The 288,358-nt window shown below is 41.8% G+C and overlaps 2 protein-coding genes across 3 annotated transcripts in view; both read left to right on the top strand.

Moving 5' to 3' along the window:
• Window positions 1-1,662: 1,662 nt before the first annotated feature.
• Window positions 1,663-154,951, top strand: ttc17 (tetratricopeptide repeat domain 17). Of its 2 annotated transcripts, XM_068046449.1 has the most exons (25): window positions 1,664-1,866; window positions 24,873-24,962; window positions 26,339-26,508; window positions 30,094-30,205; window positions 31,604-31,735; window positions 43,005-43,114; window positions 45,750-45,897; window positions 47,875-48,014; window positions 48,552-48,712; window positions 49,270-49,382; window positions 53,114-53,266; window positions 54,276-54,382; window positions 54,996-55,170; window positions 64,662-64,730; window positions 68,223-68,447; window positions 87,350-87,536; window positions 114,074-114,235; window positions 126,519-126,787; window positions 129,709-129,877; window positions 130,912-131,032; window positions 138,282-138,441; window positions 139,554-139,637; window positions 144,142-144,261; window positions 150,554-150,697; window positions 154,442-154,951. In XM_068046449.1, exons 1-25 carry the CDS (start codon window positions 1,729-1,731, stop codon window positions 154,571-154,573), a joined length of 3,591 nt encoding a protein of 1,196 aa, XP_067902550.1. In that variant the 5' UTR covers window positions 1,664-1,728; the 3' UTR covers window positions 154,574-154,951. The 2 variants fall into 2 exon arrangements, with proteins under 2 accessions (XP_067902551.1, XP_067902550.1); XM_068046450.1 differs by lacking the exon at window positions 150,554-150,697 and having other exon boundaries at window positions 1,663-1,866.
• Window positions 154,952-223,872: 68,921 nt separating this feature from the next.
• The window catches only part of LOC137377123 (very-long-chain 3-oxoacyl-CoA reductase-A-like), a 223,261-nt gene continuing 158,775 nt past the window's right edge, over window positions 223,873-288,358 (top strand). Inside the window, exons 1-3 of the mRNA XM_068046451.1 lie at window positions 223,873-224,103; window positions 271,349-271,395; window positions 271,701-271,776. Of these exons, the coding sequence (XP_067902552.1) occupies window positions 223,932-224,103; window positions 271,349-271,395; window positions 271,701-271,776 (295 nt within the window). The 5' untranslated portion in view covers window positions 223,873-223,931. The remainder of the gene's footprint in view (window positions 224,104-271,348; window positions 271,396-271,700; window positions 271,777-288,358) is intronic.

A 288,358-nucleotide genomic window follows, 5' to 3' on the forward strand; every position in this document is an offset into this window, starting at 1 on the left:
ATCTGCTGGAATTTGGAAGAGTAAGAGGCCACTTGATTGAAACATATAAGATCCTGAGGGGTCTTGACAGGGTTGATGTGGAAAGGATGTTTCCCCTTGTGGGACAATCTAGAACCAGGGGTCACTGTTTAAAAATAAGGGGTCGCCCATTTAAGATAGAGATGAGAAGTTTTTCTCTGAGGGTCATGAAGCTTTGGAATTTGCTTCCTCAAAAGGTGGTGGAAGCAGAGTTGAGGTAGATAAATTCTTGATAAGCAAGGGGGTGGAAATGTGGAGTAAATAGTTCAGCCAAGAACTTATTGAATGGCTGAGCAGGCTCGAAGGCCCGAGTGGCCTACTCCTGCTCCTATTTAGTATGTTCGTATGTTGACTCTGCCTGATTACCTTGAATTTTTCGAAGTGCCCTGCCTATAACGTCTTTAATAATAGCATCTAACATTTTCCCTAAGACAGATGTTAAGCTAACTGGCCTGTAGTTTCCTGCTTTCTGTCTCCCCTTTTTGAATGACTATTTTCCAATCTAACGGAACCTTCCCTGAATCTAGGGAATTTTGGAAAATTAAAACCAACGCATCAACTATCTCACTAACCACTTCCTTTAAGACCCCTGGGATGAAGTCCATCAGGTCCCAGGGACTTGTCGGCCCACAGCTCCAACAATTTGTTCAGTACCACTTCCCTGGTGCTTGTAATTTTCTTGAGTTCCTCCCTCCCTTCCATTTCCTGATTTGCAGCTGTTTGTGGGATGTTACTTGTTTCCTCAATAGTGAAGACCGATGCAAAATACTTGTTCATCTGCCATCTCCTTATTTTCCATTATTAATTCCCCAGACTCACTTTCTCTTGGACTTGCGCTCACTTTAATTATTCATTTTTCGTGATCTAACTGATGTTTGCTGAGTCTCATAGCTGTAACTGAAAATAACAATGACATTAAAAAATCCATTCGCTATGCATTCCTTTTTAGTTTAAATGCAAACTTTGTATTATTACGTAGCATTTTCTGTACCGTGTTACACTCAGAAATGTGTGCAGTTGAACGATTTATTTGCAAAACCACCCCAAAGTAAGGACATATCGATTTTAGAATGGTCTTTAGGATGGTGAGGAGGAAGGTATTGTTGAGTGCACTTGACAAACCAAAGTTAAATTCACTGTGGGACCGTGGCTATTCAAGTGCTGCAGCCCGAGCATTGTATTCACAGAACAAGACCACAACGTGGTATCTAAAGCTCAAAGGAATTGCTTGCTGTGGCATTTGAGGTTGCGCCAGCAGCTGGTAAGGGAAACCACTGCTATGCGAGGCACGTTGGCGCAGGATCGGAACTGTTCGCAATGTGCTGCGTGGGTGCGAACCGCGCATTCAAAGTATTTTTCTCCCGCGTTGGAAGCAGCACCCAAAGCATTGGAGAGGGTTTAACAAAGCGATCAAACCCTTTAATAATTGTTGAGTCTTCTGTCAGGTCTTCATTTTTACTGACCGGGGTAGGGAAGAAGGCCCCCGCTTCCTCAACCTTCCCTGATGGTTACACCCTCAACATTTCAGCTATTTTGTTGTTGTAAGTTGACGATTATCGGGAACGTCACTAACACAAGCACCGGTGCCCATTTCCGCAGGGCTTGTTGGGTTATTGTTTTTGCCCCGCACGATGATGGTGAGGTTTCCGGTCCCGAGTGACGCGCTTCCGTTCGGTTGTGAAGCGTGTGAGGGAGAGGCTGTGATTAAACATGGCGGTGCGGAGTGAGGGGAAACACGGTGGCTGCTGTCGCTACCGGCTCTTGCTGGCCGTCCTGCTCAGCGCTTTGAGGACCTCGTTTGCCACCACGCACTGGATTGTGACCGAGGACGGAAAGATTCAGCAGCAGGTATGGAGATTGGGGAGAGTGATGGTGAGGGAGTTGGGGAGGGATGGCTCCTCACTCTGTGATTTGTGTCTCGGCTGGGTTAGTGATGGGACAGTCGGTGGAAAAGTTTTTTTTTGCCGGCGGCCTGTTTATTGTTTGGCCCCCGGGGGTTTGGGGGTCTGACTGGCACGGATGGGGGAGCCATTTCGTAATGTCACCTGTGGCCGAGAGGCTGGGAGTTTTCAGACCTTTCTGCTCTCCTGCTGGGCGGTTTCGGTTACTGATCGATACCAAATGTACATCAGGTATTTAAAAAAAAAATAACTTGGGAGTTTCAGCATTTGGGTTGGTTTCTGTAAACGAGCAGAATGAAAACTCAACGTTCTCTGAGCGGTGCCCAAGTGTCTTTTCTCTTCCCTTCCCTCTTTACCCTCCCTGATTGAAGGCTCTGGACAAGAGGAGCGGTGTCGCCGCTGTCCCATCCTCAGGTTCTGCAAGGTTATTTCAGTCCAAGACTAACACCTGATTCTTCGTGTGCCTCTGACGGGGAGTTTGGCCATCCTAGAAAAAAAAGTTATTTTGTGTGTGATTTATATATAATTTAGATGAGTTGGTTTGTTTAAAGACGTTATAGTTTTGTGTTTCTTCTTCTTTGGGCCTCCTTATCTCGAGAGACATGTCGCGTTTGCAGACGTCTTTATAGCGGAGACATGGACGGCCGGTGGGTCTGATACCAGTGGCGAGCTCGCTGTACAATGTGTCTTTGGGGATCCTGCCATCTTCCATGCGGCTCACATGGCCAAGCCATCTCAAGCGCCGCTGACTCAGTAGTGTGTATAAGCTGGGGGTGTTGGCCGCTTCAAGGACTTCTGTGTTGGAGATATAGTTAGGCAAGTCTTATGGGAGATAGTTGGCGGGGACCAATGTGTCTCGTCTGTCTAATCTTTTTGGGTGCACACTCGCTCTTTGGGGCAATACTGAAACGAGCAACAACGTAGCAAACCAGTATAACTACTGAAATGAACGACGCCTGGATGTTTGTATGTCAAATTAACTTGCTGTATTGGAACTTGAAATTTAATTGTTTGAAACTGTTCCGTCTACGTATTCTATTTTTTAAATGATTCACAGTAAAATCAGCAATTCACGCTTGTAGGCTGAGTAGGCAAAAAGGGCACATTTTTCGATTGGGTTGTCTTCTAGGTGGTAACTGAGCTCAGGATTCTGCTGATCAAAAATACTCGCGTTTGAGTTTCTGATTTTAGAAAGCCATCACTTGTCACGCTGTTATGTAAAAAATGAAATGCTGCATTTGTATGTAGTTTGTTTAACAGGACTCATTAACTTATATATGCAAATATAAAATCCGGATTGGAAGCTATCCAGTCTAATTATGCATAATGTATGGCAGTCAGAAGAATTTTCTTTCTTTTGGGCCTCCTTATCTCGAGAGACAATGGATACGCGCCTGGAGGTGGTCAGTGGTTTGTGAAGCAGCGCCTGGAGTGGCTATAAAGGCCAATTCTGGAGTGACAGGCTCTTCCACAGGTGCTGCAGAGAAATTTGTTTGTTGGGGCTGTTGCACAGTTGGCTCTCCCCTTGCGCCTCTGTCTTTTTTCCTGCCAACTACTAAGTCTCTTCGACTCGCCACAATTTAGCCCTGTCTTTATGGCTGCCCGCCAGCTCTGGCGAATGCTGGCAACTGACTCCCACGACTTGTGATCAATGTCACACGATTTCATGTCGCGTTTGCAGACGTCTTTATAACGGAGACATGGACGGCCGGTGGGTCTGATACCAGTGGCGAGCTCGCTGTACAATGTGTCTTTGGGGATCCTGCCATCTTCCATGCGGCTCACATGGCCAAGCCATCTCAAGCGCCGCTGACTCAGTAGTGTGTATAAGCTGGGGGTGTTGGCCGCTTCAAGGACTTCTGTGTTGGAGATATAGTCCTGCCACCTGATGCCAAGTATTCTCCGAAGGCAGCGAAGATGGAATGAATTGAGACGTCGCTCTTGGCTGGCATACGTTGTCCAGGCCTCGCTGCCGTAGAGCAAGGTACTGAGGACACAGGCCTGATACACTCGGACTTTTGTGTTCCGTGTCAGTGCGCCATTTTCCCACACTCTCTTGGCCAGTCTGAACATAGCAGTGGAAGCCTTACCCATGCGCTTGTTGATTTCTGCATCTAGAGACAGGTTACTGGTGATAGTTGAACCTAGGTAGGTGAACTCTTGAACCACTTCCAGAGCGTGGTCGCCAATATTGATGGATGGAGCATTTCTGACATCCTGCCCCATGATGTTCGTTTTCTTAAGGCTGATGGTTAGGCCAAATTCATTGCAGGCAGATGCAAACCTGTCGATGAGACTCTGCAGGCATTCTTCAGTGTGAGATGTTAAAGCAGCATCGTCAGCAAAGAGGAGTTCTCTGATGAGGACTTTCCGTACTTTGGACTTCGCTCTTAGACGGGCAAGGTTGAACAACCTGCCCCCTGATCTTGTGTGGAGGAAAATTCCTTCTTCAGAGGATTTGAACGCATGTGAAAGCAGCAGGGAGAAGAAAATCCCAAAAAGTGTGGGTGCGAGAACACAGCCCTGTTTCACACCACTCAGGATAGGAAAGGGCTCTGATGAGGAGCCACCATGTTGAATTGTGCCTTTCATATTGTCATGGAATGAGGTGATGATACTTAGTAGCTTTGGTGGACATCCGATCTTTTCTAGTAGTCTGAAGAGACCACGTCTGCTGACGAGGTCAAAGGCTTTGGTGAGATCAATGAAAGCAATGTAGAGGGGCATCTGTTGTTCACGGCATTTCTCCTGTATCTGACGAAGGGAGAACAGCATGTCAATAGTCGATCTCTCTGCACGAAAGCCACACTGTGCCTCAGGGTAGACGCGCTCGGCCAGCTTCTGGAGCCTGTTCAGAGCGACTCGAGCAAAGACTTTCCCCACTATGCTGAGCAGGGAGATTCCACGGTAGTTGTTGCAGTCACCGCGGTCACCTTTGTTTTTATAGAGGGTGATGATGTTGGCATCGCGCATGTCCTGGGGTACTGCTCCCTCGTCCCAGCACAGGCATAGCAGTTCATGTAGTGCTGAGAGTATAGCAGGCTTGGCACTCTTGATTATTTCAGGGGTAATGCTGTCCTTCCCAGGGGCTTTTCCGCTGGCTAGGGAATCAATGGCATCACTGAGTTCCGATTTGGTTGGCTGTATGTCCAGCTCATCCATGACTGGTAGAGGCTGGGCTGCATTGAGGGCAGTCTCAGTGACAGCATTCTCCCTGGAGTACAGTTCTAGGTAGTGCTCAACCCAGCGGTCCATCTGTTTGCGTTGGTCAGTGATTATGTCCCCCGATTTAGATTTGAGGGGGGTGATCTTCTTGATGGTTGGCCCAAGAGCTCTCTTCATGCCATCATACATTCCTCTGATGTTTCCGGTGTCTGAGGCCAGCTGAATATGACTGCATAGGTGTTGCCAGTAGTCGTTTGCGCAACGCCTAGCTGTTCTTTGTGCAGTACTTCTGGCTGCTTTAAGTGCTGCGGATGTTAAATCAGAAGAATATGCCATATTAAATTAACATTTCAGATATTTGCTTTGCACACAACATACCAAATAAATGACGCAAAGTAGAATTCCACATATATTCATTTTTATTTAAATATTTAACTGCTACACCTTGTACATTTTATGAATCTTAGATGAAAAATTAAAGCAGTGTGGACTGACAACCTGATCCGCAGTTGTATTGTTAAAATGGTTGCTTTTGTGTGTGTAAATCAGATACATGTTCACAAGTGTGCTTTGGGGTGGGGAATGTGATTAGAATACAGCACTAGGAGTTATTGAACCATCACGTGTCGATGTCTTAAGTCATTTGATGTTTTGATATTTGGGATTTCTGTGACAAGCTGACCTCAGAGTTATAAATAGAGATCTAACAGCAGAAAAGAGTGCTGGAGCATTTCAGTTTATTTCCCAATTCCTTTTAGTAGAGAGTTGATGAACAAAAGAATGATTCGGATGTCCCACATCCTTTAGAACATTTTATTTTGTATGAGAGTGCCTCAGTTGGGAGAATGTTGTTTTTGTACATTACTTACCAAGGAACAGTATAAAATTAGCATTCCATCTTTCAAGACCAGTTTACAGTTTCTTAAAGCATATTTCTTTTAAACTTTTTTTTATAAATTGCTGAGTTACACCTGACATAGTATATTTGGACATGTACAGCTACTCAGACTTTGATTGATATGGAGCATTTTCAAACGTTATCTTTGTTTATATAAAAAAAATCTAGGATTGTTAAATTCCCAGATTTCTGCACACTAGAAAATGAAACCTTTTATTATAGTGGTATCACTTTTTCATTTAACAATGTAATGGTTTCTTCTTTTATCATAATTGGTATGAAAGGGAGCACCTGTTGGTTGGTCTCTTTATAATCTCTCTAAGCTAGCAACTTTGTGATCAGCATTTGATGGATAACCTTGAAAACTCACAGAAAAACTGTGCACTTTGGCTACAAATGAACTCTACAGGGTAGTTTTCACCATTGCTTGGGCAGTAACCTGACAGAGTGGATCACTGTGCATTGTAGGATCCACCTACTTTTCATCTCTCAATGGAATCAAAATCAAGCGGGTTCTACAACTGGCAAGCTATCTTTTCTGCCAGTTTACCACCAAGGCAGTAAAGATGAAAACTACCCTTTGTGCCAATTCTTTCTGGTCCTTATTCACTACTGTTCAATATGCTAAAATATTAAACTTTTGAAGTTGTAAGAAATCAGAAACATTTTGTCTATATCTTTGCATAGTTGGTGAAGTAATATTTTAACCCCAGTCCAAACTGATGTGTTGGTTGATTTTACAGTTAAAGGGAGTAAAATAAAATATACTCGCAATTTGACATGTCATCTCCTTTTACATGATTAGCAAATTACTCTTTCAGTTTCCTTTGCACTAACACTGATCTTTTCTTGCAGCCTTCTTTCATTGTAAGATTTCCACTTAATCAGAATTATCGATTGGTTGGGCAAAATGTCCTGTTTCTGTGTTGTTTATTCCATGTAATTCTATGTAAATTAAGTTTTCAAACTGATTTTTATAGCCACTATCACTTAACTAGGCTGAATTCTGATTACTTTCAGAAAGTGTGCACTGCATATTTATAGTACATTTCTAAGTTTAGCTGTAAGACTTGTTTAAGATCACATTGTAGGGAGTTCATGATTTGTTTAAAACCTAGGCATTGCACAGTGCAATTGTAATAAGCAGCTGGTTTATATTTGTTAATTGAGAATTATATGAATTTTATTAATGTATATCCTTAATGGTTAGTCAGAAAGTACAAGTAACAAGTGAGATACAAATAGAGCTTCATATGGCATAAATGTGCATTAAATGAATATTCACAAAAGCTTCTGGTGGTATCTGCAGTCTCCAGATCTCCATCCTATTTACTAAGTTTCTCCAGGGCGGCACACAGGGCAGTGGTTAGCACCGCAGCCTCACAGCTCCAGCGGCCCGGGTTCAATTCTGGGTACTGCCTGTGTGGAGTTTGCAAGTTCTCCCTGTGTCTGCGTGGGTTTCCTCCGGGTGCTCCGGTTTCCTCCCACAAGCCAAAAGACTTGCAGGTTGGTAGATAAATTGGCCGTTATAAATTGCCCCTAGTATAGGTAAGTGGTAGGGAAATATAAGGACAGGTGGAGATGTGGTAGGAATATGGGATTAGTGTAGGATTAGTATATATATGGGTGGTTAATGGTCAGCACAGACTCGGTGGGCCGAAGGGCCTGTTTCAGTGCTGTATCTCTAAACTAAACTAAACCCTGTCCTGATTTCAAAGCAATTGCTGCTGATTTTGAATTCACGTCAAATCTGATGAATATCGTTAAGTACATGAATGTGGCCAAAACAGTATCTTCATCTGCAAGATTAGTGGCATGAACTTTCTAACAGAGTATCTTCTCATCTCATGAAAAAGTGAGAAACTCCAGGTATCCCATCTGCCCCCTGATGATCGTTAATTCTCTAGCCGACCAAGAATCTATCTACCTCCGCCTTAAAAATGTTCAATGACCCCGCCTCCACTACCTTCTGAGGCAGAGTGTTCCAAAGTCGCACAAACCTCTGAGAAAAAATTTCTTCTAATTTCTGTCCTAAAAGGGCAACTGCTAATTTTAAAACAGTGTCCCCTAGTTCTGGACTCACCCACAAGAGGAAACATCCTTTCCACATCCACCTTGTCAAGACCGTTCAGGATCTTATATACTTCAATCAAGTCTCCCCTCGTTCTTCTAAACTCCAGTGAAAACAAGCTCAGTCTGTCCAACCTTTCCTCATAAGACAACCCGCTCATTCCAGGTATCAATCTAGTAAACCTCCTGTGAACTGTCTCCAACGCATTTGCATCCATCCTTAAATAAGGACCCCAAAACTGCACACAGTGTTCGAGATGTGGTCTCACCAATGCCCTGTATAACCGAAGCATTGAGTCCTTACTTTTATTTTCAATTCCTGTCATAAAGGATAGTATTCCATTAGCCTTCTTCATTATGCTGTACTTGCATACTGACTTTGTGTCTCATGCACTAGAACACCTAGATCCCTCTGCACCTCAGAATTCTGCAGTCGTTCTCCGTTTAAGTATTACTCTGCTTTTTTATTCTTCCTGCCAAAGTGAACAACTTCACATTTTCCCACATTATCCTCCATCTGCCAGATTTTTGCCCACTGACTCAACCTGTCTGTCAGTCTGCAGCCTCCTGATGTCCACTTCACAGCATACTTTCCTACCTATCTTTGTGTCATCTGCAAATTTAGCTACCATGCCATCGCTCCCCTCATCTCAGTCATTGATATAAATTGTAAAAAGTTGAGGCCCCAGCACAGACCACTGCAGGACTCCACTCGTCACACCCTGCCAATCAGAAAAGGACAGATTTATGCATACTCTGTTTTCCACCAGCCAGCCAATCTTCTATCCATGCTAATATGTTACCCCCTAAACAATGAGCTCTACTTTGCGCAATAACCTTTTATGTGGCACCTTGTGAAATGCCTTCTGGAAATCCAAGTACAGTACGTCAACGGGCTCCCCTTTATCCATGGTGCATGTTACTCCTTCAAATAACATCAGTAAATTGGTCAAACATAATTTCCCTTTCACAAAGTCATGCTGATATTCCTGATTACCTTGAGTTTTTTTTTTAAGTGCCCAGCTATGGCCGCCTTAATAATTGAATCTAGCATCTTTCCCACGAAAGACGTCAAGCTAACTGGCCTATACTTACCTGCTTTCTACCTCCCAACCCCCTTCTTGAATAGAGGGGTTATATTTGCTACTTTCCAGTCTGAAGGAACCTTTCCAGAATCTAGCGAATTTTGAAAAATTAGTACCAATGCATCTACTACCTCATTAACCACCTCTTTTAAGACCCTAGGATGAAGTTCATCAGGACCCAGGGACTTGTCAGTCTGCACTATGAAATGAATGTTTTAGTCTATCTACCTGCTTTGCACAGCAGGATAACTGTTTGCGTCTTTTCCTGCCAAATAATGAAATTATGAGTATCATCATCCTAAATTAAAGCCATGCAACTCTTCTGTATCCTAGCTGTTTTTTCCCCCTTTGTATTTTGCATCTGAAAACTAGTATTTTAATAGAGAATATAAACAGTGGCATCTTGCAAAATGTTCTTGGAAAATTCAAGTGCAGTTCTATCAGTTTCTTTTAGAGGCTATCATGGTATCTGATGACCAGGAGTGGTACATTTTTTTAAAAAGTTTTTTTTTAAAAAACCTTGAAAAAGGTACATACACCTTGTTGAATGAAGTTTATTTGTGTTTTAATAGTGTACTAAGTTCATAATTACTGCTTAAAAACCTCTCTGGTCTAGAAAAATTGGTTTGATATTTGTGGAATGTCAAGTTTCTCTGATACTCACATTTTAAAAGTTTGATATTTCAACTTCTACCTTAATCCCATGTGGATGTCCAATCATTTATTTTGTTCCTTGTACAATTTTGATTAAAAGTGAAAATTTCTAATTAAAAGTGAATAATTCAGTCCATTTTACTTCCTGTTTTGCTGTCTGTGAGAATGCTTCAATGTGATTGATTGCTTACACTGCTTGATGACTTCCCAGTTGCTGGATGCCTGGCGATTTCTTTGAGTTGTCAACGAAAAAGGGGAAATCCACACCACAGAGATCGCTAGATTGTCGTAGGCAACTTCCCTTGGTCAGCAGTGAGCACCATCGGGTGGCGCAGTGGTTAGCACCACAGCCTCACAGCTCCAGCGACCCGGGTTCAATTCCGGGTACTGCCTGTGTGGAGTTTGCAAGTTCTCCCTGTGTCTGCGTGGGTTTCCTCCGGGTGCTCCAGTTTCCTCCCACATGCCAAAGACTTGCAGGTTGATAGGTTAATTGGCCATTATAAATTGCCCCTAGTATAGGTAGGTGGTAGGAAAATATAGAGACAGGTGGGGATGTGGTAGGAATATGGGATTAGTGTAGGATTAATATAAGTGGGTGGTTGATGGTCGGCACAGACTCTGGCCGAAGGGCCTGTTTCAGTGCTGTATCTCTAAACTAAAACTAAACCATCGCTTCACTGCTGACTGTGCAATCTAGGCCAATATTTGATTGCATTTGCTCGAGTTCTGTTCAAGTAATAGCTTGCATATATTCAAACCACCAAAACAATCAAAAAAATGGATTCCCAGCTAAAGGAGGAGATACTCAGTGACCAAAAACTTAGTCAAAGATGGATTTTATGGAGTTGCTTGAATTGGGGGAGTGGGGGGTGGTGTGGAGGTGCAGAGCTTAGATGGGATTCTAGGTGGCTGAAGGCACTGCCACCAACAGTAGGGTGAAGGAGGAGTCTGGAGAGGATGTATAAGTGGTCACTGTCACAAGAAGATAGGATTCAGGGAGTTGTGGGGCTGGAACGGGCTACAGAGTTAGGGGTGAGACCATGAAGAGCTTTAAACACAAGTATGAGAATTTTAAATTTTAGGCATGGGAGTCGAGGATGAGTGGGACTTAGGTAAGGAAACAGCGTTTTGCTTGAACTGTTTAGGGAGGATAGAAGATGGGAGGATAGCTGAATGTTTGACTCTGGAGATAACAATCATAGATGAGGATTTCAGCAGCAGCTGGATTAAGGTAGGGTTGGAGATGGACAATTCTTTGTAATGGAGAGGATCAGTGATCAGAAGCTCAGCATAGAGCTGATATTGCAAATGGGCTGGATTGACCTGTAAAAGTGTCTGGGAAGGGTGAGGGAATCAGGTAAGGATATGCATCTTGTAAAGGGACTGAAGACAATATGTAGCTGGAAGAAATTGGTTCATCCAAGACTGAATGTTGGACAACATGACTCTCAAAAGTATTTAGATTATGATGAAGGTAAGTTTGTTTCATAACTGTTGCTAAATGTTTCATTCAAATGTTTTGTCTGAATTGTCCTTTTAAAATGTAACAAATAATGGTCTTTGAGACTGTAGTGTTCAGAAATAATGAACATTTACATCATACAATTTCATTGACAATTGCATGTTACTTTCCTATTATCAGTGAACTGTTGCACATGAATCTGTTGCACTCTTCAAACTGTTCACAAAGCATGCCCATAATTTGGAAGAACAGTTCATTGGAAGAAAGGGATATAACATAATTCCAAAAGATTAGTGTGTAAGTTCAGGATTTTTGACAGCTTCAATAAAGCACTGATTAGGTTTTGTAATTTAAAAAATATCAACTGACACTGAATTTAACTTTTAAGCAGGATTTGGCCTTAATGGAATTTCTTGGGATTTTTGCTACCATGAAAGTTAAAAATTGATGGAGAACCTTCCTACCATCAACAGAAGATCCAAATTGGAAAAAGAACGCATCCTTAGGTTTTGTTGGTGCAAATGAAGCCCTTCACACAAGAGATGCTATGTTAGTGTTCCTGCACTGCTTTTAGTGGAAGCCAGTTTGAGATGATAATACTGGGAGCCCTAGATTATTGAATGAAACAATGTGATTGCAGTTAGGTATGATATTATTCTCTAGAGCAGACAGCATGATGAGAGGTAATGGCTTGGATTTTGTTGTCAGCAACAAAGAGACACTATTTGTTGCTGCTGTCAAAGCTTCCCACAAGGATTTAGCAGGCTCCAGAGAATAGAATTCTTTACTTTCAGCATCAGTTTCAATGAGCACCTTCAACAGTGGAACTATGATCGGAAACGGCAGGCAACAGACAGTTTGAAGAATTCTCATGGAAAGCAAAGCAGGGAATATAACTCAAATTTAACTCATTGTACAGAAAGAAAGATAAAGATTGTACATAACATGGGGTTATGGGAGAAACATAAGTATCAGAACAAAAACTTCAAAAATAAAATTATTTTCTTCTTTAATTTCTGAGGGAATGAGTCTCCATGTTTGTAAAATTAGTTCTACAGGGCCAGAGAAGTTGTTCAGTAATTATGACTTGGTACACTGTTTAAAAATTCAGTTACTCCTGATTGAACAAGTCTTAACTTCTCATTGGTTTTTACAGCAAGAATATTGGGTAAATGGTTGAGGTTTGTGACAAATCAGTAATTTCTAGTGATTACATCTGCGAAGATTACAACAGCACACCCTACGGAGCAGCAGGCTGTTGCTGACAGCAACTTCCAGATTTCCATATTTAACTATGCATTTGTGAAGGCCAAAAGTTGTTTTTTTTTTTATTCATTCATGGGATGTGGGCATCGCTGGCCAGGCCAGCATTTATTGTCCATCCCTAATTGCCCTTGAGAAGGTGGTGGTGAGCTGCCTTCTTGAACCGCTGCAGTCCATGTGGGACTTCCAGGATTTTGACCCAGCGACAGTGAAGGAACGGCGATATAGTTCCAAGTCAGGATGGTGTGTGACTTGGAGGGGAATTTGCAGGTAGTGGTGTTCCCATGCATTTGCTGCCCTTGTCCTTCTAGTTGGTAGAGGTCGCGGGTTTGGAAGGTGCTATCTAAGGAGCCTTGGTGCGTTGCTGCAGTGCATCTTGTAGATTGTACACACTGCTGCAACTGTGCGTCGGTGGTGGAGGGAGTGAATGTTTGTAGATGGGGTGCCAATCAAGCGGGCTGCTTTGTCCTGAATGGTGTCGAGCTTCTTGAGTGTTGTTGGAACTGCACCCATCCAGGCAAGTGGAGAGTATTCCATCACGCTCCTGACTTCTGCCTTGTAGCTGGTGGACAGGCTTTGGGGAGTCAGGAGGTGAGTTACTCGCCACAGGATTTCGAGCCTCTGAACTGCTCTTGTAGCCACAGTACTTCTATGGCTACTCCAGTTCAGTTTCTGGTCAATGGTAGCCCCTAGGATGTTGATGGTGAGGTATTCAGCAATGGTATTGCCATTGAATGTCAAGGGGAGATGGTTATATTCTCTCTTGTTGGAGATGGTCGTTGCCTGGCACTTGTGTGGTGCGAATGTTACTTGCCACTTATCAGCCCAAGCCTGGATTTTGTCCAGGTCTTGCTGCATTTCTACACAGACTGCTTCAGTATCTGAGGAGTCATAAATGGTGCTGAACATTGTGCAATCATCAGCGAACATCCCCACTTCTGACCTTATGATTGAAGGAAGGTCATTGATGAAGCAGCTGAAGATGGTTGGGCCTAGGACACTATCCTGAGGAACTCCTGCAGTGATGTCCTGGAGCTCAGATGATTGACCTCCAACAACCACAACCATTTTCCTTTGCGCTAGGTATGACTCCAACCAGCGGAGGGTTTTCCCCCTGATTGCCATTGTTGCAAATGCTTCAGCCTTACCTTTCGCACTGATGTGCTGGGCACCCCCATCATTGAGGATGGGGATATTTGTGGAGCCATCTCCTCTGGTTAGTTGTTTAATTGTCCACCACCATTCACGACTAGATGTGGCAGGACTGCAGAGCTTCAATCTGATCTGTTGGTTATGGGATCGCTTAGTTCTGTCTATGGCATGCTGCATACGCAGTTTGGCACGTAGATAGTCCTGTGTTGTAGCTTCACCAGGTTGACACCTCATTTTGAGGTATGCCTGGTGCTGCTCCTGGCATGCTCCCCTACACTCTTCATTGAACTAGGGTTGGTCTCCTGGCTTGATGGTATTGGTAGAGTGGGGGAAATGCCGGGTCATGAGGTTACAGATTATGGTTGAGTGCAATTTTGCTGCTGCTGATGGCCCACAGCGCCTCATGGATGTCTAGTTTTGCATTGCTAGATCTGTTCGAAATCTATCCCATTTAGCACGGTGGTAGTGCCACACAACACGAAGGAGGGTATCCTCAATGTGAAGGCGGAACTCCGTCTTCGCAACGACTGTGCGGTGGTCACTCCTACCAATACTGTCATGGACAGATGCATCTGCGGCAGGCAGATTGGTGAGGACGAGGCGAAGTTTGTTTTCCCCTCTTGGTTCCCTCACAACCTGTCGCATACCCAGCATAGCAGATATGTCCTTTAGGACTCGACCAGCTCGGTCAGTAGTGGTGCTGCCAAGCAATTCTTGGTGATGGACAGTGAAATTCCACACCCAGAGTACATTCTGTGCCCTTGCCACCCTCCGTGCTTCCTCCAAGTGCTGTTCAACATGGGGAAGTACTGACTCATCAGCTGAGGGAGGGCGGTAGGTGGTAATCAGCAGGATGTTTCCTTGTCCATGTTTGACCTGATGCTATGAGACTTCATGGGGTCCAGAGTCGATGTTGAGGACTTGCAGGGCAACTCCCTCCCGACTGTATTCCACGATGCTCCCACCTCTGCTGGGTCTGTCCTGCCGGTGGGACAGGACATATCTAGGGATGGTGATGGCAGGGTCTGGGACATTGTCAGGTATGGTTTCATGAGTATGACTATGTCAGGCTGTTGCTTGACTAGTCTGTGGGACAGCTCTCCCAACTTTGACATAAGCCCCCAGATGTTAGTAAGGAGGCCTTTGCAGGGTCAACAGGGCTGGGTTTGCCGTTGTCAGCATATTACAATAATAATGGCAAGGACTGACGGCCTCACCGTTATTACTATCCAAAATTCCAGGCCAATGTCTTTTTATGCTGTTCAAGTCCTCCTGGTTGGGGTTATTTTGTATCTTTTAAAACAAAACCAATGGCCACATGATGGCCGGCACAGACACGATGGGCCGATGGGCTTTCCTGTACTGAGATTCTCGAACAAAAATGAATGCTGAATGATTCCAGTAAAATAAATAATTTTTTAAAATTACTTTTTGGAGAATTTGTTTCCTATTAGGTCTGCTTCTCTATTTGCCCAATGCGCATTACTTGATTGAAAGCACTTCAACTTGCTCCTGGGATTCTGTCTGCGTTGGTTCAGGTAGCTGCTTGGTAATATGCGTATGCATTGAGGTGACTTGCCTTACGAGTGTTGTTTCCAAACCTGTTGGGAAGCAACTGGCCCTCAATTATTACTTTCCTCTGACTTGATAGCTGAGATTGCTCTGTCATAGTTGAGCAAGTCAAGGCTTAAGCAGATGTTCTATTCTATCGCGCTGTGGGAAGTGCATAAATAAGTACACCACTTGTAACATCACAGCTAATTACTCTACCTTGTATTACAAAATGTAATATGAGAAAAGTCTTTTGCATGTAGACCCCCTGCCCTATATTTATCCCTCAATCAACATTATTAAAACATCTAGTCATTACCACATCGCTGTATTTCGAGCTTGTGTGCAAATTGACTGCTTCATTTCCTACATTACAGCAGTGACTGCATTTCAAAGATACTTCATTGGCTGTAAAGCACTTTGGGACACGTTTAGGTCATGAAAAGTGCTATATAAATGAAAGTCTTATGTAATCAGATACTCGTTACTTGAAAACTGATGACATTGAGAGGCTGATTATCTCGCCTAAGCATTCACTTGAATTACATAAATATTATTTATCAAATTGTAAAAGGGGTGTGATAAAATTCCAGTATCTGATAAGGACAAAATAAACTTGTGTGACATTAACAACCTCAGTTTTGCTTTTGCTGATTACAGACAAAGTTTTAAATTGATACCTTTTTCAAGGTTAGAGTGCTCAGTACTGTAGGGAATTAACAGATAAAGGATCAGTTTTTATGTGACCATTTTAGTTTGTTCAAATCCATAAATTAGTAACCAATGCCAGGTAAGTGCACGTGTCCTGGCTTGCCAAATTGAAAGTGACCATGATAACTCGAGTGAAATGACTGATTTTCATGTCTTTTAATATAATTGAATGGAAAGTGTATTCCCAAAGCCAGGCAGATGGGCTCCTCATATGCAGAGTGCATTTAGGATTGAGGGCATATTCAATGTTTTCTCATAATTTAAAAAAAAAAGCATATTAGTCGATCAGAGGACTTTTTCTCTTCTTGATTTTAAGTTCTTTCAGTTTTACAGAAGTGACAAGGGTGGCATAGTGGAAAGATTTCAGCTAATACAGTGCATCAGAGATTCGTATCTGTTTGCAGACTTTCATTAAGGCATGCTCCAGAATTTTGCAGAAGATTTATTTAATTGATACAAAACTTTGTTTAAATTTCTATCTCAGACTTGTGTAATATTTTAAAATAATATTAGAGGCTGACAAGGGTCTGATGTTTACTTTTGTTCCACGGTTAATAAATCAGGAGAGGGATTACATGGCAAAATTGATGTGAAGCTGCCTATTATAGGTGCATATATTCTGGTTTAATTTATGTATATGCTCTCATTGAAATTATAAAATTGTTTGGATAACCAGTGAGTTACAGAGCTAGAAAGTTGTAGCGAAAGTGGTAGTACTCTTGTCTCTGCGTCAGAAGATCATAGGTTCAAGCTCCACTCCAGAGATTTGAGCACATAATCTAAACTGGTTGTTCAATGCAGTTCAGAGTTAGTGCTGCACTGTCAGAGGTATTCTCTTTCGGCTAAGATGTTAAATTGAAATTAAAACAAGAAATGCTGGAAATACTCAGGTCTGGCAGCATCTGTGGAGAGAGAAGCAGAGTTAACGTTTCGGGTCAGTGACCCTTCTTCGGAACTGGCAAATTTAGAGATACAGCACTGAAACAGGCCCTTCGGCACACTGAGTCTATGCTGAGCAACAGCCACCCATTTATACTAACCCTACAGTAATCCCATATTCCCTACCACCTACCTACACTAGGGGCAATTTACAATGGCCAATTTACCTATCACCTGCAAGTCTTTGGCTGTGGGAGGAAACTGGAGCACCTGGCGAAAACCCACACGGTCACAAGGATAACTTGCAAACTCCGCACAGGCAGTACCCAGAATTTAACCTGGGTCCCTGGAGCTGTGAGGCTGCGGTGCTACCCACTGCGCCAAATAGCCGAAATATTAGAAATGTCAAAGGTTATAAGCAAGTAAAGTGGGGGTGGGTCAAGAGATAACAAAGGAGAAGGTGTAGATTAGACAAGGCCACAGAATAGCTGACCAGAAGGTCATGGAGCAAAGGCAAACAGTATGTTAATTGTGTGTTGAAAGACAAAGCATTAGTACAGATAGGGTGTTAATGGACTGAAAATTGAACAGCAGCAAGTACAAACATGAAAAAAACAGTGGGTAAGCAAACTGAACAAACGAAGATGTAATAAAATAAACATACAAAAAAAAATCAATTTTCAGTTATTCTGTGGCCTCGTCCAATCTACACCTTCTCCTTTGTTATCTCTTGCCCCACCCCCGTTTTACTTTGTTAAAACCGTTGACATTTCTAATATTTGCCAGTTCCGAAGAAGGGTCACTGACCCGAAACGTTAACTCTGCTTCTCTCCACAGATGCTGCCTGACCTGCTGAGTATTTCCAGCATTTCTTGTTTTTATTTCAGATTTCCAGCATCAGCAGTATTTTGCTTTTATGTTAAATCGAAACCTGGTCTGCCTCATGGGTGGACGTAAAAGATCCCATAGTACTTCTCAAAGAGTAAATGTGTTCTTCCAGCATCCTGGTTAACTGTTACCTGTGTCAGCAGTGGTTCAGTTGGTAGCACCCTTTCCTCTGAGTCAGAAGGTTGTGGGTTCAAGTCCCATTCCAGAGACTTGGGCGCACAATTTAGGCTTACACTCCAGTGCAGTATTGATGGAGTGCTGCACTGTTGAAGGTGCCATCTTTCAGATAAGGCATTATACTGAACCCCCACCTGCTGCCTTAGGTGGACATAAAAGATCCCATGGCAATCCTTTGAAGAAGAGCAGGGGTGTTCTCACTGTTGTCCTGGCCAATATTTATCCCTGAATCAACATCACAAAAACACATTATCTGGTCGTTATCATATTGTTTGTTGCAGCTTCCTGTGTGCACATTGGCTGCTGAGTTTCCTACATTACAACAGTGACTGCACTTCAAAAGTGTTTCATTAACTGTAAAGTACTTTGAGATGCCCGGTGGTCGTGGAAGGTTCTATATAACTGCAAGTCTTTATCTCTCAACCTGTAACACCAAAAACAGATGCTTTGATCATTTATCTAATTGCTGTTTGTGGGACCATGCTGTACACTAATTGGCTGTTGTGTTCCCCTACATTACAACAGTGACTGCATGTCAAAAGAACCTAATTGTCACTCAATTGCTTTGGCTCATCCTGAGAACATAAAAGGTGCTATATGAATGCTAGTTCTTGCATATTCTGGGCTTGCAATGCCATTTAAAATTGTGAAAATTATAACTTTTGCTTAAACATTTTAATGCTATTCATTCTATAAACCAAATACAGTTCATGAACAATTGACAAGGGCCCCAATTTCATGGAGAGAGTTTTTAAAAGGACTTTTTTCAGGCATCCCAGCACCCTGTACTCTGCCCATTTCCTCATGTGTTGAGCTATTGATTTTGGGCATGCTGCTATTAGAAGCTGCTAACTGGAGATCTGCACATTCCTGCGGTTGGATTAGTGATGATGATTGCTCACATACAGCTTCTAGCAGCTAAATACTGACCTATTAAAGCTTATTATGTTAGTACCTTAAACTCTGAAAAAGGAAAGACTTGCATTTAAATAATGCCTTTCATGACCTGAGGACATCCCAAAGCACTTTACAGCTAATGAAGTACTTTTGAAGTGTTGTCACTGTTGTAGGAATTGCAGCAGCATATTTGTGCACAGCATGCTCCCACAGAAAGCAATAGGATAATCTGATAATTTTTTTTGAGATTATTTGTAGGGATAAATATTTGCTAGGTCACCAAGGATAACTCCCCTAATCCTCTTTAACTTAGCACCATGGGATGTTTTATGTTCACCTGAGAATAGACAAGACCTCGCTTTAATCCTTCATCAAAGATGGCACCTCTGACAGTGCAGCATTCTCTCAGTATTGCACTGGAGTGTGAGCCTAGATTGTCCTCAATAGAGGCCTGCTCCCGAACCCGACGGGACCCGACGACATGGGTCGGGGTCCAGTCGGGCCCAACTTCAGGGTATGACGTTCGGGCTCGAGTTGGGTTGGGCTGAGTCCATGTCGGGTCGGGCTGGACACAGACAGTAAGTATTGACGTTTTAAAAACTTGCCTGAGCTGGGTGTCTGGGACGAAACTGAGTCTGCGCAGTGAGTGACGTCGCAATAACGTCATCACGCATGAGCTGCAGCTTCTGAGTCTGAAGGTGAGTAAAGGGATGGTCGGGGGCGGGTTTGGGTCGGGCTCGGGGCAAAGTCGGAGGGACTCTGGCCGGGCTCGGGTCCACGGTGGTTCGGGTTGGGTTCTTTTTTTCCGACCTGTGCGGGCCTCTAGTGCTCAATCCTCTGGAGTGGGACTTGAACTCTCAAACTTCTGACTCTGTTAAACTCCAACTGTTATTTGAACTTACTCAATTATTTTGTCCATATTTGGTTCCAGTATCTATTTATTTACTTTGAAGTGATAGTCTGGGGTTGCCTTAACTATACCATTTCGTATTTGACACACTATGATGAAGTCCTCACTTAGTTGCCATATTTCCAGACATAAGATTGATAACTCATCCCTTTAATACTTGGTAACAATCCCAATTCTTTTCTGCACCTTTTTCATTCTTTCTTGTGATATCAACAGAACTAAACACAACACTACAGGTTTGTCTGACCAATGCACAGTGAAGTCATTTAAGGTTTAAGTCTATTTCTGTATAGTCTAGACATTTAAAGCGATGTCCACTCTTATTTCTAGGTCGCATGGAAGTTCAATTTCATTGGTTTGTATACTTGTGATCTGCATCTTTTCAACACTTCATTAAATTTTATTTGCTATTTATCTTCCCAATTTTTTAGACAATCTACATTTGCACATGTGTAGCTGTTTGCTATCTTGGAGCTGGCAGAAAATCTGATGAGTTTGCAGTCGGTTTTGGTCTCCAGCTTACTTTATCTAGATTAGAAATAACTGTGATCCAAGCATTCCTTGTATAGAAAATTACTCAATGCTTGTCAGTTCATATCCATACATTTGTGTTTTCCTGATATACATCAGTATGATGTAAGTAAAGTACTTTGGTCCATCTAAGCCATGGTACTCTAAATTTAAAAAAAAACTGTGTAAGTAGGAACTGCTGGTGAATAAGTTAAAATAGCTTAAAAATGTTAGATGCTAATACTTGCATTCGAGCTGTCTCAATTTTGTTTCCCTCAACTGTGGAAACTCTTGAAGAATCATAATGGTGTTTATCTTGAACTATTTAGTACTGGGTGAATTGATGAAAACCAAACTTGGCCAAGTAATTGTTTTTTTCCTCCTCCCTGACTTTCTTTGCCCCATACCTGAAGGAGGCCCAAAAGAAAGAAAGAAAAGAAGAAAGAACCTGCTTAGAAACGGTTACATCTCTAACTTTTTCCAGTTCTGGCGAAAGGTCATCAACTTGAAACGTTAATTCTGTTTGTTTCTCGCTCCACAGAAGCTGCCTGACATGCTGAGTATTTTCTGTTTATATTTCAGATTTCCAATGTCCACAGATTTTTTTTTATGCTTAAGTATTTTTTGGCTGCAATACACTATATTAGCTATTCAAATGACTTTGAGGACAATGCATTGACAAATTGTGTTCAGATATTGCTTTGCAACTAGGTATAACGACATGGGTGCTGAACCAAGGAGGGAGAGAGAGATTAGGAGGCTGTTTGAAAATTAGGTTAGAGAAATATGCTTTGAGTAGGTTTCTAAAGGTGGAGAGGGAGGTGGTAGAAGCATAAGATTTCGGGGGGGATGTTCTACCTTCTTGAGTTCAGTGGTGTCACTTGCTCTGATGTACAGCAGCAACAGCCAACTGCTTATCTGACCTAGCTTGGAGAGCAACTGCCATACACTCACTTTCAAAAGCTTTAGTTTTGAGCAGCATATATAGATTTTGATGTTGCTATCTAAGCTTTTCTTGTAGTTGTCTTGCTACAAACACCATATCGGCTGTCCCACAGTTAGCCCTAAAACCACACACTGATTCTGGGAGGACATCATCAATGAGACCATCTGGTAGATGGTTTAATAGGACCTTTGCGAGGATCTTTCCTGCAATTGAGAGAAGACTTATTCCTCGATAGTTGCCGTATATGTTTTTGGATCCTTCCACTTTCAGATGCTATGTTGGCATCCTTGCGGTCCTGTGGAACTTTTTCCTGATCCCAAATGCTCTTGTTTGTTAACAAGCTTTGTATTATTACACTTGCAGATCTCTGCTGGAATGCCGTCTAGGCCAGGGGCTTTGCCGTGTTTGGTTGACTTAATTGTCTTTATCACCTCTTCAGTGGAAGGAGGAAGAGACCGGCTTTTTTTTCTCAGGAAACTGCTCAATTTGGTGCAGAGAATAAGCTGAGATGTGAGAATCTGTTGAGCTCAGCGAAGCGCTCACGCCACCTTTCCATTAGAGCTGCATTATCTGTGATTAGTTCATTTTCATCAGCTGTTAGGATATGAGCAAAGGTTGTGTTGGGTGAGCCATATACAGTCTTCACATTGTAAAAACGCAGATCGTGCCTCTCAGCTAGATGTTTCAGTTCGTCAGCTTTTGCGTTTCACCAATCGTTCTGCATTTCTCTTAAAGCATGCCGGAGCTTGTGTTTAGCATTTTTATAGGCTTGATGCTAGGTTGTTGATTGTGGGCCTGCTAGAAGACTTGCATGTGCAAGCTGTTTCTGTTTGAGAAGATGGGAGATGTTTTCATCATTCTCATCAAACAAATCTTGGTGCTTGCGCTTGCAGTGTCCCAGAAGTCTTAAAGATCTGATCACGGAGCTGTTTCCATTCTTCTTCTGCGTCACTTGGGGGTGGAAGATCAAACTGCAGAATCGTGTCCAGTTGTGGAAAGATCTAAGGCAATAGCCTATGATCTCTGACACTTGTTCGGACATCCTAGCTTGGAGAACAAGTTTATCAAAATCCTGTACCTGCTGCATGATGACATAGTTGGACATGTCTGTGCCTGTGGTGAGATGTCCAATGCTTTTGCAGTAACTAGCAGCATAAAGCAAGGATGCATCGTGGGTTCTCAACTCTTCAATCTACTCTTTGCTGCAATGCTTAAAGAAGCCAACAGAGGTATGCCTACAGGCATCAACATTAGATTCCATTCAGGGAAGCTCTTCAATGTCTCCAGACTGCATGCCTCCACCAAAGTCACAGAGGCAGTAATTAGAGAGCTTCTGTATCAGATGACTATGCCCTAGCTACCCATAACAAGGAAAGCATCCAGACGATGGCAAACAAGTTCTCGAATGCTGCCAAAAACTTTGGGGAAGTTGTGACCTTTCAGGGGAACACACTCTGCTTGTGGTTATTGCCCAGGGGCAGCATGTAGATGAAGGGGGTGGGGGGGGGGGGGGGTTGTGGAGGGTTAAAGGTGACCTTGAAGAACTCTGCAGATGACAGAGCAAAAAGAAGCCATTGCTGGTGAAGCACAGACATCTTCAAATAGGTAAGAATGCAACAGTGCAAGGACAGTCTGTGAAGTTGGACCATATAAGTGAGGTGTTGGAGGAGGATGATGATGTAGACAACTGCATTCAATTCTGCAAAAAAATCAAAGATGATGAGAAATGAAGAACCATGGTCATGATTGCAATAAAATGTCGCTAACTATGGCTTAATGCTGTTTTGTGCCATGAGTAGGGCAGAAACATTGGAGGGATTTAAGTGGGGAGTTTCAGAAGTAATGAAGGCACGGAGCTGGGAAGTGACTTATTTGGGGACCTTGGATGGGTGAGAGCTGATGTTTTTTTGGGGAGTGTTGACAATGATTTTGAAGGGAAGTTGGACAGTGCCTTTTTGAAAAGAATGGAGACCAGAAATCTTGAGGAAGGATTGAGTGAACAAAAGCTGAATCTCAGACAGGATGAGCTTGGATGGGGGTCTGAGAAACTGCAGGAAGATTAGGGTTCTAGAGTGGGTGAGAATCAGGGACTTGGGGCATAGATGGGAATTAAGACATACATGAGCTCCTCGTGTTTGGTGTTTGAAGTGAGGATGAAGGGGTGAGGAAAGGAGTTGATCATGTAAAGGGTTTTAAAAAAAGAGCCCAAGGTGTCCTTGCCCTCCAGGATGATCCTGGAGAAGATTGTTTTTGCTGAGGAGAGCAAAGCACAGTAATGTTTGATGCCGTTAAGCCGAATCTGGTGATTTGATCACTCGATCATTTGTGTGCCACATACAACAATAACATCTATATTTATATAATGCCTTTAACGTAATAAAATGTCCCAAGGTGCCTCACTGGAGCTTATAAAACAAAGAATGACACCCAGCCACAAAAGGAGTTGTTAGGTCAGATGACCAAAAGAGGTGGTTTTTAAGGTGTGTCTCAAAGGAGGAAAGCGAAACAGAGGTGTAGGGAGGGTATTCCAGAGCTTGGGGCCTAGGCAACTGAAGGCATGGCCACCAATAGTGCAACGATTAAAATCGGATGCACAAGAGGCCAGAATTAGAGGAGTGCAGGGAGGAATTCAAAATTTGTGATCTTCTGATGTGAGGCAGCAAAGGAGGACACTGTACAAGAGAGCTATAGGAATTACAGGAATTCGTTTGTTTAGCATGAATTAGGATGGCAGGGGCAAGGGACAATAGTTAATAACGATTCAAAATAATAGGTTCCAGAACCCTGAAAAAGTCATGTGAGCTGACTTTTTAATGGCTGTCTTTGGTTTTCAGATAATGTGCTGGTCTTTAATTATTTCAGGAACTTTGTAAAGTCTAAGATACGTAATATTTGTACCTGTTATCTGTTGCTAAAAGTATTTATCTGTGAATGTGAGAAAACTTACTAAATGTTTATTTTGGTGATATAAATTATGATTTTATGCAAAAATGGTTTAGTTGTAGATATCAAAGAGAACCTATTACCTGAAAAGTTACCTAGTTGCCAAATATTAATATATTTCAGTTACAGTGGAGGTCACTTTGAACAACATCTTGTTTGTGCACCTACTGCACGGGCATTGCATCATGCTTGGATTCTAACCATCAAACCAAAATTCACTGACACAGAAGCGAGGTCAGCAGCTTGAGCAAGCAAGCAAACATACATTTCTGAAAGTGACCCCTGCTGCAAAAACATGAATCTTTGTGCTTATCAAAATGAAAAATAATGGAGCACTCGCATATGTAGCCAAGATGCAAGTAAAGCTTTCTGACTTTTGCTCTAACAGTGGCCCCTTACTCCAAATTCAGGGCATTCCCTACTATGAGACATTTCCATTATGGTAGATAGATAACCCAAGAAGCACCTCCCAGTCTTTTTCTTCTTTCTGCTTTCAGCAGTGTTGGATTTAAACCTTAAAGTTTCTTTAAAAAGCTGCTACTTGATTGTGTTTCCAGGCTTCAGGGAAGATGGTACACTTGGAGCTTTTATGCACATCTAATCTCACTGACTTCATCAAGCACATATCTTAATTAGTTGTATGCTGAATGCTTTGAGATGTTTCTGAGAGAAATGATAAAACACCATATAAATTCTATCTTAAAATATGTATAGTTTGTGATAATGTGGGTTTTCAACTGTAAAAATGTATTTTGAAATGATTGGAAGTGCTATAATGTTTGTTTTTGGCAGGTGGATTCCCCTCTTAATTTGAAACATCCCCATGATTTGGTGGTATTTATGAGACAGGAAGCTACAGTCAACTACCTCAAAGAGTTGGAAGTAGGTTGAGAAATCCTTTTATTTGACTACGGTTAATGAAACTTGAGGGAAGATGAATTTTAATAAAACACAGCTGGGATGTTTCAGATGTTGAGACCACTATATGTAACGGTTACTCTGAAGTTTTCTATTCCAATATAGGCGAAAGAATAGTAACTTGAAAAACATTGCCATCTGACTGGCAGGCTGAATAGTCTTTCTTGTAAACTTCCCCATTTCAGATTTTTAAAGAATCTCTGTGGAATGGCTTCTTGTACCGTATGCTTTTTTTATCAGTAAATTATCACTGAATTTTTAGTTCTTTCCACTCAGATTTCAAATCACTGAATTTTCAATTTGATGTAACAGGCAAAAGATTTATTGAGCGCTCAGCCTTTAGATTTATTTATTCTGTAGACTTGGATTTTTGCGGACTGAATCCAAACCCAGGCAGACAGAGCTTCATGAGAATTCAGGGGGTAAGGGACATTGAATCTGAACAAAATTGCTGTGGAAATCACATGAAAAGGAAGAAAATCTATATCAAATTACAATCTTGAGCACTTCAAATCCTTCCAGATAGCAGATTAGAGCTCCTGCTGTGCGAGAATAAGGTATGCAGACTTTTGGCACGTTAGCTGCCAAATGCATCACCTCACAGGAGAATGGGGCATTTTAGGTGAAGCCACAGGCTATTAGTCATCAGAATTGAACCTGCTAATGTATTATCATGAGTAAAATGTTCATAACCAAGGTTGAAAGTGGGATGATATGTCTAGCAAATAGAAGATAAGGTCCATTGAGTAACGTTGGTCGTGTGATTATACACTCTACCCCCAGCATACCAGCTTTAGTATGTAATGTTGGGAGCAGAATATCAGTTCATATCGTCTTCCTGTAAGACATGCTAAGGTGTGAACAGAATATTTGAATAAGAAGGACAAGAAAGATTGCTACTAAATCAAAAGAAAAATAATGTAACAAAGCATTATTGCCATTTTTGTTTAATTCCTTGTGAATTGCTAGCTTCCATTTCTGATGTGAAATTGGCAAAACAATCATTAAGCAACTTGTGACAAAAGTTGTTGGGGAAAATGTGTGATTTTCACTCATTTGATTGGTAAAAGCACATTTTAGATTTCAGGAAAACCTAAACTTGACTACTGTTTATTTTTGAAAGTTGCAACTAAAGTCTCGTGATTTCCAGTTATGTGTTTCTGAGGACTTAAGAATTATGATGCAACTTGCTGTAATCTTAGAGCTTATATTAAATAATGACATTTATTGAGGCAGTGTGTCATTGTGGAACGGTTTATACTCCGTATAACAGTGAAAGGTAAACTGTTAAAACGTTATCTTTGACTGTTAAAATAATCATTCACCTTCTCTGTACACAGAAACATTTAGTAGCTCAGAAAATTCATATAGAAGAAAATGAAGATCGAGACACAGGTTTGGAACAGAGACATTACAAAGAGGATTCCAACTGCATTAAAGCCAAAGTGCCTCTTGGGGACCTCGACCTATATGATGGAACATACATTTCTTTGGAGAACAAGGAGATCAGGTTTAAAAAAAGCATTTTTAAAAAATAGTCTTTTCTTTAGTTCCCCTGCCATGTTGTGTACCATTCACTAGCTGAAGCATGGGAAGGCAATCCACCTCCAGGCCGCTGAGCTTCACAAACAGTTCAGACTAGTGCCCGAGATCTGCCACTTCTGCTCTCGTCACACCAGAGAACTGGTGCAGTAATGTCAGTCATGAATGAGTAAAGGAGTAACTCCATAGGGAACTCTGGAAATCAACATCAATTTCATGCATTAATGATACATGGGAGGCACTCAAAAAGGGAAAAGTTTGCTTATTGCTTTTCAGCTAGAACAATCATTTTCTAACTCTGGTACCTCCTAATTAGCATCTGGCTTCATCCTTGGCTTGGAGTCCTAGGATTTCTGATGGAAATGATCCCTATTGTGTTCATGATGACATTAGATTCGTTGCCTGATACTGGGGAACACCTGAAAAGTTGTGCCTTGCGTCAAAGGTGAACTGGTAATGAAAGTTACAATAAATCCCACCTTTTTTTCCCTGGTGCTGCGTAGATGGCTTCATTTATGAAAATACTGTTGTTTAACTAGGGTTAAATGGGGAGCCGGTGGCACAGTGGTAATGTCACTGGACAAGTAATCCAGAGGCCTAAGCTAATGCTCTGGGGCCATGGGTTTGAATCCCACCATGGCAGATGGTGAAATTTGAATTCAATTAATAAAAATTCTGGAATTTAAAAAAAAAGCTAGTCATGTGACCATGAAACCATTGTCAATCGTTGTAAAAACCCCTCTGGTTCATTAATGTCCTTTTAGGGAAGGAAATCTGCCATCCTTACCTGGTCTGGCCTACATGTGACTCCAGATCCAGAGCAATGTGGTTGACTCTGAAATGGCCTAGCATGCTATGTAGTTGTATCGAACTGCTACAAAGTGCAAGAAAAGGAATGAAGCCGGACGAACCACCTGGCATTGATCAGTCCTTGTGGAGATGACGTCCTGTCTTCACATTGATGATACACTCCATCATGTTTGGCACTACTGCCGTGCTAAATGGGATAGATTTCAAACAGATCTAGAAACTCAAAACTGGGCATCCATGAGGCACTGTGGACCATCAGCAGCAGCAGAACTGCATTCAACCACAATCTGTACCCTCATGGCCTGGCATATCCCCCACTTTACCGTTACTATCAAGCTGGGGGCTGGGAGGGCCAACCCTGGTTCAGTGAAGAGTGCAGGAGGGCATGCCAGGAGCAGCACCAGGCATACCAAAAAATGAGTTGTCAGCCTCTTGAAGCTCCAACACAGGGCTACCTGCATGCCAAACAGCAGAAGCAGCATGTGATAGGGCTAAGCGGTCCCACAACCATTGGATCAGATCTAAGTTCTGCAGTCCTGCCACATCCAGTCGTGAATGGTGGTGGACAATTATACAACTAACTGGAGGAGAAGCTCCACAAATATCCCCATTCTTAACAATGGGGGAGCCCAGCACATCAGTGCACGAAACAAGGCTGAAGCATTTGCATCCGTCTTCAGCCAGAAGTGCCGAGTGAATGATCCATCTTGGTCTTACCCTAAGGTCCCCAGCATCACAGATGCCAGTCTTCAGCCAATCTAATTCACTCCACGTGATATCAAGAAATGGCTGAAGGCACTGGATACTGCAGAGGCTCTGGGCCCTGTCAACATTCCAGCAATCGTAAGGCTTGAAGTCTCCAGAACTAGCTGCGCCCCTAGCCAAGCTGTTAGTGCAGCTACAGCAATGGCATCTACCGGCAATGTGGAAACTTGCCCAAGTATGTCCTGTATACAAAAAGCAGGACAAATCCAACCCAGCCAATTACTGCCCTATCAATCTAACCTCTAACATTAGCAAAGTGATGGAAGGTGTCGTTGACAGTGCTATCAAGCGGCATGTGCTCAGCAATAACCTGCTCACTGATGGTCAGTTTGGGATCTGAGTTACTCAGTGCCTAGCCTCATTACAGCCTTTGTCCAAACATGGACAAAAGAGCTGAACTCCAGAGGTGAGGTGAGACTGATTGCCCTTGACAGAGCACCATTTGACTGAGTATAGCATCAAGGAGCCCTAGCAAAACTGGAGTCAGTGGGAATCAGCGAGAAAGTTCTCTGCTGGTTGGAGTCATACCTAGCACAAAGGAAGATAGTTGTAGTTGGTGGAGGTCAATCATCTCTATCTCTGCAGGGGTTCCTCAGGCTAGTGTCCTAAGCCCAACCATCTTCAGCTGCTTCATTAATGACCTTCTTTCAATCATAAGGTCAGAAGTGGGGATGTTCGCTGCTGATTGTACAATATTCAGCACCATTTATGACTCCTGAGATACTGAAGCAGCCATGTCCATCTGCAGCAAGATCTGGACAAGATTCATGCTTAGGCTGATAAGTGGCCAGGTACATTCGCATCGCACAAGTGCCAAGCAATGACCATCTCAAACAAGGGAGAATCTAACCATCTCCCCTTTATGTTCAAAGGCATTACCATTGCTAAATCCCCCACTATCAATATCTTGGGAGGTTACCATCGACCGGAAACTGAACTGGACCAGCCACGTAAGTACCGTGGCTAGAAAAGCAGGTCAGAGGCTAGGAATCCTGCAGCGAGTAACTCACCTCCTGACTCCACAATGCTATCTACAAGGCACAAGTCAAGACTGTGATGGAATACTCTCCACTTGCCTGGAGGAGTGCAGCTCCAACAGCACTCAAGAAACTCGACACCATCCACAACAAAGCAGCCCACTTGATTGGCACCCCATCCACCACCTTCAATATTCACTCCCTTCGTCATTGGCACATAGTTGCAGCAGTGTGTACCATCTACAAGATGTACTGTAGCAACTCACCAAGGCTCCTTCGACAGCACCTTTCAAACCCACGACCTCTACCACTGAGAAGAACAAGGGCAGCAGATACATGGGAACACCATCACCTACAAGTTCCCCTCCAAGCCACACACCATCCTGACTTGGAACTGTATTGCTGTTTCTTCACAGTTGCTGGGTCAAAATCCTGGAACTCCCGTCCTACAGCACTGTGGGTGTACTTACACCCCAAGGACTGCTGTGGTTCAAGAAGGCAGCTCACCACTACCATCTCGAGGGTAATCAGGGAGGGGCAATAAATGCTGGCCTAACCAGTGACAACCACATCTCAAATGAATAAAACAATCAAAGCCAGAATCTCTCTACAGTTGTTAACCAATCAACTTGATTATCCAAAAGGTAATATACTTGAAATAGTGAATTAAAAAGTCAATTATTCCTGTGTTGAGGTGGAATCCTGCTATTTTGGAACTGTAAACGCATACCCCAAGAGTTGACTGATTTCTATATGACAGATTGATGAGTGCTGCCTTGGTCAGACCTAGAACTTAAATTTCAGTCACTGAATTGTGAAATCAGTGCTCCACTTAAAAAAAAATTGTGGATATTAATTAATAAGCTTGAACTTGATTTTTAATTAAGTATGTTCTCGCTGTGTGTATTTTCAAACCAATTTGTCTTCCAGTAGTTCTAATTTTTACATCGTTACAGCTTCTTGTAAACCGCAGAGATTGACACATTGTTCTTTTCTTGTAGCCCTGAAGAATACATTGATGCAAATGCCCCATTACCTCCAGACCTAGAAACACCAGACTGTACAAAAATGATGGAACTTCCATTTAGTATTCATGCCTTTCAGCACTTGAGGGTAAATGCTTCTCTGCAGGCTCATTTGATCAGAACGGGAATTGCACTTAAAATAACACCCTTTATTGGTTAAAGTCTTAACTTCTGATAGGGTATTTTGGAGATTTTTCTTAGAATTCCTAATGGTTCTAAAGTAAATAGAAGGCAACTAATTTGCATTTATATAGTACTCTTCATGTAAAAGAACTTTTAATTTCTTTGCACAAGGAAAATCGTAGAAATTGAGCAGGCAATAAAGAATTTATTGGGAGAACGATAACAGTTGAAAAGCATTTTTGCAAGTATGGAAAGATGTAGCAGGGCGAAGTAACATTTCAAATTTAAGCCTCGAACTGTATTCAGATTTTGCTGAACTATAGGTATCTCAAAACTCTGCCTTGCAAGCTTTACTTGTATGTACAACATCAGCTCTGGAGTTCCTTTGAAGGAAGTGTTCTGTTCTTATTGGCAATTAATTTATATCCAGAAAGTGCCAATAAATGTGAAACAATGTTGATATTTTGCTGAATGTTTTTAAACCTCTGCCTCTCATCAAAAAGTTATGTGGAAGAATACTTTGGATAGCATGCCTTTTCAATCTTGGAACTTGAGTTCAAATCCAGCCTTATTTGAGGAGCTTAAAAACTACTCTGTACTGGTTGCAAGGGTCCTAAATAAATTAAGTATAAACATGGGACTGCTTAAAGTGAATGTTTTTATAACCGTTCGCAATTTCACTTGGAGACTGTAAGGAAAATGTAAATTCATTCTGTTCTTCATTGTTTAGCATTGAAACAGACTATTGGAAGAGTTGTAATAAAAACAAGAAATGCTGGAATCACTCAGGTCTGGCAGCATCTGTGGAAAGAGAAGCAGAGTTAACGTTTCGGGTCAGTGACCCGGGTTCCGATAGAGGTCACTGACCCGAAACGTTAACTCTGCTTCTCTTTCCACAGATGCTGCCAGACCTGCTGAGTGATTCCAGCATTTCTTGTTTTTATTTCAGATTTCCAGCATCCGCAGTATTTTGCTTTTATTATATTGGAAGAGTTGTATGAGTTTAAACCTGCATCTTATGTAGGAGTTCTGAATGCTAACAATCAAAGAGTGAAATAATGTTCATGTTCATTTTAATCGAATTCACAAAGTAATCAACTATTATGTTGCAAGGTTAACTGTCCATCAGATCCAGAAGATAGATTTGTCCCATTATAGAGTGTTGTATACGACATGAAGGGCAGGAAAAGTCATCAACAGCCTATAGTTTTACTGTATGTGACATAAACCAATTTAAACTTAAAAACAATACAACAGAACAAATTGTTTTTAGTAGAAAACATGCAATTTATATTTTTTCTTCATCCAAGTTTTGGAATTTGAAAATTAAAATGACTAGTAATAAATAAAACTTTGTTTCCAGGGTATCCAAGAACGGATTAATCTTACAGCACCAGTATTATCAAAAGAGGATCCTATCTTCTTCAGTTTATCAAGAAGATTAGGTAGAAGTATTGAAGAAATAGGACATAGAATTAATGCAGCCTTGTTGAAGGTACAGTTTACATTTTTTACTCATTTAACCATCTGCCTTTTATTTAGTGTGTGAATGCAGTTAGTATAAGTTGTGCATGCATTCTTTGCAATGTGCCTAAGTTATGATACAATAATTTGGCCCATCCTGCCAGTTCTTTGAAAGAGATATCCAATTATTTCCACTCTCCTGCACATTCCCCATAGTCCTGCAATTTTTCTTCCTCTTGGTGAGAAAGAGGAACTGAAGGAAATCAGTATTAGTAGAGAAATGGTGTTGGGGTAATTGATGGGATTGAAAGCTGATAAATCCCCAGGGTCTGATGGTATACATCCCAGAGTACTTAAGGAAGTGGCCCTAGAAATAGTGGAGGCATTGGTGGTCATCTTCCAAGATTCTGTAGACTCTGGAACAGTTCCTACAGATTGGAAGGTATCTAATGTAACACCATTGTTTAAAAAGGGAGGTAGAGAGAAAGCACGGAATTATAGACCAGTCAGCCTGACATCGGTAGTGAGGAAAATTCTAGAGTCCATTATCAAAGATTTTATAGCAGAGCATTTGGAAAACAGTGGTAGAATCGGGCAGAGTCAGCATGGATTTATGAAAGGGAAATCGTGCTTGACAAATCTACTAGAATTCTTCAAGGATGTAACTAGTGGAGTTGATGAGAGGGAGCCAGTGGATGTGGGTTATTTGGACTTTCAGAAGGCTTTCGACAAAGTCCCACATAAGAGATTAGCGTGTAAAATTAAAGTGCATGGGATTGGGGGTAGTGTATTGCGATGGATAGAAAATTGGTTGGCAGACAGGAAACAGAGTAGGGATAAATGGGTCTTTTTCCGAATGGCAGGCAGTGACTAGTGGGGTACCGCAGGGATCGTTGCTAGGACCCCAGCTTTTCACAATATGTATTGATGATTTAGATGAGGGAACTAAATGTAATATCCCCAAATTTGCAGGTGTGACAAAACTGGGTGGGAGGGTGAGTTGTGAAGAAGATGGAGAGAGGCTTCAGGGTGATTTGGACAAGTTGAGTGAGTGGGCTAATGCATGGCAGATGCATTATAATGTGGATAAATGTGAGGTTATCCATTTTGGTAGCAAAAACAGGAAGACAGATTATTATCTGAACAGCTATAAACTGAGAGAGGAGAATATGCAGCGAGGCCTGGGTATTCTCGTACACCAGTCGCTGAAGGTAAGCATGCAGGTGCAACAGGCGGTATGTTGGCTTTCATAGCGAGAGGATTCGAGTACAGGAGCAGGGATGTCTTGCTGCAATTATACAGGGATATTGTGGATTATTGTGTGCAGTTTTGGTCTCCTTATCTGAGGAAGGATGTTCTTGCTATAGAGGGAGTGCAGCGAAGGTTTACCAGATTGATTTCTGGGATGGCGGGACTGACTTATGAGGAGAGATTGAGTCGGTTAGGATTGTATTCGCTGGAGTTCAGAAGAGTGAGGAGGGCTCTCATAGAAACCTATAAAATTCTAACAGGACTTGACAGGGTGGATGCAGGAAGAATGTTCCCGATGGTGGAGGTGTCCAGAACCAGGGGTCATGGTCTGAGGATACGGGGTAAACCTTTCAGGACTGAGATGAGGAGAAATTTCTTCACCCAGAGAGTAGTGAACCTATGGAATTAGCTACCACAGAAAGCAGTTGAGGCCAAAACATTGTATGTTTTCAAGAAGGAGTTAGATATAGCTCTTGGGGCAAAAAGGATCAAAGGGTATGGGGCGAAAGCGGGGACAGGTTACTGAGTTGGATGATCAGCCGTGATTGTAATGAATAGCAGAGCAGGCTCGAAGGGCCGAAGGGCCTACTCCTCCTATTTTCTATGTATCTAAGGAAGTGTTTATCTAATTCCCTTTTGAATGTTAGTATTGAGTCACCTTCACCACCCTTTCAGGCAATGCATTCCAGATCATCATAACTTGCTTAAGAAAGAAAAAAAAATTTCATCTCTCCACTGGTTCTTTTGCTAATCACCTTAAATCTGTTTCCTCTGGTTACCAACCCTTCTCCTACTGGAACCAGTTTCTCCTAATGCTGTCAAAACCCTGTATGATTTTTGAACACCTCTATTGTATCTCCCCTTAACCTTCTCTGCTCTAAGGAGAACAACTCAAGCTTCTTTAGTGTCTCCACTTAAGTGTCGCATCTCTGGTACCATTCTAGTAGATCTCTGCCCTCTCTAAGACTTGGACATCCTTCCTAAAGTGTGATGCCCAGAATTGGACACAGTACTCAAGCTGAGGCCTAACCAATAATTTATGAAGTTTTCACATAACTTCCTTACTTTTGTACTCCCTTTCTTTGTAAAGCCAAGGATCCCATGTGATTTTTTTTTTATAACAGCCTTCTTAACTTGCCCTGCCACCTCCAAAGATTTGATTACAACTTGTCTCTCTGTTCTTGCACCTCTCTTAAATTGTATCATTTAGTTCATATTGCCTCTTCTCAATCTTCCTACCATAGTGCATCACTTCACACTTCTCTGCATTAAATTCCATCTGCCATATTGTTGCCCATTTCACCAGTCGATTACTATTCTCACTTGTTCTACATATTGTCTTGAGTCATCTGCAAACTTTGAAATTATGTCCTGTGTACCAAGGTCCAGGCCATGAAGATATATCAAAAAGAGCAGTGGTTCTAATACTGACCCCTGGGTGATGCTGTTAATACGTACTTTTCTCTGGTCCGCAATAAAAAGTTCATCACTACTCTCTACTTTCTGACCTTTAGCCAATTTCTTTTCAATGCAGCCTTTGCCTTTGTTAATCTTTGTTAAATTTTGCTAATAAGTCAATTATGTGGTACTTTATCAAAGACTTTTTGAAAGTCTCTATACACATCAATCACATGACCTTCATCGACCCTCTTTGTTACTTCACTGAAGAACTCAATCAAGTTAGTCAAACATGGTTTGCCTTTAACAAATCCTTGCTGGCTGTCATTTATTACCCCATATTTTCCAAGTGAAAATTAACGATACCTTCTTGACACCTAAAATTATCTTAGTGTAATCTAAAAATATATGTACCATCTTGTGGAATGTGTAGATTATTTTTCTACGTTTTTGGACCCCCAGCAGATGTCTATTGTGTATGGTGTAACAAAGCTATTGCTGTGTATGAGAAGTGGTTACAATAGCTTGTACCAGTTTGTTACTATTCATTTATGAATTGGAGAGGCAGTAAAGTACTTGTTATATAACATGTTAAAATGTTCATTGGAATGGGATCCAGTTGTGAATTTGGGGTCACATGCACATCTGCAGTCACTTCTGATCATATTGCTTTATACCAATTGTATGTTAGTTATCTCTCCATTCACCCGTCAGTTCTAAGGGAGAAGAGTTCAGACAAGTTGGGCTAGCTTTGATTTCTTCAATTTCAAGTACTAATTATTTTAAGCAGCTAGAATCAAAGGAGAGTTTTTGCTTGAAGGTAATGTTTGTCAGCGCAATCAAAAAGGTGGTTGAAGCTGGATAGTTAATTTGGTTTTTTTGATGGCATTCTCCAAGGAAAAGTCCAATAAATATTTGTGATTTTTAAAATTAGTTTCTATAATTTTGAGTTTTCCAAACCCATTTTCCCTAACTATTGTATTTTGAATATCAATCTAGTCAGCACAGTTTCTCTTCAGTCACATATTGTGCGAAATGATAATGTAAAGAAAATTTAAGCTTCATGGATGAACAAAATAAATTAATTTGTCTTTTGTGCCTTGATCAAAATCGTACTGAATAGAATGTGACCTTGTGCCTTAACATTTTGAAATTTGTCATATGAATGCATCTCCAAATTGTCTCATCAGTTCTAAATATTTTATCCAAATGTCATAAAGCTGCACTGCTTCAACTATTTTTACTAAGGTTTGAGGCACTACAACATTTAGAAATGTTATTGATCTAAAAGAATTTGATCAATATTCTTAAATTTATACAGTCCTCAAAGCTAAGAATCATTGAAGTGTATCTTTATGTGAATAACCAAAATAAATGTCTAAATGTAATAGTTAAGTGCCATTGAATGCAAGGTTCAAATGAATCGGTAGGTTTTTACCACCATTCTCTGAGGGGTTCAGAAGACATAATACCATTTAATGGGTTCAAATGGCAAACTTCAAGTGTTGGTATTGTTACGACCAAGGCGGGAGGAGTGCACTGTTAATTCAGTCCCTCTTCTCCACAGGTCACAACATATTCTTTGACTGTTTCAACAGGTGGGAAAACTTTAATCAGATACAATTTCCCCCCCGAATAGAACACACTAACCAGGTTTCTTTACTGAACAACATAATTAACAGTTTATTGTAAAAACAATCCTTAACTAGTAATAAGGGAAAACAATATCACATAGATTAAATTTTTACAAATCCAACATTAATTTTTAAAACGTCCCCTTTACCGTGGTCCCTTCACGCTCTCTGTCTCATGCACACAGGCTCGCACGCGTGCACATATATAATAGAAATACTCAGCAGGTCTGGCAGCATCTGTGGAGAGAGAAGCAGAGCTAACGTTTCAGGTCAGTGACCCTTCTTCAGAGTTCTGAAGAACTCTGAAGAAGGGTCACTGACCTGAAACGTTAACTCTGCTTCTTTCTCCACAGATGCTGCCAGACCTGCTGAATATTTCCAGCATTTCTTGTTTTTATTTCAGATTTCCAGCATCCACAGTATTTTGCTTTTATTATATCCGTATATATTCTGGTTAACCGAAAAAATTAAAAAAGGATTTTAGATCAGAGCTCTGTTACAGAAAACCCTGACAAAATAGCAGACGAAATGCATTGTACCAAACTGGCATGCAGTTCAATCTCCGACCAACTGTTAAAGAATCTTCCAGAATTAACACTCCTTCAGGCGGTGTTGAAAAGCAATTTAGCAGGCCTTATTGAAATACAGGAACAAGACAAAATGACGCACTGAAGTTCACAGTCTTTAAGGGAATTGCAAGAACATGAGCTGGGTTGTAGTCTTCTGTTCTTCCTTGAAATTCTCTCCATTTTCTGTTCTTTTTTGACACTTTAGCAGCACTTGACTTTTATCTTCTTCCCGAAGGACACTCTCACACACGCACTGGCTAACAACCAAACAGCTTGACAGTTTTCTGCTCACCCAGATATTCTCTGTTGTGCACACACACATATATAATAGAAATACTCAGCAGGTCTGGCAGCATCTGTGGAGAGAGAAGCAGAGTTAACGTTTCAGGTCAGTGACCCTTCTTCAGAGTTCTGTCTAAACAAAAGAGTGCTTGTTGATTTCTGCTCCTGTTGCCATGGCTTCTGCTCTATGCCTAGCCCGAGCTCGGTGACAAACAGCAACAATGTTGCCAATCGCTCACTGTCCTCTTGATGTAAAAAAAACATTTATTTAGCTTAACTAAATTTTTTTTTTAAAAAGGAATTTAATTTGTAACAAAACAGTCATTTTCATATCACCTCCACCCTCGGAGGAATGAAACACAATTTGTAAATGCGTTTCATTACAAATTGTGGGAACAATAAAAAAAGACATTTTCACACTCATCCTCATTCATTCTCTTCATGTGAATAACTTGAGCAAAGTAAAATTCTTGATAAAGCATCTGCCATAACATTTTTACCCGCAATGTTGGTAACCTTTAAATAAGGTTTTAACAGTGAACTCAATCGGAACAGTCTGGCATTCTGATTTTTAAATTTTTCAACAAAGACTATCACCAAATCAGCCAACTGGAACCTTCCAAACAAAATCCCCCAGTTCTTCCAAGCGAAGAATTGAGTAGGAGTCTCTCTTTGTTATTGCATTAACTTTTCTATAATCTGCACAGAGTTCAGTTGAACTGTCAGGTTTAGGCAATAATACGACTGGTGAACTCCAGCTGCTTTGACTGGGTTCTATTTTGTGGTTCTCCAGCATGTATTCAATTTCTGCTTTTACTTGGGCCTGTTTCTCTGGACTAAAGCGGTAAGGATGTTGTTTTATAGGAACGGAATCTGCTATATCCACATCATGTGTGGCTAAGGTTGTACATCCTGGCTTATCCCTACAGACACTTTTAAATGCTGTGAGTAGCCTTGTTAGATCTTCTCGTTGGTTTGCATCTAAATATGAAAGCACAGTGTCCAATCTCCCTCGCAGTTCAGTATTAGATAACTGGTAGGAGGGTCATTTTGAGATTTGTCTCGGCCTCCTTCCGCCTCATTCTCTCTATCCTTTTCATCCTTCACTGTCCCTACTACCTGACATACCTGTGCTTACTTATCATCCTCCCGGCAATAATATTGTTTTAGCATATTGATGTGACACAGCCGATCCTTTTCCTGGCAATCTGGGGTGTCAGTCAAATAATTTACTTCAATTCTCTTGACCACTTTATATGGACCACTGAACTGTGCTTTTAATGGTTCACCCTGTAAAGGCATCAATACCAATACTTCATCTCTGGCCAAAACACTCGGGTCTTAGCATGCCTGTCTGCCCATTTTTTTTCATAGTTGTTTGGGAAGCTTTAAGGAGTTCCTGAGCCACTTTGCAGGCTCTCGTAAGCCGTTCCCAGAATGCAGATACATAATCTAGTACAGAGGATTGATCTTTCTGTCCCAAAAATTTTTCTTTGATTAGTTTTAGAGGACCTCTTATGTCCATAAACTAATTCAAAAGGACTAAAACCTGTAGATTCATTAGGTGAGTCCCTAGTGGCCGTCCCTAGGGGCGGCACAGTGGCGCATTGGTTAGCACCGCAGCCTCACAGCTCCAGGGACCCGGGTTTGATTCCGGGTACTGCCTGTGTGGAGTTTGCAAGTTCTCCCTCTGTCTGCGTGGGTTTTCTCCGGGTGCTCCGGTTTCCTCCCACAGCCAAAAGACTTGCAGGTTGATAGGTAGATTGGCCATTATAAATTGTCACTAGTATAGGTAGGTGGTAGGGAAATATAGGGACAGGTGGGGATGTTTGGTAGGAATATGGGATTGGTGTAAATGGGTGGTTGATGTTCGGCGCGGACTCGGTGGGCCGAAGGGCCTGTTTCAGTGCTGTATATCTAATCTAATCTAATCTAAACAAAAGCAATTCTAGCCTTTTATCCCAATCGTGGGGATATTCATGATAGTATGCCCTAATCATCGTTTCGAGGGTCTGATGGTACCTTTCTAAAACTCCCTGTGTCTGTGGGTGCTACACTGAAGACTTTAACTGTTATACTTAAGTTACCCATAACTTCCTGAAGATTTTTAGATTTAAAATTGGAACTGTGATCCGACTGAACCTCAATTGGTAATCCATATCTAGTGAAGAATTGGGCTAACTTCTCTACCATTACCCTAGCAGAAATTGTTCTCAAGAAAATGGCCTCTGGGAAGCGAGTAGTCATATCCATGATAGTGAGTACATATTGTTGTCCCGCTTTTGTTTTGAGTAAGGGTTCTACACAGTCTACCAACACCCTACTAAATGGTTCCCCAATAACTGGTACGGAAATTAGAGGTGCCAGTTTTATGGCAGGTTGCGGTTTTCCCACAATCTGGAATGGAGGGCACATTTTACAAAACTGCACCACATCCTTGAAAAACCTAGCCAGTAATAATGTGGACTTATACGTGCTTTAGTCTTCTGGATCACTACATGTACCACTAGAGGAATCCCATATGTGAACCTTAATATTCCCGGGCGATAGTTTGGCAGTACCACTATCTGACGAACAACCGTCCAGTCTTCGTCCACAGATCTGAGAGGCGGTCTCCACTTCTTCATCAGAACTGCATTTTCAGTATAATAGTCTTCTGGAACTCCTTTTGCCTCAGCTTCTGTTAGAGCTGTTTGCACCAGCACCTTCAACTCTGGGTCAGCTTGCTGAGCTGTGATCAGAAAAGACTTGTTAAATATTTCATTTGGATTCTCTAAATCCCCAAAGACAGTTTCAGATATTCGGCTATCTGACTGTGGTGCCAGTTTTACCTCCGACAATGGAACTTGTTTAGCCATTGCTCGGGCTGCTACACAAGAAGAAAAATTTCCTGGAACGTTTTCCTGTAACTGTTCTGTTTCCTTAACCTTACTTGGTTTTTCCGTAACTACTGGCGAAGGTGCTGCTTTCGTTCTGGCCAAATCATACCCCAAGAGGAGATCAGCTCCATCTTACTGGCAAGCTATGGACAACTCCTACAATTACCCTTCCAGACATTAGGTCACACTCTAGGTGCACTCGATGCAAAGGTACTGGTGTATACTCCCCGCCAGTACCATTCACTAAAACGTTAGCGTTCAATGCACTCTCTGGTGGAAATGTTATGCCTTTCCCAGCAAAAGAGTTTGGGTGGCTCCTGTATCCCTAAGTACAATTATAAGTAAGTAAGGGTTCTGATGAAGGGTCACTGATCTGAAATGGTAACACTGCTTCTGTCTCCACAGATGCTGCCAGACCTGCTGAGTATTTCCAGCATTTCTTGTTTTTACTTCAGATTTCCAGCATCTGCAGTATTTTGCTTTTATATAATTATAAGTTTACCTGCCTTACTTTAGGGATAAGGAGTTACTTTTCCTTTCGATAAGAATTCGTTATAACTCACAGGTATCTTATCCATGGCCCCTACTCTCGTTGTTTTTGTACTTGGCCTTGCAGCTGCAGTCGAAGCTACAGCCTGATCTGCTGTACTCCCAGTCAGGGCCCCTTTCATTGCATTGGTTTTGTGCACCCCAGTAAGTCCCATGGGTTTACCTTGCAACTTCCAGCATTCTGCTCGAAGATGTGCCACCTTGTGATGATGGTAATATTCAGGCTTGTGGACCTCACTTCCACCCTCAGCACCTTCCTTCCTTTCTGGCCTGAGGAGGAGTTCCTGGGAGGTTTCCAGCTGTCCCTTTTCATCCCAGCTACTTGCCTTACTTTTACTCTCCCATCTTCTATCCTTCTTGGGTCTGTGGGGGTGACAGACAAAGGGTCTGGGCTTATACACAACCTCATAATCATCAATATCCGCTACCTGTCTGACATTTGATACCTTATGGTTCTCACTATTGGAGGGAGTGAATTATTAAATTCTTCCAGGAGAATCAGTTCTCTAAGGTTCTCATACATAGCTTCCATCTTTAGTGCCCGTATCCAATGATCAGAATTAATTTGCTTTACCCTCTCATTCTATACAAGTCTGCCCAGCCAATCTCCGGAGGTTCTGAAACTTCTGTCAGTAAACTTCAGGGAGTAACTCGTGCGCAAAGAATAGCCTTTTTTGCCATCTCATTATCTGCAGAAGTGTCCTCAGAAAGCATGGCATAAACTTGTTGAGCTCTGCCCATTAACCTGCTTTGCTTAGCAATATCCAGCTTTCCTCTGGCCATTTCATTTGTTTGTCTGTCTTTTCAAAAGAAATGAAAAATACCTCTGCGTCCCTTTCCTCAAACTTGGGGAGAGCTTGTGTAAATTTAAACAGCTTTTTGCTGGGTCTTGGCCTAGACTCAGATTCTTCCTGAGCAGAATTTTCATTGGAGTCAAGACCACCCCTTTGTCTTAGATCCATCTTTCTTAATTCAAATTCCCTTGCTTTTTCTCTTTGAAATGCTGTCTTTTTCCCTTCTTGTTCAAATTCAAGTTTTTTCAATTCTTTTTCCTGTTCATGTTCAAGCTGCCTCATCTGTAACCAAATTTTAGCTAATTCAACTGCAATTCCAAATGCTGGACTATTACTTCAATTATGAATGCTTTTTTAGAACCTGATTTCAATTCTAACCCTAATTGTGTTGCCAAATCCTTTAGTTTAGCCTTGTTTAAATTTTGCAAGTCAATAAGCGGATACATTCTCCTCCCCCAGAAAAGGAGCAGCAAGTGTTAGACATTCCAGTGGTGTCAACTTTACTCTATTACACAAGAAACCTAGTTCTTTTATTTTCCCTTTTCCAATTATTATTACCCCACTTAGAATTGAATGTCATCAGCGTTGGGTTTATCCTGGAAAAAGCAAGCCCCCAATTAAATATGTTACGAGCAAGGCTGGAGGAATGCACTGTTAATTCAGAGTCAGAGAGAGATACAGCACCTTCGGCCCACTGAGTCTGTACCGACCATCAACCGCCCATTTATTCTAATCCTATATTAATCCCATTTTTCCCCCTCACATCCCCACCTTCCCTCAATTCTCCTGCCACCTACCTACACTAGGGGCAATTTTTTTTTTTACAATGGCCAATTTACCTATCAGCCCGCAAGTCTTCGGCATGTGGGAGGAAACCCACGCGGTCACAGGGAAAACTTGCAAACTCCACACAGGCAGTACCCAGAACCGAACCCGGGTCGCTGGAGCTGTGAGGCTGCAGTGCTAGCCACTGTGCCGCCCACTGTCCCACTTCTCCACAGGTCACAACATATTCTTTAAAGTCTTTCCACCTGTTGGAACAATGAATCAGATACACTATTTTTCCCCAAAATAAAACACATTACCCAGGTTTTTTTTTACTGAACAACAAAATTAGCAGTTTATTATAAAGCAGGTCTTAACCAGTAATAAGGGAAAACAATCACATCAAATTTTTTAAAATACAACATTAATTTTTTTAAAGTTCCCTTTACCTTAGTCCCTTCACACTCACACACACAAATACATATATATTCTGATTAACCGAAAAAAGGATTTTTAGATCAGAGCTCTGTTACAGAAAACCCTGAAAAAATAACAGATGAAACACACTGTAACAAACTGGCACACAGTCCAACCTCCAGGCAGCTGCTAAAGAATCTTCCAGAATTAGCTCTCTTCAGGCGGCATTGAAAAGCAATTTAGCAGGTCTTCTTTAAATGCATGAACAAGACAAAATGATACACTGAAGTTCACAGAGTCTTTTAGGGAATTGCCAGAACAGGAGCCACATTGTAGACTTCTGTTCTTCCTTGGAATTCTCTCCTTTTTCAGTCCTTCAACCAGCACTTGACTTTTGTCTTCTTCCAGAAGGTCTCTCTCTCACGCACTGGCTAACAACCAAACAGCTTGACAGTTTTCTGCCCACCTAGATGTTCTCTGTTGCTACTGGGCTTGTCTAAGCAAAAGAGTGCTTGTCGATTTCTGCCCCTGTTGCCATGGCTTCTGCTGTAAATCTAGCCGGAGCTTGGAGACAACCAGCGGCACTGTTGCCAATCAGCCCTCACTGTCCTCTTGATTAAAAAAACATTTATTTAGCTTAACTATAAATTCCTTTGAAAAATATTATTTTTAACAAAAGTCACTTTCACAACAGGAATGTTGCTTTGTATAGATACTATCAGTTGCTGTATGCTTTTATTACTATATTTTAATTATTTTTAGAATACATCTTCATGGGTGCTGTATAATATGGCTTCTTTTTACTGGAGAATGAAGAATGAGCCATACCAGGTGGTAGAATGTGTCATTCGGGCACTACATTTTTCTCCACGGTAAGCTTTCGGAAACCAAGTAAGAAAACCAGTATAATGTGAGAAACTTAGCACCTATATTGTTATCCTGGCCAATATTTCTCCCTTAGCCAATAGCACCAAAAATAGAATGTTTGATTATTTGTCTTATGTGCTTTGTGTAAAATGGCTGCCTAAATTTATCAGTATTAGTGATTGCAATTTAAAAATAACTGCAATTTTAAAAAGTCAGTATTTGGATGTAAAGTACTTCGAGCAATGTGATAAGATTCTGTGTACATAGTTCTTTCACTTATGGCAGAAGGCTAATTGAATACAAGGAGGTAGAAGTCCTGCTTCAGCTATACAAAGCCCTGGTTAGATCACAGCTGGAGTACTGTAAGCAGTTCTGAACACCACACCTTAGGAAGGATATATTGGCCTTGGAGGGAGTGTAGCATAGATTTACTAGAATAGTCCCTGGACTGCAAGGAGCAATTAAACAAACTAGGGTTGTAATCCCTGGAATTGAGAAGGTTAAGGGATGATTTAATCAGAGTTTTTCAGAGACTAAGGGGCACAGATAGGGTAGATTGGGAGGAGCTACTTCTAGTTGGGGAGTCTGGGACCAGGGGGCATATTCTAAAAGTTAGAGCCAGACCTTTCAGGAGTGAAATTAGGGTACATTTCTACTACCCTTTGTTTGTGGAAAGGGTAGTAGAAGTTTGGAACACACTCTGCAAGCGGTGGTTGGTACTAAACCAATTGTTAATTTTAAAACTGAGATTTGTTAGCCAAAGGTATTAAAGGAAATGGGGCAAAGGTGCGTATACGGAGTTCGGTTGCAGATCAACCTTGATCTCATTGAATGGCGGCGGAACAGCCTCAAGAACTAAATGGCCTACTCCTGTTCCTGGATTCTTTCTTTGTGAATTTTGAACTTCAACATTCTACCATTAATTCTTTAGTACAGCAAAAATGGCAACAGTTATGTACCTGTTTGATTATGAACTCAAACTTTGGACCAGTATTTTCTAATAGTAGTTCTAGCAATGGCAGACCTAGGAGAGAAATGCATTCTTTTTTACAGAACAAGGTTGCGAACCCCTGACTTCTCGGGAGGGAGGTGGAAGGTTGCAAGCCATGTGATGTTGCAGTCACATAGGATATTGTCTACTTAAGGAATTCTGTTATTCATCACTTTCTGTCTGCTTGAGGGACTAAAGTGTTAAATTTATGCACAGGGGTCAACCTGCGATGTCTAACTCTGCCTTCTCAACAGTGTGATGTCAAGGCCTGCCCTTTGGTAACATCCTCAAAAGCTTCCAAGTGCGCAAAATCAGAATGCTGTACTCCTAGATATGGTTGTGCTCTGTGCACTTGTTGAAAGGTCCAACTGTGAACCTGCACAAAAATCTATGCCTGCGTGTGACAGCAATACACAAAGCATAATCTAGGACTTTACGTTTTAGAAAGATGTCCATAGAAGGATTATTGGAAGCAGCAGCTGAGTCATTTCATGTGTATCCCTTCAAACAAAATTTGTTAATGCTCTGGGAGAACACAAATACAATCTAATTATATCCAGTAATTCAAATTACTGTTCTTTTTACTGCTGGTATAAACTTGGTAAATGAGCAAAAGCAGTTGTGAATTTCTTGTAAAAAATTAAGTTCATTACACCAGGCTGTCTCAACTGAAGATCCACAGCCCCTTAGGGGTCCATAAGATTTCGAGGGGTCTGCCAAATCAGTATCTTTGAAGAATAAGATCTTTTTAAAAATCCCATTATGCAGTAAATATTCTACTGCACTATTCCTGGCATGCATAGGGAGGACATTGCATGAAATTGCACACTTCCAGCGTAGGGAGAGCATAAGATGGCAGAGAGAATTTTTTTTTTTAAAAGGGCCGCATCCACCGCCGCTGATAGTACATAGGAGCAGGCCATTCAACCCGTCGAGCCTGCTCCGCCATTCAGTTAGATCATGGCTCATCGTCTACCTCCACGCCACTTTCCCACACTTCCCCACATCCCTTGATGTCATTAGTATCCCGGTAGAGTGCATGCTCTCGTGCTTGCCAAGTTTAAATCAGGTAAGCGGAACAACAAGTCACTGGGATTTGATGTACGTTTTGAGGCGATGAGCTGAGAATTACCCAAACATTATCGACAGATGTTTGGCTGACTTCACCTTCTGCTCTATGTGCGGCTTACCGCTGCTTGTCCATGGCATCTATTTCCAGAGCCAAGCATAGCCCGGCAGCTGATCAAACTGCCCGCTGCTGCTGACAGGAACTCGCTCACCAAGGTCTGAGTGCATGGTGTGTCACTCATGCGAGTCACAGACAGCCATGAAAGTTGACCTTTTTTATATATAAAATACACTATTTTGCATTGGAACGTGAACCTGGAGCTTAGGTGTACACTATATTTTATTTTCTGTTGTGGCATCTTGCTATGTGTAAAATTGCTGCTGGTTTTTAACCACGTGACAGGTGCCACTCTGTACCAACAAGTTTCACATTAAGTAAAAAAAAAAGTGTAATTATATAATTTTATACAGAAAAAAAAACTTGTTACGTGGAGTCTGGAAGTTTTATAACAGGAGAGATAGCCTCAGAAGCAAAAAGGTTGCGAACCCCTGCATTACACTATATATGTTTTTTTAAACAGACAGCATAAAGATATCGCATTGATGAATTTGGCCAATGTCTTGCACCGAGCTCATTTCTCAGCAGATGCAGCCATATTGGTTCATGCAGCACTGGATGTATCCACTGACTTTCTCACAAGTCATTACACTCTTGGAAATATTTATGCTGTAAGTATGCTGAATCTTTTCCCTGGTTAACTTTGCTTCCATTCTTGGTGTACTTAATGTTTTTAAAGTTTTATGCAATAATATTTTTCTTTATTATCTAACATTTCTGTATATGCAAACAGTCATATTAGAGCTAAAAGGGAAACGATTAAATTTGTTGCTTGCATTTTGAATGGATTGTGTACTTCTGTTTTGAAGGTTTATTGTTTTGTGTGCACGTATCAAAAATCTTGTTAATCACGTGTAACTAGTGAATTTTTTGATTTACAAAATTGCTACAGGAATTTCTGTACTTGTTTTGGTGGCTACATCATTTGAAATCCTAATTGGTTTTTTTGCTTGTGTTCCTTGGTATTGATGCAGCCATTGTATGAACCTTGACATTTTCAGCTGCAGTAAGAACTTGGAACATGTCAAATAGTGATTAACTTAACTACGTTAAATGTTGTGTATACCTTCAAGGGGGTTCTCTTCCATTACAAGCAACATGGATTAAATTGGAAAATGGTTGATTAAAGGAAAGTGCAAGAGGTCAGATAAAAAGAGATATGTGTTGATCTCTATGGGGACAACTGGCTGGGTGTTGGTTAAGATGTGCAAGCTAATAGTCAAGAAGGCAAGGAAATGGAGATGAAGACAAATTTTGCGTTCTGATCTAACCAGGATCGTGTTTTTATTTTCCTGCATGCTAGTAGGAATGGACACAGTGATACTACATGTCAGGATTGGTAAAAATTTCAAGTATAAAATGTGTTATGATGTCTGATGCATGTATTGTCCCCCTCGCCCCCCACATTTCCCTCTTTAGACATCTGAGAATGGGAACTTGCAGTGGGGGCCAGGAACCTTTGGCCCAATGCAACTGTGCTATGGGCCACTTCCACTTTTTAATGATTTATTTTTTTATTTAGAGATACAGCACTGAAACAGGCCCTTCGGCCCACTGAGTCTGTGCCAACCATCAACCACCCATTTATACTAATCCTACATTAATCCCATATTCCTACCACATCCCCACAATTCCCCTACCACCTACCTATACTTGCGGCAATTTATAATGGCCAATTTACCTATCAACCTGCAAGTCTTTGGCTGTGGGAGGAAACCGGAGCACCCGGCGAAAACCCACGCGGTCACAGGGAGAACTTGCAAACTCCGCACTGGCAGTACCCAGAATCAAACCCGGGTTGCTGGAGCTGTTAGGCTGCGGTGCTAGCCATTGTGCCGCCCGTTTCTTTTGGTTCCTTTGACTAAACATTTAAATATGTTTGGAACTTTTCTTTCTCCCCACCTGCTCTCCTGTTCCCTTAACCAGGATTCAAATTTTGGTCCTCCAGTTAAATTCAGTGTTACCAGATCAACCTTTGTTGCATTTTACCGACAGACTGTGAAAATGTTATTTGCTGCATTTTGGGTGCTTTATTTGTTGGGAAACAAGAAATGTAATTATTGTTTTATGACAAGTTAGAATATAGAAAGAACAAGAAACCAGATAATTCGTAATACAATATACTTTTCAAAAATCTGACTATTTACCACTGAATGGAGTAATTGGCATACAGCATGTATATTTATAATTTATATTGTGCTGCATGCAATATTAATGTAATTCAAAGCCTTGTGTCTCGCATATCTGTCGTGTGTGGAAAGTGCCTATGGGCCAAGAAATCCTGATTTGGATGTCATTTGAACAATGTTGATTGACTGTAGAATGACTATAGGTAGAAAATCTACTAATGTAGAAGCAGCAGATGACCCAAAGAAATTGTCAAAAATTCTGTATGATTCCAACAGCCATCTTTCTATATTATGTTGGTAAATTGGTGCCCAGAAGTGGAGAACATTTGCATTTTCAGATACCACTAGCAGTATCAGGCACTATGTGGACAAGTATGGCATATAGCATAAAATGGTGTCCAGAATTATAAAAATCTTAATTTTAGATGGAATTTTGATGTTTGTATTTTTCTTTTCCAGATGTTGGGGGAGTATAACCATTCAGTACTATGCTATGATCAAGCGTTGCTTATAAGGCCAGGTTTTGAGCACGCAGTGAAACGGAAGCATGCTGTCTTGTGCCAGCAGAAACTGGAGCAAAAACTGGAGGCACAGCACAGGTATGGTGGGGTGCGGGAGAAACAGTGTGATTAATTTGTTTTTAGCATAACATTATAGAACAACACAGCACAGAAGGAGGACATTTGGCCTAAAGAGTCTTTCGATTCTTTTTGAAGAGCAGTCCAGCTAGTTCCACTCGCCTGCTCTTTCCGCATATCCCTGCAATTTTTTACTCCTTCAAATATTTATTCAATTCTGTTTTGAAGGATACTATTGAATCTGCCTAATACCACAAACTTCAATGCTGCTTTTCATAATTCATGCAAGTACCTCCATTTAGATAATATCCCTCCTTTGTATTTTTTTAACAAATGTATTCCAAGGACAAATTATGTGAAAATTGTAGTACAGGAGAATTATCAGTGAGTCATTTCAGACCTACTAAAATAAACTTGCAAAAAGATATTATACAGATACAACTCTGGAAAATGTTGATTTGCAGTGGAAGTAAATTTATATGTTTGGGTTGTAACTTCATCCTATTTGGCTACTTTTTACCTTTGCATATTGGGACTTATGATGTTTCACGTATTTAGATCTCTGCAGCGGACATTAAATGAACTGAAGGAGTACCAGAAGCAGCATGATAATTACCTAAGGCAGCAGGAATTGTTGGAGAAGCACAAAGTTATGCAGGATGAACAGCTGCTCAGAAATATAATTCATGAAACCCAAATGGCTAAGGAGACTCAGCTAGGTAAATTCAGTGTCTTTTGGTGCAAGTTGTAAAACAGCAAAGTTGGATATTTCATTGTGCTCAACTGACCATGTTAGCTATTGCCTGTAGTCAATTATTTTGCAGGTAAACAAGTGAAGTAGTCAAATTTAAACAATGAACTTTTTAAAAACAATATTCAGAATTCAATAATTAAGAGTTTTGAATTCTTGGGTGGGTTGTTGCAATAATTTAAAAATATAACACCAGTTTTGTTCAAGGTAATTGATAAAGATGGTTGTTCAACGAAGTACTATAATAAATATAGGGGTCACATCCTTAATTTGTAAATCCTTTTTGAAAACAGTTTTGTATCTAATTGTTCTATTTCTTTGTCATATTAGCTAATAAATTATCCAGGAGCCAACTTATAAAAACTCGCTTATAAGTCATAGCATCCCTTTCTAGAAATGATCAGATGAGTAATGTAGATCACAAAATGTGTAAAACATTTATGTGGTACTCCAAAATTGGGGTCAGTAACGAATTACTCAATAATACAAAAAACAAATAGTTAAGTCAAATTTGTTGTTTTCTAGGAAACCACCAGCTTTGTCGTTGGGTTAACAAACAGCAAATTTTGCACTGCCAGTGGGATCGTCCTGTGCGTTATACCAGAGGAGACCTATTTGACACAGTAGAACATGTACAGGTATAAACTGAAGAAAATTAGCAGTTTAAACAATTCACAGTTGATACAATTTGGGCACAGCTTAGAATGCTAATGTACCTGTTCATTTTTAGTTCCTTCACATTGTATTCAATTTCTTAACCAGTTCTGAGATTAGGAAATTCCAGGCTCCCAGGGCTGTGTCTCTTTTTTTTTGCAAATGACACTTTGGTAGTTACATGGTCGCTATTACTGCTACTTGCTTTTTATTCCAGATTTATTTAATTAAATTCAAATTCCCTAGCTGCCATGATGGAATTTGAACTTTTGTCTCCAGATTATTAGTCCAAGCCTCTGGATTACTCATGCTGTAACATAAACGCTATGCTACCATTCCTGTTGGTGAGTTATCCATCAGTACCCACAATTTCTTTGGGTGTGTTGTGTCCAGTAGGGTAGAACCATTTAATCTATATTCCTGTTTATTTCTCTTCCCTAGTTTCTTCCCTTTGGCTCGTGGTGCTTAATGTGAACAAATCATCAGCTCAGCTTCCTAACCTATCTTGATCCCTCTGATTCCTATTGTTTAACTCACCACACCACCCTTACTCCTGCTATTCATTTGCTGTCATGTGTAAATTTGCATAGCTTTATTTCTGTTCCCATTCTCACATCGTTTATATACAATCAAAACAGTAGTGTCACCATCCCTAATCCATTTGGCACCATGCTAGTGACCCCTTGCCATGTCTCTCTATCCCTCCCCCCACACCCCCCCCCCCCTTTTGTTTTCTCTGGTTTAACCAATTTTCAGCCTTAGATATAGTTTTTCAAAAATATCTGAGACCATTATCTTTCAACATCAGGATTGCACTTTTTTTCTTGAGTCAATAATCTGTAATTCTTCAGTAAATTTGCAACAATAGGTGAAACACTGCTGCTTTTGAGTTGCAGCAGGACTGTGCCACATGTCAGAAAAGCCAGTCCAGACCCAGGACTACCTTTCGACAATGCCACAGGAGATCTAGAAGTTAGTGGTATTGAACTTTGATTGAGTTTTCACAAAAGTTTATGCTTCCAAAAAAAGACATAATTTGCATAGTTGCTCCCTGAGATTGTGGCAACATTAGTGATTAAAATTTCGTTCATTTTAAGAAGTATACCAAAATTGGCCCATAGCACCATTTCAGCTGCAATTGTTGGGTTGAACTTGTCTTAAAAAAATTGACTCTGGATTGAAATAATGGTTACATAACATGCGAATGACAAAAGTTTTTGACCACTATTGTGGTGTAAAAGTTGCCTTTCCAGAATGCAGGGGCATTGTTCGCTGGAATTTGAAGGTTATGTAGTTTAAGATATTGGCCAGAATTTTGCAGTCAGCAACAAAGGGAGAGAATTTGCTGCTAACCTCTAAGAAAGCTGCCAGCAAAGATCTAGTTTCTCTGACGTGGATTTCACCTTTCCCATCGTTAATTTGAATCAGCACCAGAACAAAGGAGATTGAAGGGAGATGTGTACAAGACTATGACCAACTTGGATAAATTAGACCAGGAAAAACAGTTCCCGTTACCAAATGGTACAAGGACTAGGAAACACATTGAAAGTTTTGGGCAAAAGATGCAGGGGGTATATGAGGAAGCACTTTTTTATGCAGCAGGTGGTAATGACCTGGAACTAGCTGCCCACAAGGGTGGTGGAAGCGGAGACAATCAGTGACCTCGAGGAAGTTGGATGGCCACCTGAGAGAAATAGACTTGCAGGGCTATGGGGATCAAGCCAGGGAGTGGAACTAACTGACTCCTTGGAGAGCCAGCACGGACTGTATGGGCCTAATGGCCGCCTTTTCTGCCGGAAATGACTCTATAACTCTATGGCCGGGAATTTACCCTTGGCGGATGGAAACTGGAATTTTTATAATGGAAAAATTTGACATAACACAAATATGAAATCCGTATTCCAGGGCCAGCGAGGTTGATAATCAATTGTGACTAAATACGTCATTAAAAACCCAGTTACACCTCATTTAAAAAGGTCTAACTTTTTGGGGAGCATTTAACGGCAGTGTTACAGCGTAAGTGTGGAATTTCTTGTCTGTTCTGTGCTTTCCAAAGATTGCCATCTGCTGGGACTTCAATAGCGTACCCTATGGAGGAGCAGAGAAGCGCTGGCAACAACTTCTGGATTTCTGCATTTAACTGCACATGTGGGGACGCCAGAAGTTGTTGTCTGTTTTGTGAGTTAATAATGGTGAATACTGATGGTTTGACCATCATTACAACCGCAAAATCTGGGCCATTTAAAAAAAAATTTACCTTTTAAATTTAGTTTATGTTTTATGGATGTTGTTACGAGGCTGGAGGAGTGCACTGTCTTTCTCTAGTTCCACTTCTCCACGGGTCTCAACATATATTGAAATGTTTACCCAGTTACTGATATGGCCAATTATATACTCTATTTTTATTACAGAATAAAATCCAACAACCAGGTTTCTTTAATGAATGACAGAATTATTAATTTATTATAAAACAAGACTTATTCAGTAAAGATGCAAAGCATTGAAGCACAGATTGAAATATGAAAGTTCCCTTCTAAATCAGCCTTCCTTCCCCACCACCCCCACACACACAGGTAAAAGAAAAAAGTTTTCTCTGCAGAGATCTTATTACAAAAAAGATTTTTTTTTAAACTTGCCAAATACTTGTTAAACTCTTGAAGGAAAAGGAGAAGATGTGGAATGATATCAGTTGTCCCTTTATTCTGGCGTCTTAAATACCTGTAGAAGGCTATCACTGGGATCTTTTTGGAGCAGTTCTTTTCAGGCGATGTGGAGGACTGGTTTGGTAGGCTTTCCAGGAGAAATGCGGCATCAGGGGTTTCAGCTATCACACTGGATTCTCTCGGTTTCTCAGAGGTGGGGAAAGGATGAACTGGTGTCTTCTCTCTGAGCAGGCTGACCCCCACCCCCCAACTGACTCAAAACAATATCCAAAATGAAATCAACTCTTGACTACCATAAATCTTGACATGTCACATCTCTGTTAACAACTCTCCCTAGTCACCAAGGCTCCTGCTGTTTGTTTAGCTTAAGACATGTGACATCCAGTAGGGTTGTTTTTAAACAAAAATCTCAAGTCCTTCCATTGACCTTTTTTAAAAAAAAAGTCCAGCAGCTCCTCAGATATTTCCACAGACTTTTACCCACAAGTCCTCAAAAATATTAAAATATGCTAACACCTTCATAACAATTTCAATAACAATTAAGACTTTTGCATACTTGAAAAGCATTTTAAAAAAGGGTTATGATTGAGCTTTTTATTCAAATCTCTCTTACATACAGAATGACCAACACTTAATGCAGGTCATGATATTTGCAGAATGCACTAGGCTTTTTTTGAAAGAATTTGTAAGATATTTCCTCCTGCTTTTGTATCACTTGTAGCTTGCACCTTTCTCTAGTCAAGACAGATAGGTAACTCACTCCAGTAGGTTTCCTGTGTTTTTTTTAGTCCTGGTTCATCTTGCTATGGGTTGATTCTCCACCAAACGTTCCTTTATTCTTTCATTTTTGGAAATATGTAAGCCTCCATTTGGTACCTTCTCTAAAAGGATTAACTGAGTTTGGGTTATCACAGAGGGAGCTTCGATGAATCACTTTGTGGGTCTGTACTTGGTATATTCTGTATTATTAGAACATTGTATTGAGCCAATATTTTTATGATTATTTAAAAAGGAAGAGTTAAAGACATTTAAGTATGCACTTCCTCTTGCAGTTTGGCGAGGACAGTTCTACCTCCAGTATGATGCCCGTTGAGATGAGCTTTGGAATGAATATGACATGGAGTGACATACAGCAACAATTTCCATCATCGCCAGCAGGTCGATCAATGTTGAATATATGGGGAAAGGATTTCTCAAGCTATAATGTAAGTATTAAGAAAGGAGGGAGGGATGTCTGCAATTAGGGTCTTGTTTTACTTCTTTGTCCTCCCACTCTGCTTCAGTTATTTGTTTCAATGGAGAACTTAATAAATATATTCTGACTCTTTATAGGAAAAAGTTTATTGAACCACAACATTGTTCCTGCAAGCCAACACTGTATATAAAAATTTGCAGTATGTTTTTTTTTTCAAGATTTCACTCATTCATAACCCAATCAAGGTTTTGGTTTTAGTTTGAATAGATTATGTAGCATTCCTTTTTTACTTGTCATTACTTCCTAATGACATCTTAGTTGATTTCTTTCCGATCTCTTGTAATTTTTCATTTTGCATTGTTTAAACAAGTTGTTGAAGCTGTCCTCTGTGACAATGAAAGATTAATTTAAAGTAGTTTTATCAATTGTTTCAGCTCCATGTTCGTGTAGGATCGACATACACTGGCAGTAAGTCTGTCTGACTTTGTTATAATGCTGTGCTAAAAGACTTTTTGAGGTGCTTTTAATGGGCCACTCTGCTTTGGTATAATCTACAGAAATGACACATCACGGTTTTTTTGAACTCTGAGGCAGAGCACTGGCACTCAGGTACACAGCTTCCCAGAGTAATAGGGTACTGTTTGCAGCTCTGATTAGCCAGTTGTGCAGCAGGTTATGCTTTTTCTATTCCCCTAGGCCTATACAGGAAGTAAGAAAGAAAAATTCGAAAGCGGGTCACACCAGCTTTCACTGGTGTACTTCAATGCAGCCAGTTGCAAAGTGGAGTAGTCGGGCTTATTATGGTAGCAGGTTGCCTACCTACTCTTGTTGGCTGGGAATGGGGAGAAATGAAAAAATACTACTTTTATAAAAGGTTTTATTTTGTTCAGAAATTACCATAAGTTTAGATATTTGACTTCTACTTTATAATACCTTAGAAATTTACTGGAAAAAATTAATTAGTTGGGATACAGTACTAAAATATGTACTATTTATTCATATGCTGTTTACGTTGGCAGGAAATATTGTGGCCCAAAAGGTTGGACTGTATACGCACCTATCCTACTCTTCCCACTGCAGCCGATCTTCCAACTTACTTTCTACCTCCCGAATACAAAGGTTTTGGGTAAGAATTTGGATATTGTTTAAAAATTGAGGTATTTTGTAAGGATTACCTGTCAACCAAACAGAGCAAAGTGTTCTAAGCTGTAGTAATACCATAGACAAAAAACTAATGCATACAGATTTATTTTCTAGAATTAAAACTGTGCTGATTTTTTTTATCATTTTCCAGTAGATGTTCATGGCTTGGACTGTGTTACAAAGCTGGTAGAGTTGTTTAGATTATATAAAAAACAGGAGTGAAACTTGAGTAGGTCTCCTCTTCCAATGCTGAGATGTGTTCAAAAGCGTGTCCTATGTATGTTCTTGTAAAAAAAAAAACAACTTTTCAAGAAAATATGTTTTCAGATGTCCAAAATGGAGCATTATGATGCTGGCCACATGCTCCAAATCACTATGACACTTTTCCACGTGTCACATACTAATATAAGCTTACATTTAAACAACCTAGGATAATAACTTCAATTAAACACATTGATCAGCTATTGCATGTTACTACTATATCACTAATATACGACTTGCATGAAAGGTATTTGATGCTTTCTGTTTCGGGTAAATGTTACCTGTCCTGTTAATCTGGGGAATCAATAAACAATTGAGAATTTTCTTTTTTTCAGTGTCCGATCACTTCTGACGCCTTCAGGAAACCAAGATAGAGATGTAGCTGGCCGCCTTCCTGACTGCTCTTCCATGTTAGATTTTCGTAATAATGAAAAGCTCTACCAGCTGGTGAAAGAACTTGAAAACAGGCCAGATTTGAAATCTGGAATACCAGACTACTATGCCAAACAGGTAATTATTTTTCTTAACTGAACGTCACATTGTACAGGTCTTGTTGAAACATGAAACATTGGTAATGCAATATCCAAGTACTGTTAGAGCATGTTTCAGTGAAAAAGAAACTGGTGCCCGAGCCTGCAAGGGAATGATGAGCCCATGGGCTAGAATGTAAGGAGTAGGAGTAGACCATGTGGCCCCTCAAATCTGCTTCGCGATTCGACACGATCATAGCTAATTTTCTGCCTCAAATCCACTTTCCAGCCCGCTCCCCATATCACTTGATTCCCTGAGAAACCAAAAATCTGTCTGTCTAATCCTTAAATATACTCAACAATGGAGCATCCACAGCCTATTTGGTAAAGATTTTCAAAGGTTCACAACCCTCTGAGTGAAGAAATTTATCCTTTTACTCTGTCCTAAATAATCAACCCCTTATCCTGAGGCTGTGCCCACCCACACCCCGCCATGTTCTAGGTTTCCCAGCCACAGGAAACAACCTCTGTCTACCCTGTCAAGACCCTTCAGATCCTTGTCTGTTTCAATGAGATCATTTCTCATTTTTCTGAACTCCAGAGAGTATAGGCCCAGTTTACTCAGCCTCTCATCATAAGACAACACTCTCATCCCAGGAACCAATCTAGTAAACCTTTGCTATACTGCTTCCGAGACCAGTATATCCTTCCTTAGGTATGGAGACCAAAACTGTGCACAGCACTCCAGCTGTAGTTTCACCAAAGCCCTGTGCAATTGTTGCAAGACTTCTTTATTCTTGTGCTCTAATCCAATTCCCTTGCAATGAAGGCCAATATGCCATTTGCCTTCCTAATTGCTTACTAACTTTGTGTTCCTTGTCCAAGTCCCCCAAGCATCTCTGAACATCAACATTTAAAAGTTTCAAACTTTCTAAAAAAAAATGTTGCTTTTCTATTCTTCATACCAAAGTGAATAACTTCACAATTCCCAACATTATACTCCATCTGCCACCTTGTTGCCCACTTACTCAACCTGCCTATATCTCTTTGTAGCCTCTTTGTGTCCTCCTTATATTCCCATCTAGCTACGTATCTTTAGTGTACTTGGTTATGTTACTCTCAGTTTCTTCGGTCATTAATATAGATTATAAATAGCTAATGCCCCAGTGTTGACCCTTGCAGCATTTCACTAGTTACAGCCTGCCAACTCGAAAATGTCCCATTTATCCCTATTCTCTGCTTCCTCTCTGTTAACCAATCCTCCATCCATGCTAATACATTATCCCCAACTCCATTGTCTTGGGCTGAGTTAGTGTCAACTGAACTGCTCTATTTTAATTGCAAACTAATAAACATAAGTTGAGGGTATTTCAGTAGCTTCATGTTTAAACATCATATATTGAGAAAAGTTATCACTGCTAAGGCATCCAGTTATGTCAGGTAAATTTGCCATGTTATTATCTCAAACGATCATTCTAATCCTTTGGTCACATGTTTTAACTTTTAATGCTTCACTTTTCACAATATGAAATTTAATGAGGTTTCAAAGCCATCAAAGTGTAGCTGAAATGAACAAAAGGCAGCAGCTGTTGATGAATTGAGTCGAATCTTGGTGCTGGGATGGACATTAGTCATCACCCAGGAGTTCTGAGGCTATAGTGAAGTAGATCATAGAAAGTTTAATAATAGAAAGTTAAAGGCACAGAAAGAGGCCGCTTCACCCATCATGTCTGTGCTGGCCGAAAAACGATCCACCTATTCTAATCCCACCTTCCAGCGTTTGGTCCGTAACCCTGCAGATTACAGCACCTTTTGAATGAGTTGAGGGTTTCAGGCAGTGAGTTCCTGACCCCCACCACCCTCTGGGTGAAAAAGCTTTCCCTCATCTCCCCTCTAATTTTTCTACCAATCACTTTAAATCTATGTCCCCTCGTCACTGATCTCTCTGCTAAGGTGAAAAGACCCTTTACCTCCACTCTATCCAGGCCCCTCAAAATTTTGTACATTTCAATCAGATCTCCCCTCAGCCTTCTCTGTTCCAAGGAGAACATCCCCAACTGATCCAATCTTTCCTCATAGCTGCATTTTCCCAGTCCCGGCAACATCCTCGTAAATCTCCTCTGTACCCTCTCTAGTGCAATTATATCCTTTCTGTAATGAGGTGACCAGAACAGCACACAGTACTCAAGTTGTGGCCTAACCAATAAGTTATACAGTTACAGCATAACTTCCCTGCTCTTATATTCTATACCCCGGCTAATAAAGGAGAGAATTCCATATGTCGCCTTAACCACATTATCAACCTGTCCTTCTGCCTTCAGGGATCTGTGGACATTCACTCCAAAGTTCCTCACTTCCTCTACACTTCTTAGTATTTTCCCATCAATCGTGTATTCCTTTGCCTTGTTTGACTCCCCAGCTGCACCACCTCACACTTTTCCGATTTGAATTCCATTTGCCATTTTTCTGCCCATCTGACCAGACCATCAATATCTTCCTGCAGCCTACAGCTATCCTCCTCACTATCTATCACACCGCCAATCTTTGTATCGTCTGCAAATGTCTTGATCATGCCCCGTACATTTACGTCCAAATCATTAATATACACCACAAAAAGGAGGGGACCCAGTACCGAGCCTTGCGGAACGCCATTGGAAACAGCCCTCCAGTCGTCAATACACCCGTCAACAATTACCCTTTGTTTCCTGCCACTGAGTCAATTTTATATCCACCTTGCTGCATTACCCATATCCCATGGGATTTTATTTTTTTTAGCCAGTGTTCCATGTGCGACCTTATCAAAAGCCTTGCTAAAATTCATGTTGACCACATCAACTGCACTACCCTCATCAATCTTCCTTGTTAGCTCTTTAAAAAAATTCGATCACGTTGGTCGAACAAGATCTTCCGTTTAGAAATGCATGCTGACTATCCTTGATTAATCTGTGCCTTTCTAAGTGACAGTTTATTCTGTGTCTCAGAATAGATTCCAATAATTTGCCCACTACTGAGGTTAGACTGATTGGCCTATGATTATTCGGTCTATCCTTCACTCCCTTTTTAAATAGACGTGCAACGTTAGCAGTTCTCCAATCCTCCGGCACCAAACCAGTATCCATTGAGGACTGGAAAATGATGGTCAGACCTTCTGCTATTTCCTCTTTTGCTTCATTTAGATGTGTAACCCAGTACCCAAGTGAGGAGGTAGTAAGGTTTGAGGCTATAGTAGGGAGGGAACTAAACCGAGGCAGTGCATATAATGTACACCTATAAGTGTGAATGCAGAGTTGTTAGGTGTCTTGTGAGGCTCGGAGCTGAGGCAGCCTAATCAGGTGTAAAAATCCAGATGTGAACAGTGCAGAATGGAATCTGTGTTCCATAAATCAGGACTTGTGCATAGCCCAAGCATTTCTATGCCAGTGTGATGCAAGTGGAATTGATATTTGGGCAGATAATGTCATTTAAATTCCTATCAACTTTTGATCCACTCATCCGAGAATTTATAACATTTTAAAGCAGCGGATCTAAAACTTTCCTTTCAGAGATGTGGAGTGTTAAGCTATCTATCAGGGGTGTGGGATGTTTTGGTACAATGTGATTGACATTATTTTTAATGCAGTGTGACGGGGAAAATTGAAAGAAAGATTTAGCAGAATTACTTATTTTCTATTTTTGTTCACTGGAAAGGAGACTTATCCAATAAGGATTAAACAAGTTGGATGGCAAAATGGTCTTGGTGTAAACAACAGAGATGATGTACATGGCAGAAATATAATTAAACTTTTATGATGGAAAGGTGCTTGTGCTTTTTCGACAATACTGGCACAGAAAGACCCTTATTTTCTCAGCCACTTCACAAACTAACCCCAAACCAAATAAGAATACTCCAAAGTAAAAAGTGCATTTACACAGAAAAAAAACCCATGTTATTTCACGGCAGTTATTTAATCTTGGGCATTGTTTCTTTAAACAGCTACAATGCTGGTACAGATTGCTCTCGTGGTTTACAACCTTATCTGGACCACTGGATTAGAATACCCCAGCCTGCAATCACTCATTCTGAGAAGAACCTTGAGACTTTTTTTTTCCTATGTTAAGGGCAGTATATCTCTCTTTCTCTTTGGCCTCCTTGTCTCGAGAGACAATGGGTAAGCGCCTGGAGATGGTTAGTGGTTTGTGGAGCAGCGCCTGGAGTAGCTATAAAGGCCAATTCTAGAGTGACAGACTCTTCCACAGGTGCTGGATAAAAAATTGTTTGTCGGGGCTGCTACACAGTTGGCTCTCCCCTTGCACTTCTGGCCACATCAACTGCACTACCCTCATCAATCTTCCTTGTTAGCTCTTTAAAAAAATTAAATCGCTGGCAACTGACTCCCACGACTTGTGATCAACGTCACAGGACTTCGTGTCGCGTTTGCAGACACCGTTAAAGCGGAAACATGGACGGCCGGTGAGTCTGATACCAGTGGCGAGCTCGCTGTACAATGTGTCTTTGGGGATCCTGCCATCTTCCATGCAGCTCACATAGCCAAGCCATCTCAAGTGCCACTGACTCAGTAGTGTGTATAAGCTGGGTATGTTGGCCGCCTCAAGGACTTCTGTGTTGGAGATACGGTCCTGCCACCTGATGCCAAGGATTCTCTGGAGGCAGTGAAGATGGAATGAATTGAGACGTCGCTCTTGGCTGACATAGAGCAAGGTATTGAGGACACAGGCTTGATGCACTCGGACCTTTGTGTTCCGTGTCAGTGCGCCATTTTCCCACACTCTCTTGGCCAGTCTGGACAAAGCAGTGGAAGCCTTTCCCATGCGCTTGTTGATTTCTGAGATGTTAAAGCAGCATCGTTAGCAAAGAGGAGTTCCCTGATGAGGAATTTCCGTACTTTGGTCTTTGCTCTTAGACGGGCAAGGTTGAACAACCTGCCCCCTGATCTTGTGTGGAGGAAAATTCCTTCTTCTGAAGACTTGAACGCATGTGAGAGCAGCAGGGAGAAGAAAATCCCAAGCAGTGTGGGTGCGAGAACACAGCCCTGTTTCACGCCACTCAGGATAGGAAAGGGGTCTAATGAGGAGACGCTATGCTGAATTGTGCCTTTCATATTGTCATGAATGAGGTGATACTTAGTAGCTTTGGTGGACATCCGATCTTTTCTAGTAGTCTGAAGAGGCCACGTCTGCTGACGAGGTCAAAGGCTTTGGTGAGATCAATGAAAGCAATGTAGAGGGGCATTTGTTGTTCGCAGCATTTCTCCTGTATCTGACGAAGGGAGAACAGCATGTCAATGGTCGATCTCTCTGCACAAAAGCCACACTGTGCCTCAGGGAAGACGCGCTCGGCCAGCTTCTGGAGCCTGTTTGAAGCCATTCGAGCAAAGACTTTCCCCACTATGCTGAGCAGGGAGATTCCACGGTAGTTGTTGCAGTCACCGCAGTCACGTTTGTTTTTATAGAGGGTGATGATATTGGCATCGCGCATGTCCTGAGGTACTGCTCCCTCGTCCCAGCACAGGCAAAGCAGTTCATGGTGCTGAGAGTACAGCAGGCTTGGCACTCTTGATTATTTCAGGGGTAATGCCGTCCTTCCCAGGAGCTTTTCCGCTGGCTAGAGAATCAATGGCATCACTGAGTTCCGATTTTGTTGGCTGTATGTCCAGCTCATCCATGACTGGCAAAGACTGGGTTGCATTGAGGGCGGTCTCAGTGACAACATTTTCCCTGGAGTACAGTTCTAGGTAGTGCTCCACCCAGCGGTCCATTTTCTTGCGTTGGTCAGTGATTGTGTCCCCTGATTTAGATTTGAGGGGGGCAATCTTCTTGAAGGTTGGCCCAAAAGTGCTCTTAATGCCATCATACATTCCTCTAATGTTTCTGGCGTCTGAGGCCTGCTGACTATTGACTGCATAGGTGTTGCCAGTAGTCATTTGCGCAGCGCCTGGCTGTTCTTTGTGCAGTGCTTCTGGCTGCTTTAAGTGCTACGGATGTTAACTCGCTGGGGGCTTTCTTCTTGTTCAGCAGTGCAATGCGCTTAGCAGCTATGACAGGTTCCAGCTCTTCAAAATGAGATTGAAACCAGTCTGCATTCCTCTTCGCACGTTTGCCATAGGTGGTCAAAGCTGACTCATAGATGGCGTCTCTGATGTGGGGCCACTTGGTCTCAGCATCCCCGTGGGAGTGTTTTGAAGGGCTTTTACAAGTGAATTTAGAAATGTTTGTGACAGCTGTGGATGAGAAATTCTGCTCGTATTGATGCGCGGGTGGCCCTTCTGCTTGGAGTAATGCAGCTTCTTTGGTTTGAGTCTAACCTTGCTGCACACCAGGGACTGGTCGGTGTCGCTGTCCGCACTGTGGAAGCTGCGTGTGATTTGAACACTATTTAAGGAGGCTCGCCTTGTGACGATGAGGTCCAGCTGGTGCCAATGACGCGATCTTGGGTGCCTCCATGAAACCTGGTGACAGGGTTTAGTGTGAAAGAACGAGTTGGTGATGCAGAGGTTGTGATAGGTACACAACTCAAGCAGTCTCTGTCCATTCTCATTCATCCTTCCAACGCCATAGCGCCCAAGGCAGGAGGGCCATGAGTCATGGTCAGCCCCAACCCTGGCATTCATGTCCCCTAGCAGAAATAGGTGTTCGGTGTTGGGGATGCTACTAATGATATTATGGAGTTCCTCGTAGAACTGATCTTTAGCTTCAGGTGGGGGCAGTATATAAATCCTTGTTATCCAGTATCTTTATCTTTTAAAATTTATTAAATTTGCTGTTGAACTACCTTGGGCAAGGTATAGTGGTCTTGTTATGTTATTGGATAAGTTAACTAGAGGTTGCATGTTCAAATCTCATTATTGCATATTATGAAACTGAATTCAACAAGTCTGAATTTGTGGCACAGTCACCACTAAATGACCATTAAAAACCCAACTAATTCACTAATGTTCCTTGTGAATGAGAAGCTCCCATGTTTGCCCTTTCTAGTTCCACCCCATGTGGTTGACTTACCGTATTCACAGGGCATCCAGGAATGTGCTCTAAATTGCCTTGCTATGTCACCCATATCCAAAGAATAAAGAAAGACGATGGACACTTCTTTTTTAAAAAAAAAATGGATAATTGCATTGTACCGAAGCATTCTTCATCTCCAGCCATCTTAATGCTCCCCACCTCTGACTAACTGAAAGGAAAGATTTTGATAGTATTGCTTTAAATGTTATGATTCTGATGGTTTCCATTCTGTTGTATAGAAGATTGCTTGCATTAATGCAGTCTGTTATTGTCATTTTTTTTTCAAGCTAGGAGAGTAAATGTTGAGTTTAAAGGCACTAGAATACATTTGCAGTGCACCAGCAGATTAATTTCCAATGCATTAATTGCACATTTAATAAGAAATTATGAACCCTTATGAAAATACAATAATACAGGCGTGCTTACTGCTCATCGTAATTGGTTAGCACTATCCATATGCAGAATAATGGTTTTCCAGACGTTTAGATGGCCTAAACTGTAAAACTTGGAATAAGCTATGCAGAACACTTAAACCCTCAAATTGTATAACCATTGCCTAATTCAATTCAATGCTTGTATTTATTTTGAAGCTACTTCTGTCGTCACTTTTCAAGTCATTTTCTTCACTGACTGTATTCACAGCTTTTCTGTTCTCTGATTCCGATGTCTTGTTATCCATTATAAACAGGGCTTCATGTTTGTGTTGTGCCACAGTCATGAAGCTTCAGACTTGAAAGTGTTTGTTTATTACACACCTAGTTGATATCTCTTTTGGTGATCTACAGCTCAGTGATTTTTAACCATCAGACCAATAATGACATCTTGGATTGATTCACTGATAATTTGTTAGAGGTGCTTTTCTATTCCCTTCCTACTTTCAAAGTGGAGGAATGAGCCACCTGGTATGATAATGAGTCATAAGTAGGCCCCACTGAGCCTGTTAGGGATGGCAAAGTTTGGTCAGCATATGTAAGAGTTCTACATTGACTCCTATTATTAGGTGTATTAAGTATTCGCTGTTCATTTTTATTTCATACCCATTGACATATTTTATGGTTTTAACCTCTTGCCCAGTGGTTCTCTTGTTGTCTTAATACATCACAATTTTTTTTTTTACTGTTCCAAGTGTGCCTAGTTCACATGTTGATACCGAAAGTAAAGGTGTCCTTCCTCATTTGCCTTTGGTGCCTAACTTGCCGAAAGCTAGATCCAATATGTTTTCCAAAATTGGTACATTCATCCAAGTTTGTTGGATATCATCTCTTCTATCATTAGTCTTAAATACATCATTTTATATATGTTTCAGATATTTCCAAGCAGTTGAGATATACTGAACTACTCTGAAGTGTGGTGATTTTTGCCTATGCATTGTGTTGCGACCAGGTGAGGAGGGGGTCTCAGGCTCCCCTTTCGCCCTTTCTCTGGTTTGACCACAACAGGATTTATCCTATTTTTTTTAACACAGCAGTTGAACTTACCACCTCAGTGAGCACTTGCTCCTGGTCCTCTAATATAATTGCCAAAAAACCAATCAGACAGGTTTTCTTGAATTTAAACAAGAAAGATATATGTTTATTAGCCTTATTCTAAATCTGTTAAAATTACTAAAATATGCTCCCCATTCACGCCCACATTCACATGAGAGACACATACCACACACATAGAAACAAGGTTGGGTGGTTGGAGTAGAGTCTGAAATAAATGGAATTAAATGCTGAATCTCAGTCCCAGAGTTCTTAGTTGAAATTGTGGTCCTGAAGTCCCTGCTGGGCCACGTGGACAGTTGTAGGTTTGCTTCTCGGTCTCCGGAAGGTAGAAGAAGGGGTTTGATCCTTGTCCCCTAGTTGCTAGCTGTGCTGGTCTGTAGGTTTGAGGCTTTACCAGTGACAGCTGAGGCTTTTCTGGATCTTTACTGGGGAGAGAGAGAGAGCTGTTCCCTGGATGTCTTACTGTTACTGTCTGCTTTCTGACTGACAAAGCTTAGCCTCTTCAAAGCTGCACAGTTGTCACATGACATTCCCAAACCCCTTTGGGTTAGTGAGGCCCTTCTGGAAAATTCTTTTGAGATTCAAGGTGCAACACCTTAAGCTGTTCAGTCACACTTGGAGGGAGTTGGCTCTTTCAGAGTCAGTGGGTGTCGATGGCTGTTGACAACCATGTTGACAAAGTCATTTTAAGTAATTTAATCAGAGAGCACCCCATTGTTCTGGATAGGTTGAATCAGTCATGTCTCCCGTCTAATCCTTTGGTGTTTCAAATGCAAATTTTGTGGCCATCTTGGCTGCCAGGTTACTCTTTTTAAAATAAGTTATTTGTAAGAATTTCCAGCAAAAGTCTAAGGCAAATTCCAATTGATGAAATTAATATTTCCCATTTGGCATGTGGGTTTCCATAATAGTTAGAGAGGCTACAATTTATTTTTGTCTGTTTGCTACTAAGAGACCTACAGTGCAAAGGGAGTGCACAATGCATCATACAGGATGCTTTTTGTATCTTAAGAATTACCATTATAATTTACTTGTTTTTGAATAGGCTCTGTTTTCTCACTTGAGTATTATTGAGGAACAAGTTGGTGATGTCATCTCTCAAGCTATAGAAAAGGTGAGCAAATAATTTTTGTATGTCAGATTAGAGATGTAAAATCGAGACAGTCTGCAGCACTTTTTTTTATAGATGTATTGTTATGAAAGTGCTTCCATTTTTACATTTTTATTGAGGACATGCGTTTAAAACTAAAAAGGTTCCATGGATGTGTTTTTTTTGCAAGGGTCACTGAGAGATCTTGTTTGAAAACAACCTTTACCAGAAGTCACATGTCTTAAGCTCAATAAATGACAGAAATGTTTGTGACTTGGGGAAGATGTTTACAAGAGAAGTGACAAGTCAAGATTTATGCTCAAGAGTGGGTTTCATTTTTGAATACTGTTTTGAGTTATTTGGAGGTCAGCCTGCCAAGTCAGAAACACCCAGCTCATCTCTTTCTTCACTTCTCTGAAAAGCCCTCAGAGTTCAGTGTGTGTGAGAGCTAAAACCCCTGATGCTGTATTTCTCCTGAAACGCGCCTGGAAGGCCTGCCAGGTTAATTCTCAACACCGCCTGAAAAGAACTGCTCCAGAAAAGATCCTGGTGACCCGTCTATGTATTCTCGGACGCCAGACTGTATGCTATTTTCGGACACAGCATATCTCATCCATTTCTTCAAGAATTAACAAGTATTTGGCCAAAGTAATTATTTTGTCTTTTTTTTGTGTAAAAGACCTCTTCAGTGAGAATTACTTTTTATTGTCTTTAACCTGTGTGAGTGAGGTATTTAAAAAGGGAACTTTCATATTTCAGTCTGTATTAATGCTTTGCTTATTTACTGGATAAGTCTGGTTTGATAAACTGATAGTTTTGTTTATTTAAGAAACCTGGTTGGTGTATTTTATTCTGGGATAAAGAGTGGAGTATGTGATTGACCGTATCAGTAACTGGGTAAACGTTTAAATATATGTTTTGACCTGTGGAGAAGTGGAACTAGAAAAGACAGTGCATCCTCCCACCTCGGTCGTAATGATGTACATAATATATATGTGTGTAGATTGTGGTCTTTTGTGAACTCTACCAGCTTACTTCTGCCAAGGAGAAAAAGTTTTCAAAAACTGCTCGTTGCTTCTCAAAAATAAATTAGCAAACATCGGAATACCTATTTAACAGCTTCTATTCCTCATATGATCAGTGATGATAGTACAGTAAATAATTTGTCTCCCATCCAGGTATTTTATATTTCTTGAAGAATTATTGTAAGCCATATTCTTAGTTTTTTTATGTTCCTTATTACAGAATGTAAAGGGGAAGGGAAGTTTTTGATAAGTACTTTCTGATCAAAGTACTTGATGTAAATGGAAACAAATAGTAGTCACCAAAATTTTGTTCGACTTTCTATGGAAATCATCTTAACCACACTGAATCCATTAAATCCGTTCTTCCACCCTGTTGGGCAGCTCCTACTGCATCCATGAGATGCAGTAGTAGGAGTGTGAGATTGATTTAAGAGCTACTTAATGTTCTGATGTGTTTCACTCTATAAAATGAGGGAGGACTTTTTCCTGTAATTTGCTTTCCTGTAAACTGTTGTGAAACAAGCACAACCTAATCATAACACACTGCACATACCAGAATCCAGAGAACAAAAGCAGCACCTCATCATTTTGCTAAGCACTTTGCAGCCCTGTAGCCTTAACTTTGTGTCAGATGACTTCAGAGTTTACTTTTACTCTGGCATTCTTTGCTAGAAATGTGAAATGACGTTCAGGTGTTTCTGAGGATGAGGTGTGGGATGGAACTGGTTGGTACTTGGGATGGGCACCCCTCTCCCTGATATCACACCTGCCATTTATTCATCTCCTGTTCTCCACTCAGTCACTTCATGTATATTTCTCTTTTCCTGTGTTTTCCCCCTGCTCGTTTTTTCTCCTCTTCCTGTTGTATTTCTTTTTAAAATTCTGTTCATTTCCAATGACTTTTAGTCCTGAGGATGGCTTGTAACATTGGCTGACTTCTGTTTTTCCACTGATGCTGCCTGACCTGATGAATATTTCCATGATACAATAACACTCCTATTGCCTAGTTGTTGAAACAATTATATTCCTATCTAATTGAGTTACTAGGCATTGATACTCTCTCTTAGTTCCAGATGTTTGTTTCACCATTTAATTCTGTCTATCTTATATTTCTGTAACTGATTTGCACTGTGGGAATGATGAATCTTTAACACTTAATGAAATAATTTCTCATAGCAAATGCGTTATCCTGTGTTTAATATTAACCAGTAGCATATGTGTTGCTTACCCACAAACAGATCAAACAGCAATTTTCATTTAATCTAGAGGAACAAAATCTCCAATTATTCAGTACTGTGGCTGTTTTATGCCACCTCACTTCAATAGAACAATTGAGATTGAAATGTTGTGAATCTTTTTTGCCACTTATTCTGTCAGTTACTACTAACCCTTGGGCTCCTAATCATAGAATGATACAGCACAGAAGGAGGTGATTTGGTTCATCATGTCTGTGCTGGCTCTTTGGTAGTGCTATCCAATCAGTTCCATTCCCCTGCTCTTTCCCCTTATCCCTGTAATTTTTTTCCCCCTTCCAATTATTTATATATTTCTCTTTTGAATGTTAGTGTTGAATCTGCTTCCACCACCCATTCAGACAGTGCATTCCGGATCAGAACAATTCACTTTTTAAAAAAAAAAGTTTCCTCATGTCACCTCTGGGTTCTTCTGCCAATCACCTTAAAACTGTGTCCTCTGGTTGACTGAAGTCCCTCATCCCTGATAACCTTTTTAGTAAATCTCTTCAGCACCCCCTCAAAGGGCTTGGCAATCTTCCCTAAAGTGTGGTGCCCAGGGTTAAATGCACTCGAGCTGAGGCCTAACCAGTGATTTATAAGGGCTGTGTATAACTTATCTTTGTACTCTATTCTTCAGTTAATAAAGCCAAGGATCTCATGCTTTAACAACCTTCTGAACTTGTCCTGAAACTTCCAAAAAATTGTATTCATAAATCCCAGGCTTCTCTGTTCCTGCACCCCTTAAAAATTGTGCCAGTTAGTTCATATTGCCTCCTTATTCTTCCCAACAAAATGTATAGGTCTGAATTACTTCTTCCAAGCCATTATTCATTGGCTAACCTGAAGATTAACCGTGTGATGTAGGTTTTAAGTGAATTTGTTTATTGTACAGTCATGCAGCAATTGTGTAAGAGATGCACCATTGTAATGAGTGAGTCATTACATTTTCAACTGTGGTGAAATGTCTCCTGTTAATGTTAAGCTTCATTGTACACTCTGCATTCTCGTACAAGACAGAACAAGTTATTCTTACTCATCATATTCATGCCTCACTCATCATACAAGACAGAACAAGTTATTCTCACTATAACTATCTATATATTAGAAGATTGTAATGTATACATGACTGGAAAGAAATGTTTTGACTTCATGTAGCTGTGCCTTATTTAATTAATGTTATTTTTTGATTGATGTACCCATTGATTTTGATTGTACTGTTTTTATTTGAAAAATCAGAAGGTTTGTTTTTCTTCCAGAAAACTGCTCCAATGTGGTTGCTGTTGAATGAAGCAGGTTTGTACTGGCGAGCTATTGGGAACACCACCTCTGCTCTTGACTGTTTGAGACAAGCACTGAACTTGGTTCCAGAAGATTACATGGACATTCCACTTGTCAACCTGGCGAACCTACTAATTCACATTGAGCTACATCAAGATGCTGCTGCTGTTTTGCAAAAAGCACTTGCAATTAATAGCACAGAGGTAAGTTAACCAGGAAATAAGTTATTGGCACTGCCGAAGAAGAAGGGTCACTGACCCTAAACATTAACTCTGCTTCTCTTTCCACAGATGCTGCCAGACCTGCTGAGTAATTCCAGCATTTCTTGTTTTTGTTTTTAGATTAGAGATACAGCACTGAAACAGGCCCTTCGGCCCACTGAGTCTGTGCCGAACATCAACCACCCATTTATACTAATCCTACACTAATCCCATATTCCTACCAAACATCCCCACCTGTCCCTATATTTCCCTACCACCTACCTATACTAGTGACAATTTATAATGGCCAATTTACCTATCAACCTGCAAGTCTTTTGGCTTGTGGGAGGAAACCGGAGCACCCGGAGAAAACCCACGCAGACACAGGGAGAACTTGCAAACTCCACACAGGCAGTAACCGGAATCGAACCCGGGTCCCTGGAGCTGTGAGGCTGCGGTGCTAACCACTGCGCCACTGTGCCGCCCTGTTGTTGAATAAGTTATTGGCACTGCATCAAACCAACAGTCAAAAGTTAAATGCATTTTATTTATTGCAAAGGATCTGCTTGTACTTCAGTAAGTGTTCATGAAATGGTTACCCATTAAAAGGTTAACCTTAATCTAACCTGCATTGTACATTATAACAGTCATAGAGTCATTATGGCACAGAAGGAGACCATTTGGCCCGAGTCTATGCCAGCTCTCTGTAGAGCAATCCAGTCAGTTCCATTCCCCCACTCTACCCCCGTAACCCTGCAAGTTTATTTCCCTCAAGTGCCCATCCAATTTTCTATTGAAATCATTCATCATCTCTGCTTCCACCACCCTTGTCAGCAGTGAGTTCTGGGTCATTACCACTCGCTGCGTAAAAAAAGTTCCTCCTCGCATCCCCCTGCATCTCTGGTCCAAAGCCTTAAATCTGAGCCCCCTACTCCTTGTACCATCAGTTAATGGAAACAACTTTTCTTTGTCTGTCTTATCTAAACCTGTCATAATCTTGCACACTTCTAACAAATTTTGCCTCAATCTCCTTTACTTGAAGGAGAATGACCTCAGCTTCTCCAACCTCACCTTGTAGCTAAAATCCCTCATCCCTGGAACTGTTCTGGTAAATCTCTGCACCCTAACAAGGACCCTCACATCCTTCCTAAAGTGTGGTGACAGAACTGGATGCAATACTCTATTTGTGACCTAACCAGAGCTTTATACAGGTTCACCATAACTTCCCTGCTTTTGTATTCACTACCTCCAGTTATGAAGCCCAGGATCCCATATGCTTTGCTAACTACTCTTTCAATATGTCCTGCCACCTTTAAGGAACTATGCAGATGAACCCCCAGGTCCCTCTGTCCCTGCGCATTCTTTAGAACTGTGCCATTACCACTCTATTGCTTCTCCCTATCTCTTCTGCCAAAATGCATCACCTTACACTTCTGTGTATTAAATTTCGCCTGCCACATGTCTCCCTATTCTGCTAGCCTATCTGTATCCTCTTGCAGTCGATTGGGGTCATCTTCACTGTCTGTCACACTTCCAAATTTGGTATCATCGACAGATTTTGAAATTTTATTCTGTATTCCAATATCCAAATTGTTATGCATATATATATATATATATATATATATATCTATCTGGATAAGCGCCTGGAGGTGGTCAGTGGTTTGTGAAGCAGCGCCTGGAGTGGCTATAAAGGCCAATTCTAGAGTGACAGGCTCTTCCACAGGTGCTGCAGAGAAATTTGTTTGTCGGGGCTGTTACACAGTTGGCTGTCCCCTTGCGCCTCTGTCTTTTTTTCCTGCCAACTACTAAGTCTCTTCGACTCGCCACACTTTAGCCCCGCCTTTATGGCTGCCCGCCAGCTTCTTTTATTTATATATATATATATATATATATATATATATATATATATATATATATATATATATATATATATATAAAATCGAAAAAAGCAGTAGTCAGAACACCAGTGTATGCTGCCTTCCAGTCTGAAAAATAGCCATTTACCACTGCTCACGGTTTTCTGTCCTTATGCCAATTTTTTATCCAAGCTAACACTGACTCTCTTCGTCCATGAACGTCAATTTTGTTAACCAGACTTTTATATTGTAGTTTGTGAAACACTTCCTTAAAATCCATATAGAAAACATCTACTGCATTCCTTTCATCAACCTCCTCTGTTACTTCATCAAAAAATTCAATTAGATTCGTCAAGTATGATCTGCCTTTTACTAATCCGTGCTGGCTTTGCTTAACTAGCTCAAACCGCTCTAAGTGCCTGTTGAATTTTTTTCCCTCATTATTTCTAAAACTTTGCCCACCACTAATGTTAAACTGACTGGCTTGTAGTTACCAGGAATGTCTTTACACCCTTTCTTGTCACTTTTGTCACTCTCCAATCCTCTGGCACCTCCCCTGTATCGAGCGAAGTTTAGAAGATTGTGGCAAGCCCCTCCACTATCTCCACTCCCACTTCCTTTAGCAACCTGGGATGCAAGCCATCTGAACCAGGCGACTGATCCACTCTAAGCATAGCCAGCCTTTCCAGTGCATCCTGTCTGTCAGTTTTCACTCCAACAATTACATCAACCATCTCCGCTTCTACCTACATTTTGTCAGCATTCTCTTGCGTAGTAAACATCAATACAAAGTACTCATTAAGTATTCTAGAATTGTCTTGCACCTCTAAGCATATATCACCTTCTTTGTCCTTCATAGGCCACACCCCCCTCTTACTACCCATGTATTTACATAACAGAAGATTTTTGGGTTCCCTTTTATGTTAACTGCCATTCTAGTCTCTCATTCTTTTTTTGCCAGTCATGTTTTCCTCTTCACTTCCCCTCTCAACCTATTGTATTTGGCCTGATTCTTGCTTGAAGAATTCGCCTGACAAGCATCATACACTTTTTTTGTTTCTTCATATTTTCTATCTCCATCATCATTCAAGGAGCCCTGTCTTTGGTTCCCTTACCTTTCACTTTTGTGGAATGTACCTAGCCTGTACCTGAAACATCTCCTCCTTAAAGGTCAACCATTGTTCTGTTACTATTTTTCCTGTCAATCTTGGATTCCATTTTACCCTGGCTATTCCCCTCTCATGCCATTTGAAATGAGCCGTTTTCCAATTTGAAGCTCTACTTAAGATTGTTCTTTGCTCTTCTCTATTGCTAATTTAAACCTTATGATACAATGATCACTCTTACTCAAGTACTCCCCACAGATACTTGGTCCATTTGGCCTACTTCATTCCCCAGCACCAGATCCAGCAATGCTTCCTTCCAAGTTGGACTGAGAACATACTGCTCAAGGAAGTTCTCCTAAATGCACTTCGTAAATTCCTCTCCCTCCTTCCCCTTTACTCCAACATTATCTGGATAAACTGTCACTTAGGCATGGATTCATCAAGGACAGTCATCATGGACTTGTTAAGGGAAGACCTTGTCTGACCAACTTGATTGAATTTTTTTGAAGAAGTAACAAGGAAGATAGATTAGATTAGATTTAGATTAGATTAGAGATACAGCACTGAAACAGGCCCTTCGGCCCACCGAGTCTGTGCCGAACATCAACCACCCATTTATACTAATCCTACACTAATCCCATATTTCTACCAAACATCCCCACCTGTCCCTATATTTCCCTACCACCTACTTATACTAGTGACAATTTATAATGGCCAATTTACCTATCAACCTGCAAGTCTTTTGGCTTGTGGGAGGAAACCGGAGCACCCGGAGAAAACCCACGCAGACACAGGGAGAACTTGCAAACTCCACACAGGCAGTACCCGGAATCGAACCCGGGTCCCTGGAGCTGTGAGGCTGCGGTGCTAACCACTGCGCCACTGTGCCGCCATAGTTGAGGGTTGTGCAGTTGATGTGGTTTACATGGACTTTAGCAAGGCTTTTGACAAGGTCCCATATGGCAGACTGGTTAAAAAAAAATCCCATGGGATCCAGGGAAGTACAGCAAGGTGGATACAAAATTGGCTGAGTGGCAGGAAACAAAGGGTAATTGCTGACAGGTGTTTTTGCGACTGGAGGGCTGTTTCCAATTGCATTCCACAGGGCTCAGTACTGGGTCCCCCGCTTTTTGTGGTATTTATTAACGATTTGGATGTAAATGAAGGGGGCATGATCAAGAAGTTTGCAGACGACATAAAGATTGGCCGTGTGCTAAATAGCAAGGCAGATAGCTGTAGACTGCAGGAAACTATTGATGGTCTGGTCAGATGGGCAGAAAAGTGGCAAATGGAATTCAACCTAGAAAAGTGAGGTGATGCATTTGGGGAGGTCAAACAAGACAAAGAAATACAAAATTAATTGGAAAATATTGAAGTGTAGAGGAAGTGAGGGGCCTTGGAGTGAATGTCCACAGATCCCTGAAGGTAGCAGGACAGGTCGATAAGGTGGTTAAGAAGGAATATGGAATCTTTTCCTTTATTAACAGAAGTATAGAATACACGAGCAAGGAAGTTATGCTGGAATTGTATAACTCATTGGTTAGGCCACAACTTGAGTATGTGTGCAGTTCTGGTCACCCCATTACAGAAAGGGTGTAATTGCAATAGAGGAGATTGACGAGGATGTTGCTGGGACTTGAAAAATGCATCTATGAGGAAAGATTGGATAGGCTGGGGCTGTTCTCCTTGGAACAGAGAAGGTGAGGGGAGATCTGATTGAAATGCACAAAATTTTGAGGGGCCTGGATAGAGTGGAGATGAAGGGCCTATTTACCTTAGCAGAGAGTTAAGTGACTAGGGGGCATAGATTTAAAGTGATTGGTAGAAAAATTAGAGGGGAGATGAGGAAAAGCTTTTTCACCCAGAGGGTGGTGGGGGTCAGGAACTCACTGTCTGAAAGGGTAGTTGAGACAGAAACCCTCAACTCATTCAAAAGGAATCTGGATATGCATCTCGTGCCGTAACCTGCAGGGTTACGGACCAAGTGCTGGAAGGTCGGATTAGACTGGGTGGTTCGGTTGGCACAGACACTATGGGCCAAGTAGCCTCTTTCTGTGCCGTAAACTTTGTATGATTATCCCAATCAATATTTGGGTAATTGAAGTCCCACAATATCATCACCACTATAGCTTTTGCAGATTTGCTCCTCTATCTCTCTATTTGGAGGCCTATAGAATTTTTTTTTTAATGCCTTCCGGGGATGTGGGCATCGCTGGCTAGACCAGCATTTATTGCCCATCTCTAATTGCCCTTGAGATGGTGGTGGTGAGCTGCCATCTTTAACGGCTGCAGTTCTTGGGTGTAGGTACACCAATAGTACTGTTAGGAAGGGACTTCCAGGATTTTGACCCAGCAACAGTGAAGGAACGGCAATCTCATTCCAAGTCAGGGTGGTGTTTGGCTTGAAGGGGAACTTGAAGGTGATGGTGTTCCCGTGCATCTACTACCCTTGTCCTTCTAGATGGTAGCGGTCGCGGGTTTGGAAGGTGTTGTCGAAGGAGCCTTGGTGAGTTGTTGCAGTGTATTTTGTAGATGGTGCACACATTTGCAACTGTGTGTCTGTGATGGAGGGAGTGAATGTTGAAGGTAGTGGATGGGATGCCAATCAAGTGGGCTGCTTTGTTCCGGATGGTGTCGAGCTTCTTGAGTGTTGTTGAAGCTGCACCCATCTAGGCAAGTGGAGAGTATTCCAACATGCTCCTCCTGACTTGTGCCTTGACCAATGATGGACAGGCACTGGGGAGACAGGAGGTGAGTTATTTGCCACAGAATCCCCAGCCCCAAACCTGCTCTTGCAGCCACAGCATTTCTGTGGCTGGTCCAGTTCAGTTTCTGGTCAATGGTGACCCCCCAGGATGTTAATAGTGGCGGATTCAGCGATTGTCATGCCATTGAACGTCAAGGGGCAATGGTTAGATTCTCTCTTGCTTGAGATGCATTGCCTGGCACTTGTGTGACGCGAATGTTACTTGCCACTTATCAGCCCAAGCCTGGACATTGTCCAGGTCTTGCTGCATGTGGACTCAACTGCTTCAGTATCTGAGGAGTCGTGAATGGTCCTGAACATTGTGCAATCATCAAACGTCCCCACTTCTGACCTTATGATGGAGGGAAGGTCATTGATGAAGCAGCTCAAGATGGTTGGGCCTAGGACACTACCCTGAGGAGCTCCTGCAGTGATGTCCTGGGACTGAGATGATTGACCTCCAACAACCGCAACCATCATCTTTTGTCCCAGGTATGACTCCAACCAGCGGAGATTCCCATTGACTCCAGTTTTGCTAGGGCCCTTGATGCCATACTCTGTCAAATGCTGCTTTGATATTAAGGGCAGTCACTCTCACTTCACCTATACCTCACCCTATCCACAGTAGCGTGATCGTACCTTTCTTGCTTCTCAACTCTAAGTGGATTCTGTGTTTGCCACCAACAGGATATCCTCTCTTTTCAACACTACAGTGTCTTCCCCAATCAGTACTGCCACCCCACCTCCCTTTTTTCCCCCTCTGTAACGATCAGGTGAGGAAGGGTTAGAGGGCTCCCCTCTTGTTCCTCCTTGTTTGACCGCAGCAGGTTCACTTCTTTTTGAAGTGGATATACTTGCCAATTTAGTCAATGTTTAACTGTGTATGCACAGTGATCATAAAAAGATCCAATCAGACAGGTTTTCTTGAGTTCAACAAAGAAAGTGGTCAGATTCATTGTGCTTAAACCGATCTAAGTAGAACTCGCTCACACTCACTCTCGCGCACACTCTCTTTCACTCGCACACACTCATTGTCACCCAGTCTTGCCGCCTCTCCCAGTCTCCCCCACACACAAATAGGTTACAGATTGGAGAAAGATAGATTGGTCAAATTACAGTCTAGAGAAATAAAGGGGTGTGTACAGTCTGTGGAGGTTAGTGACTTGGCTGGCTTCAGGCTGAATTTGGTGGTCATGCAACTTTCCTTTGGTGGTTCTGAGTGTTCCAATTTGAAGATGTGCACAGTCTGATTCGGTGGTTCTCCACGAGACAGTAGCGCAGCTGATTTCCTTCAAGGAGTCTCTGTCAGCAACAGGGGTGCCCCTGGTGGTAATGGTAAACGGGCAGCATTCGAAGCTTGCAAGGTGGATCGGAGAGAGAAAGGAAGGAAGGACCCCAGTAGGGTCTTCTCTCTCCAGCGTCTAGCTGCTTGTCTCTCTGCTGCAGAGAAAACACCAGCTTAAGCACAGGCTTTGTCACATGACCATCAACCAGTGATTCAAACGTGGTGGTTACTAGTGTGGATTCCCTCTTGCAACTTAATCAGTCCATATCTAGGAATTCCCTTCTCAAAACTGGGGTCCGCTTGTTCCAGTGATTAGGTTTGAGTGGCTCGTCTCTACCAGTTGAATATTCAGTTAATGGGAACGGGATAGGTGGTTCACTCACATATCCCAGGTCGTTGTCCTTGCTGGGTTTGTGCAGCGATGCAGTCTCTATCTCATTGCATTGGAATGTGGAAAGTACAGTGATGAAAACTGGGGTGGCCATCTTTAACTGCCGGCATTGAGTTACCTTTTATCTGTTTTTTAAAAGTTCAACTCAGGTTTCCCACAAGTGGATTAAAAATCATCATTCGACATGTCACATTTTCGTAACACCTTCCTTGTCTTTTATGAACACTTTGTATCCTTGAATATTAAGCACTCACCATTTTTAAGCCACATTTATGTTACTGCCGCAACATCATATTCCCACACAGCTTGTGCTTGTAACTCACCAACCTTATTCACCACACTGTATGCATGCATTGTAAACCTGTTCTTGTATTCCTCGTAGTCCTCTTCAGGCTACTGCTACCTAATATGGTACAATGGGGGATAGATACTGTACTCTGTAGCTGCGACTGGGAGTTCTGAAAGTTGTTTTACTTGCCCGGTGCCAGGGTTAAAGACGTCTCTTCGCAGCTGGAGACTAACTTGGAGTGTGAGGGGTGAATCTGGTTGTGGTCCATGTAGGAATCAAATGCATAGCTGGAACTAGGAATGATATTCAGCTGAGACTTTGAGGAGTTATGGTCCAAATTAAAATGCAGAACCTCTAAGGTAATAAACTCTGGATTGTGACCTGAGTCACGCACCAATTGGCATAGGGTCAAGCAGATTAGAGATTAGACGTGCAGCTCAAAACATGTTGCGTGAAGAAGGGGCTTTGATTCATGGGGCACTGGCACCATTATTGGGGAAAAAGGGAGCTGTTACATTGGGCTGGGATCAGTGTACCGGCAAATAGTATAACTAGGGCTGTGGATAGGGCTTTAAACTATGAGTGGGGGGTGGTGTGGGCAGGAGAGTTCAGGTGAAGGGAGATTTCAAAATCTAAAGAGAAAAGTCGAGGCAATAGAACAGTGTAATGATTTGGGTAAAGACAAGCAGAGTGGCAGGAAGGAACGGAGAGTTTAACATTGACAGCGCAACAGTGAATAAGGTTCATGTAAAGAATCATGATTTTTAAAAAAATTAAAGGTATAGTGTGTGAACCATTTGCAACAAAGATGGATGAACTAGCAGCACAAAGAGATAAATGGTTTAGATCGAACCACCATTACAGAGACATGATTACAAGGTGACTGAGGTTGGGAAATAAATATTCCAGGGTACACAACATTTCAAAAAGACAAACAGAATGGAAAAGGATGACGTAAAGACAGTAGTGAGAAAGCATCTTGGCTCAGAAGATCAGGAAGTAGAATTGGTATGGGTGGGGACGAGGATTACAAGAGTCAAAAGGCTGGTGGAAGTAGTTTATGGGCCCCGAAAGTAGTCATTTGTTGGAAAGAGCATTAAGCAAGAAATCATTGGAGCTCATAATAAAGGCAAAGTAATAATGGTGCAGGACTTTAATCATCTTAAAGATTGGACAAATCAAATTGTCAACGGTAGTCTGGAAAATGAGTTTGTAGAATACTTTAGTGACGATCCCAAATAAGAATCTTAAACTTAAAGCTAGTTGGAGTGAGTGTGACTGCCCTTGACATCAAGGCAGCATTTGACTGAGTATGGCATCAAGGAGCCCTAGCAAAACTGGAGTCAATGCAAATCAGGGGAAAACTCTCTGCTGGTTGGAGTCATACCCAGAGCAAAGGAAGATGGTTGTGGTTGTTGTGGGTCAATCATCTCAGTCCCAGGACATCACTGCAGGAACTCCTCAGGGTAGTGTCCTAGGCGCAACCATCTTGAGCTGCTTCATCAATGACCTTCCTTCAATCATAAGGTCAGATGTGAGGATGTTTGCTGATGATTGCACAATGCTCAGCACCATTCACGACGACTCAGATACTGAAGCAGTCCGTGTAGAAGTGCAGCAAGACCTGGACAATGTCCAGGCTTGGGCTGATATGAGGTAAGTAACGTTCGCACCACACATGTGCCAGGCAATGACCATCTCCAACAAGCGAGAATCTAACCATCTCCCCATGATGTTTAAAGGAGTCCCCCACTATCAACATCCTGGCGGTTACCATTGAACCAGAAACTGAACTGGAGTAGCCATATAAATACTGTGGCGACAAGAGGAGGTCAGATTCTAGGAAACCTGTGGCAGGTAACTCGCCTCCTGGCGCCCCAAAGCCTGTCCGCCATCTACAAGGCATAAGTCAGGAGTGTAATGGAATACTCTTCACTTGCCCGGATGGGGACAGCTCCAACAACACTCGAGCGGCATACCATCCAGGACAAAGCAGCCCGCATGATTGGCATCCCACAAACGTTCACTCCCTCCACCACTGACGCCCAGTGGCAGCAGGGTGTACCATCTACAAGATGCACTGCAGCAACGCTCCAAGGCTCCTTAGACAGCACCTTCCAAACCTGCAACCTCTACCACCTAGAAGGACAAGGGCAGCAAATGCATGGGAACACCACCACCTGCAAGTTCCCCATCAAGCCACACACCATCCTGACTTGGAACTGTATCGCCGTTCCTTCACTGTCGCTAGGTCAAAATTCTGGAACTCCCTTCCTAGCAGCACTGCAGTTGTATCTACACCACATGGACTGCAGCGGTTCAAGAAGGCAGCTCACCACTACTTCCTCAAGGGCAATTAGGGATGGGCAATAAATGCTGGTCCAGTCAGCAATGCCCACGTCCCAGGAGCAAATAAAAAAAACAGATACGAGAGGAAAGCTGGCTAAGATTAATTGGGTAAAAAGACTTATAGGTATGGTGGTAAATAAACAGTGGAACGTTTAAAGAAACAATTCAAAATGTTCAACAAAAATACATTCCATTAAAAAACAGAAGTCGGCACCAAAGATCCATCCGTGGCTTATTAGGGAAGTTAAGGATAGTATTAAACGAAGAGGTTGATAATGTTGAAAGAATAGTAATAAGCCTGAGGATTGGGAGTGTTTTGGAAACCAGCAAAGGACAACCAACAATTTGATAAGAGCAAAAATAGAATGAGAGTAAACTAGCCAGGAATATAAAAACAAATTGTAAGAGCTTTTACAAGTATATAAAAAGGAGTGTAGCTAAAGTAAACATTGTTCCCTTCGAGGTAGAGACAGGAGAAATTGTCATGGGGAATGAGGAAAAGGCAGAGATGTTAAAGATACATTTTGTGTCTGTAGAAGACACAAATTACATATCAGAAATAGAGGATAACTAAGGGGCTAATAAGAGTGAGGAACTTGAGGTAATTAATATCAGCAGAGAAAAAGTATTGGAGAAACTTAAGGGACTAAAGGTAGACAAATCCCCAGGACCTGATCGTCTACATCCTAGGGTTCTAAAAGTAGTAGTCACGGAGATAGTGGATGCACTGGTTATGATTTACCAAAATTCCCTAGATGCTAGAACAGTCCTAGCGGATTAGTAGTTAGCAAATGTAACACTGCTATTCAAAAGGGAGGGAGAGAAAAACGGGGATCTCCAGGCCAGTTAGCCTGACATCTGTTGTTGGGAAAATGCTGGATTCTTTTATTAAGGCCGTCTTAACAATATTCTTAGAAAATCAGAGGATGACCAGATAAAGTCAACATGGTTTTAAGAAAGGGAAATCATGTTTGACAATTTTTTTTTTTAGTTTTTTGAGAATGTAATTAGTGAGGGTAAATAATGGGGAGTCAGTAGATGTAGTATACTTGGATTTCCAAAAGGCATTTGACAAGGTGCCATGCAAAAGGTTAACACGCAAGGTAAGGGCTCATGGAGTTGGGGGTAATATATTAGCATGGATAGAGGATTGGTTAACACACAGGAAGTAGAGAGTAGGGATAAACTGGCCATTTTCAAGTCAGCACGCTATAATTATTGGAGTGCCGCAAGGAACAATGGCCTCAGCTATTTCTATGTTAACGACTTAGATGAAGAGACTGAGAGTAATATATCCAAGTTTGCTGATGCTACAAAGCTAGGTGGGAATGTAAGCAATGAGGAGGACACAGAGGCTGCAAAAAGATATGGACAAGTTAAGTGAATGAGCAACAAGTTGGCAGATGGATGTAATGTGGGGAAGTGAGGTTTTTCACTTTGGTAGTAAGAATAGAAAAGTAGAAGATTTTTTAAAAGTCATGAGACTTCTAAATGACATTCAGAGGAACTTGGATATACTCATAAAACGAACGTAGTATGTTAGCATGCAGGTACAGAAAGCAATTAGGAAGGCGAATGGTATGTTGGCCTTTATTGCAAGGGGATTGGAGTACAAAAATAAGGAGCTCTTGCTACAGTTGGATAGAGTTTTATGGTAAGACCACACTTGCAGTACGGTATGCAGTTTTGTTCTCCATATTTAGGGAAGGATATACTTGCCTTGGAGGCAGTACAGCGAAGGTTCACTAGATCAGTTCCTGGGATAAGAGGGTTGTCATATAATAGGTGAAGTAACTTGGGCCTATATTCTCTAGAATAAAAACAGGAAATGCTGGAACCACTCAGCAGGTCTGGCCGCATCTGTGAAAGGAGAAGCAGAGTTAACGTTTCGGGTCAGTGACCTTTCTTCGGAACTGACAAATATTGAAAATGTCACAGGTTATAAGCAAGTGAGGTGGGGGTGGGGCAAGAGATAACAAAGGAGGTGGTGCAGATTGGACAAGGCCACATAGCTAACAAAAAGCTCATGGAGCAAAGGCAAACAATGTGTTAATGGTGTGTTGAAAGACAAAGCATTAGTACAGAAAAGGTGTTAACGGACTGAATAATGAACAGCAGCAAGTGCAAGCATGAAAAAAAACAGTGGGTAAGCAAACTGAACAAACTAAGATGTAATGAAATAAATGCAAAAAAAGGTTGTGAAAAATGTAAAAAAGAAAGAAAAAAGAGAAAACAACTAAAAATGAAAGTAAAATGGGGGGCTGTCATGCTCTGAAATTATTGAACTCAATGTTCAGTCCAGCAGGCTGTAGTGTGCCTAATCGGTAGATGAGATGCTGTTCCTCGAGCTTGCGTTGATGTTCACTGGAACACTGCAGCAATCCCAGGACAGAGATGAGAGCAGGGGGGAGTGTTGAAATGGCAAGCAACCGGAAGCTCAGGGTCCTGCTTGCGGACTGAGCGGAGATGTTCCGCAAAGCGGTCACCCAGTCTGCGCTTGGTCTCCCCAATGTAGAGGAGACCACACTGTGAGCAGCGAATACAGTATACTACATTGAAAGAAGTACAAGTAAATCGCTGCTTCGCCTGAAAGGAGTGTTTGGGGCCTGGGATAGTGAGGAGAGAGGAGGTAAATGGGCAGGTATTACACCTCCTGCAATTGCAGGGGAAGGTGCCCTGGGACGGGGACGAGGTGGTGGGGGTAATGGAGAAGTGGACCAGGGTGTCGCGGAGGGAACGATCCCTTCGGAATGCTGACGGGAAGGGAGGGGAAGATGCGTTTGGTAGTGGCATCACGCTGGAGGTGGCGGAAATGGCGGAGGATGATCCTTTGGATATGGAGGCTGATGGGGTGGAAAGTGAGGACAAGGGGAACCCTGTCACGGTTCTGGGAGGGAGGGGAAGGGTTGAGGGCAGAGGTACAGGAAATGGGCCGGACACGGTTGAGGACCCTGTCAACAACAGTGGGGGGGAATCCTCGGTTGAGGAAAAAGGAGGTCATGCCAGAAGCACCGTCAAGGAAGGTAGCATCATCAGAGCAGATGCGTCGGAGACGGAGAAACTGGGAGAATGGAATGGAGTCCTTACAGGAGGTAGGGTGTGAAGACGTGTAGTTGAGGTAGCTGTTGGAGTCGGTGGGCTTATAATGGATATTAGTAGACAACCTATCTCCGCTCAGTCCGCAAGCAGGACCCTGAGCTTCCGGTTGCTTGCCATTTCAACACTCCCCCCCCCCCCCCTGCTCTCATGCTCACATCTCTGTCCTTGGATTGCTGCAATATTCCAGTGAACATCAACGCAGGCTCAAGGAACAGCATCTCATCTACTGGTTAGGCACACTACAGCCTGCCAGACTGAACACTGAGTTCAATAATTTCAGAGCATGACAGCCCCCCATTTTACTTTCATTTTTAGTTGTTTTCTCTTTTTTTTCTTTTTTACATTTTTTACAACCTTTTTTTGCATTTATTTTATTTCATTTCATCTTAGTTTGTTCCGTTTGCTTACCCACTGTTTTTTTTTCATGTTTGCACTTGCTTACTGTTCATTATTCAGTCCGCTAACACCTTTTCTGTACTAATGCTTTGTCTTTCAACACACCGTTAACACATTGTTTGCCTTTGCTCCATGACCTTTTGGTTAGCTATGTGGCCTTGTCCAATCTACACCTTCTCCTTTGTTATCTTTTGCCCCACCCCCACCTCACTTGCTTATAACCTGTAACATTTTCAATATTTGTCAGTTCCGAAGAAGGGTCGCTGACCCGAAACGTTAACTCTGCTTCTCTTTCCACAGATGCGGCCAGACCTGCTGAGTGGTTCCAGCATTTCTTGTTTTTATTTCAGATTTCCAGCATCCGCTGTATTTTGCTTTTACTATATTCTCTGGAGTTTAGAAGAATGAGAGATGATCTCATTGAAAAATACAAGATTCTGAAGAGATAATAAAAGCAAAATACTGCAGATGCTGGAAATCTGAAATAAAAACAAGAAATGCTGGAAATACTCAGCAGGTCAAGAGGAAGAAGAAGGCTTATGTTAGGATGAGACGTGAAGGCTCAGTTAGGGCGCTTGAGAGTTAAAAGCTAGCCAGGAAGGATCTAAAGGGAGAGCTAAGAAGAGCAAGGAGAGGACACGAGAAGTCATTGGCGGATAGGATCAGGGAAAACCCTAAGGCTTTCTATAGGTATATCAGGAATAAAAGAATGACTAGAGTTAGATTAGGGCCAATCAAGGATAGTAGTGGGAAGTTGTGTGTGGAATCAGAGGAGGTAGGGGAAGTGTTAAATGAATATTTTGCGTCAGTATTTACAGTAGAGAAAGAAAATGTTGTCGAGAATACTGAGATTCAGGCTACTAGGCTAGATGGGATTGAGGTTCACAAGGAGGAGGTGTTATCAATTTTGGAAAGTGTGAAAATAGATAAGTCCCCTTGGCCAGATGGGATTTATCCTAGGATTCTCTGGGAAGCCAGGGAGGAGATTGCAGAGCCTTTGTCCTTGATCTTTATGTCGTCATTGTCGACAGGACTAGTGCCGGAAGACTGGAGGATAGCAAATGTTGTCCCCTTGTTCAAGAAGGGGAGTAGAGACAGCCCTGGTAATTATAGACCTGTGAGCCTTACTTCGGTTGTGGGTAAAATGTTGGAAAAGGTTATAAGAGACAGGATTTATAATCATCTTGAAAAGAATAAGTTCATTATCGATAGTCAGCACGGTTTTGTGGCGGGTAGGTCGTGCCTCACAAACCTTATTGAGTTTTTCGAGAAGGTGACCAAACAGGTGGATGAGGGTAAAGCAGTGGATGTGGTGTATATGGATTTCAGTAAGGCGTTTGATAAGGTTCCCCATGGTAGGCTATTGCAGAAAATACGGAAGTATGGGGTTGAAGGTGATTTAGAGCTTTGGATCAGAAATTGGCTAGCTGAAAGAAGACAGAGGGTGGTGGTTGATGGCAAATGTTCATCCCGGAGTTTAGTTACTAGTGGTGTCCCGCAAGGATCTGTTTTGGGGCCACTGCTGTTTGTCATTTTTATAAATGACCTGGAAGAGGGTGTAGAAGGGTGGGTTAGTAAATTTGCGGATGACACTAAGGTCGGTGGAGTTGTGGATAGTGCCGAAGGATGTTGTAGGGTACAGAGGGACATAGATAGGCTGCGGAGCTGGGCTGAGAGATGGCAAATGGAATTTAATGCGGAAAAGTGCGAGGTGATTCACTTTGGAAGGAGTAACAGGAATGCAGAGTACTGGGCTAATGGGAAGATTCTTGGTAGTGTCGATGAACAGAGATCTTGGTGTCCAGGTGCATAAATCCCTGAAGGTTGCTACCCAGGTTAATAGGGCTGTTAAGAAGGCATATGGTGTGTTAGCTTTTATTAGTAGGGGGATCGCGTTTCGGAGCCCCGAGGTCATGCTGCAGCTGTACAAAACTCTGATGAGACCGCACCTGGAGTATTGCGTGCAGTTCTGGTCACCGCATTATAGGAAGGATGTGGAAGCTATGGAAAGGGTGCAGAGGAGATTTACTAGGATGTTGCCTGGTATGGAGGGAAGGTCTTACGAGGAAAGGCTGAGGGACTTGAGGTTGTTTTCGTTGGACAGAAGGAGGAGGAGAGGTGACTTAATAGAGACATATAAGATAATCAGAGGGTTAGATAGGGTGGATAGTGAGAGTCTTTTTCCTCGGATGGTGATGGCAAACATGAGGGGACATAGCTTTAAGTTGAGGGGTGATAGATATAGGACAGATGTCAGAGGTAGTTTCTTTACTCAGTGGAACGCCCTGCCTGCAACAGTAGTAGACTCGCCAACTTTAAGGGCATTTAAGTGGTCATTGGATAGACATATGGATAAAAATGGAATAGTGTAGGTCAGATGGTTTCACAGGTCGGCGCAACATCGAGGGCCGAAGGGCCTGTACTGCGCTGTAATGTTCTAATTCTAAAAGGTCTGGCAGCATCTATGGAGAGAGAAGCTGAGTTAACGTTTCAGGTCAGTGACCCTTCATCAGAAGATCCTGAAGGGGCTTGACAGTAGACACTGAGAGGTTGTTGCCCCTGACTAGGGAATCTAGAAGATGAGGACACAGTCCCTGGATAAGGGGCTGATCATTTAGGACTGAGATGAGGATAAATTTCTTCACTCAAAGGGTTGTGAATCTTTGGAATTCTGTACCCCAGAGGGTTGTGGATGCACCATCATTGAATATATTTAAGGCTGGGATTGTGCCTGGCTCATGCCTTTCCCCCTGCAGAATATTCTGCACCCTGTACCAATGCAGGTTAACATGGCATCTATAGTAACTTAAACTATAATAGTAGTATTATGGCAGTTGGCTTTTTTTTTTCAGACTTGACCAACATTGATGGGGGTATTTCCCAGCCAACGGGAGGGAGGTTTCAGTGTCTTTGGGGAGTTAAATCCCTTGAATATGATGTCTGGTCGAGATCCTGAGTCATCCCGCCTCCTTCTGGCTTTCCGCGGGGGTGGGTTCAGAGACTAGCAGGGAACCCCCTTTGGTCTGGCAGGAAAGCAAATGAGCCAACTAAAAGTGCAATTAAGAGGTTTTTTTTTAAACACTTGATCCAGTCTTTCCCACCTGGCGCATGGGTTCCGCATTGCGTCTGCACCTCGTCAGGTTGGAGAAGGCACAGCTTGGAACTTATTGTTGAGTGAAACTGACCTGATAGCAACAGTATAAAGGCTGAAATGAGCAAGCCTGTGGTCAGCCATAGTGAAAGGCTAGCACTAATAGGAACAGTTCTTTCAGCCTAAATTCACTGATTTTTTGTGATCAGATACTTTGTCCAGCTACTATCAAATGCCTTGGAATTCCCATCTTGCCTTTGAAACTCCCTGCAACATGGGGGCTGCATATCTTAAAAATTCTATTGTGGCCAGAAGTAATGAGATATAATTTTTGCACATAGATCCTGGAGTTAATGAGTCTGTCGGTGCAAATTCCGTATTGGGACAAATTAGAAAACGTTGCCTTTTTTTTATTGGTTGCACTTTGGCCACTGTACAGATGTGGTGCCAGAGGACTGGAGAATTGCAAATGTTATATCCTTGTTCAAAAAAGGGTGTAAGGACAATCCCAGTTACTGCAGGCCAGGCAGCTTAACCTCGGTGGTGGGAAAGCTTTTAAAAACGATAATTCAGGACAAAATTAATTGTCGCTTGGACAAATGTAGATTAATTAAGGGAAACCAGCACGGATTTGTTGAGGGCAAATCGTGTTTAACTTGCTTGAGTTTTTTGATGAGGTAACGGAGAGGGTTGATGGGAGTAATGTGGTTGATGTGGTGTACATGGACTTCCAAAAGGCATTTGATAAAAGTGCTACATAACTGGGTTGTCAGCAAAACTAGAGCCCATGGAATAAATGGGACGGTTACAGTATGGATACAAAATTGGCTGAGTGAAAGGAAACTGAAGTTGTGAATGATTGTTCGGACTGGAGGGACGGTATTTAGTGAGGATCCCCAGGGGTCGATGTCGGGATCCCTGCTTTTCTTGCGAGAAATTAATTACCTAGACTTGGGTGTACAAGGCACAATATCGATATTTGCAGATGACACAAAACTTGGAAGTATTGTGAACTGTGAGGAGGATAGTGATAAACTTCAAGAGTGCATAGGCTGGTGGAATAGGGGGGACAAGAGGCAGATGAAATTAAATGCAGAAAGTGTGAAGTGATTGACTTTGGTAGGAAGAATGAGGAAAGGCAATATAAATTAATGGGTGCAATTCTAAAGCAAGCATAGAAGCAGAACGACCTGGTGGTATATATGCACAAATCATTGAAGGTTGTACTGCAAGTCGAAAAAGTCGTCAGTAAAGCATATGGGGTCCAGGGCTTTATAAATAGGGGAGTAGAGTATAAAATAAGGGAGTTATGATAAACCTGTATAAAACACTGGTTGCCCTCAACTGGAGTATTGTGACCAGTTCTGGGCGCCACAGTTTCGGAAGGATGTTAAAGCATTTAGAGAGGTTGCAGAAAAGAATCACGAGACTGGTTCCGGGGATGAGGAACTTCAGTTACATGCATAGGTTGGAGTAGCTGGATCTATTCTCCTTGGAGAATAGAAGATTAAGAGGAGACTTGATAGAGGTGTTCAAAATCGTGAGGGGTCTGGACAGAGTAAATAGGGAGAAACATTTCCCATTGGCCAGAATCAGAGGACACCAATTTAGGGCCATTGGCAATAGAAGTAACAGCGACATGAGGGAAAACTTTTTTTACGCAGCGAGTGGATCTGGAATGCTCTACCTGTGTGTGTTGGAGACAGATTCAATCAAGACCTTCAAAAGAGAACTGGATAATTATCTGAAGAGAAATCATTTGCAGGGCTACAGGGAAAAGAACCCACCCCTGCGGAAAGCCAGAAGGGGGCGGGATGACTATGGCGAGTTGCTCACAGAGAGCCAGCACAGATACAACGGGCTGAAAGACATTCTCCTGTGCTATGATTTGTCTATTCATCTTTATCTCCTCAGTTCTATACAGTGAGTCATCAGTGCAGTGTACCTTGTTGTGAAGTGCCTGAAAATGCTATTGTGGCATGTCATTCTACATTGTGTTAACTTAATCGTATTGCAGTATGATGGTGTATCTCTCTTAATTTATCTCTATCAGTCATATAAGTACTCAAATCTGTACAGATATTTCCATTTGGAGTGGGCATTTGTGTTAAAACTTTCCTTTTTGGAAGTTTGAATATTTCGGATGCAAACTTAATGTAGGCAAAAGGTGACAAACATCCCGATTGTTGAACGTGTTGGTCTGCTTTATTTCAAAACTGTAATAACTGACAAAAGTTTACACACTTTTAGTTTGCTTGAGTACTGAATTAACCACAAAATATTTTTTTCTCTTCCAGCCACTAACATTTCTAAGCTTAGGAAATGCCTACCTGGCTCTGAGGAATGTTAGCGCCGCTCTTCAAGCCTTCAGAACAGCGCTGGATAGAACAACTAGATGCCCTGAATGTGACAGCAACCTGAAATTAATCCGCTGTCTACAGTTCTACCCTTTTTTATACAACCTTACATCTTCCAAGTGTGCAGGTAAGCAAGGGTATGCATCTCAAAGGAGGCAAGAGGAAAAACTGCAACTTTTAAATGGATTTTTATTAAGAAATAAGGTTCCAGACACACTCTCATTCATTAAGTTGTCCTACAAAATCTCTGCTAAATAAGATCTGCATCAGGTCATATATCTTCACTGATCTAGGAATGGAACATTTTAAAACTATATAATATTGTATGGCGACTTAATTTTCATTAGTTGTGTGGTTTCAAACCATATACACTGCACTTAATGAAAATGGTGTTTCTCATATAGGTATGGAAAGGTTGGTGAGTATAATGTGAGGCATATATTAAAGGCACCTCTGTGCATCAGGTTTATTGAACCAACAGTTGTTTTTCATACATATACTCTTGAGAAAGTCCTTGTGATGCAGGGAGAACAATATCTCACAACCAATGCACCTTTCGATGTCTAGTGATAATTGTGATTCTCATGTAGTATAAATATACTATGTGAGAGTCACAAATGCAATAACTAAAATAATATAAAACCTTACAATACATTCTCCTCTTCCTCTGGTCATTATCATAAAATTCTCTCATCGCTTTGAACGAAAATAGCTGATTTAACCGCTGCATTAAATGTACCTGTGCATTTAGCAGCAGCATTGTCTCAAGAACTTGCTGAAGCTTTCCTCTCAGGGTTTAATTATCACACAGTTTATATTACAGCTCTACCCACATCATACTTTTCATCTATAACTCCATGAAAGAAATCACATTACGCATTGATGTAGATAGGTAAAAGAAAGGAAAATTTTGCATTTATGTGACGCCTATTTATTCTTAGCAGGCCCCACTGTTCTCCACAGCCAATGGAGTACATTTGAAGTGTAGTCATAATTGTAAAGTAAGAAACTATGTAAATTATCTGTTATAAATGTGTGCTTGCAGATTTTTGAAGGTGATGCTGTCAATGCAATGTTGTGACTCGCTAACTGAAGTCGCACACCACTTAGCATTATGTGACCATAAATTATAAACCACTTCTGTAAAACCTTAGTGTATTTCCTAACAGTGAATACTGAGTAGCACTGCAGCAGTCCTTTCTTTGGAGACATGTTGATAAAGAATTAGCTATAAGTCAGGAAATGGGAAGGAGGAACTCAAGAAAATTACAATCACCAGGGAAGTGGTACTGAATAAATTGTTGGAACTGCGGGCTGACAAGTCCTCGAGTCCTGATGGACTTCATCCTGGGGTCTTAAAAGAAGTGGCTAGTGAGTTAGTTGATGCTTTAGTTTTAATTTTCCAAAATTGCCTAGATTCAGGGAAGGTTCCGCTGGACTGGAAAATAGCGAATTTAACTCCTTTATTCAAAAAGGGAAGGAGACAGAAAGTAGGGAACTACAGGCCAATTAGCTTAACATTTGTCTTGGGGAAAATGTTAGAAGCTATTATTAAAGACATTATTTATTCAGTACCACAATCTGCAGAAACCAAAATTCAGCTTGTGTACTATTAAAAGTTAAAACAATTTAAAAAAATTGAATATGGTCACACAGACAAAACTGTTCATTTTTGTCATATAAATGTTTAAATTTTTGCATATTGTTTGTATTTCTTGTAAGTAACATCCTATGTGACTGTGACAAAGGTAAACTTTCCCTCCTCGTCCTTCTGAACCTGTCTGCAGCTTTTGACGTGGTTGACCACGCCATCCACCTCCACTGCCTCTCCAATGACGTCTAGCTGGTTGGGACTCTTCTCACCTGGTTCCAGTCTTATCTATCAAATCGTAGCCAGAGAATCACTTGCCATGGCTTCCCTTCCTGCTCCCACACCATTATCTCTGGTGTCACCCAAGGATCTATCCGAAAGCACAGTGTTTGTTTTCACATGTATGCTGACGACACTCCGCTCTACCTCACCACCACTTCTCACAACTCCTCCACTGTTGCTAAATTATGAGACAACTTATCCAGTACTGAATGAGCAGAAATGTCCTCCAGTTAAATATTGAGAAGGCTGAAACCATTGTTTTCAGTCCCTGCTCCAAACTCCATTCCCTAGCTACCAACTCCATCCCTCTCTCTGGCAACAGTCTGAGATGAAGCCAGTCCGTTTGCAACTTTGGTGTCATATTTGACCCTGAGATGTGCTTTCGACCTCACGTTTGTGCTGTCACTAAGACTGCCTATTTCCACCTCCATAACATCATCTGACTTCACCCCTGTCTCAGCTCATCTGCTGCTGAAACCCTCATTCATGCCTTTGTTACCTCTAGACTTAACTATTCCAATGTACTCCTGGCTGGTCTCCCACATTCTACTCTCCGTAAACATCCTGTGTCTCAACTCGCACCAAGTCCCATTCTCCTATCACCCCTGTGCCCACTAACCTGCATTGGTCGTGATGTTTTGATTTTAAAATTCTCATCCTTGTTTTCAAATCTTTCCATGGCCTCGCCCCTCTCTTCCTCCAACCCCACAACCCTCCAAGATATCTAATTCTGGCCTCTTATACATCCCTGATTTTAATCCCTCCACAGATGGTGGCCGCACCTTCAGTTGCCTAGGCCCCAAACTCTGGAATACCCTCCCTACACCTCTTCGCCTCTCCATCTTGCTTTCCTCTTTCAGACATTCCTTAAAACCTACCTCTTTGACCAAGCTTTTGGTCATCTGACCTACTCTTATGTGTCTCAGTGTCATTTTGTTTTATAATGCTCCTGTGAAGTGCCCTGGGATGACTTCTTATGTTAATATGTAAGTATAAGTTGTGTTGAAGTGTTTCAGTTCCTGTATGCTTTCCACATCATGCTACTTCTGGCACAATTTTCCTGTTTAATTTACCCTCAGTTGGCTGACCACATATCATCAGCTTCAGTCTTTGTCCTCCTTCCTGCGACTTCCAACTCTCAATGGTCAGCAAGCCTAATTCCAGCAGAAAGTCAGACCAGATATGTTCCCTACTTGTTTTTCATGGCTTGTTTTATGTTTTCTTTTTGTTCCTTTTTTTTAGATTTTAAACCCTGCTTTGCTTTTTTACCCACTGATCAGTGATGTAAGTTGGCTAACTGACTAGTTGTTCAATGTCATGTTAGTAAAAGATGCCACATTGGTGTCAGCGTTATTGCCAGAAAAACCCAAGATTCTCCAGTCTTTGCTAATGTCAGACTTTTGAGCATAGGGTTCAACTTTGTGGCTCTTTGCACTGCTTCCAGTGTCTGAATGTTTCTCTGTGGCCAGAAATTATGTCAGCACTTGAGGTGCAGTCTGACCAGCATATGTACAGTTTGATCATATCCTCCTGTAACTTATATTCTATTTTTTGGTTATAAAGTTGAATATTTTGTTGGTTTAGTAGATTATGCTCTGCATTGATTGGGCATGTTGAATGTCAAGTCTGCTAAGGCAACTAAGCCTCTTTCATCTTCCATGGTAACTTCTTCATCAATGAAGTGTGGGTGCTTATTTTTTTTTCTCTTATATGGAGTACTTTACACTTGTCAGCATTAAATCTGCTATTGTTCTGCCAACATTCAAATATTTTCTCCAACATGTTGCTTCATTTGATTCCACTGTTCTTCCTAGATTAGCATCATCTGCAAATTTGGTAGATTTGGACTGAGTTTCTGAATGTAGGCCAGGAATAGAATAAGAAACTGTTACATTTGATCTAATAGATTAAACATGTAACATAAAATAATAACTTAATTCCAGTGGTAATGACACTTCATGTAAGTTACATCAACTCATTTTCTTAAAATTCTATTTTGGAACTGTATGCCAACAATTTATTTGCAGTCTGACTTGTACATGCGGTAATTTGCAAAGACATGTATTGGGTTGAATAATTCACATTATTTTCACAATTCAGCATTATTGGGAGTTGCACTGCCGATTAAGTAAAGAAGAACTATATCTATAGAAGTAGTCATGGTGGGGGGAGGGAGGTAGGGGCAGGAAAGAGTTGTGAGAGCCACTTTTCCAGTTCTGTTGAAGTGCCTCTGAGGGCACGTAACTTGGGGAGACTTCTACTGACCGTTGTATTTGTCATCTATACCCAGCCTACCCGTGGTGAGAATATTGTGGAGGTTGAGCTTGTGAAGGTCTATCGCAGACCTCTATTCCAATCAGACAAGATTTAACCATTTAAGGCAACAGGATATCTTATTAATTAGTCCAGGGAGTTTATTGAAAGTAAAATAATACCTAACAACAATTGGAAGTAGAATTATACTCAACAAACTTGGGAATGCAACTTTACAGCTCTCGCACGTGTGCTTCCTGGTCCGGTTTTGGTTGCAGAGTGACTCGGTCCTCTCTTTCGGTCTTGATCGCCTCGTCAGACGGAGAACTTGGCTGTTGGTCTGTGCTTCTACCTCCGAGTCTTCTAGTGTTTCTGCGCAACGAAGCATTGTGGACCCTGATTTTATCCCTTTTTGGCCATCAGACCACCTTTTAGTTTGCCTGATGGTTGGTCTAGGCCCTGTGATGTTGGTTACTACCCTCCTCTAATTGGGGCTTAATCAATGAAATACTTGCCAATAAGTATGTTAAACTATGAAGAGTTCTTTTTGTTATGGTTATTATCTCCTTAGACAGTAAGAAATGTGTACAGAAATGGATTCTTTGTTAGCCAAGCCATTGAATGTTATCAAGGTTCACAATGCTTTTCTGCTGACTTTGTATTACAGCGAGTTACAGAATTCAACTAGCACTGAACTTTCTCTCAAGCTTAAGACTGAGTTGTAAATTTAATAAACTTTACATTAAAAACCTGCTCTTTCTAACATGATTATTGATTTATTAATTATAACTCGATCATCTGTTTCATGATGGGTTACTGCTTAATACAGTTTGATTAATACAGGATACAAAATGGCTTCTTTGGTCACGTTAGTATTAAAATGGCTTCCTTGACCTTGTTTGTTGGAGGATACAGTGTGAAAATGGTCAAGTTAAACTAAAATCTAACTACCTATATCTACTTACACTTGGGAGTTATTGTCTGTTTCAGTGACCTGCCCTGCCCAATCACAAAATCAATCATTAAAAACTGCTCCCTGGTGCCTCAGCAATTTTATTCTGTGAATAAGTTAGTTACAGTAATCAGGCAGGTTGCAGATTCTGTCTTTGGTCTGTACTAATTTAACTGATTGCAGCAAGTTGGGCAAGTGGAAAAGGCAGACCAGATTTCCACTCATGATTACAGAAATTCATGTGGGAAATGTACAGTCTTAGCTGGGAACAGAATTCTCTCTCGCTCTCTCTCTCTCTCTTCCCCTCCCTTCTCCTCCCCACCCCCACCCCCCCCCCCCCCCCCCCCTTCACCACACCATCCAGGTTGAAAATCCTGCTAGCACTCACTGGTAAAGCCTACACATGAACAATGGCCACTTGGTGGCACCCTTGGAACTGTACTCAAGACGGATGGGGAGGACGGAATATTGACCAGGAATGGTGGGAACTTCTTGCGATGGTCAGATTTATTCGAATGCAGCTGTTCCCATTAAAATAACAGGAATGCAGTCTTACCATGGAAGTTCCACCAGGGCTGCAATCACAAACCTATTCCACATTGCTAATATCTGTCATAGAACTGTTACTTTTTATTTTGCTAAAATAGTTATTTTAGATTTTCCAGTAATTTTTTTCTAACTCATTAAACAAATTCAGAATATTTAATTTTCTGGATGTGTTGGTTTTGACATTTATTCCACAAGTTCTGGGGTAATCCTGTAAGTTATAATACACAGAACACTGCTTATGAAGTTTTCTTTTTTTACAAATGCAAAATTCAGTTGCTGTTACTAGATTTCTGCCGAATGAAACGGATTTAAAATACTTTGTTTTTCACTTGTTTCCAAATGCACAAATGTCATATATCCTTATGTATCATTTCCAATGTAAGACACGCAAAACATAGTACAATTATGCCAGGCCATTCTATCCATGATGGAAAAACAGTTTTGATGCTGCAATTGAGATTCAGACTCTGTGTAGCTTTCACCCTACTGAGCTATAATTAGCAGTAGTCTGTATGAGAGGCAGTGGTAATAAATTTCTCTAGTCTGTTTTATCTGATGACGGTGAAAGGTAATTTTAGATATCTTACTCTTAATTTGGGTCCTTTATCTCAAACATGCTGGAAGCACCTTCTGATCCAACAAGCACGTCACAATGTGCTAAATTCACTGTAGTCTGTTTATTTCCCCCACTCACCCCCCGCTTCTCTCCCCCCCCCCCCCCCCCCAACCCAGCACAGAAATTTGCTTGAATGAAGCAGATTAATAATTTAAAGATTATTTCTTTAATAAAACATTTGAAAATGCTTAGTTCTTCCTTTTATACATGCACCTGGGTTTGTCATTATACAAAGTTGTTTCTTTTTGCCTTATTTTCGGTTTCAGATTTTCTGTTTTAAATGCCATGCATGAATCTATAAATGTATGCCTAATGATCAGATTAATTAAAACAAGAATATCTATCCTGTATTTCTATATATGAAAACAAAATTTGGTTGATTTAATTGGTATACACCAGTGGCCTGAATTCTTAATGGACAGAATGTGATCCCCGAGACAATAGTTTAAAATCATAACATAGGAATTGCTAGACGATAAAAGGTCATGGTCCATCCAGTTTGCCTTCTACCAATCTGATACAGTGATGAGTTGTTTAAGGAAATTATGATGGAGTTGTTGATTAACTATAACACTCAATCTCTACCAATGACTCTACAACAGACCCAGACATGACATGCTGAGAACTCCAATAGTAGAAAACTTTGGGACTCATAGGTCCAAAATGACTTGTTCCTTCCAAGCGTGCTATCCTTACCACATTTCATGACTTTAGACCTAAAAAAGGATAGAACAGCATACTTTGTAAATGTTGAAAGTTAGAAACAGTGGAGATCCAAAGATACTTTGGGGCACGTACATAGATCATTAAGTGTCAAGAAATGGCACGGAGAATAATCAAAAAGGCAAATGGAATGCTGGCCTTTATATCTGGAGGATTAGAATGCAAGGGCATATAAGTTATGCGATAGCCCTGGTTCAACCACACCTGGAGTGATGTGAGCAGTTCTGAGCTTTCAAGATATTAAGGAGACTAGAAAGGATAGATAGAAATTATTTGCACTGGTTGGGGAGTCTAGGACCAGGAGGCATAGTCCAAAAATTAGAGCCAGACCTTTCAGGAATGAAATTAGGATACATTTCTTCACTCAAAGGGTGATAGAAATTTGGAACTCTCTTCTGAAAATGGCAATTGATGCTAGATCAGTTAATTTTAAATCTGAGGTGGATAGATTTTTGTAAACTAAAGGTATTAAGGGATATGGAGCAAAGGCAGGCATGTGGAGCTGGATTACAGATCAGCCATGAACTCATTGGATGGTCAAACAGATTTAAGGGGCCAAATGGTTTATTCCTATGTGTCTCATTATTCACGTATGTGTAATGTAAAACCAAATTCAACTTAAATCGGTAGCCTTTCAAATTATATTTTTCTATTGGTAATGTTTCTGTTTTGATGTCTAGTACTTTTATTAGTATTTGAATTGATAGAATTATATGATGGGTTGTTTAATTCTGTACTTGAAAATTTATTCTTAAAGATCCAGGCTTGGGTAATTGATATATTGTAACACATACAAATGTACGAATTAGGAGCAGGAGGCCACTCAGCCCTTCGAGCCTGCTGCGCCATTTAATAAGTTCATGGCAGAAATACTCTGCATTTTCACCTCCCTGATAACCTTCCACCCCCTTACTTAGCAAGAATCTATCTATCTCTGCCTTAAAAATTTTCAAAGACTCTTCTTCCACCGTCTTTTGTGGAAGACAGTTCCAAAGACTAACGACCTTCTGAGAGGGAAAATTTCTCCTCATCTCTGTCTTAAATGGGTGGCCCCTTATTTTTAAACAGTGACACCAGTTCTAGATTCACCCACAAGGAGAAACATCCTTTCCACATCCACCCTGTCAAGGCCCCTCAGGATCTTAGAGTCATAGCGAGATACAGCACCGAAACAAGCCCTTCTGCCCAACGACTCCGCACCAACCATCAACCACCCATTTATACCAATCCTACATTAATCCCATTTTTCCCTCTCACATCCCCACCTTCCCTCAATTCTCCGACCACCTACCTACACCACGGGCAATTTTTACAATGGCCAATTTACCTATAAACCTGCATGTGGGAGGAAACCGGAGCACCCGGAGGAAACCCACACAGGGTCACAGGGAAAACGTGCAAACTGCACAGGCAGTAGCCAGAACCGAACCCGGGTCGCTGGAACTGTGAGGCTGCGATGCTCGCCACTGCGCCACTGTGCTTATATGTTTCAATCAAGTCACCTCTTACTCTTCTAAATTCCAGCGGATACAAGCCAAACACATTTAATAAATGAAGATTTCAACAATAAATCCTTAGAAATATTAGCCAAATTCATATGTGAAATATACTAAAGATAAACTCATGAGTTCACCAGGGAAGCTTTGACAATACAGTCCAAAATGGCAGCCAAACTGCACACAAGGTCCCACGACAATGAAATTCAGGAATTATGCCTTTAGGTCGGAAAATTGCAAATAGGCATTCCGTTATTTAAAAAAGGAGGGAGAACCCAGGTAATTACGGACTTGTAAGTTGTGTTGATGGGAGCAGCAGGTTATAAAGGGACATAGGCTAAGTAAGTGGACAGAGTTATGACATATGGAGTTCAATGTGATATGTGTGGTTACCCACTTAGGATCTGAAAAAGACATTAGAATATTTTCTAATGGTGAGTGAGAATGGTCGAAACTGTGGAGGAGCAAAGAAATTTAGATGTTCAAGTGCTCAAAACTAAAAGTTAGTGCAAAGTAGAAGTTGTAAACAAGGGTCATAATCTTAAAAGTAGAGCTAGGGCACTTGGGAGTGAAATTAGGAAGAACATTTAACAAACGCAACGCACAAAGGACAGTGGAAATTTGGAACTCCAGCCCCCAAATGATTGTAGATGCTGGGTCAATCAAAATTTTCAAGGCCGAGATAGATTTTTGTTGGTGAAGGATAATAAAGGATCTGGAATAAAGGCGATATCTGGAGTTGATCTAATTAAATGGAGGAATAGGCTCAAGGGGATAAATCGCCTACTTCTATTCCTATTCCTAAATGATCAGCTAATACCATAATCTACTTCGTAACGTGCCAGAGGATCTTTCACACCCACCTGAGAGGGGGCTTCAATTTAATATCCTATCGAGAAGATGGCACCTGTGACTCTGCAGCCCTTTCTCAGAACTGCACAGAAGTGTCAGCTTAGAATGAGACCTGAACCCATGACCTTCTGACTCAGATGAGTGCTACAAATAAGCCGAGGCTGACGACTTAAAGATGCTAAATTACTACATTAATGTTATGTAAATGTAAGTTGTAGAATCTTAACCTTGAACTGTTCACTTGGACAAGATTTCTGTATTTTAACATTTTATATTTGAATTCTACTTGCATGATATTTTTGTTTTTTTATTTGTGATTTTATACACATTGATAGAGTTAGACAAATGGATGTTATGTTTTATTATTAGAATTTTGCATAACTAATATTCGGTATAAATTTCATTCGAATCGCTGTTTTAACTTATCAAATCTAGTTTTTTTTTTCTCAATGATCATATCAACAAGACTCTTTTAACTGAAAATTAGTGGCAAAATATAGACCTGCACCTGACATGGAAATTTTTTTTTGTAATTCTGAGTGATAAATATTAGCTGACTAGTTGAATTATAACAAGATTGACTTGACACAGTTTTCAAATTGCAGTGCTGCAAATGTCCCTGGGCTTAACCGATCTGTCTTTGTGTATCTTTTATCTAAGAACATTGTGCTCCTGTTGTACCTTCGAAAAGCCACCTTGGGGCCATAATTAAAATTCGGGCACTGGTTCTGCTCGCTCAGTGAGCTATACTTAGTCTCAGCCTACATCACAAATGCAGGACCATCACCCAGTCTGTTTAATCTGTTGCTGGTGTGAATTCATTTTTGTTTCCTTTCACCAGTTGTTCCCCTTTTTTCTGTGCTGAGATTCACTGTTCGCGTTACTAAAAACAAAGTGGCAGCATCACCCATATGTTATTCAAACCCTTGGGGATTTAGCTGAAATATAATGACGATTCCTAGAATACAAGTGCTTTCATCAGAGGAGTACTTCATCTATTTTTTGGGGAGGGAGTATTGTGAGAAACTTATGAATTAAATCTGATTTCTCTTCCTCTCTTTCACTGTCCTATTCTAGCCAGATTTTTTAAATGCAGTTTACGTTCATTTGAAGTTTTAAAAAGTTAAAACTCAAGAAACCATAGGCCCATTAGCTTGACTTCAGTTTTAGGTAGGATGCTCATAGATATCATTAGTGTATATGATCACTTGAATAGAGAAAGTCTTAACAGGGCACCTAACACTACTTCTGGAAAAAAAAAGGAGGTGTCTTGTGTTTTTGATGAAGTCACCAGGATAGTGGATGAGGGTAACCCAGTAAACATTGTCTCCTTGTGCTTTCAGGAAGCTGTTGATAAGTTACCACTCAAGAGACTTCACTGCAAGATAGAATCATGTGAAGTTAGTGGTCATCTGCTGCAGTGAACTGAGAGGTGCCTGAATAACCATAGGCAGAAAGTTTTGTTGCATTTGGAGATTATTTGCCAGTGGTATCCCACGAGGATCAGTGTTAGGACCTTTGCTATTTACTATTTTCATTTAATGACCAGACGTAGGTGTTGGGGGAATGATCCGCAGGCTTGTGGCCAATACCAAGATCGATGCGAGATGCTTCACAGACATAATGATAGAGGATGCTTCACTATAAGTGGATCTCAAGGAGAATGGACCCAATTTGGCAAATAATGTTTAACTTAGAAAAGTGCGGTGTTATGCATGTGGGCAGGTCGAATGCAAAAGAGAGTGCTGAAAGATTGAGTTCTGGGTGTTATGGTGCATTACTTCGTTCATGCCCAATACAGTGAGGCTATAGCTAAGGCAGATGAGGTTCTACAATTGACTACAAAAAAGCATGCTGCCTTATTCTTGTACAAGACCTTGGTTGCGCCTCAGTTGGAATAGTGTGTCCAGTTTTTGTCTCCCCATATGTTGAGGGCTGTGGGAAAGGGTGCAGAGGAGGGCCACAAAATTAATTCCCAGTCCACAGCACCTTAGTTACCGAGAAAAGCTCAAGGAGCTGGGTCTGTATACTTTTTTTCTGGACTCCCCACAAGAGGAAACATCCTTTCCAAATCCACCTTGTCAAGACCATTCAGGATCTTATATTCTTCACTGAAGTCTCCCCTCACTCTTCTAAACTCCAGTGAAAACAAGCCCAGTCTGTCCAACCTTTCCTCATAAAACAACCGGCTCCTTCCAGGTATCGATCTAGTAAACCTCCTCTGAACCGCCTCCAATGCATTCACATTCTTCCTTAAATAAGGAGACCTCAAAACTGCCCACAGTATTCAAGATGTGGTCTCACTAGTGCCCTGTATAACTGAGGCATAACATCCTTTTATTTTCAATTCCTCTCGTAATAAAAGGTAGCATTCCATTAGATTTCTTTATGTATACCCCCAGGTCCCTCTGCTCCTACACCTGCTTTGGAATTGTATCATTTATTTTATATTGCCTTTCCTTATTCTTCCTATTAAAATGTATCAGTTCGCACTTCTCTGCATTAAATTTCATTTGCCACATGTCAGCCCATTCCAGCAGCCTGTATGTCCTCTTGAAGTCTATCACTGTCCTCCTCATAGGTCACAATACTTCCAAGTTTTGAATTATCTGCAAATTTTGAAATTGTGTCTTGCAATATAAATCAAGAAAAGCCGTACTTCTAATAGCAACCCCTGGGGAAGACCACTATATACTGTACTCCAGTCCAAAAAAATCACTTCATCACTACTCTCTGTTTTCTGTCACTCACCCAACTTCATATCCATACTTCCACTGTCTCTTTCATTACATGGGCTTCAACTTTGCTGACAAGTCAGTTATGTTGCGCTTTATTAAACACCTTTTGGAAGTCCACATACACCATATCAACCTTATTACCCTCATCCACAGTCTCTGTTACTCAATCAAATCAGTTAAACACGATTTGCCCTTAAATCCGTGCTATCTTTCCTTAATACACATTTGTACAAGTGAATGTTAACTTGATTGTGTTTACGTAGGCCAATTATTTCAGCTGGATCAGTTAGGGAGGACCATGTTTCAGGCTTACAAGTTAGGTAAGGGAAGAACTAGATTGAACATTAGATGGTCCTACTTTTCCTCAGAAGCTAGTAAACCTGTGGAAGAGGTTACCGGCTTCTGCCATGGCCATTTTCACTGTATTCCTTCAGTAGAAAGCTTGACCTCTTTCTGGCCAAGGCCATAATTAGCTTGTATAAAAAGTAGGTACACTGTAATATTCGGATAAATATGATCTGGACTAGCTTTGATAGCCGACAGGTGTAGAGGAATTTTCCCTAATTGGCCTGCATTTTGTTCTGTTTTCACCACTCAGGAGATTACATGGCTCTGGGTGGGTAGGGAGTATCGATCATGATGCATAGGGCATCATAACTATATGAGGCAGATTAGATGGACAAGTGGGTCTTTTCCTGGTCTGTCACTTTCATATGTTTGTCAATGTAATGGTGTTACAGAAAAGCATTGATTTATGAATTACCAATGGCTGGCCAAGAGCGATGTCTCAATTCATTCCATCTTCACTGCCTCCGGAGAATCCTTGGCATCAGATGGCAGGACCATATCTCCAACGCAGAAGTCCTCGAGGCGGCCAACATCCCCAGCATATACACCCTACTGAGCCAGCGGCGCTTGAGATGGCTTGGCCATGTGAGCCACATGGAAGATGGCAGGATCCCCAAGGACACATTATACAGCGAGCTTGTCACTGGTATCAGACCCACCGGCCGTCCATGTCTCTGCTTTAAAGACGTCTGCAAACACGACATGAAGTCCTGTGACGTTGATCACAAGTCGTGGGAGTCAGTTGCCAGTGATCGCCAGAGCTGGTGGACAGCCATAAAGGTGGGGCTAAAGAGTGGCGAGTCGAAGAGACTTGGCTATTGGCAGGAAAAAAGACAGAAGCGCAAGGAGAGCCAACTGTGTAACAGCTCCGAAAACCAATTTTATCTGCAGCGCCTGTGGAAGAGTCTGTCATTCTAGAATTGGCCTTTATAGCCACTCCAGGCGCTGCTTCACGAACCACTGACCACCTCCAGGCGCTTACCCATTGTCTCTCGAGACAAGGAGGCCAAAGAAGAAGGAGAGGAAGAAGTGGATGGTGCTGAAAGTACTTTGGAGGGAAAAACAAATTTTGGATTTCGAGGAAATCAAATGTATTTTTTTGAAGAACCATTGAATAATGCTGTAGGAAGGGGGGAGTTGCAGGATTCAGATAATTTCATAAAATGTGAGAACTGTTTGTATTTATGCAGATTATCTAAATCTGAAATTATGTTGTTGCCTTTAACAGTGTTGCACTTGTTCTTTTACCAATACACCATTTTATTTTAAAGTTGCAACATCATTTATCAAATTCAACTTAGAGCTCTCCATCAGCTACATGTTCCTGGGTATATCATGGCTTTAAATATTTGTGTGATTGTTTAAATGTATAGTCTCTTCCTATATAGATCCTCAAGATGTCAATATGCAAAGAGAAGCTTCAGTTTGGTCATTGTCAAAATTAAATTGCTCTGATTGCAGCAGGTTATTGATTTGAAAGATGATATTGGTGTTTTATATCACCATAATCTTTGTAGTTATTCAGTTCCATGTACATAACTAGTGTGCTTATGTGTGTTTTTATGTATGTGTATTGGCTGTAGTATTTCTTGACATTACAGCACCAATTACACTTCAAAATACTTAATTGAATGTGAAGCGCTTTGAGGTTGTGAAAGGTGCTGTATATGCAAGTTTATTGTCCTTCTTTATAAAGTCTTTAATTTAGAAAAATATTCCGAGATGCTTTAGAGGCATGAGGAAAATAGAGATCAATCCACAAAGAGAGTGTGAGGGGTGTTTAAGCTTGCTCAAAGACTGATTTTAAGGAGGGATTTAAATAGAGGTGGAAAGGCAGAGAAGGGTTTAGCTAAGGAACTCCAAAGCAAACAGTGCGTTTGAAGGTACAGTAGGGGTGAAGGAATGCCCAAGAAACTGGAGTCAGTGGAATATAGAGTACAAGGGGGCAGGATTGTATGGGTTGAGAGATACTAGGGGAGGTGTTAATTACAAGGACAAGAATTTTAATTTTCAGGTTTTGTGGAAGTGGATATCAATGCTAGTTAGGGAGGATGAGTGTGATATGGATAGCAGAGTTCTGGTTGTGCTGAAGCTGGGATGCCGGCTGGAAGAGTTGTGGAATAATTGTGACTGGAAATGATGGTCATGAGTGAAGGTTTCAGCAGAAGATGAGCTGATAGGGATGGAAGCAGGCAGTGCTTTGGAGGTGGAAATAAATTATCTTTTTCATGGAGACTTTGATATTGGAAGGTCAGCTTGAGGTCAAGTAGAATGCTGAGGTTACTAGCATTCTCTATTTCTGCAGAAGATAATGGCTGATGAAGGAATTTGAGTAAGTGGAGAGGGTCTAGAGTTTGTGCGGTAACTAAAGTTGATGGCTTTGGTTTTCTCAGTGTTTAGTTTGAAGTTATCTATTATCCAAGACATGATAATAGAAAAATAGCCTGAAACCACAGAGGTAGTAAAGGGGCTGAAAAAGGTGTTGGAGAGAGAGAGAGAGGGCTAGATGTCTTTGGCATACATGTGGAAGCTGACCGCATAGCTTCAAATGTTGTCAGCAAGGAATAGCATGCAGTTAAGGAATATTGGTCAGAGGAATGGGGGCAAGGTTGGATCTTTGGCAGACTACTGAATTGAGCATGTGGGGCGATAAGAGAAGCCATTTGTTGGAATTGCGCTGGTTGTGATTAGCTTTGCAGGAGTGGAGCAAAGTAAGGGCAGTCCTCTGGAGCTGAACAATGGAGAAGAACCATTGGAGTAGAATCATGTGATCGACCTGTCAAAACCTGCAGAGAGGTCAAGGAAGTAGAGGGGGGATGATGCACCATGGCCACAATGTTTATCATGACTTGGGTTCAGTTGGAAGGGATAGACCTTTATTTAGAGGGATTAGAGTAGGGTTCTGTGGGAGAAATAGGCACAAATCTTGAGCGGTGACGATGCATTAGAGAACCTTGACAAGTTAAGGGAGCTTGAAGATAGGATGACCGTGAGGATACAATATGTATGTTGACAAAAAGTCATGAATTCCTGTCTATAGAGGGTTTGCTTTCAAGCTAAGTTGCATATCTGATATCTGCTCTGTGGTACCTTCCTGTTGATTTTCTTCTGTTACTAACAGCAGCACCTTTTTGCTACTGTGGCTGAGAGAACACAATGCCTGAGATGGTGCTGTATCTTTTGTTGATTTCATGCATTTTTAAAGCCAGTTTTTGAGCTTAACTTGGTATTTGGCAGACCTGTTTTGTGTTTACAAATTCCCGGCTTCAAAAATTTGAGTTGTGTGAAAGCCTTCCTCTAACGATTGTGATCTATGCTTTCATTAAACTATGACCTTCCTGTGAGTTGCAGCATTTCTAAGGAAGAACAACTAAATGGAATCCAGGATCAGCAGTGATAATCCAATCTAAAATTGGTGAAATGGCTTCTTTCTCAGTAGCTGAGCATGTGAAACACTAGTTACCTCATTAGTCTTCCTCTTTCCAGACTCTCCATTATTGGATACTTATCTTTGATGTTTTTAGTATCAGATTTAAGGCGTTGGCAAAAAAATGTCTTTTTCTTGGGGTCCACGTAGGCTAGCAAATCAGATACCCACTAGAAAATCTCTATGTGCCACAAGGCAAGAATTTGCTTTCAATCTAGATTGAGATCCCTAGGGATCTATAGCGTACCATTTTGGGGAAGAAAATTAGATCAGACAGTAACAAAACAAACCTAAATTCTCAATTACCATATTAGTTGTTTCTGACCATTTCTACATAATTCCTAGGTTAATCTTGATGCATTGGTTCTAAAGTCTTGACAGGCAAACTTCTTTGCTATACAGATTCAAGCGACCAGTACACACAGGTTACTCAGTCTGCAAGAACAGGAATGAATACTCAAAGAAAAATGTCAGGATAGTCCCTCACGCACCATTTTAGCAAAAATCGGTCTACGTGTTTATGACCTGGGGGCTGTTCTTCAAAGGTGTAGTTTTTTCATATCCCTTGCCAACTACAACCATAAATTCCACCACCTACCTTTGGCTGCACCCATAACATTTCATGCATTGGTATTCTTTCTCGTTCTGCTTTCTTCTGACTTCAAAATGGCACCCCCACATCTTGTCCATTGTGTTAACTACCTCCAAAAAATTTATAATCTATCTAAAGCAAAAAAAAAATCCTCTATCTCATATCTATAAAGCTCATCTGCTTCCATATCTGACTACGTCCTTCTAAAACCTCACTCACTCCTGGAGAAGAATATAAGAAAAACAAATTGCATGACAGGTAATGCTTCTCTTGCCTTCAGCCTCTATCTGTTGTGGATTTTGTTTAACATCAGTATACTAAGCCATTGCTTCTCCAAGGTTTACTCCCCCTTGTTCCTCTTGCCCTGCAAATAAAAATCCTGCACGTTGTTCCTTGTCCTTACCTTCTCATTGTGTTGAAATCTCCTACTTGTCATTCTTCAGGTCTTTTAATACTGTTGAATCTCTTGCTTTTCTCAGATTTTCCTTCCTCCTACAATCATTAGGTATTTAAAAACTGAAACATGACATTTTGCATCCTCTATTTCCTGATTTATCTGTGCCACTGTACTGAGAGGGGATTGAAGGCTGTGTGCACTGAGTATGTATGGCTTTAAGAAAGTGAATGAATGTGGAATGGATAGAGTTATGATTGGAGTAGGTCAATAATGTGACCAAGGATAGAATGGGAAAGACAGTAAAGCCCAAGGAATCCCGGGTTGATCAAAACCAAGTCAGAACATCTGATGAAAGGTCATCAACTTGAAACGTTAACTCTGTTTCTGTCCACATATACTGCCACACCTGCTGAGTATTTCCAGCACTTACTGTTTTTATATCAGTCAGTCGTGTTGGTTATGTTATACAAGTCATATATCACAGCAAAAAATCTGGTAAACGCTACAGACCAATGACATGTACAAATAAATCAGTGTGAATCACTCTGCTGCAGATAACCGTATTAAGTTACATGGCTTGGGACTGTATGCAGTAATGGTTGACAAAATGATTGCTTAGAGTTTCTCACAATTGAGCATTATTACTGGGGGGTACTGTAGGACTGTACTTCAAATATATTTTCTGCTGGACCAAGGGCTAGCTCTGAAACCTGTTGAAGCCTAAGTCATCATCCTGGATGAATGCAAAATACATTACCTGAGGGAGTTGCAAGGCATTAGAAGGATTCAGGTAATTTGAATTCTTTTCCAGCATTCGGTCTTTATTCAAATATGTGGTTTTGAACTGTGTTTCGTGCCTAAATTTCAAACGGAATGTCTTAACCACTGTGTCTGGTTTAACCTTTTTGTGCAGTATCTGAAGTAAAGAGGAAACTGGAAAAAAAACTGATATTGCTGTTTTGGGCAAAAAATGAAATGTTTGTGCTCAGTCTTATTTTCTTCTAATGAAAAACATTTTGCCTTCCAGTCAGGACTGAAAGGACTTGGAATATCACTTAACATAGGATCTAGGTCACAACTATTTTGTGCAGCACATTACAAAAAGAACAGCAGCTTGTATTTATTAGTACCTTTAATGTAGTAAATGTCCCAACGCTCACAATCAAAAAATTTGACACCAAACCACATATAAGGGGTTATTAGGGCAGATGACCAAAAGCTTGGTCAGAGCCAGGTATTAAGGAGAGTCTGAAAGGAGGAAAGAGAGTTGAAGAGGTTTATGAATGGAATTCCAGAGCTTCAGGGTGGGACAGCTCAAGCCATGGCCGCCAATAATGGAGTGATAAATGTTATAATATAATTTAATACCTGGTATGATCAATAATTAACTGACATTTATGACTTTTGCACTTTAAGTGATACATTCATCTCAACTTGATGATGCTATAGAATCTTTGTGCCCCTCAAATGTCAGAATCCAAAGGGAAACTGTTAAGCAACCAAATGCAGTACACAAAGAAAAATTATAACTGTGGACAAAAATACTTCACTTTTGGCCAATTGTTCCCATTATCACTGCTTTCTGCTAATGAAATATTCTAGTCACTACATGTTTTTACTGTGAAGAGTGTTGTGCAGGCCAAGAATGGAGCATATTAATTTTGTCATATGAACATTGATTTTAAACTCTTGCTGGAGTGAAAAAAGGACTTGTTAAAAAAATCACCAGACACTTGGCTGGAAGGACATTTGCATACTAACAGACTGTGCTTTTGGAGACAAAGGACTATGGTGTAAGAAGAGCATTCCAGAGACTGCTAAGGTGATACAATCCACAAAAGCCAGGACTGGTTAAACCAGCTGGTCACATGACAACTGGCTGGTCCAGGATTTTTTTGAGCAAGCCACAGAGTTTGAACTCAAAAAGACTCTTGGACTGAGAAGGCCTCCTTTCGATGGGCCGAAGGACTTGTTCCTGTGCTGTATAACTTTATGACTGCTGTCTGCTCTCATCTCTTTCTCACGGAACTCCAAACACACTGAAGACACATGAACCTCAAGAGAGAAAAGTCTCCTACATCGAACAAGGTTTAAGAAGAATACTGGGCCCCAACATACAAACAAAGACTCTACAGCGAGTTCTGGGAATAGTAACCAAAACCATCTTCAGATATTGTCTCAAACTTTTCCACTTTATTTCTTCGCATTTCTGTCTCTATCTGCATGTGTGTATCGCGTGTGCTTGTTAGCGTCACGTATCCATAGGCGATAACTGAATTAAAGTTTAAGTTTAATAAAGTTCAGCCTTCCTTCTTTAAACCTAAGAAAACCTGTTTGGCTGGTTTCTTTGCCTTATAATTGGAAAACAGTGAACAAGCGTTCACCAAGGGGGAGCTAAAAGCACGGTGTGTTTTAATATTAAACCCTGTTACGGTAAGACCAGATGAAGGCTGAGAGGGAACCCTAGACCCCTTTCTCACCGGGTCATAACGAAAGTTATCTGCAATGCTTCAAAACCTGCAGTTACCCAGAAAAATGCTTAGAGTTGTTCAGTCTTGAGGCACCGTAGCTGGAAAGACAAACCATGATGTGTGGCTATACCCCTCCCCCTCTTAAGATGACCAGAATGAACTGTGGATCCAAAATATGTGACTCTGCCAGGGTAATATCCGACATTGTAGCGAAGTCACAACACGAGAAACTCGGGAACAAGACTTCTTTGATCGTTTCCAAATGTTAAGGTTGTCATCAATTGCAAATGTGCCCAGTTGGTGGTCTTCAGCTCAATCATGCCCTATAAAAATCAAAATGATATTAATTAATGTGCTGTAAATTTGTGATCTCAACTTGGTGTTTCACACATTATGAGGTATTGTGGAAGTTAGTTCTTGCATCAAATGAGGAAACATTCAGAATCTGTTGTCAAAGATTATAGGCTAGATGGATGGCTTCTGAGGGATTCTGGTTATTTGGTCCTGGCTGATTAAACATGTCACTGTGACAACCAGAAGGACTGATGAACACGATCTTAGTACCCGTACCAAAACCAGAGAGCTACTTGAGCAGTATTTTGGAGTCTTGAAATAACAATTCTGTTGGCTGGATCATTCCATCGGGTGGGAGCGCGGGGGGAAGAGGGTGTGCAGGGGTTGGCAGTTTTAAACACGCCGCAGAATACATATCTAAGATAGTAAAGGTGTGCTGTCAACTTTATCTCAGTCAAGAGAAGCAGAACCATGCAGAAGATAAATGAGGTGCAGGGTTCAGGAATCGGTATGATGCAGAAGAACCTGAGAGTGGTTGTTGTGGATAAAGCTTTACAGATGATCACCTCAGTGGGTAATTATGCCATTCTTAAGTTGTTATAACATCATCACTTGTGAGATTTTGATGAATAATTTCCTAATGAAAATTTCCCCTTCTTGCCTTTAGTAATGCTAGTTTTGCTGTGCAACTTATAGAATGGATGTGGTCTTCATTGGGACACTATTGCCATGTGTTTCCTACCAATCTTAAGGCAACATGCCTGTAAGGTTATCACTGGCCCCTTCAAGTTGGAAATTTGTAAGAGGCTAACCATCTGTCGATTTGAGGGTCAGCATGTTCCTAACTATTTCCCTTGGAAACAGCATGCACTGTATTCTATATCGTAATGAAAGTGCTGGTGCTGGAGGAGATGAGGTGAGGGTATCAGATACTTGAGGTACAATGCTTTTAATGTGAATGACCACTATTTGCCCACCAACTGCAGTGCATACTCAGTACAAAGTATTAGTATTTGAAGCACAGAAACAGGCCATTCAACCCAACACGTCCATGTCGGTGATTATGCTCTGCATGCGCCTCCTCCCACCCTTCATCAAATGCCATGAACATATCCTTCTATAGATTTCTCCCTCTGTGCTCATATAGCTTCCCCTTAAAGACATTTATGCTATTTTCCACAACTGCTTGTTGCTAGTTCTGCATTTTAGCCACTGTCTGAGTAAAGACATTTCTCCTGAATTCCCCATTGGATTTATTAGTGATTATTTTTTACAGCCCCTAGTTCTGGTCTCATCCACATGTGGAAAATCTTCTCTCTCAAGCCTTTTCATAATTTTAAAGAGCTCTATTAGGTCATCCCTTAATCTTCTCTTCGAGAAAAAGAGCCCCAGCCTGCTCCATCTTTTCTTATAGATACAATATCTCAGTTCTGGTATCATTCTGGTAAATTTTTTCTGCACCTTCTCCATTATAAATGTTTTTCCAGCCTGCATTTTTAAAAATTCATCCATGTGATGTGGGCGTCGCTGGCTAGGCCAGCGTTTATTGCTCATCCCTAATTGCCCTTGAGAAGGTGGTGGTGAGCTGCCTTCTTGAGCTGCTGCAGTCCATGTGGGGTAGGTACACCCACAGTGCTGTTAGGAAGGGAGTTCCAGGATTTTGCTCCAGCGACAGTGAAGGATCGGCGATATAGTTCCAAGTCAGGATGGTGAGTGGGTTGGAGGGGCACTTGCAGGTGGTGCTGTTCCCATGCATTTGCAGCCCTTGTCCTTCTAGGTGGTAGAGGTCGTGGGTTTGGAAGGTGCTATCTAAGGAGCCTTGGCACTTTGCTGCAGTGCATCTTGTGGATGGTACACACTGCTGCAACTGTGCGTCGGTGGTGGAGGGAGTGAATGTTTGTGGATGGGGTGCCAATCACGCGGGCTGCTTTGTCCTGGATGCTGTTGAGCTTCTTGAGTGTTGCTGGAGCTGCACCCATCCAGGCAAGTGGAGAGTATTCCATTACACTCCTGACTTGTGCCTTGTCGATAGTGGACAGGCTTTGGTGAGTCAGGAGGTGAGTTACTCGCCGCAGGACTCCTAGCCTCTGACCTGCTCTTGTAGCCAGGATATTTATATGGCTACTCCAGTTCAGTTTCTGGTCAATGGTAACCTCCAGAATGATGTTAGTGGGGGATTCAGCAATGGTAATGCCATTGAATGTCAAGGGGAGATGGTTAGATTCTCTCTTGTTGGAGATAGTCATTGCTTGGCACTTGAGTGGCACGAATGTTACTTGCCACTTATCAGCCGAAGCCTGGATATTGTCCAGGTCTTGCTGCATTTCAACACTGACTGCTTCAGTATCTGAGGAGTCGCGAATGGTACTGAACATTGTGCAATCATCAGGGAACATCCTCACTTCTGACCTTATGATTGAAGGAAGGTCATTGATGAAGCAGCTGAAGATGATTGGGCCTAGGACACTACCCTGAGGAACTCCTGCAGTGATGTTCTGGAGCTGCGATGATTGTCCTCCAACAACCACAACCATTTTCCTTTGTGCTAGATATGACTCCAACCAGTGGAGTTTTCCCCCAATTCCCACTGACTCCAGTTTTGCTAGGGCTCCGTGATGCCATACTTGGTCAAGGGCAGTCCCTCTCACCTCACCTCTTGAGTTCATCTCTTTTGTCCATGTTTGAACCAAGGCTGAAATGAGGTCAGGAGCTGAGTGGTCCTGGCGGGACCCAAACTGAGATCAGTGAGCAGGTTATTGTTATGCAAGTGCCACTTGATAGCACCGTCGACGATACCTTCCATCACTTTACTACTGATTGAGAGTAGACTTATGGGGCGATAATTGGTCGTGTTGGACTTGTACTGCTTTTTGTGTACAGGACATACCTGGGCAATTTTCCACATTGCCGGGTAGGTGCTAGTGTTGTAGCTGTCCTGGAACAGCTTGGCTAGGGGTGCAGCAAGTTCTGGAGCACAGGTCTTCAGTACCATTGCCGGAATATTGTCAGGGCCCATAGCCATAGCCTTTGCAGTATCCAGCGCCTTCAGGCGTTTCTTGATATCACGTGGAGTGAATCAAATTGACTGAAGACTGGCATCTGTGATGTTCGTGACTTCAGGAGGAGGCCGAGATGGATCATCCACTCGGCACTTCTGGCTGAAGATTGTTGCAGATGCTTCAGCCTTATCTTTTGCACTAATGTGCTGGGCTCCCCCATCATTGAGGATGGGGATGTTAGTGGAGCCACCTCCTCCAGTTAATCATTTAATTGTCCACCACCATTCACAGCTGGATGAGGCAGGACTGCAGGGCTTCAATGTGATGTATTGATTGTGGGATCGCTTAGCGCTGTCTATCGCATGCTGCTTACGCTGTTTGGCACGCAAGTAGTCCTGGGTTGTAGCTTCACCAGGTTGACAGCTCATTTTGAGGTATGCCTGGTGCAGCTCCTGGCATGCCCTCCTGCACTCTTCATTGAACCAGGGTTGATCTCCTGGCTTGATGGTAATGGTAGAGTGGGGGATATGCCGGACCATGAGGTTACAGATTGTGGTTGAGTACAGTTCTGCTGCTGCTGATGGCCCACAGCGCCTCATAGATGCCCAGTTTTGCACAGCTAGATCTGTTCGAAATCTATCCCATTTAGCAAGTTGGTAGTGCCACACAACACAATGGAGGGTATCCGCAATGTGAAGGCGGGACTTCGTCTCAACAACAAGGTAATCACTCCTACTAATACTGTCATGGACAGATGCATCTGCAGCAGATAGATTGGTGAGGATGAGATCAAGTATGTTTTTCCCTCTTGTTGATTCCCTCACCACCTGCTGCAGACCCAGTCTAACAGCTATGTCCTTAAGGACTTGGCCAGCTCGGTTAGTGGTGGTGAGAGCCACTCTTGGTGATGGACATTGAAGTCCCCCACCCAAAGTACATTCTGTGCCCTTGCCACCCTCAGTGCTTCCTCCAAGTGGTGGTCAACATCGAGTACTGATTCATCAGCTGAGGTGGGGGTGGGGTGGTAATCAGAAGGTTTCCTTGCCCATGTTTGACCTGATGCCATGAGACTTCCTGGGGTCCGGAGTCAATGTTGAGGACTCCCAGGGCAACTCCCTCCCAACTGTATCCCACTGTGCTGCCATCTCTGCTGGGTCTGTCCTGCCATTGGAACAGGACATACCCGGGGATGGCGATGGCAGTGTCTGGGACATTGTCTGTAATTGTAATGACATTGTGTGCTACTTGTTGCATTCTGAGGACTGCCAGTTGAGTAAAGTGCATTGAATCTGCACAAACAATGCCGAAGACCTTGCAGCGTTTCCAGGGTGTTGTAGCCACTCTTTGATCAGACACCATTGTTATTCAAAACTCTTATCTCTTTGTGCAAAATCTCTTTGTGGTTGACAACTTGACCAACTACTGTACTATTTGATTCCTTTGCTCTGCACCAATGTTTCAGCGGTCTTTGCCACTTTTATCTCCAATAGGACTTCCAGGCACTTGAGCGTCTGGTGGCTCACATGCTAACTAACTTATTTTTACTACTATAATGAATGGCCCAGGGAGTTAAAATTCCAGACAGGGAAGGGCAAATCTGCATCAGGATCATGTCAGTAACTTTTAGTTTTTTAATTTAAAAAATGAGTGTTAAAAATCTTGTATCTGTGTGTACTGCATTATAAATTCCTCTTCCCATAGTTATAATGGAAACTGCCTGTCATGTTGTAATTACATCCCTATCAGCCGGCACTGTAGCTCTTAAGCTTATACTGGAGAGAAACCTCTAGGGCTCCAACCAACTGTACTTCTGTACTTTGCAAATTACTATAGGTTTTGCTAATTAACTATAAATGATAGAGACCTTTTGTTGAAGCTTTTTGTCTTGCACTCATCAGGACAATTCGCAAGAATACCAATGTAAGGGAAGCAACAAATTTATTCTGTATGAGAAAAGAGTGCTGATTGGTTGGTAAGTGGACTCTGGTAGAGGGGTTGCCGCGGAGAATGCACCAGTTTTTGGTGACTGACAGTTAACTGCCAAGCTTTGAAATTTAAACCATGCAGCTTGACTCTGGTCAAAGCATTCCCTGAGGAATGAACCTGTGAATGGCTGTCACTTATTTTGTTTAGCTGAAACAGGCACAATGTGTGTACATGTTCTTTGTGTCTGTAACGAGCAGGGTCCTGTGTTTTAATGACGGGCTTAGGCCCATTCATAAGTTTGCGTGATATTCAAGAAATGATATGATCAGGGTAGCTGTTGTCACGCAGGATGCCTTTGATTCGCCCTATTTCAGCATCAAGCTTGCATGGTGAACAAATGGCTTATGAGTGGCAAACTTATGAACAGGCCTAAAGCTGTCTTTTCCAGCCTGAAAAGTGCTCAGTCTACCTCAGATTACCCTGGAAGGGTAATGTATCCCAAAAATTTGAGCAACAGGTGAAGCTAGCTGTTTCACGCTGCTACTATGCAGTAGCAACACGTATGATGTTCACCACTAACAGGATGCGCTGTCAAGCCAAAAAGACTTTGTCTTTCACACAAATGAGTAATGTGATATATGAATTTCAGTGCCAGTGTGATGCTAGGTATTTAGGCCGCATGTCCCAAAGACTGCGGATCGTATCAAACAACTTGTCCCTTCTGCTGTTGGCAATGGGCCATACCCAACCAGCCCATGCTTGCAAAACTCAAAACACAGTGTCCAACATTAGATGCGATTCTGCGATTAGACAACATTTGCTAAATAATCCTCCGTGTGCAAAGAATTACGTTGACAACCAATTTAAGATGGTCAGTTGGGCTCGCAGTGTGGCACATTTGTGCACACTGGAAGCTACATAGATTAATGCATAGGGCCCTGTTCTTTGCGGCAGAAAGAACATGTACACGCTTTGCGCCTGTTTCAGCTAAACAAAATAAGTGACAGCCATTCGCTGGTTCATTCCTCAGGTCAGTGCCTGGACCAATCAGTCAAGCTGCATGGTTTAAATTTCAAACAAAGCTTGGCAGTTAACTGTCAGTCATCATAAACTGATGCATTCTTCATGGCAACGCCTCTATCAATCAAAGTCCACTTGCCAACCAATCAGCACTCTCTTCTCGTACAGAATAAATTTGTTGCTTTCCTTACATTGGTATTCTTGCGAATTGTCCTGATGAAAAGCTTCGACAAAATATCTCTATTTTCATCAATACTCAAGTTCTGTACTACCAAACGACTATTTATAAATCATAATATGAAAAAGTATATTAAATAAAAACTTTTTTTAAAATGGGGAATTAATTACGTCTGAGTGCCTTGGTCAAATGATCTCCTGTTCCCTAACCTGCTTAGCCTGAAGATTGTATTTGGTTTTGACTCCCTATGTGCTACGTCACGGGACATATGTGTTCATGTAGGCTTGCCATTTTGTACCTGTGTCTGCTGCATTTTAACTAGGGTTTGAAGGAGTAGATGATTAGGAGAGGATGCAAAAGCTATTCTTTGTGAGAGGCACAGGAAATGATGTATATGGAATGGGGTATTAGTCAGTGGTACAGGAAACTACTGCTGTCTGGTCCAAATAGAAATAGCTGCTCTTTCAACCATTTGAAAAACAAAATATAGGTACAAAGACTTTACACATAATTGCATCTAACTTGTTGGCATAACTGGACTATTTGTAGAAAATTCAGTCTCAATTTAACAATTAATGATTTATGATTTCACAACAAATAATGACCAGAGGAAATCTTAGCTTGCATGCATGTGACCAGTGGTAATGGTCATTACTCAGATTTTCTCTCTCAATGCTAATACTTAAATGACGCATTTAAACGTGGCTGGAAAAATGAAAATGAAAGTCATCAACCTGAAATGTAAACTCTCTTTCTCTCCATCGACGCTGCCTAACCGACTGAGTATTTCCAGCATTTTCTGTTCTTATAAATGAAAATGAAGCCTCTCAAAGTAAAATCATGGCTTTTTTAATTGTGTTAAGCTATTTACTGTTCTTTAATCCTTTGCACAAATGTTGTTGTACAAGTTTTGCAAATCCAGTATAATATGAAATGTGTGTCATTCCCTGTTCTTCCTAGAAGACCATTGTTACAGCAGTCAGAAGGATTTAGTAACTCATGAGCATCTGAAATATTTTGCTGATCCAGAGAGGATAATTGAGTCCTCAGAGGAAAGAATCATAGAAGAACCTTCTCAACAATCTGGAGACTCAAAAGGGGATTCTTCACCTGACATTAAAAGTGAGTCCCTTTGTTGGTAGATCTTTGTGGTGGATATGATAAAATTGTAAATATTAAATTGAACACACTTTTCCATACTTGATTACTAATTGATTACTGATCCCAAAAGACACATTTATGTAGGAATTAAAATTGTAATACAGACTGCTATAATTTGGCTGAAAACAGGCATTTTACAATGACCCCAGATCAGGAGTTGAAATAATTTTTAAAAACATTGCAGTAACATTCTACAGATCAGGAGAAAACAAAGCACAGACAGCAAATATAAGCAGTTACCTGAAGTCCAATTTTTAGAATTTCTCTGGGCTGCGATCAATCTCATGGTAATGAAGAGTATTATCTAAATGTCACGGGTCAGCGATATAGAAATGATTCTTGCCATACTATGGGGATCACAATATGGATTTTGTTACCAAGATATGATAACATAGAGACAAAAGGCTATTTGACCCAACAAACCTCTCTGATTAGTCATAACCTCATTAAATGGTGAAACATGTTAAAGGTGCAGAAATTACAGCTTATGCCAATAAACAGATTTTGATTTTTTTACACCCATTGGCAACACGAAGCCTTATTCAGTTAGACTTGGTAAGAGTCAAATGCAATGTAGATTTGTATCTACAAAATTAATTTCCATGCTCAGCGAAAAAATCAATTTTGTATGAAATCTATTGAAGGAATTTTGCATGGCAGACAGGTGTTTACTGGAGAGAGGAGGATTATTTTTCTTAAGGTTGTCAGCAGCTATTAAAAAGAAAAGAACTTCTGTATTGCCATCCTGGGTTAAAATATTGAGTTGCATTTATTAATGAAGGAAGTATTTGTTTCACACTTACTAGTTAGCATCAAGAATAGGAACAGGAGTAGGCCATTCTACCACTCGATCTTTTACCGTCATTTAATGAGGCTGATCAGAGAGACTTGTTGGGCCAAATAGCTTTTCATTTTTTGGTAATCCCCATAGGCTGGTTAAGATAATTTCCACATCGCTGACCCATAACATTTAGATAATACTCTATAGTTCCACCATGAGATTGATCACAGCCTAGAAAAATGCTAAAAATTGGACTTTAGATAACTGCTTATATTTGCTGTCTGTGCTTCATCCCATAAAGGATTGCTATTTTAACTTTTTTTGTTACTTCATGTTTCTTATCTGGAAAAACACTAAATTTGACACTCCAAAAAGAAATCAACCACAAATATAAAGGACAATAATAAATCGATAGAAGAGGAGTGTGATGAGAAACAAAACAGATGACCTTAAAAAGGGAGGAGATGCATTGTTCAGGAAAGTGACTAAGTTGTACACCAGAGGGAAAGAATTGCTGTAGTCTGAGTGGCAAAAGTACAACTGTTCTTTTGGATGAATTTGTTATGTCTCGACACACAACAGTCAGAGCAATTCTTCCCCATTCCAATTTTTATTAGAATTATCAACACTACAAATTATTTATCATAACATTTAACCATCTCACTCAGTTTGTCATCTAAGTTTCAGGACCCACACTGTATCTTCCTACATTAGTTTTATTGGTTCTCCTAGGAGTCTTTGAGTGCATGTCCATAGATCCCTGGAGGTAGTTGGGCAGGTAATAAGATGATTAAGAAGGCATATGGGATACACTCCTTTATTTGCTGAGATGGAATATAAGAAAGGGAGATTATGCTAGAACTGTACAATAAAACTACTTGGGCCACAGCTAGAATACAGTGTACAGTTCTGGCCACATTACAGGAAGAATGCAATTGCACTAGAGAGGGTAGAGATGATTTATGAGGATGTCGCCAGAACTGGAGAATCCTAGCTATGTGGAAAGTTTGGAGAGGCTAGGTTATTTGCTTTGGAACAGAGATTTAATTGAGGTGTATAAAATTATGAGGGGCCTAGATAGAGTGAATAGGATGAAGCTATTTCCCTGAGCAGAGGGGTCAATAACCAGGGAGCATAGATTTAAAGTAATTGGTAATAGAATTAGAGGAGAGTTGAGAATTTTTTTCACCCAAAGGGTGGTGAGGGTGTGGAACTCGCTGCCTATAAGGGTGAAAGAGGCAGAAACTCTCATTGCATTTTAAAAGTGCTTGGATGTGCACTTGAAGTGTCATAACCTACAAGACCACGGACCAAGAGCTGGAAAGTGGAGAAAGCTCCATAAATTTCTGTGATGGTATGAATTACTTTTTTTAAAGTTTTTTGCCAGCCTTTCTTACCAATTTTTTCAATTAAAATATTTTCGTTGCACTTTTACTCTCAGCCCTTGCCTTACATAGTCACTCAATTGTTTAAAATCTGGAGTAACCTTTGTTCCTATTCCTTGAATGCTTTCTACTGCCTAAGTATCTTTTTTGTACAGACGATCGTTATTTGTTGTGATATTCAAAGTATGGACACCACACAGAATTCTGCAGAAGACTTTATTTACCTACTTTTGACCAGGAACATTAACTGGAAATTTCTTAATCTGCCTGGGATAATCAGTATTTACTCCTTAGTGCTGAGAATCAGCAAGGATTTGTTTTACTTCCCATGTAATAGAAGAAAAATGGATAGTTTAAATTTTTCATTGTTCTATTGATTGGTGCCACGAGCAACAAATTTATGGATGGCATCCTTCTTTATGTTGAGGACCTTGCCAAATGTATATTTGGCATGTTTTCTGCAGGCAACAAGTTTAAAAGAATTTCAAGGTGGTAGGTAAGTTGAATATCAAGGCAGCTTCTATGTTCAGCGGCTGCTACATAAGTTAAATTCAACCCTAGCTTTAAAAATATGCATAAACTGATTACAGGTACCTTGGATTCTTCAGATATGGGTTCCACGAACATAGATGCACTTGAATGCACACTATAGGAAGGATGTGATTGCACTGGAGAGGGTGCAGAGGAGATTCACCAGGATGTTGCCTGGGCTGGAGCATTTCAGCTATGAAGAGAGACTGAAAAGGCTAGGGTTGTTTTCCTTGGAACAGAGAAGGTTGAGAGGGGACATGTTTGAGGTATACAAAATTATGAGGGGCATTGATAGGGTAGATGGGAAGAAACCTTTTCTCTTAGCGGAGGGGTCAATAACTAGGGGTCATAGATTCGGGGTAGGATGTTTAGGGGGGATTTGAGGGAAAAAAATTTCACCCAGCGGGTGGTTGGAATCTGGAACGCACTGCCTAAAGAGGTGGTGGAGGCAGGAACCCTCACAACATTTGAGAAGTATTTAGATGAGCACTTGAAAAGCCATAGCATACAAGGCTATGGGCCAATGCAGGAATATGGGATTAGAATAGTTCGGTGCTGGTGGCCGGCACAGACACGATAGGCTGAAGGGCCTGTTTCTGTGCTGTATAACTCTATGACTAATCTTGGCAACAGGATTGGTTTGCACCAGCAATGATGGTGATACTGAAGATGTTTGTGGCTCTCCATTTCAATTGTGTCCTCTTTAATTTTCATTGAACTTAAATCGAGTGTGCTTTGCTAGTTTGAACATCCCAATACAGTTCATTGAGGCTTAGACAAACCTAAAATAAATTTCTACATGAAATTGCATCCAAGCTGTCTCATCCAAGTTTAGAGCCTGCAAATATGACTGGACATCCTAGAGTCTTCAAACTAGCCTTAACTGAACAGGAACTCACTGGGCCAACACACTTGAGCATTCTACTTCTCAATTGCAAGCATCCTGTCGCAGATCAGTGCGTAGTTCCTCTGTAGTCTATCAGGTATGAATAAGAGTAGAATGCAGCCTAGATTCATTCACGGAATGTGGGCATTTCTGGAAATGCCAACACTTATTGCCCATCCCTAATTGCCCTTGAGAAGGTGGTGGCAAACTGTTGCAGTTAATATGGTGTCGCTACACCCACAGTGCTGCTCCAGAACTTTGACCCAGTGATGTTGAAGGGATGCTGATATATTTCCGAGTCAGATTAGTGTGTGACCTGGAGATGTTGGTGTTCACTTGTGTCTGCTACCCTGACGGGCAGTAAAAGTCAGGATTTGGAAAGTGCTATCAAAGAAGCCTTGGCGAGTTACTGCAGTGCAACTTGTCGATGGTACTGCAGCCAAAGTGCACCAATGGTCAAAGGAGTGATTGTTTAACATGGTGAATGGGGTACCAATCAAGCAGACTGCTTTGTCTTGGATGGTGTTCAGCTTCTTGAGTGTTCAAACTGCATTCATCCAGGAAAGCAGAAAGTATTCCATCACATTCCTGACTTCTATCTTGTAGGTGGTGGAAATGCTTTGAGGGTCAGGAGGTTACTCGCTGCAGATTGCCCAGCCTCTTCTCCTGCAAGCATTGTATTCCTGTGGCTGCTCCAGTTAAATTTATGGTCAATGGTGGGTGACCTCCAGGATGTCGATGGTGGGGGAATTCAGTGATGGTAATGCTGTTGAATGTCATGGGGAGGTGCTTAGACTCTCTCTTGTTGGAGATGGTTAATCCCTGCCACTTTCATCGCACAGATGTTACTTGCCCCTTATCTGCCAAAGCCTTAATGTTGTTGTCCAGGTCTTGCTGCATGTGGGCACAGACTGCGTCATCATCTGAGGAGTTGCAAATGGAACTGAACACTGTGCAATCATCAGCTAATATCCACGCTTTTTCCTTGATAAAGCAGCGCTGGGCATACCTAAACATGAGGTACCAACCCGATGAAGCTACAGCACGGGATTATGTGCATGCTAAACAGCGGAAGCAGCTTGCTGTAGTCAGAGCTAAGCGATCCCACAGCCAACGGATCATATCAAAGCTCTGCAGTCCTGCCACATCCGGTTGTGAATGATGGTGGACAGTTAAACTAACCGGAAGAGGAGGATGATCCAAGAACATCCCCAGCTATGAAGTGGTGCCCAATACATGAATGCGAAAGACAAGGCTGAAATGTTTGCAGCCGTCTTCGGCTAGCATTAGTCTGGGCCTTTGGATTACTAGTTCAATATGACACCAATTCCCATTGACTTCAGTGTTACTGGGGCTTCTGGACGACAGTCAAATGATGCCTTAATGTTAAGGGCACTCACTCTCACTTCACCTCTGGAATTCAACTTTGCAGTCCTACCACATCCGTCCGTGAATGGTGGTGAACAATTAAACAGCTAACAGGAGGAGGAGACGCCACGAAAATTCACATATTCAATGATGTGGAAACCCAGCACAACAATGCAAAAGACAAAGCTGAAGCATTTGCAGCCATTTTCAGCCAGAAGTGCCGAGTGGATGATCAATTTCTGCCTCCTCCTGAGGTCCCCAGCATCGCAGATGCCAGTCTCCAGCCAATTCAATTCACTCCACATGATATCAAGAAATGGCCGAAGGCACTAGATACATCAAAGGCTAGGGGGCCTGACAACATCCCAGCTGTAGTACTGAAGACTTGTGTTCCAGAACTAGCAGCGCCCCTAGCCAAGCTGTTCCAGTACAGCTATAACACTGGCATCTACCTTGCAATGTGGAAAATTGCCCAGGTATGTCCTGTCCACAAAAAAGCAGGACAAATCCAATCCAGCCAGTTGCCGCCCCATCAGACTACTCTCAATCATCAGCCAAGTGATGGAAAATGTCATTGATAGTGCTATCAGGAATTGACCTGCTCACCAGTGCCCAGTTTGAATTCCACCAGGGGTGCTCAGCTCCAGACCTTATTACAGCTTTGGTCCAAAAGAGCTGAATTCTAGAGGCAAGGTGAGAGTGACTGCCCTTGACATCTAGGCAACATTTGACCGAGTATGGCATCAAAAAGCCCTAGCAAAACTGGAGTCAATGGGAATTGGGGGAAAACTCTCCACTGGTTGGAGTCATACCTAGCAGAAAGGGAAATTGTTGTGGTTGTTGGAGGTCAATCATCTCAGCCCCAGGGCATCACTGAAGGAGTTCATCAGGGCAGTGTCCTAGGCATAACCGTCTTCAGCTGCTTTATCAATGACCTTCCCTCCAGCATAAGGTCAGAAGTGGGGATGTTGGTTGATGATTGTACAGTATTCAGTACCATTCGTAACTCCTCAGATGCTGAAGCAGTCCCTGCCCGCATGCAGCAAGACCTGGACAATGTTCAGACTTGGACTGATAAGTAGCAAGTGATATTCATGCCATTCAAGTGCCATCTCCAACAAGAGAGTAACTAACCATCTCCCTTTGACGTTCAATGGCATTGATATCGCCGAATCCCCCAGCATCATAACCATGAAGTTACCATTTACCAGAAGCTTAACTGGACCAGCAATATAAATACTGTGGCTACAAGAGCAAGTCAAAAGCTGAGATTCTGCAGCATGTAACCCACCTCCTGACTCTCCAAAACCTGTCCGCTATCTACAAGGCACAAGTCAGGAGTATGATGGAGTACTCTGCACTTGCTTGGATGAGTGCAACTCCAACAACTCAAGAAGCTGAACATTATCCAAGACAAAGCATCCTGCTTGATTGGCACCTTATCCACCATCTTAAACGTTCACTCCCTCCACCACCAGCGCACAGTGGCAGCAACGTGTACCATCTACGAGATGCACTGCAGCAACTCACCAAGCTTCCTTCGAAAGCACCTTCCAAATACGCGACCTCTACCAACTAGAAGGACAAGGGCACAAACGCATGGGAACATCACCACCTGCAAGTTCCCCTGCAAGTCACACACCATCCTGACTTGGAAATATATTGCCGTTTCTTCACTCTCGCTGGGTCAAAATCCTGAAACAACCTCCCTAACAACACTGTGGGTGTACCTACACCATATGAACTGGCAGTTCCAGAAGGCGGCTCACCACCACTTTCTCAAGGGCAGTTAGGGATGGGCAACAAATGCTGACATTGCCAGTGATGCCCACATCCCATGAAAGAATAACAAAAAATATCAGGTGGAAAATTTTCCACTGGCTGGAGTCATAGCTAGCACAAAGGAAGATGCTTGTGGTTTTTGGAGGCTAGTCATCTCAGCCCCAGGACATTGTTGCCGGAGTTATTCAGGTCAGTGTCCTTGGCCTCAACCATTTTTTTTTTGATTTATTCATTCTAGGGATGTAGGCATTGCTGGCAAAGCTAGCATTTATTCCTTATCCCCAGTTGCCCTTGAAAAGGTGATGGTGAGCCACTGCTTTGAACAGTTGCCGTCCGTATGGTACAGCTATACCCACAGTGTTGTTGGTTAGGGAGTTCAAGGATTTTGACTCAGCAACGATATTTCCATGTCAGGTTGGTATGTGACTGTCTGCCACATCCTTCCCTACCCCCCCCCCCCCCCCCCCCCCAACCCACTAAACCAAACTTCCCCGAAGGCTCTCTTCACCCGCCCCCGCTTAGTTCTAAATTATTTTTCTGGGATGTAGTTTTGTTCAGTCTGGAAGTGAGTTATGCTCGCAATATTTCTGAAAGGCTCAAGAAAATAACTTTGTAAAAGATCCTACTTTCCCCATGGCTGAAAGTTGTAATGGTTGCATTCCTGCCAAATTGAAGAACACATGGATAGAGCAATTGAGCATATCAGTAAAATGGGACTATGGAACAGTCCACATAACAGATCAGTCATTTGAAATTGAGGACAGTTGGGCTCTCTGCAGCAATACCTTTTGGTTGGTATCCTTCCATCTACGAAAGATGGACACGCAACAAGCAATCCATTTAGATAGGATGACCTCTCGGTGCACCTTTACTGATGTCTGTGAAGGCCAATCCTTGAGAGGCAGATTCTGCCACAAGTGCTGCATGTGAAGCTGCCAAGTGACGCTGTGAACTGTTGTTTTCGATGTTCTTGCCTGTTGTCAAGCTGCTGTAGTCACTGGTTGTTGTGGTAGTGCACATCAGTCCACAGGATGTGTCGCCATTTCCCTCTTTCGCCAGCTAGTGACTCCCAGGTGCGATAGTCGACATTTAGGGCCTTCATGTCACGCTAACAAGCATCCTTGAAGCGGAGCTTTGGGCGCCCCACTGGTCATTTGGCCCTAGTTACCGCACTATACAGAAGGTCCTTGGCTATGCGACCGTCCTCCATCCTGCGGCGTGTCCAATCCACTGAAGCCACCCCTGTTTGATTAGTGCCAACACACTTGGGAGCTCTGCCTTTGAGCAGACTGCCACATTTGTGATTTTATCCTGCCAGGATACACCCATAATGCGCCACAGATGGCGGAGATAGAAATTATTGAGCTACAGTCAGAAACAGGGGGAGTTTATTGTGGGGAACAAAGAAATGGCTGACCAACTAAATGCATACTTTGGTTTTGCCTTCACAAAGGAGGACACAAATATCATACCAGAAATGTTGGGGAACACAGGGTTCAGTGAGAGGGAGGAACTGAAGGAAATCAGTATTAATATGTTGTTGGGGAAATTGATGGGATTGAAGGCTGATAAATCCCCAGGGCCTGATAATCTACATCCAGAGTACTTAAGGAAGTGGCCCTAGAAATAGTGGAGGCATTGGTGGTCATTTTCCAAGATTCTATAGACTCTGGAACAGTTCCTACAGATTGGAGGGTAGCTAATGTAACCCCACTATTTAAAAAGGGAGGTAGAGAGAAAACTTGGAATTTTAGACCAGTCAGCCTGACATCAGTTGGGGGGAAAATTCTACAGTCCATTATCAAAGATTTTATCGCAGAGCACTTGGAGAACAGTGGTAGAATCGGACAGAGTCAGCATGGATTTACAAAAGGGAAATCATGCTTGACAAATCTTCTAGAATTCTTTGAGGATGTAACTAGTAGAGTTCTTGAGGAGGAGCCGGTGGATGTAGTTTATTTTGACTTTCAGAAGGCTTTTGACAAAGTCCCACATAAGAGATTAGCGTGTAAAATTAAAGCGCATGGGATTGGGATTATATTCGCTGGAGTTCAGAAGAGTGAGGGGGGATCTCATAGAAACCTATAAAATTCTAACAGGACTTGACAGGGTGGATGCAGGAAGGATGTTCCCAATGGTGGGGGAGTCCAGAACCAGGGGTCATAGTCTAAGGATACGGGGTAAACCTTTCGGGACTGAGATAAGGAGAAATTTCTTCACCCAGAGAGTGGTGAGCCTGTGGAATTCGCTACCACAGAAAGCAGTTGAGGCCAAAACATTGTATGTTTTCAAGAAGGAGTTAGATATAGCTCTTGGGGCGAAAGGGATCAAAGGATATGGGGGGAAAGCGGGAACAGGTTACTGAGTTGGATGATCAGCCATGATCGTAATAAATGGCGGAGCAGGCTCGAAGGGCCGAATAGCCTCCTCCTATTTTCTGTATTTGTATGTTTTCCTCGTAACTGTAAGCTACTCATGTTTCACAGCCATATAGCAAGGTGCTGAGAACACAGGCTTATAAACCATCAGTTTGATCCTAAGGGTCAGCTTGTTATCCACATGCGTTTGCAAGTTGGCCAACTGCTTTCCTAGGCGTGTATTGAGTTCTGCATCATGGGACAGATTGTCTATCACTTTGGACCCAAGGTAGCAGAATTGGCTAACCACTTCCAGTGGGGTGTTATTTAATGTGATCAACACCTTGTCCCATGACCACAGTTTCTTGACGGCTTATAGTTAAGGTGAACAAGTTATCGGCATGAGTCTTTCTAGCCGGGTTTCTGTCTGAGCGGCTAGCGCAGCATCAGCATAGAGGAGTTCTCTGATCAGGATGTGATATGTTTTAATCTTCTCTTTCAGCCTTGATAGATTGTAGAGCTTGCCATCTGAGCTAGTGTGCAAGTAGACTCCTTCCATATCTGCAGGGAAAGCAAAGGTCAGGAGCATGGAGAAGATGATGCCAAACAGAGTGAGGGCTGGGACAATACCCTGTTTCACTCCATTCTTCACTCCGGAAGTGGAGCCAGCAAACTCTACAGTGCAGTCTATATTGTCATGGAAGGAGCGGATGAGACTGAAGAGCTTCGGTGGACAGCCAGTTTTTTCCAAAATCTTGAGCCCTGCTCTGCTGATGGTGTTGAATGCCTTGGTGAGATCTACGAAAGTAAAGCAAAGGGGTATACTCTGTTCTCTACACTTCTCTTGTGGCTGACATATGGAGAAGATTATATCCACAGTAGATCTGCCGGCACGGAAACCACACTGTTCTTCTGGGTACACTTGGTTTGCAAGTAAAAGGAGTCTTGTAAGTATGACCCTAGCAAAGGCCTTCCCCATGACGTTAAGGAGTGAGATGCCCCTGTAGTTGTTACAATCTCCTCTGTCGCCTTTTTTTTTACCGCGTGATAATTTTGGCATCATGCGTCTGTGGAACAGAGCCTACTTTCCAGCTGAGAAAGAGAAGGTCATAAAGTTGTGGCAATAGATGGGACTTTCCGTGCTTGAGCAGTTCGGCTGGGATTCTGTCCTTGCTGGATGGCCTTCAGTCCTTGCTGGGTTCCCATCTGTTCGCTAGGCGGTCTATGGCCTTCTTGAGCTCCAGTGATGAAGGTTCTTCATCTAACTCATCCACGACAGGAAGTTGCGGGAGAGCGTCGAGTGCAGACTGGGAGATGTCTGACTCACAGGAGTACAGCTCACAGTAGTGTTCAGCGCAGTGGGACTGTTAACTTCTGTCGGTGAAAACTTCACCATCTGTCAACTTCAGGGGAGCAACTTTGGTGATGGCAGGGCCAAGCGCCCTCTTGATCCCTTCGTACATAGCTCGTAGATTTCCTTTGTCACATGCAGTTTGGATTTCTTGATATAAGCTGATCCAGTATTTGCGCAGTATTGCCCCCTCCTTTGCGCAGCTGTCTTGGCTGCTTTCAGGTCATGCATGTCTCAGCTGTTGGATTTATGTTGTACATCATGTAGACCTTTGTTTTTTGCATCAATGACAGATATCATCTCAGCTGAGTAGGTCTCAAAACAGCCCTTGTTGCGGGTTCCACCTTTACCAAATGATGCTTTTGCTACTTCATAGATGATTGAGCTTAGTGACTTCCAAGCTTCATCAATGCCAGCATTGGTGCTTCCCGTTAAGGCTTTGGGTATCAAGCATGCTAGCAAGAGTGCGAAGTGCTGGTATTTAGCATCCTTGCTTATGCAAGGGATGTCGATACATGGCGGGTTGTCATGTTTGGAGCTGTGGAACTTTGGGGATGCATCTTCGCTCTGCTACTGATAAGAGAGTGGTCGGTGTCACAGTCTGCACTATGTTAGGTGTGGGTGTGAAGAACACTGGGCAGATTGTGTCTCCTCATGATGACTAGGTCTAGTTGGTGCCAATGAGCAGACCTCGGGTGATGCCATGATACCTTGTGGCAATGTCTGCCCTGGCAGAAGGTGTTGGTGATGCAGAGCTCATTCAGGGCACAAAGCTCAAGAAGGCGTTTTCCATTATTGTTGATCTTGCCTACCCCATGACGACAAGGAACATTGGTCATGAATCACTGTCTGCCCCAGCACATGTGTTGAAGTCACCCAAAGTGAATAACCTGTCGCTATTTGGCACATTCATAGCCATAGAGACTTACAACACTGAAACAGGCCCTTCGGCCCACCGAGTCTGTGCCGACCATCAACCACCCATTTATACTAATCCTACATTAATCCTATATCCCCTACCACATCCTCACCTTCCCTCAATTCTTCTACCACCTACCTACACTAGGGGCAATTTACAATGGCCAATTTACCTATCAACCTGCAAGTCTTAGGCTGCGGGAGGAAGCCGGAGCACCCGGAGGAAACCCACGTGGTCACAGGGAGAACTTGCAAACTCCGCAAGGGCAGTACCCAGAACTGAACCCGGGTCGCTGGAGCTGTGAAGCTGCGGTGCTAGCCACTGTGCCGCCCAATCCTCAGGATGTCACGTAGCGGGTCCTCGAAATGCTCTTTATCTGAGATACTCTTGTTCAGAGTTGGTGCGTAGACTCATATGATGACTGTGCCTCCGTCAGATGATAACCGCAGGGAGATGACATGCTGCAGGTTGTTACTGGTGGCAATTGACACTGTCAACCGATTGCTCACTGCAAAGCCTACACCATGCTCACAGCGATCTTCAGCGCTCTTTCCGTACCAGTAGAAGGTGTAATTAGCCTCTCGAAAAGAGCCTGTGCACATTTGGGTAGACAATATTATGGTAGTCCGTATGTGACCAAACAAAACAATAACTCATTTTCATGTGTATACCAGAACATGATACAAATAGCACTCTGATGTCTAGCCCATAATATATCTTGTCTCAGTATCTTTACAACACAACAGTAAATATGTTACCATGTCTCCTTTCTGGACAATGCAAGATCATGTAGTTTGAGTTCTTCAAGGTGTGCAGTTGCATTAGCTCTCTTTTCTTCTGTTCTCTTTTTGTACTGTTAATCTATGCTTACTGTTTGTTTATAGCTGTAATTGTGGCAGAAAGCAACAGCACTGATGAAGGGGAAATTCTCAAAAATTTGGAGACTGATGAAAATCCATCTGCCACAGCAGAAGTTTTTGAAAATAGTTGGCCATCAGAAAAAGACCTTCTGGGAGCATTTGAAGGAGCATTTGAGGTTGAAGGTCACCGAGTGGATCTACAGGGTATTCGAGTTTTAAAGAAAGGTGTCCAGGATGGAGTTCCTGGATCCTGTTTCGGAGATTGCGAAGACGATGATGATGAGGCCGAATGGGTAAGTGATAGTTCAGTAATAAAGGGAGCTTCCTTTTGCCATAGTCCTCTTTGTGCAGTTAATGTGGTTCAAAGAATAGACTGTTGATGTGACTTAGTCATATTTTCCATAGCCATGAGATATTTTGTTGAATATAGACTGATCCATCGCCATTGGCACTGTAGTTTTTGAATGACTATCGCACCTGATTCCAGGATCCTACTTTACCTCCTGTTTTGGTGATTACACTTTAAAAGTACATGATTGGTTGTAAAGCACTTTTGGATATCCTGAAGCCATGAAAGGTGCTATATAAATACAAGTCTTTCTTTTTGAAGCTCCTACTGTGTAGATGCTTGAAAAGAAAACAGAAGGTTTCCATTTAAATGGGACTGTCTTTAAAATAAATGCATTATTCTTTGCCTTTATTTCTGATGACAGCAGAAATGAATCATAACTCTTGGAAGTTTCAAACAGACTTTCAGATTTGAACATTTATAGCTCTTTAAATATCTCCAAAAGCAATTACTAAGACTTCCTGGGTTTGAAGAACTGTCAATCAGATTTGAAAATAACTGAATAAATCCCGCTGTCCATCTTTGTTCAAAGGATTCCTCCCTCAAACTTTGCAGATAACTATAACTGAACTTGAAACATGAGTGTTGAGTAATGCTGAAGACATGATTCTGGCAGTAGCTAGTTTTTCACCCCTCCAACACCTTCCCAAATTAGGGCATTGAGACTCCTTGCTGCCCTGCTGAGATTAAGTAACTCAGCACAGTGGCGGAGGATCAAGCCTAGAGCCTTCCACTGTAATCTGGATTAAGTTGCTGAGCCATTCAGAGACCCCAATTTTATTGCAATTCACTTGCAGTAAGTTGTATATAAACAAATCATAACAGGGATGAAGGAACACACTAGAACGAGAGAAAAGTTATGGCACAGAAAGAGGCCATTCAGTCCATCATGTCTGCGCCGGCTAAAAAAACTAGAGCCCAATTTAAACCCACCTTCCAGCACCTGGTCCATGGCCATGCAGGTTGCAGCACTTCAGGTGCAGGTCCAGGTACCTTTTAAATGAGTTGATGGTTTCTGCCTCTACCATCGATCTAGGCAGTGAATTCCAGACACCCACTACCCTCTGGGTGAAAAGGTTTTTTTCTCATGTCCCCTCTAATCCTCCTACCAATCACCTTAAATCTGCGGCCCTGGTAATTGACCTCTCCACTAGGGGAAACTGGTCCTTCCTATCAATTCTATCTAGGCCCCTCATAATTTTGTACACCTCAATTAAGTCACCTCTCAGCCTCCTCTGTTCTAATATTTTTTTTTATTCTTTCATGGGATGTGGGCATCGCAGACTAGACCAGCATTTATTGCCCATCCCTAATTTCCCTTGAACTGAGTGGCTTGCTAGGCCATGTAAGAGTCAACCACATTACTGTGGATCTGGAGTCACATGTAGGCCAGACCAGGTAAGGAGAGCAGATTTCCTTCCCTAAAGGACATTAGTGAACCAGATGGGTTTTTACAACAATCGACAATGGTTTCATGGTCATTATTAAACTAGCTTTAAATTCCAGATTTATTAATTGATTTCAAATTCCACCTTCTGCTGTGGTGGGATTCGAACCCACGTCCCCAGAGTAATACCTGGATCTCTGGGTTACTAGTCCAGTGACAATACCAGTACGCCACCGCCTCCCCTAAAATGTATTAGTTCATGCAAATGCATACATTGATTTTTTTTTTTGATTTTGTTCTAGATTTTAGAGATACAGCACTGAAACAGGCCCTCCGGCCCACCGAGTCTGTGCTGACCATTAACCACCCATTTATACTAATCCTACACTAATCCCATATTGCTACCACATCCTCACCCGTCCCTATATTCCCTTACCACCGACCCATACTAGGGGCAATTTATAATGGCCAATTTACCTACCAACCTGCAAGTCTTTTGGCTGTGGGAGGAAACCCACGCAGACACAGGGAGAACTTGCAAACTCCACACAGGCAGTACCCAGAATTGAACCCGGGTTGCTGGAGCTGTGAGGCTGCGGTGCTAACCACTGCGCCACTGTGCCGCCCTGAAAGCTAGAAAATTGAAATCTGTGTATGTTAAAAGTACACATATGCATCAAGCTCTGTTCAATTGTTGTGAGGTGCAAATGTCCTGTCACAGCCCAGGCTATTGAAGTTGGTCAAGACCTTGAAGTAAAAACTGTAATGAAACTATTAAAAGATACAAAAGGGATTTCATTGAGTAAATTTAGTCATTTTATTGTGGAATAGGTAATATATAGAATTTTTGATTTTTGTTTAAACTATTGTTTTGGACATTAGAAATTACAGTTGAAGGACAAAAAATCAAACCATGGCTGTGTAGTGTTTATATAAATTTTTCCCAGAAATTAACGTGTGGACAGAAGCGTAGTCATTTTTCTTATTCTTTCATGGGATGTGAGCATCGCTGGCAAGACCAGCCTTTGTTGCCCATCCCTAATCGCCCTTGAGAAGGTGGTGGTGAGCTGCTTTCTTGAACTGCTGCAGTCCATGTGGTGTAGGTGCATCTACAGTGTTGTTAGGAAGGGAGTTCCAGGTTTTTGACCCAGTGACAAAAAGAACGGCAATAAAGATCCAAGTCAGGATGGTGTGTGGGTTGCAGGGGAACTTGCAGGTTGTGGTATTCCCATGCAACTGTTGCCCTTGTCCTCCTAGGTGGTAGTGGTCACAGATTTGGAAGGTGCTATCGAAGTGAGCTTGGCGAGTTGGCTGCAGTGCATCTCGTACATGGTGCACACTGCTACCACTGTGCTATGCAAGATATATATTGATTCTGACAAAAGACTGCTTTTGATGTAACAAAGATTGTTTTGGCAATTGAGACAACATATGCTTGTGTATTATTTTTAAATCTTGCAACTCTTTTTTGGAAAAAGATAACTGTTCAAGTTAAACGTATTAAGAAGTCAAAAACAGACAGTGCAGATAATCAGGACTACAAAAATCGAAACAGTGACGATTATCTGGTAAATGAGGAAGATGATGGTCATTATCAGTCTGCGTTTGAAATAAGTGGGCCTAAAGTACCCTCTCCAGGACCACAAGGTAAGTGGTTACAAAATGTAGGTTTGGAATCGGTGACTAATATTTGTGCATGCAGCAGTTTTTTTTCTTTGGATCAGTCTGCTATTCACATGGGTGTAATCTGAATGGAGATTTAGCAATAATTCGTCTGCAGAGCAAAATATTGGCCATTGATTGTAGCTACTGTTCTTTTCATGTTCAAACTAACATTTGCTGTGTTCTAAAATTGTGCAAGAAAAAGAATGATGATTACTGCATATTTAAAAATTGGTCTTCAAATTATTTTTTAAAGCTTTCATATAAATTTTTTTTGCTGCTTTCATGGCAGAATATGGCAGTTTAATTAAAACTGGTTAATATCTGCATTTAAAATAGCAGATGAAGCAATTTTGTAGGATTGTGTAAGTTTAGAATATTACAGCACAATTTCAAAGCCAATTTATTTTAATTTTTTGTGATAAGCATACAGTTCTGAAGTACTCATGAAGCTTCGTGCCTCTGTTAAATTGCACGATCGCAACTCACACTTGCTGTTGGGAGTATTAATATGGTGGGTTTCACTTACTGTTGCTTTCTCCGACCTAATCTTTTACACATAAGTCCTCATTTTTTCACACAAGTAGTGAAAATATCAGCATTGCCTTTAGTATAAACTTTCACATTTTTGCTAACTCACGATTTGGAGCCCTCATCTTTACAAAACTGCTTGTAAGTCTCTGATGATGGCACTTTGTAACTAGTGACAAGAGGAGCTCAGATTCCAGAAGTTTATTCCTGAGGTGAAACAGTTCACTATTGGAGTGCTCCATCTAGCAGCCCAATGAAGCACTGCTGAAACACATTTCAGTTGCAGGAAACAGACTAACCATCTCGTTTGGAAGGTAGTGTTGTTGTGTGGTCCTATCACCTCGTTTGAGAGAACATTGTGAGCATATCTTAATTCTTTATATTGTCCAAGTAGACTAAAAATTAAGAATGATGCATTATAAAGAACCAGGAAGTTTATAATATGTATTGGTGTGTTTTAGTTGGCTTAATATTTCTGTATCTTTCAGGAAAGAAGCGAGATTACATTAGCCTTGGATGGCCTAGCCCTGATGAATGTCTGAAAATCCGAAGAGTGGAGCTTACAACTGTTGCAAGCACATGGCTTGCAGTTTCAGCCAAAAATATAGAGTAAGCCAGATTCCTTTCTTTTTCCCTTGATAATCCAGGCCTACAATATAGCATTATGTATCCCTGAATAGTCATGTATGTGCCACATTGATGTGATGGTTAGTTTCGTAACTTTTTGTGAGGCAGTATGATTTGAGGCCCTCAAAACGAAATGTGACATATGCTCCAGCAGTTTTTGTACTCTGCACCGGACTTTTACTAAGTTAAAGTGGATAATCGTCCGCATGCGGAAATAAAATAATTTACGTTTATGTTGGATGTGCAAAACTACCTCATTGTAGTTGTACTTCAATTCACCATCTGTGTAAAGCCTACCCAGATTGTAAATGTGTTTCTGTTTGAGCTGTATTTATCAAAAAAGACTTCAATTTCAATGAACATGATCACAAATTCCATCTTCAAAGAAAAAAATTTTTAAAACATAAATTTAAAAGGACATATAATTTCAAGGGCAGGACCTCAGCTGCTACTAATTGTTGTTCTCCTATCCAAAATTTAAATGTTTAAATTGTAACATTATCTGTTCTCCAGAATTGATAAATAATTCATGAATTTTTGAACCTACATGGTGATAGTAAATATATATTATCTGTAACTTGAGAATATTTCTCTGTCCAACTGCCAGACTATCATTTTCATTTTAACTCTATCTTTTTTTGAGATGTGTAGTTGCTGCAGAAAATCCGGAGCGGAACCCCATAGGCGGTCATGTGTCACCTTTGGCATGTTTCTGGCAGTTCCTGCAGCCATACCGGTGCCAAACGTCATGCTCTGCACTCCTTTGGACCCCACTAGAAAGGCCGAGAGGGGGGTTTTGACGATTGGGCAACTCTCAACCTCCATAAATTCGCCCAGGCATGCGCCATGGAGAGGTCACTCCATAGTTGCCTCACAGCGACTGAAACAACACGGAAGGCAGCAGTTACGGGTTATAAGTCCAGATAAATTGGCGTAGAAACTGGGCACCACGGGTTGCCTTTGTCGGTGGGAGAGGTCATCGCACCTCACTGGACAGCTACCGCCCGCCTCAAACCGGGCAGCCCCCGGTCAATAAGGTTCTGTCCCGCCACAGTCTACCTGCTTCAATGGGTGCTTGGAGCTCAGGGTCATTGCCCGAAAGGTGGACTGCAACACCGCACCAAACAACACGAAAAAAGGAAAGAAGGTACCAGCCCTTCGCTTTGCAAGCTGGAACGTCAGAACTATGTGTCCTGGCCTGTCGGAAGACCTTACACAAATCAACGATTCTCGGAAGACCGCCATCATTAACAACGAGCTCAGTAGACTCAATGTAGACATTGCAGCACTTCAGGAGACACGCCTCCCCGCGAGTGGATCCCTAGCAGAGCAAGACTACACCACCTTCTGGCAGGGCAGGGATCCTGAAGAACCAAGACAGCATGGAGTGGGCTTCGCCATCAGAAACTCCTTGCTCAGCATGATAGAGCCTCCCTCAAATGGCTCGGAACGCATACTGTCCACCCGACTGCTCACCACCTCTGGTCCAGTACACCTACTCAGCATCTATGCTCCAACACTCTGCTCCCCACCTGAAGCTAAAGATCAGTTCTACGAGGAACTCCATAACATCATTAGCAGCATCCCCAACACCGAACACCTATTCCTGCTGGGGGACTTTAATGCCAGGGTTGGGGCCGACCATGACTCATGGCCCTCCTGCCTTGGGCGCTATGGCGTTGGAAGGATGAATGAGAACGGGCAGAGACTACTGGAGTTGTGTACCTATCATAACCTCTACATCACCAACTCGTTCTTTCACACTAAACCCTGTCACCAGGTTTCATGGAGGCACCCAAGATCATTGGCACCAGCTAGACCTTATCGTCACAAGGCGAGCCTCCTTAAACAGTGTTCAAATCACACGCAGCTTCCACAGTGCGGACTGCGACACCGACCACTCCCTGGTGTGCAGCAAGGTTAGACTCAGACCAAAGAAGTTGCATCATTCCAAGCAGAAAAGCCACCGGCGCATCAACAAGAGGAGAATTTCTCATCCACAGCTGTTACAAAAATTTCTAAATTCACTTGTAACAGCCCTTCAAAACACTCCCACAGGGGATGCTGAGACCAAGTGGGCCCACATCAGAGACGCCATCTATGAGTCAGCTTTGACCAAATACGGCAAAAGTGCGAAGAGAAATGCAGACTGGTTTCAATCTCATAATGAAGAGCTGGAACCTGTCATAGCTGCTAAGCGCATTGCACTGTTGAACTACAAGAAAGCCCCCAGCGAGTTAACATCCGTAGCACTTAAAGCAGCCAGAAGCACCGCACAAAGAACAGCCAGGCACTGCGCAGACAACTACTGGCAACACCTATGCAGTCATATTCAGCTGGCCTCTGACACAGGAAACATCAGAGAAATGTATGATGGCATTAAGAGAGCTCTTGGGCCAACCATCAAGAAGATCGCCCCCTCAAATCTAAATCGGGACATAATCACTGACCAACGCAAACAAATGGACCGCTGGGTTGAGCACTACCTAGAACTGTACTCCAGGGAGAATGTTGTCACTGAGACTGCCCTCAATGCAGCCCAGCCTCTACCAGTCATGGATGAGCTGGACATGCAGCCAACAAAATCGGAACTCAGTGATGCCATTGATTCTCTAGCCAGCGGAAAAGCCCCTGGGAAGGACGGCATTACCCCTGAAATAATCAAGAGTGCCAAGCCTGCTATACTCTCAGCACTACATGAACTGCTATGCCTGTGCTGGGAAGAGGGAGCAGTACCTCAGGACATGCGCGATGCCAATATCATCACCCTCTATAAAAACAAAGGTGAACCTTGGTGACTGCAACAACTACCGTGGAATCTCCCTGCTCAGCATAGTGGGGAAAGTCTTTGCTCGAGTCGCTCTAAACAGGCTCCAGAAGCTGGCTGAGCGCGTCTACCCTGAGGCACAGTGTGGCTTTCGTGCAGAGAGATCGACCGTTGACATGCTGTTCTCCCTTCGTCAGATACAGGAGAAATGCCGCGAACAACAGATGCCCCTCTACGTTGCTTTCATTGATCTCACCAAAGCCTTTGACCTCGTCAGCAGACGTGGTCTCTTCAGATTACTAGAAAAGATTGGATGTCCACCAAAGCTACTAAGTATCATCACCTCATTCCATGACAATATGAAAGGCACAATTCAACATGGCGGCTCCTCATCAGACCCCTTTCCTATCCTGAGTGGTGTGAAACAGGGCTGTGTTCTCGCACCCACACATTTTGGGATTTTCTTCTCCCTACTGCTTTCACATGCGTTCAAGTCTTCTGAAGAAGGAATTTTCCTCCACACAAGATCAGGGGGCAGGTTGTTCAACCTTGCCCGTCTAAGAGCGAAGTCCAAAGTACGGAAAGTCCTCTTCAGGGAACTCCTCTTTGCTTTAACATCTCACACTGAAGAGTGTCTGCAGAGTCTCATCAACAGGTTTGCGGCTGCCTGCAATGAATTTGGCCTAACCATCAGCCTCAAGAAAACGAACATCGTGGGGCTGGACGTCAGAAATGCTCCATCCATCAATATTGGCGTCCATGCTCTGGAAGTGGTTTAGGAGTTCACCTACCTAGCCTCAACTATCACCAGTAACCTGTCTCTAGATGCAGAAATCAACAAGCGCATGGGAAAGGCTTCCACTGCTATGTCCAGACTGGCCAAGAGAGTGTGGGAAAATGGCGCACTGACACGGAACACAAAAGTCCGAGTGTATCAAGCCTGTGTCCTCAGTCCCTTGCTCTATGGCAGCGAGGCCTGGACAACGTATGTCAGCCAAGAGCGACGTCTCAATTCATTCCATCTTCGCTGCCTCCGGAGAACACTTGGCATCAGGTGGCAGGACTGTATCTCCAACACAGAAGTCTTCAAGGCGGCCAACACACCCAGCTTATACACACTACTGAGTCAGCAGCGCTTGAGATGGCTTGGCCATGTGAGCCGCATGGAAGATGGCAGGATCCCCAAAGACACATTGTACAGCGAACTCGCCACTGGTATCAGACCCGCCGGCCGTCCATGTCTCCGCTTTAAAGACATCTGCAAACGTGACACAAAGTCCTGTGACATTGATCACAAGTTTTGGGAGTCAGTTGCCAGCGTTCGCCAGAGCTGGCGGGCAGCCATAAAGGCGGGGCTAAATTGTGGCGAGTCGAAGAGACTTAGCAGTTGGCAGGAAAAAAGACAAAAGCGCAATGGGAGAGCCAGCTGTGTAACAGCCCCGACAAACAAATTTTTCTGCAGCACCTGTGGAAGAGACTGTCACTCTAGAATTGGCCTTTATAGCCACTCCAAGCGCTGCTCCACACACCACTGACAACCTCCAGGCGCTTACCCATTGTCTCTCGAGATAAGGAGGCCAAAGAAAGAAGTTGCTGCATAAATCAATGAATCTGAATTAGACACTTGAGATATAAATAACAAGCACCCAAAATAATAAACTACTGTTTTTTTTCCATTTCAGGAAAAACTGATTGAAGTTATTTTGGGGATAGGGGAACTGAAGACTCTAATGTCGCAGACATGAAATTTGCTTATTATTCAGACCCTAATCATGCTATTTTGATTTGAAAACTTTTTTTGTTTACTACTGGCTTCTTTGTACTTATAAAATATTTTTGCAGTGACATCTGTATTGCATGCTCTCAATGCATTTCCATGCTGACCTGACTGACTGACATGTAATGAATAATATAGAAAGTTATCCACCTCATTCATTATCTTGCAGCTTCAGTGTTTTTCCATTAAGCCACATTATTTGTGTACTTCAAAGAAAGTTGGCCAATTTTCCTGATTTCCTGCTGGATTCTGCCTGAAAGGGCATGCAGTTATTTGTAGTGCTTTGTAACCAGTGCCAAAAGACAGCTCAAGTATAGTCTTGTAGGACTGAAGCCAGCTGTTCACTGATAGTAGCAACTTGCCATCTAGGGAAGCCTAAGTGCTACTGTCAGCTACTGCAGTTATGCAAATCTAAACCTGTGGCGCAGCACACTGACACATTGCACAACTGGATAAGGTTTATACTGAAAGTGCTCAAACTTTCAGTTGAGACACACAGATTGTATATTGGTACCCCCCTTATTGGTTAGGCTGAAGTTAGAATATTGCATCCAATTTTGTGCAACCTACTTTAGGAAGAATGTTAAGGCCATGGAGAGGATACAGAAGAGATTCACTTAAGAAAACACCAGGGATAAACAACTTTAGGTATATAAAGAGAGATAAACAAGGACTCTTCTCATTAGAGTAGAGGAGGTTAGAAAATCTGATGGAGATGTTCAGAATTATGAAGGGTTTTGTCAAGGTTCTCTGGTTGGTGAGTTGATAGCTAATGGCCACAAATTTGTTGATCACCAAAAGAACAGAAGCAAATGTTTGGCAGATCATGTTTAAATAACTTAATTTAGATTTTTTGATGAGATAACAGAGAAGGTGGATAAGGGAAGTGCAGTTGATATGCATATAGACTTTCAAAGGGCATTTGATAAAATACCACATACTAGGCTTGTTAGCAAAATTGAAGGCCGTGGGATAAATGAGGCAGTACATGGATATAAAATTGGATAAGGGATAGAAAACAGTTGGCGATTGGCTGTTTTTTGGACCAGAGGGAGGTATACAATGGAGTTCCCCAAGGATCAGCGCTGCTGTTTTTTATGATCCTTAATGGTTTGGACTTGAAGAGTGGTGGTACGGGGCACAATTTGGAAATTTGCAATGTAGTAAAGAGTGAGGAAGATGAGGGCTTTGGAGAGGGTACTGAGGAGATTGATGTGAATCATTCCTGCGTTTAGGAACTACAGTTACGTAGATAGACTGGAGAAGCTGGGATTGTTCCCCTTATGGAAAAGAAGGCTAAGAGGAGATTTGAGAGAGGTGTTTAAAATAATGGAGGGTTTAGATAGAGTAAAGAGAAACTGCTTCCATTGACTGAAGGGTTGATAACTAAAGGGCACAGATTTAAGGTGATTGGCAAAAGAACCAGCAATAACATGAGGAAAAAAAATTTTTAAGCAACGAGTGGTTAGCATTTGGAATGCATCTGCTTGATAGGATGGCAGATACGGATTCAGTAGAAGGCTTTAAAAGTAATTCGGTAAAGTACTTGAAACAGAGAGGATTTAGGGGGAGTGGGTCAAAATGGATTGATCTTCAAAACAGGCCTCCTGTGCTGTGCTAATCTATGAAAAGATGGAGAGATGATTTTTCATTATTATAGTTACACAATGTTTTTATAACAGCTTTTAAAATAGGGTAAACAATTGAAAAAGGAAAAGAATTAAGCAAGTATCGCAGAAATGTCAGAGGAAATGGGACTAAGTGGATAGCTCTTTCAGAACAGGCACAGTGGACTAAATAGCCACTACTTGTGTTGTAAAATATATTTGTCTCCTACCTTTACACAAAATAAACTGACTTGGCTCTGTTTGCAACAGGGCCCATTGAAAAAGATAAACACGAGAACACAAAAAATAGGAGCAGGAGTAGACCATATGGTTCATCGAGCCTGCTCAGTCATTCAGTACGATCATGGCTGATCTTAGGCTTCAACTCCACTTTTTCGCCATATCGCTTGTTTCCCTGCGAGACCAAAAATCTATCTATTCCAGCCTTAAATGTATTCAATGATGGAGCATCCACAACCATCTGGGATAGAGAATTCCAAAGATTCACAACCCTTGGAGTGAAGTAATTTCTCCTCATCTCAGCCCTAAATGATCATCGCTTTATCGTGGAACTGTGCCCCCGTGTTTGATTCCCCAAACAATGGAAACAATCTCTCAGCGTCTACTTTATCCAGTCCCTTCAGAATCTTGTATGTTTCAATGAGATAGCCTCTCATTCTTCTGAACTCCAGCGAATATAGTCCCAATTTACTCAGCCTCTCATCATAGGACAACCCCCTCATCCCAGGGACCAATTTAGTGAACCTTCGCTGCACTGCCTCCAATGCAAGTATATGCTTTCTTAAATGTGGAGTCCAAGACTGCACACAGTACTCCAGATGCGGTCTCACCAAAACTCTGTATAATAAATGCAATAAATCCCAACATTAAAACAGTAGTAACAAAAAAACTATTCAAAATGTGTAAGGATATGCCAAAGGTGACTCTCAATTGACAGTCTCATTACATTCGCTATTGAGGAAATCAGTCTTCATGTCACTAGTCACCTTTGAAAACAAATTCCATTGACCCTCTAGTTTTTAGAAGTCTAACATGATGTATTCTCTACTTTATTTCTAGTATTACAGAACATATTGACTTTGCCACATGCCTGCAAGAACCAGCAGTCGAACCTGTTTGTAATGCCAACCTCCCTGCCAGTATGCACACCTTAGACCATTTACATGGTGTAGCAAGTCGACTCAGTATACATTATACTGGAGAAAGTCAATTGAAGGAGGTATGTTGAGAGATTGTCTGTGTCTTGAAACCTGATGTTTTCTCACTACTTTACACATTTAGTAAAGTCAAATTTGATGCTTAAAAAGTGTCATATTGATCAACCAAAGTGACTAATATATAAAATCCCAAGTCATCTTATAACCATATTCCATGCAGTAAAACAATCAAACAAGTTCCAATCGTGTGCCTGATGGTGCAGGGGTTGGCAACATGTCTGTACAAGGACCCCAGTGTCTGTGGTAAAGATTTTGAGGTCCATGGTAATTTTAAATGTCTTGCTCCAAGCCTTTTATACTTGTGTTTTAAAACCCAAGTTTAAAGGCTTGGAGCAAGACATTTATCATTATCAGGAGCGAAAGTAATTACAAAGGATCGGGGCATCGGGCTAGTTCCTACAGCCTGCCAAAGTTTTGTAACCGACCCACCAATTAAAAGCGCGAATGGTTTGCCTGCGCACGGACCTCCGTCCAATTGGAGCGTGTGGGAGGCAGGACTTGCTGGGAACACTGAACTGTCAATCAGGGGGCTCTGACCAATGGGAGCGGGGCAGGGGGCAGTGCTGTCAGTCAGTTGCTCCCTGCCTGTGTCTAACCTGTGGAATCAGCTACGGAGAGTGTTGGTGTGAGTAGAACAGATAGGATAGCTCACAGGAAAGCAATGATAGAACTGGAAAGGGAAGACTTCTTTGAGCCAGAGCAAGCTGTTTTCTTATAGGCAGACAGTCCATGTTCTCAGCTCTCCAAACGCCTTGGTTTCTCTCAGTGCACTGAACGGCAATGTGTTTCTGCTCCTGGTGCATGGTTGGCGGCAGGAGGGGAGAGGGGGAAAAGGGAGAGTAGGGAAACACAGGGAGTCAGGAGGGAGGGGGGGCACGGGGAGACAGGAGAGGGATGGACACAGCAGTAAGTGACAGCGGAGCAAGATGGACACAGCGCGGGAAGGGGGAGGGATGGAGAGGGATAGAAAGAGATCATGATGAGAACCTGTTTCCACTGGCAAGTGTGTTAATAACCAGAGGACACAGATTTAAAAGAGTGATTAAGAGTGGTAAGAAACAGTGACATCTTACACTAACAAACTGTATTAATGGTTTTCTTGGTTTACCAATAGGTTTTACAAAATCTGGGCAAAGAGGAGTATCCACCTCAGTCTTTTGAGCAGGTTGGAACACGAATAGCCAAAGTATTAGAAAAAGTAAGTTACCAAATGTAATTTAATTTGAATTGCAGTTCTGAAAGTCACAGGTTCAGTTGCTATTTATCCAAATTGTTCTGTGTATTCCATTAAGAGTCTAGTAAATTGTGGAATAAAATCTAAAGTACAGGGAATGTAGACTGTGTGTCCCTGCAGTTTATCACAGAGGTTTTTAAAAATCCATTCTTGTTGGCAACTATTCTCTTTACCTCATTGCAACAGTTCACCGCTGGAGTACAAAACATCCCACCACTATTGCTGAACAGAAAGATACCTTTTGATTTTGGACACATGTTTGGCTACAAGGTAGTGGAATGATTCAATGTCAGTGTACATGTTATGCTACAGAATAATATAAGATGTGGGTTTAAATCTACAGTTTTTCACATGGTAATACCTGATTTAAGCTGGGAGATCAGAACATTGTACTAGTTGGAAGCTTCTTCTTCTTTGGCCTTCTTGTCTCGAGAGACAATGGGTAAGCGCCTGGAGGTGGTCAGTGGTTTGTGAAGCAGCACCTGGAGTGGCTATAAAGGCCAATTCTAGAGTGGCAGACTCTTCCTCAGGTGCTGAGATAAAATTGGCTGGCAGGGCTGTTATGCAGTTGGCTCTCTCCTTGCGCTTCTGACTTTTTTCCTGCCAACTGCTAAGTCTCTTAGACTCGCCACGCTTTAGCCCGCCAGCTCTGGCGATCGCTGGCAACTGACTCCCACGACTTGTGATCAATGTCACAGGACTTCATGTCACGTTTGCAGACATCTTTAAAGCGGAGACAAGGACAGCCGGTGGGTCTAATACCAGTGATGAGCTCGCTGTACAATGTGTCCTTGGGGATCCTGCCATCTTCCATGCGGCTCACATGGCCAAGCCATCTCGGGCGCCGCTGGCTTAGTAGGGTGTATATGCTGGGGATGTTGGCCGCCTCGAGGACTTCTGTGTTGGAGATACGGTCCTGCCACCTGATGCCAAGGATCCTCCGGAGGCAGCGAAGATGGAATGAATTGAGACGTCGCTCTTGGCTGACGTACGTTGTCCAGGCCTCGCTGCCATAGAGCAAGGTACTGAGGACACAGGCTTGATACACTTGGACTTTTGTGTTCTGTGTCAGTGCGCCATTTTCCCACACTCTCTTGGCCAGTCTGGACAGCGGTGGAAGCCTTTCCCATGCGCTTGTTGATTTCTGCATCGAGAGACAGGTTACTGGTGATAGTTGAGCCTAGGTAGGTGAATTCTTGAACCACTTCCAGAGTGTGGTCGCCGATATTTATGGATGGGGCATTTGTGACGTCCTGTCCCATGATGTTCGTTTTCTTGAGGCTGATGGTTAGGCCAAATTCGATGAGTCTCTGCAGATACTCTTCAGTGTGAGATGTTAATGCAGCATCATCAGCAAAGAGGAATTCCCTGATGAGGACTTTCCGTACTTTGGTCTTCGCTCTTAGAGGGGCAAGGTTGAACAACCTGCCACCTGATCTTGTGTGAAGGAAAATTCCTTCTTCAGAAGACTTGAACGCATGTGAGAGCAGCAGGGAGAAGAAGATCCCAAACAGTGTAGGTGCGAGAACACAGTCCTGCTTCACGCCACTCAAGATAGGAAAGGGGTCTGATGAGGCGCCGCTATGCTGAATTGCGCCTTTCATATTGTCATGGAATGAGGTGATGATACTTAGTAGCTTTGGTAGGCATCCAATCTTTTCTAGTAGTATGAAGAGACCACGTCTGCGGATAAGGTCAAAGGCTTTGGTGAGATCAATGAAAGCAACATAGAGGGGCATCTGTTGTTCATGGCATTTCTCCTGCAGCTGTCGAAGGGAGAACAGCATGTCAATGGTGGATCTCGCTGCTCGAAAGCCACACTGTGCCTCAGGGTAGACATGCTCAGCCAGCTTCTGGAGCCTGTTTAAAACGACTCAAGCGAAGACTTTCCCCACTATGTTGAGTAGGGAGATTCCACGGTAGTTGTTGCAGTCCTGCGGTCACCCTTGTTCTTATAGAGGGTGATGATATTGGCATCGCGCATGTCCTGTGGTACTGCTCCCTCATCCCAGCACAGGCAAAGCAGTTCGTACAGTACTGAAAGTATAGCAGGCTTGGCACTCTTGATTTCAGGGGTAATGCTGTCCTTCCCAGGGGCTTTTCCGCTGGCTAGAGAATCAGTGGCATCACTGAGTTCCGATTTTGTTGGCTGTACATCCAGCTCATCCATGACTGGCAGAGACTGGGCTGCATTGAGGGCAGTCTCAGTGACAACATTTTCCCTGGAGTACAGTTCTAGGTAGTGTTCCACCCAGCGGTCTATTTGCTTGCGTTGGTCAGTGATTGTGTCCCCTGATTTAGATTTGAGGGGAGCAATCTTCATGATGGTTGGCCCAAAAGCCCTCTTAATGCCATCATACATTCCTCTGATATTTCTGGTGTCAGAGGCCAGCTGAATATGACTGCATAGGTGTTGCCAGTAGTCATTTGCGCAGCGCCTGGCTGTTCTTTGTTCAGTGCTTCTGGCTGCTTTAAGTGCTACGGATGTTAACTCACTGGAGGCTTTCTTGTAGTTCAGCAGTGCAATGCGCTTAGCGGCTATGACAAGTTCCAGCTCTTCAATGTGAGATTGAAACCAGTCTGCATTCTGCTTCATCCCCTGTGGGAGTGTTTTGAAGGGCTTTTTCAAGTGAATTTAGAAACTTACGTAACAGCTGTGGGTGAGAAATTCTGCTATGTACTTCCTAACAGTTAGAGTCATAGAGTTATACAGCACAGAAACAGGCCCATCGTGTCTGTGCCAACCATCAAGCACCTAACCATTCTAATCCCATTTTCCAGCACTTGGCCCGTAGCCTTGTATGCTATGGTGTTTCAAGTGCTCATCTAAATACTACTTAAATGTTGTGTGGGTTCCTCTCTCTACCACCCCTACAGGCAGTGCGTTCCAGATTCCAACCACCCTCTGGGTGAAAAGATTGTTCCTCAAATCCCCTCTAAACCTGCCTCTTAACTTAAAGCTATGCCCCCTGGTTATTGACCCCTCTGCTAAGAGAAAAAGTTTCTTCCTATCTAACCTATCAATGCCCCTCATAATTTTGTCTAACTCAATCAGATCCCCCTCAGCCTTCTCCGCTCTAAGGAAAACAACCCGAGCCTTTCCAGTCTCTCTTCATGGCTGAAATGCTCCAGCCCAGGCAACATCCTGGTGAATCTCCTCTGCACCCTCTCCAGGGAAATCACATCCTTCCTGTAGTGTGGTGCCCAGAACTGTACACAGTACTCCAGCTGTGGCCTAACTATAGCATTTTATACAGCTCCATCATAACCTCCCTGCTCTTATATTCTATGCCTCAGCTAATAAAGGCAAGTATCCCATATGCCTTCCTAACCACCTTATCTACCTGTGCTGCTGCCTTCAGTGATCTATGGACAAGTACACCAAGGTCCCTCTGACCCTCTGTACTTCTTAGGGTCCTACCATCCATTGTATATTCCCTTGCCTTGTTAGGCCTCCCAAAATGCATCACCTCGCACTTCTCAGGATTAAATTTCATTTGCCGCTGCTCCGCCCATCTTAACAGCCCATCTATATCGTCCTGTAATCTAAGGCTTTCCTCCTCACTATTTACGACACCACCAATTTTCGTGTCCTCTGCCAACTTACTGATCATACCTCCTATATTCACGTCTAAATCATTAATGTACACTACAAACAGCAAGGGTCCCAGCACCGATCCCTGTGGTACACCACTGGTCACAGGCTTTCACTCGCGAAAACAACCCTCGACCATCACCCTCTGCCTCCTGCCACTAAGCCAATTTTGGATCCAATTTACCATATTGTCCTGGATTCCAAGGGCTCTTGCCTTCTGAACCAATCTCCCTTGCGGGACCTTATCAAAAGCCTTACTGACGTCCATGTAAGCTACATCAACTGCTTTACCCTCATCTACACATCTAGTCACTGCCTCAAAAAATGTAATCAAGTTTGTTAGACATGATCTACTCCTGACAAAGCCATGCTGACTATCCCTGATTAATCCCTGCCTCTCCAAGTGGAGATTAATCCTGTCACTCAGAATTTTTTCCAATAGTTTCCCTACCACTGATGTTAGACTCACCGACCTGTAATTACCTGGTTTATCCCTGCTACCCTTCTTGAATAATGTTAGGATGGAAACTTAGAGCAAGTCATCATGGCCATTCTTGCATACTTCCTTGTGGCTCATTACAGAACAACAGTAGCTTACTCTCTAGATTAGAGTATTTTTAATGGCTTCAAATATTTAATTTCATATTTCTTCACAGACCAGTAGTATACCCTTTTATCTGAATACAGCGCAATACACTGGTGAAAATCCATTAGTGCCGAAAGAATTATTTAGAGGAACAAAATGTTCTAATGTTGAATTTTGAGCTATAGAATGAAAACCAAGGTTTTTGAACATTTATCCTATCTGAACCAAAAACCTTTTTCAAAATGTTTGGTCTTTTCATTTCATTTTTACAATTCTTATTTTGACAGAATCAAACATCCTGGGTGATTTCAAGTATGGCTGCACTGTATTGGAGGGTTAAAGGTCAAGGGAAGAAAGCTATTGACTGTCTACGTCTAGCATTGCACTATGCACCTCACCACATGAAGGTGAGAACTGCCATGTGTCATGATTTAATGAAACATTGTCCAACATCCTTTAGTTTGAGATGAACATAACCTTGGACAATAGAGTAGATAATGCATCTTGTGTTCTTCTTGGTGAACCTGTTGTTCAACCATTCAATATGTGTAGGGTTTCTAAGCTAGTCCTATTTTACAGTGATACTAGAAAAATATATGATCCATACCATTCCTTGGCAGGTAGGTATTGAGGATGTACATTTGATTTCTCTTTTGATGTACTTGTTGACATGACACACACAAATAATGCCGCTGATTTTAGCACCACACAGTTGAGTTCCTTTAGTGTGATTAACTACCAGGGTAAGGTATAGTTGCAGATGTGGTCCTTTGGCTCAGGTTGCCCTTATCTTACTCCTTTCACATTGATACAAATCATTTTTGGATGCTCAAGAGAAGAAGAACTAGGGACTTTGACTTTCAATGAACTGAAGCCAAGAAACTAGTTTTATTATTTCATGGTACTTGGATTTTGCACCAGATGCAGTGTAGCTCCAGCCTGTTGCAAAATCACATTTCTGGCCTGTACCACTTCTCCTTGCAATCTATTGCAGTTATTGATCATAGGAACATAAGAACGGGAGTAGGCCATTTAGTCCCTGTAACCTGTTCTCTCTTTCAGTGAGCTCAAGGATGATCTGTGACCTAACTCCTTTGCCTTTGCCCCATATCCCTTAATACCCTTGGTCATATGTGCAAAGAAATACTTCTAACATCTGTCCTAACTTTGCCTTTCATAATACTGAACCTGTATATCTCATCCTGCTGCCTTGGCAGATCTGAAAATGGTGGGGGAGTGTTGTCCTCTCTGAGGTATCTCTTTTGAAATGCAAAAGCCCTGTCCTTATCCACTCCATCCTCATGAGGCATCCTTATATCATTAACCATCCACATTTCTGTTCTCTGCACTGCTTCTCGGTCCTGACTAGCCCCCTTATATTGCTCCAAGTAGAGCAGTCCAGTACTGCAGGTGCAGTTTGACTAGGCCTTGTGATGACCTCTGAGATTTGGCAAGGTAACTGTATCATGGGGGGTGGTGGGGGTGAGGGCTTTGTGAATTCTAAAGGTTAAAGCATCATGACTGTGTGGGGAAAGCTTGATTGATCAGCTGGTCTTTTAATCTTCATTTTTAACTGTCTTATGCAATTTATTTTTGTTTATTACCACTTCACACTGTAAATATGGTGAGCAACAAATGAACTAAAGATACTTAAGTGTCTCAAATTCTCATTTTATGTCTTCTGTTAATTCCAAAATCCAATTGATATTCTTTTGCCACCGGCCCAGATGACAAACCTATTGAGTTCTCTAAGGACTTGCTAGGGTCCTCTTGAATCCACAATTGCTTTAGATCGGTCTTCTTGACCAGGACTTGGGAATACAAGGCATAATGTCCAAGTTTGCAAATGACACGAAACCTGGAAATTTAGTGAACAGGGGGGATATAGCAGATGTCAGGAGGATGTAAAGAGACTGGTGAAATGGGCAGGCACATGGCAGATGAAATTTAACACAGAGAGGTGTGAAATGATGCTTTTGAAAGGAAGAATCAGGCAATATAAAGTAAATAATACACTTTTAAAGTGGATACAAGAACAACCTGGGGATGTGTACACACGAATCATTGAAGGTGGCAGGACAGGATGAGAAAGGTAAAAAGGTATACAGGATCCTAAGTTTTATGAACAGATGCATATATTACAACGGTAAGGAAGTTGTGCTGTATAAATCGCCAGTTAGGCCCTGGCTTCTGGCCACCACACATCAGCAAGGGTTCTGATGAAATGTCACAGACCTGAAAGGTTAACTGTTTCTCTCTCCACAGATGCTGCCTGACCTGCTGAGTATTTCCAACATTTTCTGTTTTTATATTAGAGAGGTTGGGATTGTTTTCCTTAGAGCAGAGAAGGTTAAGGGGAGATTTAATAGAGGTGTTCAAAATTGAGTAGTTTTGATAGTTTTTAACCAGCAAACAGATTTAAAGTAATTGGCAAAAGAACCAGAGGTGACCTGAGGAGCAGAATTTTTATGAAGCGAGTTGTTGTGACCTGGAATGCATTGCATGAAAAGGTGGAGGAAGCGGATTCAGTAGTAACTTTCAAAAGGGAATTGGATATATACTTGAAGATGGGAAATTTTGCAGGGTTATAGGGAGTAGGATTAATTGAATTGCTCTTTTAAAGAGCTGGCAGACACGATATACTGAATGCTCTCCTTCTGTGCTGTATCATTCTATGATTCTGCAACTTAAACTAACTTTGTAGTTGGGCGGCGCAGTGCAGCCTCATAGCTCCAGCAACCCGGGTTCGGTTCTGGGTACTGCCTGTGCGGAGTTTGCAAGTTCTCCCTGTGACCGCATGGGTTTCCTCTGGGTTCTCTGGTTTCCTCTCACATGCCAAAGACTTGCAGGTTGACAGGTAAATTGGCTGTTGTAAATTGCCCCTAGTGTAGGTAGGAGAATTGAGGGAAGGTGGGGATGTGAGAGGGAAATGGGATTAATGTAAGTTTAGTATAAATAGGTGGTTGATGGTCGGCACAGACTCAGTGGACCGAAGCACCTGTTTCAGTGCTGTATCTCTCTATGACTCTAAAACTACAATTGTTTTTGTATGCCAATAATGGAACCCCAATTCAATACTACTACATTACGATGTAGTTCCTTTTAAAGTTATTCTATACCCTCTTCCATTTAGCCGTACTACTAAGCTACATTCATATTTTAACCTTGATATCCACTAATTTTAATTTTTGAAAGAATCTCTTGTTCAGTGCTTTATCAAATGCCACTTGAAAGTCAAGGTACACTCCGTTAATTCGAAACATCTGTTCCTCAAAAGAAGCCCTGGGTTGATTAGAAACTCAATAGGTTCATAAATTTACAAAGTTTCTGAGCTTATTTCTATTTCTAAAATTGTTGAAGTGGCATTATCTGAACTTAAAATGTAACATTTTTCCAGTCGGCACTTCAGCTGTAATTCCCACTTGCCATTCAATGAATCTTTAGTGCAGAAAAATGACATCGGAGATTACAAGCAATACAAAAATAATATTCTTTGCAGGATTTTCCCAATAATTGTTAGCTAAGTTTCAGGTAACCGTGATTTACAGTTTCACTCAGAACGAATGGTTGTGCAACAGTATAATATCTGGATTAGCATTTTTGTAAATGTTACAAGACAGAATGAGATGCTACCTTCAAGTGTAACTAAAAATTTTGTAAAATACTAAATAAAAGGTGAATGCTACTTTAATTCTGATCATAAGTGCACCTGTTTCAATGTAATTACAATGTTCCTTTCATTCCCTCACTCCCAATTTTTTTTGATTTCATATGGTTAAATTCCATTAACCCGATTTAGGGCAGGGGTCTTTAAGTCACGAATGAAATAGTTTTTAATTGCTATGACTTTTCATTCTATCATGATTTTTATAGTTATTCGGATGCAGAATATAGGAAAAATGCCAATATGCATTTCCATTTAGTAAGTACGTTAAAAAAAAACTTGTGTGTTTCAATAGATTAATGCAAAGTTCCCATGCAATCTGAATCTCTGTCCTGTCTTGATCTGTTGATAGTTAATACTACTTGATCTTGCATTGCTGACTTATTCGCTCAAGATTTAGAATGAAATGAGAAATAATAACCTGCCCAAAAAGATGCAAGGGTACATTTCGTCATGGAGCAATGTTCCTGGTTGACTACAAACTTTGAAGGTTGAACTTGAGTATTGCTGAAAAAAGAGACATCCTGTCGAAGTATTTCTCTTGTACTCATCAGGACCGACACAAGAATGCCAAATTTCAAAGGGAGCAATAATTTATACGGCATGAGAAAAGAGTGCTGATTGGTTGGTAAGTTGACTCTGGTCGAGGCATTGCCATAGAGAATGCACTGGGAACTCTTGTCCCTCACAACTTGTTTACTTCAAAAAAGGCACATGTGCTTTTTGCCTGTAGAGGCCAGGTCCCTGCCTATGAATATATGTAGCTTCCAGCAAGCATAAGTGAGCCACATTGCGAGCCCAACTGGTAATCTTAAATTGGTTGTTAGTGTAATTCTTAGCACACGCGAGATTGTTCAAGTGCTGTCCGATTACAGAATCACATCTAACAGAAGTTATGTTCTGAGTTCTGCAAGCATGGGTTGGTTGTGTATGGTAAATACTCTACCATTGAACAAAATATTCAACGTTAGATGTGATGCCACGATTGGACAGCACTTGCTGAACAATCCCAAGTGTGCCAAGAATTACACTCACAACCACTTTAAGCTTATCAGTCGGGCTTGCAAGTTGGCTCTCCTATGATTGCTAGAAGCTACATATATTCATACGCAAGGACCTGTCCTCTACAGGCAAAAGGAACATATCCAGGTATTGCGCCTTTTTTGAAGTAAACAAAGACGTAGCGAACAATAAATCCCTGGCGCATTCTTCATGGCAACATCTCGGCCAGAGTTGACTTGCCAACCAATCAGCACCCTTTTCTCATGCAGTATAAATTGTTGCTCCCTTTGAAATTTGGCATTCCTGCGTCTGTCCTGATGAGTGCAGGACGAAAAACCTCGACAGCATGTCTCTTTCTGCAGCAATACTCAAGTTCTGAACAACTAGGTGATTAAAAGGTTGAACTTGTCTCAAAGACTGAAGAAACCCAATTTCTCAACTAGCCGGACTTTTGCAAGTGAATTTTTAAATTTGTACTAATTTCAAAACAACATTCCCAAATATTAAAATGTCTTCCAAGCAAAATGTAAGTTGACTTTGGAGTTACAGGAGTAAGAGGATAAAGGAAATGTGAAATACTGAATTTTTCTACATTTCTTTTCAATGAAGGGTTAGCATCTCACTACATTTTGATGGTGCATAGTTTAAAGTACAGGGTGTACAAGATGCAGCCGAGAGCCAAATACTGCCCACCAGCTTATTTGGTCCGATCAGGAAAACAAACTCCCGTCAGTTCACTTCTTTGCAATCATGTGCAAAGGCAACTTCAACTTCAAACTATTTAATATTACTGGGCCTGGAGCGCTGCAAAAGACTGTTCTTTGGCTGCTGGGTTTTGACGAATCAGAGAGCAACTTTGCTTAGTCTTTCAGACTGAGCAAATTTGAAGACCTGAAGAATTCTCTCCCTCTCCTTGTACTGCTTTAGTGGCCCCAACTAGATCACTGCTGATGCCCATGTTCATAGAAGATGCATCTTTTATAACTGAGGTTGTGTTCCTGAGACAATAGAATCTTTCTAAAATGTTTGCCATGACCTAAAAGAAGAATAGAGAAGCAGAGTGAATGAGAAATAGAGGCCATAGGAGAAGAGGTGATTAAAAATAACAGAGGAAGCAGAGAGATGCGAGGGGACCAAAAGAGGGGAGAGCATGCCATAAAAAGGATAACGGAGATATAGAGAAACGTGCAGAGCAAAGGATCAAAGATTTGAGATGCTGAATAATTGGGGCCAAGGAGAAGAGAATGAATAGGGTGAAGGAAGGTGGAAACGAGGGGAAAGAACACTGGGTGCTTCACATGCTTTCACTTTTTGAGGATCTTGTTATTTTGTGTATCAGGGGGAATCATTGCTTTTGTGAGTATGGGGCTTGTATTATTCCATATGCATATGTGGTTTTGACGAAGATATTCAACTCCTAGCTCCAAAAGCTTGGACGTTCTTGATTTAAGACTTAAACTGTGTTTTATCATTACCTGAACAGCAAAATTGCTACCCCAACCACCATGCCAAGAATCATTGCTTTTTCAGACTCCATACTATTAGCGTTGAACCTAGGAGACAGTGCAACCACGTTGTCAGCTACCAAAGCTTGCACAGTCATCATGGAGTGTTAAGCTTTTTACAAATTGTGAAAAACCAGATTAAAAAGACAGAAACTTGAAAATAAGATAAAATGTATCAAACTCAATAGAAGCACATAATAGCATGAAAAATAAAAAGTTATTTTGATATTCATGATGCGTTCTGACAATAGATCATTGACTTGAAACCTGTTTTTCTCTCCACATATGCTGTCAGACCTGTTGGGTATTTCCAGCATTTCCTGTTTTTATTTTGGATTTCTGCATTAGCAGTATTTTGCTTTTGTATTAGTGTTTCCCTTATTTTTAGAGCCTGTGCCTTTGAAATTCAAATTTGCAGGTTGTTTGGTGATGCCACATCTCCAGTAGGTAATCTAACATTGAGAAGCAGTAAACTGGGCTGAAACTTTGATCAATTCCTTTTCTAACTTGTATTTTTTTTATGAGCAGGATGTGCCTCTCATAAGCTTGGCAAATATTTTTCACAATGCTAAACTATGGGATGATGCAATCATCGTCGCTACTATGGCAGTGGAAATCGCTCCACACTTTGTTGTCAATCACTTTACCCTGGCTAATGTCTATGTAGCAATGGTAAGTGACCCAGATTGGTTCAAACCCCTTTCATGGTCAATTGGTATGGCTGAATTTCTATTCATATTGATTTCAGTGGGCTGCAAGTTATGATGTGTTGTCTTGAAATGGCATCTCTCTTTCAGCGCATACAAATATTTAAAGAACTGGCATGCGAGAGAATTTTTTCATATGTAATTTATTTATCCCATTGCTCCTATACAGTTTAAAATTTTGCATTGGAAAACTTGAAGATTTATTTAATAATCCCATTATGCTGCAATTTCTGCTTTGACATAACATGGTTTTCACATTGTATTTTAGTTAAAAACTACACTATAGCTCTAGTTTCAGGTCACCAATGTGAATGCAATCCAAATTTTGAAAATAATATGGAACCATCTTGAAGAAGGTATATTGATGTATAGCTTTCATGCAGACTGTAGCATGAAATGCTAATCCAATTCCCTTCTTGCCACAAACTGACAGACCTACCCCACATTATAAGCAGTCTCTGCCGTGAAGTAAATAAAGTTATAGCGAATGTCTAAAATTAATAACATTATCATGGAAATCAGAGTGCCCAAGATGCAATCCTGTCCCAGCACCTTGCCTGGTTGGGACAGCGTAGGTGGTCAGTGGGGGACTAATAAACCATAGAAAGGAAAGGTGGCACTTAGAACAGAGATATTCACAAAGCCATCACCTAATTTACCTCCCCAGTCTGTGCATAAATTGAAGTTTGAAATGGAAACATTATCTGTAGTCTTCATCTTCAGAGAAAGTAAATGAACAAATGTTATCCACTGTGGTTGTACAGGAAGGCACCAGGGGAAGGATAGATGGAAGTGTGTTTAAGGGTACTGCAGAGGGAATGAAACCTCCAGAAAGTGGGATGGGGAGATAGCAGATGACTTGATGAATACAGTACCTAGTGGGATAGAAGGTGGGAACAAGGGGAGGTCTTGCAAGACAGAATAAGAGCAAAGCCCCAGGAAATAGAGTACACAGGGTAAAATTATCTTTGTGGAGGGAAACTTCTAGGGGGAAAAGAAGGTATTTCTGAAGCTCTGGTATAGAAAGTGGAGTCACCAGAGAAAACGTGATGTTGAAACTGGGAGAAAAGGAGGAAGATGATCTTGAATGAAATGGGATGGGGCTAAACATAACACAGGTAGTTGTGTGATGTCTGGAAAACCTGTCACCAGAAATGAAGAAAGACACATCTAGGAAGGAAATAAACAAAGAGGGGAACCATGTAAAGGTGAGAGATGGATAAAAGCTGCAAGCAGAACACAGTAGTTTAAATTCCCCTAGTTGGAGTGAGAGGGGGCACTCGTGCCAAGACAGTAAACAATGTGATAACAGAAAAGGTTTGAGTAGTATTGGACCAAGAATTGATCCACATATCCTAATGTAGGGAACACTGGAACCCATGCAGATTCCTACAGCTAACCTTTTGTCTGGAGGAAATTAGTGGAATTAAGATAAATTAAGTGCATAGGATGTGAGTAAATTCAGCTAAGTCCAGGATGGTTGTTGAAAAGACAACTTTTGACCCCCACCTTAGAAAAGTCAAAAATCAACATCCTGGAGGTTACCATTGACCAGAAACTGAACTGTAGCAGCCACACATCTACTGTGGCAACAAGAGCAGGTCAGAGGCTGCAGCGAGTAACCCACCTTCTGACTCCCAAAAGCCTGTCTGCCATCTACAAGGCACAAGTCAGGAGTGTGATGGGCTACTCTCCACTTGCCTGGTTGGCTGCAGCTCCACACCATCCAGGACAAAGCAGCCCATTTGATTGGCACCCCATCCACTACCTTAAACATTCACTCCCTCCACCACCGACGCACAGTAGCAGCAGTGTACACCATCTACAAGATGGACTGCAACAACTCACCACGCCTCCTTCGACAGCACCTTCCAAGCCCACGACCTCTTCCACCTAGAAGAGCAAGGATAGCAGACGCATGGGAACACCACCATCTGCAGGTTCCCCTCCAAGCCACTCACCATTCTGATTTGGAACTGTATCGCTGTTCCTTCACTATCGCTGGAGCAAAATCCTGGAACTCCCTCCCTAACAGCACTGTGGGTGTACCTGCAGCGATTCAAAAAGGCAGTTCACCATCTTCAAGGGCAATTACGGATGGGCAACAAATGCTGGCCTAGCCAGTGACGCCCACGTCCCATGAAAGAATTTATAAAAACTCATCTCCAACCTCACTCTCCTCTACATAGTCCTTGAATGTGTCCTCCTAAGTCTGTTCCCCTCTTTCCTGGCACTCTGTTTGAATCCCTTCAATTATGTATCCAGCCCTTCCACAGTACCGAAACAGCTCTCATCAAAGTCATGATGGCATCCTATGTGACTCCGACAAAAGTAAATGATCCCTCCTCATCCTTCTCGACCTGTCCTGTAGCCTTTATGACACGATTGACCACACTATCCTCTTCCAACACCCCTCTACTGTCATCCAACTGGGTGGGATTGCACTCACCTGGTTTAATATCTGTCTAATCGTAGCCAGAGAATTAATTCCAATGATTTCCCTTCCAGCTGCCACACCATTACCTTTGTTGTCCCCCAAGGATCTATCCTTGGCCCCTTCCTATTTCTCATCTCCATGCTCCTCAACAATATCATTCGAAAACACAACATCACTTTTCACTTTCACGCTGACGATGCTCAGCTCTACCCACCACCACCTCAATCAACTCCCCCACTGTCTCTAAATTATCAGATTGCTTGTCTAACATCCAGCAGTGGGTGAGCAGAAATTTCCTCCGGTTAAATATTGGGAAGATTGAAGCTACATCTTCAATCCCCACTACAAACTCCATTTCATAGCCACTGACTTCATTCCTCTCGCTGGCAACTGTCTGAGGCTGAAGAGGACTGTTTGCAACTTTGGTGTCATATTTGACCCCAAGATGAGCTTCTGACCACTATTACCTAAGACTGCCTAGTTCCACCTTGGTAATGTTGCACAACTCTGCCCCAGCTCAGCTCATCTGCTGCTGAAACCCTCATCCATTCCTTCTTTGCTAGCTCTAAACTTGATTATTCCAACGCACTATTGGTTGATCTCCCACATTCTACCCTCTGTAAACTTTGCTGCTGACTCTTAACAAATCCCATTCACCTTTCACCCCTGCTAACCTACATTGGCTCGTGGTTAAGCAATGCCTTGATTTTAAAATTTTCATCCTTGTTTTCAAATCCCTCCATGGCCTCCTATCTCTAATCTGCAGTAGCCCCACAAGCCTCTGAGATGTCTGCACTCCTCTAATTCCAACCTCTTGAGCATCCCCGATTTTAATGTTCCACCATTGGTGGCCGCGCCTACAGCTGCTAAAGGCCCTAAGCTCTGGGAACTCACTCCCTAAACCTCTCCACCTCTGCCTCGCTTTCCTCCTTTAAGACGCTCCTTAAAACCTACCTCTTTGACCACACTTTTGGTCGTCTAACATAATATAGTCTCGTCAAATTTTGCTTTGTAAAGCTCTTGTGATGTGTTTTGGACATTTTCTTTAAAGGCATTATATAAAGGGCCTGGGGACAGACCTGGTGATGAATGGCACTGTAAAGAGCTGATGGATCCATAGTGAAAAAGATGATGGGGGCTGAAGAATCTCAATTTGCTGAATCAACAGAGGGTGGCATAGTCACAAACGCATTCAAAAGTAGTCTTTTTAATAGTGTGAAAGGATGATTCAGTGTTCTCAAGGTGTTAAAAGTTGTCTTATCTTCCTCACAGGAAGAGTACGAGAAAGCAATGCGATGGTACGAGTCTACTTTGAAATTACAACCAGAGTTTGCACCAGCAAAAGATCGTCTTCGCACAATCCAGTGCCACTTGTTAATGAAAAAGGGAAGACGCTCTCCATAAGAGCAACACTCTAAACATTAAATAAAATTATCCAATTCCTGCTTCAGACTATTTAAAATGGCACAAATCTAGTTTAATTGAGGGGGTTTCATTTGTGAGAATTTAGTAGATGGAACATGAAATGAGCTGTGGAACAAAGCTTTAAAAGAGTATTGTAACTATCACACCTTAATATAATTACTGAACAGAAAAATAAATTACATTAAAAACAATTACAGTGGTATTGATTTTGTATTCGAAATAATAATGTACAAAACTTTAAATGGTTTTCTGAATGTTTTGTGTATGCAGGATCAAGTCAGGAAACTGCAGTTCTAAATCCTTGTGGGAAATGGGGAATCTGTGTGAAAGGTGCAACAATAAATCATTTCTTAATGACTGAAGTTTTTATTTATTTTGTGTTCTTATGTACATCTGTTGTGTAATACTTATTAAAATCCAGTAGGTGCTGCTTATGATACAAAACAAAAGCCTGGTTCATATTTTTCATGGACATACATCCAGTCAGTAGAGAAAAAAAGACAACGAATTATATCTTCAGGGCTTCAGATTTCTGGAGCATTGGGACAGGTTCTGGGGAAGGTGGGATCTGTACAAGCTTGGACGGTCTACACCTGAACAGGGCTGGGACAAATATCCTTGCAGGAAGATTTGCCAGTGCTGTTGGGGATGGGTTAAACTAGATTGTTAGGGGGATGGGAACCTGAGGGCAGTTTCAGATAGGACAACTGCAGGTGGGGAACGGGAGGCAGAAAATTAGCGAGTGACTCTGAACGACAGAGGAAGCAATGGTTAAAACGTGTGCAGCACAGGAACTTGGCAGTGTTAAAGGGTATTTATTTAAATACAAGGAGTATAGTAAATAACGCCGATGAGCTGAGGGCACAGATAGCCACATGGCAACACCATATCATTGCTATAACGGAAACTTGGCTTAAAGAGGGGCAAGAATGGCAGCTCAACATCCTTGAATACAGAGTTTTCAGGCGTGATGGAGAGGGAGATAAAAAAGGAGGGGTTGTAGCATTATTGGTTAAGGAATCAATAAGCTGTGAGGAGGGATGATCTAAATAAATCATCAAAATAGGCCATATGGGTGGTGCTCAAATAAAAAAGGGGCAGCCACACGACTAGCAGTGTACTATAGACCCCCAAATAGTGAGGAGATAGAACAAATACGTAGGCAAATTTCTGAGTGCAAAAACTATAGAGCAATAATAGTTGGGGATTTCAATTACCCGAATATCAACTGGGATACAAACAGTGAGAAGAGCACTAAATTCTTGAACTCCTTTCAAGAGAACTTTTTTTTAGCCAGCATGTAACAAACCCGAGTGGGGGCACAATTCTAGATTTAGTCTTGATGATGAAGTAGCAGTGGATGACCATTTTGGAAATAGTGACAATAATAGTTTTAGCATAATCATGGAAAAGGACAAAGATTAAAACAGGAGTAAAAGTTCTAAATTGGGGGAAGGTAAATTTTACGAAACTGAGGTGTGATCTGGCGAAAGTGGACTGGATACATCTACTTGAAGGAAAATCAGTAGCAAACCAATGGGAGGCATTCAGAAGCGAGATGCTACAGGCACGGTGTAGGCATATCTCTACAAAGATAAAGGGTGGTACGACCAAATCTAGAGCCCCCTGGTTATCTAGAAGCTTATAGGGTAAGTTAAAACAGAAAAAGAAAGCTTATGCAATCACTAAAAACTTAATACTTTAGAAAACCTACAGGAGTAAAGAAAGTGCAGGGGTGAAGTAAAAAAAAAATAGAAAAGCAAAGAGAGGACATGAAAAATTATTGGCAGGTAAAATCAAGGAAAACCCAAAGATGGTTTATCTGTACATTAAGAGCAAGAGGATAACTAAGGAAAGGGTAGGGTCTATCAGATATACAAGGAACTTATGCGTGGATGCAGAAGACGTGGGCAGGGTTCTTAATGAGTTTTTTGCTTTTGTCTTCACAGGAGAGAGTTGATGCAGACATTGTAGTAAAAGAGGAGTGTGAAATATTAGATAGGATAAGCATAATGAGGAACTACTAGAGGGTCTGACAACCTTGAAAGTGGATAAATCGCCAGGGCCTGATGGATTGCATCCCAGATTGTTAAAGGAAGCCAGGGAGGAAATAGCGGATGCGCTGGGGATCATCTTCAAATCCTCACTGGCTATGGGTGAGGTGCCAGAGGATTGGAGGACTGTGAATGTTATACCATTGTTTAAAAAAGTTGCGAGGGATAATTACAGGTCAGTCAGTCTGACCTCCGTGCTGGATAAATTATTAGAATCATTTCTGAGACATGATAAACTACCACTTAGGTACGGATTAATCATGGATAGCATGGATTTGTTAAATGAAGGTCATGTCTTACTAACTTAATTGATTTTTTGAGGAAGTAACAAGGAGGATTGATGAGGATAGTGCAGTGGATGTGGTCTACATGGATGTTAGTAAGGCATTTGACAAGGTCCCACATGGCAGACTGGTCAGTAAAAGGAAAGCCCATGGGATACAGGGGAATATGGCAGGTTGGATCCAAAATTGGCTCAGTGACAGGAAACAAAGGGTTGTAGTCAACGGATGTTTTTGCAATTGGAAAGTGGCGTTCCACAGGACTATTTGTGGTATAAATGATTTGGACTTAAATGTGGGAGGCATGATTTGGAAATTTGCTGATGATGCAAAAATTGGCCTTGTAGTTGAAAGAGAAGAAGATAGCTGTAGACTCTAGAATGATTTCAGTGGTTTGGTTGAGTGGGTTGAAATATGGCAAATGGAATTCAATCCAGAGAAGTATGAAGTAATGCATTTGGGGAGGGCAAACAAAGCAAGGGAATACACAATAAATGGGAGGATATTGAGAGGGGTAGAAGAAGTGAGAGACCTTGGAGTGCATGTCCACAGGTCCCTGAAGGTGGCAAGACAAGTAGATTGGTGAAGAAGGCATATGGAATGCTTTCCTTTATTGGCTGAGAAAAAGAATACAAAAGCAGGGATGTAATGCTGGAACTGTATAAAACGCTGGTTAGGCCACAGCTAAAGTATTGCTTACGGTTCTGGTCACCACATTACAGGAAGGACATAATTACTCTGGAGAGAGTACAGAGGAGATTTACAAGAATGTTGCCAGGGCTTGAAAGTTGCAGCTATGAGGAAAGATTGGATCGGCTAGGGTTGTTTTCCTTCGAACAGAGGAGGCAGAGGGGTGACTTAATTGAGGTGTACAAAATTATGAGGGGCCTAGATAGTGTAAACAGGAAGGACCTGTTTCCCCCAGTGGAGAGGTCAATTACCAGGGGGCACAGATTTAAGGTGATTGGTAGAAGAATTAGAGGGGACATGAGAAAAGACTTTTTCACCCAGAAGGTGGTGGGTGTCTGGAATTCATTGCCAGGAATGGTGGTGGAGACAGAAACCCTCAACTCCTTTAAAAGGTACCTGGACATGCACCTGAAGTGCTGTAACCTGCAAGGCTAACAAAGTTAACAGACAGGAAGCAGAGAGTGGACATAAATGGGGCATTTTCAAGTTGGCAGGCAGTGACTAGTGGGGGGGGGGGGGGGGGGGTGGGCGCAAGGATCAGTGCTGGGGCCTCAGCTATTTATACTCTATGTTAATGACTTGGATGAAGAGACAAGAGTAATGTATCTAAGTTTTCTGATACAAAGCTCGGTGGAATGGTAAGCTGCGGGGAGGATGCAGAAAGACTGCAAAGAGATATAGACAGGTTAAGTGAGTGGGCAACAAGATGGCAAATGGAATATAATGTAGGGAAGTGTGAATTGTTCACTTTGGTCGTAAAAATAGAAAAACAATATTTTTTAAAGGGTGTGAAACTGATGTGTTTATGTTCAGAGAGACTTGGGGGTACTCATAGAAGAAAGGCACAAAGTTAACATGCAAGTGCAGCAGGCTATTAGGAAGACCAATGGCATATTGAGCTTTATTGCAAGGGGATTGGAGTACAGGAATAAAGAAGTCTTACTAAAATTGTACAGGGCTTTGTTGAGACTGCACCTGGAATACTCTGTGCAGTTTTGGTCTCCACATTTAAGAAAGGATATATTTGCACTAGAGGCAATGCAACAAAGATTTACTAAGTTGGTTCCTGGGATGAGGAGGCTGAGTAAATTGAGCCTATATTCTCTGGAGTTTAGAAAAATGAGAGGCGATCTAATTGAGACATACAAGATTCTGAAAGGGCTCAATGGGGTAGAAACAGAGAGATTGTTCCCACTGTTAAGGGAATCTAGAACACAGGGACACAGACTCAGGATAAGGGATCAATCATTCAGGACTGAGATGAGGAGAAATTACTTCGCTCAAAGGGTTGTGAATCATTGGAATTCTCTACCCCAGAGAGTTGTGGATGCTCCATCATAGAATACATTTAAGGCTAGGATAGATTGATTTTTGGTCTTGTGGGGAATCAAGGGATATGAGGAGTGGGCAGGAAAGTGGAATTGAAGCCCAAGATCAACCATGATTGTATTGAATGGCGGAGCAGGCTCGATGGGCCATATGGTCTACTTCTGCTATTTTTTGTGTTCTTGTGCTCCTGACCTGGTGCTGAAAGGTAGGATTAGATTGGGCAGCTAGTTTTTTCAGCCGGCACAGACATGATGGGCTGAATGGCCTATTTCTGTGCCATAGTTTTTCCATGGTACTTCAAAACCCATTTAAAATTAGGAAGCCCAACTATATTATATCTTAGTCTCACTGCAAGTAGTTTTAGCAACACTGTTCCAAATCACTGTGGAAATTATACAAAATGCAGAGTATACTGATGATGCAGAATTGAAAGCTGCATTGTTTTCTGCATAAATTGTTGGAGTTTGGTACAAAACACAAATATTTATGTACATATAATTCACTGATTAAGTGCAATATGCCATGATTGCTTGTGAAATGATACTGTCATCCGCTCAAAATATACACTTACAGAAGGAAAATTACAGAATCAGAGTGTTCCCAAGTTCTTCATTATTTTGTATTTGTGGGAGTTTAATTATTATTTAGTAACTCAAAAACTGTAAAAACTTAAGTTCGCTCTGATAATTACATAGAATTTTCACTAAAGCCAATCTAACCAGAAGGTGCTTCCAATCTATTTAAGAGTTAACCTGCATAATATGCTTTGAATAGTATTTTTAGTTTATAATTTTTTCTTCCAGTGGTTACTGAAGAGTAAATCCTGTTGGGTTGAGTTAACAAACATTTTGTTGATGACATTTAATTGACAATGCAGTGTCTAATTTTTCTTTATTAACTTCTCTCTAAATTGCCTTTCCTGCAGGTGGTGCTCTTAATCTACTATTAAAGCATGCACAGTATTCTAAACAAGGCTTATTTAGAGATAAACTAATTCACTTTTCTTTACACTCACATTGACATTCACATTTCATATTCACATTGATTTTGCCATAAAGCAACTTATTTTCTTCATTTTTAAGATCTGTCACGTTAGCATTAAATCAGGTTTTCTTAATGTCCACAGGTGTGTAGGAAGGAACACATGGAAATATTTTCTATATTTCATGGTTGTGATATTGTCAACTGCAGGTAGAGGGAGATGGTTAAAACATAAGATCCAGAGAAAGAAGGGCAGTTCAGGTCATCAAATCTGTCCCATCTAGAGTCTGGATAATTATTCCATTGTTGACAGCCACCTCTCCAAGATACATCATCATCTGTTGATTCCTGAGTTTAAGGAAAACTAAATTCCTTCCCTTCCCAGAAAAGGGGGACAATCAATCAAAGCTACTACCTTTCCAGGACACTTTGCTCCTGATTTGCTAATACCAGCAATGAACAGCTGCTGCCTCTTCTACAGATGCAAACCAACTCAAATATGGCTATGTTGCATAAGTTAACTGAAATTGGAAGGAATGAAAAGGGACTTTAATGCCACTTTCTGGACAGTTGATGATTCTCCCCACTTTTGTAAATGGTCAATTATTTGATCCTAAGATTCTAAATGGATAGCGTATTCAATGATATCTAAGTTTTTATAACTTAATGGCCAGGATTTGCTGGGAAAATAGTGTCGAGTTTAGTGCGCACGCCATGCGTAGTTTATCAATAACCCAGCCTATGTGGCGAGGAAGCGAAATGCTGAGGATTGCAAATTACCACAAATTGCTAGATGATTTGCACCATCTCGCTATTAACCTCGCAAAAACGGAAGCTCGCCAACAACTTCCTGAGTTTCAAGAAATTATTGCATTTGCACTATTAACACGAATTAAACTCATTCCAGAAAGGTAGGGCTGGTACTTTATGACGTAATGACTCCCTTCATAAGATTTACGTTCCTGCAATGCCACGCAACCATTCCAGCTCAGAAAGGGAACAATTGATAATGTGAAATCTCATTCCTCCAGGAAGTACAATTGTTCTTTGAGATTTAAAAAAAAATCTTACTTTTCCTTTCCCTGTTTATTTCTCTCTCACTCAATCCGATCTCTTTCCCTTACCTGAAGGATGAGGGGTAGAAAAAATCTAACTAATGGGTCAAGCTGCGAGTGGTGCCGCTCCAGCAAGTAATCGGTCAGTAAGGTGGAGGCAGAATAGACATACACATTATTTCTCAGACTCCTTTAACCCCCGGCAAGTCCAGAATAACGTGGTAATTAAAGATTCTAAATGTTTTTCCACTGTATATTTCAGAAATCGTATATCAGTAGATATAAATTCGCAATTAGTATAATTTAGATAGAGTAGGTGATTAATCTGTATGAAAAGGGATCCTTTAACCAAAAATATTTGAGAACCACTGTGTTAGTGTAGGGGTTCGCAAACTGGGGTGTACAGATCTCTCTCGGTCCGTAGAGACTTTCCAGCCGGGGATCTGCTAAATAATCCTCCCGAGGGCGAGAGGGAGAAAAACACAAGGGAGCAGAAGAGAAGAAAAAGACAAGCCACCTACTTTGGTGTGAATTACCAGTAGTCATTCCTAATTTTAGGAATTTTTTTACCTACAGGACTGTCGATCAAAATAGAATATTCCCCATAAACCCATCTCATTCACCAACTACAGATACTAAACTGGTAAACATAACTCTCTCTTGAGACAAATGCACAACTGATAGCAGGTAGGATTTTTAAAAAGTTTTTAATAAAGCATTTTCAGATGCTGTAAAATAGTTTCTGTAAAGAGCCCTGACCTGTTGGAGATTAAATAAGCCACTAATGGGGTTTACAGATCAACTTCAATCTATATTTGGGAAAAATAGTGACATTTTTATACCAAATCTCTTAAATCAAGAGACGAACATATAAAAAATGTGATGGTGGGTGGGCACATCTGGAAAATATAATTTTAATATATGCATTTTACTTTTAAAATATTCCTTGATGGATTTAAGAGTGGTAACTTGGTAAAGTCGGATAATCAGATAAAAATAAGCATTTTAAAATCAGTGTTAATGCACCACCTGTAAGTAACCCAATTTTAAATTCATGAAAATGACTTTAAAAATGATATAAAAATATTGTCTAGTCAGACTAGGGACGGTAGTCAGTTCCCTAGTAAATTTAAAAAAACATGCAAAACCATTGCAAATGTGCCTATTAGTATCCTTGCACTCAAAAGTTCTAGCTAATTTTTGTAGCATGTTCAAAGGCCTGCAAATGAGTACAATTAGTGGAAACTCCCAGGGATGATTAATTCACCCCAGTTTTGTGGGCAGGGACTGCTTCGAGCACAATGTTTTTTAAACTAGCATAAAAGATTGCAGAAACTCAAGTTGTGCTGAATGTAATTCGTGCTTAAACCTTTTGTGCCAGTTCTGCTGATATTGGGGGAATTGCAGAGACAAAAATCAGTGCAATTCCAGGCCCTGATCATTTACCAAAGATTCTAATATATTTTCTTCTACTTGATGTTAAGCTAGCAGATCTGTAATTCCCTGGATTCATTCTAACTCCCTTTTTGAATATAGGAATCACATTTTCCCTTTGTCAGTTCTCTGGTGCATTCATTTTTCTACTGAAATGAAAAAAATTAGCCCCACTATTTTTATTCTTCTTTCATAACAACCTCAAAAACAAAAGTGGCTGTACTCATTACACCCTCCACTACAATCTTAGTTAGTACACTTTTATAACCTTTTGGTATTGATTTTAAATCCACACCAAATTGATGGAATGAAATCTTCTTCTCCATACTGAAATGGAGTCCACGGTTCATGAGACCAGTGAAGGAGTGGGTGCAGACTGTTGTCAGAACAGGTGACTTGTTGAATTCTGTTAAGTGCACTGACTCTGGTTTCAAAGCTCATTTTATTTTGAGACAGATGTTAACTTAAAAGTGAAACTAAAACCTTTAGGTTTCTGGGGAAACTAAAACTGGTTGGAAACAGGTTAGACAGAGAGTCATTTGACCAGATGCATGTGACTGGAGCGATCCAAGTTCAGATTCCAAGATTGCAGAATTCAAGCAGGCCGCAGGATTTTTTGGCAGACAAGCTGCAGATAGAGAAAGCTGATTCTGGGAGTTGGCCATTGGCAAATACGAGTTGCGGCAGCTACCTTTGATGAATTAAAGAAATATTGGTGGAGCCACGCCGTCAAGACTTGTGAGCAGGACCAAGGACATTCAAGACGCGACAAGACCGAAATGCAGGGTTGAGAAATTTCTGCCAAATGGCGGATTTCTGACATTGGGGTTTTGGAAATCTGACATTGACTTCTTCCTATCCGACTAGATCGACTTAAAAAAAAAATCTCAACTGTCAGTTTCACAGCTGACAGTAGCTGCGAGTAGGAACTGCTGCTTCTGACTTTCGAAGCACCTTTGTGGTTTTCTGGCAGGCTTTGAAAAAAATTATAACTCGTTAGAGCTCATATTGTATATTGTTACAGTAGCATTCTCAGTTTTGCGAAGAAGCTTTAGAATCTGAAATTTTACTCAATTGGGAGCTTTCCTTAACTTGAAACAACTTCACCAATAATATTCCAGTGTCTCCATTTGATTTCCATTGAGACTTTCTTGTGCAATTTAAGTTTGGTGGATGATTATTGTCTGTGTACCTGAGGTAGGTGTATCACTTTTGTGACATTTTTTTTTGTATGGAATCAGCTGTGTTTGACACATGGCAATCCATCACCATGTTTGAGTCTCCCATTCCAACTGATGCATAATCTACATGTACCTAATGGTTTCTGCCTAATAAGGAACTCTCTGTGGAGCAATATCACTCTTAACTAAGCTTTTAGGATTGCTCAGCTTTCAGGCAGGGACACTGCTGGAACTTAACCAGCTAAAATTGCACAGACACACAGTGTTAAATGCTGCAATGTTAGAATGCTGAGGTCACTTTGGTGATTTTTTATACAAATGCATTGGTCCACCATCTGGATGGTAATCGAAGGTAAACAAAGGGAAAACTACACATTTGAAGTGGCCTGGAAGCATTTGCATTCATCATAGATTATTAACAGTGCTCTAATTACATGATTCCTTGTCAAAAAAAAATTCTGACATTTTTGTCTTCGGCCACTAATTTTCAGACCTTTCGGTCTTTAGCCACTCTCACCCCGGAAACATTAAAGGGAAGACTGCAGCGTTCACTATTGTTAAGAAGGCATTATATCAGTGACTGCATCTTGGAGGAGAGGAGCTGGAAATCTACCTGAAGAGATTTAGAGTTTTGAAGAACTTTGTGGCTGTTTGGTGTCACCTTTGCTGAAAGAACTGCCCAGTCAATCTGTGAGATCTATCTTTGTTGCATCTGATAATTAACGTGATTGTAAACTATATATATTGACCGTGATCTGTCTGTTGGTTCATGTTTAGTTTATGTTGATTTTGGTTTAACTGTTGCAGTAAATTTATAAAAGTGAAATCTTGTCAGTTTGGCTTTACTATTGGGGTCAGTCAGTAAATTCAAGTCTTTTGGTTTATTGACCTCCACAGGGATCATAATATGTGTTCAATTCCAAATGGATGCAGGCCCATAGAATAAAATTACCTACAAATTGGCTATCAGAGTGAGAAAGACCACAGAAAACAGGTGAAGAAATGAAGGGCAAAAATCGCACTGGCCATTAAATCTCATCATCTATCAATATTAATGGGTGGAAAATAGTTGGAGCGCTGAGGGTGCACCCACAATTACCCAAGATACACTCCAAACAAGCTACCTGAAGTGAGCATGAGAAAAGTTAGTCATTACCATTCAGTCACACTCAAGAAGGGAAATTAGAAACCTGATATTAGCATATTTAACCATCAGCAAGTTGGCAGGGTGGGTGGGATTTGGGGATGGGGAGGTGGAGAAGGAAGGAAAAGACAGCTGTCATTTACTACTGTACTACTGGGCTTTATAAATAGAAGCAATAAATGCTGGGATAACCAGTGACGCCCACATCCCATGAATGAATAAAAAAAAAGTTATGATAAATCTGTATAAAACACTGGTTCGCCCTCAACTGGAGTATTGTGTCCAGTTCAGGGCACCACACTTTAAGAAGGATGTGAAGGCTTTAGAGAGGATGCAGAAAAAAATTAAGAGAATGTTTCAGGGATGTGGAACTTCAGTTACGTGGTTAGGTTGGAGAAGCTGGAGCTGTTCCCCTTGGAGAAGAGAAGGTTAAGAGGAGGTTTGATTGAGGTGTTCAGAATCATGAGGGGTCTGGACAGAGTTTTTTTTAATTCTGTCATGGATGTGAGTGTCTCTGGCAAGGCCAGCACTTGTTGACCATCCCTAATTGCCTTTGACAACTGAATGGCTTGCTGGGCCATTTCACAGGGCAGTTAAGAATTAACCACATTGCTGTGGGTCTGGAGTCACTTGTAGGCCAGACCAGGTAAGGATGGCAGATTTCCTTCCATAAAGGGCATTAGTGAACCAGATGGGTTTTTACAACAATCAATGATAGTTTCATGGCAGCATTACTGAGACTAGCTTTCAATTCCAGATTTTTATTAATTAATTGAATTTGTATTCCACCAGCTGCCATGGTGGGATTTGAACCTGTATTCCCAGGGCATTAGCCTGGACCCCCTAAGTAGATAGGGAGAAACTGTTGCCATTGGCGGAAGGATTGAGGAACCAGAGGACACCAATTCAAGGTAATCGGCAAAAGAAGGAACAGCGATATGAAGAAAATCTTTTTTTACGCAGTGAGTGGTAAGGATCTGGAATGCAGTGCCTGAGAGTGTGGAGGAGGCAGATTCAACTGAGAACTTCAAAAGAGAATTGTATATTTATCTGAAGAGAAAAAAAATTGCAGGGCTACGGGGATTAGGACTAGGTTAGCAGAGAGCCGTCACGGACACGAAAGACCTCCTTCTATGCTGCAACCATTCTCTATAATTTCTATAATCCTAAGTTCCCAAGATGGGAAACTGTTCTTTCAAGCACTCCTTAGCTTGATGAGTATAAAAATTCCCAACAAAAATCAGGTTTAAGGAAGCAGACAGTCAGTGACTGCCAGAAGAACATATGGGGACCAAGTCCTCAGAGACATTTTGCAATATGAGGAAAGCAATCCAGGAATGATTCTACATTTAGATGTCGTCTACTTCATTTTAAGTCTCCACTATAAACTGTGGCTTCATATACTTAAAGCTGCAATGCTCCATAAATAAAAATGCATTAACCTAATTTCTTGTGCTACTAATAATTAAAGAAGCGCTGTGCTTTCATTAACAATAAACAATATTAATTACTGCAAAGCCCAAAACCCAGATCAGATGGTTAGCCTCCTATTTGCGCACAGATGTGCAGATCAGAAGAACCTTTGCTGATGAAAGTCTCCAGCCTGAAATCATGGGATCTGAAATGGACCTCATTATTCAATTCTTTTTATATAAATTGAAGTGATTTTGATAAAAGGTTAGGTCAGTACACACTCAGTGTAGCAGTTCCCATTTATCCAACAGTTTATAACTTGGCTAAGGTGCATAAACATGGGTAAGAAACCAAGGGCCCAGATTTTGCTGTAATAATGGCAAGGCTGGCCATTATAACAGGGAAAATCTGACAGCAACTGCTGGCAGAGTTAAGTGCAGAAATACAGAAATTGCTGTCAGAGATACCTTGCCTTTCCACAGGGCGCACTGTGGTAGTCCTCGGTGATGAGACTCAACATTGAAATTACTACAATAATGAGAACTTGCTGTTCCTACCCAGCGGTTTCACACTAACAATGACTGGAAATGCTAGGGTGAGTGCATTCAGGAGTGAGTCCGTTTTTAACTGCTCTGGCCCTGACAAATTAATTTTAGAAGTGTAGAGTCTCATTCCCTCAGAAGAAAATTGATGTTGGAAATTTTTCTAAAATAAAATAATTTTTTTTTAAGTTTATTTCTCTTAATCCCATCTGTATTTTCCCATATTTATTCCGCTTTCTATATATCTTTTAAATCTAATTTATATTCCCTGCTTTATACTTCCCGATTTGGACACTGCAGGCTGAATTTTCTTGTGGGGATGGCGGTCCCAGCGGAGGGCTGGAAGGATGTGGAGACCCCGCCTTGGCCCTCCATCGAACTCCCATTGCAATTACACGTGGGCAGGCAATTAACTGCCCGCCGTTGGGGATGCATCCTTTGAGGGATAAGCTCCCACCTCCAAGAGCTGCTGGCCAATTGGAAGGCTTGCAGCTCTGCAGAACCGGCAGTGGCCACTGGGATAAAAACAAGAAATGCTGGAACCACTCAGCAGGTCTGGCAGCATCTGTGGAAAGAGAAGCAGAGTTAACGTTTTGGGTCAGTGACCCTTCTTCGGAACTGACAAATATTAGAAAAGTCACAGGTTATAAGCAAGTGAGGTGGAGGTGGGGCAAGAGATAACAAAGGAGAAGGTGTAGATTGGACAAGGCCACACAGCTGACCAAAAGGTCATGGAGCAAAGGCAAACAATGTGTTAATGGTGTGTTGAAAGACAAAGCATTAGAACAGATTAGGTGTTAACGGGCTGAATATTGAACAGCAGCAAGTGCAAACCTGAAAAAAAAACAGTGGGTAAGCAAACTGAACAAACTAAGATGAAATGAAATAAATGCAAAAAAAAAAGATTGTAAAAAATGTAAAAAAGAAAAAATAACTAAAAATGAAAGTAAAATGGGGGGCTGTCATGCTCTGAAATTATTGAACTCAATGTTCAGTCCAGCAGGCTGTAGTGTGCCTGATCAGTAGATGAGATGCTGTTCCTCGAGCTTGCGTTGATGTTCACTGGAACACTGCAGCAATCCCAGGACAGAGATGTGAGCATGAGAGTAGGGGGGAGTGTTGAAATGGCAAGCAACCGGAAGCTCAGGGTCCTGCTTGCGGACTGAGTGGAGGTGTTCTGCAAAACGGTCACCCGGTCTGCGCTTGGTCTCCCCAATGTAGAGGAGACCACATTGTGAGCAGCGAATACAGTATACTACATTGAAAGAAGTACACGTAAATCGCTGCTTCACCTGAAAGGAGTGTTTGGGGCCTGGGATAGTGAGAAGAGAGGAGATAATTGGGCAGGTATTACACCTCCTGCGATTGCAGGGGAAGGTGCCATGGGACGGGGACAAGGTGGTGGGGGTAATGGAGGAGTGGACCAGGGTGTCGCAGAGGGAATGATCCCTTCGGAATGCTGACAGGGGAAGGGAGGGCAATATGCATTTGGTAGTGGCATCACGCTGGAGGTGGCGGAAATGGCGGAGGATGATCCTTTGGATATGGAGGCTGATGGGGTCTAAAGTGAGGACAAGGGGAACCCTGTCACGGTTCTGGGAGGGAGGGGAAGGGTTGAGGGCAGAGGTATGGGAAATGGGCCGGACATGGTTGAGGGCCCTGTCAACAACAGTGGGGGGGAATCCTCGGCTGAGGAAAAAGGAGGTCATACCAGAAGCAACGTCATGGAAGGTAGCATCATCAGAGCAGATGCGTCGAAGACGGAGAAACTGGGAGAATGGAATGGAGTCCTTACAGGAGGTAGGGTGTGAAGAAGTGTAGTCGAGGTAGCTGTGGGAGTCGGTGGTCTTATAATGGATATTAGTAGACAACCTATCCCCAGAGATGGAGACAGAGAAGTCGAGGAAGGGAAGGGAAGTGTCAGAGATGGACCATGTAAAGGTGAGAGAAGGGTGGAAATTGGAGGCAAAGTTGATAAAGTTTTCCAGTTTGGGGCGGGTGCAGGAATACACCGATACAGTCATCAATGTACCAGAAAAAGAGTTGGGGGAGGGGGCCTGAGTAGGACTGGAACAAAGAATGCTTGACATATCCCACAAAAAGACAGGCATAACTAGGACCCATGCGGGTACCCATAGCGACACCTTTAACTTGAAGGAAGTGTGAGGAGTTGAAGGAGAAGTTGTTCAATGTGAGAACAAGTTCAGCCAGGCGGAGGAGGGTGGTGGTGGATGGGGACTGGTTGGGCCTCTGTTCCAGGAAGAAGCGGAGAGCCCTCAAACCATCCTGGTGGGGGATGGAGGTGTAGAGCGATTGGACGTCCATAGTGAAGAGGAGGCGGTTGGGACCAGGAAACAGGAAATTGTCAAAATGACGTAGGGCGTCAGAAGAGTCACGGATGTAGGTGGGAAGAGACTGGACCAGCGGAGAAAGGATAGAGTCTAGATAGGAAGAAATAAGTTCAGTGGGGCAGGAGCAGGCTTTCATAATGGGTCTGCCGGGACTGTCCCGTTTGTGGATTTTGGGTAGGAGGTAGAAGCGGGCTGTCCGGGGTTGCGGGACGATGAGTTTGAAGCTGTAGGGGGAAGATCTCCAGAGGAGCTGAGGTCAGTGACAGTCCTTTGGACGGTGGCTTGATGTTCGGTGGTGGGGTCATGGTCCAGAGGGAGGTAGGAAGAAGTGTCTGTGAGTTGGCGTTGAGCTTCTGCAGGGTAGAGGTCGGTACGCCATACAACAACAGCACCACCCTTGTCTGCAGGTTTGATGACCATGTCGGGGTTAGACCTGAGAGAACGGAGTGCCTCAAGTTCAGAGGGGGACAGGTTAGAGTGAGTGAGGGGGACAGAGAAATTGAGATGACCAATGTCTCGCCGACAGTTTTCAATGAAGAGATCAAGAGCGGGTAAGTGGCCAGGGGGAGGAGTCCAGGTAGAGGGAGAATGCTGGAGTCGGGTGAATGGGTCTGCTGGTCGGGGGGAGGACTCCTGATCAAAGAAGTGAGCCCGGAGGCGGAGGCGACGGAAGAAGAGCTCAATGTCATGCCGAGCGCGAAATTCATTGAGGTGGGGCGTAAGGGGATAAAACAGACCTTTGCTGAGTACAGAACGCTCAGCATCAGAGAGGGGGAGGTCAGAGGGTATAGTGAATACACGGCAAGGGGTCTGATCAGAAGGGGTGGGGTCAGAGGGAAGTGAAGCGGAAGGAGGATCTGGAGGGGCATTAGTCCCCATCAGCTGCTGGAGCTTGCGTTCCTTGACACCTGAAAGGAAGAAAAAATGTTTTTTGCTAATGCGTCGGATGAGACGAAAGATGAAATGAAACTGCGGAGTAGAACAGCTTTGAGATAAGGTGAGGCAGTGAGGCTGGAGAGAGAGGTTCAGTGTGTGCATGTGGCGGTGCATAGCACTGAGTGTGGATCTCAGGATGCGGCGAGAGTAGCAGTCCGAGGAACGTTGTATTTCTCGGAGATACCTGTGATCCTGGGTGGATTCAAAGCATGATGGGTGAAACTGCAGTTGGAATCCATGTGGAATAAGTCGGAGCCGGAGACAGTCACTGAGGAAGGAGATGTGGCTGTGAAAACGAGTTTTGGTAGACACCTTATCAAGCACCAGGAGGGAATTAAAAAGCAATGAAGGTGAACAAGGTAAAAGAGACAAATGAAAATCCCGTCGGAGAGAAGGGCAGAACTTCTTCAAGGTAGGCATTCCTGGAAGAGAAGTGGCAGTGAATTAAACACTAAAATAAAAGCAAAATAGTGCGGATGCTGGAAATCTGAAATAAAAACAAGAAATGCTGGAATCACTCAGCAGGTCTGGCAGCATCTGTGGAAAGAGAAGCAGAGTTAACGTTTCGGGTCAGTGACCCTTCTTCGGAAATGACAAATATTAGAAAAGTCACAGGTTATAAGCAAGTGAGGTGGGGGTGGGGCAAGAGATAACAAAGGAGAAGGTGTAGATTGGACAAGGCCACATAGCTGACCAAAAGGTCATGGAGCAAAGGCAAACAATGTGTGAACTGCAATTTCATGGGCAACTGCCAGCAGGGTGAACGGTGCGTGCCTTCCTTCACTGCTGAGAGCAAAATGCAGGCCATGGTGACACCTCCCTCAGTCTAGCCACATCATTAACTATTAATCCCATTTCACTTACAATATTAGGAATGTAGGAAAGTGCAGGAACAGAAAAGTCTGTGCCATACATCTGGCCAGTCTCAAAAACTAATTTCTCTCAGTCGTCCATCTCTTAAATATTTGTTTACTACTCCCTTAAATTCTTCTGCACCATTTGTCTCCACTACCTCCCTCGGTAGTTCATTTTACACAATCATCTGTGTAAAGTAGTCAGTCTAGATATTCTGGTAAACAGTTGTCACTGGAAGTGCAGCAGGATAGAATGTATACATAATAAAAGCAAAATACTGCGGATGCTGGAAATCTGAAACAAAAACAAGAAATGCTGGATTCACTCAGCAGGTCTGGCAGCATCTGTGGAAAGAGAAGCAGAGTTAACGTTTCGGGTCAGTGACCCTTCTTCGGAACTGGAATGTATACATGCCATTTTCATGCTATTGTGATCTTGTCTCAAATCCTAAGGACTGGGTCATTTAACTAACAATGGTTGGCACCTGCCCTGTGGAAAACAGCATGATCTCAGTGCAGCAAGCATCCTGTTGTTCCAGAAGCCAGTCGGATCAAGAAATGAAAAGCTCTTTTGTTAAAAAAAAATTCTCTCCCGTAATGTAAGATCACTGTTTGCTTTAACTTTGGGGCCTAACTGCAGTTCAGAATTGCATCCAAATCTGCTCTCACTGGCAATCATCCCTGATCTGAAATTTGTACCCTGTTACATCTAAACTGTCTGTGCACCTTCCTTCATGTAAGTTTGAGCTCCTAGAGTTAGTAGCCTGTTCCAAATTTACAGTTTGCCGTCGAGATTCTCTCAGATTCAGTGGCACTGGTTACTCCCATGTCTTGTGCCTGTGGAGTTAGCTCACACTGCCCAATAATACAATAGCATAACCCTAGGGATCTTACAAACAGAACATTTTTCCAATCTTCCGGTAGATGGAACTAATAAACATTCCAGAGCGACGGGCTTCATGTACAATCAAGAAGCTTGTTCCATTTTGCAGAACAAACGGGACTGAATAGAGTAGTGTTTTCAAACTTGTTGAACTCCTGTAATGCTTCCTGTGATGCACAAAACAATCAAACAATTCTATGGCTGTCTGGAAGTTTATTTCTTAATTTTCATTTCTTTCTGGTCAGTCTCTAAGAGAGAAACTCAATCGGCTCTAACGTAATTTTCAGTCCAGCACATAGCCTGGTTCTCACAGCCTTTGTAAAATTGACCTTCAAAATTAAAACAAGGTCCTGTCTGCCCTCTCAGCTGGATGTGAAAATTCCCATGGTACTATTTGAAGCAGAGTTGGGGAGTTCACCCCAGTGTCCTAGCCAATATTTATCCCTCATAATAACATCTCTATAATCAATGATCTGATCATTTTCTCATTGCTTTGTGGGAGCTTCCTGTGTGCAAAATGGCTATTTCATTTCCTACATTTTCACAGTGGAACTTCACAAAGTCCTTCATTGGTTATAAAATTATTTCGAATATCCTGAGGTTGTAAAAATCACTATATAAATGTAAGTCTTTATTTTCTCTCGTGTTCCTTCAACTGTTTTTACCCTAGTCCGGAAATGTCTTTGTTAAGTCAGTGAAGGTCAGCTTAAACTAGTTACTGAATGAAGTGAGAAACTTAGCCACAGACACAAAGAGTAGTTCCCCTTTTGTTTTTTTAATTCATTTGTGGGATGTGGGCGTTGCTGACAAGGACCGCATTTATTGCCCATCCCTAATTGCCCTTGAGAAGGTGGTGTCGAGCCGTCTTCTTGAACTGCTGCAGTCCACGTGGGGTAGGTACACCCACAGTGCTGTTAGGAAGGGAGTTCCAGGATTTTGACCCAGCGACAGTGAAGGAACGGCAATATAGTTCCAAGTCAGGATGGTGTGTGGCTTGGAGGGGAACTTGCAGATGGTGGTGTTCCCATGCAACTGCTGCCCTTGTCCTTCTAAGTGCTAGAGGTCACAGGTTTGGAAGATGCTGTCGAAGGCGCCTTGGTGCATTGCTGCAGTGCATCTTGGAAATGATACACACTGCATATTATTTTTAAAAATTCTCACTACACAATCCCTATTTTTACTACAGGTTAACAAAACTTAACTAAATTTACTATAAAATTCAGTAGCCAAATACATAACTTTGTTTGGACTGTATTACACTCAAAATCAAGAAGTAATAGCAACTTGCATTTATAAAGCACCTTAATGTAATAAAATGTCCCATAGAGCTTCACAAATGTTATCAAACAAAATCTGACATCAAGCCACATCAAGAAATATTAGGCCAGATTAGGGGCGGCACAGTGGCGCAGTGGTTAGCACCGCAGCCTCACAGCTCCAGTGACCCGGGTTCAATTCCGGGTACTGCCTGTGTGGAGTTTGCAAGTTCTCCCTGTGTCTGCGTGGGTTTCCTCCGGGTGCTCCGGTTTCCTCCCACATGCCAAAGACTTGCAGGTTGATAGGTAAATTGGCCATTAGAAATTGCCCCTAGTATAGGTAGGTATAGGGAAATATATAGGGATAGGTGGGGATGTGATAGGAATATGGGATTAGTGTAGGATTAGTGTAAAACGGGTGGTTGATGGTTGGCACAGACTCGGTGGGCCGAAGGGCCTGTTTCAGTGCTGTATCTCTAAACTAAACTAAACTAAACTATGACCAAAAGCTTGGTCAAAGAGGTAATTTTTAAGGAGCATCTTAAAGGAGAAAAGAGAGATACAGTTTCAGAGAGATTTAGGGTGGGCATTTCAGAACTTGGGGCCTTGGCAGTTGAAGGCACAGCCAATGGTGGAGTGATTAAAATTGAGAATGCTCAAGAGACCAGAATTGACAGAGTGCAGAGATCTTAGGGAGCTGTAAGGCTGAAGAAGATCACAGAGATAGGGAGGCCATGGAGTGATTTGAAAACAAGGATGAGAATTTTAAAATCAAGACATTGCTTGACCAGGAGCCAATGAAGTTCAGTGAGCACGGGGGAGACGTGCAAGTGGAACTTGGGGGAGGCTGCAGAGTTTGGATGACTTCCTTCGTCTAAGAGACACAAATTGAACATCTTTGGTGAACAACATCCATCGCCAGACCTAGTTGGATCACATAAATCATTTTCAGGTCCTACTCTCCACTGCTGCAACTGCCTAATATTCAAAGATTATCCAGGAAGACAAAGATAATACCCATCTTCTCTTCACCACAAACCAGTCTTCTTAAATCACCCTTCCCTGCCTCTTCCACTGTCACCTCCAACAGAAAGTGCAAGGAGCTCATGGACATTTTTGTCACAAAAATCGAAACTATCCATTCAGCCATCTCTGTTGCTTCCCTCCCTTCCACTTGCTCACCAGCACAAACTTCCTCAAAGGTTCCCCTGCCCTAATCATGAATTCACATCTTTCTTTAGTTTCTCTCTTATCTCCCCTCATGCCCACTTTGAATCACCTTGTCCGTGAGATGCACTTCTTGCTCTCTAGGCCCTATTCCCACTAAACTGTAGACCACTCACTTCCCTTCCTAATTCCCATGTTAACTGATATTGTGAATGCTTCTCTCACCTCAGGTACTGTTCCCCTTTCAAGAAAATGTAAATTTTAAAAAATATTCTCTTTTTGAATTCTTACTACCAAAGTAAATAACCTCACACTTCCCCACATTATACACCATCTAAGCATACAACTAGGCACGACTAGCTGAAAGTTTATATGATTCTCTGATTCTATAATGTCTTATCACATCCCCTTTCCCGCCAAACCTGGGGACCAGCTTGGCGAGTTCTTGAAAGATCTGATGACTGTGGAAACATATCAACTCACGACTGCTCCTAGAACTCCATTTGCAATCTCTTTCTTTACCTGAATCATTGGGTTCGTAGGTGAGGGCGGCTATCCAAGTCTAGGATCACAATCCAGACTACAGTACTGTGCTGTCTTCCTTGCCAAATCTTTCCAGTCTTTCTCCTCCAACTTGCCTTCTTCCCCCTCTTCACTAGGTGGCACCACCACACACACTAGATCCCATTTTTACTTTCAACACCACCTGCAACTTTGCTATCTCTCTCTGGCAGTGATTACGTCAAACCCTGCGGATGAGTTGAGGCAGGGGCGATGTTACGGAGGTGGAAATGGACGACCTTGGCGATTGCATGGATATGTGGTTGGAAGCGCATCTCGGGGTCAAATATGAAAGCAAGCTTGCTAATAGTCTGGTTCAGCCTCACACAGTTGCTAGGGAGAGGGTGGTTAGTAAACAGAGTTTGTGGTAACAACCGAAGGCAATGGTTCAGTGGTCAGCAGGTTAGTGGGAATAGGGTTGAGGGAGAAGGAGGTCGGTCTCAATAATACGGTAAACTCGGAGAGGGCATTAGGGGAGATAGGAGAGAAACTGGAGAAAGATGCAAGTTCAGAGCTAAGACTCTTATCTGCCTTAATGGCACTTAGCAACACCCAGAACTCACCGTCTGTGGTAGTTTCCACTCCTTTTAAACTCAGTATCAACATCACGTATCAAAATCTGTAGGATTGTCATGTTCACCCTGTGGATACTTGGCTTAAACAAATACTGAGAAACTCAGCCACAAACACAAAGAGTAGTTCCCTATTTGTTCACTTTATTAAAACAAAAATCACTACACAATCCCAATTTTTACAACTGATGTACTAAATTTACTATAAATTCAGTGGCCAAATATATGCCTTTGTTTGGACTACATTGCACCCAGAATCAAGAAGGAATCAACTCCTTCAATATTCTGGAGGTTCCCCCATGCACATCAGCCCTCTTCTTCCTGTTTTCTTTGCTTCCACCATAATTTAACAAATTAGGCAGGCTCAAAGGTTCCCTTATACCCACCCACTTAGTCACTGTTTGTTTCTTGTTTTCCTACCTTGTTTTTTGAATCTGCCAATCCCATCATCTCTGTGTATGTGTTCTCTTGCCATTGGCAACACAGCTTCAATCAATGGTGGTTTGAGGGTCTTATGTTTTCAATATTTTATTTACATTTAGTGTTATTTCATTTCTGTAAATCTGTTCCATGTTCAACACATTTTTTCCTTATAAATCTATTCTGCTCTTTGATGATTTGCAGGCTGATTGCACATTGTGTTCTGATCTGACACATCTATGTTGCTTAGAGTCACCTCAGGTAATAATGCTGGACAGACAGTTGGGCAGTGATTACGTAGGAAATACAGCACAGAAACAGGCCATTCGGCCCAACCAGTCCATGCCAGCATTTATGCTCCACTCAAGCCTCCTTCCATCTTCCCTTGTCTAAATCAATCATCATAATCCTCTATTCCCTTCTCCCTCACATGCTTGTCTAGCTTCCTCTTAAATGCATTTATTCTATTCACTTCAGCCGCTCCCTATGGTAGCAAATTCCTCATTCTCACCACGCTTTAGGCAAGGAACTTTCTTCTGAATTCCTTATTGGATTTCTTGGTGACTATTTTATATTGATGGTCTCTAGTTATATTCTTCCTCACAAGTGGAAACATTCTTTTCATATACACTCTATCAAAATGTTTCATAATTTTAATGATCTCTATTAGGTCAACCCTCAGCCTTCCTTTTTCAAGAGAATAGAGACCCAGCCTATCAATCCTTTCCTGATATATATAAAAGCGCATCATCCTTGTAAATCTTCTGTACACTCTCTCTGATGCCTCTATATCCTTTCTATAATGTGGCAACCAGAACTGCACGTGGTCCACTGTTCGATACATTTTTAGCATAATCTCCCTGCTTTTAAATTCTATCCCTCTAGGAATAAAGCCTAGTGCTTGGTTTGCTTTTTTATGGCCTTGCTAACCAGTGGTGCAACTTTTAGTGATTGGTGTATTCGTACTCTGAGATCCCTTTATTCCTTCACCCCACCTAGACGTGCACTTTCCAAGTAATAAGTGACCTCCCTATTTTTCCTACCAAAATGTACTACCTCACATTTATCTCTGCTGAACTTCATTTGCCAATTATTTGCCCATTCTGCAAGTTTATTAGTGCGCTCCAGTAACTTGTTGCAGTCCTCCTCAGTATTGACTATCCCCCATCCCCAATTTGGTGTCATTCGCAAATTTAATGTAAATTGTGAATAGTGGTCCCAGCACTGATCCCTGTGGAACACCACTTCCCACCTTCTGCCACTCTGAATAACTACCCTTGACTCCCACTCTCTGCTTTCTGTCTTGAAGCTAGCCAGCAATCCGTTCTGCCACTTGTCCCCTAAGTCTGCATTCTCTGATCTTATTCATTAATCTATTAGGGGATCTTCTCAAAGACCTTTTGAAAAGTGGAGCGATAAAGCTGGATATCAGTGGAATCTGAAATCATGAACAGGAGGGAATTGAATTTGGAGCCCTGAGGTGACTATGTGGACACTGGAGGAAAAGCAGTTGGAGACAATGAGGGCACATTTATCTTCAGGTGTAAAACAGTTCTTTTCTAGTTTGCACTGCTTTAAGATCCATCAGAATGCCAAGTGCAAATTGTGTTGGGTCTAGGGAAGACCACTGATAGGAAAAATTGTATTTGTCAAATTTAAAGAACAGGGGACAATTAAAGGGGAGTATCACATAGTGAGGCACAAAAATCTAGAAAGCTTATGAAGATCATTTAACAGGCATCTCAACCCATCAACAACCATTGCCATAGCTGAAGAGGAATGGAATTAAGATGTGGCAGGCCAGAATGATGGGAAATGGACCAATTAATTCAGGTAAGAGTCTGCAACAAATAATGGTACAGCCCTGTACTTGCCCTCCTCTTTGATGGTTACTGCAGTCAAAGTGGTGATATGCCAGATGCTTTTGAGGAGGCATTTCCTCTGCCACTCCACAGCACCATCTTATGCATCAGCACTGCAGCATACCTGCAAGAAGGTGTGGCCAATTTTCAGGCCACAGCTGACCGTTTTTTTTTGCCTTTTTTTTATTCATTCCTGGGATGTGAGAGCATTTATTGCCCATCCTTAATTGCCCTTCAGAATTTTTTTTTTTTTTTTAATTAGAATATTACAGCGCAGTACAGGCCCTTCGGCCCTCGATGTTGCGCCGATCATCTGACCTACACTATTCCATTTACATCCATATGTCTATCCAATGACCACTTAAATGCCCTTAAAGTGGAGGTGAGCCACCTTCTCGAACCATTGCAGTCCATTTGGGGTAGGTACACCCGCAGTGCTGTTAGGAAGGGAGTTCCAGAATTTTAATCCAGTGACAGTGAAGGAACAGAAATATATTTTCAAGTCAGGAAGGTGTGTGGCTTGGAGGGGAACTTGCAGGTGGTGATATTCCCACGTGTCTGCTGCCCTTGTCCTTCTAGATGGAAGTGGTTGCAGGTTTGGAAAGTGCTGTCAAAGGAGCCTTGGTGGGTTGCTGCAGTGCATCTTGTAGATGGTACACGGTTGCCACTGTGCATCGGTGGTGGAAGGAGTAAATGTTTAAGGTGTTGGATGGGTTGCCGAACAAGCAGGCTACTTTGCCCTGGATGGTGTCGAGCTTCTTGAGTGTTGTTGGAGCTGCACTCATCCAGGAAAGTGGAGAGTATTCCATCACCCTCCTCACTTGTGCCTTGTAGATGGTGGACAGGTTTTAGGGAGTCAGGAGGTGAGATACTCAGCACAGAATTCCCAGCCTCTGATCTACTCTTGTAGCTGCGGTACTTATATGGCTGCTCCAGTTAAGTTTCTGGTCAATGGTAACACCCAGGATTTTGATGATGGGGGATTCAATGATGGTAATGCTGTTGAATGTCAAGGGGAGATGGTTAGATTGTCTCTTGTTGGAGAGGGTCATTGCCTGGCTTAAATGTTACTGACCACTTATCAGCCCAAGCCTGAATGTTGTCTACGTCTTTCTACAGGCGGGCACGGACTACTTCAGAATCTGAAGAGTCACAAATGGTACTGAACACTGCAATCATTAACGAAAATCCTGACTTCTGACCTTATGTTGGAGGGAAGGTCATTGATGAAGCAGCTCAAGATCGTTGGGCCTAGGATACTAACTTAGGGAACTCCTGCAGACATGTCCTGAGGCTGAGATGACACCATAACCATCTTCCTTTGTGCTAGGTATGTCTCCAGCCAGTAGAGTTTTCCCCCATTTCCCATTGACATAGACAGGACGTATCTGAGCAATTTTCCACATTGTCAGGTAGATGCCAGTGTTGTAACTGCATTGGAACAGCTTGACTAGGTGCGTGACTAGTTCTGGAGTACAAGTCTTCCATACTACAGCTGGGATGTTGTCAGGACCGATAGCCTTTGTTTTAGCCTTGTCTTTTGCACTGATATGCTGGTGTCTGCCATCATCGTGGATGCGGATGTTTATGGAGCCTCCTCCTCCTGTTAGTTGTTCAATTGTCCACCACCATTCATGATTGGATGTGGCAGGACTGCAGAGCTTAGATCTGATCCATTGGTTGTGGGGTCACTTAGCTTTGTCTCTAGCATGCTGTCTCCACTGCTCAGCATGCTCGTAGTCCTGTGTTGTAGCTTCACCCAGTTGATACCACATTTTGTGGTATGCCTAGTGCTGTCCTGGCATGCTCTCGTACACTCCTCATTGAACCAAGGTTGGTCCCTGGATTGATGGTAATGGTAGAGTGTGGCGTATGCCAGGCCACGAAAATACAGTTACTGTTCCACACATGTTGTAAGCCCTGTATGGTAGCTACTGGTGTCCTTGCAGCAGATGGCAGAGTTCAGCATCTTCTCTTTTGCTGGTCCAGACTCTGTGAAGGCAGGTAACCACAGTCATGCTCAGATGGGTTTGCCAAGGCATACAGAAATGGTTGGTGACATCTTCGCAGGTTTGACCAAATAGTCAACACTGGCTGCTGATCGCCCTGGCGAGTCTTTTTCATACAATATCATGTAAATCATAAGATGATTGGGATGTTTCTGAGGAATCTCAGGGTACGACAGGCTCACTGTGATGACAACAGAAGGTCTACTAGCAGAGATGTCATTGCGAAGAGGAACCTCTACCAATGCCAAAGGAGGTTTGCTACCTCTCTGCAGTTATTGTGGTGCAGGTAGGAGGGCCGAAGCTATCTAATGGGCAGCCTAACTTGCCTAGCATCCTTTTGCTGGTCCTCTTTTCCTCCAAATATGTCAGCCCAAACGTTTCATGGTGGCAAACACTTTGGTACAAAAAAAGGTAGCTTGGAGATAAATAAATAAATAGCAATTGAAATTTGATGCGGTACCATATCTGTCAGAATTGGAAGAGTGAAGAGAATGTCTGTGAAAGCTCAAGTAACATCAGTTACTTCACTGGCACAGATAAAATGGTTAGGAAAATAAAAGCAAAATTTGGCCCTGAAAATGGAAAAAGTTCTGACTTATAAACCCTAGAAGTAACAAGAGTCTGCCAACCACAAATGATCCCAGGAATAGGTCGCAAAACCAGGTGGCCAACCTTGCATTCTAATTCAAAGCATGCCAAAATTTGTGAGGCATATTTTTTATTGGCCAAAAGAAGTAGCACTTCTGGTAGGTAGAAACCTAATTTAAATTGAATCTTCTCTTCTTTGGCCTCCTTGTCTCGAGAGACAATGGGTAAATGCCAAGAGATGGTCAGTGGTTTGTGGAGCAGCGCCTGGAGTGGCTATAAAGGCCAATTCTAGAGTGACAGACTCTTCCACAGGCGCTGCAGATAAAATTGGTTGTCGGGGCTGTTACACAGTTGGCTCTCTCCTTGCACTTCTGTCTTTTTTCCTGCCAACTTCTAAGTCTTTTCGACTCGCCACTCTTTAGCCCGCCTTTATGGCTGTCCACCAGCTCTGGTTATCACTGGCAACTGACTCCCATGACTTGTGGTCAATGTCACAGGACCTCATGTCGCATTTGCAGACATCTTTAAAGCGGAGACATGGACGGCCGGTGGGTCTGATACCAGTGACGAGCTCACTGTACAATGAGTCCTTGGGGATCCTGCCACCTTCCATGCAGCTCACATGGCCAAGCCATCTCAAACGCCACTGGCTCAGTAGGGTGTATATGCTGGGGATGTTGACCGCTTTGAGGACTTCTGCGTTGAAGATACGGTCCTGCCACCTGATGCCAAGGATTCTCCGGAGGCAGCGAAGATGGAATGAGTTGAGACGTCACTCTTGGCTAACGTACGTTGTTCAGGCCTCGCTGCCATACAGCAAGGTACTGAGGACACAGGCTTGATACACTCGGACTTTTGTGTTCCGTGTCAGTCCACCATTTTCCCACACTTTCTTGGCCAGTCTGGACATAGCAGTGGATGTGTTCCCCATGCGCTTGTTGATTTCTGCATCGAGAGACAGGTTACTGGTGGTAGTTGAGCCTAGGTAGGTGAACTCTTGAACCACTTCCAGAGTGTGGTCGCCGATATTGATGGATGGAGCATTTCTGACGTCCTGTCCCATGATGTTTGTTTTCTTGAGGCTGATGGTTAGGCCAAATTCGTTGCAGGCAGCTGCAATTCTGTCGATGAGTCTCTGCAGACACTCTTCAGTGTGGGATGTTAATGCAGCATCATCAGCAAAGAGGAGTTCCCTGATGAGGACTTTCCGTACTTTGGTCTTCGCTCTAAGATGGGCAAAGTTGAACAACCTGCTATCTGATCTTGTGTGGAGGAAAATTCCTTCTTCTGAAGACTTGAACACATGTGAGAGCAGCAGTGAGAAGAAGATTCCAAACAGTGTAGGTGCGAGAACCCAGCCCTGTCTCACGCCACTCAGGATGGGAAAGGGGTCTGACGAGGCACTGCGATGCTGAATTGTGCCTTTCATATTGTCATGGAATAATTATTAAATTAAGGCTCTATGTTGAATTTCATGACTGTCATGTTTCAGGATTTTTGACAATTTCACCACAGAACAGATTTGTAAAAGAGTTACATCTAAATGTTGGGATTAAGATCGTGTATTCACACAAGTTTGGTGAAAAAAAAACTGAGATAAAAGGTGGTTAGAATGCTCATGAATTTCTCATTGAAACTGATCCCCCAAAAGCAATGGCCTGGATAATGGAGTAGTAATATGGCAAAACTGTCAGTGTTTGCTGTCATTACTCCGGTGAAATTGACAGCAATGTCAGGAGTCTGCACATGCTCAGAATAAGGCAGAAATCCAGAGGTTTCTGTCAGTAACACAATGCCTCTCCAGAGATCCCCCCAGGAGTGCAATCCCTAAGCAATCAGTGAGTAAATGAAAACTACCAATTTTACATCGTCAATCTTCCTGTAAAAACCCTTGACAAAGTTACATCTTGTTAAGTTGAGGTGTTACTGGCTTTTTAATGGCATGGTAACTTCATAATTACTACTCAAAACCCTCCCTGGACCTGAAAAGCTAATTTTATAATTGTGAAATGTAATTTTTCCAATCTGACAAAAAAAGTTCCACATATTTCTAAAATAATTTAGTTTGTCTTTATTTTAGCTTCTATCTTAATCTAATCATTATCATTTATTTCACTATCTGAAAATTTAAATTAAAGATGAAGGGATTCAGTGCTTTTAACTTCCTGGTTTGCCAACTGTGAGAGTACTTCAACGCAATTGGCTGCTTACCCTGCTTGCTGACATCACTGTTGCTGGATGCCTTGGGAAAAGGGAAATCCTCATCACAGAGATCCCATATCCTTGTGGGCAGCTTTCTTTGAGATTAGTGGCAAGTGCTACTGCTTCATTGCTGACTGCAAAATTCAGCCAATAAGCAATTAGTTAGGAATCAATCAACTTCACATCCATCGTGTTGGGATGTATCTGGTATCTAGTATCTGGTATCTCAGCAGGGACTGTCTGGCATGGACCCTCCACATCTTACAAAACAAAAAAATGGGCAAGTGACAGCTCAGGCCTGGCCTGCTTTTGCCCAGTCTGTACTGCAAGATTTTTATTCTTTGAATTTGTGGTGATCTTTAGTTTTTTTTGGCAGTGAGGATTTACCTGTTACTGGATCAAGTGAAATTAAATATGCAGACCTGGCCACTTCTGCCTTTTTGCTAAAGCTCTCAGTTTGCTAGTCAACACTTTCCTGCAGGACTTGCAATTGCTGTTGCAATACAAGCTGACAAAAAGGATGGTAATCACACTGTGCTGCAAGAATTTGATGAGGACAAATGCATGTGGGGATATGTTCAGGCAGTATGTTCACTCCTGTCGACAGCAAAGGCCCATATTCACAGACCATAATACTCCCACCCAGGTACGTCAAAGACCTAACTCTTCTACTTTTGTTTTGCTGCAAAGGCAGTGACTTGAGCTGTCATCCTCCACAGGCTGATTTATAAACAGCTTCAAAGATTTAGATGGCTCATGCTTTAGCTGTGAAGGTCACAAGGCATTAAGCTTCCATGCAACAACATCCTTCCAGGCTACCATGGAGACATCTGCTAGATAAGCGTTACTGTATACACCAAGCAGCTGACCACCATGTTTTGCAGGGGGAAAGGAGATATAAACTTTAGAAAGCACAGAAATGTATTCTTCTGACAGCCAGGGTACGATAGATGGAACCCATGTAATCATCAGGGTTTCACATGTAGACTCTAATGTATACATGATCAGGAAGGAATACCATGCCACAAATGTTCAGGTGGCTTCTTATTGCAGAAATATGATGCTGCACGTTATGCAGGAAACGCTTGTTTTAAGTTCAGCAGTCCACATTGCCTGCATGTTTTCAAGGTCCTGAGAATGAATGCATTGCTGCAAGGAGTTCATGGCTACTTTTTACAATCATGGTTCATCCAATTAGAAATTCCCACACAATCACACAGCACAAATACAATGATGTCCATGCCATCAAACAAATTACTATGGAGCACACCAGAGGGATGCAAAAAACACTGATTGTTTGGACTTCTCAGCTGGATACTGCTTTACAGTTGTACTAAGGCCTCCAATATCATCAGCATTTCCTGAATACCATACAACTGAGGAGAGCGGACCTGGCTCAATGACAAGGTTGCAGGTCCACAAAAACGGGAATACGGAAAAGAAGAAGGATGGTGTGGAGGGAGACGATGACAAGGTGGGGAAATTCATACAGAACCCGATGATCAAGAGCTGTTTCCAGTAATGGTCCTATCTCACACCTCTTTTGTTCTCTTTCCCCCCACCCCTGCTTTATTTGCTTAAAACCTATTACGTTTCTAACCTTTGCCAGTTCTGATGGAAGGTCACAGATCTGAAATGTTAACTCTGCTTCTCTCTCCACTGATGCTGCCAGACCTGCTAGGTATTTCCAGTACTTTTTGTTTTTTATTTCAGATTTCCAGCATCCTCAGAATTTTGCTTTTATTTTAATGAAGAGTTCTTTGAGCTTGCCAATGGTGTGCTCCAAAATAACCTTGGTAGGCAGATGAGCTTCATTGCATTGCATAGAATTCCTGATAGGTGTCACCTGGCATGACTGCAAACGATTGTGCTGGTGTCCTAAAAATTAATCTTTAATTATGTCAAGGCTCTCAAAGGCTCGTGCATAGTGGATTGATGTATAATGAGTCATGGGTGCTCCTGGGTGAATGGGCACAGATGTGCAGCATTCTGCTTGTTTGACCACTAATAAGCTGCAAATTTATGAAGTGACCTCATTTCTGTTCATATAAATGATGAGTTTATATGTGGCCCTTTTAGAAATCCTACCTCTCAGAAAAAGTTCTGTGTTCTTCTCAGTTGCTGCATCCTTTCCCCTTTATTTCCTGCCCATCCTTTGCTCATTTTTAGACATAAATAGGGCTGGTAGGGGCAGAACACTCTCCATGTTTGTGTCTATGGCAGAGGTGCCCATCCACTCACTGGCATACAAATTTAAATGAAGGCATAATGGAGTTGTGGTATCCTGTTTTCACATTTTCTGTCATTATACCTTAATTTACAACTGAAGTAAGGGACACCCAGGTGAAACAAACATATCCCATTATGACAGGTTAATGGGCACCCACCCCTCCCACACAAAACAAGCTGTTTACATTTTCAGCAGCTGTTGTAGTACAAGAATATGACTTTCTAGAAAAAATGTACGAAGCATGCATGGTGCAGGCCAGGTCCACTTTCTCAAGGCATTGAGAGACATATACAGCAGCCTGTAAAGGGACATTATTTTAGCATTAGATATTTCAGTTACAATTTTTTTTTTACAGAAAGTGTTTTTGAATGATTGGATTTGCTTCTCAATTCCTTTGTTAGTTGGTTCTTCTGATTCATTTTCCTAAGCCTTTTGTGGTTTCTCATTTCCTCTCCTGGTGCCCATGTTCGCTGCTATTGTTAGCGGTCTTCTCTCTTCGGGTATTGTCCCTCGCTCCTTTAAAACTGCCATTACCACCCCTCTCCTCAGAAAACCAACCCTTGACCCCACCATGCTTACATACTACCGTCCCATCTCCAATCTCCCTTTCCTCTCCAAAGTTTTTGAACATGTTGTCACCTCCCAAATCTGTTCCCATCTTCCTCGGAACTCCATGTTTGAATGTCTCCAATCAGGTTTCCACCCCTGCCACAATACCGAAAGAGCTCTTATCAAAGTTACAAATAACATCCTATGTAACTGAGACAAAGGTAAACTTTCCCTCCTCATCCTTCTCAACCTGTCTGCAGCCTTTGACATGGTTGATCACACCACTGTCCTCCAATGCCTTTCCACTGTCATCCAACTGATTGGGACTGCTTTCACCTGGTTCCATTCTTATCTATCTAATCGTAGCCTGAGAATCACTTCCAATGGTTTCTCTTCTTGCCACTGGTGTCCCTCCATGGATCTATACATGGCTCCCTCCTACTTCTCATCTATATCATGCCCTTAAACAGCATCATCTGAAAGTGCAACGTTAGTTTTAAATGTATGCTGACGACACCCAGCTCTACCTCTCAACCACCTCTTTTGAATCCTGCACTGTTGCTAAATTATCAGACTGCATATCTGATAATCAGTACTGGATGTGCAGAAATTTCCTCCAATTAAATATTGGGAAGACTGAAGCTATTGTTTTCGGTTCCTACTCCAAACTCCCATTCTCGAGCTACCGACTCCATTCCTCTCCTTAGCAACAGTCTGAGATTAAACCAGTCTGTTCACAGCCTTTGTGTCACATTTGACCCTGAAATGAGCTTCCAAGCTCATATTCTCACCATCACTAAGACTGCCTATTTCCATCTCCGTAACATCGCCAGACTTTATCCCCATATCAGCTGCTGAAATCCTCATTCATGCCTTCATTACCTCCAAATTTGACTATTCCAGCACACTCCTAGCGAGTCTCCCACATTCTACACTCCATAAACCTGAGGCCATCCAAAACTCTGCTGCCTGTTTCTTAACTCACACCAAGTCCCTTTCATCTATTACCCCTGCGCTTGCTGACCTACATTGGCTCCTGGTCAAGGAACATCTTGATTTTAAAATTCTCATCCTTGTTTTCAAATCTCTTCATGGCCTTGACCCTCCCTATTTCTGTAATCTCCTGCAGCCCCACAACCCTCCGATATAGCTGTGTTTCTCCAATTCTGGCCTCTTGAGCATCCCAGGTTTTAATCGCTCCACCATTGGTGGCTGTGCCTTCGGTTGTCCTAATCCCTTGACTAGCCTCCCTGTACCTGCCTGATTCTCTACTTTGCACTCCTCCTTTAAGACACTCCTTAAAACCTACCTCTTTGACCATCTTTTGGTCATCTAACCTAATATCTTCTATGTGGTTTGGTGTTATATTTTGTTTTATAAAACTCATGTGAAGTGCCTTGGGGCATTTTATACATTAAAGGTGATATATAAGTTGTTGTTGTTTCTCAGTTTTGATTCATGCATTGTCTATCTCTTCAGTTCTGTCTTGCTGCTGTTTTACTTAGAGGTAATCAATGAAGTATAATGGGAAATGTGTGATGGCAAAAATATGAGCCTTACAGGAAGTACAGTTCTTATAATATATTATGATCATGGCCAATCAACCTGCTTTGTTTAAAGATGGTATTTGATTCATTGGTTTTTAGTAAATAGAACAGAATGCAACACTTTGTTATGACCAGGTGAGGAAGGGGTCTCAGACTCCCCCTTTTGCCCCTTCTCTGGTTTGACATTGTGTGAGAATAAGATAAAGCTCAGCTGAGATGTCTTCTACAGTCAACATCCAAATCCTCAATGCCAAGGCTTGCACATGTGGACTTTGATCTCATGAGTATTTGGATGAAGAACTAAATCATATCATTTTTTCTGTTCAGTTCACATTGCCATGCAATCCAAAGACACATCATATTCCTAACTTTTAAGATATGAACTTTATTCAATGTGGACTCTTTGAAATTGACTTTTCCTTTAAATAAGTGGACATTGTGCTGCAAAGATGGCAGCCATAGATCAGATGACCTGGCCTGTGCATTCAAAAACTGCTTCACTGTTTCAGAGAACAAAAGAATACATTCCCGACTAAGAGGTGTTAACTACACCCATCCTGAAACCATCAAGAGACATTCCTGAATTGAGTGGATTCTTCTGAGACAAAGAAGGTGTGAAGTAGTCACATCATAACAGAATGATACTCATCCAGCTAGCCATGGATTCCACATCCTGGTCCATTGTGTGGTCACACCAGGGGAGAAGGCCATGTGTCAAATAACAGAAATGCTAATGTGATGAATTTTTACCTTAAAAGGCAACCCTCTGAAGAGAGGGAGAGATCAAGTGATATCACAGAAAGCAGTCCAGCAAGAAGCTGTGGAAAGAGATCCAGCCAAAACCAGGAAGACGCCCTGCTGCTAATTCTATACTTCAACTTGCTGCAGCAGAGAACTGAAAGTGAGCACCACCTCCAGTCTGAAATTTTAACCACTACAAATCTACCAACATTTCCACAAGTTCAAGACTACAAACATACAGGCCTGCACCTTTAAATAGACTGTCCTACTTAGAAGATTCAATAGGTTTACCATTAACCACGAACACCTACCACACCTTGAACCTTTATCTTCTTTCTATCTTCTCTTGAGAGTGCATGTGAGAATGAATGCATGCGAGTGGTTTTGGAAACATTTCAGGGAATGAATATTGTTCAATAAATAGTTAATCTTCTGTTTTAAACCTACAAAAAAAACCTGTAATTTGTCTGCTTATTTGACCCTAAAAACACTCAGGGGCTAACATAATTTTAAACAAAACATGATTGCGGTCAGTTAGGAGGTGAACAGTGGGAACCACTCACACCCCTTACCACTTGTCCGTAACAACATTTAAATTTTAAATGCTTTAAATTGTTTTCACAACCAGAATAAATTGCTATCCAAGGTAGTTTCCACCAATTATTACAAATTTCTGCCTTAGATATTCTCTAAGGTTAGTATCATTGGTCTCTCTCATAAGTGGACCTACATGTCTCATGATCCGCGGTTTAAAATAACCACCAAATAGCTAGACATACAACAGAATAGTCTGGTTATGTAACAATTACACCTCCCTATTATATAAGCAGGGTATCATGATCCTCGCAGGTACACATCTGCAATCTTCTGAAAGACTGATTGGTTTGCACTTTTGTGAGACAAATCATGTCACTGAGTTAACAAGTAAATGTTACATCAGATTACACTTTATATTAACTTCAATTTCTCCCAATTATATTGTGAAGAAAATAATATATCGTACTACACTGTCACAGTTAGTGAGCTAAGTAACACTTTTATTTTTCTTTCTGGCCAGTTCCAGCTGAAATCTCAGCATATCTAATCTTAATTTTCAGCTAATGCGTTGACTTGTTTCTCAGAGTAACTATTCCTAACTGACCTCACACATAAACATTTTTAAATTACATTAAGCCTCCATCTTCCACTGTAAAATGGTTGATAATCCTCAAATGCAAAAGCACTCAGAGGGGAGGACTCCCAGTGCAGGTCTTGCCTCCACAAGTTGCTCGCCCAATCAAAGATATCAATGCAATGCCACCTGTATTGTCAGCAGCTGCCCTCAGGTAAGTCCAAGAATAAGGGGTGGCGTATTAATCATGACTCTTGTAAGTTTTCAACTTGCTTGTTGTAAGCAACAGCAAGGACTGCTGAGGTATCCTGAGCAAGGTGGGCCCGACACGGGTTCTACTCATCACCGACTTGAATGGGGTTTTTCAACAGGCATGAGGCCCCTGCTTCGCATAGGTAGGGGGCCTGATGCCTATTTTAAGTGTCTGCCCTCAACGTGTGAAAAACATCTGACAAATTTAGCAATCTCTGCAGGTTGATACAATTTGCACTCATTTTATACCCAATAAACACGTGCCATGCATACCAATGTCTACACCACCAAGCTTTAGTTATAATCTATTTATTTAAAAATATGATTCAATTCTACATAATTCTAACCCACACAACAATACAAGGAGTACATACAAACATATGGATTAGGAGCAGCAGTCGGCCACTCGGCCCTTCAAGCCTGCTCCAACATTCAATAAGTTCATGGCTGAACTGATTATTCCGCATTTCCACCTACCCCTGATAACCTTCCAGTGATATCAGCATGCAACACATTGAAGTATTGTCAGGCAGCAAACCAGGAGTTAAAACACAGACTCCCTTTACTTTTAATTTAAAATTGAAAGCGAAATAGCTGATAATATTGATATTTTCGCTGCTATTTAAATCTAAACAAACCTTTAATATTTAAAAAATGCAGTACAATTGAAGTATCTTACACATATTCAAACTGAAGTTCACAAGTTCTTGACTGTTTAGGAATAATTTTAATGCTTCAGGATGGGTGGGTTTGGGGTGAGTGAGAAATAAAAACTTTTAAAATCTCAAACCCGATCCCAACCTGCCCAAGTCTAGTTTTAATGGATGTAGGTCAGGAGGTGTGTGGCCAACCAATCCGCTCCCAGGAGGCGGGTCAGTCGATAAAATCTTTGAAGGTAATTACATGCCTCCATTTTAATAGGCTTTTTATTTATTTCCCATTTTTGCCAGATTTTTTGGGCTTCGGGAAACCTGGCAGGTCCAAGGGGGCAAGAAGGACCCAATCTATAATGCAAGTGCCCTTGCAGCACTGCTTGAGGACCAGAAGGAGAAGAGGCGTTTCCTCCAGCCCCACAAAGCTTACCAGCTTCCGTCACTGTGACTGGCTAACCCGCACACCCGCAATCGCCAAACCCCACCCACTGCGATCACCAAGTTTTCCCCAATCCAACCTCCCCCACAAACACTGCTATCTCTGACTCCTCCGCCCAATCTTCCCCCACTTCCATGTCCTCCTCATGGCCACAATCTCATCCCCTCCATGAACCCCCTGACCTTCCCAGTCTCTGCCCCTGACCATGAGCTCCTCGTTGCCTGCGATCTCCCCCACTCCCCCCACAAACTCTCCCTTCTCTCTGCTCCTTGGCTGCGGGCCTGTGTCACAGGCTTCATGTCTGACAGGCAGTCTGCTTCCATCAGGCTCATTCTTAACACTGGCTAAAAAAAATTTTAATACATCCTGCAGGATCTCAAGGAAATACATACTTCCGGATTTACCTTCCAGAACTCCTATACCCGCTCCCTACCTGCCTCCCCATAAATATCAGGGCCAATAAGTCCCATATACCTACTCAGTTAGACAAAGCTTTAATGATTTATGATTTAAATTACACATCATTTTTAATTAAGTGGAAATTCATAATTTACTCTTACTGTATATATTAATGGTGTTGTTAACCATTTCTGTTAAATATCAAGTCCATATGGGGCTGGAATTATTTTATTCTTGCACTTAAGAAATAAAATTAAATATAATTGCTGTGATTGTGGTAGTAATGGAATATATAACATGCATTATTACCAAGTATTCTCCAGATACCGTGCCAATACAAAAAAGCTGCGTATATAAATCTTCTCATGCAATACATTTATCAGTGAGAAACACATTCATTTTGCTACTACTGTAATGCTTCAAAGCATATACAATATTCCTTGAAACAGAAATCATTTTACCAAGTTTCACCTATGTTCAGTAATAGTTGCACACATCTTGCATCAACTGCATTCTGTGAATCAATTATGGTATTATCTAATGGTTTTCTTGTAACATCAGCCTAGTTTTGTTCTATCTTGGTGTACACTGGTTGGTGCACTATTGAGCTATTTATAGATGTTTCTCTATCCAGCTGCTGCTTTGCAAGATCTGCAACCAACCTGAAGTGCATTGCAGAAGTGAATGGCAATGAATATAGATATCAATAAGGTGGAATAATGACCAATTAGTCCATGCATTAAAATTGCACCCTGATACTTTAAGGCACAATATATAGGATTTTTTTTCTTGTGACCTTTGTTGAAAATTAGAGCAAACGCTGTGAAAGAAACAAGACTTGATTTATAGTGCACCCATAACATTTTTGAGGTGTTTCAGGAGTTTTGCAGGTATTTTCAACTGTTTTGTCAATTTAGTTTAATAAGAAGGCATTTTTGAAACCAACATGAAGAGGATGGGACCTCACTTCACATTCTGTGCATTTCCATTGCAACAAGTGAGTATTGCTTCTTATTGTTACAGGGACTGGATTATTCTTTTGGGCCTCCTTATCTCGAGAGACAATGGATACGCGCCTGGAGGTGGTCAGTGGTTTGTGAAGCAGCGCCTGGAGTGGCTATAAAGGCCAATTCTGGAGTGACAGGCTCTTCCACAGGTGCTGCAGAGAAATTTGTTTGTTGGGGCTGTTGCACAGTTGGCTCTCCCCTTGCGCCTCTGTCTTTTTTCCTGCCAACTACTAAGTCTCTTCGACTCGCCACAATTTAGCCCTGTCTTTATGGCTGCCCGCCAGCTCTGGCGAATGCTGGCAACTGACTCCCACGACTTGTGATCAATGTCACACGATTTCATGTCGCGTTTGCAGACGTCTTTATAACGGAGACATGGGCGGCCGGTGGGTCTGATACCAGTGGCGAGCTCGCTGTACAATGTGTCTTTGGGGATCCTGCCATCTTCCATGCGGCTCACATGGCCAAGCCATCTCAAGCGCCGCTGACTCAGTAGTGTGTATAAGCTGGGGATGTTGGCCGCTTCAAGGACTTCTGTGTTGGAGATATAGTCCTGCCACCTGATGCCAAGTATTCTCCGAAGGCAGCGAAGATGGAATGAATTGAGACGTCGCTCTTGGCTGGCATACGTTGTCCAGGCCTCGCTGCCGTAGAGCAAGGTACTGAGGACACAGGCCTGATACACTCGGACTTTTGTGTTCCGTGTCAGTGCGCCATTTTCCCACACTCTCTTGGCCAGTCTGAACATAGCAGTGGAAGCCTTACCCATGCGCTTGTTGATTTCTGCATCTAGAGACAGGTTACTGGTGATAGTTGAGCCTAGGTAGGTGAACTCTTGAACCACTTCCAGAGCGTGGTCGCCAATATTGATGGATGGAGCATTTCTGACATCCTGCCCCATGATGGTCGTTTTCTTGAGGCTGATGGTTAGGCCATATTCATTGCAGGCAGACGCAAACCTGTCGATGAGACTCTGCAGGCATTCTTCAGTGTGAGATGTTAAAGCAGCATCGTCAGCAAAGAGGAGTTCTCTGATGAGGACTTTCCGTACTTTGGACTTCGCTCTTAGACGGGCAAGGTTGAACAACCTGCCCCCTGATCTTGTGTGGAGGAAAATTCCTTCTTCAGAGGATTTGAACGCATGTGAAAGCAGCAGGGAGAAGAAAATCCCAAAAAGTGTGGGTGCGAGAACACAGCCCTGTTTCACACCACTCAGGATAGGAAAGGGCTCTGATGAGGAGCCACCATGTTGAATTGTGCCTTTCATATTGTCATGGAATGAGGTGATGATACTTAGTAGCTTTGGTGGACATCCGATCTTTTCTAGTAGTCTGAAGAGACCACGTCTGCTGACGAGGTCAAAGGCTTTGGTGAGATCAATGAAAGCAATGTAGAGGGGCATCTGTTGTTCACGGCATTTCTCCTGTATCTGACGAAGGGAGAACAGCATGTCAATAGTCGATCTCTCTGCACGAAAGCCACACTGTGCCTCAGGGTAGACGCGCTCGGCCAGCTTCTGGAGCCTGTTCAGAGCGACTCGAGCAAAGACTTTCCCCACTATGCTGAGCAGGGAGATTCCACGGTAGTTGTTGCAGTCACCGCGGTCACCTTTGTTTTTATAGAGGGTGATGATGTTGGCATCGCGCATGTCCTGGGGTACTGCTCCCTCGTCCCAGCACAGGCATAGCAGTTCATGTAGTGCTGAGAGTATAGCAGGCTTGGCACTCTTGATTATTTCAGGGGTAATGCTGTCCTTCCCAGGGGCTTTTCCGCTGGCTAGGGAATCAATGGCATCACTGAGTTCCGATTTGGTTGGCTGTATGTCCAGCTCATCCATGACTGGTAGAGGCTGGGCTGCATTGAGGGCAGTCTCAGTGACAGCATTCTCCCTGGAGTACAGTTCTAGGTAGTGCTCAACCCAGCGGTCCATCTGTTTGCGTTGGTCAGTGATTATGTCCCCCGATTTAGATTTGAGGGGGGTGATCTTCTTGATGGTTGGCCCAAGAGCTCTCTTCATGCCATCATACATTCCTCTGATGTTTCCGGTGTCTGAGGCCAGCTGAATATGACTGCATAGGTGTTGCCAGTAGTCGTTTGCGCAACGCCTAGCTGTTCTTTGTGCAGTACTTCTGGCTGCTTTAAGTGCTGCGGATGTTAAATCGCTGGGGGCTTTCTTGTAGTTCAAAAGTGCAATGCGCTTAGCGGCTATGACAGGTTCCAGCTCTTCATTATGAGATTGAAACCAGTCTGCATTTCTCTTCGCACTTTTGCCGTAGGTGGTCAAAGCTGACTCATAGATGGCGTCTCTGATGTGGGCCCACTTGGTCTCAGCATCCCCTGTGGGAGTGTTTTGAAGGGCTGTTACAAGTGAATTTAGAAATTTTTGTAACAGCTGTGAGTGAGAAATTCTGCTCGTGTTGATGCGCGGGTGGCCCTTCTGCTTGGAATGATGCAACTTCTTTGGTCTGAGTCTAACCTTGCTGCACACCAGGGAGTGGTCGGTGTCGCAGTCCGCACTGTGGAAGCTGCGTGTGATTTGAACACTCAAATCAGGGACTGGATTATTATTGATTTAGAAATAGCACAGATAGAAGTATGAAATTATGAATTGCTAACTGTTTAAAATATTAAGTGTCTACAGGTGCTTTTGTTTTGTAAACACATAATTTTATTTTCTTTCGTAGGTGCTGTTTTAATTTGCCAATTGTTAATTACCTTTTGCAATGACTTTTGTCCTCCTTAGGGGAGACATGTCAATTTTAGGAAGATTTATTTTATTATTTGCACTAAGTGTCAGCATAAACCACAGTGGCAAAGTACTCTGATGTGGTAATGATTGAAGACTTTTTCTCACTCCAGTTTTCTTCCCACCCACTTCTTTCTTTAATGCATCAACTCCCTTGCTGGGGTACGGCTCAACAAGAGCAATCCTACCCAACCAAGTAACTATCATTCATGATAGTGTATGGCAGCTAGCTATTTGACCATGGATAACATCACAGCCGAGCTTGATCGTCTCCTCAGATGAAATCCATACATGGAGGGGTGACTGGATATCGATTCGGGGCAGGAACATTGGCATATCTAGATTTTTGGAATATAAGGGAATCAAGGCATATGGGGATCAGGCAGGAAAGTAGTTGAGATCGAGGATGTGCCATGATGGCCTACTCCTGATCCTATTTCTTATGCTCTTATATTTCCTATTACAGGGGCAGTACAGCTAATTATATTGTCTCTACTACTGCCTCAATAGAGCAAAGATGAATCAATGCATGCCAGCAATAGATCTACAAACTTATTGGTCTATTGGCTAACTTCAAGATCTTTCCTACCATTTTATCAATTGAGGAAAATATTTTCAACAGTTCTCCTCCATGTTGAACACCACTTGGAAGAAGCACTAAGGGTAGCAAAGGTATAGATTGTATTCTGGGTGGGGGACTTCAATGCCCATCACCAAGAGTGGCTTGGTAGCACCATTACTGATGGAGCTGGCTAAGTCCTGAAGGACATAGCTGCCAGACTATGCCTGTAGTAGATGGTGAGGGAACCAACAAGAAGGAAAAACCTGCTTGACCTCTCACTAGGAACATTGGGCTTAGAAGCAGGAGTAGGCCATTCGGCCCTTCGAGCCTGCTCCGCCATTCAATAAGATCATGGCTGATCTGATTGTGGCCTCCACTCTATTTTTCTGTCTATGCCCCTATACCCTTTGACTCTCTGGTCAATCAAGAATCTGTCTAACAAAGCCTTAAAAATATTCAGTGACCCTGCCCCCACTGCTGTGTGGAAAAGAGAATTCCACAGACTAACGACTCTCTGACAGAAAACGTTTCTCCTCATCTCCGCCTTAAATGGGAGACCCCTTATTTTTAAACTGTGTCTCCTAGCTCAAGACTCTCCCACATAGCACTTCACAGAGGAGTATTCACAAAATAAGTGCCAAATCAAGGAAACAGATATAAGGAGTGGTGGCCATAGGCTCAGTGAAAGAGGTGTAACAGTAAAGTTGTTTTTAAAAATGAAGTGATTGTGCCGCATATTGGTGCTCCAACATGGGGCAAGTGCAAAATATTTCCTGTTTTTGCCATGCCATCAGTTGAAAACATAAAACAATAGGTAGGATTTTTGCAGAGGACAGTAGAGGAAGTTGAACTATGAAACACCTCTGACTGTTGAGATGCCTTGTTGCCAGTTCAAGATGGCTTTGATAAAGGCAATGCAGTAGTGCAACAGAATCGGGTACTACTGCACAGTCCACAAGTTAGTGATCTTTAGATTAGATGCCCCACTCCACTATGTTTTGAATCTGAGCTATACCACTGTGGGGAAAATGTCACGTGGGTGCTCTCACAGATCTCCCAATAGCTGGCTTCAGAGCTCAAGAAAAGATGTTATTGGCAAAGGACTGGAAACAGCTTAGGAGGAGTGTGTGATTCATGGAGATGGAAGGGAAGGCAAGGGAAATTAATGCATTTTTAAAAATTGGAGAGAACAATAATCATTATGATTATGACATCCGAAAGTATACAACAGAAATTTCATTTGTTATCTCGTTAGTAATGAATGTGACCTCATAATGTTAGCTAATAATAATGGGGGAAGGTTTTAAGTTCAGTGAGGTAACATAAAAACTATACCTGATTTCATTAGATGTGATTCTAAAATAATAAGCCCACTTCTGATGCAAATTGCTTTTATTATCTAAAACATTAAGAAATTAATATTTCAATTAAGTCTATGGAAAATGTATAATCTATTTTGTGAAATTCCACTGACCCTACTGTCAACTAAGGAAGTGATTTAATATGTATTCATGCTTGGTAAGAATACAGTCTGTTCTGTATGCAAATGTTGTTATGATTCTGCTTCGAGCATAAAAAGACATCTCACCTATCTGTTGTGCCTTCAACCAATTCATTCAAGAACCAAGGTTGAAGGCACAACAGATAGGCTCTGGATCCACTTGGCCTTCTTACTTGATTTTTAATTTTGTTTTAAAGAAAATCATACATTTGAAAGTTCTGGTATCATCTAAGGTGGGATGAAATCTTAAGAAAGATTTGCAAAAAGACCTTATATGATGTTGCCATGGGCTGTAGACATCCTCAGTAAGATTTTAACTCACAAAACCCATTCACCTGCACAGAGTTAAAATTGGGTTCCCTGGAGCCTGTATCTCATCATAATTCATCTGCAGTAACTTCAGTTTTACATGACTACAGAAATATTAAATAGAGATTCAGATGAGCTGTAAAAGCTATATTCCTAAAAGTAACAGTTTCATGCATGTAAGAAATATACAATTATAAGCAGCCTTGATTCCACTATAGTTACACTAGAAAACTGACCAAAAGTTGATTTGCATAATACTACATATGAACCTTTCAGTGTGCCTCCATATATTGGGAATCTAGGTTATAAAGAAAGGCTTAGGAAGTTTCAATAATTCTCTTTGGACACAGAGATTTTGAGATTACCTAGAGGAAGTTGTCAGGATTACGAAGTAGTTTGACAAAGCTGGTCTAAGTACTCTCTTTACCCAACAAAAATTTCAAACACAAATAAAAATCATAAAGCTGAGAGAAGTAGGGGAGTTAGTGAGAATTTTTTAAAATCAAACGGTAAGGAGCTTATGGAGAAAGTTAACTGGGGAACCACTGTTGTGATAATATAGCGCATTCAAGATATACCTAGAAGTGTTTATGGATAGGGAGTGATGGATGTAATGAGAAAACAAGCAGGTTGGGTGAGATCAATCAGGATGGACTGTATAAAATACTGGTTAGGCCACAGCTGGAGTATCGCGTACAGTTCTGGTGACCTCATTACATGAAGGACTTAATTGCTCTGGAGAGGTTACAGAGGAGATTTACAAGACTGTTGCCATGGCTTGAAAGTTGTAGTTATGAGGAAAGATTGATCAGCTAGGGTTGTTTTCCTTAGAACAGAGGAGGCAGAGGGATGATTAATTGAGGTGTTCAAAATTATGAGGGGCCTAGATAGAGTAGACAGGAAGGACCTGTTTCCCCTAATGGAGAGGTCAATTACCAGGGGGCACAGATTTAAAGTGATTGGTAGAAGGATTAGAGGGGACATGAGGAAATACTTTTCACCCAGAGGGTGGTAGGTGTCTGGAATTCAGTCCAATTGGAGATGGAGACAGAAACCCTCAACTCATTTAAAAGGTACCTGGACCGGCACCTGAAGTGCTGTAACCTGATGCTGGAAGGTAGGATTAGATTGGGCGGCTAGTTTTTCAGCCAGCGCAGACACAAAGGACTGAATTGCCTCTTTCTCTGCCATAAATTTTCTATGATTCTATGGAAAAGTTTTTGGGGGTAATAGATGAGCATAGATGGAAGATTGGATGACTAACAGGAAACAGACTGATCTCAGCGACGAGCTGCAAAAATGGGGCGGCGCACGCACAAAATGTGCACCGCAGAGCTAATGTAATATTTAGCAGGGCAGCTCTTTTACATGGCCTGGGCAGTCTGACCACCCTCGATGACGTCGAGGGGTCAGGCGCTCCATGGCTGTTTCATCATTGAGACATGTCAGGATTAATTTGTGAATAAGAAGACGAATAAGGTGGTGAACTATGATGGACAAGTGAAGTCAAAGTATTCCAAGAAAGCAGAAAATCAAGAGGCAAAAGGGAGGGAGCAACTTAAAACCATCACTATCACTAGAGAAAAAATACTAGGAAAACTAATGGAACTAAATGCTGACAAGTCCCCTGGACCTGATGACTTGCATCCTAGGGTCTTAAAAGAATTGGCTGCAGAAATAGTGGATGCATTGGTTGTAATATTCCAAAATTCCCTAGATTCTGGAAAGGTCCCAGTGGATTGGAAAATGGCAAATGTAACTCCTCCATTCAAGGAGGGGGTGGGAGGTGTGGGGGTGGTGGTGGGGTGGTGGTGATAGAAATCAGTAAATTATAGGCCAGTTAGCCTAACATCTGTCATTGGGAAAATGCTAGAATCCATTAGTAAGGAAGTCATAGCAAGACATTTAGAAATTCATCATGCAATCAGGCAGAGTCAAGATTGTTTTATGAAAGGGAATTGACAAATTTATTAGAGTTCTTTGAGGATATACCAACAGGGTGGATAAAGTGGAACGAGTAGATGTAGTGTATTTGGATTTCCAAAAGGCATTTGATAATGTGCCACATAAAAGGTTTCTACACAAGATAAGAACTCATGGTGTTGGGGGTAATATATGACCATTGATGGAAGATTCGATAACTAACAGGAAACAGATGGGCTGACTTTTCCAGCTCGTAGCTGATCTCAGCAACGAGCTGCAAAAATGGGGCGGCGCACGCGCAAAATGTGCACCGCAGAGCTAATGCAATATTTAGCAGGGCAGCTCTTTTACATGGCCTGGGCAGTCTGACCACCCTCGATGACGTAGAGGGGGCAGGCGCTCCATCCCCGACAACAGCGTCCGGCGCCACTGCCCCCAAAATTTTGAACCTTCAACCCCTTCCCATCATCCCCTCCACCAACTGTAGTGGTTTTCCCCGCTCCACCCGCCCCCTCCCCACCCCACCCAACCTCCTGCCCTGAAAACTTACTTGCTCCCCCTCCTAACCGGTGTTCCGCATCAGATCTCCAAGCGGAGGTGCGAAAGTTCCGGCAACTGGCTGGAATATCGCAGGTGGACACTGTAATGATGAGGTGAGTATTATTCATTAATTTAAATAGATTTTAATATTTTAATGAAATACCTGTCGCCGAGTGGCAGGGGGGCCGTCACGACGCCTCGCCGCCGCCGGTAAAATGGGATGGGGCCTTCCCGGCATTTAGGCCCGTGTTGGGCCTCTCCCGGAGGTATTTTCTGGGCCCCCCCACCACAACCCCCAACATTGGTGGGCTGGTAAAATCCAGCCCAGAGAGGCGGGATAAATGGGGCATTTTCAGATTGGCAAACTGTAACTAGTGGAGTGCCACAGGGATCAATGCTCGGGTCTCGACTATTTATGATCTATATTATTAACTTGGATGAAGGGACCGAGTGTACTGTAGCCACATTTGCGGATGGATGCAAAGATAGGTAGGAAAGCACATTTTGAGGAGGACAGAAAGTGTCTGGAAAGGGATATAGATAGTTAAGTGAGTGGGCAAACATTTGGCAGATGGTGTATAAAGTGGGAAAATGTGAGGTTGTTCACTTTGGCAGGAAAAATAGAAAAGCAGAATATTATTTACATGGAGAAAAACTGCAGATTGCTGCAGTACAGAGGGATCTGGCTGACCTTGTACATGAATCACAAAACGTTAGCCTTCAGGTACAGCAAGTAATTAGGAAGGCAAATGGAACATTGGCATTTATTGCAAGGGGAATGGAGTATAAAAGTAGGGAAGTCTTGCTACAACTGTATGGGGCATTGGTGAGACTGCACCTAGAGTACTGCTTACAGTTTTGGTCTCCATACTTAAGGAGGGATATAGTTGCATTGGAAGCAGTTCAGAGAAGGTTCTCTAGGCTGATTCCTGGGATGGAGAGGTTGTTTTATGCGGAAAGGTTGAGCAGGTTGGCCTATATTCATTGGAGTTTAGAAGAATGAGATGTGATCTTATTGAAACTTATAAGATTCTTATGGGGCTTGACAGGGTAGATGCTGAGAGGATATTTCCCCTCATGGGGGAACTAGGGGTCTCCCATTAAAAACATAGATGAGGAGAAATTTCTTCTCTCAAAAGGTTGTTAATTTTTGGAATTTTCTTCCCTCGAGAGCAGTGGAGGATGAATCCTTAAATATATTCAAGGCTGAGTTAGACAGATTTTTGGCCTACTCCTGCTCCTATTTCCTATATTCTTATTTATTAACTTCACAAAGGAGGTGCAAATTTCAAGAAAATAGCCTGCATTATATAAATGATGGTAGATAATCTCTGTGAACTGCATGTAGAATAACAGATAATCAGTATTCAGAAACCAGACAATAACTTACATAGCGCAATTCAAAGAAGAGCAGGGGAGTTCTCCCCAGTGTCCTAGACAGTATTTATCCTGCAACCAACAGACTACTTGGTCATTATCTCATTGTTGTTTCTGAGAGCTTGCTTTGCACAAATTGGCTGCCTCATTTCCTTACATTACAATGGTGAATGGTGACTGGCTGTAAAGTGCTTTATGATGGCCTCAGGTTGTGAAAGGCGCTATATAAATGCAAGTCTTTCTTTCTTACATAATGAACCATCCTGAAATATTTTACAGAAGGAGTTGTGGATACTGAGCAGGACGTGGAAGAAAAGTGAAATGAGGTGACAAAAACATTGTCAATGAGGTAGATTTTGAGGAAGTATTTGAACGTGGGAGAATGTCAGCATGGTGAAGAGGTTTAGAAAAACAAAGAATTCCCAAGTGCGGGGGTGTAGTGAGGTAGAAGATAGTAATGGAGGGAGAGCTTGAAGTGTATAGGGTCATGTGATGTTTTATAAATTCAGCTTTCCATCACAATATACTGTGTCCAGATTTATCTCAGCATTTGGTTACTATCTATTACAAAGTGGTAAAACAATTGATGGTATAATAAAAACCATGCGGCTATAACTGAAGCATTTTACATAGATTTTCTCAATTGTTAGATTGGATTACTGTATAAAATTTGAATATTGTTATGAACTATAATCGTGTAAATTAATGTTCTTATCACTGCGTTATGGCTTCTATTTCATGTAGAAGTTGTACTTCACTCTGAAGCTAAACGCTGTGTTGCACGTCTTTGTAACAAAGATTGTTACCAGGCTTATAGTGCAGGGTCTGAAATAGTGTATTTCGCATCGAGGACTAGAAGGATTGGATCATCTGACCGGACCTATAGGGTTACCAGGTTATTTTTAGAAACAGATAGTAAGAAATTCACCATCTTGTATATATTATCCCAAAATAAAGTCTCCCAGTCTAGTTTGGGGAAAGGCTGATTTCTTTAGTGAAGCAAGAAATTAATTTAACTCCTTTAGTCAATGTATGTTGTGATTTCGGATTGTTGCATTGCACCGTCTGATAGGATTGCACTGACAACAACTAACCTAGCGTTGTACCCCCGCGGTGGAGCAGTCATTTGACGATAAGCTTTCCCTGTTCTTTCCACAAGAAAGCGTGGGGTGACTTTAGTTCAGCGGCTGCTGGTACAGTCCCGGCTACTTCATTCACGCTGCTGAACTCGTCTTCTGCAGAGTATCCTCAGTGGAGGGCTATTGATAAAATTCTGGCGGTGAGACATGGGAAGTGCACGGGACATATGGAACTCCATTTCTCAATGTATGTATGCGCAAATCATTAATGGACCGCTGCACAGAGTTTCTGTGAATGAGTCGGATCTGCTGCCAGACAGACATGTGAGGCACGGGTTGTGCAAATCTTTTAAATTGGAGGAAGGTTGGAACATTGTGGGTCATGGGATGACATTAAAGAAAAACTTGTGCCAGTATAACCTTTAATTGTTGGCCACCCTCTCCCAAGCCAAATTTGTGCCCTTTTCTTTTGTCTTTTTCGACTATTCATTCATATTCTTTGTGCAATGGTGTTTCCTAAAAGGTGAGCAATGCCAGTGATATGTAAAGGTGTTGTTTGCAATCACAGAGAGTGCATGCACTATTTTTAGACAAGGAGGAGAAACGTTTCTGTCTTAGGTATTTTTGGGTGAAAATCGATTTATCTTTGTGTATTCCTTTCTCGGTAGACTGCCAGGGCAGTTGATCGGGTGAATTGGAGTGTTTCATGGCCGATCCCGGTTGAAGATGCGTGCAGCCTTTCTTTCCTGTTGAATTAATTTGATACTATTTTTGAAACTCACAGTGTTTCTAAGGGAGACCTAATGACGCAATGACGTCAATGCAGGTCAATAACACACTGAAGGAACCGAGCTGGTTCGCCAGGGCAGGGCCATTTTCAAAACCCAAACTCCAGACAAATCTAAAGCATCAGACCTGCATATGACTAGCTACCGAATATGTTTGCACCCCAGAAAATAGAAAGTATAGCTAAATTGTCCGCAAACAGATGCACAGGGGAGGTTGCACTGAAATCTGTTTTGCAGTTGCCGTGAACATTTGAACAGCACGTACGAGACAGTAATGCCCTTATTATTTACTCGGTCTTAGCTTTTTTCTCTCTCCCGAATCTGGCACCGAACACGAAATGTTTTGTCACTGTTAATTAAGAATGCAGACCTTTAGCGCTACGCGTTTAAAACATTGTGCATTTAAAAGGTTCTAGCGAATTCGCATCGTCAGAACAGAATACATTTGCAGAATTTAAGCAATTTTGTGAAAGGTAGGCGCTCAAAACATCGTGTGTGTGTGTTTTGTCTTTTCCCTCTCGAAAAGCGTGCATCGAAGGGCATTGGATTACTTGTTCAATGATAATGTGCTTGGTGCGTGTACTTTTTTGTTTTGGTATTCATAAAATGACATTATAGGATAATTTAGCATAAAACGACATTCAAACAGCTTTAGTCCTATCCTATGATGAGTGATCTATTCTGTCACTTAGCGTATAGCTGTGTCGTGTACTTAGCAAAGACTTTGCAAATATGTATTAGTTCACAATGGTCTTTTGAAAACATTCAATTAATGATAGGTCTATGCTTGAACCGTACCAGGGAAGCAAGGTGGACATGAAGAAAAACAGACTGGGGTCCTTCGTTCAACCTACTATCAAATCCTTGCTACAATACTAGCAAAACCCATTATTACTATTACAATACAATATAAGTATATGAGTAATTATTTTGTTTTTCTCCTCCTTTGCAGCTTTAAAAAGAATGCTGACTGAGCTCAATGTAAGCAGAGAATTCTCCATTGCCAGTGACTCACTGAAGGGTATGATTGCTTAACACCCCCTCATGTGTTTGAGGATACCCACACTCCTGCAGGCACCACTGCCCTGAATAGAGTTTAAATACAATCAGAAAATAATATTTTTGCATGTTGATATTTTCAAAACACACACAAATGTAGTCACCAAAAACCTTTATTAAAATAATACAGTAAAAAACTGAATAAAAATGGGCAGAAATAAGATGTATGCAACAATTCATCTCAATCTAATGCAAATTCCAGCCTAAATGTGCATCTTTTAATGAGACTGTTAGTATAATCTATGTTAATACAAAACAGCCTTGCTCCAGCAATTAATCTGGTTATAGTCAATATTTTGTTGATACTCCAACTTTGGGGCCAGTGTGATTTTCATCATACTGGCCCCCAAAATACAACAAATGCCCTAAGTGTTGCCCTAGGCTCCATTTTATTGGCTTGACTGCAGTCACCTATTGGAATTTCCCTTATTTTGTTTTATCTGTATGCTGACTTCAGTATTACTAAAACTGGCAGAACCACTCATCACCTCCTGTACCACCATTCAATTTTATTTTGATTGAAAAGCATTGACTCACTCATCAGCTCTTTTCAATCACAAGAAAATGTGGTCAGTAAATTTTGCCTTCCGTACACACATATAAAAATCTGCCACCTCTCCTGCACCCTTTCTCTATTTCTGAAAGCATGTTCTATATTTATATGTTATGTTTTTTTTTGCTTTCAGTCCAGAGATCGATCTACGCAAGAAGACCTCAGCAGACTCACATCACATGTAAGGGCATCTGTGAATCTTGAGACTTTTTAAGAGTTACAATGAAGATAGGCATGAAAGCAATTATATTTTTAAAAGTATTGTCTCTGTCAAAATACATTCAAACTTATTTGAGTCTAGTTGGGTACACTAACAATCCACTTACAATGTTACAAGTTCTATACAAATACAAGTTGTTGTTATATAGAAAGCATCCAGCCTTCTGTTTATATCTATATTATCAATAGGTGCAAGGTCTGTTGAAAGACAATAAACAGAAGGCTGGATGCTTTCTATATAACAACAACTTGTATTTGTATAGAACTTGTAACATAGAAAAATATTCCGAGGCCCTTAACAAGAGTGTGATCAATAAAAAAAATTATACCAAGCCACAGAAGGAGATATCAAGTCAGATGATCAAAAGCTTGTTCAAAAAGGTAGGTTTTAAGGAACAGCTTAAAGAAGGGGAGCTAGAGGCGGAGAGGTTTAGGGAGGGAATTCCAGAGCTTAGGATCAAGGCAGCTGAAAGTACACTTGTCGGTGGTGGAGCAATTAAAATCAAGGATGTGGAAGATGCCAGAATTGGAGGAGTGCAGGTATCTTGAAGGCTTGTAGGGCTCAAGGAGATTGCAGAGATAGGGAGGGCAAGGCATTGAGGAATTTGAAAACAAGGATGAGGATTGTAAAATTGAGGTGTTGTCAGCCTATGAGCCAGTGTAGGTCAGAAAGCACAGGGGTGATGGGTGAATGAGACTAGATGTGAGTTAAGATCTTTTGGATGAGCATAAGTTTATGTAGGGTGGAAGATGGGAAGCCAGCCAAGATAAGCATTTGGAATAGTCAAAGCTAGAGGTAACAAAAGCATGGATGAGGGTTTCAGCAGCAGATGAGATGAGACAGAGTTGAAGTCAGACAATGTTACAGAGATGGAGGTAGGTAGTCTTAGTGATGGAGCAGATATGTGGTCAGAAGCTCATCTCAGGGTAAAATGCAGCACTGAGATTGCAAATGATCTGGCTTGTTATATATTAATAAACAAATTAAGTATTTGTAGCTAATAATTTAATTCTAAGAATTACAATCTGAAGAAAACCCTATTAAAATACCATGTGCAAGGAAGGAACAATGAGGAGAGGTAAAGGAAAGAAGTTATGCTAAACTTTTATAAATCACTTATTAGGCCTCAGTTGGAGTATTGTGTCCAATTTTGGACACCGCTGTTTAAGAAAAAAATCAAGGCCTTGAAGAGAGTGCAGAGGAGATTTATTAGAATTGTACCAGGGATGAAACACTTCAGGAAAGTGAAGAGACTAGAGAAGCTCGGATCATTCTCTTAAAGCAGAGAAAGATAAGGAGAGATTTGATAAAGGTGTTCAAAATTAGAAAGGGTTTTGAGGTCATAAATAAGAAAGAACTGTTTTCACAACAGGAGGGTTGGTAACCATAGGACTCAGATTTAAGATAATTGGCAAAAGAGCCAGAGAGTGGTAAGGTGAATATATTTTTACACAGAGTATTGTTATGACCTGGATGCACTGACCCAAGCAGTTGTGGAAACAGGTTCAGTAGTAACTTTCAAAAGGGAAATGGATGTATACTTGCACAGAAAAATAATTGCAGCGCTATGGGGAAAGAGCAGCGCTGTGGGATGAAATGTATTGTTCTTCAAAGAACCGGCACAGGCACGATGGGCGGAACATCCTCCTTCTGTATGCTATGATTCTGTTTCTATAATTCTGTTTCTATGAAGTATGGTCATACTCATTTCCATTTTGTTGTAGTTGCAAATGTCATATATCGAAACTTTTCTCCTATATATTTGTGCTATCACCCTCTCGCCGAAAACCGACATAACGACCAACAACTTAGGTCGATAGTTACACATTAACTATCCTGGTGATGGTGTTATTTTTGGTGAGTTTCTATCCAGCAGTTGAAAATTTCAGCACCACGAACAGCGCATTTTCGAAACATGTTGGTATGCAACGGCCCGCCACCGGGTCCTATTTTAGCATTTCCACTGTAGGAGTCAACGGTTTTAAAAATAGTTTTTAAAGATCCAACTTTTCTGAAAGCATAGGAATGGATCACATTGTCACGTCATTGAGAGTAAAACCACATTGGTAAATACCTCTACCTCTGTTCCTGAGTTGCAGCCAGATATAGGTGACACGAATTAAAATTAATTATAATAAATGCAGAACGGGGTTGTTGTTCATCCTGTTATAGACAGGAAAAAAAACTTATAGAATACATTTTATCTATTTTCCTGTCCAGTAAAGGTACGCGAGTTTGGTGTGTGTCTGACTTCACTTGGCGACAACGTGCGATAATTCATCTTTAATATATGTACTATAATAATCTGCACTTGTGTTTGTGTTCCATACATTGCAAAGTTCATTATTGCGGTACAGAAAATACAGTCAGACATAGACACATTCTAGCAAAAGAGGGGCTGTAAGGTAACATTTGTAAAGCTGTATTGCTCTGTCTAGAGAAAGCACCTTGGTGTTTTGCAAACATTAAAAAATGGAATGAAAACTGCCAGACATGTAGCCGTGTTTTGTGCACCAGTGTATGGTGTGGGTGTTCTTCTAAACTACACAGTCGGAAAAATAATGCATTTTTTACATGCATACTTCTGTTTAGCTTCGCTTTTGAGTTTTCAAAAAGCAGTTTAGCTGTTTTTATTTGCAGTAAATAATGCAAGTGCTTATTATTCACACAGCAATGCATAAATCATTGCCTTTGTGTTTAACTTTTTTATGTTGTTTAAATATGATTCTGCAGTTTTATCGACACTGATGAATGTAAATGAATGATCCTTTATTCATTAAAGACGGTGTCTTGTGTCTTTGCCATTTTCCTTCAATGTGCATCTAAACTGTGTTGTAAAATGAAAACATCAAAACATACCGAATTGTTCATTGTAAATACTTCTTTTGGTGGCATTTATGTGTATGTCTGCTGTGTGGAACTTGCCCTTTTAGAACATAGATTTAGGCTGGTTTAAGTAGTCCCAACCTCCTGCGTATGACCAAGTTATCCTGAACTATTTATTGACAGTTGTGTATTTTCCCAAGTGGTCCAAAGATAGACTCGATAATGTGCTGTTTAACATAATATAAAAGGTAAACATATTTGCTGTTTTTCCTATTATATTGGAGGTAGTGTGTTCAGTTTTCGAAAAACACTTCAGCGTGTTTTATATTCATGGCTTACAAGTGCTTCTTCAGTTACTGTACAGGAAAGAGGCTTCGAAAATAACATTACGTGATAGTATAGCTTTTCTTTTTTTTTTAAGAAAAAAGAATATAGGAATCAATCTGAACACTCAAACTCCACTTTGAAGAATATGACTGATGCGAATAGGAACACTTGTTTTTTCAGATTTATGTCACCTGTCTCACTGGTAGATTTGAAAAGCTGTGCACCGTCCTGCTTGTTTCACCATCTACATAGAGTGGACATCCTAAAGGGTTTATTTTGATTACAATGTAATGTTAATTCTGCGTCTTCTCTTTGGAAAGCTGTGAAAGCTGATTCCGTGGGAGACCAAGCAGAGTGCGTGGGCGCAGAAAATAGGAAGCCAGAGTCAAAGCTTCTGTTATTTGCGTCACTGCAGGAGACGGGGCTGTTTGCCTGACAAATAGACAGAATTAATCCTCGCTTTATCAATATCTGTCTCTAGTTCGATAGCCAACTACAAGAGGAAAGGTGCTCCTGGTACAAGCTGTTTTAGAGATAGGTATCTCTTCCGAGAAGGAGGGATTGCAAGTTAAACCATGGGAGACACAAAGCAAAGCGCACCCATATTTAGAACCGTGCCAAATTACAATGACTGTTTTGTCTTAACTAAACATAATGCAAATGTTTTGGCGCTGGGGAACTGCATTCTCCAAAAGATTTGTCTTTTCTGATCACCTCGAGCCTCTAAAGAGACTATGAACGTGACGTCAATGGAAGAAGACTGACGCGGCCAAACGAGGGAAAAAACTCACCATCTCCACACAAGCAAGCGACAGCAGCTTTAATTACAACCTGTTTTCTTGAAATTTCCAGCTTTAAACGGACTGTTTAAAGAGCAATTCTATCCTTCCCTTTGCTCCTAATTCCTTAGTTGCCAAAAAAATGTCAGGAAAAGAAACACGCACAATGTTGACTGGTGTGATATAAAGCTCGGTTGTATTTTTTAAAGTGTTGTTTCCAGAAGTACTTTAAAGGAACATGCAATGCAGTGCATTTATACAGAAGTGCAAGGTTCCATGTAAATAAAATGAACTGCTGCAGGCGGACCGATAAATATATTTTAGAACTACACACAAGTAAAGACCCCACACATACATAGAGACACAGCTCGAGAGACGGGCAAAAAGATCGAGAATGTAAAAAGGCGTTGGGTTTAAAATCTCTGCAATGATGTAACTAAAGCTGGTCAGATACAAGTGGTGCAGAGAGATGGTGGGGGGAAAATATCTCAATCTTCATTCAATGGTTTGTACGTCACGTTCCAGCAAAATGCCTTTGTGAGTAGTTTTTTTTGAGACCACTTGCTAAAAATAGCAGCGGGGTTTGATCGCTCTCCAGAAATAGACGGAGGGATTCACTTGTATAAAAAGAGAGCGCGGGTGGAGGAGAACCTGAATGCGACTGCTATGTTTGCAACTCAATCAGGAAATTAATTATTGGAACATTTTTTTTTCTGAACAGAGGAATCCTAAGTGACGGTAGGTAGCATTTGTATGCACGATCATGTCAAGTTTTACAATGCATTTTTTTTTAAAAAGCAGATTGTTTTTCTTGTAGAAAAATGCTGTTCATAGTGTGTCTAAAAGTAGATTGCACGCATATGTCTTTAAGGGGATACTCATTCTAGATAGTGGGTAGCAGGTAAATGGGGAATCACCCTAATGTTAAATTTTTGAATCAATAGCGGTTGGAACTCGCTCTTTGTCGGCGCTGTTGAGTCTCTTTTATTTTCAGCAAGTAAACTGAACAGACCAAATATGTTCCAAAGACAAGCCAGTTTAAATATGGCATTCTGTTATTACACGTAGTAGAAAACAGATTCTAAAACAAGACGTATGGAGTATTAATAAAATATAGCATAACCCCGACGTTCTTTTTACGACAGAAATGTAAATGCGTGCTTTAGAATTGCTCTATGCCTTCAAATGCAAATACTATCAATTCTCAACATTCATTTCAATTCTACTATTACTCCGAATAATATTCTATTGTAGCATCCATTCTGACCTGGAATCAGAAATGTTACTGGATGTACAGTAGTGTTGGTAGGATGTGTGTGTAAATAGGTATACCGGGGGGGAGGGTGAGGACACTGCTCAAAATAGTAATCGTTGTAGAACTTTTTGGCTGTTCTGAAGTTTCAGTAGCAATACTACCAACTAAGTACATCAAACATTTTCTTCCTAGCCTTTTGCAGTATGCTGATGTTTTCTTTACATCGGTCACAGATGTCTCACGCTACCTCTTGAACGTCCATTTCTATTGTGAATGTGGATTAACATCATGTTCATTGTTACAAGTGTGTATTTTTCTGCTCTTCCCGCCTGTATTTTTGAGCTCACTACTGGATGGTGATTTGTAGAATAGGAGGCTATAGGACGCTTTATTTAGCTCTCTTCTCCCACGTCATCCTTTTTTGTTCCCTTACTGCTCTTACCACTATGCATCATACTTCCTCTCTCACTTTGCTGTTCTTAGTCATATTCTGTTTGGATGAGTGGGTGGGATCTCTATTTCAATGATGTTATGGGAAGGCTATATGCACTGTATTGTATAGTACTGCCACTGCTGACACTGCATCTGACCCAGTATTCTGCCTGGACAGTGGCTTCGAAGAAGACAGACAAATGCATTACTAATATACATCAGAGAACGTATTGAGTGGGTACTTGGTAACATTAGCAAATATAAAGTGAAATCACTCGTCCTTTCACCCAGAGTGCACTGATTTTGCCAACATATCATCAAAATCTTTCTTTTTACAAACACGGTATTATTATGAAGATATATGGAGGATAATGTATAGTCGAAACACATGTAAATTGGTTGGTTCAACATGCATAATAAATGCTATGTGTTTAGACTGCATGAATTTTGCGACAGATGGATGAGGATCTGATTTGTCTACGTAGGCATCAAGCAAACTTAAATTAATTTATACAAGCGAGGATGCGTATTCTGCATAGGTGTAAACTTAAGTTCAGATGTTATATCGATGCAATGTTAGCGACAGCTTTGAGGTAGTCAGTATGCAATTAGACATACAGTGAAATATAACGTAGATGGGAGGATAATGAGATAGATGGAACGTGCAGATATAGAAGCATGCATCAATGAAGCATGCATGTTAGTCGTCATGCATACAGAGACATAGATTCATATGACCTAATAAAGAACCTGCATATAATCTGCATTTACAGACAACAGCATGTTCTGTAAATAAACACATGCTGATTAACCTACACCAACACCCACCTTTTGTAACAGACCTGCCGCGTTTGCATGGCACCAATGTGCAATGTATCATAACCCAGCGTCAATATTCAACAGCCCGTTGCTCTGTGGGTTCAGTTGCAGAGGTTTTCTGGGTGCTCGACAGACGTAGTTACAAGTCGACCATACAGAATTAAATAAACATGTGCAGAAAACTGACACAATCCCCATCTCACAGCATCGCCTTCCAAAGGTACCTTTCCAGTGTTGGTTGCTTCTTGGCGAAATTCAGAACCGCACCTTAGGTTATTAGTGAATTAACTAATTCAGAGTAGCAGTGTAATTTCTCCATTCCGATCGTGGAACAGCATGGTTTCAAAGTCGTGACTGTTAAGTGAGTAATCTGCGTGGATGCGTCATGGCTCCAGTCACAGTTCACTCGGAACTGGGGAAAATCGTGACTTACTTGATACATCCCTAAATGAAAGACTCCCAATCAGAACTTTGCAAACAAGACTGCTGTGCATCGGGGCGATCTGTTGGGTTTCTTTTATTATCCTCCATAGTACGAGAAGGTTGGTCCTAGAATACCTAATTACCAAGATCGTGACCCTCCCACACAGTATAATAACTTATATACTTTCTGTGGGTGAGAGGAATTTTAGTTTACAATTGGTACTGACACTTTAACGTGCTAAATCCAAGACTGGAAGTGGAAGAAAGGGGTAAGTCGGATCAGGACTTTTCAAAACAATTGTTCTTGTGATCATTATCTTTTGAGATGCAAACATTAGTTGGTGTATCCTAGTCAACCGTCATATTGTTATAGTAATCTCGAGAGCGATCATTAATTTTTGAGATGCATATATTAATGGTATGGATGTGTCATAGTCAACTGTCATATTGCTGTGGTAACCTTGATCAGCAAAATGTACTCCGGGTACAGGAGCTGTTTAATTAGTGCTGTTTTTTCCCTATAATCGTAGTAAAGCATTTTGGTGCTACACGTTCTTCCATATTTCTATTGACATGTCACATTATCCCGTAATCAAATCAAAGTACAGCGTGTCACAGTAAAGAGTTACAAAGAATCATTAAAACTTCACCTGCTCTTCTGGTATTACCTGAGCCACATCGTTGCCATCCTACAAATCGTGTATAGTTCCAACAGTGGAGCAAGATACTGTTTAGGACTTTCTCCTTAGCGGATAATGACAGTAAGCTACGAGAGCTAATGTATACAAACAGTGACATCACACAGTTTGCGGCTGGTCACCCCCTGAATGTTGTAGTTGTGTGGCTAGACGCCCTGGAAAGAACACGACCCAGACCATCCTTGGCTCTGTGCATGCTCGCCAATGGCTGGAGCTTTAAGTCTGTTGTGGAGAACTGTTTAATTGGGAGTGTATTTTTTTTGAAAGGGGGGCCCTGAAATGAGCTCTTTCGGGATTGGATGATGACGATTCAGTGGACACCAATGAGCTTGCGCGTCAGTCTCTATTTATTTACTGGTCAGGGTGCAAGTAGCCTCTTTTACGCAGCGCCACCAGTCTGCAGTACAGATTCTACTTGGAAAGATCGTGATCCTCGCTAGGATTCAAGTCCATTTCTCCATCACCTCTCTCTGTCCACCTCATTCTATCTTTATCTCTCTTTCTCCCTTCCTCTCTCTATCTCCTTCCCTATCTCACCCTCTCCCCCCCCCTTCTCTATATGTTTGTTAAAAACACAAATAGACAGCTCCTGCTCCATAAATGAGTGGAATGTATGGGTGGAGGCAATGCCTCCGAGGAGATGGGGAAAAGCCTGGATCTTGTCAGGATGGCGATGAATGTGGGTAGATGCAGACACGTCGTGAAGAGCGAAGGGGGAACCCGAACTGAGCGCCAACGAAGATAGAGAGAGCGAGCTGCAAATCTCAAGATCTTCGCCTTTCGACGCCGTGGAATCTTTTGCCGTTTCCCATTGCTGAAGCAGCTGGATCTGCCCCCACCCCTCCCCCCTCCCGCCGATTTGTCTTTCTCGAATCTTTTTGCGGTCTGGGCTTGCTGTATGTGACTATGTAGCCGGGAAGCCCTTACCCCAAAAAGCATTCGCGGAGGACGCGTTCATCGAGGATGCCCAAAAGACGCTTGAACTGGCAACTCCGAGTATCGCCGCGCACTGGAAAGCAGCCCCGATCTCTTCGGCAGCTCCTAGCCCATTTCACCAGGAGACCATTGCATTCCCCTAACTTCTTTCCAACTACACTAAATACCTTCCCAGGCCTCGCTCACCCTGCCTCGAACTTTTCTCTTTTCACCCCGTCAGCCCCAATGTAACACCGGCACACAACTGCTCAGCAAGCCAACCCATCGCCACAATAAATGAGAATGCACTTAAAAAAAAGTTTATGCAAGAACATCAATTCTGCTTTCCAACATCAATAAACAGTTCATTCACAGTCTGCCAGTGACGAGCTGTGTGAAACAGCCGGACAAAATGGCTGTATAAAGCTCACATTTACATCGTTATAATAAGCATACTACGATAATATTAGTAGTTTTGCTTATTATTGAATCAAGATAACGAAGGAATGTAAAATAAATAGGGAAATGCAACAAAAGTTCCAAACTTTCCCAATAAATAGGTTAAGGAGAGCGTCCTAGTAAACATGGATACATAGGCAACGTGCACGGCTGTGCCATGCTCTCCCTATCGTATTCCAGTCGTATTTCATTTTAAAACTCGTTTACAACTGTAAAGTAGCATATTATTGGGTTATATTATCCCTTGATACAGATCAACTGTTAAAATAAAGACATATTTAAATACGGTTCAGGTAAAACAGTAGCAGAAATGTTGCCTATTTCACAGTGCATTCGAGCTCAGTAGCTTTGAGGTACATATATATTTAAGCAACAGTGGGAGACCGTTTGCATTTTGCAATAAGTGATATCTTAAGATATCTATGTATGCATACTGTGCACTCTTTGGTCGAGGAAACTTGTTTGTTGGTCGAGTTTCATTTGAAATATTTGGGTAGTTGAACTGGAAAGTTAAATAAGGTGAACATCTATCAGATTGCAGTGACCAATACCGTCCTTTCAACTCAAAAATGAAGAACATAACAATATAATACATCTTAACAAGGAAAATAGATTTATCTATTACCAATCTAAATGAGGTCGGAATAATACATGTCTTAATCCTAAAAATTAGCATTGAATCTATGGCTGGGAATTGCTGAAGTTTATCTTACTTGTAGAAGATAGGACATTGTTAGGCCTATTCTGAGTATCAGAACAGGGAGTTGTATACATAGGGACTAATAAATTGTGAGATTGGATAAAAGAAAAATAAAGCAAAATTATGTATGATGGTTATTTCCAAAATCTAATAGAAGTTGTAGAGTGAGGATCTTAGCAAAAATGACCTGATAACAAATCGCTACACTTTTGATGTAGCAACAAACTTTAATTCAAATTGAACTTTTGTGTGATACGTAAACCTCTTTAAGATCATTCACTGTCCTCTTAAAACCTACTTATTAAATGGTCGAATATGTTGGTCGCCCTTGCCGCAAAACATTGCTGTTTTTCTAAGATCTTTGCCACAATAAAGTTAACCATTGTAGATTCTGACTTCATATATAAAGTCAACACTAACAGGCCCATAATCACAAAGAAGGCCAGTGATTGTTTTTAAAATAAAGGTTTTTCTTTCAAAATAAGGCTTTTTCTTTGATGTTTAGAAAGATTGGTTTCATAAAATGAGACCATCTGATAAAAGCCATATCAACAAAATGATTTAAGTAATGCAGGAAAGACAGCTCAGTATGAAAGAAAAGGCTTTGTTCCTTGTATCCATATCTGGAGCTAATTTATTGACTTTCTGAATTAACATTTTCTGCAGCAATTATGAAGATGTCTTATCTAAGAAATTATAGACTTAGAGTGAGGATGTACCTATGAATAATCAGTAGGAACTTTTTTTATATTTTGAGAAGACAGCATATGATCAGACGCATGAAAAAGAGGCTTGCATTTACATAGCACCTTTCACCACTTCAGGATGTCCAAAAGTGGTTTACAACTAATGAAGTACTTTAGAAGTGTAGTCACCATTGCAATGTAGGAATTGCATATATATTTAAGTAATTACAAGCAAAGGTAAGAGTATATATACAGTGTATTATATGGTACATAGCTATTGTTTACAACTGCCATACACACTTATTCAAATGAACACATTTGCCAATTTCTCTGAACATGATACCGACATCCTTTCTAATTAGACTCCACCATGTATGTGGAACCAACACGACAGCATAATTTGCCTTGTCTCAACTATTGTGTTACATAAGAACATAAGGACATAAGAAATAGGAGCAGGAGTAGGCCATTCGGCCCCTCAAGCCTGCCCGCCATTCAATAAGATCATGGCTGATTTGCCCTAGACCTCAACTCCTCTTTCGTGCCAGCTCCTCATAGCCCTCAACTCCCCGATATTTAAAAAATCTATCTACCTCCTCTTTAAATACTTTCAGTGATCTAACCTCCACAACTCTCTGGGGTAGAGAATTCCAGACATTCACTACCCTCTGATAGAAGAAATTCCTTTGCATCTCAGTTTTAAATGAGTGTACCCTTATTCTGTAATTACGTCCCCTAGTTCGAGATACCCCCACTAGTGGAAACATCTTCTCAACATCAACCCTGTCAAGCCCCCTCAGAATCTTGTACATTTCAATAAGATCTTTATTCCAAACATTCTTCCAAACTCTAATGAATAAAGGCCTAAGCTGCTTAGCTGTTCTTGATAAGTCAACCCCTTCATCCCAGGAATCAGCTGCGTGAATCTCTTTTGAACTGCCTCCAATGCCAGTATATCCTTTCTTAAATACGGGGACTAAAACTGTACACAGTACTCCAGGTGCAGCCTCACCAACACCCAGTACAGTTGTAACAGGTCTTCCCTATTTTTAAACTCCAACTCCCTAGATATAAAGGCCAAAATTCCATTTGCTTGGTACTTACATATTTATATTTATTGATGTAAGATTTACATGTGATATATTTAAGGATTTTAATATTTTTCACAGGTTTAGTGGATACAGTGTTTTTTCACAGTTTCACTTGAGTTTATGATGTTATACTTCCATTATTTTCAACTTTCTAAACTATAGCACAAGCTATATGTCACATTTACCTTCCACTGCCTTTGTGTGAAGAAGGGCTTATTTTTCAGAAATGGAATGTCTGCCATGGGATCTGATGTCAAAATCCAGTCAGAAAGGCTTCCAGCATATTGACGTAGTTGCTGGTGCCACATTGCCAATTCTACCTCCTAGACCTTCTATAAATCCTTAGATTTTAGGCCTAGAAGCACAGGTATAATGATATGGCAGCTACTCTTTCTAAACTGGGCTAGTTTTTCAACACCATACAAATTACCTTCTCATGGCCCAATTTTATTTTTAACTGTGTGCATATATATCAAACTTTACAGTTTCTAAAAATCCAAGGAGAATGTTAAGTTTCTTTTTAAAGTCATGGAATCAATACAGTGCCTGCAAGGTTGTTGCCTTCATGATTCTTAATATTCAAGCTGGTATCATTTACAGAACCTAAATTTTAGTGACACGACCAGATATTATTCCATTATTCAAAAGATATGTGATCAAGTGACTTCATACTCTATCAAAATAATTTACATTAAATAATCTATTTCTGCAGAACAAACTGCCTATCTAGCATTATCTTTAATTATTAAGATGTAAAGGGTATGATATTTACCACGATTCATTCACGTCATAGTCTTGTAAACAATAACTTTCTATCCTAGTATTATCTCTGCATGCACCACAGGCTACCTTGGTAATACTCCATTTTATTATTTTCCCTAACCTACACAAATAGTGTACACATATTTAAAAAGTTAGTATATCTGAAAGCTAATTAGAGTTGAAAACATTGTGTTTTGTATTTAGACAAGTAATATTGGGGAAAACTTGAAGTCGCTATAATGTAGCAGATGAGATAATCCTATTTTCTAAACTGCATTGACCTAGCTATATAAACTACTTCAATGCGATAAGATAAATAATATGGGTCAACATTTGCAGACTTGTAGGATGCTTTAGTTAGTTTGATATACTGTAGAATTTTCTACATTATTCCCTCTTTCCCCTTTTAACCAATACATTCTTGAGGCAAAATTTATTATATTCCAAGCACATTGTCAAAATAAGACAAAGAACATAATTTTGAGGAATTTAATATATAAAGATAATGATGGCATGACAGCATAATTTAGGCTGACTTGGTAAAGTAGCTCTACTTTTTAATACTAATGATTTGTGATTCTTTATCTGGATAATTTGAGTGATCATGCACATATATAAGGAAAGTACAGATTCCTTAATAATATACTGTATCTATATACACAACTGGTAAGACCTATAAAAATATTGAGGATTGGAATACAGTATCTGAATAGACAATGAAGACAAAGCCATAGCAAGCCTCTACTTTCTAAACCAACATGATTTACGCAATTTAATTTGTCTTACCCTAACTACGACATGCACCTATGTAAAAGCTAATGAAGCAATTGTAATAATTGAGGATCTTATTAACTCCCCGCATGTAAAGTTAGAAAATATCACATAAACAATTGCAACCATTTCCTTGAATAGACTGCTGAAATATTTACATTTAATATTTGTGATTAAATTAACCAGAATAGGCACATCCCTAAAATAACCTTTTCTTTTTAGATCATTTAAGTCCAAATCTTCTATTTTAATTGAATACATTGGAGAACTGGCATTTTGCAACAAAACATCTCAAAACTGAATAAATATTTTTGAAAATAATTTTGTTCAGCTTGTATGTAGTAATTGCAGTTTATCTTGAAGATGTGTTACTCTTTGCTGTTAGCTAATATATGTTTTTTTCCCTTCATGCAGGACATTTTCATATCTCGCATTCTTCTGTAATTTGGCATGATATACCAAAATTTATATTAACTTATAGAAGAAAGGTCATACCTGTACATGAAGTTTGTGACAACATAAGAAGCAGAACATTCCTGTAAAAATAAGGTAAGGATAGATTTTTAATTTTTTTGTGTGTACATATTAAAATATTACCATTTTTCACAGAGCAGACAAAACAGAAACTAAATGGCACATTGCTGCTCTTGGATAAAATAAAGAATATTTCACAATTAGCAAATTGATATCCAAGTTGATCTCAAAAAAGCTTTGTCTGATAGCCAACTTTCAAAAGTTATTTAACACAGACAAGGAGCTTGTCTTGTTTACATCTTTAGATGCTTGGATGAACTGAAGGAAACAGAAGCAGGAAGATATTTTGGCAAACTAATGATCTTGCATACGTTTGAAAAAGGTAGGACATATTTTTAAGGTACAACTACAGATCTTACTTTATGTAAGCTGCTGCCCCACATATACAGTCTCAAGAGGTAAATAATGGCAATACATATGATAGACACAATTGAACTACTTACTGTAAGACCTATGCGAACGTTTGAAGTATTTTAAGAAGTTGGAATCTGTTGAATCAGTTTTTCATTTGAAGCATTTAGTTTAAGTAAACTTTTTGACACCCAATAAAGTCAATGTTCTGTTTTGAAAATTTGTACTGCACTTTGTAGATTAAACAAGTTAGCTATTCTATGCAAGATCATGATTATTACCAGAATAGGTAATTCGTAATCAAAATATTTGTGTTCTTCATCTATTACAACAATGATATAAGCCAGATTCCTCTTACCTGTTCCTTCCTAAAGTAAATAAACTAGTTATTCAGCTAGAATTTGGTAATGCATTAAATACTTAATCAAGTAGGTGTTACCTTTTGACCACAAGTACTTAACAGGAAAGGATGGTAGCTTGTCCTGCATATTACATAGTCCTGGTTAAAAGAGAATACAAATCCTAACTATATGTTTCAGAAATTACTTTGAATTAAAGAAAGTTGGCTACTACCAAATAACGTGCTAGATTAAAAAAAGCAAGCTTGAACTACATTAAAAGTGATGGATAGCAAACGGCTAAGTTTTGTAACATCAGTGCTAGTTGTTAGCTAGAAGGTAGGCAAAATTAAAGGGAGAAACTATAATAGAAAGTATACACTAGAATTCTTCCCCTTCCAAACTCGAATTACCCATATTTCACTTGTTTCATCAAATCGCAAGTCTTAACATACATGATTTCAAAAGTCAAAGAAAGTTCCAGATAAATAATTTATGGGACCATCGTCAACAAAATTCGATAGTAATTCGAAATTATTTTATAGGTTTCTATCAAATGATATAAAAAGTTTTACATAACAATTCGCCTGATAGGAGTCTATATGATTTGTTCAGAAATGCTGCAAGAAACAAGTCTCTGCTGGACATTTGTCTAGAATACAAAAGGGCGCTTTACTGAGAAGCAATTTATATAAAGTAGCAAACTAGTTTGATTATATCAAATATTTGTTGTGTACTTACGCTCTTTGTATGCTCGAGCAGTCGAATAAATCCTTCCTTTTTTGGACTATAAATTCTTCACAAAAATGCCGAAGTAATTCTTCTCCTTGGTATCAAGTAATCTTATATCAATTATGAAAATGTCTATGAGAAAATTAGAAAGGTACTGGCCCTCCAGACGTAAAGATTCACAAATCGTAGAAAAAAGTTTATCAAGAAGCAGTTTTTGTTTATGTCCCAATGTGGTAAATTGTAATTGCAGTCCTTTGGGGGCGGGAGACTTCCAGAGAGCATCCAGAGAATTCAGCTCTATCTATCGATTTATTTATCATTGTTACGTGCTATTAAGGTATTTTCGATTCTTAAATGTAACACCTTTAACATAATATGACGTAATCACCTTCCTAAATCTATGCTGATCAATTTGCAGCTAATGACAAGCTTATGTTATTTATGTTAACCCTTTGCTGTCATTAAACTACATTTTTTCTTCAATACCCATTACACAATTAATGTTTTTTGCTGACAATGACAAAGGGTTAAAAAAAAGAAAGGACACAAAAAGATATATAATAAAAATCAGGTATTCTATCTGATTTTTTTTAGTATAGATTACATATTGAATGGCAAATTGTATACCTTTAGGTAAGTAAAGATAACCCATTTTGGAAAGGTAACAAGACGTCAGACATTCGAATGATTTCCTTTTCAGGTGAAGTAATCTCATATCAAATGAAAGGAGATATTTTGAAAGTAAACACATGATATAAAATACCTTATTGGCCCAAAAATGTCATGGTAATATTTAACTGACTTGGATAAAGAAGCAAGTAATAAGTTGTATGTCTTTAAAGTTCTGCTACTTTATTTTTGCAATAATTTGTTTCAAAAGACTACATTACTTATTTGTGGACATGATTTCCTTTTGTACAATTGACTTATTTGGTATTAACCATATTGTGAATGACAAACATGTCCTAATAAGTTCTTCAGATAAAGTTACATTAAATTAGTGCATATATAAAGTGTTAGCTACAATAAACAGAATATAAACTCCTCAATTACTATTAAAATGCTAACATTGAAAAAATAATCATTAAAAATATCTGTAGCCAAGTGCCAATAGGATGGATGTATATTATAGTTGGTGCAATAGCATAAATGTTGTAGTAATAATATGCATAATATGTTTGTATTCAAAATAAAGTACAATCAGCATTTTATCTTAAACATGAGATCTGTATCATTCTCCATACAATCAGCATTGAGATCTGTATCCTTCCACAATTGTGCAGAGGGTGAATACATCACATGGACTGTTAAACCATGCAGACCAGGAAGATCTCAGGTTTGCATTTTTATCCAATCCTGAGATAGCTGACCTTTGGAAAGACTAAAGCTAGCTCCAGTGTTCCTGAACCAGGAAGACGAACAAATTAATGAGGATTTTGCTGCTGGTATCTGTCCATGGACCCCCAGGTAGAAGGTTAATGTATTTTGACATTGAGAAAGTACAGCATAGGACACACCTGTAATTCTCTCTCTCCCATAGTCAAATAACCTCCTGGTGCTCACTGTTTTGGACCATGTATGGAGAATGACCATTTTGATGGGGTGAAGGGTTGCTAGGAACCAAGGAATTATACTCCAACACAGTAAGACCACTTTAAAGAGAGAGGATGAGAAATTGGGATGAAATTGGAAGGGAAAATATTGATATCTGTGTTTCTGTGTTATAAGTATACAAACTATCATGAATATCTTTAGAAGCCCAGTGCTGCTAAATAGCTTAAACATGTTCTTTCAAAATATATACTGTTAAAATGGCTTGTTATTCATGTGAGCCATGTACTTAATCTATCATACTCTTCTGTTTTGATTTTCCTCAAAAATAGATCACCTTTTTTAACTAATGGAATAAAATGCTAAAATGACGAACATAAGAAAGATTTCAGAAAATAGGATAAATATATCATGTATCATGTTTAGCTTTAAGATAGGCAAACAACTTCCCATTTTAGAGAGGTTTTGCAAAAAAAGACTTTGAATCATACGTTAAAAGCAATATTTTATAAAGTAATACATATGTATTACCAGTCATGCAAACCATTTCAACCAAATATATAGCTAAACAAATGATCACTGGACAAAAATCTTTAGGTTCTATTTAATAATTGATGAAAGCAAACATTTATACTTTATTGGTATCTGTCAAATGTTTGTATCCCTCATTGTTTTATTAGCAAATTAAATAACCAATATTTTGTTTTAAGCAACAAAGATAGTTCAATCTTGGGCTTACATACAGTAGTAAATAACCATATATAATATAATTTGTAGCTATATAATTTGTGTGTAACACATAGCACAGTATATGAACTGTGTTCCTTAAAATTACTAATATATTTAAATATTATTTTCTCATTAGCAGCAGAAAGAATTACAATTTTTGTATATGTGTATAGACAGTTCACATTTCAGTTTTTACCCAAATTTCAGTTCCCCACCACCCTCGTACACTTTGATAACTTATTCTTGCTTACCTTGAACTATAGATTTCAGACCCTGAGAAAGAAACATTCATATATGGAAAAGGTATTCAAGCTATATAGATTTTTAACTCTGGTAACTGAGATATAACAAAATTGTTGCTGATAGAAGGCTATCAGGCTTAAATGAGAATTCTACATATATATTCTACAGTAGCCAAGATTGAAATATATTTAACTGTAGTGGTTTATTTGGTTCATAAAACAATAGTGAGATACAAATATCTGTTTGATTCAGTAGACACTAACACATTTGCTATAATCAAAAGATAAATGGAACATGTAACATTCCAAATCAAATGACCATTAAAAATAACAAAAAGACTTACTGTAAAAAAAAATAACATCACTGTAAAAATGAGGTAAATTAGTGGATCTGTGATCCCTTAAAGTATCTATTCAAAAACAGAAAAATACATTTATTACTTCCAAAATTGCAAATAAAATACTTCTTTTTTGTATTAAAGTTGTGATAGGAACTAATACTTTACTACTTTTTTAATTCACATTTTTGATTGTGTGGATCAGTGAGAGATTTCAGATTTTTTGGGTTATTTCTTTTGCAGAGGTTTTAGTTAGATTGAGCTGCATTATTTGCAGCAAATAGAAAGAGATGTACAGGAAAAGAATCTTGATATTTTAATATAAACCAGAGAGTATATATTTTACAGATGTCTGAGGTAAATATTGGAAGGTATTTACTTAAAATAGGAATGTATTTTTATAAGGCATTGTGGTTTAAGGGAACATTTTGATATATTTTCTTTTAAATGTAAAAAATTGACTAGAAGTGATTGGACCTGTTAAGGAATAGTTGTTTTAAATTATAACTGAGAATTTTACACTGGTGCAAGACTTGATGAACAACATGGAATTCTAATAGATGTAGCAAAATAAGTCATGTTATGCATATTGCATTTTTCAATCTCTAAAAGATAAAAAAGGGCAGAACATATAGTACATTACTGAGCCTTTTTAAGAAAAGAATATAAATAATATTCTGGTGAGAAATCAAACCTATAAACATTGCCTAGAAATTAATCAAATATCTGGAAATGTAATATTCAATATACTGTATTAATTAATAGGGAATAAAAGGAAATTGCCATTTTAATACTTTGTATGTTTGTACAAAATATCTGTAATTGATAAAGACTTGCTGGTATTCATATGTTGTTAGTTGTATTGAAAAATAGACAGTGTACAGCTTGTACTACATTTGGTTAAATACTGTGCATTAGTTGTACTCAGTGTTCACGTATATTAGAAGATGTGGTTGGAGGCATTTTGTATAAATAAAGATAGTCTTGATGAATTAAATGTACATTTCTTTATTGTTGCATATCTCTTAAATGAAATGTAAAAATAACAGGGTATTTCAAAATTAATGGAATTAGGAAAACACCAGAAATATTTGGGCTGTGCTATTGTAATTTCATGGTATTTTTTTGCAGCTGTTGTGTGATTATATTACTTAGTGAGAGAAATATAATTTAAGTTCAAACAAAAAGAAACACATGAACAATTTGAGTTTGCTATTGAATTAGAAGGATGATGAAACACAAAAATGGGGATATGTTCTCTGAAATGTAAGGCAATATCCTGAAATGTACTAGAATGTAATACTATGAGAATAATATCAGAACATAGGTATAAAAGGTATATTATAAATCATAATTTTCCAATGTTTTAGAACGCATTATTTTCTTCTTAGCATGTCTCCTTTATACAATACGTATATAGGTATTTTACAAGAACAAAATAACAAATTGCTCAACAATTTTCTTTTTTTAGTTAGCATAAAGTAAGTTCAATGTATTGTTTGTTGCTAATGAATAAGTTTAAAACTTATATTGCAAGAACAGTTGATACATTTAGTGACATACATATAAATGTCAGTTTTAAATTATTGTCTATACACATTCCAGGCAATAAAATATATAAAATAAATCCAAAAATATATTTTAATATGAGATAACATTGTTAATAGTCACTGAAATTATTGTTTGCAGTGAAATGTTATTGTATTTAAAGGGTTCTTGTTTAAATACGAAGGACAAGGAGTGTTTGACAAAATGACATTTATTGTAAAAAGAGTATTGATTGCAATAAACGATTTCTGACGTGACCGTAGAGTTTGAGCCCGAATATTTTCTGTCCCTTTTAAATATTTTTCATAAATGTTGCATACATTCTGATCAGAACTATCATTTCCGTGTTTCAGTGGTAGTGAAATCTCACGAGAGGATAGTTGGAGGGGGGGGTGTTTTGCTGTGACGATGGAATTGTGGGAGATGCAGTTTCAATGACTCTCGCGCACTTAGGCAGAAGGCTGCAGAAAACCACAAATGCCACAATGCAACATGCCCCAGGCGATTATGTGGAAATGCCGTAGCGTCGCATAATGATTGACGTGCATTTAAACCAATGGGCAGTAGAAGCTGGCACGAGTTAGCTTTCAGCCAATAACTGCGAGTGAGAGGGCGGGCGTTTCCTGTTAAGTTCTCTGCTGCCGCTGTGAGGAGTTGGTCGGTGTGGCTGGTACAGAGGCGATGGGTTCAGCACTGCAGTTGGAATTTCTCCCGGCCGTTCAGCTGTTTTACTGGCTCGGTGTTGCGACGGTGACCTGGCTTTCGCTGAAGGCGGCCTTTCGGCTGCTGAGCGGAGCGCGGGCGTTCGTGTTCGGAAGGGGCGTCCCGGTGGAAGCGTTCGGCCGCTGGGCAGGTGAGTGCGCGGTCGCGGGTAACCGGAATGGCCAAGGTGGGGAGTGTGGGGTGGTGGGTCATGCTGGAGTGGGGAGAGGGAGCAGGCCGACAGACTCCTGCAACTGAACCCTTGTAAGGCAGCGAGTGGTGCCCGAGGGTAGCTGAAGTTACTGCCGGCCACTGAATTATAGCAGGGTGGGAGTGGTGGTAGGTTACTGTGAGTGTAGCAGGGTCTCTACTCTGAGTGCCCATTGTCTTGGGCCAGCTTGTGCCTGGAATTTATCCAAACCACCCCCCACTCCGTGTCACTTATGACCCACTTACTGTTCTCCACCCTCTTCCCGCCCAGCAATGGATTGCTGAACTTTCAGTCATGTTGTTCTTCCAAGTCCTTGTCTTTTTTCCCTTTTTGATGTTTTCCCCTTTGTGATTTCACAAAGGATTTTTCCCGGACAGTATCTCAATTCTTTCCTACCGTTGTAGGTAATCTGTTGAAAGTAGTGAATAGTCAGAGTAACCTGGTGTTAGATTTTGAGGTGATTGTTCTGCAAATATCACCAGAAAGGTGCTCCTAACTTGATGATTTCCTTGCTATAGGGTTAATAAAGTACAGCCAGCATGGATTTGTTAAAGGCAAATCGTGTCTGACTGATCTGATTGAGTGATAGAGGTTTTTTTTTGAATACCACATAATAGGAAGTAGAAGCTTATGGTGGTAGCTTGGATAAGGGATAGGAGACAGTGTAGGGACAAATGGATGTTTCAGACTGGAGAGAGTAGGTAATGGGTCACCCAGGTGTTAGAACCATTACTTATAAACTAATGACTAAACTTTGGTGCAAGGAGTAAAGATTTGAAGTTTGCGGATGATACAAAATTTCTAATGTAGGAAATAGTGATTGGGTTGGTAGCCAACTTTAGGAGGATATAGATGAACTGGAGAGGTGAGTAGACACATAGCAGGTGCAATTTAATGTGGAAAAGTGTAAAGTACTTTGGATGGAACAACATGGAGAGATAGTATAATCTAAATGGTACTATTTAGAGGAGGTTTGAGAGTCGAGGGGCCTGGAGGTGCATTGTTGCAATCTTTAAAGGTGGCAAGGCAAGTTGCGAAAGTAAGAAAGCACATGGGATATTTAACTTTGTAAGTAGGAGCATTAAACGCAAAACAAGGAAGTCATACTAAATCTTAATCAACGGTTTGGCCTCTGCTGGATTATCACATGCAATTTGAGACATATTACTTTAGGAAGGATGTCAGGTCTTGGATTGGATGTATGGGAGATTTATGAAGATGATTCCAGGAATGAGGAACTTCAGTTATGTGGAGAAATTGGGTCCTTTTAATCTTTTCTGCTTTTATAGAAGTATTCAAATTTGAGAGGGTTTGATAGAGCCATAGGGAGAAATTATTTCCTCTGGCAAGTAGGTTAGTAAACAGAGCTCTCAGATTTAAAATAATAGACAAAAGAGCTAGAGGGGTGATGAGATTTTATTTTTGGGAGGGTTAAAATCTGGAATGCACCATTATTAAAGGATTTTATTTTAGATTTTAGAGATACAGCACTGAAACAGGCCCTCCGGCCCACTGAGTCTGTGCCGACCATTAACCACCCATTTATACTAATCCTACACTAATCCCATATTCCTACCACATCCCCACCTGTCCCTATATTTTCCCTACCACCTACCCATACTAGGGGCAATTTATAATGGCCAATTTACCTACCAACCTGCAAGTCTTTTGGCTTGTGGGAAGAAACCGGAGCACCCGGAGGAAACCCACGCAGACACAGGGAGAACTTGCAAACTCCACACAGGCAGTACCCAGAATTGAACCCGGGTCGCTGGAGCTGTGAGGCTGCAGTGCTCGCCACTGTGCTGCCTGGAAACAGATTCCATAGGAACTTTCAAAAGGCAATTGAACGTGGACTTGAAAGGTAATTTTCAGGTTTAGAAAAAGGGTCTGGGACTAAATTGGACAGTTATTTCAAAGAGCTGGCAGAGGCACAATGGGCCAAATGGCCTTCTCTGCTGTAAGATTGTATGATTTTATAGATAGGATGTCAGCAACCTTGCCTATGACTTGTATCTCTGCCCACTGGCCCCGATAGGCTTTGTATGTGTTTGTGACTTGAAAAGTATACTTAAAATTCACTGCCACAGTACAGAAAAAATCTGTTTGGTCCACCATGAGTGGGTGTTTTCGTCACATGAACCAAATCCAATTGTATTCTTCTAACTCCATGTATTTAATAATGTTCCTTTCCATGCAACTCTCCAATTCTCCTTAACTGAATTTATGGACTCTATTGTAACAACAGGTTGTAGCAGAAAATTCCATATTCTAATCTAGTTTCTGTGCATGCTATAGATTCTAGTAGTGCTTTTATAGTATGATAGTATTTCCAACATGGAAAGTGGTCCAATAAGTCTATGCTGGTGTTTGTTCCACATGTTTCCTCTCTCCTATTTCATCTCTCCCTATAAATAAATCCTTCTCTTCCTTTCTCCCTCATCTATTTCTCTAGCTTTCCCTTAAATGCACTTTGTCTCAACTGCTCCATGTGATAGCAAGTTCTACATTCTAACCACAGTTTCTCCTGAACCACTTATTGGATTTATTGGTCACTATTATATTTATGGCATCCAGTTTTGGACTCACGCACAAGTGGAAATATCTTCTACATTAATTGCAACAGTGACTGCACTTCAAGAGTATCTCATTGGCTGTAAAGCACTTTGGGGTGTCCTGAGGCTGTGAAAGGCGCTATGTAAATATAAGTTCTGCTCTTTCACTTACTGGTAACTCTATATCCTTTTTGTAATATGGAGACCAGAACTGAGCAGTACTCTCAAGTGTAATTTAACCAAGATTCTACATAAGATTAATGTAATTTCTCTGCTCTTGAATTCTGTTTTGCCAGCAACTAAACTGGGACTTTCTCGTCTATAGTTTATCCATTTTCTTTTTTAAAAAAAAAGTCACATTTGCTCCCTTCCAATTTTCCTTCTGCAGAATTTTGGATGATTTCATTCCCATCTACCTTTTGTATTATACCATTAGGTTCTTGTGATTTGTCTACTAACTTTAGTGTCATCTACGTCCAGTCAGAGTAGAAGTTACCCAATTATATGCTAGTCACCATTTGACAGACGTTCCACTACTTTGAGTCATTTACGGCAGACAAGGTGGCTATTCGGCCCATCGGGTCCATGCTGGGTCTCCACAGGGCTATGCAGGCAGTGCCAATCCCTGGCTCGATCCCCATAGCCCTGCAAGTCTATTTATCTTAGATGGCCGTCCAACTTCCTTCTGAAGTCATTGATCGTCTCCGCTTTCACCACGCTTACGGGCAGTGAGTTCCAGGTCATTGCCACTCGCTGCATAAAAAAATGTTCTTCCTCATATTTCCCCTGCATCTTTTGCCCAAACTTTTCAATTTGGTCCCCTAGTCCTTGTACCATTTGTTAATGGAACAGTTTTTCCTTGTCTAACTTATCTAAGCCGGTCATAATCTTGTACACTTCCATTAAATCTCCCCTCAATCTCCTTTGTTCTAAGGAGAACAAACCCAGCTTTACCAACCTAACCTTGTAACTATAATCTCCCAACCTTGGAACCATTCTAGTAAATCTCCTCTACCCTCTCTTGGGCCCTCACATCCTTCCTAAAGTGTGATATCCAGAACTGTGTGCAGTACCCCCGTTGGGGCTTATCTGGAGCTTTATAAAGCTTCAGCGTAACTTCCCTGCTTTTGTACTCAATGCCTATATTTATAAAGCCCAAGATTCGATGTGCTTTACTAACCACTCTCTCAATATGTCCTGTCACCTTCAACGATTGATGCAGACGAACCCAAGGTCCCTCTGTTTCTGCACCCTCTTTAGAACTGTGCCATTAAGTAGATATTGCCTCTCCCTATGCCTTCTTCCAAATTGCGTCACCTTACACTTATCAGAATTAAATTCTAACTGCCACCTCGTTGCCCGTTCTGCTACTCTATCTATGTTCTGAAGCAGGCGGTTCATGTCATCCTCACTGTTTGCCTCACCTCTAAGTTTGGTGGTGTTGGTAAATTTTGCAATTCTGCTCTGTATTCCAAGATCCAAGTCATTTTTATATATAGCAAAAAAAGCAGTGGTCCCAGCGCTGACCCTTGGGGAACACCACTGTCTACAATCCTGCAGTCTGAAAAGCAACCATTTTACTTGCTGTTTTCTGTCCTGAAGCCAATATTTTTATCCTATTCCACAAGGCTCAGTTTTGTTAACCAGCCTTTTATGTGGTACTTTATCAAATGCTTTTTTAAAGTCCATATGAACAACATTCACCGCATTCCCTTCATCAACCTTCTCTGTTAATTCATCAAAGAATTCAGTTAGATTAGTCAAGCATGATCTGCCTTTTACAAATCCATGCTGGTTATCCTGAATTAACTCGAACCTCTCCAAGTGTCCATTGATATTTTCCCAGATTATTTCTCAAACCTAACCCACTAGTAATGTGAAACTAACCTTTCTTGAATAAGGATGTCACATTTGCCACACTCCAATCGTCCTTCACTGTATCAGGGAAGATTGGAAGATTATGGCAAGCCCTTCTATCTCCCTTTAGCAACCTGGGATGTAAGCCTTCTGGACCAGGTGACTTATCAACCCTAAGCATAGCCAGCCTTTTTAGTACTTCTCCCTCTCAATCTTTATCCTATCCATTGCTTCTACTCTCTGCTTCTATTGATATTTTGTCAGCTTCCATTTCCTTAGTGAACAGTGAAAGACAGTACTCATTAAGTATATTGGCCTTGTCCTGCATCTCTAAGCATATATTACCCTCTCAGTCCCTAATAGGCCCCACTCCTCCTCTTACTACTCGCTCCTTATTTACATGCCGGAACATGATTTTTGGGTTCCCTTCTATGTTGACTGCCATTCTATTTTCATATTCTTTGTCTTACTTTCCTCTTCACCTCCCCCCTCAACTTATTGTATATGGCCTGGACCTCACTTGATGAGTTCACCCAACATGCATCATACACTTTTTTTTGTTTTGTTTCATCATCATCGTGCTCTCTCCCTTGTCAACCAGGAGCCCTGTTCTTGGTTCCCTTATCTTTCACTCTTGGTGGATTGTTCCTAGCCTGTACCTGAAGCACCTCTTCCTTAAAGGTAACCTAATGTTCCAGTACAGCTCTTCCTGCCAGTCTTTGGTTCCATTCGACCTTGGCTAGATCCCTTCTAGATACTTGGGGATTCAGCGATGGTAATGCCATTGAATGTCAAGGGGAGATGGTTAGATTCTCTCTCGTTGGTGATGGTCATTGCCTAGCACTTGTGTGGCGCCAATGTTACTTGCCACTTATCAGCCCAAGCCTGGATATTGTCCAGGTCTTGCTACATTTCTGCACGGACTGCTTCAGTATTTGAGGAGTTGCGAATGGTGCGGAACATTGTGCAATCAGCAGCGAACATCCCCACTTCTGACCTTATGATTGAAGGAAGGTCATTGATGAAGCAGCTGAAGATGGTTGGGCCTAGGACACTATCCTGAGGAACTCCTGCAGTAATGTCCTGGAGCTCAGATGATTGACCTCCAACAACCACAGCCATCTTCATTTGCGCTAGGTATGACTCCAACCAGCAGAGAATTTTCCTCCAGATTCCCATCGACTCCAGTTTTGCTAGGGCTCCTTGATGCCATACTTGGCAAATGCTGCATTGATGTCCAGGGCAGTCACTCTCACCTCACCTCTTGGGTTCAGCTCTTTTGTCCATGTTTGAACCAAGGCTATAATGAGTTCAGGAACCCAAGCTGAGTGGCCCTGGTGGCACCCAAAATGAGCATCACTGAGCAGGTTATTGCTAAGCAAGTGCTGCTTGATGGCACCTTCCATCACTTTACTGATTGAGAGTAGACTGATGGGGCAGTAATTGGCCGGGTTGGATTTGTCCTGCTTTTTGTGTACAGAACGTACCTGGGCAATTTTCCACATTGCCAGGTAGATGCTAGTGTTGTAGCTATACTGGAACAGCTTGGCTAGGGGTGCAGCAAGTTCTGGAGCACAGATCTTCAGTACTATCGCCGGAATATTGTCAGGACCCATAGCCTTTGCAGTATCCAGTGCCTTCAGTCGTTTCTTGATATCATGCGGAGTGAATTGAATTGGCTGAAGTCTGGCATCTGTAATACTGGGGACTTCAGGAGGAGGCCGCGATGGATCATCAACTCGGCACTTCTGGCTGAAGATTGTTGCAAATGCTTCAGCCTTATCTTTTGCACTGATGTGCTGGGCTCCCCCATCATTGAGGATGGGGATATTTGTGGAGCCACCTCCTCCAGTTAGTTGTTTAATTGTCCGCCACCATTCACAGCTGGATGTGGCAGGACTGCAGAGCTTCGATCTGATCCGTTGGTTATGGGATCACTTAGCACTGTCTATTGCATGCTGCTTATGCAGTTTGGCATGCAAGTAGTCCTGGGTTGTAGCTTCACCAGGTTGACACCTCATTTTGAGGCATGCCTAGTGCTGCTCCTGGCATGCCCTCCTGCACTCTTCATTGAACCAGGGTTGGTCTCCTGGCTTGATGGTAATGGTCGAGTGGGGGATATGCCGGGCCATGAGGTTACAGATTGTGGTTGAGTACAATTCTGCTGCTGCTGATGGCCCACAGTGCCTCATGGATGCCCAGTTTTGCATTGCTAGACCTATTCAAAATCTATCCCATTTAGCACGGTGGTAGTGCCACACAACACAATGGATGGTATCCTCCATGTGAAGGTGGAACTTCTCCACAAGGACTGTGCGGTGGTCACTCCTACCAATACAGTCATGGACAGAAGCATCTGCGGCAGGCAGGTTGGTGAGGACAAGGTGAAGTATGTTTTTCCCTCGTGTTGGTTCCCTCACCACCTGCCGCATACCCAGTCTAGCAGCTATGTCCTTTAGTACTTGGCCAACTCGGTCACTAGTGGTGCTCCCGAGCCACTCTTGGTGATGGACATTGAAGTCCCCCACCCAGAGTACATTTTGTGCCCTTGCCACCCTCAGTGCTTCCTCCAAATGGTGTTCAACATGGAGGAGTACTGACTCATCAGCTGAGGGCGGGCGGTAGGTAGTAATCAGTAGGAGGTTACCTTGCCCATGTTTGACCTGATGCCATGAGACTTCATGGGGTCCAGAATCGATGTTGAGGACTCCCAGGGCAACTCCCTCCCTGCTGTAGACCACTGTCCTGCCATCTCTGCTGGGTCTGTCCTGCTGGTGGGACAGGACATACCCAGGAATAATGATTGCAGTGTCTGGGACATTGTCTGTAAGGTATGATTCCGTGCGTATGACTGTCAGGCTGTTGCTTGACTTGTCTGTGGGACAGCTGTCCCAACTTTGGCACAAGCCCCCAGATGTTAGTAAGGAGGACTTTGCAGGGTTGACAGGGCTGGGTTTGCTGTTGTTTCTGGTGCCTAGGTCGATGCCGGGTCCTCCGTCCAGTTTCATTCCTTTTCATTGACTTTGTAGCGGTTAGGTACAACTGAGTGGCTTGCTAGGCTATTTCAGAGGGCGTGTAAGAGTTAACCACATTGCTGTGGGTCTGGAGTCACATGTAGGCCAGACCAGATAAGGACAGCAGATTTCCTCCCCTAAAGGACATTAGTGAACCAGATGGGTTTTTACAACAATCGACGTTGGTTTCATGGCTATCATTAGACTAGCTTTTAATTCCAGATTTATTAATTAAATTCAAATTCTCCTGTGGTGGGATTCGCACCCATGTCCCCAGAGGAATACCCTGGGTCTCTGGGTTACTAGTCCAGTGATAATCTGGGCCAGTGCATTTCTTGTAACAGCTCCACTGCGGTAGATATTATCAACCTTGTTATCCACTTTGACACTCAATTTCATATAACGCTAAGTTGTGACTTCTGGTTGAATGCTGATTTTTATTAGTCGTTCATGGGATGTGGGCGTCGCTGGCTAGACCAGCATTTGTTGCCCATTCCTAATTGCCCTTGAACTAAGTGGCTTGCTGGGCCATTTCAGAGGGCATTTAAGAGTCAACCACATTGCTGTGGGTCTGGAGTCACATGTAGGCCAGAGGAGGTGAGGATGGCAGATTTCCTTCCCTAAAGGACATTAGTAAGTCAGATGGGTTTTTACAACAATCGACAATGGTTTCATGGTCACCATTAGACTAGCTTTTAATTCCAGATTTATTAATTGAGTTCAAATTTCACCATCAGCCATGTTGGGATTCGAACCCTAGAGCATTTGCCTGGGCCTCTGAATTGCTGGTCCAGTGACACTACCACTATGCCGCCTCCATGTAGCTAAATGATCTATTCCCTCCACACATTAAATTTTGTACTAATGACCTTTGCTTCTTTCTTGCAGAAAAGGTACTTTCACTACTCTATCTCCTGTGGCATTACTTATGTGGGATCAGGGTGAAGTGTAGCTTTCAGGTGAAGTGGAGGGCAAGAGATAATTGTGCAGATGTAATTCAGTTCCTATTTTAAGACTATATATTAGATTATAAATTTCTAAATCCACATTTATAACCCACCTATCTAAATTTGAGGGTACAATTTCACTGTCCTGCCATTGGCACTGAACGCATCCATTGGCAGGATTGTATGATAGTGTGACAAGTTTGCATAGGCAGTTTCCATTTTATATATGGATATAGGGATTTAGAATGGAAAATGTTGATGGGATATGCATACAGGTGAGATTTTTAATATATGGATGTACATTTAACCTAAGGATTGCAGTAGTATTCCACCACTTTCATGATACTCTGCTTTAACACTTTGTAATATAGATTGCTGAGTTGGTTAACTTTTCCAAACTTTATTATGCTGTAAACTTGGAAAATATTGTCCTTGTCTGTTATTAAGTTACTTTAAAATGAATTATTCAGAAATTCATGAAACTTACAGATTATTGGTCTGAAAGTTGTGTCTACCAGAGCAGAGTTGACATTTCAACATTTGAAATATGCCCTTGACTTACTGAGTATTAACTAAACAGAATTACTTTAATGGAGCTGGAACTTGAATTTAGGCTTGGATTAAGCTGGTCTTGTATTGATTTGTCCCCAGATGTATGGGTCCCTTAGAGTTGGCGGAAATTGCAGACTGAACGTCTCAGCAGTTGGCTTGACTGAGCTCCAAGTTTACATGGAATTGCTGCTTGAAGCACGGGACCCCCTGAAACAGGAGCCAGCAGCCCAGACACTGTACCTGATTTAGCATTGAATTCACTCTCTTAATGTTTAAATCTCATTAGTTAAACATAAACACTGTTCATCCCACTCACCAAGCTCCCAGATTCCCTATTGCCTTTGTCATGCTGTTATCAGCTTCCAGCAACTTACAGGCAAATTTTACAAAACATTGAGCTGAAGGGTGCAGGAAAACTCAAACTAACCCAGCATGCCACAAGATGCCCAGAATCTTTAGGAGCCGGGCCAATGCGAGTACCTTTTAGTGACTGACAGTAAAGACTGACTTCCATTGTGTTTTGTCTTGTAATTACTGATTTGACCAATGGGGCTGTGAAAAAGTTTCAATATTCTTGTTTTACTAAAAATATTCAAATTCTTCCACTGCCAAATAAAGACTCACCTGTCCAAATGTTTTCAGAATCCAGAGCCACTACCAGGCTTGACACGCCTCTTTCACATTTTAACTGATTAGAAAGCCCTGAATATTAAACTTGGAATAAGATTGAAAAGCCAGCAATCAAAGCAGGGTTTCAGCCAATGAAAACCTAGTTTTAAAAATAAAGATGCTATGGCCTCAATTTGGAACCAGAAAACAAGGATGAAAGATAAACAGGAAAAAAAAACAAATTGTTCGACACAAAATGGGAAAAAGAAAATTTGAGGAGAGAATAGGGCAAACAGATTTCATTTTGAAAGATGTAGTTCATGAGATTCTGGGTTTGTTACTGTAATAAGTGAGTCCAAACATTAGTATTTATTCACAGTAGTATTTTGGTGTCTCAATCAAGAACCAAAAAATATACATGATTCAACAGAGGAGATATGAAACCAATATCCGTGCAGCTTTGCTCCATATCTTCAGATGTATCTCATACTTTCAGAAACTTCAACAGTTTGGGTAGGGTACTGGTATGAAAAGCAATACCTAATATGGGTGGCTGCACAGAAATTCCCATCTCCTCTTGCACATTGTTCACATTCTTTTAGTTTTTCAAATCCAGTCCATTAAGCTAAGTTGTCAGTTGTTTTCCTTTGATCAGGAAGGTATAGTGGTGCATCCTAACTAATGAGGTATGACTTTTGTTCTGTTTTCATGTTGAAGTAGAACAGTTCCTACACTTTTTTTTTTAAAAAAATCAATACGTGCCAAATATTTTCTATTACTTTTGGCGTGGACAAGAATCTAGAATGTGTTGACTACATTATCATTCAGCATGGAATCACTTTTGTTTCTCTCCTTTCCCCAGTACGTAGAAGATGCTAACCCTTGTTGGAATATGCATCTTATGGGTAGATTTGTGTTTTCGTTGCTGGAATATTGTTTAGTTGGAAGAGCTGGTATGTGGATACCACTCTCCCATGATTTTTAAGCTGAAGTGCCTTAAAATCAATTGGGTGCTCTCTGCAAAGTGAGTAGGTTTGGTATTCTAATAGGATGATGCCAGGTGAAGTAAAGGGCTGTCTTCATTCAAACATATTGATGATCGTGGGATATTCATAGCTCCCAAGTTTTTCTTTAAATGCAGTTGGGCAACCAGGTATGTTGGGAATGTCAAAATTGCAGGGATGGGTAGGGAGTAAGTAAAAGTTGCTAATTTAACTGTTCCTGTGGTTTAGTGCTTGGATATCATTCGGTGTAGGACAGTGTTCTGCAGTACCTCAGCTCAGTTGGTAGTGCTTTCTCCTCCTAAATCAGAAGTTTATAGATTCAAGCCCCAACTTTAAGTGAAGGTCCCATCACCTGTTAGTGATATTTTTGTCAGACCAAACAAAAGTACTTCAAAAGGTCTATTTTTCAAATTTCACAATAAGGTTCAGATACAAGCATTACCTCCAGTAACATTACTTTCCTACATTACAACAGTGACTATACTTCAAAACTACTTAGTTGACTAAAGCACTTGTCGAATAAAAACTCTAAAGCATGAAGTCAAAGTTATAGGTCTTTGTCACTGATTTGTCATTGTCCTGGATTTTTCAGCAACTACAAGATTGCCGACAGACTAAATTTTGTCATCCAGCGAGTCGATTGTGCTGTTAAGTTCCTTCATATTTTAGTGCACTTGTAATTAGAATATGGCAATGACCTTGAAGTGGTTGGACCTTTTTTCTGGTGATTTCAAACGTATGTCTACTGGATGGAACTTAAAAGTTTAAAAATTGTCTTTTTAATGTGGCTGTGAAGTATGGCGCTCATTCAAAGTGCTGCTGCCAGCAAGCGATCCCTTGGGATCAGTTAGCCTGCTTCCATTTAGAGCAAGTCATGAACTTGGGTAGGGAGATTCTGTTAAGCCTGTTCTGTACCTTCAGACTGGTTGTTAATCATTCTGAGTGATTTGTTTTTTCATACTTAATAAAATGATCTATTGGCTCTCAAACACTTGCAAGGTCACCAACGCTATCATCTTTAAATCTAAATGGCAGCGGCATGAAAGAGAATCCATTAAAATTGTGATTACCATTGTTTTCAGTGGGTTGTACGGCTATGAAAATTTCTGTTTACACAATTGGAGCAGCATGCAAGCCACAGGAAAATATGGAGTGGCATCAGTCATGGTGCAATCCACTTCATAAATTCCTCATTTCAGGGTTCTGCCAATGTAGATCTGCTGTTATGACTCCACTCTTCAGGAAAATATGAATTAATGACTGACACTATTGACTGCAATATCCCAGTGAAGTTCAAGCCTAATTAATCAGTTTTTTCTTCGTTTATTCATTTCATCGGATGTGGACACTGCAAGGTCAGCATTTGTTGCTCATCCCTAATTGTTGACAACTAAAGAATCAACCACATTGCTCTGGGTCTGGAGTCATGTAGTCCAGACCAGGTAAAGATGGCAGATTTCCTTCCCTAAAGGGAACAATTTTATGACAATCAATGGTAGTTTCATGATCACTGTTACTGATGGCTAGCTTTCAATGCCAGATTTTATTTTTATTTAATTGAATTTAAATTCCACTAGCTGTCATAGTGGGGTTTGAACCCATGTCCCCAGAGTATTGGCTTGGGTTTCTGGATTACTGTACCAGTGACATTACTACTATGCCACCACTCCCTTTTTCACTGGTCTATTATAGAACTGACTAGGTCAGGAAATGTTTGTGTTCTGTCGTATGATCCAAAGGAGAAGTGGTTTGATATTGAGCATCTGCCTTGTCTACATCAATGATGTGGGCATAATAGAACAATCCCATGGCAATATTCATTGATTATTGTATTCAAAATACTGCTTCCAGAATAAAGGGATTTATTCACAATTGTGCGTTTGTTCTTCCAAATAGCATGTTCTCTGCAATGACATCTCAGTTTAGCTGCGTAACCTGCTGAGCATATCATTGGATTATCTGGTGCCTCCACTGAAAGCTCCAGAAACTACCAGGGAGCACTAATGGTGTCCTGGCCAACATTCATTACTCCAAGCAAACAGCACTGGTCACTCATCTCATTTACTATGTGGAATTTTGTGCATTCACTGCCATTAGATGGTGAGAGAACTTCATAAGTAATTATTTGGATGCTATGTCCTGCGAATCTGTTCAGTTTTAAATAAATGCAAGATCTTTCTTAGTCTTGGAGCTGATCACAGATGTCTGAGACCAACAGCAAAGCTTAATCCCTTGAGGATAAAAATAAATGCTGTAAATGTGAAAGGACATTAAATACTGAAAATATATAGGTTTATTGAAGGGAAAAGACAGGTTACCATTTTGGGTAGAGACCCTCAGAAGACCTTTGCTGACTCAGGTCTCTGGAATTGCAGCTAGTATAAATACAGGAGGTTTTTGCTAACACATGTAGTCTAGCTTGACTGAGTCCTGCTTGTCTTGGAGAATTTGCTAAGTGAAGGAATTTTAAGTGTTGATCTTTCTAAAATCGTCATGTTTACATTTAGCATTTAACTTCAATATTAGATTGTATTTTCTTCCAGTCTTGATCAGTGATGAACAAACTCCTCGCTGGAGGCAGCTGCACAGTTAGTTAAGTAGATAACTAGTTAGAACTGGTTCCCTAGTCAGCAGGGCCTGACTCAGGTCTCTGGAATTGCAGCTAGTATAAATTCAGGAGGTTTTGCTAGTGCACGAAGTTCAGCTCGGTTGAGCGCTGCAAGTGCTTAACTGAGAATTTGTTAAGTGGGGCAATTCAGTGCAGTGAGGGAGGAGGTGCTGTTCTGGTCTTTACTGAACAAGGAATGATCCAAGAGAGGGAGCCAGAGACGGTGAGACCAGAGAGATGAAGACCAGCGGCATTAATTAGGTGAACAGGTAGGTGATTGGTGGGTTTTTCCTCTCTAAACTAGGGCACTAGTTTAATCTGGTATTAAGGAGATACAAGATACTATGCTCAGCATAGTGGGGAAAGTCTTTGCTCGAGTCGCTCTGAACAGGCTCCAGAAGCTGGCCGAGCGCGTCTACCCTGAGGCACAGTGTGGCTTTCGTGCAGAGAGATCGACTATTGACATGCTGTTCTCCCTTCGTCAGATACAGGAGAAATGCCGTGAACAACAGATGCCCCTCTACATTGCTTTCATTGATCTCACCAAAGCCTTTGACCTCGTCAGCAGACGTGGTCTCTTCAGACTACTAGAAAAGATCGGATGTCCACCAAAGCTACTAAGTATCATCACCTCATTCCATGACAATATGAAAGGCACAATTCAACATGGTGGCTCCTCATCAGAGCCCTTTCCTATCCTGAGTGGTGTGAAACAGGGCTGTGTTCTCGCACCCACACTTTTTGGGATTTTCTTCTCCCTGCTGCTTTCACATGCGTTCAAATCCTCTGAAGAAGGAATTTTCCTCCACACAAGATCAGGGGGCAGGTTGTTCAACCTTGCCCGTCTAAGAGCGAAGTCCAAAGTACGGAAAGTCCTCATCAGAGAACTCCTCTTTGCTGACGATGCTGCTTTAACATCTCACACTGAAGAATGCCTGCAGAGTCTCATCGACAGGTTTGCGTCTGCCTGCAATGAATTTGGCCTAACCATCAGCCTCAAGAAAACGAACATCATGGGGCAGGATGTCAGAAATGCTCCATCCATCAATATTGGCGACCACGCTCTGGAAGTGGTTCAAGAGTTCACCTACCTAGGCTCAACTATCACCAGTAACCTGTCTCTAGATGCAGAAATCAACAAGCGCATGGGTAAGGCTTCCACTGCTATGTCCAGACTGGCCAAGAGAGTGTGGGAAAATGGCGCACTGACACGGAACACAAAAGTCCGAGTGTATCAGGCCTGTGTCCTCAGTACCTTGCTCTACGGCAGCGAGGCCTGGACAACGTATGCCAGCCAAGAGCGACGTCTCAATTCATTCCATCTTCGCTGCCTTCGGAGAATACTTGGCATCAGGTGGCAGGACTATATCTCCAACACAGAAGTCCTTGAAGCGGCCAACATCCCCAGCTTATACACACTACTGAGTCAGCGACGCTTGAGATGGCTTGGCCATGTGAGCCGCATGGAAGATGGCAGGATCCCCAAGGACACATTGTACAGTGAGCTCGCCACTGGTATCAGACCCACCGGCCGTCCATGTCTCCGTTATAAAGACGTCTGCAAACGCGACATGAAATCGTGTGACATTGATCACAAGTCGTGGGAGTCAGTTGCCAGCATTCGCCAGAGCTGGCGGGCAGCCATAAAGACAGGGCTAAATTGTGGCGAGTCGAAGAGACTTAGTAGTTGGCAGGAAAAAAGACAGAGGCGCAAGGGGAGAGCCAACTGTGCAACAGCCCCAACAAACAAATTTCTCTGCAGCACCTGTGGAAGAGCCTGTCACTCCAGAATTGGCCTTTATAGCCACTCCAGGCGCTGCTTCACAAACCACTGACCACCTCCAGGCGCGTATCCATTGTCTCTCGAGATAAGGAGGCCCAAAAGAAAAGAAAGGAGATACAAGTATTGTATGACATTTATAAATTTATAGCTTAACTAGTTAAACTACTTAATAAAACTGCAAATAATTGAGTGATATTTCTAAACTTGAAACCTAATTGGTTAAAGCACATTAAAGATGGCATGACAGATGTGTTGCACCTGTAGCATGTGGGAGCTGGGGGACACCTGTGTAATCCACTGCAACCAGCTCAGAGTTGATGAGCTAGAGTCAGAGCCTTGAAGGCTGCAGTGCATCAGGGGGCAGTCATACCCCTTAGGCAGAGTGCTTCTGATTTGGTCTGTGGTCAGGGTCAGGAGGGTATGACTGAGTGAGGCAGGTATGGGGAGCCAGAAGATAGCAATGGAGGAGTCTCAGCCCTTACACTTGTCCAACAGGTTCGATGTTGCAGTTTGTGTGGATGAGTGTAGAGACTGGATGGTGGATGAGCAAACTGACCACAGTGCCCTGGTGCAGGGGGCAGTAAAAAGGAATGTAGTTGTAGTAGGGGACAATATAGTTGGGATAAATAGTGTTCTCTGTAGCCGAGAGCATGAATACTGAAGGCTGTGTTGCCTGCCTGGTGCCAGGATTAAGGACAACATCTCGGTGCTGGAGAGGAACCTAGAGTGGGAGGGGAAGGATCCAGTTGTTGTCTTCCACATGGGTAACAATGACATAGGTAGGACTAAGAGAGGTTCTGCTGAGGGGGTATGAGTACCTAGGGGCTAAATGAAAAAACAGAACCACAAAGTTAGTAATCTCTGGGTTACTACCTGAGCCACAAGCAAATTGGCATCGGGTAAATAAGATCAAAGAGTTGAATGTGTGGTTCAAAGATTGGAATGGGAGAAAAGGGTTTTGATTCATGGGGCACTGGCACCGGTACTAGGGAAAGAGGGAGCTGTACTGTTAGGATTGCCTTCACCTGAATTACACTTGGATCAGTGTCCTGGCGAAGAGTAGAACTCTGGCTGTAGAAGGCTTTAAACTGAATAATTAGGGGGAAGGCTCACGTAAGAGGAAACTTGGAAAGTTAACGAGAAAGGACAAGGCAATAGTACAAGGTAGTGATACTGGTAAAGATAACCAGAGTGTGACGGGAAGGGACGCAGAGTACAAACCTAAGAGTGTACCAGCAAATAAGGTCATAGTAGGGAACAATGGTAAAAAGACAGAATTAAAGGCTCTTTATTTGAATGCATGCAGCATTCATAAGATGGATGAGTTGATGGCACAAATAGAAATAAATGAGTATGATGTGATAACCCTTCGAGATCTGGTTGCAAGGTGACCAAGGCTGGGAACTGAGTATTCAAGGTTTTGACATTTCGGAAGGATAGGAGGAAAGGAAAAGGAGATGGGTAGCTCTGTTTAAAAATGATCTTGGCTCGGAAGAGAATCAGTTTGGGCGGAGATGAGAAATAGCAAAGGCAAGAAGTCGCTCGAGGGAGTAGTTTATAGGCTCCCTAATAGGTACACTGCAGGGCAAAGTATAAATCAAATAATGGTGGCTTGCAAGAAAGGTACTGCCCATAATTGAGAGAGATTTTAATCATCTCGAAGGTAACCTTGATGAGTTCATAAAGTGTATTTGGGACAGTTTCTTGAACAATGCATTCTGGAACCAACCAGGGAGCAGGCTATTTTAGACCTGATAACGTGTAATGAGACACAATTAATTAATGACCTCACGGTAAAGGATCCTCTGGGCAAGAGTGATGATCATATGATAGAATTTCGCATTCAGTTTGAGGGTGAGAAATTTAGGTCTGAAACAAGACAGTTGGCTAAAGTGGACTGGGGAAAATAGGTTAAAAGGTAAGATGGTAGAGAAGCAGTGGCAGACATTTTAAGGAGGTATTTCAGAAATCTGAACAAAGATCTATTGAGAAAGAGACCAAGAAGGATGCGCCATCTGTGAATAGTTAAGGAAGTTAAGGTATCAAATTGAAAGAAAAGGCATACAGTACTGTGAAGATTAGTGGTAGGCCGGAAGATTGGGAACATTTTAGAAACTAGCAAAGGATGGCTAAAAAATGATAGAGGGAGAAATTAGAGTGAGAGTAAATAGCAAGAAATATTAAAACCGACAGCAAAAGCTTCTACAAATATATAAAAAGGAAAAGAGTAGCTAAAGTAAGCGTTGGTCCCTAGAGCGTGAGACTGGGGAATTAATCATGGGAAACAAGGACACATAAAGGTTAAAAAGACACAAAGCATCCCAAGAATAGCAGAAAATCAAGAGGCAAAAGGGAAGGAGGACCTTAACAATCACTATTACTAGAGGAAAAATACTAGGAAAACTAATGGAACTAAAGGCTGACAAGACCCCTGGACCTGACGGCCTACATCCGAGGGTATTAAAGTAAGTGGCTGCAGAGATAGTGGATGTAATCTTCCAAAATTGGAAAGGTCCCAGTGGATTGGAAAACCACAAATGTATCGCTTCTATTCAAGAAATTGTTGGGGAAGGTGGGTGAGCAGGGAAATGACAGAAAACCGGAAACTATAGGCCAGTTAGCCTAATTTCTGTCGTTGGAAAAATGCGAGAATCCATTCTTAAGAAAGTAGTAGCAGGACAGTTAGAAAATCATAATGCAGTCAGGGAGATTCAACATGGTTTATAGAAGGGAAATAGAATTTGACAAATTTATTAACATTCTTTTAGAATGTACCAAGCAGGGTGGATAAAAGGGAACCAGTAGATTGTGTATTTGGATTTCTAAAAGACATTCGAAAAGGTAACTGCACAAGATAACTCATGATGTTTGGGTAATAGCTTGGACAGAGAATTAGCTAACAGGAAACTAAAAATCAGGATAAATGGGGCATTTTCAAGTTGGCAGACTATAAATAGTGGAGTGGCACAGGGCATCAGTGCTGGGGCCTCAATAATTTAGATTGATAATGACTTGGATGAAGGGACCAAGTGTATTGTAACCAAGTTTGCAGACGATACAAAGATAAGTAGGAAAGCAAGTTGTGAAGGGAACGCAGTCTGCAAAAGTTAAGTGAGTCGGCAAATATTTGGCAGATTGAGTATAATGTTGGAAAATGTGAGGGTGTCTGCTTTTGACAAAAGAATAGAAAAGCGGAATATCATTTAAATGAAGATAGGCTTAAGAATGCTCTGGTATAGACATCTCTGTTCTTGTACATGAAACGGAAGTTTGTATGGAGGTACAGCAAGTAATTAGGAAGGCAAATGGAATGTTGGCCTTTATTGCAAGGGGGAATGGAATATAAAAGTAGGGAGACATTGCTACAACTGTACAGGGCATTGGTGAGCCTGCACCTGGAGTACTATGTTCAGTTTTGGTGGTCTTACTTGAGGAGGGATATACTTGCATTGGAAGCAGTTCAGAGAAGGGGCTGTATGGCCTGCTCCTGCTCCTATAATCTCCGATCTGATGGGCTTGCTTCTGTGGAGTGCTTGAAGACGAGTGAATCAGCATTTGTTATCGAGTAATTTGTAGAAGGAACTTTGTGTAAATAGGTCAAGGTACAAGTCCACCCCTGGGTGCCAACCACGTTTGCTTCTGAACGGAGTGCAGCACTTTGTATTTGCATGCTTCAGACAATGGTGACATCTCTAGGAATAAATATTGTATAGTTTGGCAAAAACTTGATTGCTAAGTCTGACTTTGAGTTATCTTGGATATGTTTTTGGAGCTTTCAGTACATGCACCAGACAACCCAGTGATGGCTTGGAGTGAATGTGCTCCGCAGATTACACAACTGCTCAAGATTTCTCACCCAAGTTGAGATGTCATTGCCGATAACAGGCTATTTGGAAGAACAAATGTGTAATTGTGGGTAAATTCCTTTTATTGTGGAAGATGTGCTGGGATACAGTGATTAGTGAAATGTAAAGTGAGAATCTAAGTGTTTAAAATTTTCATCAAGATCTCAATTATGTGCATTCAAGAATCTTAGAAGTAATTGTGATAGTACTAACATGTACCTCACTGGAAATGTTAATCTCATTGTAGTACAATGTACCTAATGTGATTCTACTGTTTGAAGTCCTGTAGAATTAATATTTGGTGTGATGGGACTGTTCACTTGATATACAGTGTGAGGAATAACTAGAATCTATTTTATAGGAAGACAGTAGAGACTCTTGAGAGCAATGTTCAAGTTTGAACTTAGTAAACATAGAAAGATTTAAGGCACAGAAGGAGGCCTTTCAGCCCATTGTGTCTGTGCAAGTCGAGTAAGAGCTTACCCACTTTAATTCCATTTTGCAGCTCTTGGTCTGTAGTCTTGTAGGTTACAGCACTTCAAGTGCACATCCAGGTGTTTTTTAAATGCAGTGAGGGTTTCAGCTTTCATCATCCTTTTTCAGGCAGTGAGTTCCAAACCCCCACCACTCGGTAAAACAATTACTTCAACTCTCCTCTAATTCATCTACTAATACCTTTTAAATCTATGCTGTCTGGTTATTGACCTCTGTTAACTGAAATAGATCCTTTCTATCCACTCTATCTAGGTCCCTCATAATTTTCTGCATCTCAATTAAATCTCCTCAGCCGCCTCTCTTCCAAAGAAAACAACCCTCGACTATCCAATATTTCTTCAGAACTAGAATTCTCCATTCCTGACAGCATCTTTGTAAATCTCCTGTGTATCCCCTCTAGTGTGACCATATCCTTCCTGTAATGTGGTGACCAGAACTCTCTGTAGTACTCTAGCTGCCCATCTTAAACTAGTGTGTTCTATGCAGTTATAGCATCGCATCCCTGCTGTTATACTCTAGGCCTTGGCCAATAAAGGAAAGTATCCTGCTTGCCTTCCTGACTACTTTATTTACTTGTCCTGCTACGTTCAGTGATTTGTGGACATGCAGTTCAAGGCTTTTCTGTTTCTTTAAACTTCTAATCTTATTATTTATTTTGTATTGCTGACATGTGGTTTTGTGACTGGAAGGTTGTTTCCAATGGGGTTTCGCCTTATTTGTCCTTCCCAAATGCATTGCCTCACATTTCTCCGGATTGAGTTCTACTTGCCACTTTTCTGTCTACCTGACCAGTCCATTGCTATCGTCCTGCAGTCTACAGCTTTCTTCCTCACTGTCAACCACGCAGCCAATTTTTGTAGTGTCTGTAAATTTGTCATGTCCCCTACAGTTAATTCTAAATCATTGATATAACACAAAGAGCAAGGGACCCAGTTCTGAACTGTCTGTGTGGAGTTTGCAAGTTCTCCCTGTGTCTGCGTGGGTTTCCTCCGGGTGCTCCGGTTTCCTCCCACATGCCAAAGACTAGCAGGTTGATAGGTTAATTGGCCATTATAAATTGCCCCTAGTATCGATAGGTGGTAGGGAAATATAGGGACAGGTGGGGATGTGGTAGGAATATGGGATTAGTGTAGGATTAGTATAAATGGGTGGTTGATGGTCGGCACAGACTCGGTGGGCCGAAGGGCCTGTTTCAGTGCTGTATCTCTAAACTAAACTGAACTTTATGGAACCCCACTAGAAACAGCCTTCCATTTCCAGTCATACAAACACCTATCAACCGTAACCCTTTTGCTTCCTGCCAGAGTCTATTTTGGATCCAACTTGCCACTTAGATCCCATGAGCTTTTAACTTTTTTTTTTAAAAACCAGTCTGCCATGTGGGACCTTGTCGAAAGCCTTGCTTAAAATCCATGTAGACCACATCAAACGCGTTACGCTCATTGATTTTTTTGAGGCAGTACCAAGGAAGGTCAATCAGCTTAGTCAGACACAACCTTCCCTGAACAAATCCATGCTGACTGTCCTTGATTTATTCTGTGCCATCATAAAATGACTATTTGCACTGTCTCAGAATTTTTTCCACTGATTTACTGAGGTTAGGCTGACTGGCCTGTAATTACTTGGGCTATCCCTTCCTCCTTTTTTTTTAAACAATCGTGCGATGTTAGCATTTCTCTGGCACCACACCTGCAGCCAGAGGGGATTGGAAAATGGTCAGATCTTCTATTTTTTTCTCATGCTTCCCTTAGCCTGATATACATTTCACCTGGGCCTGGTAATTTATGTATTTTCAAGGAAGCTAAACATGCTAATATTTCTTCCCTCGCAATGTTTATCCCATCCAATATTTCGCAGTCCTCCTTAGTTACAGTGTCTGCTTTGTCCCTCTTGCAAAAACAGATGCAAAGTATTCATTTTAAAAACCATGCACACTTCTTCCGCCTCTACGCACATTACCTTTTTGGTCTCTAATTGGTCCTATTTCCTTGTTATCCTTTTGCTATTTATTGGTAAAACATCTTTGGGTTTTCCTTGATCTCTACTTGCTGATATTTTTTCATGCCCCCTCTTTGCTTTCCTAATTTCCTTTTTTAATTTCACCTCTGCACTTCCTGTACTTCTGTAGGCATTCTGCAGTATTGAGCTTTTGGCATCTGAAAGGCTTTCTTTATTTGCCTTATCTACTCTGTATGCTCTTGACATCTGGTGAACTCTGCCTTTTTTTTCTTTTTGGGAACATATTTGTTCCAAACCTCCTTCAGTCCCTCCTTAAATGCCTTCCACTGCTCTGACATTAATTTACCTTAAGTAGCTGTTTCCAGTCCACTTGCTAAATCAGATCTCAGCTTAGTAAAGTTGGCCTTTCCCCAATTTGAAACTTACTCCTTGTCTGTCTTTATCCTTTTCTATAACTACTCTAAATCTAACTGAATTATGATCACGATGGTCAAAATGCTCTCCCATTGACATTCTCTCAAACTAAGTCCAGAGCTGCCCCTTCCCTTGTTGGGCTTGCTACGTACTGGCTAAAGAAGTTCTCCTGAATGCATTTTAAGAATTCTGTGTGCTCTATACTTTTTTTATGCTGATTTTATCCCAGTTAATGTTAGGGTAGTTGAAATCCCCTACTATTATTGCCCTGTTGTTTCTACACATCTCAGCAACTTGCTTGCATGTTTGCTCTTCTATCTTCAGCGTACTGTTTGGGTGCCTATAGTATACTTCCAGCAGCATGATTGCCCTTTTTTGTTCCTCCGTTCAATCCATATGGCCTCATTTGATGCTCCTTGTTGTATGTCATCCCTCCTCACAGCTGTGATTGTTTCCTTGAACAATATTACGCCCCCTCTTTTCTTTTTTAATCCCCCTCTCTATCACTGTAGCCAGGAATGTTGAGTTGCCATTCCAGCCTTCCTTTAAGCTACATTTCAGTAATAGCTAATAGATTTAAAGAAATCGCAACTCACCTGGTCCTGCTTCACTGGTCACCCATTCCCTCTCAGCCTGTACTTTAGCTGTGGTATGACAGCCACCATAAATGTGCTTTCCATATAGCTCTCAGCCTTGTGGATGTATCTCAATGAACCCAGCTGCTCCAGCTGATGCACGTGTGGTTGTCCAGGACATGAGAGGTTTCCTGGAATTCCCGCATGAAAGAGGATGTGCATTGTATGGAACTGAGGTGCCTGCCATGCCTCAACTTTAATTAGATTAACTAAATTTAACAGAAATAAACTCAAGACTTATTTTTAAAAATATTATGCAGCTACTCAATTAGCACCTTCCCTTGTGCTAATGTCACTTACTTTTCTTTACTTTGCTTCCTCCTGGCTCCAACTCCTTCAGGTCTGTGCTTCATACCTCTGGGCTCTCTGCTTGCTGAGCATTCTTGATGAGGTTTTATTTTTAAAGTGTACATTTACATCGTGCTTTTTACAACTTCACAATGTCCTGAAACACTTCAACTAACTAAGTTCTTTTTGAAATGGTCACTGTTATAATGCAGGAAAACGTGACAACCAATGTGTTAAAAACAGAATTGTTGTCAATGAATGTTGAGCACTCAGAGCTCCCCTGCTTCCCCCCACCCCCCCCCCCCCCCCACCCCCCGGCCCGGAAAGTGGGATCTTTTATGTCCACCTGAGATTGCAGTCAGCACCCTGTTTTAACATCTTTCTTTTATTTTATTTAGAGATACAGCACTGAAACAGGCCCTTCGGCCCACAGAGTCTGTGCTGACCACCAACCACCCATTTATACTAATCCTACATTAATCCCATATTCCCTACCACCTACCTACACTAGGGGCAATTTACAGTGGCCAATTTACCTATCAACCTGCAAGTCTTTGGCTGTGGGAGGAAATCGGAGCACCCGGCGAAAACCTCCGCGATCACAGGGAGATCTTGCAAACTTCGCACAGGCAGTACCCAGAATCGAACCTGGGTCGCTGGAGCTGTGAGGCTGCGGTGCTAACCACTGCGCTGCTTTGCCGCCCAAAAGATGTTTTTTTTTTTTGCATGTAGCATGGACCCACTTCTGACAATGCAGCATTCCCTTAGTATTGCATTGAAGTGTTGGTCTGGATTATATCTGGAGTGGGACTTGACGTGATGATGTTCTAACTGAGGCAAGTGTTCTCTGAGCCAAGGCTGATACTCAAATTTTAAAAACTGAAATTAACACATGTTGTGGTCAACACTTTTTTTTAATTCCAGTTCTGGTGGTGCTGATGTGGGGAGTTGCTAAGTAGTTCTTCAAGATATGAAGGGAAATACGCTTGGTTTTCACAGCTTCATACAGCAAGTTCCTACAAAAGGGCCTGTGGAAGTGAAGATAGAACCTGGCTAATGCACCTTTTTAAAGATGAACTCCAATTTAATGGATAAAGTGATAAATCTTGACTTGCAGAAAACATTGTATTCTTTTGAAGAATCTTGGATTTTATTGCAGGGAATTTCAAAAATTCCTGTAGGGTTATTAGGTACAAAGTGCAATCCTATGTGGAGTTAGCAATAGCATGATATATTACTGGACCTGTTTCTGTGCTTAAATTCCTCATTGTATGATATGAAAGAGTACTTGGAGTACTGATTATAATTGACAACTGATGACCAGTTGAGACTGCTGGTGTCACTATTTATTCTGTTTGAGGAAGGTAAAATATTAACCAAGTGAGTGGTGGTTCAGAATGAACCTGTGTTGGTGTTGACCAAGTAGAGCACAATTGGTTTCTGAGATATCTTCACCTACTCTGCACCATAAAATGCATCAATCCTAACCTTGAATATCTGAATTGTGCTGAGTTTTGTAGTTTGGACCCGTGCCGACCAAGAACTTTGCTCGATGAATTTATAATATAACTCTTACAACCAATAAGAAGTAGAAACTTTTATCCCATTTTCTGAACAGGATTTGAATCCAGGTCCCCAGATGTGAAATGACAGCATGTTGACGCACTTGGTCCACAATGTTTAAAAATTTTTTCATAGGACGTGAACGTCGCTGGCAAGGTCAGCTTTGTTGCCCATCCCTAATTGCCCGTGAGAAGTGGGTGGTGAGCCGCCACCTTGAACCACTGCAGTTCATCTGGCGTAGGTACACCCACAGTGCTTTTAGGGAGAGTGTTCCAGGTTTTTGACCCAACGACAGTGAAGGAACGGCGATTATAGATCCAAGTCGGAATGATCTGGTGGTGGTCCTAGGAGTCTGTTGCTCTTTTCCTTTTTTACGGTGGTACAAATCACTGGTTTGGAAGGTGCTGTTGAAGGATGCTTGACAAGTTGCTGAAGTGCATCTTGTAGATGGTACACACTGTGCTAATGGCTGGAGTGAATGTTTAAGGTGGTGGATTGGGTGCTGATCAAGTGGACTGCTTTGTCCTAGATGGTGTCAAAGCTTCTTGGAGCTGTACTCATCTAGGCAAGTGGAGAGTATTCCATTGCACTCTTGACTTGTGCCTTGTAGATGGTGGGAAGGCTTTGGGGAGTCAGGAGGTGAGTCACTCGCTGCAGAATACCCAGCCTCTGACCACCTCTTGTTGTTGCAGTAGTTATATAGCTGTTCCAGGTAGGTTTCTGGTCTTGGGCGAGAGGAGTGCACTGTCTTTACTAGTTCTTCTTCTCCACAGGTCACAACATATATTTAAATGTTTACTTGGTTACCGATATAGCCAATCAGATACCTTTATTTTGTTATATCCCAGAATAAAATGCATCAACCAGGTTTCTTTTAATAAATAAAATTATCAGTTTATTATAAAATAAGACTTAACCAGTAATGAAGCAAAGCATTAACAGATTGAAAAATGAAAGTTCCCTTTTTAAATTCCCAATTACACACACTGACACACAAAAAAAAATCCAGGAGTTCTCTCTGCAGAGGTCTGTTATGAAAAAGACAAAAAAAGACCACTTTGGCCAAATACTTGCTAATTCTTGATGGAAAATAAAAGATATGGAAGGAGGTTAGTTGTCCCTTTTTTGGTCTGGTGTCGGGGTATACGGAGATGGGTCAGAAGCAGTCTGTTCTGGAGATGTTGAGAATCATTCTGGTAGGCTTTCTAGGAGAAATGTGGCATCAGTTTTCTGCCAGTACACGCTTAAATTGCAGGATTTAAAAAAAAAAAACTTCTTGGGCACTATGGGGTTTTAGCGCTCTCACACTGGATTTTTGCAGGATTTCTTCAGGGTTGGAGGTGGTGGTGAGCTGGATGTTTTTCTCTTTTTTTTTTTTTTTTTTCCCCCCCCAGCAGTAATACACCAACTGTCTTCAAGCAGTTCACACCCCAACTCGACTGAAAACAATGTCCAAACCCCAAACAGAGAGTCGACCACCTGACCTCCATAAACCTTGGCTTGTCTCTAACCATTTACCCCCCAGGTCACCAAGGGTTCTGTTTGCTGAGCCCAAAGCACATGACTTCCGGCACAGGTGTTTTTTAAACAACATCTCCAGTGTTTTTTTTGTTAAACTTGGTTTTAAAAAAAAGAGTCCATGGACTCTTTCCAGTTTTAACACAAGTCCGCAAAAAAAAAAATTTAAAAATGGAAGCACTTTTGTAATAAATATTTCCCTCCAGGATGTTGACTATGATGCCGTTGAATGTCATGGGGAGATGGCTAGATTCTCTCTTGTTGGAGATGGTCATTGCCTGGCATTTGTGTGGCATGAATGTTACTTGCCACTTAGCAGTCCAAACCTGAGCGTTGTCCAGGTCTTGCTGCATGTGGCCATTGACTGCTTCAGTATCTGAGGAGTTGTGAATGGTATCGGACGTTGCAATCATCAGTGAACATCCCCACCTTTGACCTTATGATGGAGGGAATGTCATTGATGAAGTAGCTGAAGATGGTTGGGCCTAAGACACTACCCTGAGGAACTCTTGCAGCGATGTCCTGGGGCTTAGATGTTTTGCCTCCAACAATTGCAGTCGTCATCCTTTGTATGAGCTATGACTCCAAACAGTGGAGTGTTTTCCCCGATTGCCATTGACTTCAGTTTTGCTAGGACTGCTTGATGCCACACTCGGTCAAATGCTGCCTTGATGTCAAGGACAGTCACTCTTGTCGCTCCTCTTGAATACTCATGGTGCCTTTCACTAAATTATTCTAAGTCAAATAGTTTATCTTTGATATTTCCCTCAGCCTCAACTCATCATGTTCGTTCTTCTGAGTTCACTGCCCTCTTATCCTCCCTAAATCTTTCCCTCCATGTGAACTTCCCAGTCCGTATTCACTGCCACCCCCTTGACTTTGCCATCTCACGTCTCGCTTAGTTTCATCGTATCAGTTACAAATAAGGCCATTTCTGATCATTTCCTTTTATCACGCTCAGCGCTCATCCCCCTTCCACACCCCAACCCTACTACCTCCTGTATCCGTCCCTGAGGAAGAAAAACCTTATAATTAGGACTGCGCTTTCAAAATCCCAACTGTCTAGCCTTTGACCCTCCATTTGCCACAAAATTCATGCGGCTACTGATTTGCTCAACTGTACCCTCACCTCCATCTTTGCTTTAGTTCCCAATAAAACCATTACTTCCTCTCGCCCTAGCGATTCCTCTGGTTATGGCCCTCATCTCTGCTCTCAAGTCCAAAGGATGCAGACTTGAAAGGATATGGCGGTAAACTGGTTCAGCTGTCCGTTTCATACAGTGCTTGCATCACACGTCAGATGTGGCTGGATCACATAAAACACTATTGGGTTCTGTTCGCGCCTGCTAAAACGCACGTTATTCCAGAATCATTCTGGATTCAGAAGATAGTTTACAAGGAAGCTGGGAACTATCGTCTCATTTCTCCCCTCCCTATCCTCAACAAAGTCCTTGAACATTGTTGTCGCCTCCCAAATCGGTGCCCATCTTTCCTGGAAATCGATGTTTGAATCCCTCCAATCAGGTTTCCGCCCCCTCCACAGTACTGAACCAGCTCTTAAAGTCACAAATGGCATCCTGCATGACGGTTGACAAAGATAAACTTTCCTTCCTCGCCCTTCTTGATCTGTCTGCAGCCTTTGACACAATTCAGTGCTTCTCCACTGTCTGCCAGCCGGGTTGACTGTTCTCATCTGGTTCCATTCTTATCTATCTAATCGTATCCAGAGTATCAGTTGCAGTTGCTTATCTTCCTGCTTCTGCACTGTTACCTTGTGTCCTCCAAGGATCTGTTCTTGCACCCCCCCCTATTCCTCATCTGTACGTTGCCCCTTGGCGACATCATCTGAAAGCACAGCTTTAGTTTTTGCATGTGTGCTGGCACCCAGTTCAACCTCACCACCACTCTGGTACAGCCCTCAACTCTGCTCCCTTAACTCCAAAGGATGCAGACTTGAAAGGATATGGCGGAAAAGTGGTTTAGCCATCCATTTCATACAGTGCTTGCATCAGCCGTCAGTTCTGAAGAAGGGTCACTGACCTGAAACGTTAACTCTGCTTCTCTTTCCACAGATGCTGCCAGACCTGCTGAGTATTTCCAGCATTTCTTGTTTTTACCTCACCACCACTTCTCTGGATGACTCCATTGTTGCTAAACATCAGACAGCTTATCTGACAGCGTACTGGAGGAGCAGAAATTCCTCCAATTTAGTATTGGGATGTTTGAAGCCATTTTTTTCAGTCCCCGCTCTAAAAATCTGTTCCCTAGCTACCGACTCCATCCCTCTCTTTGGAAACAATCTGAGATGAAACCAGTCTGTTGCAATCTTGGTGTTATGCTTGATCACAAGGTGTGCTTCTGACCACAGATTTGTGTCATTGCTAAGATGGCCTATTTCCACCTCTCTAACTTTACCCCTGTGTCAGCTCATCTGCTGCTGAAACCCTCATTCATGCTTTTGTTAACTCCAACCTTGACTATTCCAGTGTGCTCCTGGCTGGTCTCCCACACTTTGACCTCTGTAAACTTGAGGTCATCCAAATCTTTGCTGCCTATTTCTTGCACCAAGTCCTATTCCCCTATCGCTCCTCTGCTTGCTGACCTACATTGGCTCCTGGTCAAGCAACGTCGATTTTAAAATCCTTATCCTTGTTTTCAAATCTCTCCATGGCCTCGCCCCTCCTATCTCTGTAATCTCCTCCAGCTCCACAAACCTCCGAGATAGCTGCGTCCTGGTAATTCTGGCCTCTTGAGCACATCCTGATTTTGATCACTCCACCATTGGTAGTGGTGCCTTCAATTGCCTAGGCCCTCAGCTCTGGAATTCCCTCCCTACATCTTTCCACTTCACCACCTCACTTTCCTCTTTTAAGACTCCTTAAAACCTACCTCTTTGACCAAACTTTTGGTCATCTGACCTAAATCTGCTTATGTGGCTTGGTGTCATATTTTGTTTTATAATGCTTCTGTGAAGCACCTTGGGACCGTTTTATTACTTTAAAGGTGCTATATAAATATAAGCTGTATAGTAAAACTTAGTCATAGAATTTTACAGCACAGAAACAGGCCCCTTGGCCCAATGTGCCTGTGCCGACCTTCAAGCACTTGTCCAAAGCTAATCCCACTTTCCCGCACTTGGCCTGTAGCCTTGTATGTTATGGCGTTTCAAGTGCTCGTCTAAATACTTTTTAAATGTCGTGAGGTTTCCTACCTCTACCACCCCTTCAGGCAGTGTGTTCCAGATTCCAGCCACCCTCTGGGTGAAAAGATTTTCCTCAACTCCGCTCTAAACCTCCTGCCCCTTGTATGCAATATTCAAAAATCTACAGTAATTGCGACCAATACTAGGGAAATGTGTTAGTGTATCATGGTTTTGAAGAAAAACAGTTGGTCTGGATTGGTAATCGTTCCCCCCCCCCCCCCCCCCCCCCCCCCTCCCCTCCAAAAACAATGCAGAGTTGCACAGCTGAATTCTGCAACGGACTGTATGCGTATCGGCAAGCAATTCCAAGGACAGATTTTTATGAAATCAAAACAAGATGCATAATAGGTGGAATTCTGGATATCTCCCACATGTAGATTCGAACCCTTATTTAAATTAGAAAGCTTTCTACTTTATATTTACGATTGATATATTTCAAAAAATCAGTGTCAGTAAGAATTTTTAAAATAAATTGCATGCTTTGTAAAAAGATGAATACTCGTCTGATTTTCCCCTTTGGCAATTTCAGATGGACCACTTCAGATGGCCTTGTGCACACACTACAGTGTTTCATTGTATCTACCTAAGATAGATGCAAAATTGAAGTTTTTTGAGAAAATGTATATAGAACCTTCTTGTTTAAATGGAATGTACACAAGGGCGCAGTGGTTTCCAGAAAGCAGATCAATAGCTATACCTTTGGTGCTCAAATTGTGCAATCTGTCCAATTTTTAAAATTTTTCATAAAACACTTGCTCCAACAACATGTATTTATATAGTGCCTTTAATGTAATAAAACATCTCATGGCATTTCACAGGTGTGCTATAAAGCAAAATTAGACAACAAAAAATAGGAGATGTTGGGGTAGATGGCCATGGGTTTGGTGAAAAATATAGGTTTTCAGGAGTGTCTTAAAGGAAGAAGGAAAGGTGCCAGGAGGGAATTCCAGAGCTTGGGCAGTAGGCAGCTGAAAATACGGCCACCAATGGTGGAGTAGTTAAAATCAGGCGTGCTCAAGAGACCAGGATTAGATGAGTCCAGATATCTCGGAGGATTGTGGGACTGGAGGACATTACAAAGATGGGGATGGGCTTGGCCATGGAGAGATTTGAAAAGGAGAAGAATTTTAAAATCGAGGGGATGCTTGATTGGGAACCAGTGTAGGTCAGTGAGCACAGGGGTGATGGGTAAACAGGAACTGGTGAGTAAGGACACATGCAGCAAAGTTCACTAAAGGTATAATGAGACCAGCCAGGAGGGTTAGGGTGGTCAAGTCTAGAGGTAACTAAGGCATGAATGATGGTCTCAGCTCATCAGCTGCTGAAACAGGAGCAAGTTGAGTGATATGGGGGTGGAAATAGGCGGCCTTGGTGATGGTGCAGACATGTGGGCGGAAGCTCATCTCCGGGTCAAATGGCACCAGATTACCAGTGAAGGTAGCCTTGCAGTTTCCTTTTATAAAATGTGATCTCTTCGTTCCTGAGCAGTGATCTCCTGTTAACTAACGTGCTGCTCAAGGAAGCCTTAGACATTTGTGTTGCATCGCTATATCATGACAATCTAGACATGCTGCCATTTTCTGAATTTGTTTTTAATTGAACTTATGAACTTAGCAACTGGCGCAGTTGAGTTCAGCTTCAATGACACCCTGTATGCCCAAATAAATGCTGTTGCGTGGGATCCCCTCTAGGCCCAGCCCCTGCTTACATTTTCGTCTATTTCTATGAGCAACGTGTTTTCTATGGAATGACCGCTAACCCTCGCCTCTTGCATATTTCCGATACGTAAATGGTAGGTTTGCAATACTTGAATCGGCAGCTGCAAGGATTTCCTTACCTTAATGTGCTACATCCCATGCTCAAATTCACCTTTGAAATGGAGCAGTTTAATGAGCTCCGTTTCCTCGACTTTAGTTGAGAAATCAGCCCATGGGTTCTCTATTACTGTCAACTGCAAGGCTACCTTCACTGGTCAATATGTGTTGGGATGCCTGTAGCTCCTCGTGATTTAGAGATTGGCCTTATAGGCAATCTTGTAAATAGAGTCCAAGCTATTTGCTCACCGCATAACCTTGATGTTGAAATAGGGCACATCAAAGCGATCCTGTGGACTAATGGCTACCCCGATCAGATCGTTGGTCGCTATGTATCGCGCATATTCACGGACCAAAGGCCGCATCTTTCAGACCTGAAAAGTGCCCAGTTTACCTCCAAATTGCCCTGGAAGGGAAAGGTTACTCTCAAATGTGAGCAACACGTGACATCAAGATACTGAAGACCTGTGCTCCAGAACTTGCCGCGCCCCTAGCCAAGCTGTTCCAGTACAGCTACAACACTGGCATCTACCCTGAAATGTGGAAAATTGCCCAGGTATGTCCTGTACACAAAAAGCAGGACAAATCCAACCCGGCCAACTACCGCCCCATTAGTCCACTCTGAATCCATCAGTAAAGTGATGGAAGGTGTCATCAACAGTGCCATCAAGCGGCACTTGCTTAGCAACAACCTGCTCAGAACCTGTTTGGGTTCTGCCAGGGCCACTCCGCTCCTGACCTCATTACAGCCTTGGTTCAAACATGGACAAAAGAGCTGAACTCAAGAAATGAGGTGAGAGTGACTGCCCTTGACATCAAGGCAGCATTTGACCGAGTATGGCATCAAGGAGCCCTAACAAAACTGGAGTCAATGGGAATCGGGGAAAACCCTCTGCTGGCTGGAGTCATACCTAGCGCAAAGGAAGATGGTTGTGGTTGTTGGAGGTCAATCATCTGAGCTCCAGGACATCACTGCAGGAGTACCTCAGGGTAGTTTCCTAGGCCCAACCATCTTCAGCTGCTTCATCAATGACCTTCCTTCAATCGTAAGGTCAGAAGTGGGGATGTTCGCTGATGATTGCACAATGCTCACCATTCGCAACTCCTCAGATACTGAAGCAGTCAGTGTAGAAATGCAGCAAGACCTGGACAATATCCAGGCTTGGGCTGATAAGTAGCAAGTAACATTCGCGCCACACAAGTACCAGGCAATGACTATCTCCAACAAAAGAGAATCTAACCATTTCCCCTTGACATTCAAAGGCATTACCATCGCTGAATCCCCCACTATCAACATCGTAGGGGCTACCATTGACCGAAAACTGAATTTGAGAAGCCATATAAAATACCGTGGCTACAAGAGCAGGTCAGTGGCTAGGAATCTTGAGGCGAGTAACTCACCACCTGACTCCCCAAAGCCTGTCCACAATCTACAAGGCACAAGTCAAGAGTGTGATGGAATACTCTCCACTGGCCTGGATGGGTGCAGCTCCAACAACACTCAAGAAGCTCGACACCATCCAGGACAAAGCAGCCCGCTTGATTGGCACCCCATCTACAAACATTCACTCCCTCCACTACCGACGCACAGTGGCAGCAGTGTGTACCATCTACAAGATGCACTGCAGCAATGCACCAAGGCTCCTTCGACAGTATCTTCCAAACCCACGACCTCTACCAACTAGAAGGACAAGGGCAGCAAATACATGGGAACACCACCACCTGCAAGTTCCCCTCCAAGTCACACACCACCCTGACTTGGAACTATATCGGCATTCCTTCACTGTTGCTGGGTCAAAATCCTGGAACTCCCTTCCTAACAGCACTGTGGGTGTACCTACCCCACATGGACTGCAGCGGTTCAAGAAGGCAGCTCATCACCACCTTCTCAAGGGCAATTAGGGATGGGCAATAAATGCTGGCCTGGCCAGCGACGCCCACATCCAGTGAATGAATAATAAAAAAAAAAGCAGGTAAAGCTAGCCATTTCACACTGTTACTATGCAGTAGCAACAATAGTGGTATTTTTCATTAACAGGATGCTGCCATCAAGCCAAAAAGACATTCTGCCTACCACACAAGTAATATGGCATGAATTCCAGTGCCTGTGCGATGCCAGGCCATACGTCCCATCGATTGGCTGATTGTATCAAACAGCATATCCCTTTTGGCTGTTTGCAGTAGGCAGAGTACTGGCCATACTCGACCAAGCCCCTGCTTGCAAAACACAGAACACCATGTCTAATATTAGATGTGATTCCGTGATTGGACAGCACTTGCTGAACAATCCTGAACGTGCTAAGAATTACACGAACAACCAATTTAAGATAATCAGTCGGGCTCGCAATGTTTGCTATAAGCTACATGTATTCATATGCTGGGACCTGCCCTCTACAGGCAAAAGGAACATGTCCAAGCGTTGTGCCTTTTTTTGAATTAAACAAAAGCGTGAGGGACAGTTGTTCTCTGGTGCATTCTCCATGGCACTGCCATGGAGAAATCAGATTCGACTTGCCAACCAGTCAGCACCCTTTTCTCATGCCAAATAATTGTTGCACCCGTTGAAATTTGGCATTCTTGCATCTGTACTGATAAGTGCAAGATGAAAAGCTTTGACAGCCTGCCTGTCTGTCTCTCTCTAATTCTGAACAGTGTTTAATAGCTGAGATGTACAGACCAGAGAAGTCCCACAATTGATTCTGCCGAATCTGAGTTTGCTGATATGGAATGAGGTGATGGTAAAGATACTACAAAAGGCCTCAGCCCCCATGGGTTAGGGGAGTGGAAAAATGACTTGGGCTTCCATACCTAATTACTATCAGTCTCACTGAAATTTGCATTTGGACATGAGGTGAAGACAGGATTAGACTTTCCTCCCACCCTACCCAGATTAATTGTCTTAATGATTCTCCTATTACTTCCCTGAGCCAGCATTCAAACAGTATTCTTGCTCATGAATTAAGGCTAATTGAGAGGGATATCAGCTGGTGAGTAGGCCCATGGAACCATATCCTTTGCTTTGGAGAGATGAGAAAACTGTCAGCAAGGGGGAACGATACGTTTGAGGAATGCTGTTGCACACCAATATCTCCAGTGGAGAGACTGAATTGATTTTCTTTTTCTCTCATGCCTCCTGCATACCCATCTGTGTTTATAAAAGACTTGATAGGCCTCAGCTGGAGTATTGTGTTCAGTTGTGGCACCACACTTTAGGATGTATAAAGGATGTCAAGACCTTTAGAGAGGGTGCAGCAGAGATTTATTGGAAAGGCACCAGGGCTGAGGGATTTCAGTTACCTGGAGAAACTGGGGTGTCCTTCCACCTTCTCTGCTGTAGGGAGATTTGAGGTTCAGGTATTGAAAATCATCAATGGTTTTGATAGAGTAAATAAGGATAAACTGTTTCATAGAAACCTAGAAAAGCAGGAGTAGGCCATTCGGCCCTTAGAGCTTGCTCCACCATTCATTATGATCATGGCTGATCATCCAACTCAGTAACCTGTTCCCGCTTTCACTCCATACCCTTTGATCCCTTTAGACCCAAGAGCTATATCTAACTCCAGTGGCAGAGGTTGGTAACTAAAGGGCACAGTTTTAAGGTGATTGGCAAAAGAGCCAGAGGTGACAGAAGGAACCTTTGATTCAATGAGTCGTTCTGATCTGGAATGCATTGACTGAAAGGGTGATGGAAGCAGATTCAACAGTAACTTTTAAAAATAGCTTTCAAAAAGGATGGGAATAAAAATTGCCGGGCTATCATAAAAACACGGGAGTGGAAGTCATTGAACAGCTCTCCCAAAAAACTGGCAGAAACATGATCGGCTGAATGACCTTCTGTGCTAATTATTCTATGATTAACATGAGGAATAAGTTGTGGACTGCCTATGTATGGTTAGACTTGATGTAAATGAAAGATGCATTACTTAGAAGTAGCAACTGTATAAATACCCTGTATTTAAGAGTTCATATGTAATTATGCAGTAAACTCAATGAATCATTGTACATTTGTTAATTGTGTCCTTGTTCCTTTACATGCTGGAGACATTGTGTAGTCTTGGCTAGTTTATCTTGATCAAATTTGCAACACTATCTCAAGAGAAAATAGCAAAGAATCCAGTTTTTCGGGGGATGGAAGGAGAGTTAGATGTTGAAGGGAAAGGAATGGGAAGGTAACTAAAGGAGCAGCTATAAAATTTGGTAAACATCTTAAATACAGGTAATTTTAAAAATAGAAATCCATTGGTAAGTCTTATTGAAATTTCAAAAATGCTGGACACTAAATTCTTAATGGAGAAATTTGTCTGTCATGGCTGCGTGCTTTTGTGAATCATGAGCAATGCTTTTGGCGTGAATATGAACCTGCTGTGAGCTGCAGGTCTAATTCCTGTGAATGTTGAATTCTGATTGGATTCGAACAAAGCGCTGCTCATATGACTGGAGCATATGCTATTGTCAGGGCTGGTGAATGAAGCATGCTGACATTAGTTCAGTTGTCATAGGCATCTTATGGTACCCTTCCAGTGTGGATGAAGTAAAATTTGTCAGGTTAGGACTCTGATAAATATGATTGCAAAATAAAGATACTACATTTAAGTAGAATTTATGAAGTATTTAATGCATTAGTAATTCACTTTAATGCATTCATGTTGAGAGCTGGGGTCACAACAGTGGTATTTGTGTGTTAACGAAATTTCACCATCAGATATTATCATGTGAAAATATTTGGTTTAACTGGTTCTTGATGGGCTCTAGTCATCGCTAAGAAATGAAGATTCAAGTGTTTATCCCAGTACTCCACTGAATGCTTTCTCCGACTCATTTAGTACAGTGATACTATTCTCTTGAAATCTAACTTATTAGGTTCTATTTTCTAGCTTGGATTGCCATCTTTGCTTTATTGGACTTTCCTGTGGGACCTGACTGTCCAAATGCTCTATCTTGTAGAGGCCTACTATCTATTTGTAGTAGTCTCAATAAAGTCTAGGTTTGGCAAGTTGGATCTTTCTCCTAGCTTGTTGACTGGTTCTTACTAAGCTAGCACTAAATCAGAAGAACATAAGTAATAGCTGGAGTGGGTCATTTGAGCCTGCTCAACAATAAAATTATTGCTGAATTCATACCTCAACTCTACCGATGAAGGGTCACTGACCCGAAACGTTAACTCTGCTTCTCTTTCCACAGATGCTGCCAGACCTGCTGAGTGGTTCCAGCATTTCTTGCTTTTATTTCAGATTTCCAGCATCTGCAGTATTTTGCTTTTATCTACCTTCTACTATCCTCCTATTGCTTGATTCCTTTATTATCCAAAAATCTCTGTCTTGAATATACTTGACTGAGTATTCACAGCTCTCTGGGATACAGAATTCCAAAGATTCATAACCCTTTTAGTGAAGAAATGTCTCCTCATCTCTGTTATAAATGGGTGACCACTTGTTCTGAGACTGACCCTGTGTTCTAAACTCCCCCGCATCTATCCTGTCAAACCATTGAATTTGTTTCGATGATGAAACTTGTTTCATTTTTCTAAATTCTAGGGAATATAGTTCTAGTCTACCTACCTAATTTCTCTTTGTAAGACAATCTCATCTCGGGAATTTGTCTAGTGAATGTTTATTGCACTCCCTCTAAAGCAGGTATCTTCCCTTGGCTAAGGAGACCAAAACTGTACACAGTACTCTTGTGTGGTCTCACTAAGGTGCTGTACAGTTGCTGTAAGTAAGACTTCTTTACTTTTGTGCTCCAGTCCCCTTATAATAAAGACTAATGTACAATTTTCTTCCTAATTCCTTCATGTTTTCTGTGATTCATGTACAAGGTCACCCTGATCCCTCTGAATAGGAACATTTCCTAGTCTCTCTCCTCCAGTCTAATCAGATTAGACACAATGGAAACTTCTTTCTAAGATGTATAGATAGCACCGTTTGGATTATGCAAAATGGATGCAATCTGCTCTTTGGGCTAGAGAGCATGTTGGGAGGAGTGTTCTGGAAGTATATTGGGATCAACACTTCATGGTAAAATTGGACACATTCTCCATGTTGGAATTCATGTGGACCTGGTTTGCTGGCATTTTAGCTTGTTTTTAATTACCTTGCAGAATGAAAAAATTAATCTTAATTTGCCTTTTAGCTGGATATGATTTGCCAAATCTTGCCTTCAATTGTGCTATAAATGTGAAGGATATGAGTGTCCTTGAGAGGGTGCAGAGAAGATTTACCAGAATGGTTGCAGCGATGGAAATTTTTAGTGACAAGGTTAGGTTGGAAAAGCTGGGTTTTTTGTTCTCAGAACAAAGATTGAGAGAAGATTTAATAGAAGTGTATGATTGGCTTAGCTAAGTTAGACAAGGAAAAGCATTTCTCATTAACAAATGGTACAAGGACTAGGGGACATGGATTGAAAGTTTTGGGCAAAAACTTTTTTTTAAACGTGATAGGTAGGTAGTAATGACTTGGAACTCGCTGCCCACAAGGTGGTGGAAGCAGAGACAGTCAGTGAACTCCAAGAGGAAGTTGGATGGCCACCTGAGAGAAATAGACTTGCAGGGATCGAGCCGGGTAGTGGGACTGACTGCATGGCTCTGTGGAGAGCTGGCATATACTAGATGGGCCAAATGGATTCCTTCTGTGCCCTAAATGACACTTAAATCATATAACTTGCAGTGGCAATTGGAAGGTTGATATTTGGATAGTTATTGGTTCTACTTGGAGAGATTTGTAAATGAGACTGACTTTAAAACTGAGGCATTATTGGACTGTGGGCTCATGTAGGTGGGCAAGCACAGGGATGGGTGAACGAGACTTGGAATGAGTTAAGAATTGGGTAGCAGAGTTTTGGATGATCACAAGTTTTATGTAGGGTGGAAGATGGGGGAGACTGTCCAGGAGAGCATTGGAATAGTTATCTTGACAAAGACTTGACAAAGGCATGAATGAGAATTTCAACAGCTGAGCTGAGGCAGGGTTGGAGTTGGGTGATGTTTGAGGTGGAAATAGGCAGTCTTGGTGTTGAAGCGGATGTGTGGTCGGAATCTCATCTTGAGATCGGATACGACACTAAGATTGCAAACAATCTAGCTCTGCTTCAAATAGTTGCCAGGGATGGAAATGATGGCTAGGGAATAGAGTTTGTGGTGGGGCCCAAAGACAATGGCTTCAGTCTTCCCTATATTTAGTTGGAAATTTCTGCTGACCCAATATTGGATGTTGAGCAGCCAGTCTAACATCGGACAGAGGGGGTGGTGGTGCTATAGATGAGAGTCCTCAACTTTCATGTGGCACTTGATGTGTTTTCAAATATCGTCGAGGGGTAGCATGTATATGAGAACTAAGAGATCCTTGGGGGACTCCGGAGGTAATGGTTCGGGAGTGGGAAGAGAAACCATTTCAGGCGATTCCCTGGATGTGATTCAATGGATAAGAATGGAACCAGGTAAGTGCAATCCCAGACAACTGGGGAACGCAGGAGAGACATTGGAGGAGGATGGTGTGGTCAGTTGTGTCAAAGACTGCAGATAGTGCAAGAAGAATGAGGAGGGACAACACAAAGGATCTATTAAATTGTAACTTCTGCCATTTTGATGTGCATCCTGTTGACATTTTCTTATTCAGTCTAGGTAAGAGACCCTAGGTCCGGCATCGTAACATCCCCAAAATTCAGAAAACCAAAAGAAAATTGAGCAAAGCAGTATAGACCATAGGGAATATTGAGCGTAATTTTATAATACAAATTAAAGGTTTGAGGTCCTTGTTCTCTGCTGCCCGTCCAAGTACCGTAAACATTTTTTTATTGAAATAACTTCACTACTTTCTTCCCTCAGCCTCTACACTGAGCACCTTCTCATCCTCGTGATTTCAACCTCCATCTCATTCATCATGCTCTCTTTCCTGAGCTCACTGCTCACTTATCCTCCCTTAATTTCTCACTCCACATAAGCTCCTCATCCCGTATTCACGGCCACCTCGTGTGACCTCACCACTGGTATTGTTAAACACAGATGAGGCCACCTCTGATCACTTGCTTGTATTGCTATCTACCCACATCCCCCTCCTTTATTTCTGTGTCCATCTGAGGGAAATAAATACTCCCATGTTATGACCTCAGTGAGATAGTTAATGTGAAAAATACAAGATATGAGCCCCCAGAACAATTTCAAGGATTTCATATTTTCAGGCTTTTATTATAATTAAACTAAAAGAAATCCCATTAACTATATAGTACTCTAAGTAGCTGATACCCTAGATTACAAAGAAAGGTATTTTCTGTACTTATTAAAGTACTTGAAAACCTCACACCACACTTGACACATTTCACATTCCTTTTTGATGGTGAAATCTTTTGCCGTTAGAAGTCCCAAACTATTACTAGTTGCAATGGGTTAGATCTGCAGATCTTTTCAAAAATTAATGTCATTTCCACTCATTTCTCAGAGGACTTCTGGCCTGGACATCCGTGAAGAAGGCAATTCCTGGTGATCCTGCTGGTTGTTGTCTTCTCTGAGCTTCAACTTTCACAACAGGTTCATGTCTTTGCAGCCTTTTGCTATATCAGGCTTCTGAGAGCAGGTGTTCTCTCTTTCTCTTTTTTCCCCCCCCCCCCCCTCTCAAATCTACCATGACCCCTCAAAAAAAAAAACAGCTCTTGAACCCTCATTCTTGAAAGCTATCTCTTCTCTCTTTCCCCCCCCCCCCCTTCCCCAACCATCTTCAATCTCCCTATTTCTTTTCAAGTCCTTGAATAGTTGGTTGTTGCCTCCTAAATCTGTAAACTTGCTCTCCTCAATCCTTCTCAGCCTGGCACAGCCTTTGACACAATTGACCATATCATCCTCCTCCCACCAACACATTGCCACTGTTGTTCAGATGTGTGGGACTACACTTATCTGGTTCCATTCTTATCTATCCAGTCATAGCCAGAGATTCAACTGCAGTGGCATCCCTTCTTGCTTCTACACCACCACCTCTGGTGTCTTCCAAGGATCTATCCTTGGTCCCCTCCTATTTCTCATTTACACTGTTCCCCTCAGCGACATCCAAAAGCAGTGTCAGTTTCTGCATGTAGGTGGAAAATGTGCAGCTCTACTTCACCACCACCACCCCTTTCGACGACTCTGCTGTCTCTAAATTATTAGACCACATGTCTGAGGGCCAATACTGGATGAGAAATTTTCTCAAATTAAATATTGGGAAGACAAGCTATTATCTTGGGTCTCTGGCAGCTCTCTGAGGATGAACCAGACCTTTTGCAACCTTGCTGTTGTATTTCACCCCGAGATGTCCACAATTCCATACCATCACTAGGACCACCTTTTCCACCTCGATAACATTGCCCATTTCTGCCCCCCCCTCCCCTCAGCCTATGGTCATCTGCTGAAACCCTCATCTTTGCCTTTGAGATCTCTGGATTTGACCATTCTAATGCACTCCTGACCAGCTTCCCATGTTCTACTCTCCATAAACTTGTCATGCAAGAAAACCTGCTGCCCGTGACCTCGCTCTGATTCATCCATTGCCCTGTGCTTGCTGACCTACATTGGCTCCCAGTTTTTAATTTTTAAACTTTTCTCATCTTTTTTACAAATCTTTCCTAACCTCACCCCTCCCTATCTCTAGTCGCCTCCAGTCCTGCACCTTATGCAAGAATTGTGAAAGGGTTTGGAATTGTCTACCCCAGAGGCTTGTGGATGCTCCATCATTGAATTTATTCAAAGCTGAGAGATTTTTGATCTCTGGGAATATAGGTGGGAGTGGGCAGGAAAGTGGAGTGGAAACTGAAGATCAGCCATGATCCTATTGAATGGTGGAGCAGGCTTAAGGGCCCTATGGTCTAACAAAGAACCAAGAACAGTACAGCACAGGAACAGGCCATTCGGCCCTCCAAGCCTGCGCCTACTTCTGCTCCTATTTCTTATCTTAGGCAATGCTGCATATTTTCAGTTCTGGCCTCATGAGCATGCCTAATTTTAACTGCCCTATCATTGGTGGGCAAAGCCTTCAGATGCGCAGGCCCTAAGCTCAGGAATTCCCTCCCTAAACCTCAGTGTCTCTACCTGGCTTTCCTCCTTTTGAGATGCTTCTTAAAATGTACCGCCTTGACCTAGCTTATGAACACTTCTGTGAACTGCTTTGGACGTTTTTTCTTCTTAGAGATGCTGAATAATAAATACAAGTTGTTGACTGCATCATTTTATAACCCATCTTTATAATGAGATCTGTTTGAGTCTTTTGGCTAGTCTTAAGTGCAAAATTCTGCTCTAATGTGTGTGTTCCTTTTTAAATATAGGCTGGCATAAGAATCTTTGAATTGCAGTGGAGGCGTACTAAGGTATTCCAGTACAGCTTGCAACCCCATCTGATGGGTCTGCAGTGGATGCTATTTTTAGACACCTGAATGCCATTTTTAGCTCATAAAATATTCATCCGCATCTAGCTGGCAAGCCATCAATTCCTATAAATGCGACGGGGGGAAGATTGTTTCTCTTTCTCCCCCCCAATGCTTTATTGAAGTAGAACGTTTTGATGAGATGCCAGTAGTTTTTAACTTGGTGAAACAAGAGCCTTGATTTGCAGATCTTGAGCGTCAGTGCGCTCATTCATGCTTCCTTGCGCAACTGCTTACGCAGCCATTTATTGTCGTCTATCACGGATGACTTGTCCCTCATATGCGTTTGCTATCCACACGCGATGGGAAGGGGTTGGAGGAATGAATGATTTTTGCAAAAAAGTACCATTTTCAGGGCAGCAGTTAGTTGGGTTGATTCTTGTGTGAATTAATAACTTGCTACCCGAGAATCCAGCCTGTTTTTAGTCCCGTTATTAAATATGCGGCAACAGTGCCTGATTGCGTGAGCGTACACGCCAGGGATTTCAGTGGTTTCTAAATCCAGCATCGAACGATTTGTGCCTGGTTCGAAGGAATCAATCGGGATTCTCTATTTATAGAAGCAAAGGGATTGAAATAGCAATTTCTTTTTCATGTAACAGATGGATCCCCAGGAGACAGCCCTTGTCAATCAGACCTTTGCACTTGCATGAGGTGCAGCTGTCACGATTGCAGTGGTATTAGCCGTTAATCAATGGAGTGTTACTGCACTCAGGCATTCAGATAAAGGTCATCAGGACCTGCCCAGAATAGCTAAAGCTCTCAGGCGTGGGCTTTGCAGTCACAATTCGGCGGGCGATGTCAAAAATAAAAACACGGGCTAAAAATATCCCAAGTGGACACTTTTTTTTTGATTTTTGCATTTATATTGGAGTGATGCGGTCAAAGCTAAAAATAGGGCTGCTTGCAGAAACATTTTCCATTCCTACAAGTCGAATGACTCCTGTTAGAAAATTGTAACAATTTGTTGCTAATCTCAAGTTAATTTTTTTAGTTTAAATTTGTAATTTGGTAGTTTTTGCAGTTTGTTGTGAAATAACAGGTTGCCTTTTTTAATAAAACATTTCTTTATTTTCCAGCTGTGTTCTGGAAGTGCAGGACCTGAAATATGGATTTTTTTTTTTGCCACGTAGCTATTACCAGTGTGTAACAGAATCCGATATTAAGTTCCTTCAAGATATTGTTTTTTTGGATGTGGGTGGTGCTAGCATTAAAACCTGTCTACCCGATTACTTGTGTCGGGGTCGGTTTGGGCTGGACACTGCTTCCGGAAAGTCACAGGAATAGCTTGCTGCTGGAACAGATAAAGGAGATTCGGGTCGGGTCAGGCGCGAAAAAAAATTAAAGGGCTCGGGTCGGCTTCGGGTTGATTGTGGTCGGGTCAGGCCCGGGTTGGCTTTTAATTTTATACCCGAGCCAGGCGTTAGCTGGCATGACCACTTGTTGGCCATGTCACATTGACCTGAGAAGATGGTGAGTCCTCATTGTAGTGAGTGTGCTTTCTTTTAACAATTGAGGGACTCATTAACAAAAACAAGAAATGCTGGAATCACTCAGCAGGTCTGGCAGCATCTGTGGAAAGAGAAGCAGAGTTAACGTTTCGGGTCAGTGACCCTTCTTCGGAACCCCTCATTAGACCACTTCAGACATCATTATGGTCAAAATATAGTTTTGGACTGGAGTCACATTTAGGCGAGACTGGATAGAGATGGCAAGGTTCCTGTTCACCAAAGGATGAGTGAACTAGTTTGGTTTTTACAACATGGCAGGTTTCATGTTCGTTTTTCCCCTCTGGCATCAACCCATCGAAAGACCAGATCTGTTGAATTCATTTTCACAATTTGCCTTGATATTTGAACTTGCAACATTTGGGCTCGTCCAGTGCCATAAACACTACACTGCCAATACTTAAGATGTCGAACAACAATTTACAATAATCTACAAATGATTCTCTCAATTGTCATTAAATATGCAGAACCTGTAGTCCAGCTATGATGATTCCTCTGACATGTGACTTGGTCTTCACCAAATTGAGGGATGCCAGTACTGGTAAATGGAACAATTATCCCATGAATTATTGGCTATAGATGCTCTTGGAATAAGACTTTTCTGCTTTTTGCTATTATATCAAAATATTTATTGTAGGAATCTATGTCCATGCTCCTACCAGCTTGCACTACTGTTATTTTTATGCTCAGGCTCCTTCAGGAGTTGGGGTCTGCTGCTGATTTTCTTTGTGCAATATAGGTTTTCCCGCCTCCTTGTAATGACCCATTTATAATGATAAATGGAACGTTTTGGTGGTTCTTAGCCGCTATAAATGTTGCAAGAAAAACCTGACTTCATAAAGATCCACCTTTTTGGTGATTTCCCGTAGTTAGAGGGACCAAACCTCATGTTACAGCACAGAGACTATACGCGTCATTGTTCAAGTGCCTGCTCTTTGGTAGAGCTATCCAGCTAGTCCCTTTCCCCCATTGCCCTGCAATTTTTTTCCCTTCAAGTATTAAATTCCCTTTTGAAAGTTGCTATTGAATCTGCTTGTAATGCAAGTAGTGCATTCCAGATCATTGCTTGCAGTTTTTATTGAGTTTTTCTTCCTGTTGCCTCTGGCTCTTCCAATCATCATAAATCTCTCTCCTCTGGCTACTGACCCTTCTTTGACTACAAACAGTTTCTCCAAGACCATTCGAGATTTTAAATGCCTATCAGTCAAATCTCCTCTGAACCACCACCTTTCTTCTGAGAAGAACCCCCGTTTTTCTAGTCTCTCGACATAACTCGAGTCCCTCATCTGTAGTAGTATCATTCTAATAAGTCCCTTCTACATCTGCTCCAAGGCTTTGACATCCTTTCTAAGGTGTTGTGCCTAAAACTGAACAGATCTCTCCAGCTGAGGCTTAACCAGTGTTTTATAAATAATTAGCATAACATTCTTGCTTTTGCACCCTATGCCTCCATTAATAAAGCCCAGGATCCCAGATGCTTTAACAACCATCTGAACTTGTCCTGCCACCGTCAAAGATTTGTGTACTTATACCCTTGGGTCTCTGAGGTCTCTGTTTCTGCACACCCTTTAAAATTGTATCATTGATTTCATATTGCCTATGATATGGATAGGTGGTAAGGGATGTGGGTGGTTCCCATTATTCACTTCCCAGCTGACTGCAATCGTGCTTTGTAAAAATGATGCGTTAGCTCCTGAATATGTTTAGCGTGAAATAAACAAACAAATGATAGGTTTTCTCGTCGGTTTAAATTAAAACATCTCAATGATCACAATCTCACTCTCCCATTCACCCACATACATAAGAATAGATAGATAAAGTGTAAAAGGTAGTTTAAAATTCCAAGTGAGGTAATTGTTTGTGGTTTGCAGAAGATTATTGAGTCATCTCGGGAGGGAAAGTTTTTTTTTTTTAACAAGTTGCAGGCCTAATTATTTGTAGTCTTGAACTTGCTTCAAGATACTTGAAGTATTGTAGAGCTCTTGTGGTTGTAATACCCCCCAAAGTTGATGGTGTGTAGTTTGTTACCTTCACAGATGGTTTGTCTCAGTCACTTATCTCAAGTCACGATCTCTCTGCTGTGGTGGCTGTTCTTGGTCAGCAGGGTTCTTCTCTTGCCTGCAGGATCCTTCTTGCAGGCTTTCTGTGATGTTGACTTGATCTTCTCCCTCTCCAACTCTTGCCCTCGCCCGCCCCGGCATCAATTATCTTTCCAAAGTTACTGTTACTGCTGTATGAATTTTGATAGCGAGTGATAGATGTAACAGGTTGATCTCAGATGTGCATTCTATTTCCAGTTGAGATGCTGAATAGTGATCAGGACCAAGAAGCCTATCTGATTTTCTTCTCCCTGAACCAGTGGCTGAGGGGAATTAGTGTTTGGATTTGCAGTGTTCCTACAGCTGCCACCAGTGAGATCAGCTAACTTGGCACAGGCCATGGATTACATAGAATTTACAGTACAGAAAAGGGTCAATCGGCCCAACAGGCCCATGCTGCTGTTTATGTTTCACATGCACCACCTCCATCTTAATTCATCTCACCCTGTCACTGTAATCCTATATTTCTCCCTTGTGTACTTGCCTAGCTTTCCCTTAAATGTATCTATGCTATTCGGTTCAGCCATTCAATGTGGTATCAAGTTCTACTTGTAAGTCTGTCAGAAGTTTGGGTGAAACTCAGCTGTCACATGTATAACATAGGAAGTGTGTTCTAGACATTTGAACCTGTTCTGTATAGCTTAGCTACTCATTAAATAAAGTTGCTGAACCATCAGGAGAAACCTGCATTTGAATTCTTTAGTTTATATGTTAACCTGGAATGACAATTTGTAACATTGTGCATTACCTGGATTAAAACCTACAGAGTATAGAATAGACTCATAAAATCATACCGTGTGGTAGGCTTCCATCGAGCCCATCCTGCTTGTGCTATCTCTTTTGAAAGAGCAATCCAATTAATCCTACTCCCATGCTCTTTCTCCATAACAATGCAAATGTTTTCTTTTGAAATATATAATAGAACAATATTTTGAGTTTATTGTAATGATTTTTGAATTCTCATTCAGTATACTATATAGTAGTCATCTCTTGCATTTACTTTGTGAAGGGGAGGTTGTGTCTTACTAATTTGATTGAGTTTTTTGAGGAAGTGACGAAGATGATTGATGAGGGAAGGGCGGTGGATGTTGTCTATATGGACTTTAGTAAAGCCTTTGACAAGGTCCCGCATGGCAGACTGGTGCAAAAGGTGAAGTCTCACGGGATCAGAGGTGAGCTGGTAAGATGGATACAGAACTGGCTCGGTCACAGAAGACCGAGGGTAACAGTGGATGGGTGTTTTTCTGAATGGAGGGATGTGACTAGTGGTGTTCCGCAGGGATCAGTGCTGGGACCTTTGCTGTTTGTAGTATATATAAATGATTTGGAGGAAAATGTAGCTGGTCTGATTAGTAAGTTTGCGGACGACACAAAGGTTGGTGGAGTTGCGGATAATGATGAGGATTGTCAGAGGATACAGCAGGATGTAGATCGGTTGGAGACTTGGGCAGAGAAATGGCAGATGGAGTTTAATCTGGACAAATGTGAGGTAATGCATTTTGGAAGGTCTAATACAGGTGGGAGGTATACAGTAAATGGCAGAACCCTTAGGAGTATTGACAGGCAGAGAGATCTGGGCGTACAGGTCCACAGGTCACTGAATGTGGCAGGTGGATAAGGTAGTCAAGAAGGCATACGGCATGCTTGCCTTCATCGGTCGGGGCATAGAGTATAAGAATTGGCAAGTCATGTTGCAGCTGTACAGAACCTTAGTTAGGCCACACTTAGAATATTGCGTGCAATTCTGGTCGCCACACTACCAAAAGGACGTGGAGGCTTTGGAGAGGGTACAGAGGAGGTTTACCAGGATGTTGCCTGGTCTGGAGGGCATTAGCTATGTGGAGAGGTTGGATAAACTCAGATTGTTTTCACTGGAACGACAGAGGTGGAGGGGCGACATGATAGAGGTTTACAAAGTTATGAGTGGCATGGACAGAGTGGATAGTCAGAAGCTTTTTCCCAGGGTGGGAGAATCAATTACTAGGGGGCATAGGTTTAAGGTGCGAGGGGCAAAGTTTAGAGGGGATGTGCGAGGCAAGTTCTTTACACAGAGGGTGGTGAGTGCCTGGAACTTGCTGCGGGGGTGGTGGAAGCAGATACGATAGCGACGTTTAAGAGACATCTTGACAAATACATGAATAGGATGGGAATAGAGGGATATGGGCCCCGGAAGTGCAGCAGGTGTTAGTTTCGGCAGGCATCAAGATCGGCGCAGGCTTGGAGGGCCGAGTGGCCTGTTCCTGTGCTGTACTGTTCTTCTTTGTACTTGCACTTGTGTCAATCCAGGTACATTTTTGGGGAGAATAAAAGACATTGTGCATGCATTGTTTTGGATTACTAGCTGTGTAGGGAACTAAATTTGGTCACTTTGTACAAACTGAAGAGGGAAAGAGCGCAAATTTCTAGTTAAGATAACATCTGTATTTAGATTTGTTCACCCGAAACACAGCTGTGATTGAAAACCAAATGCGTGCACATTTCTAGTTCGCCCAGTCATTCATTTAAAAAAAAAAATGATTTTTTGTTTTTGTTTCAGTTGTTACAGGAGCAACTGATGGAATTGGAAAGGCTTATGCAAAGGAGGTATGTTACAAAACGAGTCACTCTTTCAGTTGAATGTCTTTACCCTCTTCACGTTATTTTGGTTAAACGAAGTCTTCACCATGATCATAACACTTGGTTGCTAAAACGTTGTTTGCCCTGTCCAAGACGCTCACTTGGAAATAATATATATCCAGATCCATTATGTTACTGTTCAAACCGAAAGCATTTTATATAAAATATCAAATAGACTGAAGCAAAATAGTTTATTAAAAAAAAAGTTGTTTAAAATGGTATCTCCCAATTACTTTCATTATCTTTGACTCTTGAATTTTTCTACACACTAGCTTGCCAAGCATGGCATGAGCATTGTCCTCATCAGCAGATCCCAAGCAAAACTGGACCAAGTTGCTAAGGAAATAAGTAAGTCAACAACTTTTTTTTTCCGAAGGCTTTCATTTCACTGACTATTCATTTTCCCCACCTTCCTTGTAATAATGTTCAATAGGTGGCAGTAATTGTGATGCTTTACCAAATGGCATTTTGTTGAGCCTTGATTGAGCCAGTTGGCCGTTACTGTGTAGATATCAGTCAAACCCATTTCTTTTGCCACCTAACATCCATGCATGCACTTTCAGCAGAGGCATTGTGGAACATGTTCAGGCCCCTATTTAGCAGATGAATCACAATCAAATTGCATTCCCACCAATCCAGTAAAACACCTGGATGCTTCTGTTGATGTAACTGCATTTGGGGAGGGAGTGAGAGGTGGAAGGATAGAGTGAACCTATGGCTGTTAGGGGAAGAGAGAAGGAGGGAAAACAGACTTGATGCATATTTAATTGCACTGACACGTGTAAAATAAGATTTGAAGTGAGTGAGTGCAGCTTCCAAGTCAATTTCGAATTGTGGGGCTTGACTCAACGTTAGAAAATACCCCTGCCATACAGATTAATGTATTGATTTGAAATTGTAATGGTTATAGTTGAAAATCTTGGCTAAAGTGGAATGCCTTAAGTCAGCATTGAAGAATCATTAATTTTGTGATTTACAACAGTCTGTGAAGTAAAAATTACATTCATTTTGTTTGTGGGACTTACCTTTGCTGAAGCACCAAGAGTTAAGGTTTTGCATTGAGGTAAGTTAAGCATGTTATGTCTGTATTATTCTGCCTTATCCCCCAAAAAGAAAAATTTGGATCAACTCCACTTCCCAGACAATACTTGGAGCAGTGACAGACAGGTAACTGCTGAATTTTGCTCCGGCTCAGTTGGTAACTGGAAATAACATCAGTGTTCTAATAAACATTCATCTACTTTTAGAGGTAAATTGTGTGTGGGGGAGTGTAAGTACTTTTTCCTCCTCCATACTTTTAAACTTTACTTTTGTAGGACTTTATATTCCTGAATTGAAGCCTTTTGATCAGAATTCAAGATGGAGAAGTGATAGTGTGTTTATTGATGGTCATTATAACTGAGGTCAGAGACTGAACTGGTAGGTCTTCAGAGGAAGGAGATGATGAAAGTAATTCTTAAAAGGTCTGAGTTATTAATGCACCTAATGTATTTCCCTACCCTAACCAATCTAGCCTACTTCCAATCAGTAGCAAAGTGAGTTGTCAATAGTTCTATCAGGTGGCACTTAACTCACCAATAACCTGCTCACCAATGCTCAATTTGGATTCCGACAGACTGCTCAGCTCCAGACCTCATTATAGCCTTGTCTAAAGAATGACACAAACTAAATTCCAAAGGTGAAGTGAATGAATGCTCTTGACATCAAAGCAGCATTTGGCAAGAGTGTGGCATCAAGACACACCGTAAAACTGATGTCAATAGGGATCAGTGGGAAATCTCTCCAGTGACTGGAGTCATGCCTGGCACATAAAGATGGTTGAGGTTGTTGGAGGTCAGTCATCTCAGCCTGAGTACATAACTACAGTAGTTCCTCAAGGCAGCATACAGTTATTTTCAGCTACTTCATCAATTACCATCCCTCTATAAGGTCAGAAGTGAGGCTGTGTGCTGTAGATTGCACAGTGCTCCACTCAATTAGCAATTCCTTCAAAAATGAGGCAGTCCATTCCTGCATCCAGCAAGACATGGACAACATCCAGATTTGGACTGAAGAGTAGCAGTTTACACTGATGCCACAAGTGTCAAGCAATCATCATCTCCAACAAGAGAGCATAGTCACCTCCCCATGACATTGCTACCATAATCAAGGTCCTTTGGGGTTAGCATTGATCAGAAACTGAATTTGACCAGCTGTGGCTAGAGCAGGTCAGAGGCTGAGTACTCTGGTGAGTGGCTCACCTCCTGACTGCTTTTGTTCCAGAAGGCAGTTACATCCTTTAGGATAGGGTCGCCTGTTTTGGTTAGTGGTCAAGGACAGGAGGGTGTGACTGCAAGTCAGGCAGGTAAGGGAATCGAGAAGGTGGGAGTGGAGGAGCCTCAGACTTTGCAATTGAGGAAAAAGTTCGAGGTTCTTGCAGCTTGTATGGACAAGAGCAAGGGCTGTAGTGTGGATGAGCAGACTGACCATGGCACAGGAAGCCATTCAAGTTGGGGAAGCAAAAAGGAAAGTAGTAGGGGGACTGTATAGTGAGGGGGATTGACACTGTTCTCTGCAGCAAAAAGCAAGAGTCCAGAAGGCTGTGTTACCTGCCTGGGTGCCAGGGTTTGGGATATCTCTGGGCTGGAGTGCCACTTACAGGGGGAGGATCCAGTCATAGTGTTCCATGTAGGTATCAATGAGATCGACAGGACAAAGAAAGAGGTTCTGCATAGTCAGTATGAGGAGCTGGGCACCAAATTAAGCAGGACCTCAAAGGTAATCTCTGGATTATTACCTGAGCCATAATTGGAGTAGGACAAATAATAGAGAAATTAATGCGTGGCTCAAAGACTGGTGTGGTAGAAGTGGGTTCTGGTTCATGGGGCACTGGCACCAGCACTAGGGAAAGTGGGGGGAGGGGTGCTGTACCGTTGGGATGATCTACACCTGAACCATGTTGGGACCAGTGTTCTAGCGTGCTGCATTACTAAGGAAGTAGAGAGGATTTTAAACTAAACAGTGGGGGTCAAGGGATCTAATTTGGGAAGATGAGACAAGGCAAGAGAGAAAGGTATTAATATGGGAAAAGATAAACAGACTGTGGGAGGAAGGGGCAGTGAGGACAAATCTAAGAGTAAATCAGTACACAAGGCTAGAGGTTACAAAAAATAATAAAAGGACAAAACTAAAGGATCTGTGAATGCACATCGGATTCGAAACAAAACAGATGAACTGAAAGCTAAATAGAAATAAGTATGATCTGCTGGCCATTACAGAGACATGGCTGCAGGATGACATAGATTGGGTTCCGAAGAAGGGTCACTGACCCGAAACGTTAACTCTGCTTCTCTTTCCACAGATGCTGCCAGACCTGCTGAGTGGTTCCAGCATTTCTTGTTTTTATTTCAGATTTCCAGCATCCGCAGTATTTTGCTTTTATTGACATAGATTGGGACCTGAATATTGAAGGGTACATAATATTATGAAGTGCTTCTGTTTTTATTGAATGTTTTGAGGAATTCCTAGTCAAACTGAAGAAATGTTGGACCAGTTTTTTTTCAAGAGGATCATCAAGAGGACACTGAAAGGAGTTGTTTGACATTACTTGCTGAGTGTCACATGACACTCCAGTTCAAAATACAACAGGAAGCCTGGTAACCGGGGAAGATGCATGCAGACAAGTGACAGGTCAGAAGGTGGGCTTTCTGTTTCCAGTTGCACTTTTGAATTATTTGGAGTTGGGATTGAACTGTTTAAAAGAGGTGGTCGTTTCTATTAAAAAAAAATTGAAGGACAGAAGGCCAGCTCAGCCCAGCCTGTTCCATCTCTTTTAAAACACCTGCAGAAGAGAGAACTTCCAAGGCGAGAAGGGAATTCCCAAGGAAGGAGACAAGACCACAACCCAGCTCAGCTTTCCAGCACCTCTCTAAAAGAGCCTGAGAAGTTCACTGTCAAGTCATCTAGTCTCCTATCATTGAAGAAAAGCCTGCTAAATTAATTCTCAACACTGCCTAAAAAGAACTGTTCTTAAAGATCCTCGTACATGTACTCGGAGGCCAGACTCTCTGTGCCAGTTTTGGAACACAGCATATCTCATCTGTTCCTTCAAGAATGAACAAGTATTCAGACTAAGTGTTTTTTTTTTTGTCTCTTTTTTTTTTGTAACACAGCTCTAAGCAACAATCCCCCCTTGTTTCCTAGTTAACTGATATATGTATGTGAAGGGCTAAAATAAAAAGGAAACTTTAATATTTCAATCTGTATGTTTATGCTTTACTTTATTACTGGTTAAGACTTGTTTTATAATCTGATAATTTTATTGTTTATTATGTTGGTATGTTTTATTTTGGTAAAAATAGAGTATATGATTGACCATATCGCTAAGTGGGAAAATTTAAATATATGTTGTGACCTGTGATGAAGTGGGACTAGAATGAACAGTGCACTGCTCTCGCCTCGGTTGTTACAACATTTAGGAAGGACAGGAAGATAGGAAAAGGTGGAGTGGTGGCTCTGTTCATTAATATTCCCACATTAGAGTGGGGATAATTTAAGTTCAGGAAACCACGATGTAGAATCTGTTTGGGTCGAGATGAGAAATGATAAAGGCAAGAAGTCACTTGTGGGAGTGGTTTATAGGCCCCCTAACAGTAACCACATGGTGGGACAGGGTATAAAGCAAGAAACAATGGGTGCCTATCAGAAAGGTACGATGATAATCACGGGGGATTTTAATCTACATAGACTGGGCAAAAGTAGCCTAAATGAGTTCATAGAATGGTTTTGGGATAGTTTCTTAGAACCGCATGTTCTAGAGCTAACCAGAGAGCAGGCTGTACTAGACCTGGTATTGTACAATGAGATAGGATTAATTAATAATGTCATAGTGAAGGCACCCTTAGGCAGCAGCGATCATAATATGATTGCATTTTACATTCAGTTTGAAGGAGAGAAGAGTGGGTCCAAGACTAGTATTTTAACCTTAAATAAGGGCAATTAGGAGGGCAGGAAAGCAGAGCCAGCAAAAGTGAACTGGCAAAGTAGATTAAGGGATACGTCAATAGAGATGCAGTGGCAGACATTTAAGGGGATATTTTGGAATGCACAGAATAGATACATGCCAATGAGAGAAAAATTCCAAGGGAAGGGCCTAACATCCATGGTTAACTTTTTAAAAAAAAAAAGTAAAGATAGTATCAAACTTTAAGAAAAAGTTTTTCATTGCACAAAGATGGGTGGCAGATCAGAAGATAGGACAGAATATAAAAAGCAGCAAAGAATGACAGAGATTAGTTAGAGAAAAATTAAGAGTACGAGAGAATGCCAGCTAGAAATATAAAAACATAGTAAGAGTTTCTATAGATATTTTAAAAAGAGTTAACAAAGTGAGCGTTGATCCTATAGAAAATGAGTCTGGGGAATTAATAATGGGAAAATAATGAGATGGCAGATGAATTGAATAGGTATTTTGGTTTTGTCTTAACCATAGAGGATGCAAGTAACATCCCAGAAGTAGCTGTAACTCTGGTATTGGAAGGGATGGAGAAACTTAAGAAAATTACAATCACCAGAGAAATAGTACTGAGCAAATTGTTGGAGCTGTGGGCTGACAAGTGCACTGGTCCTAATGGACTTCATACAGTCTTAAAAGAGGTGGCTAGTGAGATAGTTGATGCATTGACTTTTTAAATTTCCAAAATTCCCTAGATTCGGGGAGGGTTTCATGAGATTGTAAAATAGTGAATGTAACTCCTTTTATTCAAAAATGGAGGGAGAAAGAAAGTGGGAAACTACAGGCTAGTTAGCTTAACATGTGTCATGGGGAAAATGTTAGAAGCTATTATAGCAGGGCACTTAGAAAAATTCAAAGTATTCGGCAGAGTCAACATGATTTTGTGAAAGGGAAAACATTTTTAACCAATTTATTGGAGTTCTTTGAAGAAGTAACGTGCTGTGGATAAAGGGGAACGGGTGTACTGTACTTAGATTTCCAGAAGGCATTTGATAAGGAACACATCAAAGGTTATTGTGGAATATAAAATCTTATGGTGTGGGGGGGTAACATTGGCATGGATAAAAGATTGGCTAGCTAACAGGAAACAATAGGCATAAATGTGTAATTTTCTGGTTGGCAAGATGAAACAAGTGGTGTACCACAGGGATCAGTGCTGAGACCTCAACTTTTTACAACTTATACAAATGACTCTGATGAAGGGACCAAAGGTATGGTTGCTAAATTTGCTGATTACCCAAAGATGGGTAGGAAAGTAAGTTGTGAAGAGGACATGAGGCTACAAAGGGATATAGATAGGTTAAGCAAGTGGGCAAAGATCTGGCGAATGGAGTATAATGTGGGAAAATGTGAAATTGTCCATTTTAGCAGGAAGAATAAAAAAGAAGCATATCAAAATGAGAGATTGCAGAGCTCTGAGATGCAGAGGGAGCTGGGTGTCCTGGTGCATGAATCGTTAAAGCTTAGTGTGCAGCGACAGCAAGTAATTAGGAAAGCTAATAGAATGTTATTTATTGTGAGGGGAATTGAATACAAAAGTAGGAAGGTTATGCTTCAGTTATACAGGGAATTGGTGAGATCACATCTGGAGTACTGTGTACAGACTTGGTCACCTTATTTAAGGAAGGATGTAAATGCATTGGAAGCAGTTCAGAGAAGGTTTACTCGACTGATATCTGGAATGGGTAGGTTGTCTTATGAGGAAAGGTTGAACAGGCTAGGCTTGTATCCACTTGAATTTAGAGTGAGTGGTAACTTGATTGAAACACAAGATCCTGAGGAGTCTTGACAGGGTGTATGTGGAAAGGATGTTTCCACTTGTGGGAGAATCTAGAACTAGGGGTCACTGTTTAAAAATAAGGGGTCGCCTAAATAAGACTGAGATGAGGAGAAATTTTTTCTGAGGGTCGTGACTTTGGAACTCTCCTTCAAAAGGCAGTGGAAGCAGAATCTTTGAATATTTTAAGGTCGAGGTAGGTAGATTCTTGATGAGCGAGGGGGCGAAAGGTTATGGGGGATAGGCGGGAATGTGGACTTGAGGTTACAATCACATCAACCATGATCTTGTTGAATGGTGGAGCAGGCTTGAGGGGCCGAGTGGCCTATTCCTCCTAATTTGTATGTTCGTATGTATGTCTCCAAAGCCTCTGCCACCTACAAATCAAGAATCTGATGGTATACTATCCACTCAGCTAGATGTGTGCAGCTCCAACAACATTGAAGAAGTTTGACACTATCCAGATCAAAGTATGCTTGATGTGCATTCAATCCACCAACAGTCACTCCCTCCACCATCGACATACTGTAACTGCAGTGTGTGCTATTTACGAGATTCACTACATCAACTCACAGGTTTCTTCAGCAGCAGTTCCCTAACACAAGTCCTTATTCATCTCAGTGATAAGGTCAAGAGGTTCATGAGAACGTTATTGCTACCAAGGTCGTCTCCAAGTGGCACACCATTCTGACTTGGACATATATTGTTGTTTCTTCACTGTTGGGTCAAAATCTTGCAGCTCCCTACCTAACAAAGTTAGGTGGCATTGTAGACAGTCTAGATGATAGCATAAAATTGCAAAGAGATATTGACAGACTAGGTGAATGGGCAAAACTGTGGCAGATGGATTTCAGTGCGGGCAAGTGTGAGGTTATCCATTTTGGACCAAAAAAGGATAGAGCAAGGTACTTTCTCAATGGGAAGAGGTTAAGTACAGTGGATGTCCAAAGAGACTTGGGGGTTCAGGTGCATAGATGTTTAAAATACCATGAGCAAGTGCAGAAAATAATCAAAAAGGCTAATGGAATGCTAGCCTTTATATTGAGAGGACTGGAGTATAAAGACACCGAGGTTATGCTGTAGCTGTACAAAACCCTGGTTAGACCCCACTTGGAGTACTGTGAGCAGTTCTGGTCACCACACCTTAGGAAGGATATATTGGCCTTGGAGGGAGTGCAACGTAACTTTACAAGAATGATACCTGAACTACAAAGGTTAAGTTACGAGGAGAGATTACACAAATTAGGCCTGTTTTCGCTAGAATTTAGAAGGTTAAGGGGTGATCTGATTGAAGTCTTCAAGATATTAACAGGAAAAGACAGGCTAGATAAAGATAAACTATTTCCATTGGTTGGAGATTCTAAAACTAGGGGCATAGTCTGAAAATTAGGGCCTGACCATTCAGGAGAGATGTTAGGAAGCACTTCTTCATGCAAAGGGTGGTAGAAGTTTGGAACTCTCCCACAAACAGCAGTTGAAGCTATAACAGTTAATTTTAAATCTGAGGTAGATAGATTTTTGTTAAGCAAAAATATTAAGGGATCTGGGCCAAAGGCAGGTATATGGAATTAGGTTGCAGATCAGCCATGATCTCATTGAATGGCAGGGCAAGCTCGAGGGCTGAATGGCCTACTCCTGTTCACATCTTCCTATGTTCCTGTGTAATGGTACTAAAGATGTAACTTCATATGGTCTGCAGTAGTGCAAGAAAGCTGCCACCACCTTCTCGAGGGCAGCCTGGAATGGGCAATAATGCCAGCAATGCTGACATCCAGAGAATGATTTATATATAGAAAAAAAAGTTCTGTAATTTGAATGTTTTGATTTTTGTTTGAATGGAATTCTTGTCCAAGCTGGCCAGTTTCAGCTCTTGTCCTGTTAAACTTGTCAAAAGCGCAAAATTGCCCATCTGCCAAATTCAGCCATTCTCACTATTCTCAGTGCCCTGCACATTATGTGCTACTGTTTAAGGTGTACAATATAATTTTTGTCTAGTTGCAAGCTGAGAAACATCTGAAAAAAAGTACTATATGTGTACTTTGTGTGCAATGTTTTTTTTAAACTTTGTGTACCATGTTCATTTTGTTTCTCAAACCTTATACTTCAGCAGCAGTTGATAATCAAGCTGATGGCCATATACTGGAACATCTGTTTTGTTTTTTTTTTAAAGAAACACTTGAAAGCTGTTTTCACAATCACCACAAAAGTACTGAATCTAAATATTTTGAAGGAATAAAGCAGGACAAATTTTGATCAGCAAAAAAAATTACATGAGTATTATGAAAAGACTCAGTCCTTCAGGGGTCCTGCTGCTTTTTGTAGTGGGAAGAGGAGCATAAGGGATGATTCTGAACAGTTGGTGATCTGACTTGCCATTTCTTCTTTGCCTCAGCAATCTTGAAGTAATCTCTGTTTATTGAGCTGTTTGCATCCAAAGTCACTTGGTAGCTCCAGTGAAATGTATATTTTTATATATAGTACTTTCTGTGTGCAAGGTAAGATTTTACAGAAATTATTCAATGACTTTTCGTTGTAGTGAGGCATTAAGCTTTTCGAGCTGTAGGTTATTTCTGTTTGGCCCATTGATCTGTTGAAATGAAGAGCCATAATTTTTGAACTATGTTTCCTATACTTTTTAAGATATATCTTTTTAAAATATATTTGTGGGAGGACATGGGAATTTATATTTTTGGCCTGTTTTTCCAGAAAGTGTAGTTTGTCTTGGGTACTGATTGGAATGCTGGGAGTTGTAGTCTAAGAACCTCTGTCGTCTTCTCTCTCACCGAACACAGTTGTATTTTAAACTGGATTTTGATGAAATGTCAATTGAAGATGTAAATTGAAAGCAAAGGGTTCAAACAATTACATGCTTGATTATTGATTCTTCGAAAATTTTTCTCCTTCTAGAACTATCAGTTTCTGATAACTTGACAGTTAACTGCCAAATTTTGTTTGAAAATTATACTAGGCAGCTTGACCCTGATCCAGGCATTGTCCTGAGGAATGAACCAGTGAATGGCTGTCACTTATTTTGTTGATCTGAAATAGGCACAATGTGTGTATGTTCTTTCTGTCTGCAAAGAACTGGGCCCTGTGTATTATATGTAGCTTCCAGTACACGCAAATGTGCCACACTGCGAGCCCGACTGACTATTTTAAATTGGTTGTCAGCATAATTCTTAAAACAGAGGATTATTTAGCGAATCATAGAAAGTTTAAGGCAGAGAAAGAGGCCACTTGGCCCATCGTATCTGTGCCGGCTGAAAAATGATTAACCTATTCTAATCCCATCTTCCAGCATTTGGTCCATAGCCTGCAGTTTACAGCACTTGAGGTGCATATCCAGACTCCTTTTGAATGGGTTGAGGGTCTCTGCCTCAACCACCCTTTCAGGCAGTCAGTTCCAGACCATCACCACGCTCTGGGTGAAAAAGTTTTTCCTCATCTCCCCTCTAATTTTTCTACCATTCACTTTAAATCTATGCCCCCTCGTCACTGACCTCTCTGCTAAGGTGAATAGATCCTTGGGGGCGGCGCAGTGGTTAGCACCGAAGCCTCGCAGATCCAGCAACCCAGGTTCAATTCTGGGTACTGCCTGTGTGGAATTTGCAAGTTCTCCGTGTCTGCGTGGGTTTCCTCCCACAGCCAAAAGACTTGCAGGTTGATAGGTAAATTGGCCATTATAAATTGTCCCTAGTATAGGTAGGTGGTAGGGGAATATAGGGACGGGTGAGGATGTGGTAGGAATATGGGATTAGTGTAGGATTAGTATAAATGGGTGGTTAATGGTCGGCACAGACTCGGTGGGCCAAAGGGCCTGTTTCAGTGCTGTATCTCTAAATCTAAATCTAACCTCCACTCTATTCAGGCCCCTCAAAATTTTGTACATTTCAATCCAATCTCCCCTCAGCCTTTTCTGTTCCAAGGAGAGCAACCCCAGCCTAACTAGTCTTTCCTCCTAGCTGCATTTTTCCAGTCCTGGTAACATCCTTGTAAATCATCTCTGTACCCTCTCCAGTGCAATTACATCCTTCCTGTAACGAGGTGACCAGAACTGCCCACAGTACTCAAGTTGTGGCCTAACCAATGAGTTGTATAGTTCCAACATAACCTCCCTGCTCTTGTATTCTATACCTCGGCTAATAAAGGAAATCAAGTGGATATTCACTCCAAGGTCCCTTACTTCCTCTACATTTCTCAGTATTTTCCCATTAATCGTGTATTCCTTTGCCTTGTTTGACTCCCCAAATGCATCACCTCACACTTCTCCAAGTTGAATTCCATTTGCCACTTTTCTGCCCATCTGACCAGACCATCAATATCTTCCTGCAACCTACAGCTATATGAACATACAAATTAGGAGCAGGAGTAGGCCACTCGGCCCTTCGAGCCTGCTCCGCCATTCAGTAAGTTCATGGCTTAACTGATTACTCTACATTTCCATCTACCCCGATGACCTTCCACCCCCTTGCTTATCAAGAATCTCTCCTACCTCTGCCTTAAAAATATTCAAAGACTTTGCTTCCACTTCCTTTTGAGGAAGAGACTTCCGAAGACTCCCGACCCTCAGAGAAAAAAATTTCTCCTTGTCTCTTGTCTTAAATGGGCGAACCCTTATTTTTAAACAGTGACCCCTAGTTCTAGATTCTCCCACAAGGGGAAACATCCTTTCCACATCCACCCTCTCAAGACCCCTCAGGATCTTATATGTTTCAATCAAATCACCTCTTACTCTTCTAAACTCCAGCAGATACCAGCCTAGCCTGTCCAATCCTTCCTCGTAAGACAGCCCACCCATTCCAGCTATTAGTCTAGTAAACCTTCTCTGTACTGCCTCCAACGCATTTACATCCATCCTTAAATAAGGTGACCAGTACTGTACACAGTACTCTAGATATGGTCTCACCAATGCCCTGTATAGCTGAAGCATAAGCTCCCTACTTTTGTATTCAATTCCCCTCACAATAAATGATAACATTCTATTAGCTCTCCCAACTACGCACTGTACCTGCATACTAACCTGTTGTGATTCATGCACTAGGACACCCAGATCTCTCTGCAATCTCTCCCCATTTAGATAATATGCTATTTTATTCTTCCTGCCAAAGTGGACAATTTCACATTTTCCCACATTATACTCCATTTGCCAGATCTTTGCCAGTCACTTAACCTATCTGTATCTCCTTGTAGCTTCTTTATGTCCTCTTCACAAGTTACTTTCCTACCTACTTTTGTGTCATCAGCAAATTTAGCAACCATACCTTCGGTCCCTTCATCTACGTCATTTGTATAAATTGTAAAAAGTTGAAGCCCCAGCACAGATCCCTGTGGCGCACCACTCGTTACATCTTGCCAACCAGAAAATAGTCCATTTATGCCTACTGTCTGTTTCCTGTTAGCTAAAAATCTTCTATCCATGCTGATATGTTACCCCTGAAACCATAAGCTTTTATTTTCTGCAATAATCTTTGATGTGGCACCTTATCAAATGTCTACTGGAAATCTCACCCCCCCTCTACCCCTCCCCCTTGCATCCCCTCCTCCCACCGGCACCATCCTACACCTGTGTAGGGGCCCCAACAACCCCACTGCCTTGTGGGCGTCTCGGGAGAGACCAAGGCTAAGGGAGTAAACCCTAACAGAAAATCCGGAGCGGAACCCCGTAGGCGGTCATGTGTCACCTTTGGCATGTTTCCGGCAGTTCCTGCAGCCATACTGGTGCCAAACGTCGTGTCCTGCACTCCTTTGGACCCCACCAGAAAGGCCGAGAGGGGGGTTTTGACGACTGGGCAACTCTCAACCTCCATAAATTTGCCCAGGCATGCGCCATGGAGAGGTCACTCCATAGTTGCCTCACAGCGACTAAAACAACACGGAAGGCAGCAGTTACGGGTTATAAGTCCAGATAAATTGGCGTAGAAACTGGGCGCCACGGGTTGCCTTTGTCGGTGGGAGAGGTCATTGCACCTCACTGGACAGCTACCGCCCGCCTCAAACCGGGCAGCCCCCGGTCAATAAGGTTCTGTCCCGCCACAGTCTGCCTGCTTCAATGGGTGCTTGGAGCTCAGGGTCATTGCCCGAAAGGTGGACTGATACACCGCACCAAACAACATGAAAAAAGGAAAGAAGGTACCAGCCCTTAGCTTTGCAAGCTGGAACGTCAGAACTATGTGTCCTGGCCTGTCGGAAGACCTTACACAAATCAACGATTCTCGGAAGACCGCCATCATTAACAACGAGCTCAGTAGATTCAATGTGGACATTGCAGCACTTCAGGAGACTCGCCTCCCCGCGAGTGGCTCTCTAGCAGAGCAAGACTACACCTTCTTCTGGCAGGTCAGGGATCCTGAAGAACCAAGACAGCATGGAGTGGGCTTCGCCATCAGAAACTCCTTGCTCAGCATGATAGAGCCTCCCTCAAATGGCTCGGAACGCATACTGTCCATCCGACTGCTCACCACCTCTGGTCCAGTACACCTACTCAGCATCTATGCTCCAACACTCTGCTCCGCACCTGAAGCTAAAGACCAGTTCTATGAACAACTCCATAACATCATTAGCAGCATCCCCAACACCGAACACCTATTCCTGCTGGGGGACTTTAATGCCAGGGTTGGGGCCGACCATGACTCATGGCCCTCCTGCCTTGGGCGCTATGGCGTTGGAAGGATGAATGAGAACGGGCAGAGACTGCTTGAGTTGTGTACCTATCATAACCTCTGCATCACCAACTCGTTCTTTCACACTAAACCCTGTCACCAGGTTTCATGGAGGCACCCAAGATCACGTCGTTGGCACCAGCTAGACCTCATTGTCACAAGGCGAGCCGCCTTAAACAGTGTTCAAATCACACGCAGCTTCCACAGTGCGGACTGCGACACCGACCACTCCCTGGTGTGCAGCAAGGTTAGACTCAGACCAAAGAAGTTGCATCATTCCAAGCAGAAGGGCCACCCGCGCATCAACACGAGCAGAATTTCTCACCCACAGCTGTTACAAAAATTTCTAAATTCACTTGTAACAGCCCTTCAAAACACTCCCACAGGGGATGCTGAGACCAAGTGGGCCCACATCAGAGACGCCATCTATGAGTCAGCTTTGACCACCTACGGCAAAAGTGCGAAGAGAAATGCAGACTGGTTTCAATCTCATAATGAAGAGCTGGAACCTGTCATAGCCGCTAAGCGCATTGCACTTTTGAACTACAAGAAAGCCCCCAGCGATTTAACATCCGCAGCACTTAAAGCAGCCAGAAGTGCTGCACAAAGAACAGCTAGGTGTTGCGCAAACGACTACTGGCAACACCTATGCAGTCATATTCAGCTGGCCTCAGACACTGGAAACATCAGAGGAATGTATGATGGCATGAAGAGAGCTCTTGGGCCAACCATCAAGAAGATCACCCCCCTCAAATCTAAATCGGGGGACATAATCACTGACCAACGCAAACAGATGGACCGCTGGGTTGAGCACTACCTAGAACTGTACTCCAGGGAGAATGCTGTCACTGAGACTGCCCTCAATGCAGCCCAGCCTCTACCAGTCATGGATGAGCTGGACATACAGCCAACCAAATCGGAACTCAGTGATGCCATTGATTCCCTAGCCAGCGGAAAAGCCCCTGGGAAGGACAGCATTACCCCTGAAATAATCAAGAGTGCCAAGCCTGCTATACTCTCAGCACTACATGAACTGCTATGCCTGTGCTGGGACGAGGGAGCAGTACCCCAGGACATGCGCGATGCCAACATCACCCTCTATAAAAACAAAGGTGACCGCGGTGACTGCAACAACTACCGTGGAATCTCCCTGCTCAGCATAGTGGGGAAAGTCTTTGCTCGAGTCGCTCAGAACAGGCTCCAGAAGCTGGCCGAGCGCGTCTACCCTGAGGCACAGTGTGGCTTTCGTGCAGAGAGATCGACTATTGACATGCTGTTCTCCCTTCGTCAGATACAGGAGAAATGCCGTGAACAACAGATGCCCCTCTACATTGCTTTCATTGATCTCACCAAAGCCTTTGACCTCGTCAGCAGACGTGGTCTCTTCAGACTACTAGAAAAGATCGGATGTCCACCAAAGCTACTAAGTATCATCACCTCATTCCATGACAATATGAAAGGCACAATTCAACATGGTGGCTCCTCATCAGAGCCCTTTCCTATCCTGAGTGGTGTGAAACAGGGCTGTGTTCTCGCACCCACACTTTTTGGGATTTTCTTCTCCCTGCTGCTTTTACATGCGTTCAAATCCTCTGAAGAAGGAATTTTCCTCCACACAAGATCAGGGGGCAGGTTGTTCAACCTTGCCCGTCTAAGAGCGAAGTCCAAAGTACGGAAAGTCCTCATCAGAGAACTCCTCTTTGACGATGCTGCTTTAACATCTCACACTGAATGCCTGCAGAGTCTCATCGACAGGTTTGCGTCTGCCTGCAATGAATTTGGCCTAACCATCAGCTTCAAGAAAACGAACATCATGGGGCAGGATGTCAGAAATGCTCCATCCATCAATATTGGCGACCACGCTCTGGAAGTGGTTCAAGAGTTCACCTACCTAGGCTCAACTATCACCAGTAACCTGTCTCTAGATGCAGAAATCAACAAGCGCATGGGTAAGGCTTCCACTGCTATGTCCAGACTGGCCAAGAGAGTGTGGGAAAATGGCGCACTGACACGGAACACAAAAGTCCGAGTGTATCAGGCCTGTGTCCTCAGTACCTTGCTCTACGGCAGCGAGGCCTGGACAACGTATGCCAGCCAAGAGCGACGTCTCAATTCATTCCATCTTCGCTGCCTTCGGAGAATACTTGGCATCAGGTGGCAGGACTATATCTCCAACACAGAAGTCCTTGAAGCGGCCAACACCCCCAGCTTATACACACTACTGAGTCAGCGGCGCTTGAGATGGCTTGGCCATGTGAGCCGCATGGAAGATGGCAGGATCCCCAAAGACACATTGTACAGCGAGCTCGCTACTGGTATCAGACCCACCGGCCGTCCATGTCTCCGTTATAAAGACGTCTGCAAACGTGACATGAAATCGTGTGACATTGATCACAAGTCGTGGGAGTCAGTTGCCAGCATTCGCCAGAGCTGGCGGGCAGCCATAAAGACAGGGCTAAATTGTGGCGAGTCGAAGAGACTTAGTAGTTGGCAGGAAAAAAGACAGAGGCGCAAGGGGAGAGCCAACTGTGCAACAGCCCCAACAAACAAATTTCTCTGCAGCACCTGTGGAAGAGCCTGTCACTCCAGAATTGGCCTTTATAGCCACTCCAGGCGCTGCTTCACAAACCACTGACCACCTCCAGGCGCGTATCCATTGTCTCTCGAGATAAGGAGGCCCAAAAGAAGAGACTGGAAATCTAAGTATAGTACATTCACTGGTGCCCCTTTATCCACAGCACGTTACTTCAATGAACTCCAATAAATTGGTTAAACATGATTTCCCTTTCACAAAACCATGTTGACTCTGCTTGATTACTTTGAATTTTTCTAAATGCCCTGCTATAACGCCTTTGATAGCTTCTAAAACTTTTCCTACAAAGTGATTCGTGACAATGCCGATGTCATCAGAGCACTCCCAGCTTCGCACATGCATGGAACAGACTTTTTCTGGTAGAATGGTGCTGCGCATGCGCACAAAAACATCATTGGTTGCTTGTCACTGCGGGCCTCGCCACTTCTCCCCACTCAGCTGTTTATTCCCCGCTTCACTGTCCCCCGGCCCCCTCCACCCCACCAGCTACTTTTGGACCACTTACTAGCGGCCACGCCGATTCCTCCCCTCTGCTCTGCAAGGGGGATGCAGGGAAGAGAGAGTGACGAGATGCAGGGGAGGGAGACTGCGAGTCGGGACCGAGGGAGAAAGGGCGAGGCCACGCATTCTGTTGCAGTGCACACACAATCCTGCATATGCAGCTATCCTGGAGCTCGGGTCTAAACACACAGGTCACTGAAGTGATGCTGGATCTAGTTGTTGATTTGTCTCTTATTACAACACAGAAGCAGCTCTCTGCTGATGTTCATGCTTAACATGAACTCCCAGGATTTATCTGTTCCAACTTCCAAAATGTTATAAATCTCTGTTTTAAAATGCTCACTGGTTTAAAATTCGGGTTTGTGTCCTGAAATAATTGTCAATAAAATTCATGAAACAACCCTTTG

Source organism: Heterodontus francisci, chromosome 14 (genome assembly GCF_036365525.1).
Source record: "Heterodontus francisci isolate sHetFra1 chromosome 14, sHetFra1.hap1, whole genome shotgun sequence".
Lineage (NCBI taxonomy): Eukaryota > Metazoa > Chordata > Chondrichthyes > Heterodontiformes > Heterodontidae > Heterodontus > Heterodontus francisci.

What these genes read in the sequence shown, in the direction of transcription:
- ttc17 (XM_068046449.1), top strand. Translation starts at nt 1,729, where the DNA reads ATGGCGGTGCGGAGTGAGGGGAAACACGGTGGCTGCTGTCGCTACCGG. An exon ending in CAGACTACTATGCCAAACAG is followed by an intron (nt 55,171 to 64,661) that starts GTAATTATTTTT and finishes GTTTTTGAATAG; the next exon opens with GCTCTGTTTTCTCACTTGAG. An exon ending in CTAATGTCTATGTAGCAATG is followed by an intron (nt 150,698 to 154,441) that starts GTAAGTGACCCA and finishes TCTTCCTCACAG; the next exon opens with GAAGAGTACGAGAAAGCAAT.